We start from the raw sequence: 287143 nt of genomic DNA, 5'->3' as shown, positions 1-287143 counted from the left end.
CGAGACCAGCCTGGCCAACTTGCTGAAACCCTGTCTCTACAAAAAATTAGCTGGACGTAGTGGCAGGTGCCTGTAATCCCAGCTACTCAGGAAGCTGAGGCAGGAGAAATCACTTGAACCCGGGAGGCAGAGGTTGCAGTGAGCCGAGATTGCACCACTGCACTCCAGCCCAGGCAACACAGCAAGACTCCGTCTCAAAAAAAAAAAAAAGAAAGAAAGAAATCCTCTGAGGTAACCTATAGCAGATGCTCTTGGTGTCCTATCCATACACCCTCAGGCTTTACCACTTCAGTGTTCCCCCATTTGTTGTATCTGCTTGAGGGCTTGGCCCAGAGCTGGCAAGCTGGAAGTGTCAAGGATTTGACAACCCCAGGAGCAGCCCTCAACCAAAGACTATGGCTTGTTAGTGTATAAATACTCCAGCTCCCTCACTCCTAATGTGGGATGACTCTGAGGCTCATGTTCTATACCATATCCCATAGTTCCTTAGTGGGATTAGGCCCAGAGTGGTCCACTCTTCTATCTTGCTGGATAACCCATCCTTTAACTCTTTCTCTTCGTGGACTTATTTCCTGACTCCTCTACTGATGTTTTCCTTCACCTCCTGATATGGCTTGGCTGTGTCCCCACCCAACTCTCACCTTGAACTGTAATAAACCCCACTTGTCAAAAGTGGGGCCAGGTGGAGATAATGGAATCATGGGGGCAGTTTTCCCCATACTGTTCTCATGGCAGTAAGTCTCACGAGATCTGATGGTTTTATAAATGGGAGTTCCCCGTTCAAACTCTCTTGCCTGCCACAATGTAAGATGTGACTTTGCTCCTCATTCGCCTTCCGTCACAATTGTGAGGCCCCCCCCAGCCATGTGGAACAGTGGGTCAATTAAACCCCTTTCCTTTATAAATTACCCAGTCTTGGGTATGTCTTTATTAGCAGCGTGAGAACAGACTAATAGGCCTCCCAAATAAACTATTTGTACTCGAGCCCTTGTCTCACAGTCAGCTTCTGGAGGAATCCAAACTAAGATTTAAATGAAGACCACAGAAAATCTGAGAATGATTCGAAGAATAGAAACATCTACATGTAAATAGAAAGAGTCACTGAGTTGTAATGGTTACTAATCACCAGCTCTCCAGGCTTGACAAGAATGCCTATTTGAACTCACACTAAATCTTTTAACAGAAGCAAAGCACTTCCAGGATCATAAAGACCACTCAGAGATTTCTCAACTTTACCAGGCATCAAAGCCTTTTTCCTCCCTTTTACTCAAGAGAGAAAAAAGCCCTCCAAATGTCTACCTAAAAAATATTAGCTTAAAAAGAGCTCAGCTTTGCCTTTCTGAGTCATCTGCACTCAAACTCAGACACATCTGTTACCTGATTTTAAAGGGATCCTAATTCTTGCCAGTTGCGAATCTGAGCTAACTAGAAAATTAGATTTTATAAATTATATGTTCAGAGAACATAATAAAGACAAAAATGTATTTTAAATTGTCTTTCCACATACACTCTCTTAACTTACTAAGCTGCTTTTCTGAACACGGGAGAGTAGAAATCCTAGCACTGTGTTTTATATTGTGCTGATTATGCTAATTAAAATTTAATGAAACTTCTGCCATTTCGCAATTTTAAAAATGTGTCATACCACCAATCAACACCAATAATGTCAAATAAAAGACCCCGTTTTGAGTTGTAAAAACTGTGATGATATAGCAAGATAAAGGACTAAGTGTAAGATGGGGGAATATTAGTGAAATGACTAATGGAAATTTTTGTTGGCACTCTTTGATTATTTCCATCGGTGGCCATTAATTTGCTTAAAAGGGGTTTTGTGATTCACGGTTATGATAAAATTGCACTAAGTCTTGCATTTTGTACAAAGAAAACTGATTCAGTCAGCGTTTCCAATTACCAGCCACATCGGGAGCTTTATTAAGCAAATAAATACTATTGACAATATATAAACAGAGATATCACTTACATATTTGTTGACTTCACCCGATTAGGGTAAAACGTGCAGTACAAGATGTTTACGATAACTTACTGTTTAACGGATCAACGTTGCTAATAAAGCTGCCCCCTGCTGTCCTGAATGAAAATGCATATGTTTAAAAAATTATGAAAGAAGCTATTTTAAGCCTAGAGGATAGACTCTACATCTTAACATCTGTAAAAGCTTTTTACATGAAATATAATTCTTCCCCCAGTATTTGAATCGTGGTTATAACATACAAAAGACAGCAATATCAATTTATTTGAGGTCTACTTAATACTATAACTATGGGCCTTTATTTGCCTTCCACTCAATTCAACAAACTTTAGCGCTTAGATTTCTGCTTTTGTAAATAGTCACTGGCAAACTCATTTCTTATTGTTTTATTTATTTATTTATTTTTGAGATAGAGTCTTGCTCTGTTGCTCAGGCTGGAGTGCAGTGGCACGGTCTCCGCTCACTGCAACCTCCGCCTCCCAGGTTGAAGTGATTCTCCTGCCTCAGCCTTCCGAGTAGCTGGGACTATAGGTGCATGCCATCACACTGGCTAATTTTTGTATTTTTAGTAGAGATGGGATTTCACTAAGTTGGCCAGGCTGGTCTTGAACTGACCTCAGGTGATCTGCCTGCCTCGGCCTCCCAAAGTGCTGGGATTACAGGCGTGAGCCACTGCGCCTGGCCTCATTGTTTTAAAGGTCCCTTTAATATGATACGCATATTAAGTTATTTGCATATTTGCATTAAAAGGATTAGATAGCATGGAAACTGTAATAACAATGACAACAATAAGGGCTAACATTTACTCAGTACTATGTGCCAGGCATTCTGTACACACATCTTCTCATTTTAGTCTTGTCACAACTCTATAAGTATCATTATTATCCCCATTTTAGATGGGAAAACAGAGGCACAGAGAGCTAAAGAACTTGCCCTAGGTCAAACCATTAAAGGTGGCAAAGCAGGATTTAAACCCATCATCCTGATAAGCCCTTAGTGCTAGTTTGTAGTTAGCCATGGCTGAGCCAGCAGAAATCAATTGTCTAAGGTAACTACCAAACAAATACAACAGACCAAACCAAAGTTTGTGCCTGCACTTGTCAAGTGATTCTCTTTTTATTTTTGAACTAAAACATTTATTACAATGGAAAATGGGTAAATGATATGTTTTATGTTTTTTGTTTTTCTTTTCTTTTTTTTTTTTGAGACAGTGTCACTCTGTCACCCAGGCTGGATTGCAGTGGCACAATTTCGGCTCACTGCAACCTCCACCTCCCAGGTTCAAGCAATTCTCCTGTCTCAGCCTCCCGAGTAGCTGGGATTACAGGTGCCCACCACCACGCCCTGCTAATTTTTTGTATTTTTAGTAGAGACGGGGTTTCACCATGTTGGCTAGGCTGATCTCAAACTCTGGGCTCAAGCGATCCACTTGCCTCGGCCTCCCAAAGTGCTGGGATTACAGGCGTGAGCCACCGCGCCGGGCTATAGCTTACTTTTAGCTCTACTTCCAATCTGGTGAAGGGAATTCCTTCCATCTTCTCATCCTTTTTTGGCTACCTTTTCACTCCATTTCTAAGACCTCCTTTGTCTCTTTCTACAGTAGAACCCTGTGTTCTCTCTCCTCTATTGGTAGGTTTAATTACATAATCTAATAAATGAGCATTAATAGTGTAAAAAAGAACAATATGGTACAAAAATGTTTGCTATTTTGGTTAGGCAACATGTTTGCTTTTGGCTGTAAACAGAATACTTCTCTAAAATTGGCTTAACAATCACGGCATTTAGTAACTCATATATGTCTAAATGTAGATGATACCAGAGTTGCCTAATTCAGTGGTACATTATCAAGGACTTACGTGATATTTCTCTTACTGTTTCTGTATCTTCGGTATGGTGGGTTTTGTCTTCACATTTGTGCTTCATGATCACAAGATGGCTTCAGTAGCTCCAGGCGTCACATTCTCACAAAATAGCATTGAGAGGGGGAGCAAAAGAGGGAGGAATGTTTCCAGTCTTGTGTCCCTTTCTAAGAGTGAGCAAAACTTTCCCAAGATTCCCCCATCAGATTCATTAACGAAGTTTAGATCACATGCCCATGCTTAAACTGATCACAGACTAGAGGAATGAAATCACCCTAAGTGTCTGGGAATTGGGTGTTGGGGGAGTACCTTCCCTGAGCACATGGCCAGAAGGTGTTTCTGCAAGGTGAAATGATTTGGGGAGGTAACCAATAGCGTCTGCTAGACTTCATCATTTTGAACTACTGAAAATACACACACAAAAACGTGCTGGAAACAAAAAGAGGTAAAGGTAGGGAGAATCCCTCGGCATGACCAGTTTTCCTGATTCTTTCATAGAATAATTTCCAACTTTTTACATGGAAAGCCCTACCCGTGGTTTTAAGTTCTTTCAATTTACCTTCCTCCCTTACTTCTAGACAGCTAGCTACTAGATACTAGAACTTGGACTCTAGCCTAGTCTTGCAGCTGAGGTTAAATTTTTCATTCCAAATACTAAACAGACTAAACAGTCTGTGTAGTGGAGGAATAAACTGCCTTGACTTGATGAAGGTCCATGTTTCACTCTGTCCAATGTGCCACCATGATCCTTATCAGCTACTCAGAACCCTCCACCCTTCGCTGGGCTTACTGTCCTTCCCCACCTACTCTTCCTTAGACTTCCTTAGGCTTTGTTCAAAGGGAGAAGAAAACCAATATCCTTTTAAAGCCTTATGCTTTAAAAGGCATTTCACATGGCTATTTGATTTTATGTTCACAAGAGCCATAAGAAGTAGATGTTATCATTTAACGTCCAGAGAGGTGAAATAACCTAACTCCAAATCATGCACTTGGTAGGTAGTAGATTTGCCATTCAAACCCATTCTGGTGTCTTCCAAAGCTCACATCCCAGAACAGCAAGCAGAAGTTTCCCAGGCTCTTCTTTCTCTGCTTTGGTACATCTCCACCTTGGCCTACCCTTGGTGGAGGTGGGGGAGGGGGAGAATAAATCTGGAGTCACAAGCCCTGGCTTGGGATATCCCTGTCTTCATGTAGTGCCTGTGTAAGCTCAGGCAGGGCAGGTCACCTCTCCTTTACAAGTCTTAATGTTTTCATTTGTAACACGAGAGTAACACCTACCTTGTAGGGTTGCTGTGAATATTAAGGCAATAGATCTGCATTCTCTTTATAAAGGGCAAGCACTATATGAATGTGACAAGCCATTATTATGGATGGATTTCTTATTTACCTACATAATAAGATATGAAAATGGACCTTCCCAGTGCTGTTTTGCACCAATACAAGAGACATCCAAAAGGAGTGTGCTCAGATCTATAGAGGCTGACTTTACAAAAGGTATGCTCTAAGACTCTCAAATGCCCTCAACAATTTTGACTACAAAGGCATCAAGAGAGGGTAGAAGTAAGAAGGATTTGTGAAGAAGGTTCTTTAGATAAGGCTACTGCCATGCTGTGGGCATCCCTCTCCGACCCCTGAGGTGACGGGGAGCTACCTTTTAACCTTAAACCCGTGAAATGGTACATTAAAGGGACCCTTGAAGAGGTAACTGTGTGTTCTCTGTGGTTGGGGAGCTAGGATCAGAGCCTGAATTAAGACAGCCGGTGATAGTGGGCTGCACCTCTGCATGTGGGAGCCATGGGGGAAAAAGAGGCTGGAGGCTAGGCATGGCAGCTCACACCTGTAATCCCAGAACTTTGGGAGACTGAGATGGGAGGATTGTTTGAGACCAGCCTGGGCAACATAGTGAGACCCTATCTCTACAAAAGTAAAAAAAAATTGGCTGGGCGCAGTGGCTCACGCCTGTAATCCCAGAACTTTGGGAAGCCGAGGCGGGTGGATCACGAGATCAGGAGTTTGAGACCAGCCTGGCCAACATAGTGAAACCCCATCTCTACTAAAAATACAAAAATTAGCCAGGCATGGTGGCAGGCACCTGTAATCCCAGCTACTTGGGAGGCTGAGGCAGGAGAATCGCTTGAACCTGGGAGGCGGAGGTTTTGGTGAGCTGAGATTGCATCACTACATACCAGCCTAGGCAAGAGCGAGACTCTGCCTCAAAAAAAAAAAAAAAAAAGAGAAAAAAAGTAAAAAAAAATTATCTGGGCATGGTGGTACACGCCTGTGGTCCCAGCTACTTGGGAGACTGACGTGGGAGGATTGCTTGAGCCCAGGAGGTGGAGGCTGCAGTGAGATGAGATTGCACCATTGCACCCCAGCCTGGGTGACAGAGTGAGACCCACTCTTGAAAAAAAAAAAAAAAAGGTTGGAGTCTTCTTTTGTTAATCTTTTTGGAAATATAAGATGCATATTACAATGTGCACAAATAACAGGTTTATAGCTTGATGAATTTTCACAAACTGAATATCCCAACGAAACCAGAACATTAATTACTAGCATCCCATAAGGCCTCTGTACCCCCCTTTCAGCCACTACTACCTCCCAAGGGTAACTACTATTCTGACCTCTAATAGCACAGATTATTTTTGCCTCTTTTTGTTCTTTATATAAATGGAATCATACAGTGTGTACCCATTAGGGGCTCGCTTCATTGCTCAATATTCTATTTATGAGATCCATCCGTATTGTATGTAGTTGTAGATGGTTTATTCTCACTACTGTATAGCATCCCATTGTGTGAGCATTCCACAATTTATCCATTCTACCGTTGATAGACATCTGGGTGGTTTCCAACTGGGGACTATTATGAATACCTACGGATATTTTAGCACATGTCTTTTGGTAAACATATGTACACATTTCTCTTGCACGTACATCTAGGAGTGGGACTTCAGAGTTATAGGGGTGGTGTTTGTAAAAGCTACAACAGTTTTAAGTGTTTCCAAAGAGGATTTCTTAAAGAAAGTGTGGATTCGAGCCTCTACTCCCACTCTCTCACATCAGCCCAAGAACCAGAAGCCAAAAGGGGTGTGGATTTTAGAGAAACACTGTATGGTGAGCATCACCAGAGCTGCAGTCAAAGGGGCCCAGCGAAGGAGCCTCCCATGAGCCCCATAGAAGAATCTATATGCCAGGAACATGGCCCAACCTACGGAAACATTTTAATCTGGCGCAGCATTGTCCCTGCCTCCACATGGGTATCGTGAAGGGCTGCTGTTGAGAGGCTAGCCTTTGAGCCCCATTTCTGGACAGCTGGTTTTCATCTGACCAGCTTCACTCCTTGGCTGTGTGACTTTGGGAAGGCCATTCTTTCTCTCTAGGCCTCACTTTTCTCATCTTTCTGATGTGAGGCTGCTTTCTGCTCTGAACTTGTAATTGACCGTGTTCTAAATGCCTCACGAACAGAAAGCACATCTTCACTTTCCTCTGTATTCCTAGAGAGCACCTCATGCTCTACATACCTATTGGCACAGTAGGTCACTAGACAACAAATGTCTTGCAATTTCATTTTCTAAAGAAAAAAATCTGCTTTTATGGGTTCAGTGATGCACAAAATGAGGATTCAATTGGCACATTAAAATTAACAACATGGGTGTGTGTGTGTGTGCCTGTCCAAATATAGATGTTATACTGCACACCAGCTTTATGGAAAAATCCATTTCCATTCTTGTGCAACTGAGTTTCTCTGAAGAAACAGAGCAAAGACCATCTATGTATCATAAATTTGTCAACTCACTATTTTACCCAAGGATGTTGAGTAATTAGATTCCAACATAGACCCAAAGAATTCTTCTCTTCATCTGGGAACTTGTTTTATCACTTGCTACTGCCTTGTTCCTAATGCTTAGCATTTAAAGGTTATATATAGGAAAAAAAAAAAAGACTCCAGACATTATGTAGTCACTGTCTAGAATGGCATTATATTTTAACAGGATATTATCGCTCTGGCAAAAAGAAATCATTTTTACTGGGTAGGAAATTATTCCATCATACAGTATTATTCGAGCAATTAGAAATCACATTGTGTGGTGAATGATCAGCTCTTCTTGCTGGAGTTTGTTATTATACTGTTTGCATTTAAAATGTGGGGCTGCAGAGAGAAGAAGCCTTTTTTAGTAGAAGCATGAACACTCTAAGCAGCTCAGGCAGGTGAGCCGTGATGCAATTTTATTTCTCAGGAAATTCTTTCTGGAGTTCCCCTGAAGTTCCCTGGCTTACTTCACCCACAGAAACCTTGAATTCTTTCCCTTTAGCTAAGCTAGGCACCCCTAGGGCTTTATAGGGAACTGACAACTTAAAACTTGGTATTGATCCAAAAGTTTGTTGGAAAATCTGTCTTAGAATTCAGAACAGATTTTCTTCAGTTCTGTATGAATGACTGGTTCCTAGGCACACCACCAGAGCCCATGCCACCCACAGGAAATGAGACTCTAGTATTAATGATGGTCAAGAACCAGTTACTCGGTAGAGTGTTATTTCCTGGTGAAAATCCACTCTAAGTTTTCTTGTGAGAACAGAAACTCAGCTCACCTTCTCTCCTCCCTACTGTGCTCTACTGTCAGAAGTGGGGATTCCTACACCATGTGGGATTGGAGTGTGCAGGACAGGAAAAGGAGTTGGAAGGCATCCAGAAGTCTAAGCAAAGGCAGGGGCTTCCCAGCAGTGACAGAAAGAGGAAGGGAAAAGGAGCAGGGGTGGGCCCAGCAATGATGCAGGGGTAGAGGTGAGAATATTTATAGCTTCAGCTGCAATCAGGAGGAAAGTCCCTGGACACAGAGGTAATTTTGCCATGGGACACTGGCAACTTGAACAGTCATAATTGAGGGACTGTCCCAGTGAATACACAAATTGATGCTTTAACATTCACTCAAGCCTACTGAAACTTAGGCCGGGTGCGGTGGCTCATGCTTGTAAGCCCAGCACTTTGGGAGGCCGAGGCGGGCGGATCATGAGGTCAGGAAATCGAGACCACCGTGAAACCCCGTCTCTACTAAAAAATACAAAAAAATAAGCCAGGCGTGGTGGCGGGCGCCTGTAGTCCCAGCTACTCGGAGAGGCTGAGGCAGGAGAATGGCGTGAACCCGGGAGGTGGAGCTTGCAGTGAGCCAAGATCGTGCCACTGCACTCCAGCCTGGGCGACAGAGCAAGACTCCGTCTCAAAAAAAAAAAAAAGCCTACTGAAACTTAACCTTTCTTTCCACTTAAAAAAAAATCATGAAAATAAATCATTCTATAAAAAAAAGATACATGGACCTGTATGTTCATGGCAGCACTATTCACAATAGCAAAGGTATAGAATCAACCTAGATGCCCATCAATGGTGGATTGGATAAAGAAAATGTAGTACATATACACAATGGAATACTACACAGCCATAAAAAATAATGAAATAATGTCCTTTGCAGCAACATGGATGGAGCTAGAGGCCATTATCCTAAGCAAATTAACACAGGAACAGAAAACCAGATACCACATGTTCTCGCTTACAAGTGATAGCTAAACATTGGGTACATAAGGACATAAAGATGGGAACAATAGACACTGGGGACTACTAGAAGGGGGAGGGGAAAAGGGGGGCAAGGGCTGAAAAGCTACCTATTGTGTACTATGCTCACTACCTGGGTGACAGGATCTTTAGTACCCCAAACCTCGGTGTCACACAATATACCCATGTAACGAACCTGCACATGTACCTCCTGAATCTAAAATAAAAGTTGAAATTATTTTAAAAACCATACTTCAGATATACAAAAAGTATACAGAACAATCTAACAAACATCCAGCTGAAGATATAAAACATTTCAGCCGGGCGCGGTGGCTCACGCTTGTAATCCCAGCACTTTGGGAGGCCGAGGCGGGCGGATCACGAGGTCAGGAGATCGAGACCACGATGAAACCCTGTCTCTACTAAAATACAAAAAAAAATTAGCCGGGCGTGGTGGCGGGCGCCTGTAGTCCCAGCTACTCGGAGAGGCTGAGGCAGGAGAATGGCGTGAACCCGGGAGACGGAGCTTGTAGTGAGCCGAGATTGCGCCACTGCACTCCAGCCTGGGCGACAGAGTGAGACTCCGTCTCAAAAAAATAAATAAAAATAAAAATAAATAAAACATTTCAGGGCTGGCCGCGGTGGCTCACGCCTGTAATCCCAACAGTTTGGGAGGCTGAGGCGGGCAGATCACCTGAGGTCGGGAGTTTGAGACCAGCCTGACCAACATGGAGAAACCCCATCTCTACTAAAAATACAAAATTAGCCAGGCGTAGTGGCGCATGCCTGTAATCCCAGCTACTCAGGAGACTGAGGCAGGAGAATCGCTTGAACCCGGGAGGCGGAGGTTGTGGTGAGCCGAGATCGCGCCATTGCACTCCAGCCTGGGCAACAAGAGCAAAACTCCGTCTCCAAAAAGAAAAAAAAAAAAAACCCATTTCAGATATAGTTGAGCCCTCTATTGTACCAAGTCTCACTTTCATTCTCTACCCCAAAACAGCTACAAGTTTGGTATTATCATTTCCATGTGTATTTTTATTCTTTTATTACATGTAGATCACATATATGTATATTATAAATCTATAGACATTATATCCTATTATAAATCATTAGGGACATATGTTTATCCTAAATGATTTGATATTTTTGCATATTTTAACATTTTATAAATGGTAGCACTTTTTTTTTTTTTGAGACAGGGTCTCATTCTGTCACCTAGGCTGGAGTGCAGTGGCACAACCATGACTCACTGCAGCCTTGACCTCCTGAGCTCAAGCAATCCTCCTGTCTCAACCTCCCATGTAGCTGGGACTACAAGTGCACACCACCATGCCCAGCTAACTTTTTAAAAACTTTTTATAGAGATAGGGTCTCACTTTGTTGCCTAGGCTGGTCTCAAACTCCTGGGTTCAAGCAATCCTCCTGCCTCAGCCTCCCAAAGTGCTGGGATTAGAGGCATGAGCCACTATGCCCAGCCTAATGGTAGCACTTTCTATGTGTCCTGTCACTTGTTCTTCCTTTCTAACATTATGTTTTAGAAATTAGTCTATCTTGCTTGGCAATACACTACAAAGCTATAATAACCAAAACAGCATACAGCATGGTCCTGGCATAAGAACAGACACATAGACCACTGAAACAGAATAGAAAGCCCAGAAATCAATCATCCACACATCTACAGCCAACTGATTTTCAACAAAGTTGCTAATAACACACATTGGGAAAAGGACAGTCTCCTCAATAAATAGTGCTAGGAAAATTAGATATTCACATGCAGAAGAATGAAACTAGAACCCTATCTCTCACTATATACAAAAATCAATTCAAAATTGATTAAAAACTTAAATGTAAGACCCAAAACTATGAAACTGATAGAAGAAAGCAGGGGAAATGGTTCAGGGTGTGGGTCTGGGCAGGGATTTTTTTTTTATAAGATCTCAAAAGCACAGGCAGCTAAAGCAAAAATAAACAAGTAAGATTATATCAAATTAAAAAGTTTCTGTACAGCAAAGGAAACAACAGAATGAAGAGACAACTTACAAAATGGGAGAAAATATTTGCAAACTATGCGTCTGACAAGGGGCTTAATATCCAGAATACGGAAGGAACTCAATTCAATAGCCAAAAAAACCCCATCTGATTAAAAAGTGGGTAAAAGGCCTGGATAGACATTTCTCAAAAGAAGACATACAAATAGCCAACAGGTATATGAAAAAATACTCAGCATCACTAATTATCAGGGAAATGCAAATCAAAACCAGTGAGATATCATCTCATCCTAGTTAAAATGGCTGTTACTAAAAAGACAGAAGACAATAAGTGTTGGCAAGGATGTGGAGAAATGGGAACCCTTACATACTGTTGGTGAGAATGTAAATTAGTACAGTCATTATGGAAAACGGTATTGAGAGTTCCTCAAAAAATTAAAAATAGAACTACCATATAATCCAGCAATCCCACTGGTTATATATCCAAAGGACATGAAATCGGCATGTTGAAGAGTCATCTGTACTCCCATGTTTATTGCAGCAGTATTCATGATACCCAAGATATGGAATCAACCTGTGTTCATCAGTGGATGAATGGATAAAGAAAATGTTGTATATATACATGATGGGGCCAGGTGTGGTGGCTCAGACCTGTAATCTTAGCACTTTGGGAGGCTGAGGAGGGTGGATCACTTGAGGTCAGGAGTTCCAGACCAGCTTGGCCAACATGATGAAACCCTGTCTTTACAAAATATATATATATATATATATATATATTAGCTGGGCATGGTGGCAGGCATCTGTAATCCCAGCTACTCAGTAGGCTGAGGCAGGAGAATTGCTTGAACCTGGGAGGCAAAGGTTGCAGTGAGCCGAGATTGCACCACTGCACTCCAACCTGGATGACAGAACAAGACTCTTGTCTCAAATAAATAAAAATAAAATATATACAATGGAATACTATGGATAAAGAAAATATTGTATATGTACATAATGGAATACTATTCAGCTGTAAAAAAGAATAAAGTTCTGTCATTTGCAACAACATGGATGAACCTAGAGGATATTATGTTAAATGAGCCAGGCACAGAAAGATAAATACTGCATGATCTCATTCATAGGCAGAATCTTAAAAAGTTGATCTCATAGAAGTAGACGGTTACAAGAGGCTGGGGAGGGTGGGGAGATGGGGTACGGAAAGAGGTTGGTCAATGGGGACAAAGTTACAGTTAGATAGGAAAAAGTTCTGGTGCTCTATGGCACAGTAGGGTGACTATAGTTAACAATATTTTGTATATTTCAAATTTCCTAGAAAAGAGGACTTTGAATGTTCTCACCACAAAGAAATGATAAATGTTTAAGGTGATGGATTTGCTAATTGCCCTGACTTGATCATTATACAATGTATGTATGTATTCTAATATCACATTGTACCCCATAAATATGTAGAGTTTTTGGTGTCAATTAATAAAATAAAGCTTAAAAAAATTAGTCCATGTTGCTAATGTGGCTCTAGGGCATCCATGTCAATACTGCTGTATAATATTCCATCTTATAAACAGACCTTTTCTACCAGCCAAACTCAGGACCCAGCCATGCACTCACTTCTTTTTCCCACCTCATACAGGATATTAGATTCTTAACTCACAATCAGAGGAACACCCTTTTCTAAGGACCAAATTGTCCAGGTGCCTCACCTAAGCCCTCCTTCCTGAGCCCCAGGAGAAGCTGCCATTGGAAATGGCAGGCTGCCTGGTGAGTATGGATTCAGAACATGATCTGACCTTGATAGAGACTTTGTCCTTGTCATGGGATAAGAACAGAAGAACTGCCTCCAGCCCCGGGGGATAGATGACTCACATCCCTGGAACTTCCTACCTCTTTTCCCTGGATGGGATCCAAGTCATGCTGTCAAAATATAATTAATTCACTCTTTAAAAGGGAAAAAAAATTCTCAAAATATAGAATAACAGAATCATACAATGCAAGAGCTAGAAGAGTAACTTGTCCCTGCCTCCTTCCCCAACACCTTCATATGAGGCAAGGGACATCTGGGCATCGGCCAAGCCAAGTATCTGAGGATATTTCTAGACAGCAGTTACTTGGGGTTTTTCTAGAAGGGGCCGAAGGGTGAAGACTTGAAAAGGAGCAAAAGCAGAGTGTTGGAATGGCTGAGAACCACCCTTCATGATTAATCAGTGACATTTAGAGCCATCTCTCAGCTCAGCTCAGCTCACCAGAGCAGGGAATCTCCTGGCAAAAGTCTCTGTCCCAGGATTTCTGGCACTTAGTTTGCTGGCCTGTATCAAGCATTCCTTGAAAACTATCTGGCCGGTCAGTGCTGGTGCCTGCCATGCAGTATCTTTGAAGTAGGAAAAGGGCTCCTTTGAGTTCTAACCAACAGCTTTGACTGTGTGGAAGCTGTTAATTTACCACAGTTGGCTGCTTTCCCCATCACCCCTCTAATCTACAAGAAGGATCTGTAAAGGAAGCCCTGAAAGTTAGCGCTAACGTGAACCCTAGAGATGTTCTAGCCCAACACCTGATTTATCAAGTTATTAGTTTAACAAATAAGGGCCAAGTGCCTACAGTGTGCCAGACTCTTGGCTGGGCACTGCAAATACAGTGATGATCAAAACCAGACATGCCTCTGCCCTCTTGAAGATTATATTATAGTGGGTAGCAGTAGGGGGTGACCAATATTAAAAGCAATCACACAAACAAATGTAAAATACATAATGCTATGAGGCAGATTTAGGGAGGTCAGGAAGGGCTACCTCAAAGAGGTAAGGCTTAGGCTGACATGTGAAGCAGGAGCAGGCATTAACACAGCAAAGAAGGGGGAAAGAGCTTTAGGGGAGAGGGAACAGTGAGTGGTAAGATGGAGCACAGCAAATTTGAAGGGCAGAAAGAGGCCATGTGGCCAAAGTAGAGATGGGGAGATGAAGCAGGGGAGCAGAGGCCATATCACTTAGAACCTTGAAGGCTATGTTAAATATTCTGGTCTTTATCCTAAAAGTAACGGGAAGCCATTGAGAAGCTTCAGCTGAGGGATGGGACATAATCAAAACTGAATTTTCACAAAGATATCTTTGACCTCTGTGTAGAGAACAAACTGGAAAGGGGCCAATTGGGAGGATATTTTAAGTGAGAGATACTGGTGGCTTGGGCTGAGGTGGGGCTGGTAGTGGTGGAAAAAAGAAGATAACAAATATGACAGATATTTAGGAGGTTAAATTAATAGGACTTGGTGATGGCTTAAATATAGGGGTGACAGGGAGGTGGAAGTCAAGGAGAGTTCACAGGTTTCTTCAATTGTTGGTACTATCAAGTGAAATAGGACCAGGTTTGTGACAGAAGATTGAGTGTTGAGTTTTGGGTGCTTTTGTGATATCCAAGAGGTGATATCAAGCAGATCACTGACTACATTTGGATCTGGGACTGAGAGAAGAGGTCTGAGCTGGAAATCTATATACATTTGACCCTTGAACAACTTGGAGGTTAGGGACATCAATCCCCTATACAGTAGAAAATCCATGACTCCTGAAAAACTCAGCTACTCATAGCCTACTGTTGACCTGAAGCCTCACAAATAGCATAAACAGTCAATGAACACATATTTTGTATGATATATATATATATCTTTATATATATATATCTTTATATATATTATATGGTATTCTTACAATAAAGTAAGCTAGAGAAAAGAAAATATTAAAAAATTAAAGGGAAGAGAAATATATTTACTATTCATTAAGTAGGAGTGGATCATCATAAAAGTCTCCGTCTTTGTTGTCTTCACATTGAGTAGGCTGAGGAGAGGAGGAAGAGGAGAGGTTGGTCTTGCTGTCTCAAGGGTGACAGAGACAAGAAAATCTGTGTATAAATAGACCTGCGTTGTTCATTTCAAGCCTGAATTGTTCAAGGGTCAACTGTATACTCTTAAGACATCTGCAAATAGGCAGTGATTTAGTCAGGATCTCAAAAGAAAACAGATGGTACAATCAAATTAGGATAATTCAATTAGGATTAATAAAAGGAGTATATTAGGTTTCTGCTGCATAACAAACAGAACCATAACCTCAGTGGCTTAATAGAGCAAACATTTTATTTCTTGGCCACAAGTGTGTGGGTTGGTGGTGATTCAGCTGATTTAGGCTGGGTGCAGCTGGACCAGGCTGACTCCAGACTTCAAGTTCCATTCATGTCTGTTTCATGTGTCTGATCCCCTCTGGGAGTGGTACCATATCAAAGACTCAGAGTTGGCCTCTGCTGTTGGCCAGTCAGGCATCCAGCAGTGAGCTTTGTAAGGGAAGCCTATATTGTGGATGCTCTGACACTGAGTTTATAAGATAATCAAGGAAACACCAGGATAAGTGGGGGAAGAGTCTGACTGACATCCAAAGATGGATTGTCTAGTCCACCTAATTATTGACAGCCTCCTCTGCAGTAGATGCCCTCTACTCAGCATTTACATGGACATGGATATTTTCATATTTTGGGCTTAGTCCCAGAGGTCCATCCATATACCTGCCCCAATACCTCCTTATCACCAGTTTTCCAGTCTTGCTCTTTCCAAGTCCCCGACCAATTGGATAACCCATCAGCCATTGCTTATGAGGCAGTGTGGATCCAGTCATCTGGCTGTTCTCAGTCCCAACAAAATGAACAACCAAATGAATCACTGGAAGTTCTGCCTCCTAGGAGGATTTTCCTTCATCACCACTTTCAGGGCCACTTCAGAATACGGCTGTGGTACAACAGACGTCCACTTCTGGCTGATGCCACCATAGAATGCTACAATGGTTTAAATGTTTATCTCCTCTGAAACTCATCTTGATACTTAATTCCCAATGTGGCAATATCGAGAGGTGGGACCTTTAGGAGGTGATTGGATCAGGAGGGCTCTGCCCTGGATTAATAAATTAATGCGTTAGTGGATTTATGAGTTATGAGAGTAGGACTGATGGCTTTATAAAAAGAGGAGAAGAGACCTGAGCTGGCACGCTCAGCTGCTTCACCACGTAATGCCCTGCATTGCCTCAGGACTCTGCAGAGAGTCTCCACCAGCAAGAAGGCCCTCACCAGATACAGCCCCTTGACCCTGAACTTCTCCACCTCCATAACCGTAAGAAATACATTCATTTTAAAAATAACTTACCTAGTTTCAGGCATTCCGTTATAAGCAACAGAAAAAAGGGACTAAGAAAATTGGTACCGAAAGTGGAGTTGTTGCTAATAAATACCTAAAAATGGGGAAGCATCTTTGGAACTGATAATGGGGAGAGGCTGGAAAAGTTTGGAGGAGCAAGCTAGAAAAAGCCTGTATTTCCGTGAGCAGAGCATTAAGGGCAATTCTGGTGAGGGCTTAGAAAACAAGAAGACTAGGGAAAGTTGGGAACTCCTTAGGATTGGTTAAGTGGTCGTGACCAGAATACTGATAAAGATATGGTCAGTAAAGGCCATTCTGATGGGGTTTCAGATGGAACTGAAAAACAAGGTATTGAAACCTGGAGTAAAGGCTGTTTTTGTTATAAACGAACAAAGAAGTTGGCTGAACTGTGTCTATCCCCAAGGGCTTTGTGGAAGGCTGATCTGGAGAGTAATGACGTAGGGTATCTGGCAGAAGAAATATTGAAGCAGCAAAGCATTTAGGCTGCTGCATGGCTACTTTTAACTGCTTACATTAAGCTACAAGAGGGAAAAAATAACTTAAAGATGGAATTTATAATAAAAAGGAAAGCAAATTGAAAAGATTTGGAAAACTCTCAGCCTCGCCATGTTGTAGAGAATGGAAGAGCATTTTCAGCAGAGGAAACCAAGAGTGTAGCCCAGTGACTGTTAGCGAAAGAAATTAGCATAGCTAGAAGGGAGCCAGGTGCTATTCCTCAAGACAATGGAAGGAAGACCCCCAGAGGCATTTCAGAGAACCTTGAGGCTGCCCCTCCCATCACAGGCCCAGAAGCCTGCGAAGGAAGAATGGCTTCAGGGGATGGGCCTGAGGCACCCTCTACGGGCTTGCCGCCCAGGGCTGCCTCAAGACTCTGCTCCCCACACTCTGGCACAGTGCTTCTTGGCCCCCCCAGCCGTGGCTCAAGCAGCCCCAGGTGCAGATCGACCCACTACCCAAAAAGATCCAAGTTTTAAGCCTTGGCAGCATCCACAAGATGCTAATTCTTCAGGCGTTCAGAAAGCAAGAGCTGCGGAGGCTTGGCAGCCTCCATGCAGATTTGAAAGAATGTCACTGAAAGCCTGGGGGCCCAGGCAGTGACTTGTCAGAGGCAGAGCCACTGCACAGAACCCCCACTAGAGCAATGCTGAGCAGAAGTGTAAGGTCAGAGCTGCCAATAGAGAGTCCTCATCAGGGCAATGTCTAGTGGAGCTGTGGAAGTGAGGCTACCACAGAGAGTCCCCACTAGGGTCATGTCTGGTAAAGCCATGGGACTAGGACTCCCATGATGACCCCAGAACTGTGGAGTCACTGGCAGCATAAAATGTCCACCTGGGAATGCTTCAGACACCAGACCTCAACCTGGAGCAGCCACAGGGGCTGTACCTAGCAAAGCAATAGGAGTGGGGTTGCCTGAGGCCCCAGTGTGTCCAGGAGGTAACAGGTGGAATCAAAAGAGTTTATTCCCCAGCTTTAAGATTTAATGTCTGCCCTGCTGGGTTTCAGAGTTTCTTGGGGCATGTTACTTCTTTCTTTTTGCCTATTCTCCCTTTTATGTCTGTACCATCAATGTGTCTTGAAAGTAGTCAGCTTGTTTTGATTTCACAGGCTCATAGATGCGCCTCTAGACTTTGTATTTTTGAGTTGGCGCTGGAATAAGTTAAGACTTTGGGGCCATGGGGATGGAAGAAATGTATTTATATGTGAGAAAGACATGAGTTTTGGGGGCCAGGAATAAAATGCTATGATTTGAACGACTATCCCCTCTAAAGCTCATGTTGAAACTTAATCTCCAATGTGGCAGTATTGAGAAGTGGGGACTTTAAGATGTGATTAGGTCATGAGGGCTCTGCCCTCATAAATGGATTAATCCATTAATGGATTAATGGATTATTACAGGAGTGGGACTGTTGGCTTTTTTTTTTTCTTTTTCTTTTGGTGGGGGGCACTGATGGCTTTATAAGAAGAGAAAGAGAGACCTTCACTAGCATGCTCGGCCCCTTCAGCATATGACGCCTTGCACTGCCTTGGGACCCTGCAGAGAGTCCTCTCCAGCAGGAGTGTCTTCACCAGATGTGGCCCCTTGGCCTTAGACTTCTCAGCCCCATAACTGTAAGAAAAAAATTCCCTTTTTTCATAAATTACCCAGTTTCAGGTATTCTGTTATAAGCAACATAAAATAGACTAAGACATACACAGATCCATTGGGGAGACAGACCCAGGCCTTTTCCTCCTCTGATAACAGGTCATAGGAAATGGAAGCCATGAAGTGTGGACTGAAGGAGAGACACAACAGTGGTAAGAGCAGATACCATGGGAGTCTGAGCCACCTGCTAGTGTAGTTTTCTCTTGCTTTCCAAACATGCTTGGGATACACGTAGGGAGCAAGATGGTGGAATAGAAGTCTGCATCAATTGTCCCCCTTTGCAAGGACACCAAATTAACAACTACACAAAAAAAGCACCTTCATATGAACCAAAAATCAGATAAGCACTCACAGTATCTGTGAATCCTCATAGTTTTAATTTCATATCACTGAAAGAGACACTAAAGACACACAAAAAAGTAAAGATATTCCATGTTCACGGATTGGAAGAATCAATATTGTTAAAATGTTTATACCACCCAAAGCAATCTACAGATTCAAAGCAATTCCCATCAAAATACCAATGACATTCTTCATAGAAATAGAAAAACAATCCTAAAACTTATATGGAACAACAAAAGACCCAGAATAGCCAAAGCTATTCTAAGCAAAAAGAACAAAACTGGATGAATCATATTACCTGACTTCAAATTATACTACAGAGCTGTAGTAACCAAAACAGTATGATACTGGCATTAAAACAGAAACATAGACCAATGAAGTAGAATAGAGAACCCAGAAACGAATCCACACACCTACAAGGAACTAATTTTTGACAAAGGTACCAAGAACATATACTGGAGGAAAAGACAGTGTCTTCAATAAATGGTGCTGGGAAAACTGGATATCCGGTTTAAATCATTTATATCCAAAAGACAAGCAATAACAAATGCTGATGAGGATGTGGAGAAAAAGGAACTCTTGTACACTGTTGGTGAGAATATAAATTAGTACAACCCCTACAGAGAACAGTTTGAAGGCTCCTCAGAAAACCAAAACTAGAGCTACCATATGATCCAGCAATCCCTCTGCTGGCTATATACCTAAAAGAAAGGAAATCAGTACATTGAAGTGATATCTCTGCACTCCCATGCTTGTTGCAGCACTTTTCACAATAACTTAGATTTGGAAGCAACAGATGAATGGATAAAGAAAATGTGGTACTTATACACAGTGTACTATTATCCAGCCATAAAAAATAATGAGATTGACTGGGCACAGTGGCTCATGCCTGTAATCCCAGCACTCTGGGAGGCCCAGGCTGGTGGATCACCTGAGGTCGGGAGTTTGAGACCAGCCTGACCAATATGGAGAAACCCCGTCTCTACTAAAAAAAATACAAAAAAATTGGCCAGGTGTGGTGGTGCATGCCTGTAATCCCAGCTACTCAGGCAGGAGAATTGCTTGAATCCGGGAGGCGGAGGTTGCGGTGAGCCAAGATTGCGCCATTGCACTCCAGCCTGGGCAACAAGAGTGAAACTCCGTCTAAAAAAAAAAAAAAAAAAAAGAGATCCTGTCATTTGCAACAACATGGATGGAACTGGAGGTCATTATGCTAAGTAAAATAAGCCAGGCACAGAAAGACAAACATCACATGTTCTTACTTATTTGTGGGAACTAAAATTCAGAACAATTGACCACATGTAGATAGAGAGTAGATACTCTTCCCAGAAGCTGAGAAGGGTAGTTGGGGGTTGGGGGAAGGTGGAGATGGTTAATGGGTACATAAAACATAGAAAGAATGAATAAGTCCTAGTATATGATAGCACTACGGAGTGACTATAGCCAATAATAATTTAATTGTACATTTAAAAATAAAAACATATAGTTTGATTGTAACACAAAGGATAAATGCTAGAAGGGATAGATATCTCATTTTCCATAATGTGACTATTATGCATTGCATGCCTGTATCAAAACATCTATGTACTCCATAAATATATATACCTACTATGTACCCACAAAAATTAAATATTGAAAAACTCAATAAATATGCTTCTGCCTGGTTTCATATATTCCACTTCAGTTTTTTAATGAAAAAATGCTACGTATGTCCAAGCTTGTGGCTTGGTAGATCATTTAATACCCAGCTCATAACGGACCTTTACAAAAGCAGTAAGAGTAGATACTAAATTTTATTGAATGCTGTTACATGATCTATAAAGATAAGCATGTGATTTTTTTGCTTTATTAATATCACATCATAGTGATAAATTTCTGCACACTGAACTATCCTTCCATTCTTAGTATAAGCCCCACTTGGCGACAGCAATTTATTTATTTATTTATTTTTGAGACAGAGTTTTGCTCTGTTACCCAGGCTGGAGTGCAGTGGCGCCATCTCGGCTCACTGCAACCTCCACCTCCTTGGTTCAAGTGATTCTCTTGCCTCAGCCTCCTGAGTAGCTAGCTAGGATTACAGGCACGCGCCACCATGCCCGGCTAATTTTTGTTTTCAGTAGAGATGGGGTTTGGCCAGGCTGGTCTCGAACTCCTGACGTCAGGTGATCCGCCCGCCTTGGCCTCCCAAAATGCTGGGATTACAGGCATGAGCCACCGGGGCCGGCCAAATAATTTTTTTTTAATATGCTGCTGAATTTTGTTTGCAAATATTTTATTTAGGATTTTTACATTGATATTAATGGGTGAGATTTGTTTGCAGTTTTATTTTGTGTTATTTTTGCTAGATTTTATTTCAGTATTATAGCTTAATAGAATTCTATTTCCTTCTTTGTCTATGCTCTGGAACTCTAAAAGCATTAGAATTATCCATTCCTTAAACATTTGCTGGAACTGCTGTGTGAAACTTTACCATCACCTACCAGTTCTGCTGAGTCTCTTTGGGTCAACTCATGCCTTGAGCAGGAAAGCTTTTTTTAACAGACCAAACCACCAGCAGATATGCCCTTTAGTTCAGTGTTTCTCAGAGTGTGGCCTGGAATCACCTGGAATGCTAGTTTAAAAAGCCCTTTAACCTTTTAAATTATAATTTCTTGGTGGGGGGTCAAGTTTTCATTTTTCACATGCTCTCCAGATAATTCTCCTGTACACTCTAGTTTGAATCTTCCTTATTAGTAAGAAGCCTCCAATTTCTCCATGTTAAAACAAAAAACTTGGCCAGCCATGGTGGCTCACCCCTGTAATCCCAGCACTTTGGGAGGCCAAGGCAGCCAGATCACTTGAGGTCAGGAGTCCAGCCTGGCCAACATTGAGAAACCCCGTGTCTACTAAAAATACAAAAATTAGCTGGGCGTGGTGGTGGGCGCCTGTAATCCCAGCTACTCGGGAGGCTGAGGCACAAGAATCACTTGAACCCGGGAGGTGGAGGTTGCAGTGAGCTGAGATTGTGCCACTGCACTCCAGCCTGAGCGACAGAGCAAGACTCCATCTAAAAAAAAAAAAAAAAACCAAGACAAGAGACTTTCATAGTCCATTTGGGTTGTTATAACAGAATACCACAGACTAGGTGACTTATAATCAACAGAAATTTATTTCTCACAGTTTTGGAGGGTGGATGTCCAAGATCACAGTGCCAGCAGATCAATGTCTGGGGAGGGCCTGCTTTCTGGTTCCTAGACAGCTGTCTGCTTGCTGTGTCCTCACATGGCATGAGTGGCAAGTGAACTCTCTGGGGTCTCTTTTATAAGGGTACTATTCCCATTCATGGGGGCAGAGTCCTCATAACCTAATTATCTCCCAAAGGTTCCACCTCTTAATACCATCACATTGGGTGTTAGGATTTCAACATATGAATTCTGAGGGGACACAAACATTTAGTCCATAACAAAGACTATTCTGTCCCCAGGTCTGCCCTATTTTGCATAGGTGTGTTAAATAAAATTTATGGGAGGCCATTGATTTGGACTGAGCTCCTGCACTAGGCTCCAACATATCAACTCAAAATGGAATCACTCATGCTAAGGTTCCACATCACCAAACTGAAACCTAAGTTGTTTACTTGTAAGATCTGACCTTCCAAAGAATCAGGAGAAAGATGATAGCCCAAACCCACTAAGCCAACATGATTCCCTATAAGGAAAGTAACTGAAATAACCAACTCTCTTTGTCCCTTGTTTCTGTTTCCTTCAAACTTTTCTGCCTATAAAGCCCACCCACTCTTCTCAGCTCATTAGAGCTTTTTTCTATTTTGTAGACTGGATGCTGCCCAATTCATGAATCACTGATAAAAGCCAATTCATCTTTAAAAACTCAATTTGCTGAAATTTTGTTCTTTGACAGGTGCCTATGAGCCAGGTAAAGCCTGTTTTCCTTCTCTTGCCCATCTATTGAGGGCCTCAAGGAAAATTTTATACCCAGTGATTCCCTTCTCTTTTCCTAGAATCATCCTCTGAGGTCCAATTTGCCTCCTTTACCAATGGTGTCTGTTTGGTGGGAAAAGCTTTATAACAGTGATCAGAACTTCACTGAGGGTCAGAGATGGATAGGGTGACCAACTATCCTGGTTTGCCTAGGACTTTCCTGATTTAGTAGAGAAAGCCCTGTGTCCCAGGAAACCCCTGGGTCCTAGGCAAAGTAGGACAGTTTGTCACCCTATATCCTGTGTCAGACCTGGTATAATCATGCAGTCCATCAATCTTTCACCACACTTAGCTGTCCAAGGTTATTTCTGGGAAATCTGGCTGGATGAGTTGGAAAGAACACCCTTCTACCACCAGCACCACCATCCTAAACTACATTTAACACTCTAAATTCTGGGCTTCACTCCAGACCTATTGTGTCTGAATCTTGTTAAAACAAGATTCAAATACACATTAAAATTTGAGAAGCACTGCCCCAGGGCATTTGTTCTTAACTTTGGCTGCACAGTGGAATCATCTGGGGAGTTTTTTAAAAAAATAATGATATCTGGGTCTTGCTTCCAGTGATTCTGATTCAGTTAGTCTGGATCAGCTTGGGTATCTGGATTTTTTTTAAAACTCACCAAGTGATTCTAATGTGCAGCCAAGCTTGAGAACCACTGCTCTAGACTAGAGACTAGAATAAAACTACAGCCTGGGCAATGGAGCAAGACCCTGCCCCTGCCCCTGCCCCTAAAATAAAGAGAATAGAGTACATTCAGTCCAGATGCTAGGGTATGCTTGGATGACTGTCCAAATCTAACAGTCTTGCACAATATTGATTTCCTCCCCTTCTACCAGCCCTCTTAACCTTACAAGAGGATAAAGGCTAGCAGTGTGCTTGGCCAACCCTTCTTCCCTTCTTGTCTAATATGTTGTTATTGTATACTAAACTATACTATACTATACTATACTATACTATACTATACTATACTATACTATATTATACTATACTATTCTGTTATAGTCTACCAACCACGAAGTTCTTTTTTTTTTTTTTATGATTACAACAGTAATCACGCCCTGCCCAAGTCCTATTACACTTTATATATGTTAGCTTTTATTGTGCGCTAATTGTTTGGTCTTTTTTTTTTTTTTTTCTTTGAGACAGAGTCTTACTCTGTTGCCCAGGCTGGAGTGCAATGGCACAATATCGACTCACTGCAACCTCTGCCTCCGGGGTTCATGTGATTCTTGTGCCTCAGCCTCCCAAGTAGCTGGAATTACAGGCACGTGCCACCACGCTCGGCTAATTTTTGTATTTTTAGTAGAGACGGGGTTTCGCCATGTTGGCCAGGCTGATCTGGAACTCCTGACCTCAAGTGATCCGCCCGCCTCGGCCTCCCAAAGTGCTGGGATTACAGGTGTGAGCCACAGCACTGGGCTTGTTTGATGTTTATTCATCAATGTTCTTTTGGTGACAGGTGACCAAAGCCTAACTTTATCTGGCTTAAATGGAAAGCCAATATATCAGCTCATATAAGAGAAAAGTGCAGGTGTACTGACTTCATTAAAGTATGGTTGGATCCAGGTACTCAGATGATGTCATCAGAAATACACCTTTCTCTCCTTCACTTAATATTGATTTCCTCTGTGTAAGCTTCATTCTCAGGCAGGCTCTCTCCACTTGGTAGTGAAAATGGCCGTTCTAAAGATGCGACAGGTTGAGAATTTTTAATTCTGTAGTACTTTGAAATCCTCACCAGATAATTATGTTTCACATTATGCCTGGGACCTCAGTCAGCCACATTTTAAATGCCACTTAAAATGTCAGCCACGGCCGGGCGCAGTGGCTCACGCTTGTAATCCCAGCACTTTGGGAGGCCGAGGTGGGCGGATCACGAGGTCAGGAGATCGAGACCACGGTGAAACCCCGTCTCTACTAAAAATACAAAAAATTAGCCGGGCGTGGTGGCGGGCGCCTGTAGTCCCAGCTACTCGGAGAGGCTGAGGCAGGAGAATGGCGTGAACCCAGGAGGCGGAACTTGCAGTGAGCCGAGATCGCGCCACTGCACTCCAGCCTGGGCGACAGAGCGAGACTCCGTCTCAAAATAAATAAATAAATAAACAAATAAATAAATATAAAATGTCAGCCACATGTTACAGAAACTGAGCCCCAGGAAGTGTAAAACCATAACAGAGAACAAAGACAAGCCCTGGAAAGCAAAAATGATGGGACGTAAAGACCTCACTCTGATCTTTTATTAACGGATCTTTTAGAAATAGACTGTTACAAGTCCCAAAGCATTTTCACTCATTTATCAGACATTTACTCACTACCTACTATGTATCAAGTATGGTGCTGGGGGTTCAGATGAGTAAGACTTGATCCCTCTTTTCACAATCTCAGAAGGTAGCAGACAAGATAGGCACACTATCAACCATATTGCAACATAGTGAGGGCTACTGTCCAAGTGTGGGCTGGGCAGGTGCTTGGTGGTGCAATATTTAGGAAAAATTGTGTCGAATGTTTTCTAAAGTCCCTTTTAGTTTGAAATTTCTGCAGTTTATTTCTCTTTCTGAAGTCCTCCTTTCTACTGTAAGGGGGATTTAGCTCTGTGGGGATGTGGGTGGACTCCAGCTAAACCTACTTACATATCACCTTAGGAGTTTTTTCTCACAGTAAAAGCCGTTTCCAGGGCCACAGTTTAAAATTACTTATGTATGCTCCAGAAGAAAATCACTTGGAATGACAGAAGCAAAGGCTCGTGACTTGTAGAGAGAATGGAAAGTAGGTGTGTTCAATGAGAATGTTAAAAGAGCTGCAGAAGGAGAAAGACGAACTGCACAAGAAGAATTTCATTTGAATAGCCCAGTCTAAAATTTACAATGCAAATAGATGCTAAGACAAGGAAAGGACCTTAATTTTATTTTGGTCTTTACGTGGAAACCCATGGAAGTTTTGTGCTAAGCCTTAGGTATTGTAACACTTCAAAATTTGAAGTGTCTCTGTTTCTTAATCTCTTGTATGTGGCCTTTTCTGTTCTTCCCATTAGCTGTTAGAAAGCTATTAGTCCTGCAGAGAGGAGATCTCTGCATAATAGTGGCCACCATTCATGGAACACTTAACATAGGCCACTGTGCCTTTCATCCTCACATTTAAAAATACTTGACTCATTTAATCCTCATTCCAGGATTGGTAGGCAGGTAGTAACATTATTATGCCCATTTTTAAGGTGTAAAAAGAGGAACTCAGAGAAGTTGAATTTGCCCAAAGTCCCAGAGCTAATAAGAGGAACAGATAAAAATACAGAGATTTCTGACACTAGAGCCCATCAAAAGATTAGATAGTAGATAAAGTAGATATATAGACAGATGGATGAACAAACAGATGCACAGACAGATAGATGATGTTCATGAGGAAGAGAGTCTACTCTTAGCTCTTTGTGGTTAACGAGAATCTGACTTATTTAGGGAGGTGGTCAAGTTGGTTACAAGTTGAAACCTGGAATTCTCACATGTTTGCCCTTGTTTCCAGAGCTCAGAGCTGCCACAAAGAAGCCCCATTAAAGCCCAGAGTTTAGCCTGGCTGGGGACCCTTCCTCTTTCAGCTTCTACTTCCCAGAGGAATTTCTAAGGCTCTTGAGGCAACAGATAATCCTATTTGCCAAACCTTTTGAATGATAATCACCTGGGGTAATTTTTAAAATTCAGAGTGCATGTTGAAATGATTACATGTTGAAATGATAATATTGTAGTTATACTGAGTTAAATAAAATATTAAAATTTAACCTGTTTCCTTTTACTTTTTAAAATGTGGCTGCCAGAAAACTGAAAACTACATATGTGGCTTGCATTATATTTTATTGGAAAGAGGTGCTCTATAGAATATGCTAACTTAGAAGGTTAGTTTTAAAGGTGCTAAAAGTGTCACTGGGATAGGCAGGGAAAAGAGGGGACAGGGGTTCAGTGTGAAGCTGTCTTCACAGGCAGAATTAAGAATAATTCAGGACAGAAATATAGTTATAATTAAGCATTAATCAGGCTGCACTTTGGCCCACTTCCTTGCAACCGAAAGTCATGTAGCACTAGATACTGACCATTTTCATCTCCACTGTTCTTATAGATGGGATTTCTGACATTAGAATCATAAGGCTTTTGTTTAAGAATTACTTAAGGCCAGGCGCAATGGCTTGTGCCTGTAATCCCAGCACTTTGGGAGGCTGAGGCCGGCGGGTCACTTGAGGTCAGGAATTCGAGACTAGCCTGGCCAACATGGTGAAACCCCGTCTCTACAAAAAATATAAAAATTAGCTGGGCGTGGTGGCGCACGCCTGTAATTCCAGCTACTCGGGAGGCTGAGGGAGGATAATTGCTTGAACCCGGGAGGCAGAGGTTGCAGTGAGCCGAGATTGCACCCCACTGCACTTCAGCCTGGGTGACAGAGCGAGACTCTGTCTCAAAACAATAATAATAAGAAGAAGAATTGCTTAGTATGTTTTTCAGATTCTGAATTCCATTAGGACAACTGATGCCAACCAGTTTGAAGACCCCCACAGAGGAACCGAATCAGCATGAGAATACAGCTGTTTCTTCTCCCTGTCCCATGACTTCACCCTGCACTCTTCAACCCATCAACAATTCAACACTTCGGCCCACTCCAACACCCTTGAAATCCCTAGCCCCAAACTCCTCAAAGATATGGATTTGAGGTTCCTTTCCATCTCCTCATTTGGCGACCCTGCGATTAAACCTCTTTCTCTGCTGCAACTCAGTGTCACAGCCGATTGATTTGTCCCTCACATTGGGCAACAAACCTATTATGGTTACAAGTGAGGCTTCTTTTTCTTCCTCATTGTTTCCTACTCCTTCAACTTCCTTAAAGCAAAAAGGGCAATTTATTCCTGGGTGTTTCATAAAACCCAAGGGCAGGATAAAGCGGGAAAGAAGTTAGGGCTAAAATGTTCTCTATTCCTTGTTTCTGCCTCTTTCTTTTTCCATCTGCTCCATTTTCTTTTTTTTTTTTTTTTTTTTTTTTTTTTTTTGAGATGGAGTCTCACTCTATTGCCCAGGCTGGAGTGCAATGGCACAATGTCAGCTCACTGCAACCTCTGCCTCCTAGGTTCAAGTGATTCTCCTGCCTCAGCCTCCCGAGTAGCTGGGATTACAGGCATGTGCTGCCACACCTGGCTAATTTTGTTTTTTTTTTTTTTTTTTTTTAGTAGAGATGGGTTTTCATCATGTTGGCCAGGCTGGTCTCGAACTCCTGACCTCAAGCCTCCCAAAGTGCTGGGATTATAGGCATGAGCCACTGCACCCAGCCTGCTCCATTTTCTTTCTTACAGCAACCCTATCATCCCTGTTTCCTAGCCTATATGACAGAAAATGGCCTCCACCAAAGGCCCACAAATTTAGATTTCCTTAGTTAGACAGAAGAGCTAAAGTGAGTTTAAGTGTTAAGAATCTCCATAGACAATACCAAAAATGAAAAAAATAATAAGAGCCACAATTTCCAGAGAAGGATTGTGATTGGTACAGCTTGCATCTAGTCCCTTTCCTGGATTCATCAACTGTCCCCAGGGTGCCATGGGCACACTGTACTAAGTTAGTAGTTCTTAGGGTAATAACCTCATTACCAAAGTGGGAGGGGTTGGCCGGGCGCAGTGGCTCACGCTTGTAATCCCAGCACTTTGGGAGGCCGAGGCGGGCGGATCACGAGGTCAGGAGATGGAGACCACGGTGAAACCCCGTCTCTACTAAAAATACAAAAAAATTAGCCGGGCGTGGTGGCGGGCGCCTGTAGTCCCAGCTACTCGGAGAGGCTGAGGCAGGAGAATGGCGTGAACCCAGGAGGCGGAGCTTGCAGTGAGCCGAGATCGTGCCACTGCACTCCAGCCTGGGCGACAGAGAGAGACTCCGTCTCAAAAAACAAACAAACAAACAAACAAACAAACAAGCAAACAAAAAAACAAAGTGGGAGGGGCAGGGGTGATTCCCAGAAAACCAGGGAGGGTGAAGGGAATAGGAACACATGAAGCAGACGAGCACATAATTGGCACCTATGCCCGCACATAGTGCTGGCTGTGAGAACCAGCACAGATGGTCCAAAGAAGCTCTGTCAGTGCTCTGTAACTGCAAGTGTTTGTTATGGATTGAATTGTGCCCTCACTCCCAAATTCATATGGTGAAGCCCTAATCCTCAATGTGACTGTATTTGGAGATAGGGCCTTTTAGGGAGGCAATTAAGGCTAAATGAGGTCATAAGGGTGGGGCCCTAATCCCACAGGATGTGTGCCTTATATGAAAAGGAAGAGAAACCAGAGTGCTCTCTCTCGCTGTCTCTCTTTGTCTCTCTCTCTGACTCTCTCTTTCTTTGTCTCTCTCTTTCTCTTCATGCACACAGACGAAAGGCCAGGTGAGGACATTACAAGAAGGGCAGCTATCTACCAGCCAGAAAGAGAGGCGTCACTAGAAACCAATCCCGATGGCACCTTGATCTTGAACTTGTAGCCTTCAGAACTGTGAGAAAATAAATTTCTGTTGTTTAAGCTACGCAGTCTGTGGTATTTTATTATGGCAACCCAAGCTGACTAATACAGTGTTGTTATTAAATTCGAGCTTACTGCCTGTCTTTCCCTAAGCTCTGGTGTGATTTCTCTGAAATTAGTAAAAGGTTTTCATGAAGTGCCTTTTAGAGAAAAAAAACAGGAGATGATCCTCTGGATCCAGAGCTAGGCAGAGTCTTAGACTTGATACCAAAAGCATAAGCTATAAAAGGAAACATTGATAAACTGCACCTCACTGAAATTAAAATAACTTTCGTTCTGTGAAAGCCCAAGTGAAGAGAATAAAAAGACAAGTCACAGCCTGGGAGAAAATATTTGCGAACCACATATTTGACAAAGGACTACCATCTAGAACATCTTTTTTAACAACTCTCAAACCCAACAGTAAAAGAACAAACAATTCAACTGGAAAATAGGCAAAAGACATGAAGAGACACTTCACTGAAGAGGATATACAGATGGCAAATAGGCACATAAAAAGGCGTTGAACATGATTAGCCATTAGGGAAATACAAATTAACACACATTGAGATATCACTACACATATATCTGACTGGATACAAATTAAAAAGACTGACAACACCAAATGCTGGGGAGGATGCGGAGAAACTGGATCACTCATAGATTACCGGTGGGAATACAAAAATGATATAGCCACTTTGGAAAACAGTTTGTCAGTTTCTTTAAACACTAAATATACAACTGCTATACAACCCAGTAATTGTACTCCTGAACACTTATCCCAAAGAAATGAAGACTCATGTCCAAACAAAACTGTCACAAATGTTCTTAGAAGCATTATCTGTAGCAGCCTAAAACTAGAATCAGCCCAGCTGTTCTTCAACAGATGAATGGTTAAACAAAAAATGCCACACCATGGAATTCTATGCTGTGTAGTATTTTATTACTATTTAACAATAAAAAGGATGAAACTATCGATACTCACAACAACCTGGATCAATCTCCAGAGAATTATGCAGAATGAAAAGAAGCCAAACTCAAGAGGTTTGTGTGATCCCATTTATGTAACATTTTTTGAAATGACAACATTTTCAAAATATAGAACAGATTAGTGCTTGCAGGTGGTTGGGGAATGGGGGTGAGAGGGAGGTGGTCATAATTATAAAAGGGCAAGAGGAGGGATCATTGTAGTGATGGAAATCGTCTGTATCTTGACTGTGATGGATGATGATGTGTATACATGAGCCTACACAAGTGATAAAATTGTTTAGGGCCGGGCGCAGTGGCTCATGCCTGTAATCCCAGCACTTTGGGAGGCCAAGGCAGGTGGATCACCTGAGGTCAGGAGTTCGAGACCAGCCTGACCAACATGGTAAAACCCTGTCTCTACTAACAATACAATATTAGCTGGGTGTGGTGGTGCATGCCTGCAATCCCAGCTACTTGGGAGGCTGAGGAAGGAGAATCATTTGAATCCAGGAGGCAGAAGTTGCAGTGAGCTGAGATTGCACCATTGCACTCCAGCCTGGTCAACAAGAGCGAAACTCCGTCTCAAACACAAATAAATAAAATAAAAATAAATAGTTTAGAACTTACACACACAACACACAAACATACATACATACATACACATACATGAGTACAAGTAAAACTAGAGAAATCTGAAAAGGTTCAGTGTATTGTATCAATATCAATATCCTAATTGTTGTGCCAGGTGCAGTGGCTCATGCCTGTAATCCCAGCACTTTGGGCTGAGGCAGGAGGATTGCTTGAGGCCAGGAGTTTGAGACTAGCCTGGGCAATATAGTGAGACCTCGTCTCTAAAAAAAATTTTCTTTAAACTTAGCTGGGTATGGTGGTGCATACCTGTAGTCTCAGCTACTTGGGATGCTTGAGGCCAGGAGTTGAAGGCTGCAGTGAGCTATGATTGTACCACTGCACTCCAGCCTGGATAACAGAGCAAGGCCCTAACTCTTGGAAAAAGAAAATCCTAGTCGTGATATGACAGTATGGTTTGTCAAAATGTTAACATTGGAGGGAAACTGAACAAAGTGTATAAGGATCGCTCTATATTATTTCTTACAACTGTTATTGGCAGCAAATCTGTATGGGTCTGCAGCAACCTCAATTCTTGCCTCCTCAGAAGAAAGAATTTGACTCAGGGGCACAGGCAAAAGGAGAGACCAAGGCAAGTTTTAGAGCAGGAGTGAAAAAAGCTTTAGAGTAGGAACAAAAGGAAGGAAAGTACACTTGAAAAAGCTTTAGAGTAGGAACAAAACGAAGGAAAGAACACTTGAAAGAGGACCAAGTGGATGACTTGAAAGACAAGTGCGGCCGGGCGCGGTGGCTCACGCTTGTAATCCCAGCACTTTGGGAGGCCGAGGCGGGCGGATCACGAGGTCAGGAGATCGAGACCACGGTGAAACCCCGTCTCTACTAAAAATACAAAAAATTACCCGGGCGTGGTGGCGGGCACCTGTAGTCCCAGCTACTCGGAGAGGCTGAGGCAGGAGAATGGCGTGAACCCGGGAGGCGGAGCTTGCAGTGAGCCGAGATCGCGCCACTGCACTCCAGCCTGGGCGACAGAGCGAGACTCCGTCTCAAAAAAAAAAACAAAAAAAAAAACTACATGTGAATCCACAATTATCTCAATAAAAACATCAATTAAAAATGTGGATTACTTACCGTGGGATAAGGCAAAGGATCTGAATGCTATTACAGTGCTGTGTAAGGAACTTTAAAGTCTCATTCCCCAGACAAAATTGTATTGTTTCTTCCTCTGTACTTCCACTATAGTGCTTATCACATTGTTTCCTTTCTTTCTTTTTTTTTTTTTTTTTCCTGAGATGGAGTCTTGCTCTGCTGCCCAGGCTGGAGTGCAGTGGTGCAATCTCTCTCGGCTCACTGCAACCTCTGCCTCCCAGGGGTTCAAGCGATTCTCCCGCCTCAGCCTCCCGAGTAGCTGGGATCACGAGCACCCACCACCATGCCCACCTAATTTTTGTATTTTCAGTAGAGACGGGATTTTGCTATGTTGGCCAGGCTGGTCTTAAACTCCTGACTTCAGGTGACCCACCTGCCTCGGCCTCCCAAAGTGCTGGGATTACAGGCATGAGCCACCACGCCCGGCCTATCACATTTTCTAATTGTAGACTGTCTCTCTGACCACACTGAGCTAATTAAGGTAGGGGCCATGATTTATTCTTTATAGCCTTAGTGCCAGTTCCATGTGAGCCTCAATATGGTTTGGCCAAATTAAATCATTCTGCTCTATTTTACACCATACAGTTTGGCATATAATAAATCTTCAATAAATTTTGTTGGCTTGAACTAGGTTGTAGTATAGTGTTGTCAGTGGCATGTGAACCAGAGCAACCCCATCTTAAATAGGGGCTGGGTAAAACGAGGCTGAGACCTACTGGGCCACATTCCCAGATGGGTAAGGCATTCTAAGTCTCAGGATGAGATAGGAGGTCAGCAAAAGACATATGTCATCAAGACCTTGCTGATAAAACAAGTTGCAGTAAAGAAGCTGGCTAAAACCCACCAAAACCAAGATGGCAACGAGAATGACCTCTGGTCGTCCTCACTGCTACACTCCCACCAGCACCATTCCAGTTTACAAATGCCATGGCAACATCAGGAAGTTACCCCATATTGTCTAAAAAGGGGAGGCATGAATAATCCACCCCTAGTTTAGCATATATCAAGAAATAACCATAAAAAATGGGCAACCAGCAGCCCTTGCGGCTGCTCTATGGAGTAGCCATTCTTTTATTCCTCTCCTTTCTTAATAAACTCGCTTTCACTTTACTGTATGGATTCACCCTGAATTCTTTCTTGCATGAGATTCAAGAACCCTCTCTTGGGGTCTGGATCGGGACCCCTTTCCTGTAACAATTCGATTTCAGAAATGTTAAAAACTTAAAAACTTGAGGTCATTGTGCCCCTTTGACCCAAGGAATGACAGTAATGAAAGAAAGTGGCATTGCAGTCTGAAAAGCTGCCTTTTTGTCCTGGGAGATGCTTACTAGTTTCCTGAATTGGCTATTGTATTGCAAAAAAAAAAATTTCCTCAAGTATAGGGGGCAACTACTGGAGAAAGGGGCATGTCTGAAGTGAGTGAGTTACACCATGAGAACAACAAAAATCTGGAGTATTTTCTTAGTTAACATTACCCACTAAAACCAAAGGGTGGGAGGATTATGCGTTCCTGCTGGCTGATGCTGCTGACAGCACACTGTTTGGACAGAATCCCAGGCACTGCTAGCAGAAGCAGAATTTCTCTCACACAAAAACATGGGGGGAAGGGGCAGAGGATTCAACCAGAGCATTTAGCTATGGAAAATGGAAAACGAAAAATGTCTCTTTAAATGCTAGTGTGGTCACTCCCATTGTCTTTCCAAATTCAGGCCTCCTTAGGGACTTTGCTCAAGTCTTCAAGATAGTTCTTGTCACTAGTTATGACCAAAATAAAATCACCTCCTTCTATGGGATGATTTGGTAGTTGCTCCCTGAAAGGGCCTCTGGCCCCTTCAAAAAAATTCACCTCAGTGGCCAGCAACAGATGCTTGAAATTCCTCTTTGGCAAAAGGAATTCCCCCTTTCAGACTTCACTTTTTTAAATGCAAATAATGTCAGAGTGGGGGTGCCACTTACTGTAATGTAAATCAGTTTGTCAGAGATTATCAATGGATTCTCACAGGAACAAATATAATACAAAATGGAAATTGTATGAATAAAGGACTGCATTAAGGATGGTGACCTCTATAGCCTATTGATAGAGAATAATTTCATTTGGACACGTACCTTCTGGCATTTATGGAGCAACGCTGATGAAGTGCAACAATGTTAAGGTAAAGTGCAATTCGGCACCTACCATGTTTCAGGCACTGAATGAGGTAGTGGGGATACAAAGAAATGGTTTCTCACAATAAAGGGCAAGGGACAAAATACGTGAAGGACAATTACAATATGAATGCTAAGTGCTATGATAAAACTATGTATAAGGTGGGACATCTAATGGGGGCTGGGATAGACAGTCAGGGAAGGCTTCTTGGAAGACTGACTGGTAAGTCAGTCCTGAAAGATAAGTATGCATGTCCGGGGGAAATAGACGGGGAGGTCAGGCATCTCAAATAGCAGAATCTGTGTTAGCAAAGACAAAGAAGTGGGAAAAATCACACTAGGCAGCCATGGAGGTGAACATGCTCCTAAGATCTCCCTTCAAGAAAACCTGCTACAGGAAGTGAAGTTGGTCAACAGCTTCCAGATACCTCTCTTCCAGATCTGCCATTGCATTCATGCTGAGGCCAAATTTTTTCTGCTTTACTCCCAGCCAATGACGTAGCATGGCAGGAGTGTCACTGGAAAAGGGGTCTTGCCCCAAACCCCATGAGGTCTTGGATCTCACACAAGATAGAATTCAGGGTGAGTCGCAGAGTACAGTGAAGTTAAGATAGTTTATTAGAGATTACTGTGGTACAGAGTAGGGCATCCTCAGAAAGCAAGAGGAGAAACTCCCCCATCTTAAGCATGGTACTTGCTTATATAGGCTGTTAAGAATAATGTACTTTATTACAAAAGCTTGCGATCAGCTCGTGCTAGGCTATTAGTATTGTTATTTTCCTATGTTACCATTGATTTCAACAAGAATTTCCAAGTGTACTATTATCTTCAAAACAAAACCTATTCTTAAACTAAGAATGCTTTTTGTTCTTGTTTTTGAGATGGAGTCTCACTCTGTTGCCCAGGCTGGAGTGCAGTGGCCTGATCATGGCTCACTGCAACCTCTGCCTCCTGGGTTTAAGCAATTCTACTGCCTCAGCCTCCCAACTGGCTGGAATTACAGGTGCCTGCCACCACACCCGGCTAATTTTTGTATTTTTAGTAGAGACAGGGTTTCGCCATGTTGGCCTGGATGGTCTCGAACTCCTGACCTCAGGTGATCCACCCGCTCGGCTCCCCAAGTGCTGGGATTACAGGCATGAGCCACCGTGCCTGCTCGGCTGCTTTTTGTTCTTAAAATATTTGGACATTTGCATAAGCCCTGGTTCTTTATTTAGTCAGCATCATTAACTCATTCCCTTGACCATAAACATCTTGTGACCAAGAGTGTCCAATTCTCTGGGAATGTAACCCAGCAGGTTTGGCTTTATCCCACCTGTTTTCAAGATGCAGTCACTCTGGTTAGGATGCCTCTGACAGGAGTTCTAGAACTGAGCCATTTCTTGCTGATGACGGATTCCCTAGTGGTCAATGTTTACCCTGGGGCTCTCAACCTGCCTGACCAAGACTTTCTCAGAGAGCTGTACTGCAACCTAAGCTCCTCCTATCCAGTTCTTCCTTCTATCCTTTTCTTCTTTCATAGGTGTTAGAACTCTATCACAGTTTGAAGGCTCTGTCTGTCTATTCCTGTTCCCTCTGCCCTTTATCCTTCTGAGGTGTTTCCCTGAATAAACCTCATGTGCATCTACGTCTGTCATTGCCTCTGCTTTTCAGAGCCCTTGAATTGACAGTGTTTAAGGAACTACCAGTAGTTTAGCGTTGTTGGAGGGTAAAGGGAAGAAGGGTGGGGCAGGAAGGGATGTCCATATCTAGTTTGGGACCCTAAAGGAACGACCTCATAAACTAAGCTAAAGAAAATGGACTTTATCATAGGCAGTGAGAAGCCACTGTAAGGTTTATGTGTAACCACCAACAGGTTCATCTTGCCCACTACACAGGGGAACTGCAATAGAGAAAGAGTTTCATACATGTAGAGCTGGCTAAACAGAAGACTGGGTGTGTGTGTGTGTGTGTGTGTGTGTGTGTGTGTGTGTGTGTGTGTGTTTTGAGACAGAGTCTCATTTTGTTGCCCAGGCTGGAGTACAGTGGTGCAATCTCAGTTCACTGCAACCTCCGCCTTGACTGGGGTTTTATTATTACTCAAATCAGCCTCTCTGAACATTCAGAGGCTAGGGTTTTTTTTTGTTTGTTTGTTTGTTTTTTTTTTGAGACGGAGTCTCGCTCTGTCACCCAGGCTGGAGTGCAGTGGCACCATCTCGGCTCACTGCAAGCTCCGCCTCCCGGGTTCACGCCATTCTCCTGCCTCAGCCTCTCCGAGCAGCTGGGATGGGACTACAGGCGCCCGCCACCTCGCCCGGCTAATTTTTTGTATTTTTAGTAGAGACGGGGTTTCACCGTGTTAGCCAGGATGGAGGCTAGGGTTTTTAAAAGATAGTTTGGCAGGCAGGGGGTTAGGGAATGGGTACTGGTGATTTGTTGGAGGTGCAATCACAGAGGTATGGAAAATGGTCCTTGTGCACTGAGTCTGCTTCTGGGTGAGGGCCACAGGACCAGTTGAGTCTTGAGTCTCGGGTCTGAGTGGAGTCATCTGTTTGTCAGAAATGCAAAAGTCGGACAAGATGTCTCAAAAGGCCAATCTTAGGTTCTATAATAGTGATGTTATTCATAGGGGTAATTGGGGGAGATACAAATCTTGTGAGCTCCAGAACAATGGCTGGTAATAGTTTAACTATACCTACATCTTAGCAGAATTCAGGCCCCTCTCATAATCCTAAACTTGTGGACTTTTATTAGTTTTATAAAGGCAGTTTAGTTTTGGGAAGGGCTATTATCATTTAAACTATAAATTTCTCCCAAAGTTAGCTTGGCCCATGCCCAGGAGTGACCAAGGGCAGTTTGGAGGTTAAAGGCAAGATGGAGTTGGTTAGGTTAGATGTCTTTCACTGACATAATTTTCTCAGTTACAATTTTTGCAAAGGCAGTTTCATAAGCTGAAGAACAATAGGGTCATATTTGTATTTTATAAATATTCTGAGTATTGTGTGGCAGATGGTACAGAGGGACACAATGTTAGAAAAGTGAAGCTTTTATTAAAACTCTGAGGCCAGGTGCAGTGGCTCACACCTGTAATCCCAGCACTTTGGGAGGCTGAGGTGGATGGATCACGAGGTCAGGAGCTCAAGACCAGCCTGGCCAACATGGTGAAACCCCATCTCTACTATAAATACAAAAATTAGCTGGGTGTGGTGGCAGGTGCCTGTAATCCCAGCTACTTGGGAGGCTGAGGCAGGAGAATTGCTTGAACTCAGGAGGCGGAGGTTGCAGTGAGCCAAGATTGTGCCACTGCACTCCAGACTGGGTAACAGAGCAAGACTCTGTCTCTGAAAAAAAAAAAAGAAAAGAAAACTCTGAAGCACTCCACACTACAAATGGCAGATTGCCTCAGTTGAAGAAGTAGCAATGGTATTGGAGGGAAGAAATTGATGGTGGAGATATGTAGGCAATAATATGGCAAAAATTGGCGATGAATTGGTTGTAAAAACATGCCTTTTTTTGTTTGTTTGTTTGTTTGTGTTTGAGACTGAGTCTTGCTCTGTCACCCAGGCTGGAGTGCAGTGGCGCAATCTCAGCTCACTGCAACCTCCACCTCCCAGGTTCAAGTAATTCTCCTGCCTCAGCCTCCCAGGTAGCTGGGATTACAGGCACACACCACCATACCTTGTTAATTTTTGTATTTTTAGTAGAGACAGGGTTTCACCATGTTGGCCAGGCTGGTCTCAAACTCCTGACCTCAGGAGAACCACTCACCTTGGCCTCCCAAAGTGCTGAGATTACAGGCATGAGCCACCGTGCCTGGCCATAAAAACATGTTAAATTAAGTTTAAAGCTGCCTCCTAACATATTTTAAGTTCAGCCTAAACATTTCTCCATACATAGTGAACTGTAGCCTCACTGGATGTATAAATATACTGTAACCTACTCTGTGCCAATCACAGAGCTTCAGCCAATCACAGGCAGCCAACTGTTCAAACTGTGTTTAAATAAGGCAAACACTGAGCTGGAACCAATCCAGCTGTTTCTGTACCTTACTTCCATTTTCTGTACATTGCTTTCCTTTTTCTGTTCATAAATATTATCTGACAATGTGGTAGCTCCAGAGTCACATGAACCTATTCTGGTTCTGGGAGCTGACTGATTGATGAATTATTCTTTGCTCAACTGAACTCTATTACATTTCATTTGTCTAAAGTTTTTTTGTTTGTTCGTTTTGTTTTGAGACAGGGTCTCGCTCTGTCGCCCAGACTGCAGTGCAGTGGCACGATCTCAGCTCACCACAACCTCTGCCTCCCAGGCTCAAGCAATTCTCCTGCCTCAGCCTCCTGAGTAGCTGGGATTATAGGCACATGCCACTACCGCCCGGCTAATTTTTGTATTTTTAGTGGAGATGGGGTTTCACCATGTTGGCCAGATGGGTCTTGAACTCCTGACCTCGAATGATCCACCCACCTTGGCCTCCCAAAGTTTGGGATTACAGGTGTGAGCCACTGTGCCTGGCCTCAAGTTTTTTTTGTTTTTTTTTTTATTTTTTATTTTTTATTTTTTTTATTTTTCTTGAGACGGAGTCTCGCTCTGTCGCCCAGGCTGGAGTGCAGTGGCGCAATCTCGGCTCACTGCAAGCTCCGCCTCCCGGGTTCACGGCATTCTCCTGCCTCAGCCTCTCCGAGTAGCTGGGACTACAGGCGCCCGCCACCACGCCCGGCTAATTTTTTTGTATTTTTTAGTAGAGACGAGGTTTCACCGCGGTCTCGATCTCCTGACCTCGTGATCCGCCCGCCTCGGCCTCCCAAAGTGCTGGGATTACAAGCGTGAGCCACCGCGCCCGGCCTTGTTTTTTTTTTTAAACACACATGAAGGGAGCGTATAAAAGGAACTAAATTGCCAGCATTATATAAAAAAGACAGGGTAAATTTCTCTGCCAACCATGATGGAGCAACAAGTACAAGACTTGCCTTTCTAATGTAAACAACCAGAAACTGGACAAAATACATGAAACAACTTGTTCTAGACATTGAACACCAGGCAGCATGGAATTGCAATATCTGAAAGAAAGGAACCAAATGAAGAGATATCTACTGACTGGGGGCACTTTCCAGAATGCAGTGTGAGAGGGGAAATCCAAGCACAGCACAGAAGTCTTGCTGAGTTGAAGAGATGAAGATTGGAGTTCAGGAAAGCTGAGATAGCTGGAATTTGGGGAGAAGACTACCAGAGAAGAGTGAGCTATGCAGAGAGAGCTAAAATGATCGGCTGACTTCCTTTGGCTGACTATAAATTAATGCATACATAATAGGGTAAGACCCCACAAGATTAGGCAAAGGATAACTACCACAGAAAGGAGTACCACCAAGGAGCTGTTAGCTGAACAATTCTCAGAGCTTTCATAGGACTGGGAGATGTTTGAGTTCTGACCACTCAGAGTGGAGAAACACCAGGGTATTCAGTAGAGCCCAGAAGGTTTAAGCCTCAATAACAGGTCTAAACTAGCCCTAGATGAAAGGCTGTTCTAGACCTGCCATAAGAGAGCTAAAAAATAAGCCATGAAAAGATCAGCCTGAACTGTATGGAACTTAGTTGTGTGTCAAAACAAAACTCGGCATGCCTTAAAGAAGACAATAAAATCCAGACCTCAACAATGTAACATTCATAATGTTCAGCATCCAGTCAAAATTACTAAACTTGCTAAAAGGCATAAAAATGTGACCCATATCAGGAGAAAAGTCAGTCAATAGAAATAGACCCAGAAGCAACAGAGATGAGGGAATTAGCAGACGAGGACTTTAAACAGCTATTATAAGTATGTTAATATACTTAGAGGAAAACATAACATAAAGAGGAGAAAAATAGAAGACTTTTTATTTTTATGTATTTATTTATTTAGAGACAGAGTCTCGCTCTATCACCCAGGCTGGAGTGCAGTGGCATGACCTTGGCTCACTGCAACCTCCACTTCCCAGGTTCAAGCAATTCTCCTTCCTCAGCCTCCCGAGTAGCTGGGATTACAGACATGCGCCACCACACCTGGGTAATTTTTGTATTTTTAGTAGAGATGAGATTTTGTCATGTTCACCAGGCTGGTCTTAAACTCCTGGCCTCAAGTGATCCACCTGACTCAGCCTCACAGAGTGCTGGGATTACAGGTGTGAGCCACCATGCCCAGCCAGAAGACTTTTTAAAAAGAACCAAATGACAAATATTGTATGATTCCACTTATATAAAGCAGTTAGAATAGTCAAATTCACAGAGACAGAAAGTAAACTGGTGGTTGCCACGGGCTGGGAGGGAGGGAGAAATTGGGTGTTTTTGTTTAATGGGTACAGAGTTTCAATTTGGGAACATGAAAAAGTTCTAGAGATGGATGGCAGTGATGGTTGCATAACAATGTGAATGTACTTAATGCCACTGAACTGGACACTTAAAAATGGTAAAAATAGTAAATTTTATGTTCTGTATGTTGTACCACAATTTTTTTAAAAAAGAGCCAAATGGAACTTCTGGAGCTAAAAAATACAGTATTTGAAACGAAATATTCACTGGATGGACTTAGCAGTAGATTAGAACCTACAGAAGAAAAGGTCAATGAATTCTAAAAAATAGCAATAGAGACTGTCTAAACTGAAGTATAAGGAGAAAAAAAAGGCTAAAAATGAACAGAGCCTCAGTGGCCTGGGAGAAACAATATTAATGATCTAACAGATGTGTACTTGAAGTCTGCAAAGATGAGATTAATAGCAGATTAGATGCTGCAGAAGAAAAATTAGTGAACTTGAAGGCATAGCAATAAAAACTATCCAAAATGCAGCAGACACAGAAAAAAAGACTGAAGAAAAAGAAGAAAGGAGAACAACCTCACTGACCTGTGAGACAATATCAAGCAGTCTAGCATACTCAAAATTGACTTTCAGGAGAGGAGAGAAAGGGTAGTAGCAGAAAAAAATATTTGAAGAAATAATGGTCAAAATTTTTAAAACTGGGCAAGGCACAGTGGCTCATGCCTGTAATCCCAGCACTTTGGGAAGCCGAGGTAGGCGGATCACTTGAGGTCGAGAGTTTTGACAAAACCCTGTCTCTACGAAAAATACAAAAATTAGCTGGGCATGGTGGCATGCACTTGTAATCCCAGCTACTCAGGAGGCTGAGGCACAAGAATCACTTGAACCAGGGAGGCGGAGGTTGCAGTGAGCCAAGATCGTGTCACTGTACTTTAGACTGGGTGACAGAGTGAGACTCTCAAAAAAATTTTTTTAAACTGGATGAAAATTATAAACATACAGATATGCAGCTATGAGAAGCTCAATGGTCCCAAATAGAACAAATGTTAAGGAAATAATACCAAGGAAAATCATAATCAAATTCCTATAAAACAATGATAATGAGAAAATATTAAAAATAGCAAGAGGAATTGGTTTTGCAGAGAAGCAAAGAGAGAAACAGAAAGAAAATAAACTACAGACTTCTCATCAGAAATTATGCAAACCAGAAGAATATGAAATGACATCTTTAAAACACTAAGGAAAAAATGTCAACCTAGAATTCTGTACACAAAGAAAATACAGGTGAAATATGAAGGTGAAATAAAGACTTTTCCAGATAAATAGCTGAGAGAATTTGTTGCCAGCAGACATGAACCATAAGAAATGTTCAAAGAAGTTATTCATGCTGAAGGAAAATAATACCAGATGGGAACTTAAATTTATACAAATGAATAAACAGCACAGCAATGATAAATATAAAATACCTTTCCTGGCCAGGTGTGGTGGCTCATGCCCGTAATCCCAGCACTTTGGGAGGCTGAGGCAGGTGGATCACCTGAGGTCAGGAGTTCGAGACCGGCCTGGCCAACATGGTGAAACTCTGTCTCTACTAAAAATACAAAAATTAGCTGGGTGTGTTGGCAGGCACCTGTAATCCCAGCTACTTGGGAGGCTGAGGCAGAATCACTTGAACCTGGGAGGTGGATTTGGCAGTGAGCCAAGATCGGGCCACTGCACTCCAGCCTGGACAACAGAGCAAAACTCCATCTCAAAAAAAAAAAAAAAAAAAGAGAGAGAGAGAGATGGGCCTAATGGCAGGTGTTGGGGTAATGGGGGATGGGGATGCATCCCTCGTGAATAGATTAATGCCCTCCCCATGTGGAGTGGGGAGTCGTGCTCACTCTATTAGCTCCCTTGAGAGTTGATTGTTAAAAAGAGCCTGGCACCTCCCTCCCCTGTCTCTTACCTTCTCTCTCACCGTGTGATTTCTGCCAGCTCCCCTTCCCCTTCCGCCATGAGTGCCAGCAGCTTGAGGCTCTCACCAGATGCAGATGACAGCACTCTGCTTCCTGTACAGCCCTGCAGAACCATGAGTCAAATACACTTTTGTTTTTCCTCTTTTTCGAGACAGGGCAAAAAGGACTTTGCAGGTGTGATCAAGTTAAGGATTTTGAGATGGGGAGATTTTTCTGAATCTGGTTGGGCCTGTTACAATCACAAGGTTCTTACAAGATCAGAGTCAGAAAAGGAGACATGATGACAAAAGCCGAGGTCAGAGTGATGTGATTGCTGGTCTTGCAGGCGGCCTCCAGCAGCTGGAAAAGGCAAGGGAATGGAGCCACCAGAAGGAACCAGTCCTGCCAACACCCTGATTTTAGTCCACTGACCATCCATTTTGGATTTTTGACCTCCACAACTGTAGCCTCAATGTCCTCATCTATAAAGTGATAAGATAAACTCATAAGGTAGGTACTATTTTATTAGAGGACATGCCAGATAAAGAGGGGGCCAGATAAAGGCTGTTATAGAAAATGGGGAGAGAGCCAGATAGAGGCTGGGCAAGTTGTCAGATCGTGACGCAAGGGTAACCCAAAGTGGAGAGAGAGAGAGAAGGTCAAGACTAGGAAACATCCTAGACTACCATGAAGCCTAAGGAAGTTTCAGCAAGGACTAGGGGGAGCCTTGAGCTAAAGTCAGCTCACAAAGGAGTCCTGTGTATCTGAGGAAAGTGTCAGCCTTAGTATCCTTGCTGTCACTCGCTGGGAGTAACTCATGGGAGGTGTGGCTTTAGTGCCAACATGGCAAAGGATTTCAGACCATAGCATTGGGGGCCCTTGTTCAATTATGCTCTCTGTCATTGCAGGTCTGTGAGGTGCATTTTTTTTTTTCTTTTGAGACGGAGTCTCGCTCTGTCACCAGGCTGGAGTGCAGTGGTGCGATCTCGGCTCACTGCAACCTCCGCCTCCCAGGTTCAAGCGATTCTCCTGCCTCAGCCTCTCGAGTAGCTAGGACTATAGGCATGCATCACCACGCCCAGCCAATTTTTGTATTTTTAGTAGAGACGGGGTTTCACCATGTTGGCCAGGATGGTCTAGATCTCTTGACCTCATGATCCCCCCGCCTTGGCCTCCCAAAGTGCTGGGATTACAGGCGTGAGCCACCACGCCAGGTCCTGTGAGGTGTATTCCTACAGCCACTGCATAACCCCAAGTGGTCCCCAAGTCTAGTCAAAGTGAAATTGTTCCATGTCCTAATTCATGGGCGCCACCAATGACTCTGACGGCACCTTTGAGAGCCCACAGCATTCTTTTCATCCTCTGAACCCCTACTGGCCTTGTGGGCTGTTCCGCTTGTTTGTTCCTTATTTGGTTTGTACTGTCCTAAATTACAAGCCATTTCTTGCTTTTTTTCGGTCACTTATAAATTTAGTAATCCAGTTAGGAATTAGAGGTACGCCAAATCGCTAATCACATGTGAGACTATCAAATCACCCAAGGGTTATTACAAAACATTTTTTTATTTCTTCAGGTTTTCATTTCATGCTGAAGCTGATATATTCCAACTGCAAAAGTATTAGTAACCATAATGGCTGGCCACGGTGGCTCATGCCTGTAATCCCAGCACTTTCGGAGGCCGAGGGGGAATGGATCACTTGAGGTCAGGAGTTCGAGACCAGCCTGACCAACATAGTGAAGCCCTGCCTCTACTAAAAACACAAAAATTAGCTGGGCGTGGTAGCACATGCCTGTAATCCCAGCTACTCAGGAGGCTGAGGCATGAGAATCGCTTGAACCTGGGAGGCGGAGGTTGCCGTGAGCCGAGATCATGCCACTGCACTCCAGCCTGAGCAACAGAGTGAGACTTGTCCTCAAAACAAAAAAAGTATTAGTAGCCATAACTATTACTGACATGCAGACAGTAAAAAGTGAGTGATTTTTTTCCTATTTACTATACCTTTGTTTAGAACTTTTTTTGTTATATAAACACATATACATACAAATTTCGTTTTACAAAAATGAAATTATTCTATACACACTACCTGCCACTTGCTTGCTTCACTTATGTATTATGGACATGTTACTACTTATAGATGGAGCTAATTCTACATAAAATGCCATTGTATACTATTTCTTTACCAGTCCCTTTTGGTAAGCATATAAGTTATTTGCAATTTTTAATCACAAACAACAATCTAATAAACATTCTTGTCTATACATTATCATCAATTTATGAAAGAAAATCAGTAGCACAATTCTTAGAATTACCCTGTTGAGCCAAAGAGTATTCACATTTAAAATTCTGCTAGCTACTGCCAAAGTGCCTTCCAAACAGTTGTATCAATTTATACCCCCATGGAATGACAATTTTTTAAGCTCATGTCTTTGGCAGGACAAGGATGCTTTTCTGAACCAGATATTAAGCTTCAAGATATTAAAAAAAATAATTTCCTCACTTGCATTTACTATGATTAACTTGTTATTATAATTATTATAAAATCATGGAAAATTAAATATTGGTCTCCATTTAAAGTATGTGTATTGGTTGTTTATTGCTGCTGTAACAAATTGCCACAAACTGAATGCCTTAGAACATAGTTTTATTATCTTAACAATTCTGGAGGTTAGAAGTCTGACACAGGTCTTATTGGGTTAAAATCAAAGTGTCAGGCTGCTATAACAAATTTCCACAAACTGAATGGCTTAGAACAACACAATTTTATTATCTTAACAATTCTGAAGGTTAGAATTCTGGCACGGGTCTTACTGGGTTAAAATCAAAATGTCAGGCTGCTGTAACAAATTGCCACAAACTGAATGGCTTAGAACAACACAAATTTTTTATCTTAACCATTCCGGGGGTTAGAAGTCTGGCACAGATCTTACTGGGTTAAAATCAAAGTGTCAGGATGGGCGCAGTGGCTCACGCCTGTAATCCCAGCACTTTGCGGGCGCTGAGGGCAGGTGGATCACCTGAAGTGAGGAGTTCGAGACCAGCCTGGCCAACGTGGCGAAACCCGACAACAAAATGCCCCAAATGAGGACAAAGGTTTTTCAGAAAGTGCCTATACTGGAAAGGCTAGATCATAAAACATTAAATACAATTGTGTATCCAAGACCCAGTTTGGGTTAATATATGGGATAACCAGGTAGTTTTAACCTCTATGGCTAACTCCATTTCTCTATTTATATAAACAGAGCTAGTACTGCTATATTGACAACTACCAATATACTGCTTTGTCCTGTAAGATCTAACAGCCACACAAGACTTAAACCACTAAACCAAGGTTTTCTTTTTTTTTTTTTTTTTTTTTTTTTGAGAGTCTCCCTCTGTAGCCCAGGCTGGAGTGCAGTGGCGCAATCTCAGTTCACTGCAAGCTCTGCCTCCCAGGTTCACACCATTCTCCCACCTCAGTCTCCCGAGTAGCTGGGACTACAGGCGCCTGCCACCACACCTGGCTAATTTTTTGTATTTTTAGTAGAGACAGGGTTTCACCATTCGCAGGATGGTCTCGATCTCCTGACCTTGTGATACGCCCGCCTCAGCCTCCCAAAGTGCTGGGATTACAGGCGTGAGCCACCGCGCCCGGCCTTAAACCAAGGTTTTCTACCAAAGCCAAGAATACTGCATCTATGCAGGTTTGAGAAGCTTATCACACACCCACACTCGCACACACCATGTCACCCCGTGGAGGTCAACTTCCAACTCTGCATTGATGTTATGCCTCTATATCTTTTATATGTATTCTTTCTCAATTTTCCTATCATGCAAAACAGTAGAAATCTGAACACATTCACACTTGGTTCTGGGTACCCAGTAGTACTACTTGTATGCAATTAAACGAGAGACCAAAACTACGGAACAAGTGCATGTGGTAGGGATTACAGGGGTAGGGAACAGATATAAAAACACAGATGTGCAGATTTAACCAGAAACCTCAAGCATCCACGTCCCATGTCTGGAGCAGAAGGCTACTGGCCAGCTTAGGTCCCTTCACCCATCACTCCTATTATTGGACCCCCAAGCAGGGCCACTGTTTTTACTTTTGAACCTGGGGTCCTCAAAATTAGTGTGTGAAAAGTCCATAAACACAATCTGGTTGAAAACAGATGATGCAACACACCTAAACTAACCGTCCAACAGTTAAATTCGTGTTACAAAAAAACTAACTTTAAGGCCAGGCACAGTGGCTTATGCCTGTTACAAAAAACTAACTTTAAAGCCAGGCGCGGTGGCTCATGCCTGTCACAAAAAACTAACTTTAAGGCTGGGCACGGTGGCTGACACCTGTAATCCCAGCACTTTGGAAGGTAGTGGCAGGTGGATCACCTGAGGTCAGGAGTTCGAGACCAGCCTGGCCCACATGGTGAAACCCCGTTTCTACTAAAAATGAGAAAAATTTAGCTGGGCATTGTAGCGTGCACCTGTAGTCCCAGCAACTTGGGAGGCTGAGACAGGAGAATGGCTTGAACCCGGAAGGCGGAGGTTGCAGTGAGCCAAGATTGCACCACTGCACTCCAGCCTGGGTGACAGAGTGGGACTCTGTCTCAAAAAAACAAAAAACAAAAAAAACCTTTAACGTTTATTTTTGTAAATTTTTTCAACAGGGAAAACAACACACTCCTTGGGGGAAAGGTGAGGGGTTGAGAAGACAGGCCCTGGGTACATATTCTTACCACAGCACCCGGAGTTGTTAGGCCTGCCTAGGAGAGAACATAGGCACTGCCACACCACCACAGGGGACAGCTGCTGTCTGGGGTCAGCAGACCAGCTCACACACCACGCAAGGTTTCTATAGATCTGAGACACAAAATTCTTCATCACAAAACAAGTCCCACCCATCTTCAGAGTCTGTCAGTTCGTCGTCCCCACCTGCAGCCGAAAGCATAAGCAACATCTCGCCCAGCTCAAAGGTGACAGCCTGTTCTTCATCGTCAAAGGGGTTGCTGTTCGCTCCTTCCTCAAAGAATTCCCAGAAGTGGTTCCTTCGTTGGCCTGGGTTTCTGCTTGATGTTCCCACTTGCTGTCTCTGTGGCTCCTCTCTACGGCCATCAGGGTACATATGCTTGTAAAAACAGTTCTCTCCAAATGGGCAGCTCCCACGTCCTTCATCAAAATACCTGCATGCCTTGTCGCTCATTGCCTCCTTGTATTTCTGAATGAGTTTCTGCTTCTCTTCTTTCTCCTCCACCCAGTACTCACTTGGAATGACAAAGTTAGACGTGATTCGGCATTGTGGGCAGGACTTGACGATCCTGCTCTCAAATTCCTTAGCACTCCTCCACTTGCGAATGCACTTGAGACAGAAGGTGTGGTTGCAGTTGGAGAGGATCCCGAAGCGGTGCTCGCTGGGGTTGGCTTTCTCATACACCACCTCCATGCAGATCCCACACACCTTGTCCTTGCTGCGCTGCACAGCAAATGAGAACTCCATGTCTTTCTCATGGGCTTCAATGCACGATTGTATATGCTGTGATCTCTGGGCAGCATCCATCGGATGCAGGACCTGCAGCCCACACATGTCACATAAATCTCCGTGGAGATACACACAGTTCTCCCCATATCGGCACTGTCCCACTGCAGCATAGGGGCACAGCTGCTTCTTTGTTTCCACGGCGGTTTGCTCTTCCTCTGATTCTTCCATGGTCACTGAGCCCTGCAGGGGTGCTTCAGTGCAGGAAGGCACAGTACGGCCACAGTAGGGTTGCCCAGGAACAAACTCAATGGCATTCACCCAGTCCTCTGAACCTGCTCCTACAGTTGCAAAGTTTGAATTTCTTGACTCAGCTTCGTTTGTATTCATTTCAACAAGTGGTCCAACTATTGATGAGAGACTTGAGGAAGCAGCAAGGGATGACTTTGTAGTTAGCTCTGTAGCAGTTGCTTCTTCCTGTTTCAATGGCTTGCTATGTTCACATCTGCAGTGGTCTCCATAAATACAGTACCCTCGCTGAAAATACTTGCACACTACACCACACAGACGGTCAGAGAGGTCATGCGAGTAGCGACAGTTATCTTCTTCCTTACAAATCCCATACTTAAAATACCTACAAGTGACCTGTTTAGTCCAGCTGTCGCCGCTGCCATCGCAAGCGTCGCTGCCGCCGCAAGCGCCGCTGCCGTCACACACGCCACTGTCGCCCCTGCCGCCACTACCGCTGCTACCGTCGCTGCCGTTGCTGCCGCCGACCCCTCCGCCCGCCCTCGGGGACGGGGCGGTGACTGTGGGGATCGGAGTCGTGGAGACCGTTGCCGCCGTCTCCGCCGCTGCCGCTCCTGCTCCAGATGTTGTGGCTGTTGTTCCGGGAGCTGCAGCCTCCGCCATTACTGCTTATCCCACGCTCCAAAGGCCCCAGAACGCCCCGGAATGCCCAGGAACTTCCGGGATCACAGAGGTCCAAAGGCCCCGGAACTTCCGGGATCACATAGTTCCGGTCCGGCTGTGAGGAGAAGATGGCGATGACAGGCGAGGGGAGGGGAAGGAGACTGAGGCACCCGCTCGGTCCCTGCCAGCTCCACCTCTTTTTGTTTAAGAGAGTTTTTTCTCCTTCTGCATGTATCCTTTGTTGGGAGACAGTTCTTCATAGGTCTTGTGTGCTTGCACATCTTGCAAGTAAGGCACTGTACTGTCCTTTGTTCTGGACTATCTTTTCAAGGATATTTGTATAGAGTGCATCCTTGAAAGACAGAGGTAGTGTCTCCCTCCAAAGAAAAGGGCAAGCATGCTTACTGTCTTTAACATAGTAAAGATAATGTTTACATCTGAAGCAAAGGGAAGGCATACTTACTGTCCACTATAATAAAAATAGTCTCCCTCTGGAGTGAAGGGCAGGAATGATTACTGCCCATTATAAAAGGTTCAGATTCCCTAAGCCCAGGGTTTCTCTCCTATAATGCAATCCACTGCAGGTGCAGGTGTTACCTGGTCCTCTTTAGAGTTGCCCTGTGAGAATGCGTTGAGCAGGCTTACAGATTTGGCTGGTAAGAGGACAACAAACACTGATTAGATTCAGACAGTTTATTACTTACATAGAAAAAGAAACGGCCAGGCGCGGTGGCTCACGCTTGTAATCCCAGCACTTTGGGAGGCCGAGGCAGGCGGATCACGAGGTCAGGAGATCGAGACCACGGTGAAACCCCGTCTCTACTAAAAATACAAAAAATTAGCTGGGCGTGGTGGCGGGCGCCTGTAGTCCCAGCTACTCAGAGAGGCTGAGGCAGGAGAATGGGGTGAACCCAGAAGGCGGAGCTTGCAGTTAGCCGAGATCGCGCCACTGCACTCCAGCCTGGGCGACAGAGTGAGACTCCCTCTCAAAAAAAAAAAAAAAAAAAAGGAAAAGAAAAAGAAACAACAGCATGGTGTCAGCTCCCTGCATTCCTTGTCCCACAATAAGGCACCCAAACAAAAGAGGCCAAATGACAAGAAACATGAGTGTTGGGGCACCCTGTTGCTGAGGAGTCATTTCATTTTTCTTTCTTTCTTTCTTTCTTTTTTTGTATTTTTTTGAGACAATCTCGCTCTGTTGCCCAGGCTGCAGTGCAGTGGGGCATGATCTTGGCTCACTGTAACCTCCACCTCCCGGGTTCAAGTGATTCTTCTGCCTCAGCTTCCCGAGTAGCTGGGATTACAGGCACACATCACCACGCCAAGCTAATTTTTGTATTTTTAGTAGAGACAGGGTTTCACTGTCTGGAACTCCTGACCTCAAGTGATCCGCCCGCTGCGGCCTCCCAAATTGCTGGGATTATAGGCGTGAGCCACCGCGCCAGAGGAGCCATTTCTATACTGCCGCTAAGTAGTTTTATAGCCTGCAGCTTAGCCTCCCTAAGGGAGAGGGGACAAGCTGGAAAGTCCCACACCTCATTGGAACCAAGAGGCGATGAGAAACTCCCTCAAGATAGACAGCCGACGGGGCCCGGGCACCGAAGTTGCCGGCGGCCGTGCGGCCTCCCAGGCAGGCCCACAGTCACGTGCGGGGACCCGGGGTCGGGCAGCCGGGAGGGGGCCCCGCGCGCAGCTGCAGAGCTCTGCGGCCTGTACTACCAGGTCGGGTAGAGGCTGCGGCGCCTGCAGGACCAGCTGGCCGCCCGCGACTCCCTCATCGCGTGCCTCCGCGCCCGGCTGGCCGCGCTGTAGGGGGACACTGCGCCGTCCCTGGTGGACGCGCTGCTGGAGCAGGTGGCGCGCTTCCGGGAGCAGCTGCAGCGGCAGGAGGACGGCACCGCGGAGGCCCAGATGCGCCAGGAAATTGAGAGGCTTACTGAGCAACTAGAAGCGAAAGAGAGGGAGATGCAGCAGCTGCTGAGCCAGCCACAGCACGAGCGAGAGAAGGAAGTCGTCCTGATGCGGAGGAGCATGGCGGAGGGGGAACCCGCCAACCTCGCCAGTGACGTTCTGTGCCGCTCCTTGGCCAATGAGACCCACCAGCTGCGGAGGACGCTGACCTCCACTGCCCACATGTGTCAGCATCTGGCCAAGTGTCTGGATAAATGACAGCATGCACAAAGGAACGTCGGGGAGAGAAGTCCTGAAAGTCAGAACATACAGGTAGGGACATCTCTGTCCAGAGTGTTACTGAGGAAGAAAATCGACTGTTAAAACAGAAGGTGACTCACGTTGAAGACCTCAATGCCAAGTGGCAGCGATACGATGCCAGCAGGGACGAATACATGAGGGGGCTCCATGCACAGCTCAGGGGGCTGCAGACCCCCCATGAGCCCGAGCTGATGAGGAAGGAGATCTCCCGGCTCAACAGATAGTTGGAAGAGAAAGTAAACGACTGTGCAGAAGATCTTCCCCCATGCTTGGGGAGGATCACAGGGCCTTCTGCCACGGCTTGGATCGGCTTGCAGTTGAGCTTTGCTTATATGGCCTATGAGGATATATGCACGGTTTTCAGGGCACCAGCACAGAGGAGTTCCCCTACGTAATCGGGGCTCAAGAAACTGGTGCCAAAATGTTGATATCTGGTGACTGGCCTTTCTACAGTAAAACGCTGTCCATCTCTGAGTGTCATGTTTTCTACCAGATTCCATGAAACTGTGGTGGGCTGACTTGTTAGCTTGTTGAGTAGGACAAAATCTCAGACTTTTTATAGTTCTTGACAGCTTTAGTGAGGAGGGTGGGATACTGACAGAGACATGGCTTTCTAGAAGGAGAAGGATGAGGATATTGTGGGTAAATTTAATGAAATTTGAGGGCCGGGCGTGGTGGCTCACACCTGTAATCCCAGCAATTTGTGAGGCCAAGGCAAGCAGATTGCTTGAGCTCGGGAGTTTGAGACCAGCCTGGGCACGGTGACTCACGCCTGTAATCCCAGCACTTTGGGAGGCTGTGGCGGGTGGATCACGAGGTCAGGAGATCGAGACCATCCTGGCCAACATGGTGAAACCCCGTCTCTACTAAAAATACCAAAAAATTAGCTGGGTATGGTGGCACACGCCTATAATCTTGGCTACTCGGGAGGCTGAGGCAGGAGAATCGCTTGAACCTGGGAGGCAGAGATTGCAGTGAGCGGAGATCACGAGATCACGCCACTGCACTCCAGCCTGGCAACAGACTGAGACTCCATCTCAAAAAAAAAAAAAAGATTTCTGACTCTACTTCCCTCACCTCCTCCTGGTCTACATGCCTTAATAAGGCAATTTGTCTCTACGAAAAATACAAAAATTAGCTGGGTATGGTGACGTGTGCCTGTGGTCCCAGCTACTTGGGAGGCTGAGGTGGGAGAATCACTCCAGCCTGAGAAGTTGAGGCTGCAGTGAGCCAAGAGCGCACCACTGCACTCCAGCCTGGGCAACACAGCAAGACCCTGTTTCAAAAAAGAAAAGAAAAGAAAAGAAATTTGAAGAAAGTTGCTGAAATATGTTGATCAAATTATCTGCTCAACTAGGCCATAAATAGTTCTTTGCTTTATTGCCTGTTCATGATGGGGATTGAAGAGGTGGATGCAGGCTGAGTACCAGGAAGCAGGTTCAAAGACCCCTGCTCAAATGGTGCCCTGGTTCTTGCTAACTCTCCTGCAGGTGTAGAACTTCCTGAACAATTTGGAGTTAGCCTCAGGTTTGCCCCACTGTAACAACTAGTACTAGGTATTGTCTGGTGCACATAAAAGATTCTGCCCTCTTTTAGACAACAATTGCAGAGATGTGTGGAAGGAGGGAAATTCATGACCACTATGGGCAGAAACCAGGCACATCTTTAGGAGTTTGGCTGGTTCACTTGGGAGATGAGGAAGTGGGGCTAGTAATGCTTGTCAAGGAAGAATGGCAACATAAACTGGGTCTTATGGCTCAGCCCCTCCTGTGGTCCATCGTGTCTGCCTTAGATCCACTAGGAGGGAAGAGTGGAAGGTCTTAGAGGTTTTTATTTTTTTGCAATAGATCCTGGCTGCAATAAGGGAGCTGTGGGCCTTTCAGGGAGATTTCCCTGAGACAGACAAACTCCTATGGGAAACTGTAGATGAGGCATTGAGTAGTATTCAGGCTCTCACTGCCTTGAATTTGGGTTTACAATGCTGGCAAAGGTGACCCACTGGAGAATGAGAAGCTGACCCAATCAAACCTAGGTAGATGCTGCTGCCCTGGAAAACTTCCCTTGTGTTGAAACCAGGTGAGAACATAAGAGATGTTATCTTGGTGAAGGGGCAGCAGAGGCCCTGAATTAAAGTGGAATTCTCAAAGAAGGTTGCTGCTGTGCAAGCCTGGGTCAAGTCACCTAGGGGTCACAAACCCAATAGCTTCAGCTAGAAAACATGCAGCTATGACTGAGTGAAGGGGTCTCCAAAGCTGAAATTGATAGTGTCAACCATCAGGATCTCTACTCAGTCAGTGTAAAGTGTGAGTAGGAAAAAACACTGAAAATTTTTTTGGTTGCACCATAAGCTTCTGCCACACTCCCTAAATGCAAAGTTTTTTATTTAATAGCTTAGAGCCACTCTCTCCCTCCATGTCCCTGATCCCTCCCCACCCCCTCTACCCCAAACTCAGCTAGTTTAAAAAGAAAGATTATTAGAGGTGGGGCCAAGATTTTCCTGACCCTAAAGAAAATTGAAAACTATATCTACTCATCCAAGGGGAATTTGGGGAAAGTGAGGAATTCAAACTGCTATGGCTCTGTTGAACACAGGTGCTCAAGTCACTATCCTACCCAGACATGGGGAAGGCAAAAGCCCTCAGATCCAGCTAATGGTGCTTAGGCAGGGTTCACAGTGAAGAAGGAAATCTAACTTGTGGGTAGGGTCCATTGGGCCAATTCAATGTACTGTGATTGTTACTTCTGCATCTGAATGTACAGTAGGAATTGATGTATTGTATCCCCATCCCATAAGTACCAGGGTTGGGTGAGGGGAGATTTTCAGGATTCAGAAGAGTGGCATATAGAGAAATGTTTATGGAAGGTAAACATTGCTTCTCAGCCCACCTCTCTGTCTCCTCCCTGATGGTCCAACAGAAGCTAAAGAACCCCAGGAAGAGAAAGGGAAATCATAGCCTTGATTAAGGACTTTAAGGCATCAGAGGTGGAAAATAAGGCATTATCTCAATATAATAACCCTGTATGGCCAGTGAAGCAGGTGGTGAAGGCTTAGAGTAGATTATTGCTGACTGATCTGTTTTTGCTTTCATAGCCATGGCTGTTCCAGATATTGCAACTGCAAATTAATCCATTACACAGGCTGATAACACCTGGTTTGCTGTCTTAGACTTTTACCAGCACCTTCTCCCTGACACTTGAGGATCAATATCAGTTCGCATTCATGTAGCAAGGCCTCCAATATACGTTTATAGGCATTCCCCTAGGGGTACCTAAGTTCTCCTGCCATTTGTCACCAGTGGGTGGGTCAGGATTTAGCATGAGTTCTTCTACCTTTTGATGTCTGAAGCTTTCACTATACAGATGGTGACTTGTTGGCTTACCAAGCAAAATTTCTTGGAACTATGTGGATGGATTTATAACACTCAATCCCTGTGGTGGTCATGGAAAAACTGCTATCTCTTTGGTCCCCTAAATCAAAAAGGAAGTCCAGTACCTTACTGGACTCTTAGAGTATTAGAAACAGTATGTGCCCCACTCAGTCATGCTACTTGATCTTTATATCAGTGAACCTGCCAAATCAGCATCCTTTGAGTGGGGCTTAAACCAATAAATTGTGTTTGAAGCTGTCCTGCAAGCTGTGGCATGCTGTCTACCTTTAGGGTGCTATAAACTTAATGATCATGGGAGATGATTTTGCTGATTGAAGTCTCTGACAAAGGGAGGCAGCTTCCACCCAGAAATACCGCTTGGGGTTTGGGACTAGTCGTCTCCCTGATATGGTTACTAGAAACAACCCTTTTGAAAACCAGCTATTAGCTTGCTACGGCTCGTGTCAAAACTGAACACCTGCCTCATGGAGGCCTTGTGACTCTCCAGCCTTATATTCCCATTTTGGGGTGGGTTAACTCAAACTCAGTGACTAACAGATCGGAATGGGCCCAATAAGCTTCCCTTGTCAAAAGGAAATGTATTCAAGAAAGCAGCTGACCTGGTCCAAGCAGCATCTTGACTTAGATGAAAAAGTAACAGTTATCCCCATTCAATTATCCCTCATTTGGTTGCCTGAAGCAAAACCACTGACTCCATGGGACCGTTGATTCACAGAAGTTTCTAATGCCTGGGCCTGGTTCACTGATGGTTCAACTAAACTGAAACCCAATAGTGTCTACTGGAATGCTGCAGCTATTCGACCTCACCACCAGCTATGCAGAAGCAAAAATGAATGTGGCTCCACTTAATGGGCAGAAAACAAGGCCATTCTCATAGCTCCAACCAATACTTCCTTTGATGAACTTTGTTATGGTTTTACTGACTTCTTGACTATTGCCGATGGCCTATTTGTTTGGTTTGCCACATGGAAAGTGATAGCTTGACAGTTTAAAGACATCTTTCTCTGGGGCCATGTACTGTGGAAACAAATCATGGCTGGCTGATCAAACCATCTGGGTCACTCATGTAGATGCCCATGGAAAGGCCTGTTCTCTGATGAGACCAAGCAAGCTGCTAATCAAACCTGCACTGCCCAGATTACCACCATTGCTGCCTGGATTAGACATGGCAAGACAGCCACCCTCATAAACTGGGCACAAAATGAAGGACTTTATGTTTCTGATGCCGAGGCTATCGTGGCATACCAGACTTGGGACTCCTCTCTCATAGCGAAGGAGCCCACATTGCACAGGGCGCTGCTCCTGCAAGATTGACCGCACCACATTGGACCTTTGATCCCCTCTTGGGCCTATCAGCAGGGCCTCACTGCTGTTGACACTTTTTCAGGTTACTATGTTGCTTTTCCAGTCTGATCAGCAGAGTCCAAACAAATCACTGTGACCCTTGAAACTAATCTACGTCATGTGATCAGCTTCCCAGACCATTTGCAGGCTGACAATAATGCCCCTTTTATTGCAAAAGCCACACACAATGGGCTGATTGTCAAGGTATTCAATGGACCTTCCATGCTCCCTACCATCCAAAGGCATCTGGTATTGTGGAATCTGACCAACCTCCTCCAAAATCTACTTTAAAAGATTTCTGGTCGGGCACGGTGACTCACGCCTGTAATCCCAGCACTTTGGGAGGCTGTGGCGGGTGGATCACGAGGTCAGGAGATCGAGACCATCCTGGCCAACATGGTGAAACCCCGTCTCTACTAAAAATACCAAAAAATTAGCTGGGTATGGTGGCACACGCCTATAATCTTGGCTACTCGGGAGGCTGAGGCAGGAGAATCGCTTGAACCTGGGAGGCAGAGATTGCAGTGAGTGGAGGTCACAAGATCACGCCACTGCACTCCAGCCTGGCAACAGACTGAGACTCCATCTCAAAAAAAAAAAAAAAGGATTTCTGACTCTACTTCCCTCACCTCCTCCTGGTCTACATGCCTTAATAAGGCAATTTGTCATTGAACGCAGTTGTCCCCAGAAAAAAAAAAAACTGTCCCTTCTCAGCTATTGCCTAAGTAATGATCAGGACAAAGGGGTGGGGTTTATAGAGATCTATTTTGAAAATTCAATACTTTTGTAATCATTTCTAGGCATGCTGCTTCTTTCGTTCCCTTAAGGGAAACCCAAGCCAGCCTGGTTGGTTTACTCTCTGTATGGCAGCTCAGCTCAAAATGGACCTAAAGTATTGAAACTTAATTCTAGTTCAGCCATCTAGATCTCTTGCTGGACTGCCATCATCTAGATCATAAAGGATAATGACCACTTGGCTGAGTACACTGCTCACCGGCCCCTCCACCCTACAATGACCCACATGGGAGGGCCAAAGTGGGGGAACATAATGGGTCTCTATAAGTTTTATTAAAATATCCTTGTCCCGGCCGGGCGCGGTGGCTCACGCTTGTAATCCCAGCACTTTGGGAGGCCGAGGCGGGCGGATCACGAGGTCAGGAGATCGAGACCACGGTGAAATCCCGTCTCTATTAAAAATACAAAAAAATTAGCCGGGCGTGGTGGCGGGTGCCTGTAGTCCCAGCTACTCGGAGAGGCTGAGGCAGGGGAATGGCGTGAACCTGAGAGGCGGAGCTTGCAGTGAGCCGAGATTGCGCCACCGCACTCCAGCCTGGACGACAGAGCGAGACTCCGTCTCAAAATAAAATAAAATAAAATATCCTTGTCCCTCTTGCATCTGACCTTTGTGGACAAAAGGTCTGGATATGAGTAATGGATGATTGGGAAAAGGTGAAGTTATAACTGCTGGAATAGGTCACACCAATTTTATGGAGGTGGAGGGAGAACAACAATGCCAGTGCCTGGGGAGGAAACACCCCAGATGTCAAGGCGAACAGGGGAGGGAGGAACCTTAATGATCTTTGATCTTTTAGAGTCACCCCTGGAGCCTTCCTCTTGAAGGAAAAATTCCCTGGTGTGGCTCTCTATAACTGTTTTGCTTGTACACTTTAAATTAAACTGACTTCTGTGTTTGCTGTCCTCTGCTAGACAGCTTTAACTACAATTTGGTCACCATTGTCCTTTGTCCTACTGAGAAGTCTATCAGAAACAGTGGAAGAGCTGACAAACTTTCACACAAACCATCTGTCAGCATCTTCAGATATCTTCCCCAATCCCATTCTTATAGCTATCTCTCGGTCATTCCATGAGGTGACACATGCCCTCAAGCTGGTAGTGTGGACAAATAGAATAGGCTGGACTGACTGCCCTTCAGTCAAGCTCTCCAAAAATGAGGACTAGACTCAATTATTCAGACAGAACCCAGAACTCTAAGGTGTATCACCTGCACAGAAGGCCACATTGGAGACACTGTTCATCTGTGTTCCCCAACTGATGTAGGTTCTACTTGCAGGAGGAAGGGCAAAAATTGTCTAGCTTATATTGACAAGTATCTTCATCATGTCCCTTGCTGGTGAGTAGAATAATAATTCATCCTTTCAGTGAGGGACCTTTTATGTCTCATCTCTGCATTGCTTCTTGTTTGCTTTTACCCCAGGGCAGCCAAAATATGAATGCAAGTTTGCTAACTTGGTTTCAACTTTCTCTTTGTCCTGTCTCCCCTCACATTTAATTATTTCACCTCAGCTATGCATTTTAAGGGATATTTGTTATATTTATCCAGAATTCCCATATATTTGTAGTTGAAGGTTTTTAAAAATAACTGGCTTGTGGCTGGGTGCGGAGGCTCACACCTGTAATCCCAGCACTTTGGGAGGCTGAGGCGGGCAGATCATCTGAGGTCAGGAGTTTGAGTCCAGCCTGGCCAACGTGGCAAAACCCTGTATCTACTAAAAATGCAAAAATTAGCCGGGTGTTTTGGCACATACCTGTAATCCCAGCTACTTGGGAGGCTGAGGCAGAAGAATCGCTTGAATCTGGGAGGCAGAAGTTGCAGTGAGCCAAGATCCCACCACTACACTCCAGCCTGGGTGACAGAGCAAGACTCTGTCTCAAAACAAAACAAAACAAAACAAAACAAAACAAACCCAAAAATACTGAAAAATAAAAATAAAAATAACTGGCATGAAACAGAATGCCTTCTCTGGTTTACTCCTTTCTTCTTTTCTGCAGAGCTCTAACTCCTAGCTTTTGCCAATTCACAGTTTATGCTTCTTTGTAATCTGAGTTTGTTCTGACCCTTAATGGTCCCAGCAGTAATTCATGGCCTTTCTCTAAACATGTGCTCATCTCCAGCTTCCTTTGCCATCTGTTTCATGTTTTCCGGTTCAGATACCCAAGAGAGGTAATATGATAAAGCCAGTTTGGCTTTTGGGCCAGGCTACATCATAGGTTCCTGGTCTACCTATGGATTGACTGTCACTCATTGGTCAGGTGCCCACCCTGGCCAAGTCTGCTATCACCATGATTGGTGGTAGGGAAGGGGGCACACTAGGTCATATGGAACAAAATAGGAAGCTGTCTCAATAGGAGCTGAAGGTGGGGTAGGTTCCCTTAGAAGGGACTATGGGCAGAGAAGTCAATGGATATATCTAGAGGTTGCTCTGGGCAGAGCAAGTGATTGATACATCAACCTCTTTGGAATCTGCATCTTCTCTTTCTGGAGAGGGAGGGAGCAAGGTACAATAGGTTGGTGAGTGACTAGAAGGTGAAGAAGTATAGACAATCCAGTGTAAACTATTCTAGGAGTCTAAACCTTTTTCCTTTATGACTCCTTAAAAGAAAAAAGCATTTTTAGCCGGGCTCGGTGGCTCACGCTTGTAATCCCAGCACTTTGGGAGGCCGAGGCGGGCGGATCACGAGGTCAGAAGATCGAGACCACGGTGAAACCCCGTCTCTACTAAAAATACAAAAAATTAGCCGGGCATGGTGGCGGGCGCCTGTAGTCCCAGCTACTCAGAGAGGCTGAGGCAGGAGAATGGCGTGAACCCGGGAGGCGGAACTTGCAGTGAGCCAAGATTGCGCCACTGCACTCCAGCCTGGGCGACAGAGCGAGACTCCGTCTCAAAAAAAAGCATTTTTAAACAAACTATTTACTTTTTTACACATTTGGAAGTTTTCTCATATTTTTCCTTATAACTTTAAACAGTTGCTAATTATCTATGTTAGTTATGGTGAAAGACTCCATGTTATAACTAAGAGGTCCCCAACATTTAGTAGTTTAAAGAATAAAGAAGTTAATATAGTCCCAGAATGGGCCTAAGGAGTCTCTTTGAAATGCTTGTTCCCCGGTGCCATAAAGAAATAGCACTTGAACATAAATTTAATTTTCTCAGCAAGGCCATTTTTACTTCTTGCAGAAAAGGTACACTTGCCAGCAGTTTTGCCACGAGAGTACACCAAACATTTATAACCTAATACGTCCACCCTACTGCTGTGTCTGGTTTCCATTGGCTGGAATGGGACCTTACATTCTGTATTTGTCCCGATTGGCTAGCAACTTAGAACTTTTTAAAAGAGGCAAAGGCAGAGGAGAACAAAGGAAGGAGGAAGTAACTTGTGGAATGCTGAGAAAAGTAAAAATACCTTCAAATAAGGAAGAGGAACAGGCTATGACCTAATGCTTGCTTGGACCAGTATAAGCGTGTCAGGGCAAATACTTAGGCTAAAGTGTGGGAGCTAAGAACATAAAGTATACTGATTTTTTTACCACGGCTAGCAGATATTTAAGAATGTTAGCAGAGGTCTTTGAATAAATTTTGCTTCTAAGAGAAGTTACTATTTATTCCTAATTAAATGGGGAGGAAAGTCTTTGAAGAGGAACCTCTACTTTACTTTATACAGAGCCCAATAGGTTCTCCTTGTCCACTGCCTAGACATGGCCAATTTATCAAGACACGGGAATTGCAGGAAAGTTTAATTCATACAGAGCCAGCTGTATGGGAGATTGAAGTTTTGTTAGTACTCAAATCAGTGGAGATTAGTCTTTTTGTTGTTGTTTTTGAGACAGGGACAGGGTCTTACTCTGTCGTCCAGGCTGGAGTGCAGTGGTGCGATCTCAGCTCACAGCAACCTCTACCTCCCAGGCTCAAGCTATCCTCCTGCCTCAGCCTCCTGAATAGCTTGGACTACAGGTGTGCACCACTATGCCCAGCTAGTGTTTGTATTTTTTGCAGAGACAGGGTTTCACCATGTTGCCCAGGCTGGTCTCGAACTCCTGGCCTCAAGAGATCTGCCTGCCTCAGCCTCCCAAAGTGCTGGGATTACAGACATGAGCCACTGCACCTGGCTGAGGATCAGGGTTTTTAAGGACAATTTGGTAGGTAGGGGCCAGTGAGTTGGGAGTGCTGATTGGTTGGGTTGGAGATGAAATCTTAGGGAGTCAAAGCTGTCCCCTTGCGCTGAGTCAGTTCCTGGGTGGGGGCCACAAGATCACATGAGCCAGTTTATCAATCTGGGTAGTGCCAGCTGATCAAGTGCAGGGTCTGCAAAATATCTGAAGCACTGATCTTAGGTTTTACAGTAGTGATGTTATCCCCAGGAGCAATTTAGGGAAGGTCAGAATCTTGTAGCCTCCAGCTGCATGACTTCTAAACCATAATTTCTAATCTTGTGACTAATTTGTTAGTCCTATGAAGGCAGTCTAGTCCCCAGGTAGGAAGGTGGTTTGTTTTGGAAAAGGACTGTTACCATCTTTGTATCAAAGTTAAACTATAAGTTCCGCCCAAAGTTAGATTGGCCTACGCACAGGAATGAACAAGGACAGCTTGGAGGTTAGAAGCAATATGGAGTTGGTTAGGTCAGATCTCTTTTATTGTAATAATTTTCTCAGTTATAATTTTGCAACAGCAGTTTCAATCTCTTATATAATGGTTTCAACTTTCAGACTGGTTCATCCTCAACATGTGGCTTCTAAGATTGCTCTAGTGGTTACTATTCTAGCCAGCAGAAAGAAAGAGCAGAATCCCAGGGCCAGGGAATTTCTCTTAAGCAAGGGAAGCTCAAGTTGCTATATCACTTCCGCTCACATTCCCTTGGAGAAATCTTTGTCACATGACCATGGCTTTACTGCAGCGGAGGCTGGGAATTATAGTTGCAGGCTGGGCAACCACATCTGAGCTACAACTCTATTGTTATGGAAGAAGGGAGACTGGGTTTTAGTGAGTGTGGCTCTCCTCATGGTCCATAGATCTACAAACTTAAAGACTAGTTATTTGTTCCCTCCCTCCCCGATATCCAGTGGTGATGTGGGATAGGATAACCATAAGGAAAGTCCTATTTGGAAAAAGAAGAATTAGAAACACTAGTAGTCATTGGTCCGTAGTGATTGTTAAGCCCACTTAGCAGGAAATGCAAAGATTCCCAGCCCTGACAGTAGATTAAATTCCTTGACCAGATTATCTGACTGTCCTGGATTCTGCTGATGGAAAAAAAAATTGTCTTGACCACCATCCTCTGGGGAGCCTGGCTTTGCTCTCTGGGATGTTCTTCTTTGTCCATTATTCCCCATCATTACATATGAAGAAGGAGTTGAGGAAATAACCTTCTTGGGAGCTGTATTATTTTCACAACTCGGTCCTTGCTGTTCCAAGTTTTCTCAAATATTACCATCCTCTGTGCTATATGGAGTTGGCAGTGCTGAATTAATAATGTTCCACTATTGTCTCTGTGATTTCCCCAGCCATTGGTACTTACTTTGCAAGTTTTGATGCTGACACTTTCTTGATCCTACCGAGAAAATATGAACTGTCACTAATATAAAATTCATGCCTTGCTGTTCTGCGCCTTTTTGCAAATACAGTACATTTTCATTTCAATGCCAAATGATGGTGTAATATTTTTGAAAATATTTTAAATGGCAACTGAACATGTATCGTATCAACAGTACATATAATTTTTTTTTCTTTTTTTTGAGACAGAGTCTCACTCTGTCGCCCAGGCTGGAGTGCAGTGATGCAGTCTTGGCTCACCGCAACCTCTGCCTCCCGGTTTCAAGTGATTCTCCTGCCTCAGCCTCCCGAGTAGCTGGGACTACAAGTTGTGTGCCACCACACCCGGTTAATTTTTGTATTTTTAGAAGAGATGGGGTTTCACCATATGGGCCAGGCTGGTCTCAAACTTCTGACCTCAAGTGATCCACCCGCCTCAGCCTCCCAAAGTGCTGGGATTACAGGTGAGAGCCACTGTGCCCAGCCAACAGTACATATAATTCAACTTAAGTGATGACAATATGACTTGCTGTGGCTAAATCCCTGTATGTTTCAACAAATACATCAGGACAGATGCTTGACGAACAGGGATTGTAATTCACCATCACTTGTAAAATACTCCTGTTTTCTAGAATGTTAAAATGTAAAAAAAGTGTGTCTTAAAGTTGATGAAATATGAAAGTAAGTGTCCATTTAGTTTGCTTCCAGTCACTTTTATATGGCAGGATCCACAATCAAAGTAATTTCCTGGACATAATTCTTAGATCTGCTTTACTCTTTGCTTCCTTATTGTTTCCATGACTCTCATCTCTTATTAAAGGCAGCTAACTTGATGCGATCTGAAGCAATAGACTCTGGGGGGAGGGGTGATTATCATAATCTGATTCTTACCTCAGTGCTGGATCCATTGTTTGTCTTAAGCTTGACGTGGAGGTTTCAATGAGTCTTGAAATATTAGGTTGATGCAAACGTAATTGTGGTTTTGGGCCATGAATTTTAAATCATTATAACTAGGCTCAAACACATTTTTGTTCATCAAAATGAGAACCATTACAATCAACACATTTTTGCCAATGAGAAAGAAGTTTGTTTATTCCTGTAGCATAAAAATCCATGCTTCGGGATCTGACAAACTCTTGGAAAGCATTTTCTGCATCCTGCTGGTTGTGGAAGCATTTTCCCTGCCAAAAGTTGTTGAGATGCTTGAAGAAGTAGCAGTCGGTTGGTGAGAGGTCAGGTGAATATGGCAGATGAGGCAAAACTTCGTAGCCCAATTCATTCAACTTTTGAAGCATTGGTTGTGTGATGTGCAGTCGGGTGTTGTTGTGGAGAAGAATTGGGCCCTTTCTGTTGGCCAGTGCCAGCTGCAGGCATTGCAGTTTTCACTCCATCTCATCAATTTGCTGAGCATACTTCTCAGATGTAATCGTTTCGCCAGGATTCAGAAAGCTGTAGTGGATCAGACCAGCAGCAGACCACCAAACAGAGACCATGACCTTTTTTTGGTGCAAGTTTGGCTTCGGGAAGTGCTTTGAAGCTTCTTTTTGGTCCAACCACTGAGCTGTCATCACTGGTTGTCATATAAAATCCACTTTTTGTCGCACATCACAATTGGGTCAAGAAATGGTTCATTGTTCTTGCATAGAATAAGAGAAGATGACATTTCACAACGACGATTTTTTTTCACTCAGCTCATGAGGCACCCACTTATTGAGCTTTTTCACCTTTCCAATTTGTTTCAAATGCCAAACGACCATAGAATGGTCGATGTTGAGTTCTTCGGCAACTTCTTGTGTAGTTGTAAGAGGATCGGCTTCGATGATTGCTCTCAACTTGTTGTTGTCAACTTCCAATAGCTGGTGACTATGTTCCTCATGTTCAAGGCTCTTGTCTCCTTTGCAAAACTTCTTGAACCACCACTGCACTGTACATTCCTTAGTAGTTGCTAGGCCAAATGCGTTGTTGATGTTGTGAGTTGTCTCCACTGCTTTATGACCCATTTGAATAAAATTGCTCGAATTTGCTTTTTGTCTAACATCATTTTCATAGTCTGAAATAAATATTAAATAAACAGCAAGCAGTAAGTCATTACCAAAAAAAGCAAAAAAAAGTGCCTTAAAATGATGTGTAACATAACCACATTTATTTAAGAATGTATTCCAATATCAAATGGCAAATTTCAACAATGCAAAAACCGCGATTACATTTGCACCAACCTAATGAACTTTGTTTTCTTTTTTTTCCCCATAAATATTTTGCTTACGTATTGAAATAAACTTTGAATAAGAGGCTTATCTCTTGGGTCCAGAAACAATTAGATTTTCCAATCCCATCAGGCTTTTAATATAAAGATACTCTGTATTCCCCTTCACTTCTGTTTGCAAACTGATCAATTCTTGCCTGAGCTTATCTCTTTCTTGTAATACCTTGCTAAACCACTACCAGTTAGCATTCAGGGTCTTACCGGAGAGCTACTAGTAGGCATGTGGTCTATCTTCTAAGTTATTAAATAATATAGGTAACAGTTTTACCAGTTGTCTTGAGGTTCCCAGCTTTCTGGCTCACACTATTTCTTCATCACTCACTACCTGAGATTTAAGCAAGTGCTGTAAAATTTAGGTTTTTGTTATAGTAGTGCTCCACTTTCATGGTACCACCTGTTGTAGTAGTTAAGGCAGGCCTAGCTGCTGTAACAAAAAGGCTCCATCAAATTTAGAGGCTTAAAAAACAAGGAAGTCTGTTTCTCTCATGTCACATTGTAACCTGAGGCTTCTAGGTTTCCACATAGTCAGACAGTGATCCAGACTTCTGACAGATCTGCCATGTTTAATATGAGAATTCCAAGGTCACTGTAGTCATTTTCATTCTAGCCAGTGGAACAGGAGATGGAGGAATCATCCAGGGCCAGGAACTGTCTCTTAAGCAATAGACTTGTACTCATTATTTCTGCTCAAATTCTACTGATGAGAACTCAGACCTATGGTCACATTATTGACCTAAAGAAATAAACTCAAGCAAAATTAATAAAAGTAGAGAGTCTATTTGGGCCAAGGTTGAGAACTGCAGCCCAGGAAACACTGGGAAGTACTCTGTTTGGGCTTTGTTACAAGTAGGATTTTAAAGGCAAAAGGAAACAAAGAGTGGGTTGATATAAAGTTGTTTGATAGGAATCTCATTGGTTTACAGAAATAACATTGATTAGTAATTAGCTATACATTGTTGAACTACAAGTTATGAGTTACGGTGTCCAGAATATGGCATTGTTAGGTTAATTTATGGCTACTTGGCATCTGTCAGTCTAGAACCCACATAGCAAGTGACTTCAAGAGGTGATTACTTATCTCAAACAGAGAGTGAGATGTGACTACTGTCATATTTCATTGCCTCTCTGGGCTTGATAATTTAAAAGGGCTCATATTCCTCAGATAAAAAGTTTCTTTTCTTTTTCAACATCTAGTTTCAAGGTGAGGCAGGAGAATAGGGTCTGGGGGTAGGGAATCTAAGGAATTCCTAGAACTAAATTAAACGGAAAAACTCCAACTCTCTAAGACTAAGTCAGCTACGACAGGAAATATCCTCTTTGTTTACATAGGGGGCATACACGGAGTAAATGACTTTGTAACTTACTTCATCCTCTTCATTGACATAGGGCGTATATCAAGTAACCAATGGAAACCTCTAGAGGGTATTTAAACCCCAGAGAATTCCGTAACTAGGCCCTTGAACTGCTTGCTTAGACCCAGTCCCATCCTGTGACGTGTGCTTTCATTTTCAATAAATCTCTGCTTTTGTTGCTTCATTCTTTCCTTGCTTTGTATATGTGTATTGTCCAATTCTTTGTTAAAAACGCCAAGAACCTGGACACCCTCCACTGGTACATATTTTAGTGAGCCAGCCAGGAGATAAGCCCAAAGTTTGGGATTTATTTTTCTCCTCTTTCTTTCTGCTCTATACAGGGGAATCTCTCTCTCTGTCTCTTCCTTTCCAACTCAGGACCCTTGGTGGGCAGCGCCTAAACATGGAGGCAACTGCAGGTTTCTGGCTGGGGCCACTCTCCAGTGTTGCCTGAAGGCCAAGGAGTGAAACAGGGTAGTTGCCCTGCCCAGAAAGGGGAAGGACTCTTTTCTATCTTTTCCAGTTTTGGTCCCTGATCCCTACTTGTGGAGCCGCTCCCCAGGGGGGAACTCACATGCATTTCAGGTGACTTAAACCTTTTCTTACGCTAAATTCTTCCCTTCCCCTACTCAGTTGGCTAAGGACAAAGGAAACTTACCCAGCCTCCAGTTCCTATCATTACAGTTCATGGCTATCACTCTAGTGGAATGAGAAACACAGGAAAGTGTGGCCTTATCAAATTATAAGGATGCTAAAAGTCGGGATTACACCCAGGAACCAAAGGAAAGCTCATAGTAGGCCGTTGCCTCTGGAGGGAAGGCATGCAAAGTGGCACCAGTGCCCACCCCACCTAAGGTTAGAGATGTCTGACGCTAGAAAATTGGACCCCAAAGGGGGACACCCCAGGGGATCCTCCAGACCTCAACCTCCCCAAAGGGGATGCCCTCGGCAGAGATTCTGAGGCCTAGTCCTAAGCCCTCCTTAGAATTTTCTCTCACAGTTGCAATATTGTTTGGCTCCCATATTGTTTAGAATCTGGAATTTGCTGTTGAATGGAAAGTGGGATGGAGTTGCATGTATCCAGGCTTTTGTGCTGCTGTTCTAAGCAGGGGCCTGGTTTACGTGTGATGCTCTCCTTTGGTACTATTTGCCCCCAGTGTTCTTTGCGGTCTGGGGAGGTTTGGCCTTTAAAAATCAAACTACCATGGAAACTGCTTTACCCAAAATTTTGGTTTAGAGCCTTTATTGGATTATCTATTAGGGCAAACAAAGTAAAACTGTTAAGCCTGTATTGCTATCTCATGGCTAGAGTTCCAAGGTAAAAGCTATTGGATCTTCATTTTTGTGTGTGTGTGTATACATGTCTAGATGTGTTTAGTTGTATGTACATTTATTGTTATATATTGCAGCTACCAAATTGGCTTATAAGTAAGAGTACTCATAAATTAAGTAAATAAGTCTAAGCAATTTTCAAGTTCATGTGACTTAAGTATAACTTTACTAAACAAGCTGGTTTTAAAATTATTGGTAAAATAAAAATAGAAATACCTCAGAACTGTCAGCATACATTTTTGTCTGGATTTTGTTTGTCTTTGCTAGGTATTTTGAGATGTCAATGTTGGGCATAGAAGGTTGTAAAGCTACTAACCCAGCCAAAACGAAATTATCTTGGTTTGCGTGACTTTTTTTTTTTTTTTTTTGACAAATGAGAGTAATTTAATGTTAACTAAATCTTCTGAGTTACTGGCAAAAATACTTATGTATTTAACTTTGAGACTCTTACTTAGGATTAGGTGAGCACCCGATGTTCAATGGCTATTAAAAACTGATAGTGTCTAATATTTCAGTTTACAGAAGTAATCTAGATAAACTGTTAAAAATGAAAGAATTGAGTATGGTAAATGAGATAAATGTTTTAGGTAAACTTTTTGTGTAAGTTATGATCTTGAAACTATTTTTGATGCTCATTGAATATCTAGGTAACTTCCAATAAAAAAAGGGTTGTGATATGGGGAAATATGTTTCTAAAATTATGGAAAAAGTTTAGATAATAAAATATTCCTTAAAACCTGATAGAGAATTGGAGACATTTGGCTAATTAATATTTTCATAGTTAAACCTCTCAGTCTTGATTAAAGTAAAACAAGAAATATTGTAAAGAAATGCATCATCAGTTTGGCAATTCTTTTTTTAATATAGTTAAGCATGAAGCCGGCTCCACTAAGTGTGGAGCCAAATTTCACATACATGCTTGCATTGCTTCACACTATGTTTACTGTTTTGCATGGATAATGCTGGCACTGTAGTAATTATTGGTCATGTGCCTAGAGTAAATTTCTTGATTGCACACGATGTATGGTGATAATGCTGGACTTAAGGATTAAGTATACTTTTGTAAATAGAAGTTGTGTCATATTTCTCTCTCTCTGCCTAATTTCTCCAAAATTTGTAAACTATTTGTGAATATTCTTAATTCATGTCAATATGTCATAATATGAAGTATTTTAAACGTTTAACATATTTAATAGGCTTCCCAAAATCAAATTTCAGCTTCAAGATTGTATTTGCTGACCTCTAACTTTGAGATGCTACATAGGGCCCCTGAAGCATCCAAAAGAGAGGTAAGCAGGATTATTTGACATGTTAAGTTACATGGGAAGCATTGTCAGAATAAAAAAATAACATTTAATCTTCTTCAGGTTATATTTTAGCAAGTGATTCAAGAGAACATAAGTCCAATGTTAAGCATAGATTCATGGAGAACCAGGACAGCCACTTAAACTTTTGTTATTAAAGGTTCCAAATTAAATACATATTGGCGTGGTGACGTATAAGTTGCCAAAATAGTTTTTTTTTTTTTGGTGGGGGGGTGAAGTCTCGCTGTGTTGCCAGGCTGGAGTGCAATGGCATGATCCTGGTTCACTGCAACCTCCGCCTCCCAGGTTCAAGTGATTCTCCTGCCTCAGCCTCCTGAGTAGCTGGGATTACAGGCATGTGCCACCATACCCAACTAATTTTTGTAGTTTTAGTAGAGACAAGGTTTCACCATGTTGGCCAGGCTGGTCTCGAACTCCTGACCTCAAGTGATCCACTCACCTTGGCCTCCCAAAGTGCTGGGACTACAGGTGTGAGCCACCATACACAGTCTAAAATAGTTTATAACCAATGTTTGGTTTGTCAAATCCATATTCCTGGGAAGACAATCAAAGCTTCAGGTACATTTGGCTATCTGATGGGTGGGCCATTTAAACATTTACAAAGAGATTTCATTCAATTGTCACTTTCCTTTTTTTTTTTTTTGAGATGGAGTCTTGCTCTGTCATCAGGCTGGAGTGCAGTGGCGCAATCTTGGCTCATTGCAACCTCCGCCTCCTGGGTTCAAGTGATTCTACTGCCTCAGCCTCCCAAGTAGCTGGGACTACAGGCATGTGCCACCATGCCCAGCTAATTTTTGTATTTTCAGTAGAGTCGGGGTTTCACCATGTTGGCCAGGATTGTCTCAAACTTCTGACCTCAAGTGATTTGCCTTCCTCAGCTTCTCAAAGTGCTGGGATTACAGGCGTGAGCCACTGTGCCTGGCCTATTGTCATTTTCAATGCATGTTTTCTGGCTGTATAAAAGCTTTCCCCTGCAAGAGGGCTGATGTTATAACAGTAGATTATTATGCTACGTTGTATTTTCACCAGGTAAACAAAGGTTTTTATGGTTCATGGAGGACAATCAACCCCTTCATAATCTCAAACCCAAAGAGTGGATCTTCTGAGAACATCTACCGTAAAGGCTATAGTTACACAACAGACTTTAAATTATTTTGTGAAAGTTATGATAGAATTGGCTGAATAAAGAAGTATCTGAGCAGCTGCTGGCACTTGTGGTCTATGGAGAAATACATCAAATGAAAATTATAGAGATTCAGTGGTAGGGGATTAATGAAGAGATTGCTTAGTTAAGTGAGTAGATTCTTTATCTAGCTCATTCTTTGATCTATTTGATTTTAGGTGGTTTGGATTATGGGGACCCTGGGTAAGGATCAAACTCCAAACTCTTATTATTATCCTCCTGATAGTCATAATAATAGTCTCCCTTGTGAGCTGTATTTTCTCAAAGGTTTTAAATGTTTGTATGCATTCTAGAGATGTCTAGAATGTCAAATGGTCTTTCTTCAACTGGAATGACAAGAGCTGAAAGAAATGTGTGACCAGGAGGACGCTGTAACTTATGAATGACATGCTGAGATGGGAAACCCAAAACGATGGTAACTGAGAGTGACACTAAGGCCCTAAGTTTTGGTCACACTCACCCAAGTGAGAATCTGACCAAAAAGGGGCAATTTTTTTGAAACAAAATTCTGGGAGGCCATTGTTTTGTACTGAGCTCATGCATTAGGCCCCAACAAACCAAACCAAAATGGAGTCATTTGTGCTAAGACTTTAAGAAAACACTTAGATCCTAGAACAGACCAGGTTGTTTTTCTCCTGCAAATCTCTATAACAAACATTCCTGACAGCATAGGTATCCAACCCCTGAAGTTCCCATTAAATCTTTTTTGTTGTTTTTCCTGAGACAGAGTTTCACTCTTGTTGCCCAGGCTGGAGTGCAGTGGCATAATCTTGGCTCACTGCAACCTCCACCTCCTGGGTTCAAGCAATTATCCTGCCTCAGCCTCCTGAGTAGCTGGGGTTACAGGCTCCTGCCACCATGCCCAGCTAATTTTTTGTATTTTTAGTAGAGATGGGGTTTCATCATGTTGGTCAGGCTGGTCTCGAACTCCTGACCTCAGGTGATCTGCCCGCCTCGGCTTCCCAAAATGCTGGGATTACAGGCATGAGCCACTGTGCCTGGCCCCCATTAAATCTTTTAACCAAATTGCTTTCCTCTCGCCTAGAGACCATCAAGCTTCAGATGGTCACCAGTTCCAGGTGAAGACACCACCCCTGGCCATCAGGGAGCTACCCTATCTCCACTAGACAGAGCAGGGTGAGAGTTCCCTGATCCCCAGTAGGTAGGGACTACGCTCCAAACCAGCATGAAGCAGTTGCAGAAGAAAGACGATTGGTCCCTCTGCGTCCCATGAAGATTTATGAGGATCATGTTTCTCGGGGGGAAATGAGGCAGGAGAATAGGGTCTGGAGTCAGGGAACCTAAGGACTTCCTAGAACTAAATTAAACGGAAAAACCCCAACTTTCTAAGACCAAGTCAGCTGTGACAGGAACTATCCTCTTCATTTACATAAGTTGTACACCAAGTAAATGACATTGTAACTTTACTTCATCCTCTTCATTTACATAGTGTGTACACTCAGTAACCAATGGAAACCTCTAGAGGGTATTTAAGCCCCAGAAAATTCTGTAACCAAGCCCTTGAGACGCTTGCTCAGGCCCACTCACATCCTGTGGAGTGTGCTTTCATTTTCAAGAAATCTCTGCTTTTGTTGCTTCATTCTTTCCTTGCTTTGTTTGTGTATTTTGTCCAATTCTTTGTTCAAAACGCCAAGAACCTGGACACCTTCCATTGGTAACAAAGAGAGACTAGGAAATTTAGTCCCTACTTGGGTAGCCATATATCAGTTACTATAATGGAGAGAATAGATTTTGGGGGACAGACAGCAATTTCCATCACAGGATACAATTTCCAACATTTTAAAATTGAAATTTTAAAATGAAATATCTATCATTTTATCAAATGTATCCAATGGTTGCTGAATTCTGCAGTGATTTAATATCCACCGCTAAATTCTGTAGTGGTTTAATATCCACCATTGTCAATTTTTGTAAATACTTGAACGAGCTCTTCTTTAACAGCTGGATATGTTATATTATTCCTTTCTCTCCTAGAAGTCATAATTCTATTTCACCTCCTCCATGAAATGTTATGCTAATGTAATATATTTTAGGTTTAAAAACCTTTTATTAATCATCCTTTCATACTTCTATGAAAGCAAAAATATGTGTGTACATATGTATGTGTACATAGGTATATACAAATATAGATATATTGAAAATTAAAATAAGTGTTTAATTTTCTGTGATCAAAAGGCTCCAAGTATTAAATAATTGTTCTTCTAGATTAAGTTACCATTATAATAATTAGTCATACCCAGTTGATCAAAACTACATAAATTTATTACAGATTTTAAAAATTAATTATTAAACCTTTATTTAAAACACATTGCTTATAAGTTGGATGGGCTTTTTTAATAGTCTATGTATCCATGGATGACTAGTATTTATTGCTAAAATGAGACATGTTGAAAATCAATTATCCCTATTTTTCATTTTTGTAGATGAAAGTGTTGAGAAAAATTATCCACATAAATAAGTAAATAGTAATGAAAGAAGTTTTGTTATAACAACATTACTTAATTTTTTGAACTTCTTGTCTCAAGGAGTGCAAAGAAGAGATGACTATGATCAGGGCACACACAAAGTGGAACATTTAATAGGAAACTCTTTTTCTATAACACTGGGACCCTACAGGCAGTACCACCGTGTTGCCCAACAATAGAACAATAGAAAGCACCTCTATTCATACTGTAGTCTACAACATGTTCACTGAAAATGTGAATATGGTGCTTTCTGGAGTGAAACAATATGGAGCCCTCACCCAAAGAATTTATTCCTTTAATGTAAAGGTGAACAGGAAGTATACCTCAACTTCAGGGAACATTAAAGAAAATAGAATGTTTTGATTTTCTATGGAAAAAATTATAAAACTACTAGGAAATATTAAAGATCTAAATGAAATGAGAAATATACCATGTTCATGGGTTAGAAGACTAATATTGTAAAGATGTCACTTCTTCCCCAAGTGATCTATAGATTCAATGTAAACCCAATCAAAACCCCAAGAAGCATTTTGTGGAATCTGAGAAGGTGCTTCTAAAATTTATAAGGAAGTGCAAACAGACAAGAATATAAAAATTACTCCCAAAGGAAAACAAGGCAAGGAGAACTGCTCTACCAGATGAAAAGTCAATATAAAGGTATAGTAATCGAGGCAGTATGGTATTGTACTACAGATAAAGAGATCAATGGAACAGAATAGAAAGCCTAGAAATAAGCCTACACAATCACAAACACAATATACAGCAGAGGTGTATTTCAGATCAGTGAAAAGAGATGCATTTTTCAATAAATTGTCTGAGACAATTGGATCTCTGTGTGTAAAAGAAAAAAGATAAATTGTGCTCCTATCTCACACCACACACAAAAATCAATTCCATGTAGACTAAAGACACTGCCAAAAAAATTTACACATCTTTTTTTTTGAGACGTAGTCTCACTCTGTCGCCCAGGCTGGAGTGCAGTGGTGCAATCTCGGCTCACTGCAAGCTCCGCCTCCTGGGTTCATGCCATTCTCTTGCCTCAGCCTCCCGAGTTGCTGGGACTACAGGCACCTGCCACCACTCCCAGCTAATTGTTTGTAGTTTTAGTAGAGACGGGGTTTCACCTCATTAGCCAGGATGGTCTCAATCTCCTGAACCTGTGATCCGCCTGCCTCGGCCTCCCAAAGTGCTGGGATTACAGGCATGAGCCACCACACCCGGCCTACACATTTTTTTTCTGTCTTGACAGACCAGAGTAAAACATTTCTGGTTAAGGGAGGGGAATTCAAATCTCTTTTTATTCATTTATTTCAAAAATGGTGTATGCCAAAGACAAATAAGGGTGTCTTGGTCACGTACTGCTCCAGGCTCTGTCATAATCTCTTTGGGCTCTGTAGCTTATGTTTAAGGCTTGGCAACAGGCAGACACAGAGAGGGAAAACTATCTCTGCTGTCAATGCCAGAGCAACCATACCTAGTTCTGCTTTCCCTGCCCCACTGTTGCAGAACTTCATTCGTTAGTTCAGCTAAAACCAGGTGGTTGTCCTACAGCAAGGAAAATTTAGGCATGTGGACACATTGAAGGGTGAATACAGCAGGATTTTATTGGGTGAAAAGGGAAAAAATGAAAAAAAAAAAAACCCCAGTAAAGTGAGATGGAGTCCTGCTAACAGGCCCCCCACCTCACAGATTGAATCCCAGGCCACCACACAGGAACTGAAGAGGCCAGACTCCTCCCCACTGCAAACAGCGTAAACTTCCCCTGGCTCCCCTCTGTTCTCCCAGGGCACAGGCCAGTCGCAAGTTCTCTGGGGACCCTTTCCCTTATCTTCCTCCTGCATCTATCACTGCTTTAGCAAGAGACAGTTGGTTCCACAAAGCCACATCCATATGAGTAGTGTCAAGGAAAGCAATAATTGTTATCTGATGAGATAAAGCTATGTGGAGACAACCAGACTGGATAATTCCACTCAATAAATATGGATGGGATCAGATCTGGCTTTTTCCACTTCCCAGATTCACTCCATAAATGCCAACCTTCCCAATCTCAGAAACAGTAGAAAGGGGGCAAAGTAAAAGATCATTATGGTCTAAATTGCTAAATGGTTTGAACTTACATTTTCAGTAGGTTGGGATTACTGCACCTGCTGTGTTCCCATCTGCCACTTTTCTCTCTGCCTTTTAACTGAAGTGATGAACTTCTGAGGAAAGAGGTGATGACTCACCCTAGAGTCCCAGGCTCTCAATGTGAGGAGGCATCAGTAACTGTTGACGGGACTAGGGAACTCTGCCTCCACTTGGCTCTGCTATTCCAAAGTGGTCAGGACTGACAGCTGCTAGGCAATTCCTGCCTCAGACCCCAAGATGGAACTGCAGCAAAGTTCTAATATGGAGATCAGCTCTTCTCCTGCGTACCTTTTCCACTGCAGGGGGTTCAGTGGAATCAGCACTCACCTGATCATCTATCCCAGATGTCTGTTGTCCTTCAGCTCCATACTAACCTTCTGTGTTATACCACTAGGGCTGGAAGCCTACAGTCCACATTTCCCAGACTCCCTTGGCAGCTGGGTTGTGGTTGGGTTCTGACAACAGGAGGCAGTCATGTTAGATTAGAAAGCAGTAAGAAGGCGGAAGCCATTCTATCTGTGGAGTTGCAGTGGCAGCAGTGGTCCAGGTAATATCAGCAGTAAGTACCTGCTCATGATCTTCCGTTCCTGGGTGGCAGCAACTTCCTGATATTTGGCCAACACCCTCTCCCCCTGGAATAGAAACAGTTTTTGTTTGTTCGTTTTTGAGACAGAGTCTTGCTCTGTTGCCCAGGCTGGAGTGCAGTGGCATGATCTCGGCTCACTGCAACCTCCGCCTCCCAGGTTCAAGCAATTCTCTTGCCTCAGCCTCCTGAGTAGCTGGGACTACAGGCGTATGCTGCCACACCCAGCTAATTTTTTTTTTTTTGTATTTTAGTAGAGACAGGGTTTCACTTTGTTGCCCAGGATGGTCATGAACTCCTGAGTTCAGGCAATGGATGTTAATTGAGCACTTACTAAGTGCACAGCAGAGTATGGCCTGGGATATAAGGATGTTTGACTTGACCTTTGACAGTCTAGAAGAGATGATTAGAAACATCTACAGATAACTAATGCAAGTTTCAGAAAAATAAATGTCATAAAAAAGGATGTATTTCTGAAACCACCAGATCTTTTCTGAACAGTCTCAGTAGGCAATAGCAACGATAATAATAGCAAGGTGCTAAGTGTCCCAGATACTTATCTCCTGACCCACTATTATATCCACTGAGAAAAAAAAAGAAAAAAATTATCTTATAAAAAATCATTGAAAAATGGAATTTTATATAGTCATGCTCCTTGTAACGACATTTTGGTCAACAATGGACTGCATGTATGACAGTGGTGCCATAAGATTATAATGTAGCTGAAAAATTCCTGTCATCTAGTGACATTGTAGCCATGGTAACATCATAGCACAAGGCATTACCTTTTCTATGTTTAGATACACAAATATGTACCATTGTGCTACAATTACATGCAGTATTCAATACAGCCACAGACTGTTCGGGTTTGTATCCTGGGAACCATAGGCTATACCTTATAACCTAGGTGTACAGTGGGCTATACATCTAGGTTTGTGTAAGTACCTCCATGATGTTCACACAAGGACAAAATAGCCTAATGACACATTTCTCAGAACATATACCTGTCCTTATGTGATGCATGACTATATTTATTTCATTTGCTCAGAGCGAGCCTGGAAAAAAGAAAGTTGGGGTGAATGAAATTCAGATAGACCTCAGCAAGAGTGGAAAGACACTGAGCTCAGCAGTATGGACCACAGTGGTAAATTTGGACATTAGAACAAAGCCCAAGGAGCTCTGTTCATTAGTTTCTTGAGGACTTGAGGTCCCTCCAACCCATGCTGCTGGCTTCCCTGAGGGTGGTGCTAGCTGGTCACAAGTCTGTAAGTTATGCCGAGTTGTCTATCCTCTGGGGTCGCTGGCTGGGAATAGTGGGAGAAAGGAGTCTCTGTACTTTCATCATGCTGTGACCCTCTCAGTAGAACGTTCTGGGATTGAAACCACCATTGCAAAATTATAACTGAGACAGTGAAAGACCTAACTAACTCCTGACGTCCAAGCTGTCCTTGTTCTTTCCTGGGCGTAGGCCAAACTAACTTTGGGAGGAAATTAGTTTATACTCTATTGTTTAAAACAAAGAGGATAACAGCCCTTTCCCAAAACAAACCCCCTTCTTGCCTGGAACTAAACTGCCTTTGTTAGACTAACAAATTAGCCACAAGATTAGAAATTATGATTTAGGAGTCATGCAGCTGGAGGCTGCAATATTCTGACCCTCCCTAAATTGCTCCTGGGGATAACATCACTATTACAAAACCCAAGATCAATGCTTGAGGTATTTTGCAGACTCTGCACTAAAAAGATCAGCTGGCACCACCCCGATTGACAAACTGGCTCCTCTGATCTTGTGGCCCCCACCCAGGAACTGACTCAGAGCAAGAGGACAGCTTTGACTCCCTATGATTTCATCTCTCACTCAACCAATCAGCACTCTTGTCTCACTGGCCCTCGCCACCCACCACATTATCCTTAAAAACTCTGATCCCCAAATGTGCGCGGGGAGACTGATTTGAGTAATAATAAAACTCTGGTTTCCCACACGGCCGGCTCTGCGTGAATTACTCTTTCTCTATTTCAATTCCTCTGTCTTGAGAAATTGGCTCTGTCTAGGCAGTGGGCAAGGTGAACCCATCGGGTGGTTACAGGATGAAGGAAGAATGGAGTCTCTGTACTTTAGTAATGCTGTGACTCATCTATCTGAAACAAGTGAATTTTATTTTCAGTCCAGTGATCTATAATTTAGGGAGGGAAGGGAGAGGAAAATGGACACAGTGTAAATGTAGGAAGATTGTTGGGCTCTTATAAATTTTATCAAGAAATCAAAGTGATTAAGTACAGAGCTGAATCAGAGGGAAGCAGTAGGAGGATGCAGGGATGTCATTGGGCTCTTTTTCCCAAGGCCTAGGAGGCTGCACTCAGCAGAATAGGGCATTAAACCTCCTGAGACACCTGAGAATCATCCAGGAAATCCCATTCTTGGTGAAGTTGGCATTTTCCCTCCATCTTGTAGCCTCCTCCATTTGCCATCTGATATCTGAGGTCTCCTTATGATATGGACGGGAGACAGGAAAATACTGGGTAGAAGAGGGCAGTTCCCCGACAAAGGCCCCACCCTCAAGCCTGAAGACCTGCGGCCCTAAATGAGGACAGGCATTTCTGTTTTTGCGCCCAAAAAGTTACCTTTTGGCCTGCCATGCCCCCCATCCTACCCCTTATGTAAACCCAAGGCCTTAGAGGGCACACACACAAGTGGCTGAATGTCGGGACCAGCCGACCAGCGATGGCGGAACACTGTGGCAGAGAGAGAAGAGGAGGGACATCTGGACGCCAAGAGGATTTCGGCTGGGGGTGGTGGGAGATGATTCTGGCCACTGAGTGGCCCGACTCCAGGGGAAGACCACCTTCCCACTCAATCTGCCCCCTTCTGGCTCCCTATTCATCCCACTGAGAGCTACCTCCATCACTCAGTAAAACCTTGTACTCATCCTTTGAGCCCACTTGTGATCTGATTCTTCTGGTACACTGGGCAAGGACTCGGGATACAGAAGGCTATCACACTGCCCCCCAGCCCTTGCAATAAGGCAGAGGGTCCATTGAGCTGATTAACACACAAGTCATCTGCAGATCGCAAAGCTGAAAGAGCTTGGTAACACATGCCCACCTGGGCTTTGGGAGTCACAGACACCCACCCCTAGATGCTGCCGTGGGCCGGAGCCCAAAAGCTCTCATGCTTGCTTCTTTATCTGCCCGTCCACATGCTCTCCCTAGGGGTTTGAGCTGCGGGGTGACCAAGCAGGCGACACCCTTGTGATATTCGTCAGAAGGTGAGTACAAATGCAAAACTGTCAGATATGCCTCTTCTCTCTCTTTCCTGTGGGCAAAAGGCTGTGTTTCCCTTCAGGGAGGTCTAACCACTGCATGGGACCTGAGTAAAGATCTGGGGCAACCAAAGGCATCCCTTGCTGAACTCTGTCCCCTACCATTCTGACAGACACCGGTCAAGACCCCCAGACTTTGATTGGTGTCTTTTCGCCCACGGTTTGAAATGGCTCTTATCTCTTCCTTTATAATGTTAAGAGTTTAGCTACAGGCTGCGGCTATAATATTAAATGGAGTGAGCATTTGGCTCAGCTACCAAAGGTGCAAATCAGAACAATATGGTTTCTGTTTTTACTCTGAGGTGCGATCCCCGCCTCCACCTCGACAGCCACAGGTGCTGACAGCACACCCCCTCCCCTCCCAGCTCGGGCACCTGGGCATGTCCACAGCATGCACAGGCCATGCCCAGTGGCCACAAGGGACAGGAGAAAATCACGGCCACTGCTGGGACCCTGCAGGGCTGGCTGGCCAGCGCTTTCCACCTGCCACACCATCGGAACTCTACCTCCTCTGGCCAAGTAGTTCAGCCAGGCTCGAACTGAGAGAAAGATACGGTGATTGAAGGAATCCATTTGCACTGAGCAAGGGGTTCTTCCTCCAGGACCTTCCCCTTTCGCCCCTTAAACTGTGTTTTGTTTTTTTTGTCTGTTCTTTTTTAAGTGAGAGGGTTTCCCCTCTTCTGCACTCTGCTCTTGATAGGGAAAATAACAGAGGAGCAGCTCCTGCTGGCAGGGCCCATTTGAGCCTTAATCTAAACAGATACATGCAGCCCCTTAAAATACCTTTTTGTCCCAAACTCAATTCCAAGCTTCAGGCTGAGGTCCTAGAAAGGAAAACCAGATCTGAGGGATCCAAAGCCAGGCAACAGGCACAATGTAAATGGACAAGTCCAATTCCTGCCAACTGAACACCCCACCCCCATGGAAGGAGGCCATGCTCCATGGCATAAATGAGGCCCAGGGAACTCAAAGGCTGTCAACAGCGGGGGAAGACAGAGGCACAGGTCAGTGCAGATAATGCCTATTCTCTAGGCCTTCCCTGCTTCATGGGTGCATGCCGCATGGGCACTCATGCACAGCACCTGCCAAGGTCGCTGGGACTCAGGGATAAAAAGATGGAAGAGAAAAGGAGGATGCTCTCTTTCTCTCTCCATCACACCCCGAGTTTTTCACTGAAAGAAGGAAGAGAAGTCAGGGATGTCTTTATTCCCTGTCTTTCAGAATGGGCAACCAGCTCTCTTCTCCATCCTCAGCTTATACCCCTCTGGAATGTATCCTGAACTGTTGGGACTGCTTTGATCCTCAGAATCTGGAGGAAAAATGCCTCATAGCCCTCTGCACAAAGGTTTGGCTAAATTATGAAGAACTGCATTGGCCTCAGGAAGGAACCATTCATTTCTGTATCATCCAGCAGTTGGACCTTTTCTGTAGATGTGAGGACAGCTGGTCTAAGGTCCCATCTGTGCAGGCTTCCTATACCTTGCAAGGAAATCCAGACCTTTGCTGACAGTGTAGGATGGACCCAGCCCTCCTTTTTGCCATCTCAGGGAAGGCTGCAAGGGGCAAGCCCAGGGAACTAAAGATACGAATCCCAGAGGCACCTTCAGCAGAGGAGCCAGCTCCCTCCAGCCCTGCTCCTCTGGGTCCACCCCAACCTCCCTGTCCAGCTTTGGCCTCTCACTTGCCCCCTCCTAGAAATCCTTGCCTTAGACAAACCGGAGTCTCACTCTTGCCCCTCCAACAGGTGCCTAGTGAATTTGGGTCCAGTGAGGTCCAGGTCCCCTTCTCTCTACAGGACTTAAAGCAATGTAAGGGGGATCTTTTTAAGTTTTCAGATAACCCTGACAGATATATAGAGGCTTTCCACAATTTCACCCAAATATTTGAACTCTCCTGGAGAGATGTTATGTTACTTTTGAATCAAACCCTGACGGATGCTGAGAATCAGGCTGCTCTGCAAGCAGCAGAGAGATTTGGGGATAAGCTTTGTATCACATATAGCATCAGGGAAGGGGGCAAACATTATCCAACTGGAAGAGAAGCAGTATCAATGGATGACCCTAAATGGGATCCCAATGATGAGACGGAAACCTGGAAGAGGAGACACTTTCAGGTGTGCAAAATGGAGGGCTTACGTAGGACTAGGACCAAGCCTCTCAATTATACTAAGTTGTCCATGATTGACAATGGATTTGATGAAAATACCACTGCCTTCCTGGAAAGGCTAAGAGAGGCCTTGGTAAAGTACACCTCTTTATCTCCTGATTCACTCAATGGACAGATAATCCTAAAGGATAAATATATTACTAAGGGAGCCCCTGATATCAGGAAGAAGCTGCAAAAACAGGTCCTGGGACCAGATAGTGCTTTAGAGAACCTCCTGAAAGTAGCCACTTCAGTCTTTTATAATAGAGACAGGGAGGCCCAGGAGAGAGAGAGAAAATACAGAAAAGAGACAGAGGCTTTAATGGCCACCACGCAAGCCCACAAACCCCAGAATTCCCAGGGTGCACCTAATTGCTACAGATGTGGCAAGCCAGGGTATTTCAAAAAGGATTACCCAGCTGGCATGAGAAAGCCACCTTGACCCTGTCCAATCTGCAGTGGGCACCACTGGGGGTGGACTGTTCCCAGGAATGTTGATTACTGGGTCCAGAACCAATCATCCAAATAGTCCAGGAGCAGGACTGAGGGGTCCCAGGGCCCCTTTCCCCAGCTCCGGTGGTCCAGACCACAGTTACCATCCAGGCGTCCCAGGTAATTCTGGAAATTGAAGGGAGGAAAGTGGACTTCCTTTTGGACACTGGGGCTAGTCTCAGTTCTCCTCTCCAATCTGGGCCTCCTCTCCTCTCTTAGCACAACTGTGAGGGGCGTCTCTGGAAGGCCTTTAACCTGATATTTCTCCCAACCACTTAGCTGTAGCTGGGGAGACCTTTTGTTCACCCATGATTTTCTAATTATGCCTGAAAGCCCAACTCCTCTGCTGGGAAGGGATATCCTGGCCTGTATGGGGACCACCATCCTGAAGGCCCCTGGGCAAACTCTCTGTCTTCCCCTAGTGGAGACAATATTAACCCAGAAATTTGGGCAACTCGAGGGAAGATTGGCAGAACCACCACCGCCATACCGGTCCAGGTCCATCTTAAGGATCCTACCTCCTTTCCTAACCAGAAACAATATGCCCTGAAACCAGAGGTTAGGAAAGGGCTAGAAGCCATCATAGATAACTTGAAGATGCGAGGCCTCCTCAAACCCTGCAACAGCCCTTGTAATACCCCAGTATTAGGGGTACAAAAACCCAATGGGGAATGAAGACTAGTTCAGCACCTCTACCTTGTTAATGAGGTTGTGGTTCCAAAGCACCTGATGGTTCCCAATCCATATACCCTGCTAGCCCAAATACCTGAGGGAACTAAATGGTTCACAGTCCTGGACCTAAAGGATGCCTTCTTTTGCATACTGTTACACCCTGACTCCCAGTATTTGCTTGCCTTTGTGGATCCCTTTAACCAAACCACCCAGTTAACCTGAATAGTGTTACCTCGGGGGTTCTGACACAGTCCCCACTTGTTTGGGCAGGCATTATTAAGAAACCTCTCTGAGTTCCTTTATCCTCAGGTTAAAGTTTTGCAATATTTGGATGACCTTCTCCTCTGTGCTCCAACTGAGGAAACCTCTCAGGAGAGCAGTAAGGCTCTTCGTAATTTTCTGGCTAACAGTGGATATAAAGTTTCAAAATCTAAAGCTCAGCTCTGTCAGACTTCAGTGAAGTACCTAGACTTGGTCTTGTCAGAGGGGACCAGAACACTGGGCGAAAAGAGGATTAAACCTATCTCCTCCTTTCCTTTCCCCAAAGCCCTCAAGCAACTAAGGGGATTCTTGGGCATTACAGGATTCTGCAGAGTATGGATACCTGGGTATGGTGAAATGGCTCATCCCCTTTATCACATAATAAAGGAGACTCAGGCAGCTAAAACTCATAGTTTAACTTGGGAACTGGAGGCTAAAAAGGCCTTCAACCGACTAAAACAAGCCTTGCTTAAGGCACCAGCCTTTAGTCTCCCCATAGGGAAAACGTTTAATCTTTATGTGTCAGAGAGAAACGGAATGACACTGGGAGTCCTAACACAGGCCCGGGGTCCAGCCCAGCAACCTGTAGCTACCTGAGTAAGGAGCTCGATTTGGTAACCAAAGAATGGGTGGCTTGCCTCCAGGCAATCACAGTAGTAGCCTTGCTGGTACCAGAGGCTACTAAGTTAACCATGCGGAATAACTTAATGTGGCAGGACTACTGTCTTCTAAGGGGAGTCTCTGGCTAACAGACAACTGCCTCCTGAGGTATCAAGCTCTGTTATTAGAAGGATCTGTAGTCCAATTAAGAACCTGTCCCTCCCTAAATCCAGCCACCTTCCCCCCAGAGGAGGTTGGAGAACTTGAACATAACTGCAAACAAATAGTAGTACAAACCTATGTGGCCAGAGAGGACCTCAAGGAAACCCCCTTAGAGAACCCAGACTGGATTATGTCTTTTTAAAAAATCATTTTATTTTATTTTTCCATAAGTTGTTGGGGTACAGGTGGTATTTGGTTACATGAGTAAGTTCTTTAGTGGTGATTTGTGAGATCCTTGTGCACCCATTACTTAAGCAGTATACACTGCACCCTACTTGTAGTCTTTTATCCTTTGTCCCCCCTCCACCTTTCCCTCCAAGTCCCCAAAGTCCATTGTATCATTCTTAAGCCTTTGCGTCCTCATAGCTTAGCTCCCACATATCAGTGAGAACATATGATATTTGGTTTTCCATTCCTGAGTTACTTCACTTAGAATAATAGTCTCCAGTCTCATCCAGGTCATTGCAAATGCTGTTAATTCATTCCTTTTTATGGCTGAGTAGTATTTCATCATATATATATATATATACCACAGTTTCTTTATTCACCCATTGATTGATGGGCATTTAAGTTGGTTCCATGATTTTCCAATTGTGAATCGTGCTGCTATAAACATGCGTGTGCAAGTATCTTTTTCATATAATGACTTCTTCACCTCTGGGTAGATACCCAGTAGTGGGATTGTTGGATCAAATGGTAGTTCTACTTTTAGTTCTTTAAGGAATCTCCACACTGTTTTCCATAGTGGCTGTACTAGTTTACATTCCCACCAGCAGTGTAGAAGTGTTCCCTGATCACTGCATCCATGCCAACATCTAATGTTTTTTATTTTTTGATTATGGCCATTCTTGCAGGAGTAAGATGACATTGCATTGTGGTTTTGATTTGCATTTCCCTGATTATTAGTGATGTTGAGCATTTTTTCATATGTTTGTTGGCCATTTGTATATCTTCTTTTGAGAATTTTCTATTCATGTCCTTAGCCCAGTTTTTTATGGGATTATTTGTTTTTTTCTTACTGATTTGTTTGAGTTCATTGTAGATTCTGGATATTAGTCCTTTGTCAGATGTATAGATTGTGAAGATTTTTCTCCCACTCTGTGGGTTGTTTATTTACTCTCCCGACTGTTCCTTTTGCCATGCAAAAGCTCTTTAGTTTAATTAGGTCCTAGCTATTTACCTTTGGTTTTATTGCATTTGCTTTTGGGTTCTTGGTCATAAAATCCTTGCCTAAGCCAGTGTCTAGAAAGGTTTTTCCAATGTTATCTTCTAGACTCTTCATTGTTTCAGGTCTTAGGTTTAAGTCCTTAATCCATCTTGAGTTGATTTTTGTATAAGGTGAGAGATGAGGATCCAGTTTCATTCTCCTACAGGTGGCTAGCCAATTATCCCAGCACCATTTGTTGAAAAGGGTGTCCTTTCCCCACTTTATGTTTTTGTTTGCTTTGTCGAAGAGCAGTTGGCTATAAGTATTTGGGTTTATTTCTGGGTTTTCTATTCTGTTCTATTGATCTATGTGCCTGTTTTTATACCAGTACCACGTTTTGGTGACTATGGCCTTATAGTATAGTTTGAAATCAGGTAGTGTGATGCCTCCACATTTGTTCTTTTTGCTTAGTCTTGCTTTGGCTATGTGGGCTCTTTTTTGGTTCCATATGAATTTTAGAATTGTTTTTTCTAACTCTGTGAAGAATGATGGCAGTATTTTGATGGGAATTGTATTGAATTTGTAAATTGCTTTTGGCAGTATGGTCATTTTCACAATATTGATTCTACCCAGTGGATGTGTTTCCACTTGTTTGTGTCATCTATGATTTCTTTCAGCAATGTTTTGTAGTTTTCCTTGTAGAGGTCTTTTGACTCTTTTGTTAGGTATATTCCTAAGTATTTTATTTTATTTTTTTGCAGCTATTGTAAAAGGGCTTGAGTTCTTGATTTGATTCTCCACTTGGTCTCTGTTGGTGTATAGAAGAACTACTGATTTGTGTACATTAATCTTGTATCCGGAAACTTTGCTGAATTCTTTTATCAGTTCTATGAGCTTTCTGTTGGAGTCCTTACGGTTTTCAAGGTAAATGATCATATCGTCAGTAAACAGGGACAGTTTGACTTCCTCTTTAAAGATTTGGATGCCCATTATTTCTTTCTCTTGCCTGATTGCTCTGGCTAGGACTTCCAGTACTATGTGGAAGAGGAGTGGTGAGAGTGGGCATCCTTGTCTTGTTCCAATTCTCAGAGGGAATGCTTTCAACTTTTCTCCATTCAGGATCATGTTGGCTGTGGGTTTGTCATAGACGGCTTTTATTACCTTACGGTATGTTCCTTGTATGCTGATTTTGCTGAGGGTTTTAATCATAAAGTGATGCTGGATTTTGTCGAATACTTTTTCTGCATCTATTGAAATGATCGTATGATTTTTGTTTTTAATTCTGTTTATGTGATGTATCACATTTATTGACTTGCGTATGTTAAACCATCCCTGCATCCCTGGTATGAAACCCACTTAATCATGGTGGATTACCTTTTTGATATGTTGTTGGATTTAGTTAGCTAGTATGTTGTTAAGGATTCTAGCATCTATGTTCATCAAGGATATTGGTCGGTAGTTTTCTTTTCTTTTTTTTTTTTTTTTTTGAGACGGAGCCTTGCTCTGTCACCAGGCTGGAGTGCAGTGGCGCAATCTCGGCTCACTGCAAGCTCCAACTCCTGGGTTCAAGTGGTGATTCCCCTGCCTCAACCTCCCAAGTAGCTGGGACTACAGGCACGCACCACCACGCCTGGCTAATTTTTTGTATTTTAGTAGAGACGGGGACTCACCATGTTAGCCAGGATGGTCTCGATCTCCTGACCTCGTGATCTGCCCGCCTCAGCCTCCCAGTGTTGGGATTACAGGTGTGAGCCACCACACCTGGCCAGTTTTCTTTTTTGGTTGTATCCTTTCCTGGTTTTGGTATTAGGGTGATGCTGGCTTCATGGAATGAATTAGGGAGGGTTCCTTCTTTCTCTGTCTTGTGGAATAGTGTCAAAAGGATTGATACCAATTCTTCTTTGAATGTCTGATATAATTCTTCTGTGAATCCTTCTGTCCTGGACAGAAAAAGTCCTGGAAATTTTTTTGGTAATTTTTAAATTACCATTTCAATCTCTCTGCTTGTTATTGGTCTGTTCAGGGTATCTAATTCTTCCTGATTTAAGCTAGAAAGGTTGTATTTTTCCAGGAATTCATCCATCTGTTTTAGGTTTTCTAGTTTATGTGTGTAAAGGTGTTCATAGTAGCCTTGAATGATCTTTTGTATTTCAGTGGTGTCAGTTGTAATATCTCCTGTTTTGTTTCTCAGTGAGGTTATTTGGATTTTCTCTCTTCTTTTCTTGGTTAATCTTGCTAATGGTCTATCAATTTTGTTTATCTTTTCAAAGAACCAGCTTTTTGTTTCACTTATCTTTTGTATTGGTTTTTTTAAATTTCAACTTCATTTAGTTCTGCTTTGATCTTGGTCATTTCCTTTCTTCTGCTGGTTTGGGGTTTGGTTTGTTCTTCTTTCTGTAGTTCCTTGAGGTATGACCTTAGATTGTCTGTTTGTGCTCTTTCAGACTTTTCGATGTAGGTGTTTAGGACTATGAACTTTCCTCTTAGCACTGCCTTAGCTGTATCCCAGAGGTTTTGATAGGTTGTGTCATTATTGTCACTCAGTTTGAAGAATTTTTAAATTTCCATCTTGAGTTGGTTTATGATCCAATGCTCATTCAAGAGCAGGTTATTTAATTCCATGTATTTGCATGGTGGTTTTGAAGGCTCCTTTTGGAGTTGATTTCCAGTTTCATTCCACTGTGGTCTGAGAGAGTGTTTGATATAATTTCAATTTTCTTAAATTTATTGAGGCTCATTTCATGGCCTATCGTATGGTCTATCTTGGAGAAAGTTCCATGCACCGTTGAATAGAATGTGTATTCTGCAGTTGTTGGATGAAATGTTCTGTACATGTCTGTTAAGTCCCTTTGTTCCAAGGTATGGTTTAAATTCATTGTTTCTTTATTGACTTTCTGTCTTGATGACCTGTCTAGTGCTGTCAGTGGAGTACTGAAGTCCCCCACTATTATTGTGTTGCTGTCTATCTAATTTCTTAGGTCTATTAGTAATTGTTTTATAAATTTGGGAGCTCCAGTGTTAGGTGCATATATGTTTAGGATTGTGATATTTCCCTGTTGGACAAGGCCTTTTACCATCATATAATGTCCCTCTTTTTCTCTTTTAACTGCTATTGCTTTAAAGTTTGTTTTGTTTGATATAAGAATAGCTATCCCTGCTCACTTTTGGTGTCCATTTACATGAAATGCCTTTTTTCCACTCCTTTACTTTATGTGAGTCCTTATATGTTAGGTGAGTCTCCTGAAGGCAGCAGATGGTTGGTGAATTCTTTTTGTTTGTTCTGTTTTTGTTGTTGTTGTTGTTATTGTTTTTGAGATGGAGTCTCACTCTGTCACCCAGGCTGGAGTGCAGTGACGCAATCTTGGCTCACTGCAAGCTCTGTCTCCTGGGTTCACGCCATTCTCCTGCCTCAGCCTCCTGAGTAGCTGGGACTACAGGTGCCCACCACCACACCTGGCTAATTTTTTGTATTTTTAGTAGAGACAGGGTTTCACCTTGTTAGCCAGGATGGTCTCGATCTCCTGACTTTGTGATCCACCCACCTCAGCCTCCCAAAGTGCTGGGATTACAGGCATGAGCCACCGCGCCCAGCCGATTGGTGAGTTCTTATCCATTCTGCGGTTCTGTATCTTTTAAGTGGAGCATTTAGGCCATTTACATTCAATGTTAGTATTGAAATGTGAGGTACCCTTGCATTCATCATACTCTTTGTTGCCTGCATACTTTGTTTGTTTGTTTATTTTGCTTTTTAACCTGTATTTTTGGTTTACAGGTCCTGTGTGATTTATGCTTTAAAGAGGTTCTGTTTTGGTGTGTTTTCAGGATTTGTTTCAAGATTTAGAGCTCCTTTTAGCAGTTCTTGTAGTGGTGGCTTGGTAATGGCGAATTCTCTCAGCATTTGTTTGTCTGAAACGACTGTATCTTTCCTTCATATATGATGCCTAGTTTTGCCAGATACAAAATTCTTGGCTGATAATTGTTTTGTTTGAGGAGGCTGAAGATAGGGCCCCAATCCCTTCCAGTTTGTAGGGTTTCTGCTGAGAAATCTGCTGTTAATCTGATAGGTTTTCCTTTACAGGTTACCTAGTGCTTCTGTCTCACAGCTCTTAAGATTCTTTCCTTTATCTTAACTTTGGATAACCTGATGACAGTGTGCCTAGGCGATGATCTTTTTGTGATAAATTTCCCAGGTGTTCCTTGTGCTTCTTGTATTTGCATGTCTAGGTGTCTAGCACGTCTGGGGAAGTTTTCCTTGATTATTCCCCCAAATATATTTTCCAAGCATTTTGAAATGTCTTCTTCCTCAGAAACACTGATTATTCTTAGGTTTGGGTGTTTAACATAATCTCAGACTACTTGGAGGCTTTGTTCATATTTTCTTAATCTTTTTTCTTTGTCTTTGTTGGATTGGGTTAATTCAAAGACCTTGTCTTTGAGCTCTGAGTTTCTTTCCTCTACTTGTTCAGTTCTATTGCTGAGACTTTCCAGAGCATTTCGCATTTCTAAAAGTGTGTCCAAAGTTTTCTGAATTTTTGATTTTTTTTTCTTTAAGCATCTATTTCCTTGAATATTTCTCCCTTCACTTCTTGCATCATTTTTTTGGATTTCCTTGCATTGGACTTTGCCTTTCTCTGGTCCCTCCCTGATTAGCTTAATAACTAGCCTTCTGAATTCTTTTCCAGGTAAATAGAAGATTTCTTCTTGGTTTGGATCCATTGCTGGTGAACCAGTGTAATTTTTGGGAGGTGTTGACGATTCTTGTTTTGTTATATTACCAGGGCTGGTTTTCTGGTTCCTTCTCATTTGTGTAGGCTCTGTCAGAGGGAAGGTCTAGGGCTGAAGGCTGTTGTTCAGATTTTTTTGTCCCATGGGGTCTTCCCTTGATATAGTATTCTCCCCCTTTTCTGGGGATGTGGCTTCCTGTGAGCTGAACTCCAGTGATTGTTGTCTCTCTTCTGGGTCTAGCCACCCAGTGAGTCAATCCAGCTCCAGGCTGGTACTGGGGGTTGTCTGCACACAGTCCTGTGATGTGAACCGTCTGTGAGTCTCTCAGCCATGGATAACAGCACCTGTTCTGGTGGAGGTGGCGGAGGGTGCAATGGACTCCATGGGGGTCCTTAGCTTTGTTGGTTTAATGCTCTATTTTTGTGCTGGTTGGCCTCCTGCCAGGAGGTGGTGTTTTCCAGAAAGCATCAACTATAATAGTGTGGAGAGGGACTGGCAGTAGGCAGGGCTGTCGAACTCCCAAGATTATATGTCCTTTACCTTCTGCTACCAGGGTGGGTAGTGAAGGACCATCAAGTGGGAGCAGGGCTAGGCGTGCTCTCCTTGGCGGGTCTTGCTGCGGCTGCCATGGGGGATGGGGTGAGATCCCCAGGTCTCTGAAGTTGTGTTCCTAGGAGGATTATGGCTGCCTCTGCTGAGTCATGCAAGTTGTCAGGGAAGTGGGGGAAAGTCGGTAGTCACAGGCCTCACCCAGCTCCCACGCAAACCAAAGAACTGGTCTCACTCCCACTATGCCCCTTGCAACAGCCCCGAGTCTGTTTTTCCCAGACTGGATTCTCTTTACGGACGGGAGTTCTTTTGTAGAACAAGGAACCCTTAAAGCAGGGTATGCAACAGCTACTCTGAACGATATAGTTGAGAGTGCACCTCTCCTGGGGCACAAGTGTTCAACTAACCAAACTAATTGCCCTCAAGAGGGCGCTCAAGTTAAGCAAAGGAGAAACAGCATTTATACTGACTTTTTCCTCTCTCTCTTTCTTTCTTTCTCTCTCTCTCTCTCTCTCTCTCTCTCTCCCTCTCTCTCTCTCTCTCTTTCTTTCTTTCTGACGGAGTTTCCTCTTCTTGCCCAGGCTGGAGTGCAATGGCGCGATCTCGGCTCACTGCAACCTCTGCCTCCCAGGTTCAAGCGATTCTCCTGCCTCAGCCTCCCGGGTAGCTGGGATTACAGGCATGCGCCACCATGCCCGGCTAATTTTGTATTTTCAGTAGAGACAGGGTTTCTCCATGTTGGTCAGGCTGGTCTTGAGCTCCTGACCTCAGGTGATCCTCCTGTCTCGGCCTCCCAAAGTGCTGGGATTACCGGCGTGAACCACCGTGCCTGGCCCATTTATACTGATTCTAAGTATGCTTTCCTAGTCCTCCATGCCCATGCTACTATCTGGAAAGAGAAGAACTTCCTCACAGCTAATGAGTCTCCCATTAAATACCATCAGGAAATTAATAAGACTATTTTCCTTGGTTTTCCTCCCGTGGGAACTGGCAATAATACATTGTAAAGGCCATCAAAGAGTGATGGATGAGATAGCCGAGGGAAAGAGGCTGGCGAACAAAGCAGCTAAATCAGCAGCAAGGAGGCCCAGGTCTCTGATCCACTTGAAGCCCTACTGATCTGGGAGGGCCGCATCAGAGAAATAAAATCTCAATACTCTCTTGCAGAAATAGAATGGGCCATCTCTTGGGAATACATCCTTCAGTCCTCAGGATGGCTACAATCGGAGGACAATAAGCTTCATCTACCAGCTGCCAACCAATGGAAAGTACTTAAAAGCCTTCACTAGGTCTTCCAGCTAGGTAAGGATAAAACCTATCAACTGGCCCAGAGATTGTTCTCAGGTAAAAATCTAATACAAAGGGTTAAACAAGTTGTTAATGGTGGCAAGATCTGCCTTAAAAACAATCTCCTTAATTGACAGCTTCTTTGGCCAGGAACTCAAAAGACAAGAGGCTACCTTGGGGAAGACTGGCAAATGGATTTCACCCATATGCCAAAGGCAAGGGGCATCCAGTACCTCCTACTATAAATAGATACGTTCACTAACTGGGTAAAAGCATTTCCATGTCAGAGAGAGAAAGCCTCTGAGGTGATAAAAGTACTAATCAATGAGATAATTCCCTGCTTTGGACTTCCTAAGTATCTCCAGAGTGATAATGGCCCCTTGTTCAAGGTGGCTGTCACTCAGGGGGTCTCAAAGGCACTTAGCTCTACAGTACTATCTTCATTATGCCTGGAGACCACAATCCCCGGGAAAGGTAGAAAAGACAAATGATATTATCAAAAGGCACCTCAGGAAACTGTCTCAGGAGACTCATCTCCCCTGGACTACCCTTCTCCCCATAGCCCTGCTACATGTCAGAAACACTCCTTCAAAGCTAGGTTTGAGTCCCTTTGAAATGATGTGTGGATAGCCTTTTCTCACCAGTTATCTCTTGCTAGACCAAGAAACCTCTGATTTAACTAAGCACATAACCTCTTTGGTCTATTTCCAACAGGAACTGAAACAATTGTTGGAGGCCCAATCCCATGAACCAGGGCCACCTCTATTCAACCCAGGGAACCTAGTGCTAGTAAAAGTGATATCCCTTCCCTTTCTCTCTATATAGGCCCAGGTTGGAAGGGACCCTACACTGTACTCCTTTCTACTCCTATGGCAGTGGAGGTCACTGGAATAGACTCTTGGATTCATTATACCCAAGTAAAGGCTTGGGAAGCCAACAGAGTCACCTCCATTGACCCAGAAGAACACCCAAAGTACCAATGTGAAGAGATTGGGGACCTCAAGCTAAAAATCACAAAAGATAAGTGTTAATAATTAGCCTTCCATGGATATCCTCTTTATAGTCTTGCCTATGCGTGCTGTTCTTACCTTTGTTCTGTTCTATACCACAGGGCACAATAATGTTTTCAGAATAATTCATATATTTCACTTCTTTTTTTTTTTTTTTTTTTTTTTGAGATGGAGTCTCACCCTGTCACCCAGGCTGGAGTGCAGTGGCATGATCTTGGCTCACTGCAACCTCCACCTCCAAGGTTCAAGCAATTCTCCTGCCTCAGTGTCCCAAGTAGCTGGGATTACAGGTGTGCACTGCCACACCCGGCTAATTTTTGTATTTTTAGAGACGGGGTTTCACTATGTTGGCCAGGCTGGTCTTGAACTCTTGACTTTAGGTGATCCCTCTGCCTCGGCCTCCCAAAGTGCTGGGATTACAGGGGTAAGCCACAGCGCCCGGCCTCACTTCTTATCTCTGTAACCCTTGGCACTAGATTCTTTCCTTATATAATACACGTTTAACCCATGGATACTTAACCTTATAAAACTTATTTTATTCTCTCACACCTAGAAACCATCAAACTCCAAATGGTCAGGCAACCAGAGCCTCAGACAATGGCTCCGCTTTGCTGGGGACCCTTAGATAGACCTCTGAGAGGAATCTGACTGCTATTTTCCCCAAAACAATGCTCCCTGTCAGCAGGAAGTAGCTAAGATCAGTCGTCATACATATTCTAACAGCAGTTCGATGTACCTCTTCAGAGGGGGGAAATGATATGGACAGGAGACAGGGAAATAATGGGTAGAAGAAGGTGGCTCCCCAGCAAAGACCCCACCCTCAAGCCTGAAGACCTGCGGCCCTAAATGAGGACAGACATTTCTGTTTTTGCACCCAAAAAGTTGCCTTTTGTATTGCCGTGTCCCCCCCACCCATCCTGCCCCTGTATAAACCCAAGACCTTAGTGGGCACACACACAAGTGGCTGAATGTTGGGACCAGTAGACCAGCGATAGTGGAACAACGCAGCAGAGAAAGAGAGAAGAGGAGTAACATCTGGATGCTGAGGGGAATTCAGCTAGGGGCAGTCGGAGAAGAATCTGGCCATTGGGTGGCCTGACTCCAGGGGAAGACCACCTTACCACTCCATCCACCCTCTTCTGACTCCCCGTCCATCTCACTGAGAACCACCTTCACCACTCAATAAAATCTTGCACTCATCCTTCGAGCCCACGTGTGATCCGATTCTTCTGGTACACTGGGCAAAAACTCAGGATACAGAAGGCTGTTACACTGCCCCCCAGCCCTTGCAATAAGGCAGAGGGTCCATTGAGCTGCTTAACCTACAAGCCACCTGCAGATGGCAAATCTGAAAGAGCTTGATGACACATGCCCATTTGGGCTTCGGGAGTTGCAGACACCCATCCCTAGATGCTGTCTTGGGGCCGGAGCCCAAAAGTGCTCACAACGGCCTCTGCATCTGCCCAGCTGCATGCTCTCCTTAGGGGTTTGAGCTTCCAGCTACCAAACAAGTGACACCCCATCACACATCCGCAAGGGGAATCAGTGAACTCTCCCGTTTCACTTAGATGAGGTGTTTAAATCTTTAGCTTTAAGACATTGATCACAGTTCCAAGGATAACACAGCTGTTCTCAGCCATTTACTCTCTAGTGCAAATGAAGAGTTTACCATGGTAGACTTCATTGAGAATAAAAGAAGAGACCAAGACACATAAAGATGTGGACCCACTTTCTCCTTGGGGAAGGTAGAGACAGTCACCTTGGGGAAAGTTTGAAGAAGGTGAAGTTGGCAATCAAAGCCAATTCCATATTTTGGTCAGGACTGTCTCTGACAACTGGGTGTGGTAGAATGATCAATAGACCAGAAGTGCCATGGAGTTAAGGTCCCCAGAGCAGCCCTAGTCGAAAAGGGATGGGAATTTGGTGATAAATACTGCATGTGCAGCATCCATATGGGCCATTCCCCATCACCCTGTGGAAATGTGGGGAACTGCCTGCTGTGCCAGCATCTATCAATCTGTGGCTGGCTAACTTGTTAGCTTGCAAGTATGGTAAAATCTCAGAACCTTCACACTTCTTGACATTTATATCATATAATAATATACATGTATATAATCTGTATACATATATCTATTTTCTGGAATTTCTCCAGTAAGCATTTATTCTTTTTCAAATTTTAAATGAATAAATGACCCTTTATAGTTCTTGACAATAACATACCTTCCTTCTCCTTAACATGGCTTCCTTCTCCTTCCTGTTTTACTTCCCCCTTTCCCCACTGTTGTTTTTGAGGTTCACCTCCCAAATGAACTATTGGCATTCAAATTCTTGACTCAGGGTCTTTGTATTAGTCCATTTTCATACTGCAATGAAGAAATACCCGAGACGGGGTAATTTATAAAGAAAAAGAGGTGGGCCGGGCGCGGTGGCTCAAGCCTGTAATCCCAGCACTTTGGGAGGCCGAGGCGGGCGGATCACGAGGTCAGGAGATCAAGACCACCCTAGCTAACACGGTGAAACCCCGTCTCCACTAAAAATACAAAAAATTAGCCAGGCGAGGTGGCGGGCGCCTGTAGTCCCAGCTACTTGGGAGGCTGAGGCAGGAGAATGGCGTGAACCCCGGGGGGCAGAGCCTGCAGTGAGCCGAGATCACGCCACTGCACTCCAGCCTGGGCGACAGCGAGACTCTGTCTCAAAAAAAAAAAGAAAAAAAAGAAAAAGAGATTTAATGGACTCACAGTTCCAAATGTCTGGGGAGGCCTCACAATCATGGCAGAAGACAAAGGAGGAGGAAAGGCACATCTTACATGGCAGCAGGCAAGAGAGCTTGTGCAGGGGAACTGCCCTTTATAAAACCATCAGATCTCATGAGACTTATTCACTGTCATGAGAACAGCATGGGAAAACCCCCCACCACCATGATTCAATTACCTCCCACTGGGTCCCTCCTATGATACGTGGGGATTATGGGAGCTACAATTCAAGATGAGATTTGGATGGGGACACAGCCAAACCATATCAGTCTTCTTGGATAACAAAACCTGAGACAACCAACATGTTCCACAAATGTTTGTTCAACCACCCTGCACACTCCCAATCTCAGTCTGAAAAAGAGATTAATGCAAATTTCCACTAAATTAGAGGACTAGGGGACAGAATGGGGAGGTAGGGGAAAGGGAAAGGCTCAGGCTTTTTATGTACTTCCTGCTTGCAGTGGAGGGTGTGCTTTGAATAAGCCCCACCACTGCCTCCCTCACCTCCTCATCACCTTTGGATACCCTTTTCCTTTCTTTCCATTCATTTAATTCCCAAATAACATATTCATTTAATGACTCCGTAAAATGGTTTGGACCCCATGGAGAATGGAGTGTAATGATGGATGTGGGATGTGGTACATTTTTCTGAACAATGAATTACAGTAATAAACAGTCATCAAATACTGAGTAGGAAACATACAAAAAATTTTAATTTAAGAAAGCACTCTGGTAATAAGTGCAAATAAATAAAAGGCAGGGTCAAATTAAAATGCAAAGTAGCAGCTAGACAAAAATTATAAGGGATGAGGAAGACAGTGGGGGCCTTAAAGATAGACAGCACGGAAGTTGATTCAAAATGTTTTTCTCTCATATGCATAATAAAACATGCTATTCATATTCAAGTATTCTGCAAAATGTAATGAGAGCAAATCAATTTTTTTTTTTTTTTTTTACAGAAGTTTATTCTTAAATGTACAACAGCTCCAAGACAACACTTAATTCAAGCTATATGTGGCAAAAGATGTTATGGCAGGGAATAGAAAGGTTTAAATACGGATGAAATAAAGGGTCACCATCTCCTCAGGCACAAGGAACAGGTTACTTTTTGCCAGATTTCTTAATTCCACCTGTGGCTAAGGGCCCCTTCCCCGTGGCCTTTGCTTTTAGCTCCTCGAGTTTCTTCTGCTCCTCTTTTTGTTTCTGCTTGAAAGCCTTATCTTCCTCGTCCATCTCCTTGGCCTGCTTCTTGTGCTGTTTCAGTGGCTTCTTCTTGCCACCTTCGTGGCCGGACATGGCGCCTGCCGCCCCTTCCCCAGACCCTGCCACCGGAAAAAGAGAGCAAATCAAATTTTAAATAATGATGCTTTATTTATTTATTTATTTATTTATTTATTTTTGAGACAGAGTTTCACTCTGTCACCTAGGCTAGAGTGCAGTGGCACAAACTCGGCTCACTGCAACCTCCAACTCCTGGGTTCAAGTGATTCTTGTGCCTCAGCCTCCCGCGTAGCTGGGATTACAGGCACGCGCCACCACACCTTGCTAATTTTTGTATTTTTAGTAGAGACGGGGTTTTGCCATGTTGACGAGGCTGGTCTCGAACTCCTGGCTTCAAGTGATCTGCCAGTCTTGGCCTCCCAAAGTGCTGGGATTACAAGTGTGAGCCACTATGCCCAGCTTGATTTTAAATAATGATGCTTTTAAAAGGCAGCTGGACAAAAAAAGCAATTGGAACTTTTAAAAAACACAAATTAAAATGAACTACTGTTTTGGCATGACCGTTTACATTTTAAAGATGTTTCCTCTCCTACCTAGAAAGTCCTCTTTTTCCTCCTTAATCCTCTGTCTATTCAAACCCTACAAAGCTTTCAAAGAATTGGCTTAAGTGCCCCCCTCCTCCAGAGACTCCCTCATAGCATTTATTATCTTTACTACTTGTTTTAGCACTTAATGATAAGAGCTACCACTTAATGAGCTTTTAGTATGTGCCAAGTCCTAAACTAAATCTTCAGGGGCAATTATCTCACTAAACACAGCAATCCTTCAGGTAGCTAGCATCATTATCCTCATTTACATAAAAGGCAGTTGAGGCCCTGAGAGGCTGAGTAACTTGCCCATGATCACAGTTGCAGAGTTAGGACTCAAACTCGAACCTGAGTCTTTTTAATACAGGGACCCACTATACTATACTGTCCTTACTCTCCATCCTAGAGCCTTTGAATTATTCTGTGATTGGCTCATGCGGCACCCCTCCCCTGGGATTATAAACCTCCTGGAATAGACATTCTTGAACACACTTGTCTGTGAAGTTACTATGATCATGTGTTACATTAACAGATTTTCTTTTAGATAAATAATGTGACTCATTTTTTACCACTTACAAATTTAGGAGTTGACACTTACGTTAAAAATGATAAAACAGAACCTCATGGATATTTCTTTAACGTGATTATATATTTATATATCTCCCCCCAAAGTACAGCATCTTACTTAATAATGAAATAAGGGAGGTTTTCATGCCAAAGTTAGGACTGAGATAAGAAGGCCCATTGGATCCACTAGTTTTTTGTTTGTTTGTTTTGTTTTGAGACGGAGTCTCTTTCTGTCACCCAGACTGAAGTGCAGTAGTGCAATCTCAGCTCACTGCAACCTCCACCTCCCCAGTTCAAGCAATTCTTGTGCCTCAGCCTCCTGAGTAGCTGAGATTACAGGCATACACCACCATGCCCAGCTAATTTTTGTACTTTTAGTAGAGATGGGGTTTCACCATGTTGGCCAGGCTGGTCTCAAACTCCTGACCTCAAGTGATTTGCCCTCCTTGGCCTCCCAAAGTGCTGGAATTACAGGCGTGAGCCACCGCGCCTGGTCTGGGTCCACTAGTTTTAAAAATTGTATTGAAGGTATTAGCCAAAACAATTAGAAAAAAAAATCAAGTAGAGGCATAATAAGGAGAAAGAAAGAAGTAAAATTTTATCTTTTTTATTGCAGCTGATATTATTATATACCTGGAAAACCTAAAATAGTCAATGAACAAATTACTGCAAATAATAATCAAGAGACTGTTCATTCTCCATTGTGTGTTCTCGGCATCTTTGTCAAAAACTGACAAATAAATTGACTGTAAATGTGTGGATTTATTCTGGGCCCTATATTCTGTTCTGGTGATCTATGTGTCTTGTTTTTATGTCAGTACCATGCAGTTTTGATTACTATGGATTTGTAGTATATTTTGAAGTCAACTAGTATGATGCCTCTAGCTTTGTTCTTTTTGCTCAATTGCTTTAGCTATTCAGGGTCTTTTGTGGTTCCATATGAATTTTAGGATTTTTAAAAAATTTATGTGAAAAAATGTCATTAGAATTTTGATAGGGATTACATTGAATTTGTAGATCACTTTGGGCAGCATGGACATTTTAACAATATTTCTTCTAATCAACAACCAGTTAGAAGAAATAATGGAAGAGAAAACACCATTTACAAGAGCAAAATAAAATAAAGTGCCTTAGTAGAAACATAACAAGAAATGTGGAAAACCTTTATGAAGAAACTATAAAACACTCCTAAAATATTTGAATAAGTAGATTACTACATTCTTTGATAGAAAAATTTAACAACATAAAAATGTCAATTCTTTGAATTCTCAGTGTGAAAAATGAAACTACACGAATAATAAGAGAAAATAAGGGTGAATCCCTTGAAGTCTGGGAGAGGGAAAACATTCCTAACTATGATTCAAACTCCAGAAGCAATAAAGAAAAAGATAAATTTAATCACATAAAAATAAAAACATTTTGCATGTCAGAAAACATTATACAAAAGTGAGAAGACAAATGACCAATTGGAAAAAAAATTTGCAACTTATAATCAAAAAGTAAACATCTTTAACATATAATGAACTTCTTAAATTGAGAAGAAAAGAAATAGAAAAAGTTGTAAGAGATATGTATAGACCATTCACAGAAAAAGAAATGAAAACAGCCTTTAAACATGTGAAAAGATATTCAACTTTACTTACAGTAAGAGAAATGCGAATTAAAATGATACAGAGATAACATTTCTCACTTACAAGACTGGCAAAAATTCAAAAGTTTGACAACATATGCTGTTGGCTGGCTGATCTCCCAGAGCAATGGTCCATTTTGAGGGCTCAGCTTTGGTGTCTACTGCTGGAAGGTTGGGCATTTAGCAGAGACAGTAGTTAGATCAGCCATGATGAAAGGGAGTACGTGTCGTTGGGCCCATATACAGCTTCCATCACTGCCACTATGACTACTCTGTTCACAGGAACTAGGGTGGCTGAGGAAAGAGGTTGGCTGACATACACAAGATGGATCATGCTGTGCACCTGTGTGGATGCTCTCTGGTGTTCATTAATACGAAACACAAAAGTCCCCATGCTCTGTATCCTCTCCTATAGGTTCATCCATATTCCTGTTCCCCAGAACAGTGTGTGTATCTTTTGCAACCTTTTCCTAAGCTGGTGTTTACAATTCTCTTACTCAAAGTTCATAGTTATGAACAACAGGTTCATTCTAGCTAGTTTAAGCAGAAAGAGATTGGATATGACTCAGCCAGACATAATGCAGCCAGGAAAATGTAGTTAGTAAAAATACACCATCACCCCACGGGACAGTTTCACCTGAAATACCACCAACATTAGAACAGGAGTTAAGTGAGCCATTTTACAGTATTTGTCTAACAGTCACGATTTCCTTTTTAGTATATTTAAAGAACATAATTAAGTATATACATCCCACTAAAGTTTCTAAATTAACATATCATAGTTACCAGCTATTCATATACAAATTTTAATACTTATAATGTGATACTCACTACCTAGCATCATGCCTGGCACTTAATAAACAATGAATACTTGTTGAGTGACTGAATACAGACCTTTTAAGAAAAAAAAAAAAAAAAAAAAAACCTGCCTAGGAATTTCTCCACTGAAACATAGAAGATGGGTGACACAGGTGGGACCAATTCCTAGCAAGCTATAAGTTCACACCTTGTCTCAGTGAGACAGAATGGCACTGTTCACAGAGTAACTGAATTTACTCTAACTCATACTTACGAAGGAAATCATTCACATATTTCAGTACTTTTAACATACTTCCTGACTGATCTTGACATCTCAGGGTAAAGTAGAAACCCCGGCCTAGGCAGAATTTGTGAGTTCTGGCCTTTAGAGATATAAGGTAGTGTTGTAGTCAACCAAGTTTCCTTATGGCTATCTTCATTTCGGCTCCCCTGAAAGCAGATCTTGAGACAAAGTTTTAGAAACAAGTAGTTTATTTAGGAGGTGATCGCAGGAAGTACAGTGACAGAGTGAGGAATTGAGATGAGGAAAGGAGGGAAGCTAATAAAGGGTGTGTCAGTGGGCAAGTTATTACTTTGGGCAGCTGAGACTCAATTCTGGCAGGAGTCCTCTGAGACAGGGAGTACAAGATATGTCAGAACTGTGCCACTGGGGGTCAAAGAAGCTGGCGTACAGTAAGTCCTTCAATAATACTGTTTCATTCAACGCTGTTTTGTTACAAGGATGATGAGAAAAAATAAAATCGATTCCTGGCTGGGGCCAGGATCTGTGTGGAGTCTGTGTGGGTTTTTTCCAGGTACTCCAGTTTCCTCCCACATCCCAAAGCTGTGCACATGAGGTGAACTGGCTTGTCTTTGTGGCCCCAGTCTGAGTGAGTATGGGTGTGTGAGTGCCGCCCATGATGAGATGGCTTCCTGGTCAGGGTGGGTTCCTACCTGGCGCCCTGAGCTGCTGTGATAGGCGCTGGCCACCCGTGACCCTGAACTAGAATAAACAGGTTGGAAAATGAATGAATGAATGAATACAAATTATTGTCAAATAAAAATTCATAAAGTCCCCAACAATCAACAAAAGATGCGGTACAAAAGCGCTCAGTGAGCCTGCTCTCTTTATGTTTGTTTGGTTTTGAACTGCATGGTGGTATGAGATGCTCCTTACAATGTTTGCTTTGCAAACATTTATTCCTTGATTTAACCCACTACCACCACAACTGTCATCGCTCATTGATGTGCCAAAAATTGGGTAAATAATTATCTTACTGGTTTTTGTTAATCTTTGTTAAATGTGTGTATGGTTCATATTTATTTCAATGTTTAATATTACAAGTGTTTTGGGTCTTTATTTAGAAGTTTGGTCATGTTTTGAAGACCAGAAATATGCTACAGGAACTTAACTCTTGTTTATATCAATTAGCCTATGGGAAAATTGGTTTTGTTTTATGTTGCTTGCTTAAAGTGGCAGTTTCTAAGAACCTGTTGATGACATTAAGTGCAGATTTATGTATTTATTTATTCTTATCCCTCATAAGTGGAGGTCCTGAGTATTCTTCCCGAGGTTGTTAATTCCCAGACATTCTCAGCATGCTTAATCATCCAGAAGGCACAGAGAGATGCAGGAAGCCACCAGTATGCATGGGGAGTGTCCACAGTAATCTCTGGGCTGGAAAAAGGGATTAATTGTGAGACTGCAATATTATCTACTATAGTAGTCTAGTTGAAAAGGTTAATGAGGTCGGGTGCAGTGGCTTATGCCTGTAATTCCAGCACTTTGGGAGGCTGAGATGATCAAATCACCTGAGGTCGGGAGTTTGAGACCAGCCTGGCCAACATGGTGAAACCCCATCTCTACTACAAATAGAAAAATTAGTCGGGCATGGTGGCACATGTCTGTAATGCCAGCTCAGGATTACTCAGGAGGCTGCGGTGGGAGAATCGTTTGAACCCGGGAGGCGGAGGTTGCAGTGAGTGGAGATCGCACCACTGCACTCCAGCCTGGGTGACAGAGCCAGACTCTGTCTCAAAAAAAAAGAAAGAAAAGAAAAGAAAAGGTTAATGAGATGGTGGGAGGTGGGGAAACTAAGAAGAGTACATTGGAAAAGCACCTCTTCCTGCTGGAGCTGTACTTGGGACACTGTGTTTTGGAAATTTCTTTCTTTTCCTTCTTCAACCTTTGCAGCAAAAGGAAGCAGTTGTCAAGAGCCAGGGAGATTGAAGGCTCTCTTGCCCTCTCAGTGATCAACTCTAACTACTCATCCAAGAAGAAAGAACCATTTGAGGCAGAAGAAGGAGACATAAGGCAGTTTTCACTCTGAGCAAAATGTGGAAGACAAACTTCAATATTTTAACATTTAAAAGAACAAACTTTTAACTCTCCTTTGGGGATTTGGAGTTAGTTAATAAAGGTAAAGCTTGACATTAGTGACAAAGTTGCCATATGAAACCTAGATGTCGAATGCTTTCATACCTTTATATAGAAAAAGCCTGGAAGCACATGAAATCAAACTGATAATAGCGGGCACAGCTGAGGTATGGAGAATATATTACATATATTTAATATATTTAGTGGGTGTATATAACATATACATGCTTGATATATTACTGTTATAATTTATATATTATATATATGTATTACTCTGTTCTCACACTGCTAATAAAGACATACCCAAGACTGGGTAATATATAAAGGGAAGAGGTTTAATTGACTCACAGTTTCACATGGCTGGGGAGGCCTCACAATCATGGCAGAAGGCAAAGGAGAAGCAAAGTCACATCTTACATGGCAGCAGGCAAAGAGAGCATGTGCTCTCATGAGACTTACTCACTATCACAAGAATAGTATGGGAAAGATCCTCCCCCATGATTCAATTACCTCCCACTGGGTCCTTCCCATGACACATGGGAATTATGGGAGCTACAATTCAAGATGAGATTTGGGTGGAGACACAGCCAAACCATAGCAATATACATAATATACACTTGATTTTTGGTAGATGCATATACATGTATATATAGTTAATATACATCTACTTCAATAGTTTAGCTTAAAATGTTACTTATAGTGAATAGATATGAAAAACCAGGAGAGGCTGATTATAAGGAGTGAGGTAGCAAACAAGCCCTGAATCTTAGTGGCCTGATACAGTACAACAAAAGTCTGTTTCAGTCACCCAGGTACCTATGCTGTCAGAGGCTTCAACACCTTGTATCTATACTGTCTGGAACATGCAGCCTCTTTAGTCCCCCAGCAGAGGAAGAGACAGAATCACAGGTGAACTTTTCACCACCTCAGTCCAGGAATGACTCCTCCCTTCACAGAACATCGGTCAGAACAAATCACATGGCTCTGCCTATCTACAAGGGGGCGAGGTGGGGTTGCCATGGAGATCCTGAAGTATAAAGATGGGATTTGCAATTGTTATTTATACTCTCTGATTACAAACATGTAGGTATCTCCATAGAAAGATACAGTTACATTTGACAGAGCTTGTTTAAAAACAGTGATCACAAATATAATAAAATCTTTTTCATAAGAAGGAAAACCCATTCCTTGGAAAGTACCAGAAAGTCAAGCTTCCATAGGAGATATTCAAAACGCTTTTCAGAGGAGCAAGATCGCTGAATAGAAGCCTCCACTGAGCATCTTCCCTGCAGGAGCACCAAATTGAACAACTATGCACACACAACAGCACTTTCATAAGAACCAAAAAGATGAGTGATCACAGTACCTGGCTTTAACTTCTTATCACTGAAAGAGGCACTGAAGAGGGTAGGAAAGACAGTCTTGAATTGCTGACACCACTTCTTCTCCATCCCCCAGAAGCAGCTGCATGGTGTGGAAAAAAGAATCTGTGGGCTTGGTAGAAGGAGAGCACAGGGATTGTGGGACTTTGCATTGGAACTCAGTGCTGCCCTGTCACAGTGGAAAGCAACACCAGGCAGAACTCAGCTGGTGCCCACAGAAGGAGCATTTAGAGCAGCCCTAGCCAGAAGGGAATCACCCATCTCAGCAGTCAGAATCTGAGTTCTTTCAAGCCTCGCCACCATGCATTAAAGTGCTCTATGGTCCTACATAAATTTGAAAGGCAGTCTAGGCCGCAAGAACTGCAATTCCTGGGCAAGTGTTGGTGCTGTGCTGGGCTTGGAGCCAGTAGACTTGGGAGGCATGCGACCTAGTGAGACACCAGCCAGAGTAGCCAAGGGGGTGCTTGTGCCACCCCTCCCCTAACCCCAGGCTGCACAGCTTGCAGCTCTGGGAGAGATCCCTTCCTTTTACTTAAGAAAGGACAGGGAAGAGTAAAGAGGACATTTATTGCCACTTGGATACCAGTTCAGCCACAGTATGAGAGGCCATGAGGCAGAGTCCTGGGGCCCCATTCAAGGCCCCAGCTCCTGGATGACATTTCTAGACACACCCTGAGCCAGAAGGGAACCTGCTGCCTTGCAGAGAAGAACCCAGTCCTGGCAGGATTAATCACTTGCTGACTAAAAAACCCTTGGGCCCTAACTAATCAGCAGTGGCAGTACTTGCCGTGGGCCTTGGGTGAGACTCAGAGACATGCTGGCTTCAGGTATGGCCCAGCACATTCTCAGCTGTGGTGGCTACAGGGAGAGACTTCTTCTGCTTGAGAAAAAGAGAGGAAAGAGTAAAGAGGACTTTGTCTTACACCTGAGGTACCAGCTTGGCCAGAGCACCAAATGGGCTCTTGGGGTCCCTGATTCTAGGCCTTGGCTCTTAGACAGCATTTCTGGACCTGCCCTGGGCCAGACGGGAGCCCATTGACCTAAAGGGAGAGTCCTAGGCTTGGCAGCATTCACCACAAACCGACTGAAGAGACCTTGGCTCTTAAGTGAACACTGGTTTTAGCCAGGTAGTACCTGCCATGGTCCTGGGGTGGTGGTGGCTACAGGGAGAGACTCCTGTGCTTGTGGAAAGTGGAGGGAAGAGTGGGAAGGACTTTGTCTTGTGGCTTGGATGCCGCCTCAGCTGCAGTAGAATAAGGCACCAGGTAGATTTCTAAGGTTTCTGGCTCCAGGCCCTGGCTCCCAAACAGCATCTCTGGACCTGCCCAGGGCTGGTGGGAACATGCCACTCTAAAGAGAAGGACGGAAACCTGGCTGGCTCCACCAGCTGCTGATTGTAGAACCCTAGGTCTTTGAATAAACATAAGCAGTACTTACAGCAGGCCTTCGGTGAGACCCGATGCTGTTCTGGCTTTGGGTCTGACCCAGCACAGTCCCAGTAGTAGTGGCCACAGGGGTGCTTGTGTCACCCCTCTCCCAGTTCCAGGCAGCTCAGCACAGAGAGAGAGGCTCCATTTGTTTGGGAAAAAATAAGGGAAGAGAACAAGAATCTTTGCCTGGTAATACAGGGAATTCTTCCGGATCTTATCCAAGAACACCAAGGTGACACCTCTATGAGTCTACAAGAGCCACAGTGTTACTGGACTTGGGTTACCCCGTAATGCTGGCTGCAGTGACCAAAACCTTAGATCATAACACTCAAGTCCTTTAAATACATAGTATATTAGTCCGTTTTCACACTGCTGCAAAGATATTACCTGAGACTGGGTAATTTATAATAAAAGGAGGTTTCATTGACTCACAGTTCTGCATGGCTGGGGAAGTCTCAGGAAAATTACAATCATGGCAAAAGGCGAAGGGGAAGCAAGGCACATTTTATATGGCGGCAGGAGAGAGATAAAATGATGGGGGAAGCAGCAGACACTTATCAAACGACCAGATCTCTTGCAAACTCACTCACTATTATGAGAACATCATGAGGGAAACGGCCCCATGATCCAGTCACGTCACACCAGGTCCCTTCCTCAATACGTGGGGATTACAATTCAGATTAAAATTCGCGATGAAACTTGGGTGGGGACAAAACCAAACCATATCATTTCACCCTGGCCCCTCCCAAATATCATATGTCCTTTTCACATTTCAAAACTAATCATGCCTCCCCAACAGTACCCCAGAGTCTTCACTCATTTCAGCATTAACTCAAAAGTCCAAGTCCAAAGTCTCATTTGAGAAGAGGTAAATCCCTTCTGCCTATGAGCCTATAAAATAAAAAACAAATCAGTTACTTCCACGTGAATATATGTCACTATGCATTTGTCCAAACCCATAGAATATACATTAGAGGCAGCTCTAAGGTAAACTCTGATCTGTGCATGATAGTCATGTGTCAAGTGTAAGTTCATCAGTTGTAGCAAATATACCACTCTGGTGGGGGATGTTGCTAATGTGGGGGTCTGTGCATGTATGGGGGAAAGGAGTATGGGAAATATTTGTACCTCCCTCTACATTTGCTCTGAATCTAAAACTGCTTTAAAAAAAATAAACTCTGTTTTAAAAAGGGCAGGGGATACTAGAAGAAAAGAAATGAGATCTGAGGTGATAAAGGAGGCAGAAAAAGAAGACAGCTAGCTCTAAATGAGTTTTGGAGACAGAATGGAGGGTTTTGGACAGAGGATTTCTGCCATGTGCGTAAGATGTTGAAGTTAGGCATAGGAAGAGAGGGAGAAATGGTGGGGGAAAGATTTATAAAAGTTTTCCCATGTAATATAAATAGAACCTCCCTTTGGAGTTTAAAAATATTTTTACCAAAAATAAAATAAAATTAAGATGATTTATTAAAATTTAAATTACTTTTGAAATTGTTTCTCGAATGTTGAACTATTTTCTTTGAAAACAGCACTATGTTATGACTGGGCCATGGTACAGCTCAGCTTTATGTGGGTTACATATACAATAATCATTTAAAAAATAATTTATGAAGATCCCTACTTTGCTCAGTTCTAGAGGAGTGGGCAGTATTGGATAGTTAATAGCCTGTGCCACACAGCTTCCCTGAGAATTAAGGAAATCCCTTTATAAACCTATAAATCTATGCTTTATGTCAATACTCATTCAGATGATAGTGATAGATTCAACTACCAGAAATCCAGTGGTCTTCCTCTAATTAAAGCACCTTGTGTTTCCTTTCTCTTTCTTCATTCGTCTTTTCTTCCCCTCTTCTCAAATAAAACCCCAAAATAGTTGTAAGTGTGAATAAGGTTGCAAATCTAGGCAGAAAATTTCACTATAAATAAATGTGGGGTTAAAATTTATGTTAAATCGAGCCAGGTGCAGTAGCTCACGCCTGTAATCCCAGCACTTTGGGAGGCCAAGGCAGGTGGATCACCTGAGGTCAGGAGTTCAAGACCAGCTTGGACAACACGGTGAAACCCCATCTCTACTAAAAATACAAAAATTAGCTGGGTGTGGTGGCGTGTGCCTGTAATCCCACCTACTGGGGAGGCTGAGGCAGGAGAATTGCTTGAACCTGGGAGGCAGAGGTCGCAGCGAGTCAAGATCGTGCCATTGCACTCCAGCTTGGGCAACAGAGCGGGACTCCATCTCAAAAAAAAAAAAAAAATTTATTTTAAATGATGCAAATTACATTCTAGATTATATATGGAAAATGTATATTACCATGCTGATGAGAGCATGGCATGTTCAATATGGCTTTTTAATATGAGTGTCAATTTTGACATTACCAGGTGTCATGCACTTAGGTCATCTTACATAAATGAAAACCATTATCAGAAATATTACCTACTTTCTAAAATTCTTCTTATACTTTATACACTCTTGTCTAATTCAGCCTTAGACAGCCCACCTGAAATGACTGTTCTTGATGGTATTTCTTTTCTGTTTAAAATATCTGTGGATAGGCCAGGTGGGGTGGCTTACGCCTGTAATCCCAGCACTTTGGGAGGCTGAGGCAGGCGGATCACCTGAGGTTGGGAGTTTGAGACCAGCCTGACCAACATGGAGAAACCCCATCTCTACTGAAAATACAAAATTAGTCGGGCGTGGTGGCACTGCCTGTAATCCCAGCTACTCAGGAGGCTGAGGCAGGAGAATCGCTTGAACCCGGGGGCAGAGTTTGCAGTGAGCCAAGATCATGCCATAGCACTCCAGCCTGGGCAACAAGAGCAAAACTGTCTCAAAATAAAATAAAATGAAATAAAATAAAATAAAATAAAATAAAAATCTGTGGATAATACCTTGATAGCAATGAGCATATCTAGTGCCCAGATCTTAGTCTGTAGAGATTATTTCCCACTATACAGAACCAGGGCTTCTTTGAGAAATAGATGATTCTAGGCTGGAGTGGGGAAAGTATAAAGGGAACTTGGAATATCTTGTGGCACAAAATATGGAAGTGCAGTAAGTACTCACTTAACCTCATTGATACGTTCTTGGAAACTGCAACTTCAAGTGAAATGGTGTAGAGCAGGTCCTTGAATAACGTTGTTTCATTGTAACACTGATAAGGAAGGAATATGGGTTTTTTAATACTTTGTTTCACTTAAAGTCACAGTTTTCAAGAATCTATTGAAGACCTTAAGTGAGGACTTACTGTACAAAAACAAAACTGATAAAGTCATGCCAGAAAGAAGGCAGAAGCCAGCTTAAAAGGACTCTCACTTGCTAAATATGGGACAGTTTTCAGTATTAAAATAACTAAGGACTGGAACAGATCATAACACATTAAATAAAGAATTCAAACCAACCCTATTCTTTAAAAAATTAAGAGGTAGGGAGGAGGAGAAGGGAAAGTTGTTTACAGAAGAAGGCCAACTAATTAATGTAGTATTGTTAGAATTAGAAAACCAACATTGTGCAATCACCATTGTAATAATTGATTCAGGCAAGAATCATCAATAGATGTAAAATCATTAAGTGAAATGTTAGAGAATAATATATTCACAGTCTCAAAGTACCACTAGTTATAATCATGAATTATAAAGGGGAAAGGTACCTCTATAATGGAGAGGTCTGGTGGACACCACTTAAACCAAATGGTCAAATTTAATGTCGCCAATAATGGGAAAAATTGACATCACGTGCCCTCTGATGTGATGCACTAAGGACACAGATCACACATTAAATATTCCTGCCCTCTCCTCCCAAAACAGATTCTAATCATTAGGAAATAATCAAACCAAATTCAGGAGCATTATGCAAAACAGCTGACCTGGATTATTCAAAAATGTCAATGTCACAAAAGGTAAAAAAAAAAAAAAAAAAAAGGCTCAGGGATAATCTTTAAAAGAAAGGAAAGAAGGCCGGGCATGGTGGCTCACCCTGTAATCCCAGCACTTTGGGATGCCAAGGCGGGCAGATCACCTGAGGTCAGGAGTTTGAGACCAGCCTGGCTAACGTGGTGAAATCCCATCTCTACTAAAAATACAAAAATTAGCTGGGCGTGGTGGCACACGCCTGTAATCCCAGCTACTCGGGAGGCTGAGGCAGGAGAATTGCTTGAACCCAGGAGGCAGAAGTTGCAGTGAGCCGAGATGCTGCCACTGCACTCCAGCCTGGGTGACAGAGCAAGACTCTATCTCAAAAAAAAAAAAAAGAGTAAGAAAGGAAAGAGATGTAACAACTAACTCTAATGTATGATTTCTAATTGGATCCGGATTTAAGAAAAACAATGTAAAGGACGCTATTGTTATTAGTTTTATTAGTTATTATTGTTCTTATTATAAGAAATAGGAATGTGGAATGCTTATAACAGTATAGTATCAATGTTTAATTTCCTGAGTGTGATAAATGTATTACAGCTATGTAGAGGAACGTCTTTCTCAGTATGTATTATAGCTATGTAGAGGAATGTCTTTCTCAGTATGTATGGGTAAAATGTCAAGATGTCTGAAACTTATGTTTAAGCCTCTCGGATCTTTCACAAAAAAGTATGCATTTACACAAAAACAGAAACACAGTTAAATAGAGAGAAAACAAATTTGACAAAATGTGAATAATTGGCAAATCTAGGTAAAGGGTATATGGGTGTTCATTGTACTAGTTTTACACTTTTCTATAGGATTAAAAAATTTCAATATAAAGAAGTAGGATAAAGAAAATGATGTGAAAAATAAAAGTTTCTTAAAAGATGCTGAGCCAAAAATGTAAGGGGCAAAGTTAGAAGTAGAATATGGACAGGAAGTCCAAGTCTATGAATTCTCACGGCCTTATTCCTGCCAGTTGACCCTGCTGTCTCTGAACATTCTATCATATGCCACATATTCTTCAAATCAGGAACTAAACACTCTTCCATAACGTTAGGGTCAGAAGCTCCTGATCTTAGGTCACAAGAAAAGATGTATGAGAAATTCATCGCTCTATAGTTTAAACTGTTTCATGTCTTCTTCCTTATAGACATGGTCTCCAGACACTTCTTGCTGAAGGGCTAACTGCATTTTATTTTCCTTGGCTGTAGGTCTGTCATAGGGATAACACAGTTCCCACAGTCTGAAAGGAGAGCTAGATGCCAGTCCCTCCAGGCATTTAAAAATGCATTTTTGAAAGTCAGAGACAAAATTTCTGATCTGGTTTGTAATGCTTCCTTCCTCTAATATTTATGTGACCCTTCCTTTTCCTGGGCATATTCTACGTGACTCCTCTCTCCTTCCTGGTGATTTTCCTCTATCCTGGTGACCCAGCCAAATGCCACTGCTGGTTCTTTATGTGTGTGACTCATGAGCATGTGTGTGTACTCCCTTCTCTTTCCTTTATTATTTATTCATCCATGGTAATTACTTATTTATGTAGGTCACTTTATTTTAAAATGATAGTTTTACAAATGCTGAAGCAGATGAGCATTTATACTCTGAAGGACAGGAGAGATGAACAAGAGACACAAAATATACCACAGAGAGCTGGATTAGGAAAGAAAAAGAAATGCAGGTCTGGAATCTCATCTTTTATTTTTTATTGTATATATTTAAGATGTACAACATGTTTTGATATACGTATACATATAGTGAAATGATGACTACAGTCAAACAAATTTACATGTCCATTACCTTCCATAGTTACTTTTTGGTGTGTGGTGTTAAAAGAAAAACCTTAGACAAATTAAGTTTAACAGAGTTTAATTGATCAAAGAACTATTCACAGTTCAGGAAGCCAGAATAGGTTCAGAGAGTCTCTGGTGCTCCGAATGTGTGGAAGAAGAAGATTTACAGGCAGCAAAAAGAAAGCGAGGTACAGAAACAGCCAGATTGGTTACACACACGGTTGGAACAGTTGGCTGCCTGTGATTAGCCAAAACTCGGTGGTTGGCACCAGAGTAGGTTATAGTTTGCTTACACATCAAGTTAGGTTACAGGTCACTCTGTGAGGAGATGCCGTTAGGCTGAACTTAAAATATATCAGGAGGTAGCTTTAGGCTAAACTTAATTTAACAGCAATAATTTCTTCTCTATCATCATCTGCCTTTTTTGAGTTGTCTTAATCTGATGTTTTCATTGGCTCTTTATTAAATACGTTTGTGATGGTTTTGGACTCTACTACCTTCGAAGTGAAGTAAAGTTTGTTTACTGTGTTCAAGGAACCACAATGGCTATAGTCTTCAATTTAGCTAGCCTGGCCAAATTGAAGATTGGTGTGCGAGAGTTAGTATGGCTCAAGACAGCCAGGCTCATGAATGGTCAATCCATTTTAACCGAGCACCTACTATTTATCAGGCACTATGTTTGGAAGTGGAGGGAGAGATTGACTGAGACACAATGCCCTAACTCAGTGGTTCAAAATATTCCATGTAAGGTTCACACTAGCATCATCTGAAGAAGGGTATTGAAGATAAGATGATGCCACCACGTGGATGTTAGTGAATGCTTTAGGAATTGTGTTCAGCTGCTAGCAATCGACACTAAATAAAGAGTGGCTTAAATAAATTGGGAGGTTATTTTCTGTCTTTTGCAGGCAGAGGTGGGCAATCCAGTAGTGGCACGTCAAGCCCATGAAGTCATCCAAGTCCCATGCTCCTTCCATCTCGCTGCTTTGTCCTTCTTAGCACACATTTTCCACTCTAAAGTTTGCCTCATGGTTGCCAGATGACCACTGCAACTCCAGCCATCATGTCTGCATTTCAGGCTGAAGGAAAGAGGAAGAGAGAAGAGAGAAGAGGCAAAAGGACGCTTGCCAGGTGAGTCAACCTCCTTTTAAAAGAGCTTTCCCAGAACCTCCACCCAAAACTTCTGCTTATATCCCATTAAGTCCCATTAAGTAGCACTTAGTCATATGGCCATCCATAACTGTAAGAGAAGATCTCAACAAAATAAGAGCTTCGCAAGTACTTAGTCATTTGCAAGTACAAGTTCAGGTACTTATTATATTGGCTTACCTGTCTTCTCATTTGGTCTCTGGTACTTTTTTTTTTTTTTTTTTTTTTTTGAGACGGAGTCTCGCTCTGTCGCCCAGGCTAGAGTGCAATGGCGCAATCTTGGCTCACTGCAAGCTCCGCCTCCCGGGTTGGGGCCATTCTCCTGCCTCAGCCTCCCCAGTAGCTGGGACTGCAGGCGCCCGACGCCGCGCCCAGCTAATTTTTTTTGTATTTTTTTAGTAGAGAAGGGGTTTCACCGTGTTGGCCAGGATGGTCTCGATTTCCTGACCTTGTGATCCGCCCGCCTTGGCATCCCAAAGTGCTGGGATTACAGGAGTGAGCCACCACGCCCGGCCGGTCCCTGGTACTTTTAAAGTTAACTTTGCTGGTTTCTTTTTATCACCCAATTGTCTAAAACAATCATCATCTTACACTTAAAATGCATAATTGTTAAAATTCTGACCAAAGAAGAGGGATAGTTCTGCAGACGCATCGAATAAGAGGGATGAATGAATGCTAGGGCAAGGAGAAGAAAATCTCATAGACTTCTGCTGCCCCCACTCAATGGTACAAGACTCTTAGGTTTTTTGTGTGTGTGTGTGTGTTTTTAATTTTGATATAAATTCACAAATTGCTTTGCATAAATGTTATGTCAATGTATACTGCTACCAGCACTGTATGAGTAATAGGCTTGGGTCATTTTAAAGAACTTTATGTTCAAAGCTCATTCAACACTTCATAAACTCACTACATTGTTTTTTTGTTTGTTTGTTTTTGTTTTTATTTTTGTTTTCTTTGAGATGGAGTCTTACTCTGTCACCCAGGCTAGAGTGCAGTGGCACGATCTCAGCTCATGGCAACCTTCGCCTCCAAGGTTCAAGTGATTCTCCCACCTCAGCCTCCCAAGTAGCTGGGATTATGGGCTCCCACCACCACGCCGGGCTAATTTTTATATTTTTAATAGAGACAAGATTTCACCATGTTGGCCAGGCTGGTCTCAAACTCCTGACCTCAGGTGATCTGCCTGCCTTGGCCTCCCAAAGTACTGGGATTACAGGCGTGAGCCACCGCGCTTGGCCCACTACATTGCTTTCTGAGCACCTCTTACTAATATTATTGCTCTACAATTGTCCAAAACTATTTACCTCTTGCTCAGTTATCCTAATTTTTGCTTGTTGCTGTGCTCTGTCATTGCTTGATTTCATAAACATTCTTCCTTCTTTTTAAAAAGTTTTGATTGATCAAGCCCAGGAGGTCAAGGCTGCAGTGAGCCACGATTTTGCCACTGCACTCCAGCCTCAGTGGCTCCTCCCCCCCAAACATTTATAATGGCTTTATTGAAATATAATTAACATGCCATACAATTTCACCCATTTAAAGTGTACAATTTGATGGCTTTTAGTATATTAAAAGTTTCACAACCGTCACCACAATTTTAGAACATTTTTATCACAGCAGAAAGAAACTGTACTAATTAGCAGTCACTCCTCATTTACCCTCCAAAACCACAAGCCCTAGGTGATCACTAATCTACTGTCTGTCTCTATAGATTTGCCTATTCAGGACATTTTATATAAATGGAATCAATACAGTATGTGATCTTCCGCAACTGGCTTCTTTCACTTAGCATAATCTTTTCAAGTTTCATCCATGTTGTAGCATGTATGAGTACTTCATTCCTTCTTTAATGCCTAATAACATTCCATTGTATGATATATTAATATTAACACCACATTGGCAATTCAATGGAGAAAGAATAGACTATTCAACAAATGGTATTAAAATAATTGTATATCCACATACAAAAAAAGTCAACTTGGGCCTAAACCTCATCTCTTTTCCAAAAATTAACCTGAAATTGATTCCATATCTAAATGTAAAACATAAGACTGTAAACCTTTTAGAAAGAAGCACGGGAGAAAATCATCATCATCAGTGGTTAGGCAAAGATTTCTTAGACACAACACCAAAAGTATGATCCATTTTTAAAAAAAGAACTTGTATGTCCAGTCCAGGGTATACAAAGAACCCTCAAAACCAAACAGTAAGAAAACAAACAGCCCAATTTTTAAAATGGGTGAAAACTAAAAATACAACCCAGCAATCACACTCCTGGGTATTCATCCCAGAGAAATAAAAATTTGTGTCCATACAAACCTGTACACAGATGGTCATAGCAACATTATTTGCAATGTCCAAAACCTTGAAACAATCAAAATGTTCCTCTATAATTGACTAAACATACTGTGGTACATCCATACCACAGATAACTCAGCAGTTAAAAAGCAATTAACTATTAATATATGCAACAATTTGGATGGTTCTCAAGGGTATTCTGCTGTATACTAAGTCAAAAAAAGCCAACCTCAAAATGTCACATACTATATGATTCCGTTTATATAATATTCTCAAAGTAACAAAAGAACAGAAATGGAGGCCAGGCACGGTGGCTCACGCTTGTAATCCCAGCACTTTGGGAGGCCGAGGTGGGCAGATTACTTGAGGCCAGAAGTTCGTGACCAGCCTGGCCAACATGATGAAACCCTGTCTCTTTTAAAAATAAAAACAATTGCTGGGCGCGGTGGCTTATGCCTGTAATCCCAGCACTTTGGGAGGCCGAGGCAGGTGGATCACAAGGTCAGGAGTTTGAGACCAGCCTGACCAACATGGTGAAAGTCCATCTCTACTAAAAAAAAAAAAAAAAAAAAAAAATTAGCCTGGTGTGGTGGTGCGCGCCTGTAATCCCAGCTACTCAGGAGGCTGAGGCAGGAGAACTGCTACAACCTGGGAGGCAGAGGTTGCCGTGAGCCGAGATCGCGCCACTTGCACTCCAGCCTGGGCAACAGAGTGAGACTCTGTCTGAAAAAAAAAAATTTAGCTGGGCGTGGTGGCACATGCCTGTAATCCTAGCTACTCGGGAGGCTGAGGCAGGAGAATCACTTGAACCCGGGAGGTGGAGCTTGCGGTGAGCCAAGATCATGCCGTTGCACTCCAGCCTGGGCAACAAGAGTAGTCCCAGCTACTTGGGAGGCTGAGGGACAAGAATCGCTTGAACCCCGGAGGCGGAGGTTGTAGTGAGCAGAGATCGTGCCACTGCACTCCAGCCTGGGCGACAGAGTGAGACTCCATCTCAAAAACAACAACAACTCAAAAGGCTACCTACTGTATGATTCCATTTATAAATGGAATATATATGCTATGTTTGAAAGGACAAAACTACAGTGACAGAAAACAGGTCAGTGATTTCCAAGGATTAGTAGTTGGGGGAAGGTGTGATTCTAAAGCAGGAGACAGCAAACTTTTTCTGTAGAGGGCCAAATAGTAAATAGTTTAGGCTTTGTGGGCCACATATGGTCTCTGTCACATATTCTTTACTTTTGTCTCTTGTTTTTGTTCTTTTTACAACACTTTAAAAATGTTAAAAACGATTCTTAGCTTCTGGGCCCTAAGAAAACAGGCTATGGACCAGATTTGACTCAGGTGTAGTTTGCCAACTCCTGTGACAATGATAGAGTTTAAGGGAGTTGGCAGGGTGGGGAATGAGTGATGTAATTGTTCTGTATCTGACTGTGGCATGGTTACAGGAATCTATAAATGTGTTAAAATTCACAGAAGTGTATGCACACAAAAACGTCAAAAACATTGTATGTTAATTAGAAAGAAAAACCCAGTAACCTATCAGATCAGTTCATCTCTGTCACAAGAGATATCAAAATTGCCTTTTCCCTAAGATTCAAGGATCGAGAAATCTTTTAAAAGATATGGCTCCTAACCAGGTGTGGTGGTGCGTGCTTATAGTCCCAGCTACTCTGGAGGCTGAGGTAGGAGGATCACTTGAGGCCAGGACTTTGAGGCTGCAGTGGGGCATGATGAGACCTGTGAATACCCACTGCATTCCAGCCTGAGCAACATAGTGAGACCCCATCTCTAAAAAAATAAATTCATAAAATAAGTGGAAAATATGGCTTCTATCCATTCTATTTATAAAGTTGTTTACTGCAGTAATTCCCTTGTTTAAAATGGCAGGCTTGTGTGAATGCAATGATGAACTCAGCTGTAACTTATTTGGTTACGATGACGACAACCGTTTCTTTGAGGACAGGAAAAGCAAGTGATATTCTCTATAACAGAGATAAATGTATTTATCACTTACAATAATGTCCAGTTTATTTGCTGAGCAATGATCATTTAAGCTCAAAGCAATACGTGAGTTTCAGCCTTGAAATAGCAATTTAATCTGTATTATTTTCAAATTAGATACCTTTTAAGCATTAGAAATTATAGCTTGTGTTATAGAGAATATGCCCTTTCTTAAGTTTTGCAAACTACAGGAGAGACTCTGACATTTATTTTATGCTCCGGATAAGAGGGTCACTGTGTCACAGCAGCTTTACTTTCCCTCAGGCCTTGGTAACTGTCAGAGAGAATACGCAGCATATTGTATAAAAACATCGAGAGAACTGACTTTTGTTGTCTGACCAAGTGAATATGTAATGCTTCCCTAAAAATATCCTTTAAGATATTAAAAATATTTCATCTTTTGTAGTGATTCTCAGTGATAAGTGTGTGTATTTCAGGAATGGAGATGCTTTAGGAGAGTTACGTGGCCTAACCCCAGAATCACTGACCTGGTGAGCCCTGTGAAAAACAGCATAGAACCCTCCATCTAGGCAGCCTTTCAAGCTACTATATTTATCAAGTATATAATTCAGGTAAACACGTGACAGATGATGAAACTCTTTCCCTACATTTTACTCTGGATACAAAGGGATTTCAAAAATAAGCATAAAACATGAAGGATAAAAAGACAATGTATTTCTGTGTCCCCATGGAATGGTGGCTTGCCAGTGGCTAGCTTGGCATTTCTCTCTGTATTTCTTTAGGCACCATCTTTTTTCATCATCCCCAAGTGCTGCCCCACACTCCAAACTAAGTGGTTGTACTTATATGACAGAATGTTTTTTCTCTTTATGCCCATAAAATATGTTTGTGCAGCAAAAATTTATTGAGCACCTGCTATGTGCTGGGTAACAGCCTGTGTGTGGGATGAATAAGCAAATGAAACAAACAGAAGTCCCTGCCTTCATAGAGCTTGCATTCTAGTGGGGGCAGATAGACAATGAACAACGAATATGATAAATAAGTAAATTATATAGTATTTTAGATACATTTGGATTGCCTAATGTATTAGGCTGTTTTTGTGTCACTGTAAAGACATACCTGATGCTGGATAATTTATTTAAAAAAGAGGTTTAATTGGCTCATGGTTTTGCAGACTGTTCAAGGAACATGGTGCCAAGATCTGCTCTGGGTGAGGGCTTCAGGGAGCTTACAATCGTGGCAGAAGGTGAAGGGGGAGCCAGCATCATACGACGAAAGCAGGAGTGGTGGTGGGGAGGTGTCACACACTTTTAGATGATCAGATCTCACATGAACTGAGTGAGAACTCACTTACCACCAAGGGGATAGAGCTAAGCCGTAAATAAGGGATCCACCCCCATGATCCAATCATCTCCCACCGGGCCCCACCTCCAACATTGGAAATTACATTTCGACATGAGATTTGGAAGGGACAAACATCCAAACCATGTCATCTAAGGTACTGGTTAGCTGTCTTTGCTAAATTGCTGATAAGTTATACGTTATTACATATCCTGTCTCTCTTTTGCATCATCAGTTTTACCCTCTCTACTGGACTATTCCATCGGTGTACCCACAAAGAAGCTATTATATCTCTAACTGTAAAAGGACGCTGATATGGTTTGGCTGTGCCCTACTCAAATTTCATCTTCAATTGTAGTTTCCATAATCCCCACGTGTCTTCGGAAGGACCCAGTGGGAGGTAACTGAATCATGGGGGTGGTTACCCTCATGCTGTTTTTGTGATAGTGAGTGAGTTCTCACGCGTTCTGACGGTTTTATAAGGGGCTTTTCCCCCTTTTGCTCGGCACTTCTCCTTCCTGCCACCATGTGAAGAAGGATGTGTTTGCTTCCCCTTCTGACATGATTGTAAGTTTCCTGAGGCCTCCCCAGCCATGCCGAACTGTGAGTCAATTAAATCTCTTTCCTTTATAAATTACCCAGTCTCGGGTATGTCTTTATTAGCAGCATGAGAACAGACTAATACAAACGCCCTCTCTTGATTCATTCTGTTCTCATCACAGCAGTAAGGGTAATCCTGTTAAAATCATAAGTCAGATGATGATACTCCTCCAAACCTTCCCATATCTCTCCAGCCCACTCACAGTCAAGTTCTAAGACCTTGCAATGGGCTGGGCATGAGCTCAAGTACCTGTCTGACCTCATCACTCCAGCCAACTGGCCTGCTTGTAATTAATCCAACACACTAGACAAGCCCCTGTCTCAAGATTTTGGCATTTACTCTTCCCGGAATGCTCTTTCTCCAGAATACCCTCACGTCCTTCAGCTACTACCTAATGTCACCTTTGTATTAATATCCGTACCACCACCACTGCCACTCCTGCCCAAACATCCTATTTCCCTTCCTGGCTTTATTGTTTTCTCTTTAGTACTTAACATTATTGACACAGCTCTTTTTATATCTATATCTGTATTCTATAGCTTTACTTATTTATCCTGTTTCAATTGGCTTTTCCTACCAGAATATAATCTTATGCAGGTAGGAATTTTTACCTATTTTATTTAGTCTCAATATTTAGAATCATCCCTGGCATATAGTAGGTGCTAAGTAAGTATTTTAAATGAATCGTGTTGCCTACTCTAATTGTGTTTGAACAGGGAGCTGTTGGCTGAATATTATGCTTTAAGGATTATACTGGTCACTGGGCAAATTTTGTTTTTGTATTTATTTATTTATTTATTTATTTATTTATTTATTTATTTATTTTAAGTTCCGGGGTACATGTACAGGATGTGCATGTGCATAGGTAAACGTGTGCCATGGTGGTTTGCTGCACCTATCAACCCATCACCTAGGTATTAAGCTCAGCGTTCATTAGCTGTTTTTCCTAATGCTCTCCCTCCCTGCAACCCACCCCTGACAGGCCCCCAGAATATTGTTCCCCTCCCTGTGTCCATGTGTTCTCATTGTTCAGTTCCCAGTTATAAGTGAGAACATGTAGTGTTTTGTTTTTGTTTTTGAAATAGTTTCCCAGGCTGGAGTGTAGTGGCACAATTTTGGCTCGTGGCAAACTCCACCTCCCACATTCAAGCAATTCTCCTGCCTCAGTCTCCCAAGTAGCTGAGACTACAGGCACACGCCATCACGCCCGGCTAATTTTTATATTTTTAGTAGAGACGGGGTTTCACCATGTTGGCCAGGCTGGTCTCCAACTCCTGACCTTAAGGTGATCCGCCTGCCTCAGCCTCCCAAAGTGCTGGTATTACAGGCATGGGCCACTGTGCCTGGCCAGCAAATATTTTTGACAAGTTATTTCTTCCACATCCTTCAATCCCAGCCTTTGAACAGTATCAATGGGTATAATTCTAAACAATAAAATATAACATTGTCAGATCCTCATTCATTGTGCTTATAGGAGTTGTGAATGTGGGCTCCTCCTTCTTCAGACTGTAGAATTTGATAATGTTGGGTTTTGTATGTTTTGTTCTTAGGTATGTATTATTCTTTCTCCTGTCAGTAATTCCTTTGTGATCTGTTTCCTTTCTTGTTTCATTCTTCTCCTTCCCCGGTTCTCCACGCTAGAAATTTGAGAGACAGGCTGATATCCAGAAAAACAAATCTTTCACTATAATCTCCTTTTCAGTGTTATCTCAATTTTGAATAGATTTAAGTAAAATAAGCTAAATATTTCTTAGATACAGATATTAGTAGGCATACAATTTTATTCATCAAACTCTGCTTACTATAAATCTCTCTCTGTTGACAACATGTACAAATTAAGTTGGAAGGATAAAGAAAGAAGCAGGGGAGGCTTCTGGAACTAGCATGTGTGTTCCTCAAATATCAGAATTGCTTGGTGGTGTTAATGAGGCACTTGCCTATTAATTTTAAGTTTGATTTTCAATTTATTTGGACATCATCACTCTGCAATGTATTTTTAATTTTCCTTATCAAAACTTTTAATTACTGTTCCCCAAATTTTAAAGCAAAACCAGCTATTATGGCATTTAATTGGAATATTACAGACAGAAAGATATTTGAAACTAAGTCAATTCAAAAATTAAGATTTAGCTGAGAACAGTAGCTCATACCTGTAACCCCTCCCTGCTACTTAGGAGGCTGAGGTAGGAGGATCACTTGAGGCCAGGAGTTCAAGACCAGCCTGGGCAACATAGTGAGACCCCGTCTCTAATTTTTTCTATTTTTTTATTAGCTAAGTGTGGTGCCATGTGCCTGTAGTCCCAGCTACTCAGGAGACTGGGGTGGGAGGATTGATTGAGCCCAGGAGTTCCAGGCTGCAGTGAGCTATGGTTGTGCCACTACGCCCCAGCCTGGGCAACATAGTGAGACCCCGACGTCTCACTCTTAGAGACGTCATAGAGATGTCTCTAAATAGATATGTACATAAATAAAAGTTAAGATTTGCTTTCTAATGCATTTACAGTAAAATATTTGATAAGTATGTGAGTTTGCTTCTGTGGGTCCTAAATAAAATATAATGATTTGAGAAGTATATCTACTGCTTTTTATCATGGAAGCTCAGTATTCAACACAAATGCTTTCTGGTAATCCTTATTGTTTTAGTTACTGTAATTTTTAAAAAGTTATTCTCAGCTAATGAATTGAAGTTACACTTCCACATTTGGACACCATTAAATTACTAAGAGTACTAGGACTTTTAAAAGGTTTAAAATGCATGATTTTAAACATTTGGGGATTTTAAGACAAAAGTATAAAGTTATTTGTGGAGAAATTTAAGATGTTACATGATGGCTGAAATAAAAGTCTTGGGATAAGAATAGTGTGTGTGGAGAGACCAACATTTTACTTTTTAAAATGGAAATTTCCTGATTTAGTGACTGAGGATTCTAATCACATGGCATGCCAGATTTTAAAATATTTATTTTTAAAATCAATGACCGGGCGCAGTGGCTCACGCCTGTAATCCCAGCACTTTGGGAGGCTGAGGCAGGTGACTCACTTGAGGTCAGGAGTTTGAGACCAGCCTGGTCAACATAGTGAAACCCGTCTGTACTAAAAATACAAAAATTAGCCAGGCATGGTGGCGCATGCCTGTAGTCCCAGCTACTCCGGAGGCTGAGGCAGGAGAATCGCTTGAACCTAGGAGGCGGAGGTTGCAGTGAGCCAAGATCGCACCACTGCACTCCAGTCTGGGTGACAGAGCAAGACTCCCTCTCAAAATAAAATAAAATAAAAAGTATCCACTGAGACCCTCTAGATGACTTTTACTGGTTTCAAATTTGTTGGACTTCATTAATTTTGTTGAGTAACACTTGTACTTAGGTCATGAACATTCACTTATTTTATTTGTCTACTGATGGCAGTTGTGAGTAAAATCCACTCTCAAGGTCTCCCTCCCTGAACAGAGAATCTACTATAATAACAGGTCTCATTATCTCGCCATGATAAAAACGTCAAGCATTTTCTTTGAAGGACTCAAATTACGTCTGTTGCAACACCAGTGCATCAGCTCATTAATCTCCTTTCTTCCCCACCCATAACTACCTGCATGCAATATGATTCCAGGTTCCCTAATGTAACTCAATTTTTATTAAATTTAAAAAACACAAATTAGTAAGTTAAAGTAGTAGTTGAAGTAATAGAGGTGAAGTGTCACCTTTTTTGTTGTCGTTGTTGTTGTTTTTGGTTTACTCCTTTCCATTCCCAATTATTTCTGCCACCTGGTGCAAAGATGTGATCTAACAAAAGTGATTCCCCCTCCCCCAACACACACCTATCATAGTCCCAGGGGTTGCCATACCTCACTTTTGTTCTTTGGTTTCCCATATTCATGTTCAACTTATCCAACTGCTAGCTTTCTTTTAAAGTAAGAGTTATTTGTACAACAAAGCTAGACGATAAATTGTTTTCCTCAAAACACAAAATATGGGCCTGTTCCCTGTGCTGTGAGACTATCACTTCACCAGAGGGGTCAATTTGTGTGTACTTTGGGTGACAAGATTTGCGGTCACCACGCCAAAAACTTGTCTCTTTGGATGACTTAAAAACTCTACCCCAAGATGTCTTTCATGGGGATGCCCCAAAGTTTTATTTGTTTTACTGTAGGGTTGCCTGCCCAGCACCCCCAGTTTTTTTCTGAGAGTGGAAATGACCAATTTGGGCCTGCAGTTGCTGAACTTTTCCATGACTCTACTAGGCTGGGTGGGCCTTGTGGCCTGCACTGCCATCCCACAGTGGCAGATGAGCTCATGTGTGGGCAACAGCATCATCACAGCCCAGGCCATGTACAAGGGACTGTGGATGGACTACACCATACAGAGCATAGGCTTGATGAGCTGTGAAATGTATGACTTGGTGCTCACCCTGCCAGCAGCCATGCAGGACCTTCGAGCCCTAATGGTGGCATACCTGGTGCTGGGCTTCCTGACCATATGTGTGTGGTCATGATGGGCATGAAGTGCATGTGTTGTGGGGGAAATGACAAAGTGAAGAAGGCCTGTATCGGCTCTGTGTCCCCACCCAAATCTCATCTTGAATTGTAATCCTCACATGTCGAGGGAGGGAAATGACTGGATTATGGGGGCAGTTTCCCCCACACTCTTCTCATTATAGTGAGTGAATTCTCACGAGATCTGATGGTTTTTTGTTTGTTTGTTTTTTGAGATGGAGTTTCACTCTTGTTGCCCAGGCTGGAGTGCAATGGCATGGTCTCAGCTCACTGCAACCTCTGCTTCCCAGGTTCAAGCGATTCTCCTGCCTCTGCCTCCCAAGTAGCTGGGATTATAGGCATCCCCCATCACACTCAGCTAATTTTTGTATTTTTAGTAGACACGGGGTTTTACCATGTTGGCCAGGCTGGTCTGGAACTCCTGAACTCAGGTGATCTGCCCACCTCAGTCTCCCAAAGTACTGGGATTACAGGCATGAGCCACCGTGCCCTGCCCTGATGGTTTTATAAATGGTAGTTTTTCCTGCTCTCTCACATGCTTTCTCTCTCCTGCTGCCATGTGAAGAAGGTCTTTGCTTCCCCTTCCACCATGATTGTAAGTTTCCTGAGGCCTCCACAGTCATGCTAAACTGTGAGTCAATTAAACCTCTCTCCTTTATAAATTACCCAGTCTTGGGTATTTCTTTATAGCAGTATAGGCATGATTAGAGGAGTCATTTTCATCATGGCAGGTCTTGCTGACTTGGTAGCTTTCTTCTGGTATGGCCATCAGATTGTCACGGCCTTTTACAACCCCTTGATCCCCTTGAATATTAGGTATGAGTCTGGTCCTGCTATCTTTATTGGCTGGGCAGAGTCTTCTCTGGCCCTCCTAGGAGGTGTACTATTCTCTTGCTCTTGTTCTGGGAATAAGAGCAAAACTGGGTACCTCACTCTTACTCTAAGTCACTCCTGGTCACTCCATCCCTGCACACCATGTACTGTTCTCTGGGGGGTGGGGTGGGAGACACAAAAAAAGAGGAGAGTGCACATTTTGTATAGTAATAAAAAATAAGTTTTGGAGAGTAAAAAGATATATATGAGCAAGTAGGGATGGACCAGTGATAGCTACAATACCTATAGTATTGGCATCTGTACAGAAACATGCTTAGGGAAGCAACAGGGCATCTCACTGACCTGGGAACAACAAAATAACCAAAAGGTACTCACTGAAAGTTCAGAGAGCCAAAGTGAGAACAGGAACTAAAACTGTAGGGGTAAACCTCCATAGCAATGGTCTACAATAAGATATAAGAGATCTAAAACAGTCTGGGTCTTATAAGCTCTTAGAACTAACCAGCCAAAGCATCCTTTGAGGATAAAGATCCACACTGAGGAGGCTTGCTGATCAATCTAAAGTGACAATAGAGACAAAAGAAAGAACAGGGCCAGAAAAAGTAGGGGAGGGGAACAGAGTCTGGAGATCTCAGAAATTAAGCCACCATATTTTTTGACACTTCACAAAAACAACAGGAGAGCTCTAGTCATAAAGTTATAAAATCCATATTTTCCTTATAAAAGTTCAGGAAAATGAAATTCACGTGGAAATGAACATAATAGAATAAAGGGCAAAAGCCACGTGATCATCTCAATAGACACAGAAAAATACAAATTCATAATACAAATTCTCAACAAACTTAGAATAGAAGGGAACTTCTTCAACCTTCAACCTGATAAAGAGTATCCACAAAAACCACCAGTGCTTTGTTTTGTTTTTACAATATGTAATTTTTTGTATTTAGCATCTCTCTTGACTTCATAGAGATGAACAGGCAGAAGAACTAGAATTGAAGCTTGGAGAACAAACTTGGGATTCCAAAATGGGCTAGAGGCAGTATATATTAGGATCTTGGCAGCAGCCAAAATGGACTATTTTTTGGCCAGGGAAGTCATTTGTGGGGACCTTAAGGTTGGGGTACAGAATGAGTTGGAATGAGGGTACCCAAAGATTCATATACACCAGGCCGATAGGATGAACAGCATTGGGGAATCTGAGTAGCGTGTCTGTATCTCTCAGGCCAGCACTGGTGTTGAATTCACCTTCTGGTACTGATGGTTGTTGAGTTTCTTGTTTTTGCTGAATATGCTCTCATTTTGCTTTTTTAAGTTTTGCTCTGTTGTTCTCGAACCAGACCTCCAGTACTGTTGGATGTATGTCAATTTTCGAAGCCCACTGAAGGCTGGGGTTTGGGTATAGGTTCTCATTGAAAAAGATGTTCAAATCTTCCAGTAGCTTCTCAGTGAACATGGTTCATTTCCTGTGTGAATGCATCTGGTGCTTGCCTTTGGGAAGATCCTCTGAGTCTGACATCTTCTAATCCAGATGTGCTCCTGTATTCAGGTCCAGTGATAAGAACTAGCAGAGATTGAATCCAGATTTAAATAGCTTACTCCATAGCCACACCTGATTCCCACCCCCTTCCAACTGTTTCTGCCCTATCTGCCTCCAATCTGATCCCTGGATCCTCCAGAACTCCCTGGATTTCTCCTAATTCTGTCTCACATCATACCTAATCATGAAAGACTGCATGTTTGCCTCCAAGACTAGGAAGAAGGCAAGAATACCCACTCTTGCCACTTCTATTCAACATTGTACTGGAGGTTCTAGTGCAATCAAGCAAAAACTTAAAAAGCATCGCTGGGCGTGGTGGCTCACACCTGTAATCCCAGCACTTTGGGAGGCCAAGGCGGGTGGATCACAAGGTCAGGAGATCGAGACCATCCTGGCTAACACGGTGAAACCCCGTCTCTACCAAAAATACAAAAAATTAGCCAGGCATGGTGGCAGGCGCCTGTAGTCCCAGCCACTTGGGAGGCTGAGGCAGGAGAATGGCATGAACCTGGGAGGCAGAGCTTGCAGTGAGCTGAGATCGTGCCACTGCACTCTAGCCTGGGTGACAGAGCAAGACTCCGTCTCAAAAAAAAAAAAAAAATTAAAAAGCATCTAGATTGCAAAAAAGTAAAACTGTCTTTATTTGCTAATGACATGATCATCATGTAGAAAATCCTAAGGAATATATACACACACACACACACACACACAACTATTAGAACTAATAAGTTCACCAAAGTGATGGGATACTAAGTCACTATACAAAAATCAATTGTATTACTATGAGCAATAAAAATTCCAAAAGTGAAATTGAAAAAATAACTCCATTTATGATTGTATTAAAAAGAATAAAACACTTAAGAATAAATTTAACAAAATAAGTGTAAGACATGTACACTGAAAATTTAAAAATACTGATGAGGGAAATTAAAGAAGACCTAAATATGTGGAGAGACGTCCCATGATCATGGATTGGAAAACTCAGTAATATGGCAATTCTCTCCAAATTGATTTGTAGATTAACACAATCTCTATCAAAATTCCAACAGATTTTTTTTTTTTGAGGAAATTGACAAATTGATTGCTGGGAGACAATTCTCCATGAATATTTCACAGCTCCACACAGTCCAGGTCTTCTGAACAAAGAGCATGTTTGAATGGCAAAGGCCTTGGAAGCTAGAGATTTCGAGCTGTGTCTCCCCAGTAGACATTTGCTTACATTTCAAGATAATAAACCTAGAGGCCTTCCACTCCCCTCTCCAGTGAAGATTTGTTTATATTCAAGAGAAAAGATAAAGTCATTATCTCTCCCTTCCTAAAGGGGAGGATGGGCAGATGTGCCAGCAAACCTTATATAACTTCAGAGCCTCCTAATTTGGGTTTTTTTTCCTATGGTGAAACCCATTGCTTATGCAGGTAAACATCTGGCTTTCATTTGTGTTGCCCTGTGGAGAACTGGGGCATGGGGAATGAGGCACTAGTGAGATAGTACTCTGGATGCTGCTTTTGCCATGAGTTATAAACCATCTGTCCTTAACACAGGGGTCTGATATCTTCTGTCAGCATATATATGTGAAACTGTCACAAACTAATTGTTAGTTTGCAAGTAGGGCAAAATCTCAGACCCTTCACAGTTTCTGACTTCATACTGATCCTGAAATTAAATGAAATAGATCCAGTATATCCAAAACAATTTTGAAAATGAAGAACGAAGTTGGAGGACTTTTACCTCTCAATTTCAAAACTTATTACAAAGCTCAGTTATCAATACGGTGTGGTGCTGGCATAAAGACAGACATACAGATCAAAGGTACAGAATTGAGAATCTAGAACTAAACCTTTACATTTATGGTCAATTGACTTTTGACAAACGTGCAAGGCATTTCAATGGGGAAAGGACAGATAGTCTTTCCAACAAATAGTGCTGAGAAAATTGGATATCTACATGCATACCGTACTCAAAAATTAACTCAAAATGGAACAGAGATCTAAATATAAAAGGTTAAGCTAAAAAAGTTATAACAGGAAACAGGAGAGAGCAATATGGCAGAATAGGAGGTTCCCTCACTCATATCCTCCCACAACAAGAATTCTGTACCCATCCATAGACAAAAGTGTCTTTGTGGGATCCTTGGGATACAGGTAGGAAGTTGTGAAACCCAGTGGAGCCCAAGACCTAGGAGGGTCATTTTGAGAGTGCAGACCCACACCTAGGTGGCAGACCAGCTGACTGCTATCCTGGCTTCATACCTGGAAATTGCCCTGTTCTTCTAAGGGTTTGGCTGCAACCCCATTTGGCTTTGAGCCTGCTACCAAAACCATTTGCCAAGGGTCCGGGAGGAATCAGGCACACTAGTGCCTCAACAGACAGGCCTGCCAACATTGGTCTAGGTAGTAAATCCAAAAGCTATGCTGTAACTCGGCCCCAGCCCTTCTCAATAGTGGTCCCAGATTAGTACTACTTGCACAAGGACCCAGAGGGAAATTTGCCCATATGTGCCACTGGGACAGGCTTGCTGGCCTCCATCCCATAGTAGATCCTGAAGGGGCCCTGTCTCAGCTCCAGCTCCTCTCTGCCACAGCCCAGGAGTATTCCCACCCACGCAGAGAACTGCTGGGAGACTAGCCTGTCTGAGCCACTGTGACATGCTTGCCAGCTTCCTTCCCACAGCAGATCCTGAAGGGGCCCGGAAGCTTGACTCTAGCCCAGTCTGGGAACAAACCCAAAAGCACAGAGAACTGCTGCGAGACGTGCCTGTCTATGTCACCAGGACAGACTTGCCAGCCTACATCCCATAGCAGACCCTGAAGAGGCTCTGTCTCAGCTTCAGTCCAGAGCTATTCCACCTATGCAGGAAACTGCTGGGAGACACACTGGGACAGGCTTGCCAAACTCTGTCTCCTAGCGGTTCTTAAAGGAGCCCTGAATCTCAGCTCCAGCCCCTCTCAGCTGCAGTCCTGGAGCAATCCTTCCCACATAGGGAACTGTTGGGAGTCTTGCCTGATGGTGCCACCAGGTTGGGCTTGCCAATATCAGTCACACAGCAGTTTCTGAAATAGCACTGAAGCTCAGTTTCAGCCCCTCCCAGCTGTGGTCTGCGAACAGTTCTGCCCAGCTGGGATCCCGCCAGGAGACGTGCTCTTCTGAGTCCCTGGATCTTGGTCCTGGAGGGAGGCATGTCTGGCAGTGTCCCTGAAGGCTGACTCCTTGATCTCAGTCTCATTGTGGATCTTGAAACAGCCCTATAAATAGACTCCAGCCCTTCTCAATTGCAGTCTGATAGCAGGCCTGCTCACCCAGAAGCCCACCAGGAGACACACCCACCCCTGACCCTGGAGACAGAACTGAAGGTCTCAGTCTCAGCTGCAGACCCTGAAACAATCCTGTGTCTCTGTTCTAGCCCCTCTCAGCCATGGACCAGAGCAATATGGCCAGCCTAGGGACTCATCCAGTGATCCAACAGCAGCTCTCTCAGAATCACAGAGGAAGCCACACCCATCAGTGCACCTGGTAACAGGCCTGCCATCTGTGAATCCTGAAGTGGATCCTCATCCTAGCACCAGCCCCACGGACCAAGATCCTGGAAACAGTCCAGTCCACTAGTGAACCATATAGGACCCATGCCCACTAACTTTGGTCTCCACTGCAGACCCGGCACCAGCAACATGATCTAGATTCAACCCTACTCAACTGGGATCCTGGAGGCAATCTCATCAACCCAGATACCTGATATGGTTTGGATTTGTACCCCCACCAAATCTCATGTCAAATTGTAATCCCTAGTGTTGGAGGTGGGGCCTGGTGGGAGGTGGGTGGATTATGGGTATGGATTTCTCATGAATGGTTTAGCATATCCCCCTTTGTACCATCCTCATGGTCTTGATAGAGTTCTCATGAGATCTGGTTGTTAAAAGTGTACAGCACCTCTCCCCTCTCTCTATTGCTCTTTGCTCCCACCATGTGAGACACCTCATACTCCCTTTGCGTTCTGCCATGATTAGAAGCTTCCTGAGGCCTCCCCAGAAGCAGAAGCCACTATGCTTCCTGTACAGCCTGCAGAACCGTGAGCCAACTATACCTCTTTTCTTTATAAATTACCCAGTCTCAGATATTTCTTTATAGCAATGTGAGAATGGACTAATACAATATCTAACAGGAGAACAGTTTAACTTGCCAAAATATATCTGTAAAGACTGAAAGAAGGGTTTGCTCCTTCAAATGCAAGGCTACACAGACGTCACCAAAGGAAGTTGTAACAACAAATGCCTACATCAAAAAAAAAAAAAAAAAAAAAAGAAATCTCAAATGAACAGCCTAACCTTATGCCTCAAGGAACTAGAAAAAGAAGAACAAACTAAGCCCAAAATCAGTAGAAGGAAAGAAAGAATAAAGATCAGAGCAGAAATAAATGAAATAGGGGCTAAAAAGATGATAGAAAACATCAACAAAACTAAAAGTTGGTTCTTTGAAAATGTAAACAAAATTGACAAACCTTTAGCCAGACCAACTAAGAAAAAAAGAGAGAAGACTAAAATAAAGAAAATCAGAAATAAGAGAGGAGATATTACTGATGTCACAGAAATACAAAGGACCATAAGAGACTGCTATGGGCAGTTATATGCCAAAAATTTGGTTAACCTAGGAGAAATGGATAAATTCCTAGAAACATACAACCTAACAAGACTGAATCAAGAAGAAACAGAAAATATGAACAAACCAATAATGAGCAATAAGATTGACTCAGTAATAAGACATCTCCCATCAAAGAAAAGCCCAGGACCAGATGGCTTCACAGTCAAATTCTACCAAATATTTAAATAACTAATACAAATCCTCCTCACACTTTTTCCCAAAAAAATGAAGAAGAGGAAATACTTCCACACTGATTCTATGAGGCCAGCATTACCGATGCCAAAGCCAGGCAATAGCGCTACCAAAAAAGAAAATTCCAGGCCAATATCCCTGAGGAACATAGATGCAAAAATCCTAAACAAAATATGAGCAAACCAAATTAAACAGCATATTAAAATGATAATTCACCATGATTAAATGAGATTTATCCCTGGGATTCAAGGATGGTTCAACATTTGCAAATCAAAGAATGTGATAAACCATAATAACAGAATGAAGGACAAAAACTATACAATCATCTCAATAGATGCAGAAAGAAAAAACATTTGAGAAAATTCAACATCCTTTCATGATAAAAACTCTCAACAAATTAGGCATAGAAGGAACGTACCTAAACACAATAAAGGCCATATATGAAAAGCCCACAACTAACATACTCAACAGTGAAAAGTTGAAAGCTTTTCCTCTAAGATCAGGAACAAGACAAGGATGCCCACTCTCACCACTTCTATTCAACATAGTACTGGAAATCCTAGCTTGAGCAATGAGGCAAGAGAAAGAAATAAAAGACAGCCAAATTGGAAAGGAAGAAGTTAAATTGCCCCTGTTTGCAGACAACATAATCTTACATATAGAAAACCCAAAAAACTCATGCCAAAACTGTTAGAACTAATAAATGAATTCAGTAAAGTTGCAGTATACAAAATCAGCATGCAAAAATCAGTAGCCTTTCCTTACACTAAAAATAAACTACATGAAAAAGAAATTAAGAAAATTTGATGCTATCCACAATAGCATCAAAAAATTGAATATTTAGGATTAAATTTAACCAAGGAGGTGAAAGGTCTGTGCACTAAAGACTATAAAACATTGATGAAAGAAATAGAAAAGATACAAATACATGAAAAAGTATCCCAAGTTCATGTATTGGAAGAATTAATATTGTTAAAAAAATGTCCATACTACCCAAAGCAATCTATGGGTTCAATGAAATCTCTATCAAAATTCCAATGTTATTTTTCACAGAACTAGAAAAAGCAATCCTAAAATTTATATGGAACCACAAAAGACCCTGCATAGCCAAAGCAATCTTGAGCAAAAAAACTGGAGCCCAAAGCTCAAAAACAAATGCTGAAGGCATCATACTACCTGGCTTCAAAATCTATTACAAAGCTGTAGTAATCAAAACAGCATGGTACTGGCATTGAAAAAGATGCATTGACCAATAGAACAGAATAGAGTCCAAAAATAACCCCAAGCACTTACAATCAATTGATTTTTGACAAAGGTGCCATGAACACACAATGAGAAAGGACAATCTCTTCAATAAAGAGTGTTGGGAAAACTGGACATCCACATGCAAAATGAACTTGGACTCTTATACCATGTACAAAAATCAACTCAAAATGGATTAAAGACTTAAACATAAACCTTGAAACTGTAAAACTACTGGAAGAAAACATGGGGGAAAATGCTCCATGACATGGGGGAAATGCTCCACAATAGCCCCAAAAGCAAAGGCAACAAAAGCAAAAATAAACAAATAGGATTGCATCAAATTAAAAAGCTTCTGCACAGCAAAGGAAACCATTAATAGGATGAAGAGACAACTCAAGGATTGGGAGAAAATATTTGCAAACCATATATCTGACAAGAAACTAATATCCAAAATAAGGAACTCAAACAACTCAATAGCAAGAAAAAAAAAACAACCTAGTTAAAACACGGACCAATGACTTGACATTTCTCAAAAACAGATATACAAATGTTCAACAGATATATGAAAAATACTTATCATCCCTAACCATCAGGGAAATGTAAATTAAAAGCACAATGGAAATATAATCTTACACCCGAATGTGAGGTGATATGATAGAATATCATGAAATCTATAATAGAATAGAATAGGTGATAATAGACTTATTATCAGAAAAACAAAAGATAACAAGTGTTAACAAGGGTGTAGAGAAAAGGGAATGCTTGTATACTGTTGGTGGAAATATAAATTAATATAGCCATTATGAAAAATATTATGGAATTTCCTCAAAAAGCCCCACAATAAATTGAACTACCATATGATCCAGCAATCCCACTACTGGGATTAAAAGGAATCCAATCCTGGCTAACATGGTAAAACCCTGTCTCTATTAAAAATACAAAAAAACTAGCCAGGCGTGGTGGCGAGCATCTGTAGTCCCAGCTACTCGGGAGGCTGAGGCAGGAGAATGGCGTGAACCCTGGAGGTGGAGCTTGTGGTGAGCCGGGATCGCACCATTTCACTCCAGCTTGGGTGACAGAGAGAGACTGTCTCAAAAAAAAGGAATCCAAAGGAATTAAAATCAGTATGTCAAAGTGATATCTGTACTCCCATGTTCATTGCAGCATTATTCACAGAGGGTAAGATTTGAAAGCAAGGTAAGTGTCCATCAATGGATGAATGGATTTTTTAAAATGTGGTATATATACACAATGGAATACTATTCAGCCTTTAAAAAGAATAAAATTCTGTCACACGTGACAACATGGATGAACATGGAGGACATTATGTTAAGTGAAATAAGCCAGGCACAGAAAGACAAATATCACACCATCTCACTTACATGTGAAATTTTAAAAAGTCAAATTCATACAAGTAGAGAGTACAATGGCAATTCCCAGAGGCTGGAGGAGAGGGGTAGACATGGAAAGGGGAGATGTTTAAGTAGTTGAGGTGGTGAATTTGTTAATTTGCTTGATTTAATCGTTCCACAATGTAAACGTATATCAAACATCAAGGTCAGGCAAGGTGGCTCGTGCCTGTAATCCCAACACTAGGAGAGGCTGAGGCAAGAGGATCACTTGAGGCCAGGAATTCGAGACCAGCCTGGTCAACATAGGGAGACCCCTGTTTCTATAATTTTTTTTTTTTTAATTAGCCAGGTATGTTGATGCATGCCTGTAGTCCCAGTACTCAGAAGGCTGAGGAGGGAGGATCACTTGAACCCAGGAGTTCGAGGTTGCAGTGAGCTACAATCACGCCACTGCACTCCAGTCTAGGCAACCCAGCAAGATCCTGTCTCAGAAGAAAAATAAAAAAATAAAAAGAACAATTCTGTTTACCACAGTCTGCCCTCTGGCCCCCAATGACTCATGTCTCTCCTAAATGCAAAATACATTCACCTTCTCCCAAATTTGCCAAGGGTGTCAATCCCATTACAGCTTAAACTCAAAGTCCAAACTCTCATCTAAATCTCATCAATTCAAAAATCCAATATCTCATCATCAAATCACTTAGATTAGGTGTGGGTGAGACGCCTGGCACAATTTCTCTCCATCTGTGGGCCTATGAAACTGTAGAAACAAGTTATCTATTGCCAACACATGATGATGGAACAGGCATAGGATAAGAGTTACAGACATTCCAGTTCAAAAGGGAGGAAAATGGAACGTAAAAAGGTTCACCAGTCCAAAGCAGTTTTAAAAGCTGGGAAACTCCCTTGGGTTTCAAGACTTGGAAATAATCCCACGTGCCTTTCAGTTCTGCCCTCTGGCTCTCGCCTGTGCCCCCTGGGCTTTCAGTTCCTCTCTCTGAGCCATCCTTTTTCCATGAAAGGTAGAATGTGTTTACAGCTGAGTAGTTTTATCAACCTCCTTTCTGCCAGAGGAATTCTGGGAGTTTGACAGCTTCCTTTCACTTCAAACTCTGTCACTTCCAGTCCAAGCTGGCAGTATTTCTGCTGATATAAATTTCTCAAGAACCTTGTCTGCTTTGAGTGGATGTCATAGGAATTCACTACATTGAACAGAAGCCATGTCCACAAATCTGGTAGAGATCATTCCTTCTCTAGCTTTGGCTGCTGCTGAGATGGCTCAGGGACACCCTTAAGCTTCCTAGAAGCCACTGATTTGAATGAGATCTGTGAGGCACAGCACAAACCTCTTGTGATCAAATAGTCTAACCTTTTGTCTCTTAATTTTAGTGTCTTCGTCAATCTTGATATGCTGAGAATTACCCAATTCCTTTGTGTTTAACAGTCCTTTCCTCAATTTGTCTCTCTCTTCTTGGGTTTTACTATAATCAGCAAGAAGAAACTAGATGGCACCTTCAACACTTTATTTGACCAATCCAGCGAGACCCCATCTCTATAAAAATAAAAATAAATTAGCCAGGTGTTGTGGTACGTGCCTGTAGTTCCAGTTACTTGGGAGGCTGAGGCAGGAGGATCATTTGAGCCCAGGAGTTTGAGGCTGCAGCGAGCCATAATTGCACCACTGCAGTCCTGCCTGGGCAACAGAGGGAGATCCTGTCTTAAAAAAAAAAAAAAAAAAAAAAAAGACCAACTTTACTTGGAAATCTTTTCAGCTAAATATGCGAGTTCATTGCTTTCAAATTCTACCTTCCAAATAACTGCAGGACACAAGTTTCAGTTTTGCTAAGCTTGCTGCCAATACATAACAAGGATCTCACTTCCTCCAGATTCTAATAACATGAGCCTCACTTCCTTCTGAGGCCTCACTAGCAGCCTTCCCACAGTCCATATTTCTACTAACATTCTGTTCAAGGCAACTTAGGCTGTTATCATGCTCCACAAAATCCTCTTCAAACTTGGTTCCAAAGACACTTCCACATTTTTAAGTATTTCTTATAGCAGCACCACACTTTCAGGTACTAAAATCCATATTCGTTTTCTGTTGTTGCATAACAAACTACCATGAACTTACCATATCCTGACCTATATTCTGTATTTTGGCATTTATCTTATCTGGCTTTCTCTTTCTAAGGGTTATTTTGTCCGTGCCTTATCCAAGTCCTCTATGCCCCACTATATTTTTTCATGGCATTTCTTTACACCTCTTCTCCTCTGCACTCTGCATCCACAGGCTTGCAGCAGCAGGCAGATGGCAGGAGCTCTATTAGAATTTGGTTTATTTCTTTACTTACAAGTAATTTGAACATCAGAATATTCTATTTTACCAAATACTGATGAAGGCATAAGTCATTGTATTAGTCCATTTTCACGATGCTGATAAAGACATACCTGAGATTGGGTAATTTATAAAGAAAAAGAGGTTTAATGGATTCAACAGTTCCACGTGGCTGGGGAGGCCTCACAATCATGGTGGAAAGTGAAAGGCACATCTTACATGGCAGCAGATGAAAGAGAACTTGTGCAGGGAAACTCCCCCTTATAAAACCATCAGATCTCGTGAGACTTATTCACTATCATGAGAACAGCACAAGAAAGACCCACCCCCATGATTCAATTACCTCCCACCAGGTCCCTCCCATGACACGTGGGAAATGTGGGAGCTACAATTCAAGATGAGATTTGGATGGGGACACAGCTAAACTATATCAGTCATATGCTGCTTTATTTTATGAGGTTTATTTGTGGAGAGAGGGGTGAGTAGGGAGATTCAGAATGAGGCAGTATTGCCACCGTCCTCCAAACCCAGAAGGCTAGTTTTTCACAATGGTATAGATTATCTATTCTGAAACGACTTTCTATGTATTCTAGGATTGAGCAAATAAATATATTGAGCCAGATTGTTCACTATCAGAAAAGGAAGTTACAAATATGGAAAGGGGGAAGACTAGAATGAACCTGTGGTGTTGGATTGAAATATGAGGTATCAATATGAACTCATAGCTTTAATATATACATACATACATATATATATATATAGAGAGAGAGAGACAGATGTGGAAACAAATACGTGTGTAAATGTACACGTGTGTACACATGCACATGCATGCACATACACACATTTGCAAGAAGGAAAGAGTTAAAGGAACTGACCTGCAATTTATTTGGTCTCTTTACAAGGGGGATATCCCTAGTGCAAATAAAATAATGCATAGTTATAGTGATTACTGATATATTCGTATTTATTTTTTCTTAATTTATGCTATTTCCCATTCTTTTGCTTTATTTTTTCCTCCTCATTTCATGCCAACTATTGGATTCACCATGCTTCATTTTTTCTCTTCTTTTTCCTCTTCTGGCTTGGAAGTCATATAACCCATTTGTACTCTTGTAGTAGTTTCTCTTAAATTTGGCATACTTGGTTTGAAATCTAAAGTTAATCTATATTGACCATGCTCGGTGGCTCACACCTGTAATCCCAGCACTTTGGGAGGCTGGGGCCAGAAGATTGCTTGAGCCCAGGAATTTGAGAGACCAGCCTGGGCAACATAGTGAGACCCCAGTCGCTGCAAAAAATACAAAAAAATTAGTGGCATGTGCTGGTGCATGCCTGTAGTCTCAGCTACTTGAAAGGCTGAGGCAGGAGGATCGTTTGAGCCCAGGAGGTTGAGACTGCAGTGAGCCGTGATAGTGCCACTGCATTCCAGCCTGGGTGACACAGTGAGACCTTGACCCAAAAAAAAAAAAAAGCAAAAAAAAAAAAATAAAGTTAATCTATACCTTTAGTGTCCCCCTGACTAATGCTTGGACCTTGAAATACTCTACCTCCAATTTCTCCTTCCAATTTTTCATGTTATTGCTAATATTTTAATTCCATCTTTTTTAATATACTCAAATTAATCATTATTGCCATTTTTCTTGCTTTTTTCTATTTTCTTAGTTTTTTTTAATAGTCAATGTCTATTTAGATTTATCTGCATATTTACTAACTTCTTTCCCACAGGTTTACCAATTTATTTGCTCATCATTGCTTCTTGCATCGTACACTGTCCTTCAGGATTCAAAACAGTTCTTTCTAAAGTGAATCCTTTAGAGTTTTTCAGGGTGACAGTCTGTGAATGATAAGCTCCTTTAATCTTTGTCTGAAAATGTCTTTATTTTGCCCTTCTTTGAATACAAAATGTAGTCCCATGGTGTGGCAGCTATGAAAATACGCCACTCAGATCCCTTGCTACAGGAAGCATAATTGACAGATGGCCTCAGCTGCTGCGCTACGAATCTACCGCCTGTTAGCATGGAGACCACACTTCACACAGGCTGCTTTCAGTCAATGATTCCGCATGGCAGGGATAATAAGGTAGACCCATTCCTGTAAGACATGTGACTCCTCTGACGGGCTACTTTGGCTTCAGGATGCCTCATCAACCCGGCCGAACCTTTCTTAGAATCTCACTGCAGTCTTAGACTCTGCCTATGCAATGCTCCTTTCATTGGTGTCAGACCTGCAGAGTGGCCTGAAGGCTCTTCCCACCTTCTGGGGATCCCTCCCTCCCCTTTTACCCTCAGAGGATTTCTCCAATCAATCCTTGCATGTCCAATCCCATGTTGGCTTCTGCTTCTCAGAGGACTCAGACATGGTTTGTGAATTAAACCAATACAAAATGTATACAGTAATACAAGTCTCAGTCTCATCCTTGCCCAAATCTACTATTTCCCTCACCACAATCACATTCAAACAGATGTACTACTTGTGTATCCTCTGAATTTGTTATGGGACTATAATAATATATGAATACATATTATTATTTTCCTTTTTCTTACATCAAAGATAGCATTCTATAAACACTGCTCTGAACCTTACATGTTTTATCTTCTAGGTCTTTTTAACTTGTTTAATATTTTCAGTCTTTGGGTAACTCCGTGTCACAGCATTCTGAAAAATTTCCTTAAATCTATTGTACAGTTTATTTCTTCTCTTTTTAGCTGTCTAATCTGCTTTCTAACTTATTCACTAAATTGCTTTTCAGAAGCAATTCCGAATTTTTTAATCTTTACATTTCTATGGTTATTTTTCCCTAGTCTGTCTTTTCTTTTTTTCATATTGTCTTGTTTTTTCTTAGCATTTCAATTCTTTTAGGTTTCTAATTGTCTAAAATATACTGATTTTATATTTTCTTTCAAATTTTAGCCTATTATCTCTGGTTTGGAGGGCTCTAATCTTTCCTCTTATTTTTCCTCCTATTTTTTTTTTAATGCAGACCTGAATGTTTTCACATTTCATTTATGCCTTTTGATAACATCCAGAGGAAGTAATTTTGGCATGTTTCATAAATATCAAGTCAAAACTAAAATTATAATCCATATTTTCTTCAGGAGCATTGTTTTCTCTCTAAGCTTTACTTTTATCTTAGAATTTGAAGTTTCCTTCCCTTTTGGCTCAATTCTATCTTCTTCAAAAATCACTAGAAATAATGGGCTAATATTTTTGGAAGTAAAAATGAATTCTGTACAAATCTTTCTACTGGTTTACAGGTGAGGTAGTCCACCATAGGTCTCAAAGATCTTTGCACAGTCTTGCTAAGTGTGCCACACTAAGGCCTAACCATCCCGATACTGAACTGTGTAGCTGACTTTATCTGTGTATTATTCCAGTCTAATGAATGGCTGGACAGATTTCTGTAACACTTTCTCACTCTGAGCTAGGTTGTACTTTCTTAGTCCTTTCTTTTGGCCAAGGGCTATAAAATTCAGACCATAGGACATTATTTTGTGAAATCCAGATCTGCACCACTGTCTGAGTTCCATTGATAGGAAGGCTATTCGGATAGTTGGATTAAAGTCAATCCTTCATGTTTCTTTCACTGTAAGATGAACTTTTGAGTCAATTTATGTGACAATGACTGAATAACAGCATTTAAGACTCTGAAGATCACACATATGAACACTGTAACCCAGACAAATACTAACAGAAGATTTTATAATCAGACTTTGTAGTATACTTTTAGGAAACAAGTGTGTCCAAAATTAAACTAAGACTATAGGTCCTATCCCCAATCTGAAGGGTCTACAGAGCTAGCTATGAGAAGAGGGCCGCTGTTCTCCAGCCCCCAGGATGGTAGATCCACCAACAACTTGCACCATGCACCTGGAAAAGCCTCAGATACTCAATGCCAGCCCGTGCAGGAGCCGCCCAAGGCTGTGGGAGCCCACCTCTTGCATCAGCGTGCTCTGGATGTGAGACATGGAGTCAAAGGAGATCATTTTGGAGCTTTAAGATTTAATGACTGCCCCACCAGGTTTCGGATTTGCATGGGGCCTGTGGCCCCTTTGTTTTGGCCAATTTCTCCCATTTGGAATGGGAACATTTACTCAATGCCTGTATCCTCACTGTATCTTGGAAGTAACTAATTTGTTTTTTATTTTACAGGTTCATAGGCAGAAGGGATTTGCCTTGTCTCAAATGAGACTTGGACTTTTGCGTTAATGCTGAAATGAGTGAAGACTTTGGGGGACTGTTGGGAAGGCATGATTGGTTTTGAAATGTGAAAAGGACATGACATTTGGGAGGGGCCAGGGACAGAATAATACAGTTTGGCTCTGTGTCCCCACTCAAATCTCATCTTGAACTGTAGTCCCCATAATCCCCACACGTCCAGGGAGGAACCCAGTTGGGGGTGATTGGATCCTGGGGACAGTTTCCCCTATGCTGTTCTTGTGATAGTGAGTGAGTTTTCACAAGATCTGTTGGTTATGAGGGGCTCTTCCCCCTTCGCTCCTCACTGGATGTAACTACAGTAACAAAGGCTATTATTTAAACTTACTTGTCTCTATATTTTTAAGTGAAATAAATAGTTTATTAAATTTTTTCTTTCTCATAGACATGTGTGACAATTTACCTACACTAGATATTCCTAGAATATGCACGTGACTGAAAGAGTCTTCTGATCAATTATATTTAAAATTTCCCATTGCCTAGGGAAGGCCAAGATGGAAGGGGTAGGAGGAATGGGAGACTGGTGCTATGTATCTGTGATTGCATCCTGACAATCTTCAGCCACCCCTATTCTTTTTTTCCACTGGCCCTTAGTGCCTGGTAAGCCTGACTGGTTTCAGCCTAAGGTTAGGCAACAGGAGGAAGGTGACTGCAACCTTTTGCTTCTGCTATGACTTGGTTTCAGTTGTTGGGTATGGAAGAGTGCTGGCCATGAGGATAATAGTTGGTGAAATTCACGGGCACTAGAGTACCCCTACAGGGGCCTGCTTGGGCAATGTTAGAGGACATCATGGGCTGTTGCAAGTTCTACCCATTGTGCCCAGTTCCCATGAACCTTCATCCATCTGGGTAGAGGTGGTGGATGGCTGGGTGAAAGGAGAAATAGTGGCTACTGATTTAAAACAAATGGACTATATGGAAAGAGCAATAAACCTGGGACCTGGGGAAGGAATACCTTAGTCCCCAGGAGGTGTGGGAAGGGGGGAAACATTTAATGCTTTCTTTGTCACCTAGATGTAGCACTGCAGCATGGCAAAACAATCACATGGTGCACCTGAGTCAGGCGGCAGCTGCAATTGGCAATACAACGCTGCTGCTGGGTTTACCATCCCCATCCTCATGCTATAAAAACAGAACACTCATGTAGGTATGGCAGGATCTGAACTATTTCACTGTGCATGACACTCTCACAATAGCAGCACTGTTCAGCCATACTCGACACCCTCACAATAACATGACTATTTGGCTGGGCCTGACACCTCAGCTCCTTCCTCATATGTGCACCAAGGCAACTTTGCTTCAATCTGACTGGTAAGAATTAAGGCATGGAGCCCTCAGCCCTGGGTTCCATTAGCTATGGCACAACTCACTGTGCATATAGTCTCCATGCTCATCACAACACTCCGTGAGACTTGGAGGCACTGGAACCAGAGCTACCATGCTCATGCCCCTGCTATTTGCCCTGGTGTCTTACTCTGATTTCATTGTTTATTTTGAGCAGCTATGGATGGCAGGTTTACTCCTTGCCCCTTCCAGAGGTACGGGGGGCTCTTCTCCAACAAAGAGAACAAGGCAAGACAAGATTTTTATCTCTTAATGAAGAATATAATAATTCTAAATGGACTCCTTCCCTCCTCCTCGTTTCTATTTCTAGTAATGCCCTTCTTTTTCTTCTTCTTTTGTTCACCCATTAGAAATCATTTATTTAAAAGATACTGAATTTTAGCATAGCTAGAAAATTTTAAGATTATCAAATTGTATACTTTTTTTTAAGAGTTCCTCGGAAACATTCTTTTCATGGCCTGAAACCAAAACTGTTAAAATATTTGACACTTTTATCTCTTTTCTAGGCAATTATAATTGAAGTTTCCATGTAGTTTTCTTTTTTATGTTGGACACTCTGTAAATTAGAATTTTTTTAATCTGAAAACGAGTAGATATATATTAAAGGCTGTTCATTAGGAAAGAGAAAAGATCTGAGCCTTTAGTTGGCTCCCCATTTCTAGTCTTTTTTTTGAACTTTTTATTATGTATATTCTGAAACACAGAAAAGAAGACTATAATGAACACCCATGTATTCATCATCAGCTTTAACAACTGTCAACATTCTGCTAATCTTATTTCATCTAACTCCCCAACATTTTTTTCTGAAGGATTTAAAAAAAAATCCTGAGGCCAGGTATGGAGGCTCACACCTATAATTCTAACACTTTGGCAGGCCAAGGCAGAAGGATTGCTTGAGGCCAGTTTGAGGCCACGTGTTCGAGATCAGCTGGGGCAATATAGCAAGACCTCCTTTTTACAAAAAAAAAAATTAAAAATCAGCTGGGTGCAGTAATGTGTGCCTGTAGTCTCCGCTGAGGCAGGAAGATCACTTGAGCCCAGAAGATAGAGGTTGCAGTGAGCTATGACTGTGCCATGGCACTCCAGCCTGGGCAATAGAGTGAGACCCTGTACCCTCTCCCCCCGCAAAAAAAATCCTGACACTTTATTTCATGTAAGTATATGTAAGTCAATGTTTGTTTGTTTGGTTGGTTGGTTTTTTTTTTTTTTTTTTTAGACAGAGTCTTGCTTTTGTCACCCAGGCTGGGGTGCAGTGGCACAATCTCGGCTCACTACAACCTCTGCCTCCTGGGTTCAATCAATTCTCCTGCCTCAGCCTCACAAGTAGCTGGGATTACAGGTGCCCACCACCACATCCGGCTAAGTTTGTATTTTTTTTTAGTAGAGACGGGGTTTCTCCATGTTGGCCAGGCTGGTCTTGAACTCCTGACCTCCTGATCTGCCCGCCTTGGCCTCCCAAAGTGCTGGAATTACAGGCGTGAGCCACTGTGCCTAGGCTGTAAGTCAATCTTAATCCTACAAAAGTAAATGTAATACAAATAGAACTATAGCATATAAATGAAGAAATATTAGGTTGGTGAAAAATATATTCATCCCATTCATTCATTAAAGCCAGGTAGCTAGGCACTATGATAGGTGGGGAAATCAGAAAGATAGCCACATAAGGACAGGAGAAGAAAGTTCATAGGTTATTAGGTGAATAAGCAAATACAAGACTTACTGATCCTAAATGATGATGATTACTTACTGTTTGATCATCAAAGGATGAACATCACTTACTGTTTTAAGCCCTTTGCAAATGTCAACTCATTCATTCTTCACAATCATCCTTTGAGGTAAGCAGTATTATTACAGATGAAGAAACTGAGATCACGCAAAGTAAAGTAACTTGCTGGAGAGCATTCAGATAGTGTGTGGTAGAGCTAGGATTTGAATCTAAGCAGTCTGATTTCACGGGCTGTGCTCTAAGGGGAAAAAAAGAGGAGACTACTTTAATATTGTGGTAAAAACAATGCTATCTGTTCATCATACTATTTCATTTCTTCCCTAAGCACACAAGAAGACCATATTTTCCAGGTCCCTAGCCTTTAAATGGGCTGTATGACTAATTCTGGCTAATGGAACATGGGTGGACATAAAAAAAAAATTCTCATACAGTGATGGCTTCCCAAGATGGAAGAAGCTTGAGTCTCTGAGTCACTACTTAGAGGACCATCCCCATCAGGTACATCTTTATTGAGATTCGTAAGCATGAGAAATAAACTCTTACTCTGTTAAGTCACCAAGATTTTGGAGTTTGTAATAGCAGCTAGTGTAAATTATACTAATAGAAACATTTTAATTTAAATGTTTTAAAATTATGACATATTTAAAAATATTGAAAAGTACAGAATATATTAACAATCAGATCTCTATCCCGATTTAATAGATATTAATATTGTCACATTTCCTTTATGTTTTTCTTTCAGAAATCCATTAGATAAAATAGCTAGTAACCAATAAAGCATCATCTTATCCTTTAGCCCTCCCTAGAAGTAACTACTATCCTGAAGGTGGTATATGATCATCCCCCTTTATATTTTTTACTTTTACTACACAATATACTAAATTATAGAGTATTATTTTGTGTGCTTTTCTTTTTTTTTTTTTTTTTTTTGAGATAAGATCTCGCTCTATTGCCCAGGCTGGCATGCAGTGGTGTGATCTCAGTTCACTGCAACCTCTGCCTCCCAGGCTCCAGCAATCCTCCCATCTCAGCCTCCCAAGTAGCTGGGACTACAGGTGCATGCCATCACACCTAGCTAATTTCTTGCATTTTTTGTAGAGACAGAGTCTTGTCGTGTTGACCAGGCTGGTGTCGAACTCCTGGGCTCAGGTGATCTGCCCGCTTCGGCCTCTCAAAGTGCTGAGATTACAGGCATGAGCCACCGTGCCCAGCTTTTGTGTGCTTTTAAAATGGACACAAGTGGTATTAAAAAGATTGCTCTTCTTTATTCAGTATTGTTTTTAAGATGTATTCATGTTGGTTCACGTAGCTGTAATACATTTGAACAGTTACGTAAAAACATATTTATTTTTTATTTATTTTTATTTTTTATTTTTGAGACAGAGTCTTGCTCTGTCACTCAGGCTGGAGTGCAGTGGCGGATCTCGGCTCACTGCAACCTGCGCCTCCCGGGTTCAAGCAATTCTCGTGCCTCAGTCTCCCAAGCAGCTGGGATTACAGGCTTGCACCACCACGCTCAGCTAATTTGTTTTTTGTGTGTGTGTATTTTTAGTAGAGACGGAGTTTTCATCATGTTGGCCAGGCTGGTCTGGAACTCCTGGCCTCAAGCAATTCGCTGGCCTCAGCCTCCCAAAGTGCTGGGATTACAGGTATGAGTCATCATGCCTGGGCAAAAATATAGTTTACTTATCTATTCTCCTACTGAGAGATAGTTAAGATTGTTCATATTTTCTTGCTTCTACAAATAAAGCTGCAATGAAGTTCCTTGTACATGCCTAATGTAATATAGTCAGGAAGGCCTCTCTGAGGATTTTATCATTAAACTGATACTTGAAGGATGAGAAGCCAGCCAGGAAACAATATTTCAAGTATCTGCAACATAATGCAAGATATCTTCAGTGGGAGGGAATGGCACGTACTATGTAGTGAAGTTACAGTGTAGTAAGGGAATAAGTGGCAGGAGATGGGGAGTTTATTGAAATTTCTGTGAGTTGAATAGACATCTTTAAAAATGGAAAAGTACTATTTACCAAAAAGAATGTTCTAAAGAAAAATAAGGTGAAAATTCAGTAATAGGACTACGAAACTTACTGTGCTTGAATTATTGGAGACTAGAGAGTCTAGTGATATCCCAACCAGATAGTGTTACCAAAATGCTAGGGGTTTGGTCTAGGTCCCATTGCTCCCTGCACAGAAAGCCAATCACTGAGACAATGACTATTGCCAGGGAAGTAGTCATTCCATCTCTCTGACTGACTAAAATTGGGGGTTTATATAGTGGGAACGGAATGTAACTACATGTGGGTAAACAGGAATTAGGGAGAGGTAAGGAAATCACGAAGCATGAGGGACCTGGCTTCTCATTGTCTAGATATGGTGACCTGGTTTCAGTTTCTTGAAACTATCTGGGAGGCATGAGGGTTATTTTCCTGAGGAAGGAACTCAGTTAAGACAAATATAAGTTTCAAGCTTTAAAACTGGAAGGGTCAATATCTATGTTTATTTTAGAAGACTGTAAACATCGGTTCTATGGGACAATTGGGCTGGTTTCAGTAATACAGCCACTTGGCAAACATAGGAAGGGCTAGTAGAATAAATTAATGGGGAAGGAAAGAAAATGTTAGCATGTTTGGCTAAGTTACTAAAGAAATGACCCATATTCAAACCACTTTTGTAAAGTTTCCAATTTATCATTTTAAAGCTTACAGTACAATATTTGACACTATAGTATAGGTACATACTTCTTTCATTCACATTTTTAAGTTGTTCCTCTATTTGGTGATCACCTGATTCACACTTCAGATCGTTTCAGAACTAGCAGCATGATATTTTCTCAGCTCTTAAATTGACTTAAATGCTTCAGATGTTTCATGAGATTAATCTGATTTTAACAAAAGGAACAAAAAAGCTTGCAAAACATGGAGAAAAAGGGGAATTTCCTTTAAAGCTCTTTTGATGGAAAAATGAAATTATGATACATATGGTTTCATTTAATGTACAGCTGCCCCTCAGACTCAAAAGGGTTGAAAAGGAATTGAAAAGTAATTTTTTTCATTATTTTGATAAAATTTGCAATCACTTCTATCCAAAATGGAAAGCAACAGCAGAAACCGCATTCATTCAACAGATGTGGCATTCATAGTGAAGTTTAGAGGAGGAACCATGGGCATGGTCTGACCAACCTAGAAAAAAATGAGAACATTGTAATGGCTTTGCATTTAGAATAAAACCCAAACTTCTTACTGTGGCCTCTAAAGCCATTAGCAGAGTAGCCTTTGCCTGCCTCTCTATGCAAATTAAAACCACACAATTAATTTGTGTAGGGAGCAAACAAATTTTGTTAGAATGTCTATAATCAAAAAGATGAAAGATAAGTGTTGGTGAAGGTGTGGAGAAAAGGGAACCCTTGTACACTATTGATGTAAATGTAAATTCGTAGTACACCCATTTTGGAAAACAGTATGGAGTTTCCTTAAGAAACTAAAAATAGAATTACTACAGGATGCAGCAATCTAACTTCTGGGTATACATCCAAAGGAACTGAAATCAGTATGTTGAAGAGATATCTGCACTCCCATGTTCATTGCACCATCATTCATAATAGCTAAGATGCGGAATCAAAGTGTCCATCAACCAATGAATGAATTTAAAAATGTGGTATAAATACACAACAGAATACTATCCAGCCTTTAAAAAGAATGAAATTCAGGCCAGGTGTGGTGGCTCACACCTGTAATCCCAGCACTTTGGGAGGCCAAGGTGGGTGGATCGCCTGAGGTCAGGAGTTTGAGACCAGCCTGGCCAACATGGCGAAACCCCATCTCTACTAAAAATTAAAAAAAAAAAAAAAATTAGCTGGGCGTGGTGGCACGCCCCTGTAATCCCAGCTACTCAGGAGGCTGAGGCAGGAGAATCGCTTGAACCCGGGAGGCGAGGTTGCAGTGAGCCAAGATCGCATTCCAGCCTGGGCAACAGAGCGAGACTCTGTCTCAAAAAAAAAAAAAAAAAAAACAAGTAAAGAGTAGAATGGTGGTTACCACCAGAGGCTGGGTAGGACAGTGGGTGAAGAAAGGGGAAATATTAGTCAAAGGGTACAAAGTTTCAGTTAGACAGGAGGAATAAGTTCTGGCGATCTATTGCACAGCAATGTGACTACAATTAGCAATAACCTTTTGTATCTTCCAAAATTGCTAAAAGTGGATTTTAAATGTTCTCACCAAAAGAAGTATATATATCATTTGATAGATATGTTAATAGCCTGATTTTCTCATTCCACAATGGTTACATGTTTCAAAACATCACATTGTATGCCATAAGTATATACTATCATCAATTAAAAATAAAAATAGTATTTAAAAATGAGGTAGCTGCCTTCCACCAACTGTATCTGTAAGGGGTATAAATAATCGCAATGCATTTTAATAACTAGCACAATGATATTCTGTTTCAATGTGCTTTAGGACCGCCAAGGGAGGGAACAAGTGAGGTTACACCTTCAGAAGCAGATGAGCCGCTTTCAACAATGATAAAGAATTACCCAAGTGATGACAGTAAGAGTATTCTAACCTTAGGGAGCATCATGACCATCTCTTACACCTAAGAGGAGATGAAACTGCAAAAAGATGTTTGAAAGGGGTCGCAGCAACGAATGCTTCTAATAGTGAATCTCTACGTTAGGGCATGTTAGAATCACCTTGGGAAAGTTCAAAAATTCCCCAAGCCCAGACCTCACGCCAGACCAATTAAATCTGAATCTACAGGGGTGGAACCCATAGACCTAAGTATTTTTTTTTTTTTTTTTAAACAGCTCCTCAGATAATTCTAAAGTGCAGCCAAGGTTCAGAATCGCTGTTTTAAAGCAGGTGCAAAAAATTAAACGTGGACTTTGATGGGGGGACGGGAGTGTCGGTAGGCAGGGATGAACTGAAAAGCCCTTCAGAATAGAGCGGTGACTGCAAGAGCAAGGACAAAAACTATATGAGAGCCCGTGGCAGGGGATTTAAGGGCCGTTTTTGTGTGGGACTGACAGGATTTGGGGGATGGTGACGACCTCAGCATACACCCGACTCTATTAAAGTTGAGTTATTCTGCCAGCGGCCCTGTCCCTACCCGCAATCATATTTTCTAGCACCTTTTCCCACAGTTTGGAGAAAAAAAAAAAAAAAGGGCGAAAACGTTCTCCCACGTAACGCGCCGTGGACGTGTATGGGAGGAGCAAAGGCCTGAGAATCACAAGCGTGCGACTGCTACCGTTTCTTCGCGATCCAGAACCAGAATGCACGAACATTTAGAGGAGGCCTCCCCTGCTTGTGTTTGTGCCCCACTTAGGAAGCGATGCTGGATTTCTCTGGGCAAATTGTCGCCTTTACAACGCCAGGGGGCGGAGGCGGGAGGGAGAGCGGCGAGGGTAAGGGCGGGGCAACTGCTGACGTTCCCGCTGACGATTCCGGCTCAGCCCTCACCCTGGTTTCCGGCGGCGCGCGGCTCCCTTTTCCGCTCTCCCGCGCGCTCACAGGTACCGCCTCACTCCCACGCGCCCCCCAGCGCTGCCGCGCTAGACAGCTGAGAGAACAGACACAGACCTGTCGGAAGGTCCTCTGCAGGTCCCCCTTCCGCTCTGCCGATCGACTTCCGCCTCGGGCAGTCAACATGTACGTTGCGGCTGTCTGGCGAAGCTGCTTCTGAGCGTTTGCGGAGGCGCAGCTTCCCCTCTGCGGGGCCGCCCTGCTTCCCCCATCCCCGCCTCCCCCCGCCCCTCGCTCCCGTCCCTGGGGTCGGCGGACTTCTCGCTACATGGGGGCGGGCTTCCGCGGTCGGCGCACGGCTTCCTGTTCTGAGGCGGCCCGGCGGTAGGCGGTGGCGACTCTGCCCGCTCCCGTTTCGGCGCGGTGACCGAGCGCCCGGGAGGCTCGAGGACCGCATCGTGTGCCGTTGCGCCAAGCCCGGTCCTGCGCCGCCATGGCCCCAGTGCAGCTGGAGAACCACCAGCTGGTCCCGCCCGGAGGCGGCGGCGGGGGCAGCGGCGGACCCCCGTCAGCCCCAGCCCCTCCTCCCCCGGGAGCCGCCGTGGCGGCGGCCGCTGCAGCTGCGGCTAGCCCGGGCTACCGGCTGAGCACCCTCATTGAATTTCTGCTGCACCGGGCCTACTCGGAGCTTATGGTGTTGACGGACCTGTAAGTGCCCCGAAACCCCTGCCTGTTCCCCAGCCCCCCTTCCCGCCCAACCGGCTGAGACGTTTGCACCTCCCTCTCCCCGAGAGGCTGCTGTGTTCTCCGCTGGACTGCTTAGTCTAGAATTTTTGAACTCCTGGGGTTCAGCGGAGGTGGAGAAGAAGCTTTGTATCTGGGGTCTTCCTGGCAACGATGCAACCGAGACTTGTTAATTTTGCGTGTTGTTACACTTCCACTGAAAATTGTATGAAATTTTTGTCCGAGTTCCCAACGGAACTCTCTTGATTTCTTGGCTGGAATACATAATATTCGAGCTTTTAGAAAAAACTCCATAGACGGGAAATTTGTATTACAGCCTCTTGACGATACGTTTTAAATGTAAGCTGTTATTGCTTCTAAGTTAATGCAGGAGCTACATACGTTGTGTATAAAATACAAATTTGAATTCAAAGTACTTTTTTTCTGGAACTTTTGAGTGTTTGAGGTCTTAATGAAGTTAGTGTGAGTAAAATTTCTTTGTAAGTAGTCTGTTATTTCTTGGAGTATGAAGGGGGTTTATAAATCACCTAGTTACCCATGAAATACCTTGGGCCATGATTGAGTTGTTAATCCCTTCAGAATAGGATCAGAATATACTAATGAATTTCAGTGTGTGAAGAAAAGGCACCGTAACATTTTGGGACTCTGTTGTACATCTTATAACCCAGGTTCAGAAAAAGTTAATCAGAATTTTATTTTTTATCTATTGCAAGACTTCAGATCAGTGTTATCAATTGAGATACATTAGTATGCAGATATTAGGCTGTAAAACGTCACAGTAATTTGTTTTTAGAGACTGATAACAGATACTTGTTTGCAGATGACTGAAAGAATAGGCTCCACTTACTCCTGTAAAACGTCATTCTCAGTTTTGATGTACTGTACTTTTTTGAATGGGACAGAAAAAAGTAGAGTTAAGCCTACCCATGGCTAATGAGAAATTTAAATAGCTGTCAGGATTAGGGACTATTGTAATGATATACCTCTCTGCACTATTTATTGTTGGATTTCATAAAAATCCAAGAATATCCATGAGAAAGTTTCATGTATGTGGTCACCTGTCCTATATAGAGCTATGGAAAAAAAATGTTGAAAACTGCTGCTATCGGTGGTGTAATTTGCTTTTCCATAGGGGATTTGTAGAAATTCCTTGAATTGTGGTTGTCTTTTTACTATTTTAGGACTTGGTTTATGAAGAGAGGAACATCTGTTTTATTGCCATAGAATAAGTATGTAGTTATAGTCCCACACCCTTTATATGATGGTTCCCATATTTGTATCTCCAGCACAGACCTCTCTGATGAACTCCAGACTCTATATCCAGATGCCTACATTTCAGTATCTTGATGGGCATTTCAACATAGCAACTCCAGGACCAAACTCCTGATTCCACTGTCCTCCATCCTGCAAAACCTTCTTTGCCATCTCACTAAATAGTATCTCCATTCTTCCTGTTGTTGCTCAGGCCAAACATTTTGGAATAACTCCTGGCTTCTCTCTCTTCACATCCTACATACATCAGCAAGTCCTGTTATCTTTGACTTCAGAGTCTGACCATTTCTCAACACTTCCACCAAGTGTTGGTCCAAGCCACCTAATCCTTCACCTGTGTACTGCAATAGTCAGTTCACTGGTATCTCTGTAGTTCCCTTGCGCGTTCTATGGTTTCTTCTCCACAAAATAGCCAGGATGATTCTTTTAAAATTTCTCTGCTTAGACCCCTTCGATGGTTCCCTATCTCACTGAGATTAAAAAGTTTTGATAATTGCCAGGTGTGGTAGCTCATACCTGTAATCCCAGCACTTTGGGAGGCTGAGGCAGGGGAGGGGGTCACTTGAGCCCAGGAGTTCGAGACTCTGTCTCTACCAAAAATAGAAAATTAGCTGGGTGTGGTGGCCCAAGCCTGTAGTTCCAGCTACTTGGGAGGTGGAGGTGGGAGGATTGCTTGGGCTCAGGAGGTTCGCTTGAGCCCCGGAGGTTGAGGCTGCAGTGAGCATGATCGCACCACTGCACTCCAGACTGGGTGACAGTGAGATCCTATCTCAAAAAAAAAAAAAAAAGGATTGATAATCATCTGTATAGTGACCATAAAATTTATAGTCCAAACCAGGACACTTGAGCATAGTGGGACTGATGATAATAATGTCAGAGCAAGAGGCATAAACCAGGACTGTCTTGGGCAAACCAGAAAACCAGAACATGTGGTCATCTTACCTTTAAGGCCTTACATGATGTGCCTTCTCTGTTCCTTCCTTTTTTTTTTTCTCTCCAACCTCTTAACCACGTTTGGTTTTTCCCTTACCACTTTAACTGCGTGTCCTGAAACTCTCCTCTTTGCTTATCCTGTTCCGACCACATTACCCTTCCTGATGTTTCTTTTTTATTTTTGAGACAGGGTCTCGCTCTGTTGTCCAGGCTGGAGTGCAGTGTGGCACAGTCATGCTCACTGCAGCCTCTTGACCTGGGCTCAACTGCTCTTCCTGCCTCAGCCTCCCAAATAGCTGGAACTACAGGCATGCGCCACCACGCCCAGCTAATTTTTTTATTTTTGGTAGAGACGAGTCTCACTATGTTGCCCAGGCTGATCTTGAACTCCTGGGCTTAAGCAGTCCTCCCACCTCTGCCTCCCAAACCTTTTTTTTTTTTGAGACAGAGTCTCACTGTGTTGCCCAGGCTGGAGTGCAGTGGTGTGATCTCTGCTTGCTGCAGCCTCCGCCCCCCCCCCCCCCCGACCCCGGGCTCAAGTGATTCTTGTGCCTCAGCCTCCCAAGTAGCTGCAATTACAGGCATGCACCACCACACCTGGTTAATTTTTGTATTTTTAGTAGAGATGGGATTTCACCATGTTGACCAGGTTGGTCTCAAACTCCCAACTTCAGGTATCTACCTGCCTTGGCCTCCCAAAATGCTGGGATTACAGGCGTGAGCCACTGTGCCCAGCCTCCAAACCTTCTTGATGTTTCTTCTTAGTGCCTAGCACACTGCCATCTTAGAGCCTTTGCTTTTTCCCTAGAAATCTGTGAATTGCTTTCTCATTAGTCCTTTAGGTCCTTGTTTACATACAATTTATCAGAAAGATTTTCTCTGACCACCTATAAAATAGTACTCTGCCCCTTCACTCTGTCCTTCTTACTTGCTGCTTGATTTTTCTTTACAGCATTTATTGCCACCTGACATTGTTAGATTGTTGTCCATTCCCACCCCATGAGGACAGAGATTTTGATTTGTTTGTGACTTTCCCTGGGGCCTAGAACAATGCCTGGCACAGAGGGCTTAACTATGTATTTATTGATTTAATACATGAATGAATGAATTTTTAGAATTGTCATAAATCAATATATGGTTTGATAGAAGAAATAATAACTAGTGTTTGATAACTCAGTAGGGTGACTAGTTTGCAAGAATCTATTGTACATTTCAAAATAGCTAGATGGGAATAATTCAAATGTTTCCAGCATAAAGAAAAAACAAATATTTAAGGTGATGGATATCACAAGTACACTGATTTGATCTTTACAAATTATATAAATGTATGAAATGATATATACTGTGAAACTGTACATCTTTAATGCATCAATAAAAATATTGTTCAAAAAGAATTGTAAACCATGGGAAATTTAATAGGAAAAGTTATTTTTGCTCTTGATACACAGGTATACTAAAAAACTTTTTTCACTTTTGATTGTGGTAATTATTAATAAAATTAGTTTGGGAACTTACCATGGAAGTTCCTAAATAGTATATTTTCCCTAAAAACTGTCAGGATTAATATGTTAATGTAGAGCCAGTGTTCTAGGTATACTTTATGAGTCTTTAGGGAAACAGTTACTTACTTCAGTAATATGTGATGCTTGTGTGTGAACTATTGAAGGTAAAAAGGACAACCTTGGCAACTTAGGTGGTTTTGTTTTGGTCTCAGATTTCTGGGTTTTTTCCTTCTGCTTGTCCACCTCCCTTCCCCCTCAACATACATGCTCTCATCTTAGAGTTTACTCTCTACCTTGACTTTTTAGAGACCTAGGTTCTACTCTTTATTTTTTTTTGAGACAGGGTCTTGCTCTGTCACCCAGGCTGGAGTGCAGTGGCACAATCATGGCTCACTGCAGCCTCGACTTCCAGGGCTCAGGTGATTCTCCCACTTCAGCCTTCCAAGTAGCTGGACTACTTGCCACCACACTTGGCTAATATGTATTATTTGTAGAGATGGGGTTGCCATGTGTGCCCAGGCTGGTCCCAAACTCCCGGACTCAAGCGATCTACACCCCCCCCCCAGCCCCACCAAGCCTCCTAAAGTGCTGGGATTACAGGTGTGAGCCACCGCACCTGGCCCCCCCCTTTTTTAAAAAAAACTTCTTTTAATTCAGAAAATGCCAGGATCTCAGTCATGTAATCTTGTCTTATTGTGCTTTGGTGTAAATAAGTTTCTATGCCTTACTTCCCAACATTTGCATTTTAGAACTTTTACTCTAAATGGTAGCTTTCATATCCATAAAGAAATTTCAAATAGATTAGGAGGGATAGGGGAAAGGGGAGGCAGGCAGCAAAGCCTGTCTTTTGTCCCTGAACTGATACTACCTCTGACATGAGATGGTCCTTTTAGGGTCTCTGAGGCATGTAGGAGGAGTGGGAACAATGATTCCTGTTCTTTCTACCCCCAGAAACTCTACTCCCCTTCTCCCCTTATAGATACCCATCATTCTCATTCTCCCCCTCCCTTGAGGTGAAGACAAGGGCTGTGGCTTCTCAAGGAGTGTTCTCAAGAGGTTTGGCATGTATAGGAACTTGCCAGTAGCTGCCTTTATTTGCAGTCTTCTAACAGGGCCTTAATTTCTGCTTCATCCCTCTGGTCTGCTGGCCCTTCCAGCCCCCACCTAGTTCCCTTTATCATTCTGACCATAACTTTAACTTCCATCTCACCGTCTACCCTAAGAATAGGAGGTAACTATAAGCCAGAGATCATTTTAATATTTTCTCCTGCTTGTACTTGGAACCTCTGGAAGTAGTTGTAGTTTTTCTGCTCCTGTGACACGTGGGTGGGAGACAATCTAAATGGCTGGGTGTATATACTTCAAGAACTGATTAGCTGTGGGAGAGGCATGAGACTTGTTTAGGCCATTGAATCTTGGACTATGGGATAGAGGTTAACAGAATGTGGCAATTCAGGAGGCATTAAGGATCTTTCTAGGCATCAGTGGATGTGAGTGTTAAATGGTATAACTTATCTGGGAAGAAGTTGGCATTGGTTGCTGGCTCTCAGTATTGGGGGACTAGCAAAAAGAAACTTAAAAATCCTATTGGAGCTGTTTAAAAGCAATAAAAAATTTTTCATCTAACCACCATGCAACATAATTACTGTAAAACCCTTGACATACACTGGCCCTTTTGTATGCTTAGCTTCCAGTTTTGTCCACCATAACACAACGTGGAGGGATTATTGCTTGGAAACAGATATCCATTGGATACAGGGAGGCTGGCAACCAAGTAGTAAGTTCTGCATCTGTGACCATTTTGGTCTTAAAATAATCTTTTCTGTGACACTCTATGATATAGTGTGCTAATGTGGGACTTGGGCTTTTTAAATGTTTGAGGTTCATGCAATACATTTTGAAGTATTTTGAATGGAGAAAAATGTTCTTTTGTTGGTTTTTGCCTTACAACTATACTGCTGACACTCATAAATCTAAAATGTTCTTTTGTTGGTTTTTGCCTTACAACCATACTGCTGAAACTCATAAATAAAAAAAAGGTAGCCACATGAGCCTGTAGTAGCTGTTTACCCAGTTTTTCTGAAACATTAATGTATTTAATAGAGTCAAAGTAAAGACTATTATCACATTAGAATGAAGGTATGCATGTATTTAATCGGTTTCTTTTTTTTTTCTTCTTAGACTGCCAAGGAAATCTGATGTGGAAAGGTGAGTATGGAAAAAAAAAAACCCTTAAAGTCTCTTTATTGATCAATCTATGAGTGTTGGTGTGTGGGTATGGGTGGTGTAGGGCTGTGGATTGTAAACCTAGGCCCAAAGAGTCTAGAATGATTTTTCACACCATGTACTTAGGGAGTCCTGGGAAATGTAATTTCCTCACCCTTAACAATACTTATTGTGAGACCAGTTCTAAATCTTCTATTCTACAAACCTTTATTGAGTGACTGACCTGGTCAAGTCCCTAAGGGTGATATTAAGATATAGAAGGTATAGTCTATAAAGGAAGATGCTGAGGAGCAGCAGACTGGCTTTAGAAAGTTGACTGCCACGGGCATGGTGGGGGGCGCCTGTAGTCCCAGCTACTCAGGAGGCTGAGGCAGAATAATTGTTTGAACCCAGGAGGCGAAAGTTGCAGTGAGCCGAGGTCACGCCACTGCACTCTAGCCTGGGCGACAGAGTAAAACTTTGTCTCAAAAAAAAGAAAAAAGAAAGTTGGCTGCTAATTTATCACTTGCAACAATGATGCTATTAAGTATCTTTAGAGAATTGACATTTGCCTACTGCTCCTACTGTTACATAGTTAACATTTTGGTTCAGTTGGAGCTTGGAGCTTAAGATTTAACTTAAGGCTAAAATGTTTCCAGAGGCCAAAGGAACAAGCTAAATTAAAGTTTCAAAGAAATCATTTGATAGGGATTTAAATTGTAACTACAGTATATGGTACTTGACCGTATCTTTGGCACTACTTATGCTCCTTGGTTGATTTTTTTTTTTTTTATACCAAATCACTTGGCAACTTTTTAGCATTTCTTAATGGCAACACTCCATTGCCAACCCCAACTTAACTTTTTGATCGAATTAGAGATCAAAAAGGTAGAAGTGAAAGAGACAATTAAGGCAACCTGTGTTATGGTTTGGCTGGTCAGTATTAAAGGAGGAAAACGTTAAGTCAAGGATTTGTTCTGTCCGCTCTGGGGTATGAATGGAAACTGGGCCTTTGGAAAACTGACTCATGTTCCCTATCACTTGAGACAACATGGTGTCAGAAAACCATGTTACTATAGTTTACAAAGGGGGATACTCTGGTTTCTCTTCACATCGTATAAATCTTTCGCGTTTTACAAAGGGGGACATCTCCATTGTAGTAGAGGATTGCATTTGGGAAACCGAATTAATGATAGACAAGTGTATTTGCTCTGTGAGAGGAGCAGAGACCTTGCATCCTCTGTAAGCCATTGCTGAGTTAGAGTGAAGGTACTGAGGTTCCCAGCCCTGAGATCTGCTGGATCTTGATGTGTGTTTAACATTTCTGCTGTGTCTCAGTCTTGTCTTATGATCCTTCATAGACACTGGCAAAGAGTCATAATTATGCCCTTGATTCTTCTCTTTATAGTACCACTAATCATATTGCTGGCCGATCTTTAAGAGAGCCTTTTAGGGTGCTTGTGGGCTATGTGTGCGCTCAGTAGGAGCTAGCCTCTAGCCTTCAGTCAGGATTGTACTTCAGCAAGAACTTTTCCTTTGGTGCATTGCGTCATGGTGGTGGTATTGGCAAGATGCAGAGATGTGGATTGGATCTTTAGGTCATTGAACAGCTGTACCAAGATTAATAGGTCAGAGTCTACTTGGAGGGAGGTTGGTGTCCTGCTGGGTCCGGTCATCAGCCTGGCTTGTTGAATATTTTTTTTCAGTGTCTTAAAGTAAACCATAGAAGATATGATTATCAGTTTTATAGCTGCTATGAAGTTGAGAGATCTAGCTAACACATTGATTGACGTTAGTAAAGCTTTTGGGGTTTTAGGATGAGATAAAAGTACTGATGAGTGTTGGGGGAAAAGGTATAATAGTGAGTATAGGATAAAACTAGATATGGACAGACCTTTTATTTTTAGTACTCAACATAATTTCTTTAGCTTTGCTTGGATATTTTTTAATGTATCCAAGTTTGTCATTGAAATTAGTTTGGTAAAGAGTTACATAGTTAAGTTCTTTAATTATTCAATCTTTCATGCTGGTACAGGATGGGAACTGGTGCCCTTTTGTAGAATGAATACAGTTTCAGGCTTTGGTAAAGATCAGTTTCAATTCCTTTCACTTACCAAAAGGGTTACTAATTACTTACTAATTAAATTACTCCTAATTTCAGTTATGAACTTATAATTCATAACTCCTCATTTAATCCCTCCTGTGAACCAGTTTACTTCTACTGCTATATACTGAATTTAGTATTTTTTTGTAAACAACTTTTATTAGAATATAAAATTAATTTTAAAATGTGACTTATTGCTAAAACATTCTAGTGGGTTTATTGCTCTGAGGTGAAAAAGCATATGCAGATAGTATACAAAATGTGACAATAGTTCATATTTAGATAAATATTTTAGGTGGCTCATTTTGTAGTGGTTTGTAAGCAAAGGCTGATTTATTTAATTATTTTTTGCTTAGCTGAAATAAATTGTGAAATACTTTTTCTAATATGTTGGTTCATTAAGAGTTGTTTTATCTTATAGGAAAATAGAAATAGTGCAGTTTGCTAGCCGGACACGCCAACTCTTCGTTCGATTATTAGCTTTAGTGAAATGGGCTAATAATGCTGGCAAAGTGGAAAAATGTGCGGTGAGTTAAACTTTTTATTTTACTTTGTATAAAATAACTTTTCGAATGTTATGATAGACATAGTTTTACATTTTAGCTTTAACTTATCCCTGCTGATTTGAGTGACATGTGAATAATCATATTTCTGAATGATAATGTATATTTCTGCAGAAACTTAGTATTTGTTTATGGACACCTGATCAGAAAGAAGAGGAGATAGCTGGAGACATCATTACATGAGGAGACTTTAAATATGAGACTGGAACTAAAGGGGGAAAATTGTTAGTTTATATTCGTGCTATTCCTTAGAATTTGCAAGGTTCTCCCTTAAATTTTGCTTATGAATTCTTGACATCCTGTGAGAATGGCAGAGTTGGTATTTTTTTTTTCCAGTTTTACAGATGACAAAATGATAAGGTTCCTAGAAGTTACATGGCTTCTTCAAGGTCACAGAGGCTGGTAACAGCATTTTTCTGCTTGTTTATCTACTAATTCTCCAAACCTCTAATAAGCACAGGGTATAGGGCACAGAGGATGGAATCTTCAATAAGGAATAGTCAGTCCCTGCCTTTGAGAACCTCATGGTCTTTTTGACTGTTGAATCACTCTTTGGAATGCAAAGTGACATGCAGTGCAGTGTACCAAAGATGCTAAAATCTACCAAAAATAAAGTTTTATGCTATATTCAAGAAGTGTTAAGGAGTAAAAACTTGATTTTTTTGCGGATTGTTCACTATTGGCATATAGAAATAGTACTGATATTTTGTATGTTGATTTTGTATTCTGCAACTTTACTGAATTTATCAGTTCTAATAGTTTTTTGGTGGGGTCTTTAGGTTTTTCCAAATATAAGATCATATCATCTGCAAACAAGGATAATTTGACTTCTTCCTTTCCCATTTGGATGCCCTTTCTTTCTTTCTCTTGTCTGATTGCTCTAGCTAGGACTTCCAGTACTATGTTGAATAATAGTGGTGAAAATGGGCATCCTTGTCGTGTTCCAGACCTGAGAGGAAGGGCTTTCAGTTTTTCTCCATTCAACATGATAATTAGCTGTGGGTCCGTCAAATATGGCTTTTATTATGTTGAGGTATGTTCCTTCTATACCCAGTTTTTTGAGGGTTTTTATCATGAAGGGATGTTGAATGCTATTACATGTGTTTTCAGCATCAGTTGAAATGATCACATGGTTTTTGTTTTTCATTCTATAGATATGATGTATCACATTGATTGATTTGTATATTTTGAACCATCCTTGCATCCCAGGGATAAATCCCACTTGGTCATGATGAATGATCTTTTTAATGTTTTGTTCAATTTGGTTTGCTAGTATTTTGTTGAGAGGATTTTTGTATTAATATTCATCAGATATATTGGCCTATAATTTTCTTTTTTTGATGTGTCTTTGTCTGGTTTTGGTATCAGGGTAATACTGGCCTTGTAGAATGAGTTTGGAAGTTTTCCCTCTTCCACTATTTTTTGGAATAGTTTAAGTAGGATTAGTATTAGTTCGTCTTTAAATGTTTGGTAGAATTCAGTAGTGAAGCCATAAGGTCCTGGGCTTTTATTTGCTGGGAGACAAATTATAATTATTTTAATGAATTATAGCTTCATTCTTGTTACTTGTTATTAGTCTATTCGGGTTTTGAATTTCTTCATGGTTCAGTCTTCACAGGTTGTATGTGTCTAGGAATTTATCCATTTCCTCTAGATTTTCCAATTTATTGGCATATAGTTGCTTACAGTAGCCACTAATGATCCTTTGAATTTCTGTGGTATTAGTTGTAATGTTTCCTTTTTCATCCCTGACTTTATTCATTTGGGTCTTCTCCCTTTTTTTCTTTGTGAGTCTGGGTAAAGGTTTGTCAATTTTGTTCATCTTTTCAGAAAACCAACTTCTTGTTTCATTGATCTTTTGCATTGTTTTCTTCATTTCAAATTCGTTTATTTCTGCCCTGGTCTTTATTATTTCTTCTAATTTTCATTTCGGGTTTCTCTTGCTTTTATAGTCTTTAAGATGCATCATTAGATTATTTATTTGAAGTTTTTCTTCTTTTTTTGATGTAGGCACTCATAACTATAAATTTATCTCTTAGTGCTGCATCCCATAGGTTTTGGTATGTTGTGTTTCCATTATCGTTTATTACAATAAATTTTTAAATTTTCTTCTTAATTTGTTCATTGACTCACTGTTCATTTGGGAGTGTATTGTTTCCGTGTGTTTGTATAGTTTCCAAAATTCCTCTTGTTTTCTAGTTTTATTCCATTGTGGTCAGAGAAGATGCTTGATATTATTTCAGTTTTTCTGAATGTTTTATGACTTGCTTTGTGGCCTAACATACGGTCTATCCTTGAGAATGATCTATGTGCCGAGGAGAAGAATGTGTATCCTGCAGCCTTTGGATAAAATGTTCCATAAATATCTATTAGGTTTATTTGTTCCATAGTGCAGATTAAGTTCCATGTTTCTCTGTTGAGTTTCTGTCTGGGAGATCCGTCCAATGCTGAAAGTGGGGTGTTGAAGTCTCCAGCTATTATTGTGTTGACATCTTGCTCTTTAATAATATTAGTATTTGGTTTATATATCTGGGTGTTGCAGTGTTGGATACATATATGTTTACAATCATATCCTTTTGCTGAATAGACTCCTTCATCATTAATGACCTTCTTTGTCTCTTTTCATAGTTTTTGTCTTGAAATCTATTTTGTCTAAGTATAGCTACTCCTACTCCTTTTTGGTTTCTGTTGACATATAAACTTTTTCCATCTCTTTATTTTCAGTCTATGTATGTGTGTCTTTATAGGTGAAGTATGTTTCTTATAGGCAACAGATTGTTGAGTCTTGTTTTTTTAAATCTATTCAGCCACTCTGTGCCTTTTTATTAGAGTTTAGTTCATTACATTCAGTGTAATTATTGATAAGTAGAGATTTACTCCTGCCATTTTGTTGTTTTCTAGTTTTGTGGTCTTCTCTTTTTTCCTTCATTCTTGTCTTCCTTTTAGTGAAGGTGATTTTCTCTGGTGACATGATGTAATTTCTTATTTTTTATTTTTTGTATCCATTGTATTTTTTTTTTTTTTTTTTCTGAGACAGAGTCTCACTCTGTTGCCCAGGCTGGAGTGCAGTGGCGCAATCTTGGCCCACTGTAACCTCTGACTCCTGGATTCAAGCAATTCTACTGCCTCAGCCTCCTGAGTAGCTGGGATTACAGGTATATGCCACCACGCCCGGCTAATTTTTGTATTTTTAGTAGAGACGGGGTTTCGCCATGTTGGCCAGGCTGGTCTTGAACTTCGGACCTCAGGTGATCCACCTGCCTCGGCTTCCCAAAGTGCTGGGATTACAGGCGTGAGCCACTGTGCCTGGCCCTTTATATGGTTTTTGATTTGAGGTTACTATGAGGCTTGCAAATACTGTCTTATAACCCATTATTTTAAACTGATGACAACTTGACACTGATTGCATAAACAAACACGCAAAAAGAAAACTAGTGAAAACTCTGCAGTTTAACTTTATCTCCCTCCTTTTTAACTTTTTTGTTTCTCTTTGGTTAGTATTGTCTTCAAAAGTTCTATATCTTCAAAAGTTGTTGTAGTTACAATTTCCTGTTGGTTTATCATTTAGTCTTTCTACTGAAGATAGGAGTAGTTTACATAGTATAATTACAGTGTTATAATATTCTGTGTTTTTCTGTGTGCTCAATATTACCAGTGACTTTGTACCTTCAGATGATTTCTTCTTGCTTAGTAACATATTTTTCTTTCAGATTAAAGAACTCCCTTTAGCATTTCTTGTAGGACAGGTCTGATGTTGATGAAATCTCTCAGCTTGTTTGTCAGAGAAAGTCTTTATTTCTCCTTCATGCTTGAAGGATATTTCCACCGGATATACTATCCTAGGGTGAAAGTTTTTTTCCTTCAGCACTTTAAATATGTCATGCCACTCTCTTCTGGCCTGTAAGGTTTCCACTGAAAAGTCTCCTGCCAAATGTGTTAGAGAGCTCCATTGTATGTTATTTGTTTCTTTTCTCTTGCTGCTTTTAGGATCCCATCTTTATCCTTGACCTTTGGGAGTGTGATTATTAGATGTCTTGAGGTAGTCATCTTTAGGCTAAATCTGCTTGGTGTTCTATAATCTTCTCATACTTTAATGTTGATATCTTTCTCTAGGTTTGGGAACTTTTCTGTTGTTATCCTTTTCAATAAACTTACTACCCTTACCTCTCTTTTTCTGCCTCCTCTCTAAGGCCAGTAACTCTGAGATTTGTCCTTTTGAGGCTATTTTCTAAATCTTGTAGGTGTGCTTCATTCTTTTTTGTTCTTTTGTCTTCTGTCTCTTCTGATTGTGTATTTTCAAATAGCCTGTCTTCAAGCTCACTAATTCTTTCTTCTGGTTGATCAACTCTGTTATTAAGAGATTCTGATGCATTCTTCAGTATGCCAATTGCATTTTTCAACTCTAGAATTTCTGCTTGATTTTTAAAAAAATTATTTCAATCTCTGTTAAATTTATCTGATAGAATTCTGAATTCATTCTCTGTGTTTGCTTGAATTCCTTTGAGTTTCCTCAAAACAGCTATTTTGAATGTTCTGTCTGAAAGATCGCATATCTCTGTTTCTCCAGGATTAGTTCCTGGTACCTTCTTTTGTTCTTTTGGTGAGGTCCTGTTTTCCTGGATGATCTTGATGCTTTTAGCTCTGGGCCTCGAAGGGTCGCATATCTCTGTTTCTCCAGGATTAGTTCCTGGTACCTTCTTTTGTTCTTTTGGTGAGGTCCTGTTTTCTTGGATGTTCTTGATGCTTTTAGCTCTGGGCCTCGAAGAGTTAGGTATTTATTGTAGTCTTTGCAGACTGGGCTTGTTTATGTCTGTCCTTCTTGAGGAGGCTTTCCAGATATTCGAAGGTACTTAGGCCCCAAGCTCAATAATGCTGTGGTTTTTGCCGACTCGTAGAGGTACTGCCTTGATGGTCTTGGATAAGATCTGGAAGATTTCTCTGGATTACCAACCAAAGGCTCTTCTTCTTTTTCCTTAGTTTCTTCCAAACAAAGTCTTGCTCTTTGTGCTGAGCCACCTGGAACTGGCGGTATGGTGATGTAAGCACCCATATGGCCACCACCAGTAGGACTGTACCAGCTCAGGCCTGAGGTCAGCACAGCACTGGGTCTTGCCCAAGGCCCAGTGTAACCACTACCTGGCTACCACTTACCTTCACTCCAGGCCCTAGGGCTCTATGATCAGCAAGTGGCAAAGCCAGTCAGGTTTGTGTTTTTCGGGGTGGCAGGTTTCCCCAGGCTTTGGGTGAGCCCAGAGATGCTGTTTGGTGGCCAGGGATTAGAGTCAAAAACCTTAGTAATTTGCCTGATATTCTTTTCTTACAGTGGCTAAGCTGGCACTCAAACCACAATACGAATTCCTTCCTGCTTTTCTCTCCCCTTTCTGCAGGCAGAGGAGCCTCCCCCCTTTGGCCATCACCTGCTCATGGGAGGGGTTCTGCTAGGCCACCACTGATGTTCACGTAAAGTCTAAGGGTTCTTCAGTCAGCTTGTGGTGAATACTGCCAGGCCTGGGACTCATCCTTCAGGGCAGTGGGCTTCCCTCTGGCCCTGGGGAGGTCCAAAAATGCTGTCCAAGAGCCTAGGCCTGGACTTGGGGACCCCAAGAGCCTGCTTGGTGCTCTACCCCACTTTGGCTGAGCTGGTACCTAAGGTGCGAAACAAAGTCCCCTTTACTTTTCCCCCTGCTTTTCTCTAACAGAAGGGGTCTTTCACCATAGCCACCACAGCTCGGAATGTGCTTGGTCACACCTGAAGTCAGCACAAGGTCCACGGCGTACTACCTGGGTATCGCCGCTGGTTATTCAGGGCCCAAGGGCTCTTTTATTCAGCAGGTGATGAATCCTGCCAGGACTGGGTCCTTTCCTTCAAGGCAGCAGGTTCCCTTCTGGCCCAGGGTGTGTCTTTGTCATCTGTGAGCTAGAGCCTGGAATAGGGGCCTCACTATGCCCGGTGCCCTGTCCTACTGTGGCTGAGCTGGTATCCAAGATGCAAGACAAAGTCCTTTTTACTCTTTGCTCTCCTCTCCTCAAGCAGAAGAAAGGAGTCTCTTTTGTTGTCATAAGCTGCGCTGCCTGGGATTTGTGGAAAGGTGGTGCAGGCACTACCTTAGGCCCCCCAGCAGGTGTATCCCTAGGTCATGTGCCACCTAGTCCTCTGGCTCTCAGCCCAGCCTAGCACTAGGAGTTGCCTAGGAATTGCAGTGCTTGTGTCCTAGACAGCCTTTCATGTTTACCAAGGACTCCAGAGTACTTTGGCCCACATTAGCAAGGCTTGCTGAGAAACTCAAGTTCCAACCGCTGCGATGGGCAATTCTCTGGCCAAGGCTGGTCCAAATGCTCCCTCTGGCCCAGCACAGCTTTGCTCTCCACTATGACAGGGCAGCACTGAGTTCAGTGTAAAGTCCCCTAGTCACTGTTCTCTCCCTCCCTTAAGTGCAGGGCCTCTGCTGGGGTGGCAGGGGAGGAGTGGTGTCAGCGATTCAAGACTGCCTCTCCTGCCCTCCTCAATGCCTCTTTCAGTGATATGAAGTTAAAACCAAGTACTGTGATTGCTCACCTGATTTTTGGTTCTTGTAACAGTGCTTTTCTGTGTGCAGATAGTAAAAATTTCATGTTCCTGGAGAGGGGGGGTGACTGGTGTTGGCTTGTATTCCACCATCTTGCTCTGACCCTCTCAGCATTTTTGTTTTCTGAATGTGGATACAGATGTGTTTATGTCAGGGATAAAGTCCATCAATGAGAATTAGAGGGATTGTTCATGTTTCAACACTTCTGTTCTCAGCCTAATGATTATTTAACTAGTTTTATTAGAGATTCTTGATAATGATCTTTAGCCATGCCAGATGTGTTATGAGTGTATAGATCCATAGTTTATAGAACTCTGACTAATGGTAAAACAACCTGGATAATGTTTTGCCTAAGAAAAAGATAAAATATCTCTCATTCTCCTAGATTTTTTTTCAGTAGCTTTATTGAGATATAATTTACATACCATACTATTCACCCACTTAAAATATACAATTCAGTGGTTTTTGTTATATTCACAGATATGTGCAACCATCATCACAGTCACTTTTAGAACATTTTAATCACCTCAGAAAAAAACCTGTGCCCTTTAGTTACCACCCCCAGCTCTCCTCTAGCCCTAAGCAGCCACTAATCTACTTTGTTTCAATAGATGTGCCTGTTTTGAACATTTCATATAAATGTAATCAAATGTGTTGTGTTGTGATTGGCTTCTTTAACTTAGCATTTTTTTTTTTTTAGTGTAGTATTTTCAAGATTGATTCATGTGGTAGCTTGTGTCACTCCTTCATTCCTTTTTATGGCTGAATTGCATGGATATACTACATTTTGTTTGTCTGTTCATCAGTTAATAGGCATTTGGGTTGTTTCCAGTTTTGGATTATTATGACTAATGCTGTTGTAAATAGTCATGTCCAACTGTCTGGATGTATGCTTTTATATCTCTTGACTGTATACCTAGGAGTGGGATGGCTAGGTCATATGGTAACTCTTTGTTGAACTTTTTGTGGAACTGCCAGACTATTTTACAAAGTGGCCACACCATTTTACATTTCCACCAGCAATGTATGGAAGTTTAGTTTCTCCACATCCATGCCAACACTTGTTGTTACCTGACTTTTTGAGTCTAGCCATCCTGGTAGGTATGAAGTGACATCTCATTAAAGTTTTAATTTGTATTTTCCTGATGACCAGTGATGTTGAACATGTTTTCATGTGCTTATTGGCCATTTGTGTATCTTGTTTAGAGAAACATTTATTTGGTGTTAAATTCTAAAGGAGATTATTATTAAACATATTCACAGCTGGTGTGTGAAAACCTAAAAATAACATGGATTAGTTCTTTGTGAACTAAGACTATGTGAATAGATTCACTAATCAGTTACTCAAAACTCAAGTTTTATCTTTTATTTATGTATTTTACGACATGAAGTCTCACTCTGTCACCCAGGCTGGAGTGCAGTGGTGTAATCACAGCTCACTGCAACCTCAAACTTCTGGGCTCAAGCAGCCCTCCCACCTCAGCCTCCCTGAGTACCTGAGACCACAGGCACACACTACTGTGCCCATCTAATTTTTTAAAAGTTTTTATAGAGATGGGGTCTTACTTGGTTACCCAGGCTGGTTTCAAACTCCTGGCTTCAAGCAATCTTCCTGCCTCTGCCTCCCAAACTGCTGGAGATTATTACAGGTGTGAGCCACCACACCCAGCCAAGTTTTATCTTTATTAATTATATTTTCTAAGTTCAAGGAATGTAGCTGAAGCTAGTGTATTTTGAGTTCAGTGAAGTAGTTTAGAGAGTGTTTCATTAATTGTTTATGTTTAAGTGGAGCGATAGGGGCTGGATAAACTGTGGCATCCCAGTAGGGTTGATGCATGTCTTTCTGCTGGGGAGGTCTTTGGTACTCTTTGAGCTTGACTTTGGTCTGGTAAGCATTTTTACAGTGACCTGAGTTAAGGGAGATGTGAGATGGCCTAAATCTGAGTAAAAGCCAGTTAAAAAGTTGAGAATGTATTAGTAGTGTCATGACTGTTGATAAGAAGTTAGTGTTGGTGGCATTGATAGAAATTCATTGTACTAGTCGTAGAAGGTAGCATTTTTACTGGACCATGCTGTATGTTGGATCTAACTAAGAATTAGAAGAAATATTTTTGTTGTTGTTGTTTCAGCTCTTCTGATTATTGACTTTCTTTGGGCAAGTGTCTTAACCTAAGCCTCAATTTTCTCATCTCTAAGATCGTAGTAATTACCTGGTTGTACTTCCTAGAGTTGCAAAAATCAAATAAAATGTTTGAAAACACTGAGAAATTGGTAGAGCACTGTGTTCGTGTGATGTTGGTATTAATTCTAGGTACTACGTTTTAAGTTGGCCACTGACAGCCTGTTTGAAGGACATGAGAGATAAAACTTTAAGTATTGTTCTAGAATAGAACTAGAAGATGGCCGGGTGCAGTGGCTCATGCCTGTAATCCCAGCACTTTGGGAGGCTGAGGCGGGTGTATCACCTGAGGTCAGGAGTTTGAGACCAGCCTGGCCAGCATGGTGAAACCCCATCTTTACTAAAAATACAAAAATTAGCTGGGGGTGGTGGTGTACTCCTGTAATCCCAGCTACTTAGGAGGCTGAGCCAGGAGAATTGCTTGAACCCGGGAGGTGGAGGTCACAGTGAGCAGAGATCACGCTACTGCACTCCAGCCTGGGCAACAGAGCAAGACTCTGTTTCAAAAACAAAACAAAACAAAACAACAACAACAACAAAACAAACCACGAACTAGAAGATAAAGGTTTTAGGGAGGTAGTTTTTAGCTCTGTGATGAGCTCTACTAGTTTAGGTATCCTTATGAAATGCATTGGGTAGAAAACTGATGGAAAGGATTTCTGTATTGGGCATGAAGTTGACCTGTATCTCATAATGGGTGTTTTGGAGTGTTTTCTGTGTTCTTTCTAGGCACTGTTCTAAAGGTTTTTTTATGTGTTAACTCTTTTTTTTTCAATTGATATATCATAGTTGTACATATTTTGGGGGTACATGTGATATTTTGATACATGTACATAGTGATAAAATCAGGATAATTGGGATATTAATTATCTCAGACATTTTTCTTTGTGTTGGGAAAGTTACAGTTCTTCTCTTCTGGTTGTTTTGAATATACAATAAATTATTGTTAATTATAATTTCCCTACTCTACTATCAAATACTAGAACTTATTCCTTTTAACTATATTTTTGTACCAACTTTTCTTCATACCTCCTCCCCGCTTCCCAGCTTCTCCTAACCAGCATTCTACTCTCTACCTCCATGATATCCACTTTTTTAACTCCCACATAGGAGAGAGAATGTGCAATATTTGTCTTTCTGTGCCTGGCTTATTTCACTTAACATAGTGACCTTCACTTCCATACGTGCTGTTGCAAATGGCAGGCTTTCATTCTTTTTTTTTTTTTTTTTTGAGACGGAGTCTCGCTCTGTCGCCCAGGCTGGAGTGCAGTGGCACAATCTCGGCTCACTGCAAGCTCCGCCTCCCGGGTTCACGCCATTCTCCTGCCTCAGCCTCTCCGAGTAGCTGGGACTACAGGCGCCCGCCACCACGCCCGGCTAATTTTTTGTATTTTTAGTAGAGACGGGGTTTCTCCGTGGTCTCGATCTCCTGACCTTGTGATCCGCCCGCCTCGGCCTCCCAAAGTGCTGGGATTACAAGCGTGAGCCACCGCGCCCGGCCTCATTCTTTTTTATGGCCGAATAGTATTCCATTGTGTATATGTACTGGATTTTCTTTATTCATCTGTTGATGGACACTTGGGTTGATTCTGTATCTTGGCTATTGTGAATAGTGCTGCAGTAAACCTGGGAGTGCAGATATCTTTTTGGTATGCTGATTTCCTTTCTCTTGAATATATACTCAGCAGTGGAATTGCTGGATCATATGGTAATTATATTTTTAGTTGTTAGTGTTTTGTTTTGTTTTTTTTTTTTGAGACAGGGTCTCATTCTGTCACCTAGACTGGAGTGCAGTGGCACAGTCATGGCTCTTTGCAGCATCGACCTCCTGGGCTCAAGTGATCCTCCCTAGTAGCTGTGAGACCACAGGCATACACCACTATGCCAGGCTAATTTTTTTTTTTTTTTTTAATTTTTTGTAGAGACAGGGTCTCCGTATGTTGTCCAGGTTGGTCTGCAAGTCCTGGGCTCAAGCAATCCTCCTGCCTCTGTCTCCCCAAATGCTAGGATTACATATGTGAGCCACCACACACAGCCTATTTTTAGTTTTTTTTTGAGGAACCTCCATAGTGTGCTCTGTAGTGGCTGTAGTACTTCACATTCCCACCAACAGCGTGAGGGTTCCCCTTCCTCCACATCCTCACAAGCATCTGTTATTTTTTGTCGTTTTGATAATAGTCATTTTAACTGGGGTGAAATGATATCTCATTGTGGTTTTTATTTACATTTCCTTGATGATTAGTAATGTTGCATTTTTTCATAATACCTTTTGGCCATTTGTATGTATTCTTTTGAGAAATGTCTATTCAGGTATTTTGCTCATTTTTTAAATGGAGTTATTTGGTTTTATTTTGCTATTGAGTTGAGTTCCTTATGTATTCTGGATATTAATACCTTGTCAGATAGATATTTTGCAGACATTTTCTCCCATTCTGTGGGTGGTCTCTTCACACTGTTGATTATTTATTTTGCTGTGCAGAAGCTTTTTAGCTTGATATAATCTCTTTTGTTTATTTTTGCTTTTGTTGTCTTTTTTTTTTTTTTTTTTGAGACGGAGTCTCGCTCTACTGCCCAGGCTGGAGTGCAGTGGCACGATCTTGACTCACTGCAACCTCCGCCTTCCGGGTTCAAGCAATTCTCCTGCCTCAGCCTCCCGAGTAGCTGGGACTACAGGCTTGTGCCACCGCACCCAGCTAATTTTTTGTATTTTTAGTAGAGACAGGGTTTCATCATGTTAGCCAGTATGGTCTCGATCTCCTGACCTTGTGATCCTCCCGCCTCGGCCTCCCAAAGTGCTGGGATTACAGACCTGAGCCACCACACCCAGCCCAGGCCAATGTCTTAGAGCATTTTTCCAATGCTTTCTTCTAGTAGTTTCATAGTCTTAGGTCTCACGCTTAAGCCTTTAATTCATTTTCAGTTCATTTTTGTATAGCGTGAGAGATGGGGGTCTAGTTTCATTCTTTCGCATATGGTTATCGAGTTTTCCCATCACCATTTATTAAAGAAACTGTCGTTTCCCCAGTGTATATTCTTTGTGCTTTTTTGGAAAATGAGTTGTCTATGTGCGGATTTCTGTGTTCTCTATTTTGCATTATCTCTTAATACAGAGAACAACTTTATGAGATTGGGAATCATGATCACCTCCATTTTACAGTTGAAAAAACTGAGGCACAAAGAGGTTAAGTTACTTACGCAAGGTTACAGGGCTAGTAAGTAGCAGAGTTAAAATGAAGAACAAGGCAGTCTAGGTCTAGGAGTCCATGCTTTTAACTCCTTCATTACCAACCAATTCTGGAAGTCTGTAAGAGGAAAAAACCATTTTATTCTACTTATTTTTCCTAACTTTGATATTATGTATGTGTAATGTTAAGGATGGAGAAATGAATTAGAAAGCTTTTACTTAAAGTGACAAAAAGTTATTGCTCTTAATATCAAATACAAGTGTATTAAATATTTCTTCAAGTTACTGGAGAATGTTTGAAGAACTACTTTGAAATATGGAAAACTGATATTAATTCCCCTTGAAGTTCACTTTGGAATGATTTAACAATATTTAGTGTGAAAAGGAGATAGTTTTCAGGGATGCTTAATGCATTTACCCTTTACTTTAAAGATGATTTCAAGCTTTTTAGATCAGCAAGCCATCCTGTTTGTGGACACTGCTGATCGCCTGGCCTCGTTAGCTAGAGATGCTCTGGTCCATGCACGCCTGCCTAGTTTTGCCATCCCATATGCCATTGATGTACTGACTACCGGATCTTACCCACGGCTGCCAACCTGCATTAGGGTAAGTGCTTTGCCCCCATGTTCCTAAAAACTAAAGGTTTTGGCACTGGATTGGATTGTTTCATTAAGTAGCCCAGCAAAAAACATTGTTAAAACAAACAGTACATATAGTTTGCTTTTTTTCTCTATAACTAAAGTTGTGCTTTTTTGAAATAAGTTGGGGCCAGATGTGAGTAGATATCAAAATGGGTGGAGGTTTTTTTTTTCCCCCCAGGGGTGCGCGGATGTGCAGACATAACATCTATTTCAGATGTGAAAATGCTACATGCTAGTTGCTTTTTGAAAATGTTTTAAACTTTTATTGTTTTGGTAGTTTACTGACTTGGTGCCATATTGTATTTTATACTTGTAAGAACTTGTGGAAGCTATCAAGTGATATTTAGTTGGTTTATAAATAGAGCATAAAGGAGGTCATGTTGTATTATGATCTTAGCTAAATGACTAGAATCATTATTGCTCTTATGCATGATAGTAATGGCCATTGTTTTTGTATGTAGACTGCAGAAATGAGTGTTGAGATTCTCTTAAAGTACGAAACACTGTCTGTATAAAGACAGGAAAAGATTGAAAAAAAAAAATCCCTTTTTGTACATTATTTAAAAATCACTTAAATTTTTTTGCAGGATAAAATTATTCCTCCAGACCCAATTACCAAAATTGAAAAACAAGCCACACTCCATCAGCTGAATCAGATTCTTAGACATCGGCTTGTAACCACAGATCTTCCTCCTCAGTTAGCAAATCTTACAGTTGGTATGTATCTGAAATTTATTTTTTTTAAGAGTTGATGGCCAGGTGCGGTGGCTCATTCCTGTAATCTCAGCACTTTGGGAGGCTGAGGCAGGCAGATCACTTGAGGTCAGGAGTTTGAGACCAGCCTGGCCAACATGGTGAAACCCTAAAAATACAAAAATTGACAAGGTGTGGTGGCACACACCTGTAATCCCAGCTATTCGGGTGGCTGAGGCATGAGAATTGCTTGAACCTGGGAGGCAGAGGTTGCAGTGAGCCAAGATTACACCACTGTACTCCAGCCTGGGTGACAGAATTTGCATGTTAGAATATTTTCCTAAACAGCTTTTTGGGTTTTATTCAAAGAAAAACGGCATTATGAAGATTTGACTGACGGTTTTATGGTGTTTGATTCTATGACTTGTCAGCCATATCATTTCTCTTTAGTACCTAGAAATAGAGTGCTGATATTTGCAGCTTGGGAGTGGGGCTGGAAAGAGAGAAGAGTCCCCAGAGTTGAGCCTCAAGAAAATATTGTTCATTTATGTTAGAAGAGTTGCCTTTCATTTCTTGACCTGGAAGCTGGCTACTTCTTATTCAGCAACCATTGAATTGTTGGAACCTTATGAAAGAAACTTCAGTCTATTTAAAAATTTTTATAAGTAAGACTGAAAGTTCTAGGTCAGGAGGAAGATTCTCATTTTCTAGCAAAGTACACTTCTTTTTCATCATCTTTTTCTTCTAAAAGCAAATGGCCGGGTGAAGTTTCGTGTTGAAGGAGAATTTGAAGCCACCTTGACTGTGATGGGAGATGACCCTGATGTTCCATGGCGTCTTCTCAAGCTAGAAATTCTAGTTGAGGATAAGGAAACAGGAGGTAAATCATAAGTAGTGATTTAAATCATAAGTATTAATGTAAATGTTTGATATTTTTATATTATTGAAATATTCCCGGCTGGGGATGATGACTCATGCTTGTAATCCCACTACTTTGGGAGGCCGAGGCAGGTGGATCGCTTGAGCTCAGGAGTTTGAGACCAGCCTGGACAATATAGCAAGACCCCATCTGTACAAAAAATTTAAAAATTAGCCAGGTGTGGTGGTGTGCTCCTGTAGTCCCAGCTACTTGGGAGGCTGGGGTTGGGAGGTGGGAGGATCACCTGAGCACAGGGAGGTTGAGGCTGCAATGAGCCATGATCACGCCACTGCACTCTAGCCTAGGTGACAGAGCAAGATCCTGTCTCTCTGTATATATATTCCTGCAAAATAATAAATGTGTGCAGCAATTTATCCTGTAATTTGAAGCAAGTTTTATAATTGTAACTACCTATTGACCATGGAAGTTTCAGTGTTTCTCAGAGTACAATGTCAAGTTTCTGTAGATAATTTCAGTGCTTTTTAAAAAAATTCATTGTTATTATGTACTTCCTTAGTTGGTATAGTGACATACTTGTACACCTATTTGATTAACTGCCTTCTTTTCTTCTGCCAATGGAAGATGGGCGAGCTTTGGTTCATAGCATGCAAATCAGCTTCATCCATCAGCTGGTGCAGTCTAGGCTCTTTGCTGATGAGAAACCTCTTCAGGATATGTACAACTGCCTACGTATCCTTCTGAAATTTGAGACATGTATTTGTAAGGATTTTGTGGTACCTCTCCCACATTTTTCATTTGTCCTTAGTCTTGAACTGTAGCAGCCTACATTCCTTTCCCCCATCTCCCCTACCCTTTTTGGGGTGTAAATAGGGCTGGAGAACTGGCCACTGTGAAGAATAGTGATATGTTTATAATAAACCAAATTTAAAATTTTACTGTTGACTTTGCAGGTAAAAGCAAAAAGTGATTAGTTAAAAATAGTATTGTTTGAGGCTGGGCACGGTGGCTTATGCCTGTAATCCCAGCACTTTGGGAGGCTGAGGTGGGTGTATCACTTGAGGTCAGGAGTTCAAGACCTACCTGGCCACCGTGGTGAAACCCTGTCTCTACTAAAAATCCAAAAAAAAAAAGCCCAGTGTGGTGGCGGGCACCTGTAATCCCAGCTACTAGGGAGCCTGAGACAGGAGAATCGCTTGAACCCAGGAAGCAGAGGTTGCAGTGAGCCGAGATTGTGCTACTGCACTCCAGCCTGGATGACAGAACAAGACTCCGTCACACACACACACTAAATAATAGTAATAAAAAAGTACTGTTTGGTGAAAAAAATAGTACTATTTGGTCAATCCATGTTCTCTAAACTATGATGAATTAAGACACAACCCAGACTTTATGGTTTTATATTGGTTTAAAATTAAATATAAAACCTTTTTCTGAAATTATGCTATAAGTTATAATACTTTTTACGATGAGCCATTGGAGAAATAATCATTTCAGAAATTTTCTTCAGAAATTTTTCTCCAGTTTTTCAATAAGAGAACCTTCCTTAAATGAAGTTTGCCTGTACTTGATTGACTATTGGTGTAACATATTAATTTTACTTAACAACATCTATCAGATTCTTTCTGTTTATCACTTCAGTTAGAAGTGTTACATTCCCAAACTCTAATGTTAATCCGAGAACGGTGGGGAGACCTTGTGCAGGTGGAAAGGTACCATGCTGGAAAGTGCCTCTCCCTCTCAGTTTGGAAGTAAGTAAAATCAGTTCTGGTGGGTTCGTGCTATGACTGTAAATACTCTTTTTATTTCTCTTTTTCTCTCATACATCTGATTTAATATACAGTTGACCCTTGGACAACACAAGCTTGAATTGTGTGGGTCCACTTATATGCAGATCAATTTGCAAGATGTGAAACCTGCTTATAGGGCCAACCTTCCCTATACGTGGGTTCTGCTGGCTGACCGCAGGACTGACTGCAAGACGTGAGTTTGCGTGGATTTTGGTATTGGGACGGGAATCCTGGAGCCAGTCTCCCAAGTATACCAAGGAATGACTGTATACCAATAGCTATGCACCTCTAGTAACATGCTTTTGTGTAGTAAGGTCCCATAGTATTATGTAGACCACATAGGACATCCATAGTTGACACCTGTCTTAGAACATGTTTTAAATACATAGACATTTACCTGTTTGTACTAAGACTTACTATTCTTAAAAAGTTTGAGAGGTTAGTCTACTTTGGGTTTATACCAAATTGCTAAAAGTCCGTTAGGTTAGAAAAGACCATTAGGTTAGATTGTTGGGTATCATTTTTTAAAACATGCATGCTTATCACAGTTTTCCACTTTGAATTGTGCCTGTTAAAAACTTTTCTTTGGGAGAAAATTGGTATTGGACTGTTTATAACTCTCAATTCCCTGTTTGAACTTTACTCGATTCCTGTTTTTCTTCCCACCCCAGCATCTTATTATCCCAAATGACCCCCATTTTCTGTAAAGGAGTCAGAGGTAAATAGGTACTACTTAGAAGACAGATAGTTTTTGTTTTGGGGTTCTTTTTCATGTGTGCATATGTTTTATTTTTAAGTTATATGTCTTTTTTTAATGCAATAAATCAAATATTGTATTGGATTACAGAATAGCTATCTTCCCATTATTATTCCCTCCACAAACACTGAGGGCCTGCCGTATTCCAGGCTCTGGCTAAACTGTCTCTATTTTATTCTAGAAGTTTGTCTCTATTTTATTCTAGAAGTTAACAGACTGTGTTGAAAAAAATTCTTCATTTTTTTCTTTAGTCAACAGGTTCTTGGGAGAAAAACTGGAACAGCATCTGTTCACAAAGTTACAATTAAAATTGATGAGAATGATGTCTCCAAGCCTTTACAGATTTTTCATGATCCTCCTTTGCCAGCTTCTGATTCCAAATTAGTAGAAAGAGCCATGAAGGTAAAAGATCTCAATATATTTTAATATTGGTTTAAATGAATGTGACTTGCCATTTATCCTTAAACTCTTAGCACAAATTTTTAAAAATATCTAATTCTTCCTAAAACCTTTTATGAAACTTATTTTAAGTAAATGTTGCACTTCTTACATTTGTTGTTTTTTCAAAACATCCGATACTATAATATATAATTTTTAAGATATTCTTTCATATTTTATAATTTAGATCAGATACCATTTTAATTTTAAGATCTGGCATTAGAGCACCATAACTGATTTGTAATATCTTCGCCTATACTTACCAAAATGTTAACTATAGTTTTTAAGCTATCAATTGTAAGTTAATTTTTAACTCAATACCATATTAGTTAATTTTTAACTTTAAGTTTGCTTTCTGTTAGTGGCTAACACTTAATCAATGTGATTCCAAAAGGAAATATTTTGAAACACAGTAATCTACCCTTGGGCTTTTAAAGTAAAAATGTTTAAATTGCACATTTGAATTTGTTGTTCTTATTTATGCAGATCGACCACTTATCAATAGAAAAACTCCTGATTGACAGTGTCCATGCAAGAGCTCATCAGAAGCTCCAAGAACTGAAGGCCATTCTTAGAGGCTTCAATGCCAATGAAAACTGTAGGTTCTTTTAAATTGACATTTGTTTTTCTTTTGTTTAAACTAGAATCCAGTTTTGTTTGATGAGAATCTTAATATGACTTTTTCCTGATATTTTGCTTTTATTGTGGAAGCTGGTATTTCTGCATTTTAACTTGTGATCTGCCAAACTTATCCTAATTTTTCCCTTATTACTTATTTAGCTTGGCCTCATTTTTGAAATATTTGTGTATTGGATTTCCTTAAAACTTTATGAAATGGGGCTGGGCATGGTGGCTCACGTCTGTAATACCAGCACTTTGGGAGGCCGAGATGTAAGGATCACTTGAGGCCAGGAGTTCTAGACAAGCCAGGGCAAAAAATGAGACCCTGTCTCTATTTATAAAATTTTTTTAAATAAAAAAGAAAAACTTTATGAAACATGAGCTAACATTTTAATATGAACCTTATTTTTAAACTTTTTTTCTAGTGATAAAACAGCATTCCAAATATTTATAATATACTTGTAAAATATGCCCCTTTGAGTGAAGCAGAATTCATCCCTTGTCTTTCTTAAAAATTTTTAAAAATTATTAACAGTTCAAATAAGGAATGCAGATACATGGACATAGTGAAAAATCTTCCAAGTTTAATTACCTAGTAAGTATATTCAGAGCTTTGAGGGACAGTCATTTAGAAAGTAAACCCTTTCATTCTGGGAATATAGGTTCACAACATAATGAGCATATTTACTATCCCTGCCCCAATTGTTTTTGGCCATAATTACCTCGTGCCCACAGTGCACAGTCTTTAATTAAGTTAGATGACGTAAGTGAAGTGCCTTATAAGTAGGAAGTCTTAATAGTGCTAGTAACGAAGGTGCTGCCTTTTGTCATCACAGAGCTCAGTTCAATCCATTATACTTAAAAAAGCAGCTTCTTAGGTATGTACTAGTAACTCTGGATTAAAACCACTTTGACAGAAATAGATTTTAAAAAATTGCCTGAAGGAAAGACAGAAAGTTAGAAAAATAAATGTGTATTTAGAATACATACTCATTCAAGGAAAGTGAAAAGACAGAAGTGAAAGAGGGGATCTAAGATAAACCAAAGCATTAGCTTATATTTTTAAAGAGACTAAGGAGAGGGGCAGCCTAACTTAACAAACATGCAAATATGGGCCTTAAAAAAGAAATAAAGGATCTGCCAGAAATTTGGTGAATGTATTGGTTAGATGTGTCTTGGGGGTGCCTGTCCATTAGCCCTATCAGGGTTTAACATTAGCTTCATCAGTACTTCATTATCTTAATTTAATTAAAAGCTTCAGTAGAAGGCCCTCCCCTTTAATCCCTCAAGCAAAGATGTTAAATACAGACCTAAAAATTATGATTGGAAAGTATAATTGAAACTCTCACTGGAGTTAGAAAGGCTACTAACCACCACCGCCTTTTGGTCTTTTTTTCTTAACATCTTTATTGAGACATAATTCACATATAGTTACCTCATTCAATGGTTTTTACTGAAAGAGTTGTGCAACTATCACTACAATTTGATTTTAGAACATTTTAATCATCCCAGAAAGAAACCGTGTACCCATTAGCAGTCACAACCCATTCACTCCTCTCCCTCCCTGCCTCCCTTCTGGCAATCATTAATCTACTTTCTACCTCTATAGATTTGCCTATTTGGACATTTCATATAAATGGAATCATAATGTGTGGTCTCTTACATACAGTTTTTAACACATTTTTTTGAGGTTCATGGCATGTTTCAATACTTCATTCACTTTTATTGTCAAATAATCCATTGTATGGCTGTACCATCTTTTGTTTATCCATTCATTATTGTTGAACATTGGGGTTGTTTTTCTTTTTTGGCTATTGTGGATAATGCTGCTATGAACATTCATGCCCAAGTTTTTGTGTGGACATAAGTTTTCATTTCTCTTGGCTGTACACCTAGGGAGTGTAATGGCCGGGTCTTGTGGTAACTGTTTAACCTTTTGACGTGTTTAACACCACTTTACAATCTAACCAGCAATGTGGGAAGGTTTCATTTTCTCCACATCCTCACCAATACTTGTTATTGTTTGCACTCTTTTATGTGAGGATATGCAGTTATCTCAGTAACATTTGTTGAAGACCATTTTCTCCTATTTAATTGTCTTGTCACCCTTGTTGAAATTCCCCTTTTGTTCTTTTTTAAGAAATGGAGTCTCACTGTGTTGCCCAGGCTGGTCTCTATCTATCTATCTATCTATCTATCTATCTGATCTTTATCTATCTATCTATCTGTCTATCTATCTATCCATCCATCCATCTATGTATCTATTTTAAGTCCATGCCTGCTGAACAGGCTGGTCTTATGCTCCTGGGCTCAAGCAATCCTTCCACATTGGCCTCCCAAAGTGCTGGTATTACAAGCGTGAACCACCACGTCCAACTCCTTTGTTCTTAAAGAAGACTTTAAGTATTTTGCAATCTTAATTTTTCTAATTTTTCAAAACTTCATTTGTTGAGATTCCAGAAAATAGGGAGTTTGTAATCTTTTGATAGGCTCTGGTTTACTTTAGTAGCATCTGTAAACAAGGCTTAGTAAGTTAAAAAACAGAACAAAAACTTAGTTAAAAAACAGAAACAAAAAACTATGATTGCCAAGGGATAAATTACTTTGAAAAATAAACTCAAAGCATATGTTTACATAGGAATGGTTTTGTGTACTGTTCACCTAGGTTCTGAAGATTTCTAAAGAGAAATTTAGAGAAATCTTCAGAACCCAGGTGTAAAATTCCTTTTTGTAGAAATGTTAGAGATCTGAGTTCAGCTGTCTGCTCTTGAACAAGTCATTTACACTATTTGGGCCATTCTCCTTATCTGAAATTTGAGGATATTATAATAGTCCAGGCTCTTCCTAGATCTTAAACTCTAGTAGGAATGTGCTACACCAGTGGTTTTCAAGCCCTAGGTGTTTTGTAGAGTCCTAGGTGTTAGAGAAGGGTGCTTTAGGGACTATAATTTGGAAGGAAGGGGGAAGCTTGCATGCAGAGTTGATCTCCTCAGTCCTGCTTTAATCAGGACAGTTCTAGAAATGAGGACTGCTAGAGGAAAGGGTCTGTTGACCCACCATTTTAGGGCATGTGCTTTAACTTGTTTTTTAAATTCATGTGCATGCATTTATACTCTCTATGTAGTCTTACTTGATCCTTTTTATGATGGGTGAGCATGCTTTATTAAGATCCTTACTGGAACCAGGGACTATATAGTCTATTCTTAGAATCCGTTAGCGCAGTCACCCTTAAATCAGCTGGCTTTTCTTCTGACACCTAACTGGAATAACCCAAGGAAATGAGTAGCTCAGAGAGTGGAGCATTTCAAGGGAAGGCTAGGGGAAGGCGTAAACTTCAGGTTTTGAGCAGCTCAGGCATGTGGTTTCGTAGGGGTAGAAATGGTTTAGGGGAGAGGAGGCAGGACTTTGGAGATAAGTTCCAAAAAGGCAGTGCAAGGCACTAAAGGTAACTTGAGATATGGCCCAGTTGGCAACATTGCCTAACTCTTGAAAGCCAGGGTGCTGCTCCCTTGTGTTGTACTCTACCCTTCAGCACTTATAATCAGGGCATCATGATCAGTTTGGAAGCTATGAACCACACACAGCCATTCCTAATTGAGCTTAGTTGCTGCTCTTCACTCTTCACACTTTATATTACTGTCTGTTCATCCATTCTCATCTTGTTCTCAATAAATGATAGAAATAAAAGGAGATATGTATACCTTCTGGCGGGACGAAATAGCAGCAAGTCCTGTCATCTTACACTGCTTTTAATTCCCTCTTCTTTATTTTCTTTGCAAGTTTCCCCATTTTTGTATACCTAAAACCTGTTGCCTTTAAATGCTTTAGGGCATTGTGTATTTTATTTTCTGTAAAGAAAAATATGGACATTGGTGGTCAAAAAATACGTACATCGATTTGTGTCAGAGTATTTCTTGTCTTTTGAACTGTGTTCTCTCTATTCTTCTCTGATGCCCTATTTTTCTAAGAATACTCAATTGTGGTAATTAGATTGAAATTATAATTGTTACCCCAATTCCCAGAACTGGTTTTACTCTGTTGCCACACTTTAGAAATGGTTTTGCTTTAGAGAATTCACTCCTACCCTGTCAGGAATTGTAACACTATGGAAATGTTTCAAAAATCAGCAACTCTGTTTCACATTTGTAATAACTTTTTATTAACATAGTAAGTTCAGCAGAACATCACTGATTTGAACTAATTTGTCACATTGGTCTGAATTAAATGGTAAAAGAAATTTTTGTTTTTGCCCCTTTTGTTCTGTTTTTTTTCAGGTCAGAGTTCTGCTGGATTTGCATGTTAAACATTTTGTATACAAATATGTATTTGATGTACAGGTTGAGTATCCCTTATCTGAAGTGCTTGAGATCAGAAGTATTTCAGGTCTCGGAATTTTTTTGGATTTTGGAATATTTGCATTTATACTTACCGGTTGAGCATCCCAAATCTGAAAATCCGAAATCCAAAATGCTTCATTAAGCATTTCCTTTGAGCATCATGCCAGCACTCAAAAAGTTTTGGATTTTGGAGCATTTCAAATTTTGGAGTTTAGGATGCTCACCCTGTGCTTTAAAGCAATTTATTTTTCTCTAATTAAATATGTCTTCTGCAATCTTTTACTTTATTAATTTGTTTGATAATTTGTTTGTGTAGACAGTACCAATGGTAATGTCATCCATTTGAATTATTGAAAATTTATAGTAAAAGGTTTTGGTTTGTTTCTTTGATTCAAAAGGAACATAGATAATACACATTTGTTGAACACTTTGCTTTTTAAAGCACTTTTACAGCCTTGTCATTTCTTGCTCCTAACAACCTGTGGCATGGAGGGGAAGATGTTATTGTCCTTGTTTGACAAAGTAGCAGGCAGAAGCCACGCCTGGTGAAAGGCCTGCATCGCCACTCCCCTCTGCGCCTGCCACGTTACCTCTCCTTCCGAGCACCTGTATCACCATTCCCCTCTGTATCTGCCTTTTTTTTCTGTGCTGTAGCTTCAGAGGAACTTGGTAACAAGAAGAGCATATTCCTTTTACAACCCCTCAATCTGATCAGCACTTAGTGTGTTTTCAATGTTTTGCTTGTTTACTGGATTTCATTATGTCTGTCACTTGCAGAATTAAGAGAAAAGTTAATTGGGCCTGGTGGAAATACTATGAAACTCTAGATCAGGTATATTGTCAGCTTTGAGGATTTGTGTTTAGCAATTGCCTATGTTCTTAATTCATCTGTGACTTGAAATGGAGTATACAAATGACTTGAAAAAATTTTTCTTACTGGGTGATCAATAATATTTATTAGTTTAAACACATGGGCTCTAATTGACAGAATACCTCTTTTTTATGAGGAATGGCATTGAAAATCATGAGGCCATAGAAGATATTTATTCTGTTTACAAACAACTAGTTTTCTTTCCATTATATAAAAGAGAAAATCCTTAAAAATTAATTAACTTATTAGTAATTACCAAGTGAAAGTAAAACTAGAACTCAGCTCACTGATGAAGTTGAATTTTCACTAGCTATTTCAACCCTCTTAAGAAATTTTGGATTTTTTTTGCTGTAGTATTTGAGACAGGCATGTTTGTTTCAAGTCACCTTGAAAATTACATTCTTTCCTTTTTGAGCTACTAACTGACATAATACTATTGCAAATTTTGCAAAATCATGTTTTTCCTCTAACATTTAGGATCCTTCAGTAGTTGGTTTGTTTGCACTCATTGATTGAGAAATAATTTTTCTAGAAAATATTCAGAAAAATAATTTTTAATTCTTGATTGTTCAGCTTCCATAGAGACTGCACTCCCAGCTCTCGTTGTTCCCATCTTGGAGCCCTGTGGTAATTCAGAGTGTCTGCACATTTTTGTAGATTTGCATTCTGGAATGTTTCAATTGATGCTTTATGGACTTGGTAAGTTACTAAATGATATAATCATTCAATGTAAGAAAAATTATTTTTAACAAAAACAAAATAAACATTTTCTGTCATTAGGTATTAGAAAGAATGGTATATGCAGTGTTGAAAGTGGGTATGGAAACCATAACTCTGACTGATGTCAGTTCCTTGGGGCCATTTTAACTCTACTTTGTATTTTCTTGTAGCAGATGTTAAACTTCCCAGTATAAAGCACATTCATGTTTCCTTATGCAAAATTAATAATGTTGATGGCTGCTGTTTTTTAGGTTAACTTATCTATCCCAGTAGCTCAGTTTCTATTTTACCACTGGGTGACATGGAAATTACAACAAGGAATTCTAATGTCATTTGTGGCTGAAGAACATTTTTATGACAGTAGAAACATCTAAGATGACTTGAGGTACAGAATCCTGGAGGAAAGGATTTTTTTTTCTGGCCTAAACACAGTAGAAATTAAAGTTTGATTTCTTACTTGTTCTGTTACTGAGTTGGTGTTCTGAAATGATGAAATAAGAATTTAGTGTTTTTGTATTGCTACTGGACAGTGTTCTTGAATATATTAGGACATCTGCTATTTGAAATTAATATTCAGCTAGAAAGGTTGAAAATGAAGGGCTTTCTGGTTATATTTTATAGCTATAGGTTTTTTTTCTGTGGGCTGCTCATGGAAAACTGAACTAATTACTTTGAATGACATCACATTTATGATAGCTAAATGACGCATTTATGAATTACTTTAACTGTGGGTTCCAAATAAGGCAAATGTTGTTTGTTCTTAAAAACTTATATTTAGGCCGGGCGCAGTGGCTCACGCCTGTAATCCTAGCACTTTGGGATGCCGAATCAGGCGGATCACAAGGTCAGGAGATCGAGACCATCCTGGCTAACACGGTGAAACCCCGTCTCTACTAAAAACACAAAAAAATTAGCCAGGCGTGGTGGCGGGTGCCTGTAGTCCCAGCTACTCGGGAGGCTGAGGCAGGAGAATGGCGTGAACCCAGGAGGCGGAGATTGCAGTGAGCCGAGATCACGCCACTGCACTGCAGCCTGGGTGACTCAGCGAGACTCCGTCTCAAAAAAAAAAAAAAACTTATATTTAACTGTTTTTCTGATTATTAACGTAGTACATACTCATAAATAAAAAACTTAAACACACAAAAATTAGAAAAGCAACAGAAAATAGTCTTTTAGGGATGTATGCTTGTCTTAGCAGCTCAGGCTGCCATAACAAAATATCATAGACTAGGTGACTTAAACAACAGAAATTTATTTTGTCATAGTTCTGGAGGCCAGAAATTCAAGATCAAGGTGTCAGCATGATTGATTTCTGATGAGGGCTCTCTTTCTAGCTTGTATATAGACAGCTGCCTTCTTGCTGTGTCTTCTCATGGCTGAGAGAGCAACTTCTCTGGCATCTGTTCTTAGAAGTCTGCTACTGATCCCTTCATGAAGTCCCTACCTTCATGACCTCTTTTAAACCTAATTGCCTCCCAAAGACCACTTCTCCAAATACTATTACACTGAGGATTATGGGTACAACATATGGATCTTGGGGGGACATAGTTGACCCCATAGCAGTGCTTTTCTAATTTTTTCTATACTTTGTCCCCATTAATCAAAATCATTTTGTATCTTGCTTTTTTTGCTCATTATTCGTTAACTAGCATTTTCTAGTGTCATTAAAAATTCTGACTTAATTTGCAAGCTGATCTTCAGCTCTTGCATATGTCAGAGATCATTTGTGTTTCATAAGTAAACATTTCAGTGGAGTTTTTTGTTTTTATGATTTTTAAGGTTCTAAGTCTAGTAATACTATGAGTTTTAAATACTTATAATTTAAAAATACTGATTAAGTAGACTAAGAGTTTGGGGAATTAAAATATAGGCAAAGAATGGATTAATGTATTTGTTACTTGTTCTTTCTGCCAGTGTACATTTGCTATTAGTTGTCGTATCTATAATGCTCCCTAAATGTTAAAGAGGGAAAACAAATTAGGTTGGCTTATGTCTAATGGTACATTTAGTTTAATTTTTCTCTGACTCAAAAACAACATGATTTTCTGCCTTAAACAATAATTTTCATTTGTTTTACACTACCTAAAGATTTTGTTTCTCATGTAAGCAATTAATTAATGAAGTGCTTTATTCTGTAGACCAGGCCACTCTGGATGACATGGAGAAGTCTGTGAATGATGATATGAAACGAATCATACCCTGGATTCAGCAACTTAAGTAAGCTTATTTATATAGCTCAAGACTAAAAATGGAAACTTATTTTGACAAGATATGTTTTCTTCTCCATCATTACTCTTGGTCATTCACTGTCCTTAAGGTTTATGACGTGAAACTTAAGTGCCTTTTGGTACCTTAGAATCTAAATTCTCTTGGAATAGTTCCAAGATGTCAGTTTCTCATATCAAATTCTCCTCTAGAGCAAATATAGGTGTGAAGGGCATAACACTCAACTTTCATCCCTTACCACATTTTCTTCTATACAAGCACTTTACAAATCACTTACACAATGAATTTTATTGTATCAAGTGTTCTCTGTAATAAAGTCCTATTTGTTCTTATCCAGGGTAATTGTCATGGTTGACTACCAACTGACACTTTCAAAATAGTCGTTTCTGCTTCTCGAACACTGTCATTCAATTTGTCTCAAAATCCTTTAAATGCTTCACACTGTTAAATAAAATTGAAAATGGAGCTAGATATAGTTCTGTGGAGTTTCCTTACCACTCTGGTACACAAAGGTACCCTTACAGCAACTCTAACAAACTCTTAAAATTAATAAAACAAAATTCCAAAGGATAAAAAAAAATTCAGAGACTAAAACCAAAACCGGCAAATGGAGAAGGCGGTGGGGGGTGGGGTCGGGGGGCGATGTCTAAAGAAAAGACTATAAAGTGGGATCTATTGTTCTTATAATCTTTTAGCCTCTGCCCTTCCCTTTAGCCAATATTTGAAAAATTCAGTATAACCAAGTAATGTTTTCATTAACAGGGCATGATTTTTTTTTTTTTTTTTTTTTTTGAGACAGGGTTTTGCTTTGTTGCCACCCAGGCTGGAGTGGAGTACAATAGTGTGATCTCAGCTCACTGCAACCTCTGCCTCCCAGGCTCAAGCGATTCTTCTACTTCAGCCTCCTAAGTAGCTGGGACCACAGGTGCATACCACCATGCCCAGCCAATTTTTGTATTCAGGGCATGATTTTTTGTTTTATTTTATTTTATTTATTTATTTATTTTTTATTGAGACAGAGTCTCACTCTGTTGCCCGGGCTAGAGTGCAGTGGCATCATCTCGGCTTACTGCAACCTCTGCCTCCTGGGTTCAAGGGATTCTCCTGCCTCAGCCTCCCGAATGGCTGGGATTACAGGTGTGTGCCACCATGCCAAACTAATTTTTTGTATTTTCAGTAGAGACGGAGTTTCACCTTGTTGGCCAGGCTGGTCCCAAACTGCTGACCTCAGGTGTGATGTGCCTGCCTTGGCCTCCCAAAGTACTGGGATTACAGGCGTGAGCCACCGTGCCCAGCCCAGGGCATGATTTTTAAAGCCAGTAGATAGATAATACAATGTGAGCCTTTTTTTTTGAGCAGCTATTTAGTTTATCTGTATATGAAAAAAAAAAATCAGTCATTAATCTAGGTAATGATTTCTAAAACTTTTAGTGTTTTAGCATCATTGTGCATTTTGGCTAAATAAGCAAGGTTTAAATATCCTAACACGCTTAATAATTCACATCTTGCATAACTTGAGGATGTTTATCTGGCAGTTCTAGCTGCCCAAAATAGAAACTAAAACCAGAAAGCTAAGTCCCAAAAGCCTTTAACTTACCAAATGTGTGCCTGTACATAAACTTACATAATTTATTTATAAGAAAAGTCCCCTGATTGTCACTTATAATAGTGTTTCTCAAATGATCTGTGGTGAATGACCAGTTTATCACTAATCTATCATGGGACACTGATTTTTCGAAATAACTTTATTGAGGTATAATTTACATACCATAAAAATGCACCCATTTTAAGTGTACAATTCAATGATTTGTAGTAAATTTACTGACTTTTGCAAGCATCACCACAGTCGACTTTTAGAACATGTAGGACATTTCCATCACCCCAAAGAAATGTCCATTTACAGTTAATAACCATTCCCAACCTCAGAAAACTATGAATCCACTTTCTATTTGCCTTTTCTGGTCATTTCATATAAAGTAGAATCAAAATATGCTGTCTTTTGTGACTGGCTTCTTTCACTTAGCATGTTTTCAAGGTTCATCCATATTGTAGCATGTGTCAGTACTTCATTCCTTTTTATGACTGAATAATATCTCACTGTATGGGTATACCACATTTGGTTTATCCATTCATCAATTGATGAACATTTGGGTTGTTTCCACTTTGTGGTTATTATGCGTAATGATGCTGTGAACATTCATGTGTAAGTCTATATGTGGACTTACGTTTTCTTTTCTCTTGGAGTAGAACCAAGGAATGGAACTGCTAGGGCGTACAGTAATTTGTTTAGCTTTTAAAAGAAAATGCCAAACTGTTTTCCAGAGTGGCTGTGCCATTTTACAACCTCATCAGTAATGTTGCGAGAATTTCCATTTCTCTACATCCTTGCCAACAATTGTTACTGTCTTTGAATATAGACATCCTAATGAGTATGAAGAAGTATCTCATTGTGATTTTGATTTATATTTCCTTAACAAATAATGATGTTGAGCATCTGTTTGTTCATGTGATTACTTTTTTAAATAATGTGCAATAAAAATGAATTCTAGGAAAAAAGAAATGAAAGAACATGTATAAGATATAAGCCCCAATGTTTTTTATTAGAATCAACAGATGAAGTTATACTTCAGTAAATATAATCAGAACAAATGTAGGAAAAAAGAAAATTATAGAAACGGTGTACATTTTTCATTGAAAGTGTATACACAGGCAATTAATATAGAAAGTCACTTAGACTCAAGTTTTTTGTCTCGCAGAATCATAACAAATAATGAAGAGTGAAATAGCAATTCCAGATCAACTTTGAAAAGGCCACCTTGTATATCAGTATTTAGAATTTTTAATGTGACACATGAGCTTGTTTCTTATTTGTAATAACTTGTCTGTGTTGGATTGATGATCATGCTAATCATGAGAGATGTTTCTCATGTTTTCCTTTTAATAACATACATAGTAGAGATATCATTCTCACAAAGGTATGTTGATGGGAATCAAAGTAGAGATTTGAAATAAATTTTAGCAAGTTCAGGATATTCATTTTTAACTTTTATTCAAAATGAAGCAAGTGATGGTATATTTTCAAAATTTATCTTCATTCCTTCATCAGTAACCAGTTCTTGCATTTGATCCGTAGAGTTGTAGTTAAATTTGTCTTTCAATGAAAAAAACAAAGTGGTTTCCAGAACAGTTGACAAACTACCCTTAAAATGTCATATATTATAACATGGTTTTACTGCACATGATTGGTATACAGTTTGTACCACATGCAACTTGCCACACAAATGTATCAGCACCCAACCTGGTCTTCGCCCTATTCATCAAGGCAAATCTGCTGATCATGAGCTGGGATGTTGTGGCATCATTATGCTGCTGTGAAAATTCTTATTTTCTGTAGTTTCATTATGCATCAGTGGAGTTTGTGAACCAGCCATTGTATCCCTTTTTTACATATTATATGGTATCCTAGCTTCAAGGATAGATAATCAAAGGAATAAGAGGAGTACTATATTAAAAACATCAGTGAAATCTGGCAGCTTACCTGAAAGGGACATGGGAACAAAGGTAGTTAATGCTACTGGGACCTGCTAGGTATACTACACACTTCACACATACACAATTTAAAAACTGGGGCTATATAAAGAATATTGAGATTAGTTGGTGCTGTCTTTAAACTATAGGAAATCTGTCACTCCTTAATAATAAACTAGCATAGTATCTCATCCTTATAGTTAATTCTACCTTATAACTAAGATCATTCACATTGCAGTTTAAACTTCTTAAACTAAAACTAGAATTGACAGTTTAATGTAAAACTATGAAGAAATGATTTGTCATTATGGCCATGTGTCCTTTTATTAGTTCAGTTAAATTTCAATTAATTGTTTTTTTAATGGTCTTTAATCATTTGTAAATCGATAACACACAGATAATCAGAAAAGTCTGAGATTTGATGTGGATTATCACTTTTAAATTCAGGTTTTGGCTTGGACAACAGCGTTGCAAGCAGTCTATAAAACATCTGCCTACGATAAGCAGTGAAACATTGCAGCTTTCCAATTACTCAACTCATCCTATTGGAAACCTTTCTAAGAATAAACTGTTCATTAAACTTACCCGCCTTCCACAATACTACATTGTAAGTATGCAAAGGAGTGATTTGGAGTGATCAAGTTTAGTAATTCTGTTAGTATCTTGAATGACTTATTGTTTAACTTGCCAATGAATTTTATTGAATATTTGACTTTCATATAGTGAAACCCAGGGGTTTAGAATGGGGGAGAGAGGAATGTCATGTCTCAGTTGGGGAACATAAGGCATAACCCCATCCCTCACTCTAGGGTCTGTCCTATGATGAGGCGTAGTCTTTGATTGGAATGAGACATCTCTGTAAGAATAAAAAATTTGAGACCAATTCCTATAAAGGTCTGGCGATGTTTTGATGTCAGATAAACTTGTTTCACTTGAATATTAACTTGTATAGTGAAACCTTTCAAATATGGACTGGCTGAATTAGCTTTATTTTTTCATCCTTCTTTGATTGAAGGCATCTTTCATTTTATTGAGTATGTGTTCCTTTTAGTGCACAGTAAGGTCCTCTCTTTTTCCTTTTTCACTGTTTCTGTATGTTTTTTAGTTTCTTTATTTTTGAATTAGTTAAAATTTGCAATAATTTTAAATGTGAACTCATCCTGAATATATTTTCCTGCTTGTTGAAATTTCTGGCTGGTCGAGGTGGCTCACATCTGTAATCCCAGCACTTGGGAGGCCGAGGTGGGCAGATCACGAGGTCAGGAGATTGAGACCATCCTGGCTAACGTGGTGAAACCCTGTCTCTACTAAAAATACAAAAACAAAAAATTAGCCAGGCGTGGTGGCGGGCGCCTGTAGTCCCAGCTACTCGGGAGGCTGAGGCAGGAGAATGGTGTGAACCCGGGAGGCGGAGCTTGCAGTGAGCTGCGATCGCGCCACTGCACTCCAGCCTGGGCGACAGAGTGAGACTCCGTCTCAAAAAAAAAAAAAAAAAAAAAAAAAGAAATTTCTGTATATACCAAGTAGATATGTTGGCTAAGAATCTGTGTTTTACAAATTTTAATTCAGGCCAGGTGTGGTGGCTCATGCCTGTAAAACTTTGGGAGGCCGAGGCAGGAGGATCACTTGAGCCCAGAAGTTTGAGGTCAGCTTAAACAATATAGTGAGACCTTGTCTCTTATAAAAATAAAATAAAAATAAAAATTTTAATTCAAGATTGTTTGTTGAAAGTAATGGGAGTGAACTTTTTAAGGTTTTGACCTGTACTTTTAAAAGATATTATTTGAAAAGGACACCATTGTAGGCTGACATATCTTAAGCTCGGGGTACTTGTGTAGACTAATGAGTCTGTCATTGATCTGAATTTTACTTTTTTCTGAATTTTAAAACAGCAGCTGTAGAACTAGATTTGGCCCACAACAAAAGACGACTATTGTTTCATTTCTCAGTGAGCTTGCTTGGTCTACATGTGAAATGATAATGCAGAATACATGCATCATAGCGAAACCTATGAACATACAAAGATCTCTTATAATCAGCCATGCACACAATAAGATAAAAATGGTTATAATTTATTATTTTCTGACATTTAACCAGGCTTTAATGTCAGTGACCAGTGATCTGTTATAAAGCAATAATTTGTTTCACATGGTTTAGACCAAAACTGAATGTAGATTATTCCTCATCCTCTAGATTTATCACTTAGGGGTGATATGTTCATGGAAGTGGAAAGAACTACTAACATGGATATTAAGAAGAACAGAGGAAAGTCTTGCTGCAGTTGATCTCCCTTTAAATGTCTTTCTGCCATTTTACCTTTCTTTTTTGGTTAGCTATATTAAGATATAATTTACATAAAGTAAAAATACAGACTTTTTAGCATGAGTTCTGATAAATGCATACAGTTGTGTAGCCTCCATCTCAGGACACAGAACAGATCCATTATACCCCAAAATTCCCTCATAATACCCTTTATAATCAGCCCCCTCCAACTAGTAATCACTGACCTGTTTTCTGTCTCTGTAGGTTTGCGTTTTCCATCCAGTTTCTTTGACTCAGCATAATGCCTTTGACATTCATCTGTGTTGTTGTGTGTATAATAGTTCCTTCCTTTTGTTGCAGAGTAGCATTCCATGGTGTGGGAGTACCACAGTTTGTGTTTAATGAGTCACTCATTGAAGGACATTGGGGTTGTTTCCAGTTTGGGGTAATTTTGACTAAAGCTGTCAAACATTTGCATATAGATTTTTGTGTGTGCATAAGTTGTCATTTTTTTTTTTTTTTTTTTTTGAGACAGAGTCTCGCTCTTTCGCCCAGGCCGGAGTGCAGTGGCGCTATCTCGGTTCACTGCAAGCTCTGCCTCCTGGGTTCACGCCATTCCCCTGCCTCAGCCTCCTGAGTAGCTGGGACTACAGGCGCCTGCCACCACGCCCGGCTAATTTTTTGTATTTTTAGTAGAAATGGGGTTTCACCGTGTTAGCCAGGATGGTCTCGATCTCCTGACCTCGTGATCTGCCCACCTCGGCCTCGCAAAGTGCTGGGATTACAGGCGTGAGCCACCGCGCCCGGCCAAGTTGTCATTTTTTATTTCATCTTGGATAAGTAACTAGGAGTGGGATTATTGGGTCATACGGTAAATGTGTGTTTAACTTTGTAGAAAACTGCCAGCTGTTTTCCAAAGTGATTAACTATTTTGCATTCCAGCCAGCAATGTATGAGAGTTCTCGTTGTTCCTCTCATTCTTGCCAACAGTTAGTCATTAGAATTTTTTAAAAATATTAACCATTCTGATAGGTATGTAGTGGTGTCTTATCGTAGGCCTAATTTACACTGCCCTAATGGCTGAAGATGTTGAGCATATTTTCATGTGCTCATCCTATCTTCTTTGGTGAAATGGCCATTTGACTTTTAATATTTCCTGAGGTACATCATCAGTGTGATGCTTTCCTGAAGAGTATGTGTGGGGAGGAGGGGGAGCAAGGGAGAAAGGAAGCAGGAAGAGAGATGGAAAAGAATGTGTGTTGGTCAGGAGCCTTTCCTAATGGCATATATTTTTGTCACTAAAGTATTTAGGGGACTTTTCTTAAATTTTAGCTAGACCTTGGAAACAGTAAGCAGGTATAGTAGGAAGAGCAAGGCCTCTGGAGCCAAACTTACGGAATCAAAGCATGAGTCTGTCACTTACTACATGTGTGACCTTGGGCAAGTAACTTGCTTTTTTTGTGCCTCAGTTTTCTCATCACAAAAATAAAGATAGGCCAGTGCGGTGGCTGATGCCTGTAATCCTAGTACTCTGGGAGGCCAAGGCGGGTGGATCACCCGAGGTCAGCAGTTCGAGACCAGCTTGGACAACATGGCAAAACCCCACCTCTAATAAAAATACAAAAAATTAGCCTAGTGTAGTGGCACACGCCTGTAATCCCAGCTACTTGGGAGACTGAGGCACAAGAATCACTTGAACCTGGGAGGTGGAGGTTGCAGTGAGCTGACATTGTGCCACTGCACTCCAGCCTGGGTGACAGAGTGACACTGTCTCAAAAAAACAAAGAAACCTACTTCACAGGGTTGTTAGGAAGATTAAATATGTTAGCATCTGTAAAGTATTAGGACAATACTTGGCACATATTAAGCTTTGTATCAGTGTTAACTGTCAATATTGTTACCCTCACAGTGACCATATTTTTCAGTTAAAAAAATTAGGGTTTGTTTTTACATGTTTCCAAGCATGAGGGATGGTTGTCATTTTTCTCTGCCTTAATAATGGAATTTTTAGGATGCTTGAGTGGTTAAGGGAGGCAGCAGAGCAATTTAAAATAGATACCATTCTAGAAAATCTAGCAGACTGTATTAGTCTGGTTTGGCACTGCTGATAAAGAAATACCTGAGACTGGACAATTTATGAAAGAAAGAGGTTTAATTGGACTCACAGTTCCATGTGACTGGGGAGGCCTCAGAATCATGGTGGAAGGCAAGGAGGAGCAAGTCACAGCTTACGTGGATGGTGGCAGGCAAAGAGAGAGCTTGTGCAAAGAAACTCCCGTTTTTAAAACCATCAGATTTCGTGAGACCCATTCACTATTATGAGAACATCACAGGAAAGACCCGCCCCCATGATTCAGTCATCTGCCACCAGGTCCCTCCCACAACACATGGGAATTATGGGAGCTACAAGATGAGATTTGGGTGGGGACACAAAGCCAAACCATATCACAGACCTACTGGATTTAGGCATTTTTTTTTTTTTTTCAATTTATAAGCTGAGGTATGAATATCAAGAACACTTAACACATAATAGTTTAAATGCCCCACTTGTTATAGTTTATTGTTGCTTTTATCATTCTTCTTTGGTCTCATCTACTTTTTGGAAAACAAATTATGTATTTACTAGGAATGCTTTTTTTTTGGATACGATTTATTTAACCTCTTTTTTTTTTTAAGACATCCACATTAGATTTATAATTCTGAGCCTTACTTGATGATGTATAGAGGAAAATATCTGACACTTCTTATTTCTCTGAGTCTTATTTCTTTTTGGGATTTTTAGGTTGTGGAGATGTTGGAGGTTCCCAATAAACCCACACAACTGTCGTACAAGTACTACTTTATGTCTGTGAATGCTGCAGATCGTGAAGACAGCCCTGCAATGGCATTGCTGCTGCAGCAGTTCAAGGAAAACATCCAGGACTTGGTTTTTCGTACAAAAACCGGGAAACAGACCAGAACCAATGCCAAGCGCAAGGTATGATTCCATATGAAAATGAGCACAGAATTTGTGTGTGTTAACTTGATTGTGTTCTTTACTCATTTTTAATATGAGAAAGAACTAAGATACAGTTTTTAAGAGATGAGGCAGCAATAAGGCTTAAGTAACAATTGTCTACGTTTTCTTGAAAATGCTTCTGTTTTAATTAAATAATTGTCCACCATTTTCCATGAGAGAACTTGTTAAACACAAAATATTTACTAATAAATTACCAGTGTTTGGGTCAGTATTTACTCAGTAAATACAATAATATTTGTTTTGGTTAACCCTGAGCTTCCAGTATTTTAACTATCTTAATGAATTGCATCACATGTACTTTTTTTTTTTTTTTTTTTTTTACCTGTTTGTGTTCTTTACTTAAATTCTAGTTGTCTGATGATCCATGTCCAGTAGAATCCAAGAAAACGAAACGAGCAGGAGAAATGTGTGCCTTCAATAAAGTTTTAGCTCACTTCGTCGCTATGTGTGATACAAATATGCCATTTGTAGGACTTCGGCTGGAGGTAAGTTTTTTGGAACAGTTCTGGATACCCCAAATGAAAGAGTAGTTTTTAAAATGTGTTGCTCAGGGTATATATAGATTCCATTAGGAAAGGCAGAATGTTTGTGATCCTGTTCATTTTGGGAGGAGTGGTAGGGTTACAATCGTAGCATCTCATGGTATACATGTAAAACATGGCTTGAATTATTTCATCTCTCTGATTCCAGATTCTGGGTCTTCTGCTCTTTATGGAAATTGAATGTAAATTTTTCCCAGTTAAAAAAAGTGGACAGGGCTGGGCGTGGTGGCTCACACCTGTAATCCCAGCACTTTGGGAGGCTGAGGCGGGTGGATCACTTGAGGTCAGGAGTTTGAGTCCAGCCTGGCCAACATGGTAAAACCCTGTCTCTACTAAAAATAAAAAAATTATCCGGGCGTGGTGGCACATGCCTGTAATCCCAGATACTTGGGAGGTTGAAGCAGGAGAACTGCTTGAACCTGGGAGGTATAGGTTGCAGTGAGTCAAGATTGCACCACTGCACTCCAGCCTGGGCAACAAAGCAAGACTCTGTCTCAAACAAACAAACAAAAAAAAGATAAAAGAAAAAGTGGACAGGCTGAGTGCAGTGACTGATGCTTATAATCCCAGCACTTTGGGAGGCCAAGGTGGAAGGATTGCTTGAGCTTAGGAGTTCAAGACCAGCCTGGGCAACATAGCAAGACCTCGTCTCTTTTAAAAAAAATTAAAAACAAGTGGACAGTTTTTAAGAATTAACATTTTACTTTTATACCTCTTAGTAGGAGCATTGTTTAAGCCTATTAGAGATGGTTAGTTGATAGCCGGGTGGCTTATTTTTGAGTTGGTAAAGCCATGTATATTGTTTAAGCCCTAGTAAAACTGGGATCCTTTCTAAGAAGCAGATCAGAAAGAATATTAAACTAAATTTTTACTTTTCTCACATGGGAGAAGCAATATGATTTATGCAGAATTAGTGCCCTGAAAGAATACGCAGTTGTGATATCCAATATAATCCTCAAACGTGAAAGGGAGGTAACAGACCTGCATTTTTTGTATTTCCAAAAAGGAGTTTGGCCAAGGATGGGTAGCCCCTCAAAAGCGATACACTAAAACCCCAGTTATTTCCCTGTAGTTTAAAGTTTTATGTTTTGTAAGAATCCTCTCCTCTGTACGTTATCGTGAATGAAGGAGAGACCTGGAAATGTGGAAATGGACTTCTTCAGTTGGGCTGATGATGATGGCCTTGGGAAGATTTGTTGAAAATAGCTTTCATGCTTTAGAACAGGGATTGGGAAACTTTTTCTGTAAAGAGCCAAATATAAATATTTTAGACTTTGTCGGTCAAGTGGTCTCTGTTATAGCTACTCAAATCTGCTGTTGTAGTGTGAACCAGCCAGAGCTGATATTTAAACAAATGAGCATGGCTGTGTTACGGTAAAAAACTTCATTTACAAAAACAGGCAGTGGGCCGGGCGCGGTGACTCATGCCTGTAGTCCCAGCACTTTGGGAGGCCGAGGTGGGCAGATCACCTGAGGTCAGGAATTTGAGACCAACCTGGCCAACATGGTGAAACCCCGTCTCTACTAAAAATACAAAACTTAGTCGGGCGTGGTAGCGGGTGCCTGTAATCCCATTTACTCGGGAGGCTGAGGCAGGAAAATTGCTTGAACCTGGGAGGCAGAGGTTGCAGTGAGCCGAGATCATGCCACTCCAGCCTGGGCGACAGAGCGAGACTCCTTCTCAAACAAACAAACAAACAAAAAAGCCAGGCAGTGGGCTAGATTTGGCTCATGAGCTGTTGTTTGCCAATTGCTTTACAGGAATTTGGGATCTGTAGGCAGAGGATAAGGTGTGAAATTGTAAAGAGCCCAGAGAGAAACCCAAGCCTAGAAACAGGCACCTAAAATAAATACTCATGTCCTTGATGACCCAGCTTCTAGAACTGTGAGCTTGATAAATGTCCTCTTATCTGGATACTGGCCTTAGCTCCTAAACTGTGGAGTGTGTCCATGTTTCCTATGTAATTGACTGTGTTATTGGACTCTTTTATTGTGTTATTTGGATTGATTATATGAATATCATTCAGTTACTACCTTTGCAGTGGGAAGGGAAGATGGATATATGGTGCTGAGGCAAAGCAATGCATTTATATCCTCTCTTCCCCTGCCCACAGGCCAGAATTGGCAAAAATGTGTGTCTTTGTAGGCCTACGTAGGTTAATGACTATAGACATACGTCCTCTCTGTCCACCTTCTCTGTATTCCTATACCTGCTGCACATATGGGACACAGATGAACATTCTGTAGTGCTCTATTGAACTCAGTCAAGCTCTTAAAAACTTACCTGCTTTTTATTCTCAGTGAACATTCTAGCCATGTTAAAGATAAAAGCAAGTATATTTTCTGCTTAAAGTAATTTAGGCTGAGATGTGAATAACTAAAACTAAATCTCTTCTTAAAAGGGATGTTTATATATCTTTTTTTTTTGAAATGGAGTTTCACTCTTGTCACCCAGGCTGGAGTGCAGTGGCGCAATCTTGGCTTACTGCAACCTCTGCCTCCCTGATTCAAGCGATTCTCCTGCCTCAGCCTCCCAAGTAGCTGGGATTACAGGCGTACACCACCCCACCCGGCTAATTTTTGTATTAGTAGAGACGGGGTTTCACCATGTTGGCTAGGCTCATCTCGAACTCCTGACCTCAGGTAATCCGACTGCCTCGGCTTCCCAAAGTGCTGGGATTACAGGTGTGAGCCACCGCACCTGGCCTGATGTTTATATGTCTGATTGATAGAATAGCAGCAACATTTTCGAGCTGGCCCGCACTTCATTTCCTTTTGAATCTGAACCCCTACTTCCTATTTGGTAGCAGCCATTTTTCTAAACCTTTCCCTTTCCCAGGCCTCAAGAGCAGGGCTCACTCAAATACTTGGAACTTCCTTAAATCCTTTCCAGAACATGGTAGATATAAATAGTCTGTCATGCAAGACCTGGGAATATCTGCCAAAGGCAAGCATTTCTTTAGATCAGGTGACTTTCTGGCATACTGTAATTACTTGCAGTCCCATGGTAAGGGTTTCAGGCACTATCTCTGCATTTATCTTTTTAATTTGCTTTCTGAATCCTTTAATTGGGAAACAGATGTCATTGGGTAAATGCACAAATTGGAAATCTTTTCTTGGGTTTCACATAGGAAGTAGTTTAATTCTTAAAAATGTATTTCAGAAATGTTGTAAACTAAAAAATATTGTTTAGAAATAAGCTATGATAATGACTCAAACATTGTTTTGAACAAACAGAATTACACGAGAAACCATTCTTGTGGCCTCTTGAACTACTAAAATTGATTCTAGATTACTTTTGGCTCCCTGCAAAAATTAGACTAATCTCCTAAATTTTGAATATTTGCCACTTGTGGAGGTGTTTCTTAAACTAGATGCACTGGGACAGCTTTGAGTTCCACTGGACTTCGTGTAGTTTCCCAGGAAATCTAATGATGGGGATAATACTCATGCCTAATATGTTGTAACTTGGGGAAAGAATGGTCCTAGAACAGGTGCCACAAGAATAGAGACCGTAGTACTTAGAAATGGTAGTTGTTTTTGTAAAATTGGTGGTCTGATATAATTGTTTTTCTCTTTCTAGTTGTCCAATCTGGAGATTCCACATCAAGGAGTGCAAGTGGAAGGTGATGGCTTCAGCCATGCAATTCGCTTATTAAAGTAAGCCCCTGTCATGTGTTTCACTTGGTGCCACATGTTGCAGTCACACTCTGAAAGCTGCTTCTCTTTCATGAGACAACATAAAGCAGTGTTCAGAACCTGTGGGTGTTGTGGATTTCTGCATAGAGTTACTAGGGTCTGGGGGAAGAGTCCCTTTAATCTATGGAGTGGCATTCCAGCATCACTTGGTTTTGTTTTTTGTTGTTTGTTTGTTTGTTTGTTTGTTTTGAGAGAGTCTTATTTTGTTGCTCATGTTGACTGGAGTGCAGTGGCACAATCTTGGCTCACTGCAGCCTCCCAACCTCTGCCTCCTATGTTCAAGCAATTCTCATGCCTCAGCCTCCCGAGTAGCTGGGACTACAGGTGCACACCACCACGCCTGGCTAGTTTTTGTGTATTTTTAATAGAGACGGGGTTTTGCCATGTTGACCAGGCTGGTCTCGAACTCCTGGCCTCAAGTGATCCACCCGCCTCGGCCTCCCAAAGTGTTGGGATTACAGGCATAAGCCACTGCACCTGGCCTCACTTGGTATTTTTGGATATCTTTTCTCTGCATTTCTTTGATTCATTCAGCAGATATACATTGAGTGTGACTGTGTGTCAGGCTTGAATTCTGACATCCCCTCAGAATGCTGTGGGTTCATAAAGCAGAGGAATATGGGCTAGTTCAGAAGTCAGGAAGAGTATCCCTGAGGAAGTACCAGTTACACTTGGACTGAAGGAGAGGTGAGAATTAGTCAGAGGAAAGTGGGGCAGAGGTAGTGGGAGGTCCTAACCAGAGGGATAACTGCTAATGTGAAGGCTTGGAGGGAAGAGAGAGCTTGGCATTTTGGTGCTGAAAGTAGTTCGGCATGGCAGGAGATGGGAGAAATGAGGCTGGAAATGTAAGCAGGAAGGGGTCAGATCCTTTAGGCCTATGTAAATGTCCTTCAACAATTTAGGCTTTATCCTAATGGCACTAAGAAGCTATCAGATGATTTTAAGCTAAAACTGACATCATTAGATAGGTGTTTTTGAAAGCTCAACCTGATAGCAATATGGAGAATAATTGAATGGGAACAAGACTAAAGTAATGAAACCAGTTGGTGAAGTGGTTCACATTAGAGTTGTTGGTAGCTCAGAGCAGAGTATGTTCCACAAGGAGTTAGGAGAGAAAATATTCATGAGTTATGATTAGATTGCTGTCGAAGGTGAGAAAGAGGGGAAAGTGGCAAAGATGATTCTTGGTTTTATCTTGGGCAAATGATGGATGGTGGCAGTGTTTTCTGAGATGAGGGACACCAAAGATGTGAGTTTGAACGGACTTTGCTAAGTTTAAGGTGCCTGAATACCCTTTGGGCAGGCAGAGATGTGTTTCAAGCTCAGGTAACAGATCTGGGAAGGAGAAGTAGATAAAGTCATCACCATGGTGTTAGTAACTGAGCTGGGGTAGTAAATTATATCACCAGGAAAGAGTATACAGAAGGAGATGGGCATAGGGCTTAGTTCTAATGGACAAAGGACGAGAAGCCAAAAGATGCTTAGAAGTAAAGCTAGTGTGGTACATGTGCTTTATAAAGTGACCCAGTATGGACTTGCAAAGCCAGAATACCATCTAAGAGATCAATCTTTTTGGTCCAGGAAACAGGTTTCTTTGCAAAGGAGGGGTACACTTTATTGTTTCCCAGATGTTGCTTAATGATATAAATTATATAAGCAATTTTTATTTATTGAATTCTTCTGTCTGCTAAGACATAGCAGCTCTGCAATTTGAGCCGTGGGGCTTTACCATTTGTTATCTAGGAATCTGTTTCTGTGGAAGGTAGATAGAGCTAGCAAATAGTGTCACATAACCCATGTGTCATTAGTGCTCACTTTAGATGCTACAGAATTGAAGAACTAGAATAGTTCCTCTTCCTGGCTGTCTAACACCATTTCTACAAAAACGTTTTCAGGAGAGAGAGAGAACTAGTCTTATAATGGAAATCAGTAGGAAACTGCAATACTTTCAATTGCATTTGGTTTTGAATTGCTTTGCCTTGAATATAGATTTTTTTCTCTTTTTACTCTTCTTGGCACCTGTAGATAAGTTGATAATGTTAACATTTGCATTCTATTCTCTTAGCTGTATTTGTCATGGTTTGTGAGATTTTAAAAATACCTTGTTCTCGGCAATTTTACAAGAGAAATTTCAGTCTCCTTTCTTCTTGAACTCAAGAGAATGCGTAAGAGTCCTACCTAGGAAGGAAGTACTTTATATTTTTTAGCTTCATTTTATAATAATTCTTAAAGTCTTTAATCTTGGCTTTTGTTTTCTTTATTTTAAAATGTAAAGGAAAATATACATAAATGGATATGTTAAAGATGACTGTCCAGTAAATGCTGTCCATTATTGGGGTAGGGTATAGAAGTGAAGAAGAAGAAAGTAAATAATAAATGTCTCAACATGATTTTATTAAAATCCTGTATAGATCTAATTAATATGGAATTGGACTCATGCATTTATTCTTTAGAAACTCTCGTAACAAGCTTTTAGTCCTGGATATATTAATATTGAATATGAATATGAGTTGATACTTCAAAGCTTTAAAATTGGCACACTTTCCTTCTCTTTGCCAGAAATACATTCTGTTCTTGTTCTACTTTATCTCCTTGAAAATTTGTTGAGCAGGCCTGCTTGATGCATCTCTGCAATCATAGTATCAAATGTATCGTAGTAAATGTCTTCGATTGCTATGGTTCATGGACCTGTTGCCTTGTGCAAATTCAAGAGCCTTGATCCTATAATCCAGATGAGGCTTGGGACACAAGTTTTGCGAGAGCAGCGTGCTCATGGTGCCTAGTTTTGAACGCTTTAGCAAACTTCCCACGTTCTCGTTGAACTCATGTCAAAGTCATGCGCAGTAGTAAAGGTCCTCTGGCCACACCCACGAGGGTTTTTCATTTCCTCCATTTTGTTTCTTTGCCTCCTGTAGCTTATGCTGATAATGCACAGGCACAGCTCCTTTTTTTGCAAGTTGTGCGGCCCAGCTTGTCCTTCATACACGTGTGCAATCTTTATAAAAACCTCTTCACTTTCCTTTTAGGCACACTCATGCTGCTTTTGCTAGCACTTTCAGCGATCTCCCTGGTTTTGCACCGCAGGGCCATAGTGGGGTTAATGATGTTTGTAAAAGCCCTCACGACAAAGCTGGCACACATCTGCCAGACCTTAAAAGACCATAGCCTGGCTCCTCAATTTGTTTAGTACTGAGAAGTACAGGAGAAAAGTTGGTTAGGAGCAGCTGTGTAAATCAGACATTTTTGAATTGGTAAAAATTTTCAGATTGGTTAATCCATTGTCCAGAAAATACCTTCCTCGGTTCGTAATTTTTGGCTACTATAATAGTATTTTGCAGTATTTTAAGTTTGTGACAATTTTGTTTGGTTTCCTTTTGGGGAACCTGGTTTGGGGTTGTTGTTTTTTTCCCCTCACATGATCATGCTGGGAAGATAAAAGTTACAGTTTATTTTTATTCATTCTGTGCCATTCATAACCTTAAAAGCAAGTAACTATTTTATGAGTTCTTTGAGGTAGAGCTCATTGTATCTGCATCACAGATTAAAGTGATATACAATGCACTTTCAGGGTTCCACTGTCCCTAAGAGCATAAATGGGAAAAGAGGCTTACACTGATGTTAGTTCTCACTTGAACACATACTGGCTTCTGTGCTTTCCTTTTCTAACTAGATAGATTTTGTGAAAAACCTGTTTTATTTGAAAGGAGGATAATGTACTGCATTTATATTTTCAAACTTGAGATTTAAAAATCTGTCTGAATTGGCAGCTTAATAACTCCTATGGGGAGGGCTATGTCCTGAGGGGTAAGGGCAGGCAAGTCCTCAGTATAACTGTCAAGTTGAAGAACAGATAGGTAGTTTATGCAATTTCTGTAATAACTACCCAAAATACAGTTGCACAAAATCTTTCTGGTAGTGATAAAAAGTATGTAGTGTGAAAGATTAACTTTTGAAAAACTTCAAAAGCTGTATATTGAAGAGGAGCTGTGATAGAAGTTTTAATTAGCACATGCAATCTGTTTTTTGCTCTCTTAAGTTGTTTATTCCAGGTCAGTGGTTCTCAACCCCAGGGCAGTTTTGCCCTGCAGGGGGCTTTTGGCAATGTCTGCAGATGTTTTTGATCATTAACTGAGAAGAGGGAGTAGGAAGTGCTACTGGCACCTAGTAGGTAGAGGCCTGGGCTGCACAAGACAGCCCCGTCACCCCGCAACAAAGGATTTTCCAGCCCCAAATGCCAATCCTGCTAAGACTGAGAAACTTTGTTATATTCTGAATTAAGGGGTCTGAACCAAGATTCCCTAATTCCAATTATATTTGTTTTTTTGCCTCAATATAGGTATTTATTATACCAAATCTGAGAATTAACCACCTTCTGTGTGAGTTAAAGGTTATATATAATTAAATAATCTCATTATTTCATCTCTTACTGAAATAACTCATGAATAGCTAAAATGTATTACCTCATAATGTTTTATGACCAATGAGATAGTTTGTAAAGCTGTAGAAGGAAAATGGATAGGTAGGTATTTTAAGACACCAGTCTACTACATTCCTCTTGTATATGTGATGTATGTGTGACAATATGTATGTTAAATGAGTTAACACATGTAAAGCTCTATGAAAATAAGAGTTACCTCTACAGAGGAGGAGGTGGCAAAGTGGGGATAATAAACCTGGAATTTTATCATGGTTATTCAGTCAGTGACCAAGATTTGGTTTTACTGCAAGGGAGAATTAACATACATGGGGCCAGGCTTGGTGGTGTGCACCTGTAATTCTAGCTACTCGGGAGCCTGAGGTGGGAGGATCGCTCAGGAGTTCAAGGCTAGCCTGGGCAACACAGCAAGACTCTATCTCTTAAAAAACAAAACATACGAATACCTGCTGTGTCAGCCACCATAAGCACTTTCATTTTCTTCATCAGTGACACATAAAGTAATTCTTCATCTCTATTTTGTAGTTGGGAAATTCAGAGACATTAAATGTGGCTGAGTCAGAGTTAGAATGTGGGTCTCTGACTCCAAGGCCCTTATTCTTTGTACTGTATGATCCTGTCTTCAAATAGTGGTTTTATAAGGATTTGGTCCCCTTAGCTTTTCCTTGAGGATGTTCTAGATAGATTTTCTAGAAAACCAGTATTCTTGATTTTCATTCTGTAGAATTGTAGTGTTTTTTAAATAACAAAATTATGAATAAAGACAAACATCACTGTTAAAATGAGAGTTCTAATCCATATTGATGTGAATGGAAATGGATTAAAATACTATTAATTGCTGTGAATTGCTTCCTTCCTTTGCAGAAGGTATCTAGAAGTGGAGTTTGAACTGAAGCTCTAATGTCATACCCTGTCTGTCATTGTGTACATTGCGCTTTGTCTGTGTAAAGTATACTTCATATGCTGTCTTTTATCACCAGAATTCCTCCCTGTAAGGGTATAAGTGAGGAAACCCAAAAGGCTCTGGACCGCTCTCTTCTTGATTGCACTTTCCGATTACAAGGTAGAAATAACCGCACTTGGGTAGCAGAGTTAGTGTTTGCAAATTGTCCACTTAATGGCACTTCTACCAGGGAGCAAGGTGAGATGTTTCACACATTTTGTCTTTGCATATTTCTGGATTTTTTTAGTATCAATTACTATTAATATTCTCTTTTAATCCTGTAGGACCATCCCGGCACGTTTACCTGACATATGAAAATCTGTTGTCTGAGCCTGTTGGTGGTAGAAAAGTGGTTGAAATGTTTCTTAATGACTGGAATAGCATTGCACGATTATATGAGTGTGTGTTGGAATTTGCACGTTCTCTACCAGGTACGTGTAGAGATAATCTCCTTTTTAAATAAATAAAAAAAAAGCCCTCACCCTTTTTTTAACTGAAGAAGTAAAACATGCACAGGGTTCTAAGCAAAAAAATCAGAAAGTGTATCTAATAAAACTTAAGTGTTCCTTTCACTTCAGACTTCAGTTTTCTTCCCCTAAAGACAACCACTGTTAAGTTTCTTTTGTTTGCAAAAATTTTACACACAGGTATACTGTATCATAATAATAGTGCTTATTTACTGTGTGCCATACAATATTATAAACAGTTTGCTTGTGTTAACAAATGAGTTATCTTCACAGTCTTCACAATCACAATCATGAGGGTGGGTATTATTCCTCATTTTACAGAAGAAAACAAGTTGCAGAGACTAAGAACTTTGCATAAAGTCCCATAGCTAGTGAGTGGCAGAGTTGGAATTGGAACCCTCTAACCACTATGCTAGACTGCTTCAGTATATCTCACCTACCCTTGCCCCCTTTTGTAGAAATGGAAGCATATTATCTATTTATGCTGTTGCTTTTTTTAAAAAACTAAATTACTTAACTAGAGACCTGTCTGGACATATAATATTGCCAAAATGCCCTCTTATTCAAATTTATATTTAAAAATTTTACATGTATAATATTAATCTCCTTTTTGTTTCCTTCTGTTTAGACATACCTGCTCATCTAAATATTTTCTCAGAAGTTCGTGTTTATAATTACCGAAAACTTATCTTGTGTTATGGAACCACCAAGGGAAGCTCAGTAAGTCTGATTAAAATGCTGAAGTTCCTGTCTTATGAATCTTTTAAAAATCAAGAATTAACGTGAAAATCACCTTAATATAAGTAAGAACTCAAGTGAAAGTTAGGGATAAAATGGTAAATTTTAAATGCTTTGTGGCTATAAATATAGTAAACCATAATGCATAACTCTTTAAAATTGAACACAAAAATAATACCCTGTGATGGGGTATATAATCTTGAAGCAATTTGGACAAGGTAATGTACTGATGGTGTTTGTATTTTTTTCTTCACTGATTACAAATTTGCTTGGCAATGTGATTATTGTAAGGAAAATTGTGTATGAGTGGTTATAACAATATGGTATGTTTTTGCTTTTGGTCACATGAATGTTAACATTGTTTCATCTTATCTTAATCTTGAAGTATTTCCTGTAACCTATAGTTCTTTATTTTTTTCCCACCTCATATGTAAAGTCCTAGAAATGTAGTATAAAAATGCAGCCAGCTGGTTTCTCTCTAGACTTCTACGTCAAGTAATGTCAGGTTACTTGAGCTTTTTAAAATCAATTAACCAAGTGTATCTAGGTCCAGAGTGGCGCCTTTTCCCTTTATGACAGTGCTCCTTAGTTAATGGTACCAAGAGTGTGACTCTTCTTCAGTTCAAGAGAAAAACGAAAAGAAACACTAATGATAATTTTCAAGTAAAGTTTAATAAAGTTGTTTTAGCGCCTTTCTGTTTTATTTAGTAAAAGAGGACTAACACATGGTCAGGGAATGTACTGTTCGATATTAACAGCACATCTGGAGTTCGAATCCAGTCTTATTTTATTGCTTGTTTTCCAAAAAAAAATCCATTTAGATTTTTGGCGTTTTGCCTTACTTTTAACATTTTTTTCTCCTACTTGAATCTGTTACTTTCTCAGTTTCTGAAACATGTAATCTTTTTTATTTAGATTAGTATCCAATGGAATTCAATCCATCAAAAATTCCACATTTCTTTGGGAACTGTTGGCCCAAACTCAGGTTGTAGTAACTGTCACAATACCATTCTCCATCAGCTTCAAGAAATGTTCAACAAAACACCAAATGTGGTTCAGTTATTACAGGTAATTAAGTTTATTTTCTGTCTAAAAATAAGACTTAGTATGCCAGCCGTGCTGGTTCACACCTGTAATCCCAACACTTTGGGAGGCTGAGGCGAAAGGATTGCTTGTGCTCAGGAGTTCAAGACCAGCTTGGGCAATGTGGCAAAACCCTGTCTCTACAAAAATACAAAAATTAGTCAGGTGTGGCGATGCACGCCTGTAGTCGCAGCTACTTGGGAGGCTGAAGTGGGAGAATCACCTGAGCCTGGGGAGGTCAAGGCTGCAGTGAGCCGTGATTGTGCCACTGTACTCCAGCCTGGGTGTCAGAATGAGACCCTGTCTCAAAAAACAAACAAACAAAAAACAGCATTTAGTGTCTCAGGCAAAACTCTTCAAAAGATCATGGGGACTTGTCTTTAATGACTAAGGCTGATAACTTTAGTCTTTATATCTTGAACACTTCTTTGAGAATTTTCTTTGATTCGACATGGACCCAGTGATCTAGTTTGCATTCTCTTCAAGGGGAAGTTTTATGGAATGTGCCAGAAGGACGTTGTCTCATTTTTGACAGTTATACACTGAAAATTCTGAGGTTTTAACATTTGTACAGAAACTGGCTCCTCTCACTGTGTTTGTTCCTTATAGGTACTGTTTGATACTCAGGCTCCATTAAATGCCATCAACAAACTCCCCACTGTGCCGATGTTGGGCTTGACCCAGAGAACCAACACTGCCTACCAGTGCTTCTCCATTCTGCCACAGTCGTCCACCCACATCAGACTGGCCTTCAGGAACATGTATTGCATTGATATATACTGCCGGAGTCGAGGTGTTGTGGCAATACGGGATGGTGCCTATAGTCTTTTTGATAACAGCAAACTAGTTGAAGGTTTCTATCCTGCACCAGGACTAAAGGTAACAGACTTTAGTGTTATAACGTGAGTAAACATAAAAATTATCTCTAAAATAGTTTCTTTGAGGGGGAAATAATGGGGAAAAGCAAAAAATTCCTGTTTAAATTTAGTAAGTAGCAGTGTTAATTCGTCATCTCTATAATGTCATTCTGAAGGAGCTAGAAGTTCTGATAAAGTGCTGTGCTTATGTGTATGAGATGATGAAAAGTATTTTTCTTTATATTCTTACCTTCTGATCAGCAGGGTGAAGATACTAAAAGCAGTTGTATTTGGTCTTTGGAACTTTAAAAGTAGTTTTTATCATTGATTTTTGAAAAGGTTTGGTCATCAATTCTACTGTGATGCTTATTTATTTATGAGACAGAGTCTCACTCTGTCACCCAGGCTGGAGTGCAGCACCATGATCTTGGCTCACTGCAACTTCAGCCATGTGGGTTCAAGTGACTCTCCTGCCTCAGCCTCCCCAGTAGCTGAGGTTATAGGCATGCACCACCACACCTGGCTAATTTTTGTATTTTTAGTAGAGATGGGGTTTCACTATGTTGGCCTGGCTGGTCTGGAACTCCTGACCTCAGGTGATCCACCTGCCTCAGCCTCCCAAAGTGCTGGGATTACAGGCGTGATGTAATCTGTGCCTGGCCTGATGCATTTTAAAAATGTAAGGTCCTGGACCCTCCCAAAGTGCTAGGATCACAGTAACCTGTGCCTGGCCTGATGCTGTTTAAAAATGTAAGGTCCTGGACCACAACTGCCAGAGTGGTTAACTGATGTGATAGCTCAGTTGTATGTGTTTTTAGTCTAGAGTCAAATAAATCTAAAAGGCTTGATTTGTAAAATAGTCTCCTGCAACCCACTCTTGTCATTTTCTTGCTCTCCAGATGCCCTGTTTTCAATTCTTATATAGCTGATTCTCTTGGTATTTATATCTTTATCTCTAAGTAGAATGCCTACATTGCTATTTGTTTACTTTTTGGTTGAGGGCATTATCTGATTCTCACAGTGGAAGATGAGTATTCTTTTTTCTATTTTTTTTTTTTTTTTTCTGTTTTTCTTTTCTTTTCTTTTTTTTTTTTGGAGACAGGGTCTCGTTCTGTCCTCCAGGCTGGAGTGCAGTGGCATGATCATGGCTCACTGCAGCCTCAACCACCATGGCTAAATCCATCCTCCCACCTCAGCTTCCCCAGTAGCTGGGACCACACCCAGATAATTTTTGTATTTTTTGTAGAGATGGGGTTTCGTCATGTTGCCCAGGCTTTAATTCTTATTAAATTCTTTTTTATGTGTGCCTTCCCCCTTCCAGGCTGCTCTCAGTGCATAAACACATTTGTCTTTCCTCCTATCTTTGTAACATAGTTAGGTAGCAATTTTGATTAGATTATTTTTCAGCATTTGCACTGTTATGAATATGTAAGTGCTGCTGCAACCAAGCTTACTGTGATTATTTTTCCTGTCTTGCTCAACATTTTATTTTATTGGGAATTATTAATTGGGTCTTTTTTGGTTTCGCTTTCTCTGTAGTACCTATCACTAATTAACCTTAAACTCTCCCCTAGTTATGTAATTCCTTTTAGTATGTTCAAACATATCAAGATAACTTACTGATTTCATCTTGAAGAAATCTCTTCAATAGGCCTCTGACCTGCTCCAATTTGGACTGGTAGCAGTCTGGGCCTTGTACACGGTGTTCACTTAGGAATCTGCAAAAGGATGAAAGGGGAGATTCCTTCATTTCTCTTTTATGTTGCACATTGCATGCCTTGTGTGGTGGGCGCCTTTTTTTTTTCTTGGTTTACTTCATTGTTTTGATTACTGGGAGAAGGCACATGGGGGGTGGGGAATTAATTTGAAATCACATATGCCTGAAAGCATCTTTAGTTTACCCTCATCTAACTGAAGTGGCTAGATAAAGAACTCTAGGTTGCAATCATTTTCTGTAAAAATTTTGAAGGTACTACTTCATTGTCTCCTAGCTTCCATTGTGACTATTGAGATGTGTAATGAGTTCACACTATTGAACATTATGTGACTTGAGTGGGCTCTTTCAGTCTGAAAACTTAATATCCTTTTGCTTTGGGAAATTTCCTTGCACTATTTCTTGGTTCATCTCCGTTGTTTTCTCTGTTAGCTCGTTCAGGTACTCCTAATGTTCTGATGCTAGGCATTGTGGACTTGTCCTCCAATTTTCTTATTTCTTCTGGTTTTTTGCCTCTTGTTTCTAGGAGATACCTCACTTTTTTCCTCTAATCCCTCTATTTTTTATTTCTACCAATATTTTATTTTGGCCATTCTTTAAACATTTTTTTCAGAAGGTCTTTTTTTGTTTCCAAATGTTCATTTTAAACATTCTATTATATGGCAACATTACTTTTTCTTTTTATCCTACATAATCTCTATTTTATTCACCTTGCTTTTGTGTGTATGGGGTGTGGTATTGATTTCTTTTATATTAGTGTCTTTCCTCAAATGTTAAGTGATTCTTAAGTCTCTGCTCTTATTTAAAGGTAAGACTTATTGACTGTGGTCTTCATTGCAGGATGATCTCCTTGGGCCATTTCTTTGGGAAACTCCCGATATCAGTAGCTTTAGGTCTTTTTGTTGGGCTGTTGTGAGTACCAAGACAGGAATATCCAACTCTTCTGCATAGATGGTATGCATCTGGCTCTCAATATTGGGAAAGTCAAATGAGAAAATGAGTATTCTCAAATTTATGTAGACTTTGATCCCCATTTTTTATATAGTAGTCCTTCTCTGAGTTGGTCTTTGGCATCCCTCAAGTCAGAGATCCTCCTCCAGGGCGGAAGAGATCAACCGAGCTCAGTGAGAATAGCAGAGGATCTGGGAGGGTCTAAGTGTCTCTTAGACTTTCACTTAGTCCTTCTGTTATTAGTCCTACTTTTATCCCCACTTCCAGAGGTACCCATATTAGTCCATTTTCACACTGCTGTAAAGATAGTACCCAAGACTGGGTAATTTATAAAGGAAAGAGGTTTGGTTGACTCACAGTTCCACAAGCTTAACAGAAAGAACGGCTAGGGGGCCTCAGGAAATTTACAATCGTGGTGGAAGGTAAAGGGGAGGCAAGCATGCCTTACGTGGCTGCAGGTGAGAAGCGCGAGAGCAGGGGAAACTTCTACTTATAAAACGATCAGATCTGGTGAGAACTCACTATCACAACAGCATGGGGGGAACTGTCCCCATAATCCAATCAATCGGTCCCTCTCTCAACACATGGGGATTACAATTCAATTACAATTCAAGATGAGATTTGCATGGGGACACAGAGCCAAACCATATCAGTGCCTGATACTGCCAGTTCCAAAGTGTCTCGGAGATCTGGATGGAAATAGCTTGCTTCTTGGCTTTTCCCACGGCTTACTTAGGATACAACTTTCTCACATTGGATGGTTCTAGTTGTTACTCAGCCATCTGCTTTGCAGCTTCCCGGATGTATTGCTGTTTCTTCTCTTCTCCCATTCTTTTTGTCTTTGTTACTTATTGCTTCAAAAAAAATTTTCCAGTAGTTTTAGTGGGGAAAGAATGCAATGTGTGTTGTGAGCCCATCATCTTTAATTAAAAGTAGACTGTGGACTTCTTTTTTGAGACAGGGTCTCACTCTGTTGCCCAGGCTGGAGCGCAGTGGTGGGATCACGGCTCACTGCAGCCTCAACTTCCCGGGCTCAAGCAGTCCTCCCATCTCAGCCTCCCTAGTAGCTGGATCCACAGGTGTGCACCACCATGCCTTGCTGATTTTTCTATTTTTTGTAGAGATGAGGTTTTGCCATTATTGCCGAGGTTGGTCTCACAAGGGATCCTCCCACTTTGGCCTCCCAAAGTGCTGGGATTATAGGCATGAGCCACCGTGCTCAGCCCATTATGGACTTTTAATAGCTCTCTAGTGATTCTGATAAGCTTATGATTCAAATATATGTATATTTGAATACTGGGGTTGTGAGGAGTGTTAAAGAGAATCTGTGCTTGAAACACAAACTCTGATAGCTTTGCTCAGTTTTGACAATATGTAAAACAAGGCTGTCCCACTCTTAATGGTTCAAGATTAATCATATAACAAAGGAAAAAATTGGATCGTTTCTTACTCAGTTTTCCTTTCATATTTTCTAGTTTAAAAAGTAAGAGTGCTCACTAGCTGGGAAATTTTCCAAGTCATTGAAGTTATGGCCAATATGCTTTTCATTTTTTACCCCCATTTCTGGATTAGAAGTTAATAAGAAAATATTATGATCTGATGGTAAGAGGTGCCAGGATGTACTTCTTTCTTCAACTTTTTGCTCACACAATATTTCTTAGTCGATATGACTTTTTTTTTAGATGCTGTTTTTGTTAACTGTTTTCCTCAGTTTCCCGCTTCAAAACTAACAATATTTCTTCTAGGTTGTCCTAGTAACGATCTTCAAGGATCAACATGCTGTGTTTCTGTTTAAATATTCTAAATAATTTAAAATATTTTACTAATAATGTTAGGTAAAATAATCTAAATTTTACCTGTTTATATCCATAGACGTTCCTGAATATGTTTGTTGACAGCAATCAGGATGCTAGAAGAAGGTCTGTAAATGAGGACGATAATCCCCCTTCTCCTATAGGAGGAGATATGATGGATTCTTTAATATCGCAGCTCCAGCCACCACCCCAGCAACAGGTAATATCTAGCCAAAATTCCACGTGGTATCACATTTCTGTAACTTCGCAGGTTCTATAGGTGTCAAGACTTCATTGAAAGACAAGGAGGTCCTTGGTGGGCCCGAGATGCCCAGGAAATATTTATGAAATAAAGAGTTGCAGAAGGAGGTGAGGAGGAGACTTCCAGTGACAAGAAATGAGTAGTGTTGGAAACAGCATTAATCTCAGATCGTTCACACACTTAAAATAATGTTACATGATTCCAGGGATGAAAATATCATCTGCAGGATCTGAGATCTTTGAGAGAGTTTCCTCACCTTGTCTTGAAGGACAGATGTTATTAAAGTAGAGCACAGTGGACTAAACGTCTGGCGATGTTCCGTAGGGACTCCTACAGAGAGCAGGTGGACAAATTTTCAGGGTTCTGTCCTCAGACCATTTGGATAAGCCACATTATAGAACCATAAGAGCTTTTAGTTCTGTCCTGTCACCTTCACATGTCTGAGAGTTGAACAGGCCCCTAAGCTAGCCATTGTTCTCTCACTGACCCTCCTGAAACAGAAGGTGAACAGTGATCATTTAGCCCTTCAACAGTCCTGTGTGACTCCCTAGTCTGGAAAATCCTCAATGGGGCTGTAGACTCTGGGCCAGAGTCTTCAGGGGCTTCATTTTTAGTTGTATATGAGCACACAGCCTGTAGGCAAGGCTCTTTGGCACATCCTTTATTTTTGGTTTACAAAATAGCTCACTGCTTCTCACCCAGAAGCTTTCATGAATAGCATTTTTGAAACCAGCATTGTGCAGAGAATCCTCTTAGCTTATTTTATTGCTTAGCTTCTGGTCTAGCTACTTAGTGACTACAACTTTCCAGTGCTTAAATCTTTGAAAAAGTACTAGATTCTTACTAGAAGGAGGGTTTTGTGGAAGCTGTATTGTTCTTGGCAGCTATTTAGGGTTACTTGCCTTCTCACTGTTTCCCTTCTTGGCCTTCATGTAGAACAGGGAAGATCGGTAAAGGCCTGTGCGAATGTCTCTGTGTAGCCGAGGTGCGGGGCTCTTGTGACAGACATTGACTCAGATGAGATACTAGCCCTCTGAAGATGCTGGGCCACCATGGGAGAGAAGTACCTTGGCCCAGCGGATATCAGAGCAGCTTTTTTCTTGTGGAAGCCACTTTCTTGCATTTTCAATCTTTCCTGTACCTGATACGGAGCAGGATGAGCCACATCCTTTGGGGGAAAGAAGTAACTGAGATGGGCTGGCTGATGACCATGGCTGTAGCAGGGCCAATGTTATAGGGGGAATGGAGGGAGAATGTGGTCCATTATTCTCTCCCTCTCCCAAAATAAGTTGTTCATTGGCCCCTCTATAATGATTTTTTTTTTTTTTTTTTTTTTTTTTGAGATGGAGTTTCGCTCTTGTTGCCCAGGCTGGAGTGCAATGGCGTGATCGCAGCTCACCACAACTTCCGCCTCCCAGGTTCAAGTGATTCTCCTGCCTCAGCCTCCTGAGTAGCTGGGACTACAGGCACGCATCACCATACCTGGCTAATTTTGTATTTTTAGTAGAGAGGGGGTTTCTCCATATTGGTCAGGCTGGTCTCGAACTCCCGACCTCAGGTGATCTGCCCGCCTTGGCCTCCCAAAGTGCTTTTGTTACTGAAAAAATCATAATTTGACACAGTGAGAGCCTGCAGCGCTAGTTTATTAGATATTCTGATTTGGCTAAGAGCAATATACACTCAGTAGCATTTCATACTGAACATGAGATTTCTAAGTAGGAAAATAGTTGCAGGCTAAGACAGAAGGATTAGAAGTGGGTAGATTGGCCAAAGGTTAGGATATTCTAGAAAAGTTAGAATGATTTGTCACTTTGGGAAAACTTGAGGAATTTTCTGCCTTTTCTTGCTCTGTATTCAACCTATAGGTAGAGCTTTTTTGTTTTGCTTTTAAGTTAAAAAGTTTGACAATACCAAGTCAGAATCCTTTTAAAAGAATATTCATCTGCCATGGTTAAATGTCTTTAGTCGGTGGCTTTGGCTTTACGTACCTCCTTAAAGATTGAGCCTTTTATTGAGCAGTTTCAGTTTTCAGTTTTTTTCTGTTTATCAGATATCTGTGCTATGCTTCTATTTGTAAACTGTTCATCTCCCTGATAAGACAGTTGTGAGAAAAAAATGTTCATAAAGGGATTCATGTACATTTTACTTGATGTTAGCAGGTAGTTTTTCTTCTTTTATATAAATTGCAGTTTTAGTGCATAAGCTAGTCCATGAGAAAGGAAAGGAAGAAAATATAAAAGTTTATGAATATCATAGTTTTAATTAACAAGTTAGTATGGCTTACATCTCCAAACATAAAGGTACATTCTACATTATTGGATAAAACAGTATGGGCAAATATATGATTTTGTAGCTTGTGAGTTAGCCTGAATTCTATAATTTCTTTAAGATAGCTTAGAAAGAATCAATAAAAAAAAAAAGTAGACAATCTGGTTTTAAAAGTAGATAAAAGATTCAAGTCATTTCACATAATAGGATGTCCAAGTGGCCAATGAGCACCGAAAAGGTATTCAAACATTATTTGCCATCACAGAAATACAAATTAAAGCTACAATGAGATAACACTCCACACCCACAAAAATGGTTTTAAGAAAAAAATTGATAATTATTTCCAACATTTGATATTGGAACAACTGAAACTGAAACAGCTGAAACTGAAACAGGAACAACTGAAACTCTCGTTTGCCACTAGAAAATATGTAAAATGTTACAACTACCTTGTGATAGTGATAAAGATGAGTAAAGGTCAGGCTGAGCTACCACATTTCATTGATACTAAATGCCACCAAATGTAAGATGCATCAGTTTTTATCTACTGCTCAGAAAGAAAAAACACTGCCAGTTAAACTAACATCCCATAAATGGAAAGACACACCCTGATTTTAGAGACGTTAAAGTGTGGGGGGAAAATGTCTTAGAATCAATGAAATGGTAGATAAATAATAGAGATAAATCAGTTATATGCTAGATAGAAAATGAGCAAAAAACCTCTTGAGGGATAGCATTGCAAGATCGGGAAAGAGGATGTTGCTATTTTAAAACATTTCGAAAGTCGAGGTTTATAAAGACTTGTGTTGGTGATGTGTGTGTATTTTGCACACTTTTATACTTCATGTTTCCTGTTTGGTAACCAACAAAGTGTGTAAATATTAACACTGTAGCTATAATTAGTGAAAGCCACACTCTTATGCTTCATGCAGTTGGCCATTTTACCAACATTTAATTTTCTTCTTTTCAGCCGTTTCCAAAGCAGCCAGGAACATCAGGTGCTTATCCTCTTACTTCACCCCCTACATCTTATCATAGCACAGTCAATCAGTCTCCCTCTATGATGCACACACAGTCTCCAGGTAAGATATTACTTACTCTCTTGTCATGTTCAACTTTCAAATCCAAAATACACACACACACCCCACATTGAGAAGCACTGTGCATCTAGCCTCAGGCTTCAGAGAGAATTCCCTTTCTAGTCTATGACTAGATAGTTGTCACTCATTTATTATGGAAGGTTTGTGAAGTCTGTGTCCAGGCTTGGGAGCACTTTAAAAGGTTTAAATTAATGTCACCCAGAGCCAGACTCACAGCACAACTCCAGGGGGTGCTAATCACAACGTGATCTGTGTTACAGGTTGACAGACCCTAAGGCCTATGAGCCAAATCCTCCTGTCACCTGTTTTTGTAAATAAAGTTTCATTGGAATGAAGCCACACTTGTTTATATAATGTCTATGGCTGCTTTCCTGCTACAACAGCCCTTTACAGAAAAAGTTTGCTAAGCCATGGAATAGGTGAAGGGTGGCCTGCCCCCAAGCTCCAGAGTTAGGCAGTGCACAGTCTGCTTGTCCAGACATAATGGCTTTGTTGGCAGCCCTATGAAGTGCACCGTAAAAGTGCTTGAGAATGCCAAATTTTTGCTTTTAACTGAATGATTCAGTGGTATCTCTTGAGCACTTGCTCTGTGTCAAATGCTGCCTGGTGCTGAAGATTTAGCAGTGAACCAGATACCAGCCCTGCTCTTGAGCTTATCATCTAGCAAGGAAGCTAGGTCATCAGATTTATTGGGGAGAATGACCCGTTGCCTACTAGGTCCTAGTAATGTTTCCAGAGCATAATGATGGTTTTTTCAAAGAAAGTTTTAGCATAAAAGATGTGATATGTAATATAGGATGTAAAATATAAGAAATTAAATGATTTTTAAAAGCATGTGTAATAAAACCTTTTATCTACTGTAAATATATCAGTCCACTGAACTAAAGAATACATTAAGTAGTTTTGTACCAGTTGAAGGCATTCGGGCTTATCAGAAAACAGGACAAACAAAACTACGTTAAATCCTGATTTTTAAGGAACAAACCCAACAAATACATCTGGTTTTAAGTTTTCACTTTGAAAAGCAGAATTTGCAGTGCATACTTTTCTCCTTTATAAAATACAAAAATTCTTACAGATATGTATATGTGTGTCTGTATATGAGAAATTTGTATTGACCAGATAATCTGTTAATCTGCAGGTGGGAGATGTAGTGACATCACTTATTCAATAGCTAATTCCATTTGTAAAATGAGAATAATATAAAACCTTTTCCATAGAGATGTTGTGAGAATTGAATGAAATAGTTCATATAAAGTGTTTAGCCTGGGGCGTGGTACATGACAAATGCCTCTTTGACCAGTCCATTGTAATCTGTCTTGTTGCCCAGATTGGGCTGCTCGACATCCCGTATTGCCTAGGCACTCGCACCCTGGCAGATCCCACCTCCACCGTGTCTCACACTTAGCCACTCATGTTGCTCTTCACATTACTTCAGTGGTGTCGTTTTAAAAAAATAGATCCTCATTTTTAAAATCTTTAAATTCACTTTTATTTGGGGGGTGGGGTGTACTTCCTCTGCTTGGATTCCTAGATAAACAGTCTTCATCTATAATGCCAAGTATGATGAGTGTTACAAAAAGGGTCACTTGGGCTTCTGAAAGAGCATTCGATAAGGGGGGTTCGATTGTTTCTTTCTTGAGAATGTGTTGTTTGCCTCCCTCCTTTCAACACTGGTTAAGCTGAGACTTGAAGGGTCAGAGTTACCCAGGTGCAGGGACATGGACGAGGAGGATATCTCAGGCAGACTGTGCAGGGTGTGTGGAGTCTGAACTCCCAGAAGATGGTAGACTCTTCCAAATGGCTGGTATGTGCAGAGACAAGGTGCTGTTAACAATTTTGGCCTTTATTGTATGGGTAAATAGGAAGCCATTGTTGGATTTTAATCTGGGTTAAATTTGTACTACTGAAAGTGATAAGAGTGGTGGACGGGCAGATTTCACAGAGAAAGGAGGAGGGAGTTCTCTTGAACCTGTTGATTTTGCAAGTCCCCAGAGATTACTAAGTCAAGATGTCCAGTAGGCAGTTAGCTGTATGAGCCTATGGCTCATCAGAGATGGTTGGACCACAGATGAAGACTTGGAAGTTGTTGTTGTCATGTCTAGGGTCATTGAAGCCCAAGTGGGTGGTTGAGTCAATCCCTAGGAATACCAGTGGTCAGTGGGGAAGTAGCAACTATGGAGGAAGTAGACAAAACAGGAGAAACAGGATTGTAGAACCCCAGGGGAGTGTGTTTCTAGGATAGGAGTTGACATTGTTTTTATATAATAGGAAGGGAAAAATATTTTGAAATAATTATAGTAGTAGACAAGCATATAGTGCTTACTATGTGCCAAGCCCTATTCTAAGCACTTTACCCGTTTAATCCTCACAGCAAACCTGTGGTGTAGGTCCTGTTATTATTCCCATTTTATGGAGGAAAACTGAGACATGGAGAAGTTAGGTCACTTGTCCCGATCATACAGCTAAATAAGTAAACATAAACACTTAAAGGTTAGTCAAGTTGATCAACATACTGATTGAAAGTAAGACAGTGCTTTAGGTATTACAGAACACAAAAATATGAAATTATCTCACATAGTACAGTCCCCCCTTCTTATTGCTCTCCAAGGTTTTAGTTGCCTGAGGTCAACTGAGGACCAAAAATGGGCAAGTATAGTACAATAAGATATTTAGAGACAGAGAGATACCATATTCACATAACTTTTATTATAATCTACTGCTAAGAGTGTTCTATTTTACTGTTATTGTTAATTTTTTACTGTGCTTAATTTGTTAATTAAACTTTATCATATATGTGTATAGGAAAAAAACAGGTTTCAATACTATCTGAGGTTTCAGGCATCCACTGGGGGTCTTGGAACATATCCCCTGTGGATAAGGCGGGGACTGCTATAGTAGAGAATTTGAAACATGCTGATATTAAAGGTAATTATGATAATGTAGCAAGTGTTTAAATGTTGCATTTATTCATAGTTTTGGTAGCCATAGTTCACCCTTTCATAATCCTAAATTAAAACTAGTCCTGTGGCTTTAAATAAGTTAATGTTTCCCTGTTTTTTATATCTCCAATCTCAGTCTCTCCATAAGTCTAGTATTTTATTTTCTTTTTTCTTTTCTTTCTTTCTTTTTTTTTTTTTTTTTGGAGACAGAGTCTTGCTCTGTTGTCCAGGCTAGAATGCAATGGCGTGATCTCAGCTTGCTGCATCCTCTGCCTTCTGGGTTCAAGTGATTCTCCTGCCTCAGCCTCCTGAGTAGCTGGGATTACAGGCACGTGCCACTGTGTCTGGCTAATGTTTGTATTTTTAGTAGAGACAGGGTTTCGCCATGTTGGCCAGGCTAGTCTCAAACTCCTGACCTCAAGTGAACCACCCGCCTCACCCTCCCAAAGTGCTGGGATTACAGGCGTGAGCCACCACACCCAGCCTTAGTATTGTATTTTCTAGCTGTCTATTCGGCATCATTTCCATGTAATGTCTGGTAGATACCTGCAACTCAGCATGGCCGAAACTAACCTCTGGATCCCTTCACTGCCCCAGTGCTCCTCTTCCCACAGACACCCCAGCTCAGTAAATGGCAGGCCCTTCCTTCCTGCTACTTGGGCCGAAGCTCTTCGAGTCATGCTGGACGTCTCTCATACCCATGTTCGGTCATATACCAAATACTGTCAGCTTGATTTTTAGAATTTACCCAGAATCCAACCACTTTTCACTACCATAGTCTGTCACCTTTACCCAAGCCACTAGTCCTCTCTCACCTGAATTATTGCAGTCGTTTCTAACTGGTTTTCCTGTCCCTACCCCTACCCTTGCTCTATAGTCTGTCCCACAGCAGCTAGAGTGATCCTTCAGGGACAGAAGTTCGTCCATGATTTCCGCTCCAAACTCTGCATTGGATTCCCACTCATTCAGGGTAAACCCTAAGTCCTTAGAGTGGCCCACAAGTCCCCATGTGATCTGGGACCCACCCCTCTTCCTCCAACCTCTCTGGTGTCCTCTCTTCCCACTGCCCCCCTCGTTCACTCTGTTCTTGCCACACTGGCTTCCTCCCTGTTATTTATAACTGCTTCCACCTTTGGGGCATTTGCACTAGCTCTCTGTTTGGCTGGAATATCTCATCCCCTGGGTATCCTCATGCCTTATCCTTCACTTTCTTCACGTCTCGGCTCACATGCCCCCTTCCTTAGAGAGGTCTTTTCTGATTGCTGTATGTAAGGAACAATACCCACCTCCTTCACTACACAATATTGTCCCCTTACCCTGTTGTATTTTTTTCCATAGCACTTACCTGACAGATACTTGTCTTTCTCATTCTATTAGAATATAAGCTTTGTGAGGGCAGGAATTTTTGTCTCTTTTGTTAACTGCTGTGTCCCCAATGCCTAAAACAGTGCTTGGCATGAAGTTGGCATTCAGGCCTTCTTGTTGAATGAACGAGTAACTGAATAAAAAGTACACCGGATTTTTTTTTTAATTAGTCAATATAAGAGCTAGAATTTGGGCCCATGGAATTGAACACTCTCTTTCGATAATGAAATCTTGCCAGTTTTTCTCTGTGTTATATATATGGGAGCTATACTACTTGTTTCTTTAGTTTGTAGGGAGATTTTTAACTTGGGGTCCTTGGACAGGACATAAAATGTGTCCTGCAAGATTATCTGTAATTATTTTCCTTTATTAGGAAATCTGCATGCTGCCAGCTCCCCCAGTGGGGCTTTGAGAGCCCCATCACCAGCGTCATTTGTTCCAACTCCTCCCCCATCCTCGCATGGAATCTCAATAGGACCAGGGGCCAGTTTTGCTAGTCCACATGGTGAGTCCGTAAATGGAAATCGATATAGCATAAGAGCTTGATGTGAAAATAATTTTTGTTGAGTAAATTTTTCATTGCAAAATTAATACTTGTTTATTGAGGAAGTAGCAAAAATATTGCTCAAGCAAAAAGAATATCAAATTTATCTAATCCCACCACACAGAGATAACAAGCAGTGAGTTTGTCTCTGCCTTGGACTCTCCCTTGCTGTCTCTGTTGCTCTGCCTTGCCCTTCCTGTCACACATGCCCTGCTTGCCTGCCCTCTCATGTTTCTGCCATTCTCACTTGCTCTCTACCCAGCTGCTTGTCTCCCCCCTCAAATACCTGCCCTTGCCCCCGACAATGGGTACCCTAACATATGAATTGTTTTGAGACTTGAATTTTTTAACTTTTTAACTCAAAAATTTTATTTTAAATTGATTCAACTAGATAAAAAATAGAACAAGTAGTCAGTGAAATGTTTCCTTTTTATTCCACCAACCACCTAGTTCCTCTTCCCAGAAACATGTAGATATTCTTACAGAGCTGTTTTATGCATACACAAGCAAATACATGCAAGTGTTCTTTCCCCTCTCCTTTACACACACGACAGCATACTTTACAGTGTTCAGTGCCTTTTTTTCACTTAATAGATCATGAGTATGATACCATAGAACATAAACAGGTTCCTCAGTTTTTAAGCTGTGTAGCACCTGGGATTTTAGTTTACTATTAATATTTGTGGGAATATTTCTGTTATTAAAAACTCCACATCATCATACCATATGGCGTAATAATATCCCCTTGTCTGGGCATACCATGACTTAACTGCTCTTCTATTGTTATATGTTTAGAATGTTTCCATTTTTTCACAATTAAAAATGGTGCCATCTGTGCTCATATCCATGATTATTTCCTTAAGTAAGTTCCAGAAGTGGAATTGTTGTATCAAGGGATTTGAGAAATTCTAAAGCTTTCGAGACATATAACTGCTCATCTGAAAGGCTGTACCGTTTCCCATACCATCATACAAGAATGTCTGTTATCCTGCATCATCGCCAGCAGGGAGTATTACGTATTTTAAAGACCCTGGCCATTTTCATAGGTGAAAAATGGTATCTTATTGTTTAATGTATTTCTTTATTAGTGAAGAAAATTGAACCCTTTTTTGGTTGGTCTTTGGTTTTTTTGTTTTTGTTTTGTTTTGCTTTTTGAGACAGTCTCACTCTGTTACCCAGGCTGGAGTGCAGTGGTGCAGTCTCAGTGCACTGCAACCTCGGCTTCTCAAGTTCAAGTGATCCTCCTGCCTGAACCTCCTCCCCAGCAAAGTAGCTGGGACTACAGATGTGCACCACCACGCCTGGCTAGTTTTTGTGTTTTTTTGTAGAGATGGGGTTTTGCCGTGTTTCCCAGGCTGGTCTCGAACTCCTGGACTCAAGCAATCCACCCACCTCAGCCTTCCAAAGTGCTGGGATTACAAGTGTGAGCCACCGTGCCTGGCCGGTCTTTGGTGTTTCTTATTTTATACCTCCCAGTTATATATGCTTTGCCTATGTTCTTGTGTTTTTTCTTGCCCATTTGTAAGACCTAAGTAAAGACCATTTACTCTCTGACATATACATGGTAAAAATATTTTTTCAGTTTGTCATTTGGTTACAGAGGGATATAATAATATGTTGAAGATATCTGGAGGATGAAATTTATTTATTTTTTATTTTTGAATATCTTCGTAGATACCAATGGAGGATGAAATTTAAATATCAAATTGTTCAGGAAGTCACTGCTTTCAAAACTTGAGTCTTGGTTCATTTCTTAGTCAACGTAGCCTAAATAAAGAATATGGAAAATTTCCTTCTCCTCATTCTACTTGGAGTAGAATGAAAATATAGTTTGTCAAAGTTGGTTTAAAAAATATAATATTTCTGCCTTTAAAAGAACTCTGAGATTGTTTGCTTAATATTTTAATGCATATAGTAGCATACATTGTTACATATTACATACATTGAAGCTTGTGTGAAGGTAAATTTTATCGTCTCTTAATCTTTATATTTTTCTAATTTTTGTATCATGTTAAAAAGTACCTTACACAAAATAGAGATTCAGGCATGACATGTTAACACACATCAAGCTTCAGTGAAACATCTTATTGGAAGAAAAAATAAAATTATTACTATGTAAAGATTTGAATGCTGTCAAATAATTTTCAGTTATTAAAATATAGGTTTTGAGAATCATTTGTTTACCTTTTTTATAGGAACTCTTGACCCTAGTTCCCCGTACACTATGGTGTCACCAAGTGGACGAGCAGGGAACTGGCCAGGATCTCCTCAAGTGTCCGGCCCCTCACCAGCAGCACGCATGCCTGGAATGTCACCAGCCAACCCCTCACTACATTCTCCAGTTCCAGATGCTTCTCATTCCCCTCGAGCTGGAACAAGTGAGTATATCAACATTTTTATGTTCTTTTTTAGTATAACCCAAAGTGACCTATTTTGTTGCATCCTCACATTTGAAAGTCATGACCTACTTTTTGAGAGAGGATACTTAAAGGATATTACAAAGGATGCAGATGAAGAGATGCATAAAGGGAGTGGAGTTTCCATGCCCTCTGTGAGCCTCCACATGTTTGGCTATCTGGAAGTTCTCCAAACTCTGTCCTTTTGGGTTTTTATGGAAGCTTCATCACGTAGGCATTCTTGATTAAATCACTGGCCACTGGTGATCAACTTTGGGATGGGGCTGAAACTACCAACCCTGTAATCGTGCCTTGTCTTTCCTGTGATCAGCCCCCTTCCTGAAGCTACCTAAGGGCTGCCAGCCATCAGCCATCTCATTAGCATACAAAAGGACACTTAACCACTTTGAAGATTCCAAAAATTTTAGGATTTGTATGCCAGGAGCTAGGACAAAGAGCAAATATATATTTCACAATATCACACATAATAACAGAGAAGAGAATTGTACACATTTATTGGTTAGCTTTTGCTACATAACATTTAGTGGCTTAAAACAATATATGATTGTTATATATTGGTTCACAATTCTGCAGGTTGGCAGTTTAGGCTAAGCACAGCTGAGTGATTCCTTCAGACTCTGCTGGGCAGCTCACGCATATGTCTGTAGTCAGCTGCTGGGTTGGTTTGGGACTAGCTGATCTAAGATGGCCTCAGATGGCAAGGTTTCTCTCTGCTTTGTGTGGTTTCACACTTGATCTGAGGCTTGTTCACATGGTGACTCAACAGGATTTTAAGGCAGGGAGTAGAAGCTGAGGCCTACAACTAGCCCAGTGTCACTTCCACCACATTCTGTTGGTCAGAAGCAAGTCACTAAGCCAGCCAGGTTTCAGGTGGAGAAATAGAGTCCACCCCTTAAAGGGGTTGCTGCAAAGTCACATTGCAAGGGGCCTGGATACAAGAAGGAGAAAAATAGTGGCCGTTTTTGCTAACAGGTTGTTAATATATGATTGTTACACCACAAGGAGTAACTAAAACAGTACAGAATGATTTAGAACATCAAAGATTTATGATGAAAGCAAAACAGGAAGCAGTGAGATAGTATGTATTTGTAAATGACATAACATGTTTTCCTTCCCAAAAGGTTCTCAGACAATGCCAACAAACATGCCTCCACCTCGTAAACTACCTCAGCGCTCTTGGGCGGCATCCATACCTACCATCCTCACTCACAGTGCCTTGAACATTTTACTGCTGCCCTCTCCAACTCCGGGCCTTGTGCCCGGCCTGGCAGGTAGTTACCTTTGTTCTCCACTTGAGAGATTCCTTGGATCAGTCATCATGAGACGACATCTTCAAAGAATTATTCAACAAGAAACGGTATGGGTACCTAGTGACCTTCTAAGTGGTAATTGTTAAGGGTAAAATGCTAAATTGTCCTGCAGGATAGGATCTGAACTAACGTGACATTCCTTCACCTTCCCTCCTTTAACAAGCTTGTTAGAATTATGCTTTTCACCCTAACCTGGCATTAAAAATGGACTCCATTATTTTCCATTCTATGTTAACATATTTCTGCATTATACAGTTTGCTGTGCTGTGGTTTCTATGTTATGTGGCTAACATGGACCTGGAGATAGGTTTCTACAGCACACAGGACCGGTGCGCACAGGATCTGGCCTTGCAGAGAATAGCATACCAGTAATTATTTGCCTTCTGGAGTGCCCGTGCGGGCAAGCTGATTTTGACTCTGAGTCTTTATTGAAATAAAATAATTGGCTGGGTGTGGTGGCTTATACCTGTAATCCCAGCACTTTGGAAGGCTGAGGCAGGAGGATCACTGAGCCCAAGAGTTCCAGACCACCATAGGCAATATAGCAAGACCCTCTCTCTACAAAAAATTTTAAAAATTAGCAGGCATGCACCTGTAGTCCTAGCTACTTGGGAGGTTGAGGCAGGAGGATAGGATTGCTTGAGACCAGGAGTTCTAGGTTACGGTGAGCTGTGGTCATGTGCTGCACTTTATCCTGGGTGATCGAGTGAGACCCTGTCTCTAAAAAAATAAAAAGAGAAAAAAAATTTTGAAGAAAATTATTTATGGTTAGAAGGACAAAAGCTTCTTTTTAAATATGTGAACAGGACAGGCACGGTGGCTCATGCCTGTAATCGCAGCACTTTGAGAGGCTGAGGTGGGCAGATCTCTTGAGGTCAGGAGTTCAAGACCAGCCTGGGCAACATGATGAAACCCCCGTCGTCTACTAAAAAATACAAAAATTAGCCAGGCATCCCAGCTATATGGGAGGTTGAGGCAGGAGAATTGCTTGAACCTGGGAGGCGGAGGTTGCAGTGAGCCAAGATTGCGTGGGCAACAGAGTAAGACTGTGTCTCATAAATAAATAAATAAATGAACAATTGAATTTTTAAAAACTCTTGTAGAAAAAAGACTTCTAAAAAAAAAAAAAAGAAAAAAGACTTCTAATTTATCCTGTGCTGATAGGCTTAGGAGATAATTTATAATTGAGAGCACCAGTTCTAGAGTCAGGCTGCCTGGGTTTGTAGCCAGCCATACTACCTGCTAACGTGTGCTTAGGCAAATTTCTTCAGATAATAGTATTTACCTAACTGATAACAGTTGTGGGGATTTGAGATATTTCATGTAAAGCCCTTAATATACTGTCTTGGCATTTTCATTATTTATAATTACTGTTATTATTGGTAGATGCATGTATTAATGAGGTAGTCAAAATGGTGAATGTTTAGGCCGGGCACAGTGGCTCATGTCTGTAATCCCAGCACTTTGGGAGACTGAAGCGGGCGGATCACTTGAGGTCAGGAGTTTGAGACCAGCCTGGCCAACATGGCGACACCCCATCTCTACTGAAAATACAAGGCCAGGCGCGGTGGCTCATGCCTGTAATCCCAGCACTTTGGGAGGCCGAGGTAGGCGGATCACTTGGGCCCGGGAGTTCGAGACCAGCCTGGCCAACATGGTGAAACCCCATCTCTATTAGAAACACAAAAATTAGCCAGGTGTGGTGGCGCACGCCTGTAATCCCAACTACTTGGGTGGCTGAGGCATGAGAATAATTTGAACCCGGGAGGCAGAGGTTGCAGTGAGCCGAGATTGTGACACTGCACTCCAGCCTGAGCAGACAGAGCGAGACTCTCAAAACAAACAAACAAACAAACAAAATTATCTGGGCGTCGTGGCACATGCCTGTAATTCCAGCTACTCGGGAGACTGAGGCAGGAGAATCGCTTGAACCTGGGAGACAGAGGTTGCAGTGAGCCGAGATCGTGACACTGCACTCCAGCCTGGGCAACAGAGCGAGACTCCGTCTCAAAAAATAAAGAATTAAAAATGGTGAATGTTTAAAATATTCACTCCATGCTTAGTGTAAAGCCATTTTGCAACCTTCATACTAAGATTTGGTGGGGAAACGTTTTTGAATAAGCATTCAAAAGAAAAGAAAGAAAAATAATAAAATAAACTAAAATTAGCACTCAAAATGGTAATCATCAGACCTGGGATCTAGCCTCAGCTATGCCACTTACCATCTATGTAAGCTTTCAGCTCTTTGGCCTCATTTTGCTCAGCTGCATAATCAACATACTCTGCTAAAACGGGTCAGTAAACTACGACCCCTGGTGCTATGTCCTTCTCACCACCTGTTTTTGTAAATAAAGTTTTATTGGAACACAGCCACACCTGTTCATTTATGTATTGTCTATAGCTGCTTTCAGCTGTGATGACAACATTGAATAATTGTGACAGAGACCATATAGTGCATAAAACCTGCAACTTTTTCTATATAACACTTTACAGAAAAAGTTTGTCAACCCCTGGGCTAGAATAAGAGCCTAATCCAGATCTAACTCTTTGTAATTGTACTCTGTCTTCTTTTTTTCTAATGTGCCACTTTAAAAAAAAATATTGTGGAAAATGTTCAGCATATACAGAAGTAGAATAGTATAATGAACTTCTGTACTCTTATCACCCACCTCCAACAGTTAACTAATATCAGTATTGTTTCATCTAGAACTCCTCCCCCCAGATTTTCACAGCAAATCTCAGACATAATTTCTTGCATAAAAATTTTTGCATATGTCTCTAAAAGGTATGGACTCTTAAAACAAAAAAACAAAACCTGCACCATTCTCATACCTAAAAAAAAAATTTCTTTATCACATATCTAGTTAATACCCAGATTTCCCAGGTTGTCTCATTTTTTACACCTTGAATCAGAACTGAAATAGGTTTTTCTAAGTCCCCTTCAAACTTTTGGTTCCCCCATCTAGTTCTCCTTCTTTATCCTTATACAATTTGGAATCACTTCGTATTTTTTTGATCCCTATGTTTTCTATCACATTGGTCAGTCCTCTGGATCAAACTACTGCATGAATTCAGGCTCAAGCTTTTTGATGTTGTTTTGCAAGAATACTTCATAGGTAGAGTTATGTTCTTCCGTCAAGAGGCACATAATGTCTGATCACATCTCTTTTTGCAGTGTTGACAGCAGTTGATGCTCAATGCTGTAGGTGCCTTTGTTTTGGAATAGGTATCAACTTAGTGGTTTTCCTTTTGGAACAATTCTCTCAGTAACATCTTCATTTTCTCTTTGACTTACATGTTAATTTGATGTGTCCTTGTTTTGTAGCTGCAGCTGATAAATTCTAATGAACCCGGAGTGATCATGTTTAAGACTGATGCACTGAAATGCAGAGTAGCCCTTAGTCCCAAAACCAACCAAACGCTTCAGCTAAAAGTGACACCTGAAAATGCAGGACAGTGGAAACCTGATGAGCTTCAAGTTTTGGAGAAATTCTTTGAAACAAGAGTATGTGTTTAATAGTGCATAATTTGAATATAATTAATGAAACAGAAGCATTAATGTAGAATGAAGAGTAACTTGCTGTATTTATCTCTGTAGGTTGCAGGACCACCATTTAAAGCTAATACGTTAATAGCCTTCACCAAGCTATTAGGAGCTCCTACACACATCCTCAGGGATTGTGTGCACATTATGAAGCTGGAGCTGGTAAGTTACAGAGATACACATTTCTAGCAAGGTTGGTTTGAGGAGGTTAGACTTGGTGGGAGCAGTGTTTATTGGTTTTCACCCATCTATGTAGTTTCTTCTATTTTTCTCTTAAATTCTTAATTTTTAACTTAAATTTTATTTATCTTTGAATAGGTAACACAACTCTGTTTTATCTTTTGAATTTAAAACAAGATAATATAGTGAGAAATTTCCCATCAGTTCCTGTCTAGCTATCCCTGTCCCCTCCATCCCTGTCCAACTGTCTTCTGGCCAACCAGAGTTACCATGGCTTGCCTCTCCTTCCAGAGATGGTCCATTCATAAAAGCAAATAACATTGATTGAGACAGGGTCTCACTCCGATGCCCAGGCTGGAGTGCAGTGATGCAATCTCAGTTAACTGCAGCCTCGACCTCTGGGGCTCAGGTGATTCTCCCACCTCAGCCTCCTGAGTAGCTGGGACTACAGGTGCATGCCACCACACCTGGCTTTTTTTTTTTTTTTTTTTTTTTTTTGGTAGAGACGGGGTTTCACCATGTTGTTCAGGCTGGTCTCAGACTTCAGGTCTCAAGTGATCCACCCACCTTGGCCTCCCAAAGTGCTGGGATTACAGGTGTGAGCCACTGTGTGCAGCCTTCTTATAAATGTTTTAAATGAAATGATATTTACACATCCTGTTTTGTACTTTTTTCCATTTTTATGAGATGGTTTATGTATAAATTTATAACATATAATTTTTAAAAATCTGACTCCTCACCTTTGTTGGTCCTAGACTTTGTGTCCTGAATAGCTGTTAAAACTGAAGTGCAGGCCGGGTGCGGTGGCTCACACCTGTAATCCTAGTACTTTGGGAGGCTGAGGCAGGCCGACTGCCTGAGCCAGGAGCTTGAGACCAGCCTGGGCAATGTGGTGAAACCCTGTCTCTACTAAAAATACTGAAAAATTAGCTAGGCATGGTGGCATGGCCTGTAGTCCCAGCTACTCGGGAGGCTGAGGCAGAAAAATAGCTTGAACCCGGGAGGCGGAGGTTGCAGTGAGCCGAGATCGTGCCACTGCACTCCAGCTTGGGTGATGGAGTGAGACTGTCTCAAAAAAAGGCTGTGCACGGTGGCTTACGCCTGTAATCTTAGCACTTCGGAAGGCCGAGGCAGGCCGATTGCCTGAGCTCAGGAGTTCCAGACCAGCTTGGGCAACATGGTGAAACCTCGTCTCTACTAAAAATACAAAAAAATTAGCCAGGCGTGGTGGCACATGCCTGTAGTCCCAACTACTTGGGAGGCTGAGGCAGGAGAATCGCTTGAACCCAGGAGGCAGAGGTTGCAGTGAGCCAAGATCATGCCACTGCACTCCAACCTGGACAACCGAGTGAGACTCCATCTCCAAAAAAATCAATCAAATCAATCAGTCAATCTGAAGTGCAAAGTAAGAGACAGCAGGATGCTCCATGGGCAGCAGCTGCCTTCAGAGCACTGAATATCTGTTCTTGATTTGTTGTTGGCCCTTGCGGGATTTCCCTTAGTTTCTGCATAGCTCAGTCTGCATTCGTGTTAGTTTTCTAGGGTTGCCACAACAAATTATGGCAAGCTGAGTGGCTTAAAACAATAGGAGTTTATTCTCTCACAGTTCTGGAGGCCAGAAATCCTAAATCAAGGGGTCAGCGGGGCCATGCTCTCTGAAGACTCTAGGGTTAAATCTGTTCCATGCGTTTCTCTTAGCTTCAGGTGGTTCCAGCGGTCTTTGGTATTCCTTAGCTACTGCAACCTCTGCCTCTGTCATCACATGGTATTCTCTCTGTGTATGTGTCTGCCTGTGTCTCTTCTCTTCTTATAAAGGACAACAGTCATACTGGATTAGGGACCATTCTAATGACCTCATCTTAATTTGATTACATCCCCAAAGACCTGGTTTTCAGATAAGATCATATTCATGGGTGCTGGGGGTTAGGACTTCATGTCTTTTTCAGGTGCGCAATTCAATGCATAATAGCATTTAAAAAGATGGCCTTTGGCTGGGCGTGGGGGCTCATACCTGTAATCCCAGCACTTTGGGAGGCCAAGGCGGGTGGATCACGTGAGGTTGGGAGTTTGAGACCAGCCTGGCCAACATGGTGAAACTCCATCTCTACTAAAAATACAAAGAATTAGCCAGGTGTGGTGACGGGCACCTGTAATCCCAGCTACACAGGAGGCTGAGGCAGGAGAATCGCTTGAACCCAGAAGGCAGAGGCTGCAGTGAGCCGAGATCACACCATTGCACTCCAGCCTGGGTGACAGAGCAAGACTCCGTCTCAAAAATTAAAAAAAAAAAGATGCCTTTCCAACCCCAGTATTTTTAGTGTTTGTGGTGGATGTGATTTCCAGGATATCTAACCTGGCATATTGCTTGAAATGGAGGAGCATCTTGCTTTATTCACTGAACAAATCTTGGAGATCTTTCCATATCAGTATATAAAGGATGTCTTTGTTTTGTGTTGTTTAACAAAGCTTAGTATTTCGTTAGATGAATGTATTAAAATTGCTGAGTAGTCCCAACTTGTTGGCCATTTTGGTTTCTTCTGATATTTTGCTGTTACAAACAGTGCCACAATAAAGAGCCTTTTTATGGATGTGTGCCAGTATACCTGTAGAATTGCTGGGTCGGAGGATATATGTAATTGTAATTTTGGTAGATTTTGCCAAATTGTTCTCCATAGAGGTTATGCCAGTTTATATTCCCACCAGCAATGAGAGTACTGGCTTTTTCCCACATCCTTGTCAACAGTTTTATCAGTCTTTAGACTTTGGGTCTTTCTGATTTGTGGATTTCTAGGTCTTTTGATTTGTAGGAATTGGGTATGTACATTAGCGAAGTTAGCCCCTTGGGATATTCATTGTAAATATTTTTTCTTCATTTTTCATTTGTGTTTTGACTTGACTTTTAGTAGGTTTAGCTATGCAAAATTTTCTTTTAAATAGTGAAATGTATCAATATTGGTTTTTAAGCTTTCCTGATTTTGTATCATTGTTAGATTCTTCTCACTCCCAGAGTTTGAAATAATCCTCCCAAAGTTTTTTTTCTAATACCAGTTGGATTCCTTTTTTTAATTATTTAAATTTTTAAATCTATTTTTATTTATTTATTTTGAGACAGAGCCTCACTTTGTTTTGGTGTCAAATATGAGGAGGTATGGATCCAACTTTTTCAGATGCTCATTTATCATATAATTGATCTTCTCTGTATGGGGAGATACATACTGTGAAAGTATATAGATGGAATCCAGATGGCAGCTGATGTATTTTTTTCAATCTTACAGTGGTCTTTTCATTTTAATGTTTCTAGTGTTGATTTGAGTAACTTCAATTACCTCACTCTTTTTTTAGTTAGCGTTTTACTATAAATATTGGGGCAACAGTGTTCTTTTGCTAATAGTCTCAACATTTGGCTTCTGATCTAATAGGCTGTAGGAAACATTATTTATGTCAAAAAGAAATCCATTTGAATTTTTAAAGGAGTAAATATTTATGTGGCTAAAAATGCACCGATGATATAATTTAAAAATCTTTCACACAGTTTGACTAGTTTGTTTAGGCAAAGAGTTGGAACAGGACTGGGAAGTCTAGATTGGCACAGTTAAGAAGGGCCTTGAATGCTAGGTGTTGGTCCTCAGTTGTGGGTGGTAGGGGGATAGCATGTGTCACTAAATATCACTGAACATTTGTGAGCTTGACTAGAACCGTGTTGTAGGACCTATGTTTGATGGTGGTATGAGGATGGACTGGAAGAGGCAGCCACTGGAAAGAGCTGTTAGGGGAGCACAGGAGAAGTAATAAAGCCCTGTACATGGTGGCCTCAATGAATATAGAGAGGAGGGAACAGATGTCAGAGAGCTTGCAGAAGCCGAATCCATAGGCCTTAGGAATTAACGAAGTGGGAGGGAAGGAAGGGGAAAATCTTACATAAGTCCACAGTTGACTTTTCAGTTAGCAACTTCATGTATATATTTGTTTTGAAAAAGTGCATGTTATCAGCTTTATGTTCTGTTAATAATTGGGTATGAAACAAATTTCTAACCTCTCAGACTTTCCTACTAGAATATGATTTTAAATGTTTATATGCCTTTATCTTGATTTTTCCCCCTCAAAATAGTTCCCTGACCAGGCAACACAGCTAAAATGGAATGTTCAGTTTTGCCTGACGATCCCTCCCAGCGCGCCGCCGATTGCACCTCCTGGTACGCCTGCTGTGGTGCTGAAATCCAAAATGCTATTTTTTGTAAGTACCACCCAGCATCTGTGCATGTACAGAGCTTCTGAGAAAAATGCCACATGATAATAGAGCAACTTTTGGATAACTGCATAAATTATCTCTTGTTGCCAAATAGAGGCCAGGATTCCTTAATTGTCAGCATAGATGTCATGACATCCTGGTTCCTTTAGTAATAAACAGATATTTATTGAACCAGGTAATTGTGTAGCACAGTTGCATGTTAACCATAATATTCAGTTGTTTGTCACTTTTCTTGTCATGTGTAATTTTCTTTTGCTTGCTTATCTTAATCTGAAAGTATAGTAAATGATAGTACCTTTGATACATTTAGACAGGTGTTTTATGATGTTTTTATTCTCTTTTGTGTGTGTTGTGTGTATACAGCTTCAACTAACTCAGAAAACATCGGTCCCTCCCCAAGAACCTGTTAGTATTATAGTTCCAATCATTTATGACATGGCTTCAGGTACAACCCAGCAGGCAGACATTCCCAGACAGCAGAACTCTTCTGTTGCTGCTCCCATGATGGTCAGCAACATTCTGAAGAGGTTTGCAGAGATGAATCCACCACGACAAGGTACATGACCAGTAGACAATATTTTATTGCATATATGTTATAAAAGTTCTTTTGAGAGACACCCCTTTCTCCTCTTCTCTTCTCCCTCCTTACCTACTCTACCACCCAGTCATAGCAATAGAGGTCTGGTTGCCGTGGCCCTCTTAATGTCTGCCTGTCGCTTTCTTCCTTTCTCACTGGTTCTTCATTTTTGTCCATTTCTCTGCTGCCTGGACATTTTGTTAGTGATTTACTATTGGGACTGACCCAGTTGCTAATGCCAGAAGCTTGTATTTATAGCACACATTGCCACAAAGACCTAGGTTAGGATGATAGAATTTTCCACGGCTGTGAATTCCTGCCCTACCATCAATACCTGCCACTCTGTACATCACAAAGTTGAAATGCATGTTGGTTTCTCATATTTCATGGTTCAATCATGAATAGAAGAATATTATTAAAAGTTCTGTATCTTCTAAATGTTTTGTGAAGAATAAAAGCTGATACAAATGGCATTACTGCTTTTTTGGGCTTCTTATATAAGTGTCAGGTGGGTGCAAGTGAACCTTTTCACCATGTGCACAATGAAGCTCTCAAACTGAACATTTCCGAGGAAACCAGAATGTTTCTAGAAAGATAAACAAGGTCCCTGCAATACTGGAGTAGATTTCACTTAACACATAACTCCTGGCAGTGCTAAATTTGGGGTTGCAAAATACAAAGTTCAGCAAAGAGAACTTTTCTTCCATTTTGCTCATTTCTAATATTAAGGAAATTTAAATTTAAAATTTGCTTATTTCTAACATTAAGGAAGTTCTCTGTATCTCTCTCTGTTTAGAATAGTTAAATAACAATTATGTTTTTAAATGAGGGAAAGTTGTTCTCTGAAACATTTTTAGGTACTACAGTGTCCAAAGTTTTCCAGAACTAGGAATCAGGAGAGAAATGATATATTTAGCTATTTGTTTCCCCACATTGGATATGCAGGCGAGTTCTCACTTTAATGTATAAGGAATACACTGGGCAGTAGAGAAGGGTGTGCTTCTTTTGTTGTAATACTTCTTCTACTTCTTACAATTTTCTGCTTTCATCCTTTGACTTCTCTCTTCTTTCAGCTAAAAATAGGTCCTCAAGAATCAAAGTTTAAAGCTATCAGTATTCTCAAAGTAACAGTCCAGTAGAACCTTGATAATAAACACCATTCCTTCACAAGCAGATGGCTGTCATTATCTTATGTGTTTTTATGTATTATGTCTTGTGGAATTTAAAATTAAAAGGAAAATGTTTTGATCCTATTGGGATCAAGCAAGTTTTCTTGCCTATCAGTAATGAAAATGTGTTTTTTAAAAAACAATACTTCTCCTTTTAAGAAATTGTTGAGATATTTTGGAAGTGTTTTCCCTTTTTTTCCCCCTTGGACTGGGCAGACCTTTGGATCTCCTTTTTCTTTCTGTACCTTCTCATGTGCACAGGATCACTGTACATCCTGCCCTTTGCTGAAAGGCCATGGTTCACATGAGGTCTTCAGTTCTCCCACTTTCAGCCACTGTATACAGTGTTAGACCATGCTCTAGAGGGAGGGATCCAGCTTTTGGTTTATAATATTTAAATACTTGTAATATTTACAAGAAGTAGAGTATTTGGTTTCTTTGAGCAAAGGAGAAGTTGAGAGGATGAATCGCCAGCACCCTCCCCACCCACAAATCCTGTTTTTGGATTGTTGGTGTACCATACTTCAGTCTCCCACCCCACCTCCCACACCCATCACTTCTCTTCTGATGAAGTGCTTTTAAGAAAAATCATTTTTGTATTTAATTGATTTTAATGTTGAACTCTGGAAGTTGACCATTTCCTTGAATTTTGAGAGAAAACTCCAATAGATGTCAGAGACATGCACTGTCCAGTATAACTGCCACTAGCCAGCATGTGGCTACTTAAATTTAAGTTAATGAAAATTAAATAAAATTTTAAATTCAGTTCCTCAGTCACACTAGCTATATTTCAAGTGCTTAGTAGCCATGGCACACTTATACAACATTTCCATCATCACAAAAAGTTCTATTGGACAGCGCTGTCCTAAACATTTTTATCTGGCCTTTAATGCAACGTTTGAAAGATACCACCAAAGTTGTAACTAATGCATAAATATAAACTAGATGTTTTTATGATATCCAAAATGCCCATAAGCACTCAGCCTTAAAGCCCAACTTCAAAGGCTTGTCTAATGCTACAGTGTTTCTAAACAGAAACTCTAGGCATATCTTCCTAAATACAAACCTAACTGGGACTTGCTTGACGTTTCCTCCTGAGAAAAAAAATCCAAACCAAATATAATCTGATACTTAACACCACAGCTTAATCCCCAATAATCTGGGCAGTTAAAATTGTCTTTTATTTTGATCTTTAAAGTTCTCACTAATTTTAGATTTAATTACCCCTTCCCCTACCGGTGTGTTAACATCTTTCCTGTATTGCGAATAGCTAATGACCATTTTTCTCTGTTGCAGGTGAATGCACAATATTTGCAGCTGTTCGTGATTTAATGGCTAATCTTACACTGCCCCCTGGTGGGCGTCCATAGACACTATTGTTTTTAAACCAGGAAGGCTGACAGATGAGACAACAAAACAAATCTGAATTCAGCCTTCAGTTTAAAAAAGGAAAAGGACTTTTTTTTTAAACTTTAAGAGCTAAATATTCTAAACTGGCAAAAATTTTCAGGGTGCACTTCTTTCATCAAAATGATCATCCATCTTTTGTATAATGAACTTGTATAGTGTGTTTAAATGGGACACATTTCAAAGGAAATAAATCAGTGTCCGTTTGCCAGTAATAAATTTAATATTCTGTTTTATACTATAAAGTTATGAAAATGCCAAACTTGTTTATTTAATTGTTTTCTTATGTTTTGGGTGTAATAGTCCTTTTTTGGTTTTTGTTTTGTTTTTTAAGGCAGGTCTGTCATTTTTGAATACTGTAAAACTGTGATAAACTTTATATTGAAGCTGTATTTTAATATGACCGCTTTGAATCCTTACAGGAAATGTTCTGGGAGTTGTTATAAACACACCCCAAGGAAGCAATATTTAATAAAACTAGGTCAAAAACAAAACAAAACAGTGACACTCACTTGTGTGTATATAAACTCTAGAGACATCTTAGGCCCTCCCTTCATCTTTAACCTGGTGGATGGAGCCAGTTATTAATTTATAATAATATGTGTCTGAAATTTGACCAAAAACATCTTCTTTATGTCAAGGTTAATATATTTTCTTCAGACATTCCTAACTTGACTAGTGGTTAACATTTAACACCTCGGTTGTCTTTCAATATATAGGATTTGGGTGAAAAATAAGGAACTTAGTCTTTGAGAAGGGACAGTATGTGGTTCATATTGATCAAGGATCCCAAATAATGCAATCATTCTCATCTGTTGAGGATGTGGGAACTTTTCTGTCAGGAAAATTTAGTTTACAGAATACTTCTGCATACAACATTAATTAGGAAACAAAGAACTTTAATGCTGTACCTCTGCATGAAGTTTCTGTGAGCTTTCTTTATCTTGCTTAACTTATTCTCCTTGCCTTCCCCACCAAAATTGGGATTGTTCTAAACAATTTCAATTTAATTCATTGTCAACAAAACGATAGAATGTTTTGCTTGGAAGAAACCCGGTCCATTCCCCTCATTTTGAAGAATCCCGAATCCTGGGCCTGTCCAGGGTCAAATGGAGTTTTTGGTATTAATACATCTCTGCAGGGTTTCTTTTTGGAGCACTATGCTGTCTTTCCTAGTCAGTCAGGGACTTTTTTAAGCTTCAAAGAACATGATCTGATGCAAAGGTCTTCTACCGACTTCATGGTATTTAGGAAAAATTTTTAAATGATAATACCATGCCGAGTTATCTGGACACTGTAATACTGGTTCTCCATTAAAATGTAGATGCTTTGTCTAATTCCACTTCAAGATGATTTAATTGAGCTTCTATAACTATCAACTATCAAATTCTAGTTTCAAGTATCTCACTGCACCTATATCATATCTGTTCTCAACTTTGCTTGATTCTCCACTCATTTTCAATCAGACTTGAGGCCTTCTTTGCCTTTCTTCTTTGTCTTATTTCTGCCTTCATCTCCCACTTCTCACTCAACTCTGCCACTGTTCAGGAGTAGTTGACTAAACTTTTATCTTTCCTTTAACTTAACCTTTTTATCCTTCTGTTTTTAGTTCTTACAGTGGTAATCACATCAGTTTGGCAATCTAAAATGTCTTTATCAAGAGTCAGCCCTTTCCTATTTGGAGCTGAATCTTTTCTTTCATGTAGAAATCTACATGTATATACAGGAAATGTATTTTTATCTGCAGGATAATATTGGTTCAAATAATTTTATTAAGAGTTAACTTTTTAGGTATTTTCCCTTTTAATGTGGTTTTGAAATGTTAATTGCATTTTTACACATGATGCATTCAGTGGACACTCTTTTTTCCTAATTATAACTCATCTCTGAATGCATTGTGCCAATCAAGAGTAAGATAGGATTCAGTGCACAAAATTTGCTTTTGATGCTTATTAAGAGTAAACCCATGAATTTGAATTTTTATATTATGCTTGGTACTTGGAATTGATATATACCTTATTAAAGCTTGAAAACATTTAGCATTTGAATAGTAAGTTTCATCACAAATCATGTCTTTTGCCTCTTTTGTTACCCAGGTTCAATCAAAGGGACTGGATGCCCAAATGATTTTTCTCTAATAATCGGGTTGGGATTTAACTTTAAGGTGTTTTCCATGTGATTTTAGTATTTACAGTAATAAATAAAATTTATACAAAGTTTCAGAGAACTACCAACTCTCTCTAGTTGATTTTGATGAAGATGTTTTCATTAATAGTCTGGTTTAGTATTAATTTAACCTTGAAATAAAAAATTGGTCCTGATTTGCCACCTTCATTTTTCCATCTGCTGAAATGCCATTTCAGAATGTATAAAAGTACTTTCGGGATTAGAAGAAAAGTGAGAGCTTCAGCAGAACATGTCAAGTCGTTAATAACAGGAGTCGAACCTTATGTTTGAAAATTAACTGAGTGAGTTAAGTGCAAGCATAAACTAAAATATATATGACTTTGAATTTAAGAACCAGTAATAACTGTGTTCTAATTAACACAGTAATCTGTTCAGCCAAAGGATACTAACAGCCATTATTTGGACTGTGGTTAATTTGATAACTTCAAGAAGTTACAACTTTGCTACCCTGGATTCTGATCCAATTTCAATATAAAAAGTTGTTCCTTTCATAGTTTTTTCCCCCCAAAAGAAATGCCTATTACATTTTACCTTAATATTTATTTATCATCCAAGTGTTCTTGATATAAATTCAGTATACAGAAAATTTTAAGAGAACTTACATTCAAGGGACACAGAGGGAAAATGTTAATGTGTAGTTCATTGTTTCTTGGGGAATTTTTTTTTCATTCGGTTTAAGAATGGACAGTGTGTCTAAGGATGTGATTTAAATTTACTTAGGATGGATTTAGCATTGAGGTTAAGACAAAGTTAGCAGAGGCCAACCAGCACTGTGCTGCACAACTCCAGGAACTCCATGGTATGCTCACAATTTTCTGTAAGTTGCCTCCACTTCCAAGTGGCCAGTGATTTGTTAAAATACCTTGCCCAAGAATATAACTGATTGATGAAGGGGCATATTTAGGTCAATATAAAATAATAGCAAGTATTTACTGAGAGCTTACTATGTGCTAGGCATTTTCTTAACATTTCAATGTGTATTTAATCCTCACAACCCAATGTGGTAGGTTATTGATATCCTCTTCTTAAAAATGAGTAAATGGAGGCCCAGAGAAATGTAATTTGCCTGAGATCAAATTAAGGTTGCTTAAGATCAAACTGCTAAGAAGGGGCAGTTTGAGTGAGCTAGTGCTCCTAAACACTGGACATTTTTGCTGTGAACCACAGTCAGGGGAAGGTTTAATCTTTAGACTCTTTCCTCAGAGGCTTTTAACTACACACAATTTTGACGTTTTCCAAGCTCAGCTTACTAAAAACAAGTAAAACTGACCTGACTTGTCACTTGGAGTTGACAATCCCAGTGCCTTCTGACCTTTGTGGCACTTATTCGGAACTTAAATCAGACTTCCATGTGCAAGGAGCACTAATTATCATATAACCAAGAATACTAGATAATTATCGTCTAACCTTTGCTAGGTGCTTCAGGATGCCCTTATCTGGCTCAGGTGTGCAGCCTTCTAGAATCCAAGTGATGTGTTGCCCTAAACAGGCAAACGCCCCCTTCTAGGTGGTCCAGTGGCGGGGGATTTTGAGTTTTGGGTCAGCTTGGCACACCGCAGGCAGCCAGCGGTCACGTTTCACTAATACCTCAATTTGCTACAGCTGGTCTGTGGGCTTAGGAACCAGTAACTCTAGAATTGTATAATGCAAAGAACATACACGATTCAAGCAATGTGCCCTGAGCACCTTGTACATCTGTACAATAAAAAAAAAAGTTAAAACAGAAGTGCCCTACATTAGGAGAGGAAGTCGAATCGGATGCTGACAGGGTCTCCGTTTGGGGGACGAAGAGGGCCTAAGGGTTTCAAATAGTGACTGCTTCCCCAAACACCAAAGTTCTTATACGTCACACGTCACCCAAGTGGGGTGGAGCCGACATGCCCCGGAAGTCAAGACGCCCCGCCCCGGGATCGGTGGCTCCGCGCCGCGCTGGCGCAGGCGTCGCTGCCGCCGGCGCAGGCGCCACTGCCTCGGGTAACTCCCAGGCTCCGCGCCTGCGCACTGCCGTCCGCCACGCCCCGCAACCTGGGTCCAAGGGGGAGACATGATGCTGTCGGAGCTAGCGGCGCGCCTCAACTGCGCCGAGTACAAGAACTGGGTGAAGGCGGGCCACTGCCTGTTACTGCTGCGTAGCTGCTTGCAGGGTTTCGTCGGCCGCGAGGTGCTCTCCTTCCACCGCGGCCTACTCGCCGCAGCCCCCGGCCTGGGGCCCCGCGCCGTCTGCCGTGGCGGCTCACGGTGCAGCCCGCGCGCCCGCCAGGTGAGCACCTGGCTCGGGGCCTTGACCACCGCCCCCACCCCACCCCTCCTCATCCACGTTCCTGTCCCAGACCCAGAGCGCAAGTGTCCTGTTCCCTCCGCGAGGCGGGGCCAACCGCGGCGTCCCTCCCTCCTGGGTCCCTCCTCACCGCCGCCCCCTGTAGTTTCAGCCTCAATGTCAGGTGTGCGCTGAATGGAAACGGGAGATTTTGAGACATCACGTCAACAGAAATGGAGATGTGCACTGGGGAAACTGCCGGCCGGGCCGCTGGCCCGTGGACGCCTGGGAGGTGGCCAAGGTAAGCGCCTGAGGCGGGGACGGAAGGAGGAGGCGGCGGGTCACCCAGCACTCGGGGTGGCTATCTGGTCTTGTGGACGCCGGGGCCTCATAAACAGATGCAGAGAGAGAGATTGATCAAGGGTCTAGGCGGTTCAGGGGTGGTATGGGGGACCCAACCCAGCTTAGTGAAGTAGAAGCTTTCTTCTACCCGTCTGCTTCCTGAGGGCATTTGAGTTTGTTACCCCTGCTTGGAAAGTTATAGGAAAGATTTCTACAAGAGATGCTGGGGCAAGATGTAGAGCGAGCATCATGAGCACAGGCAGGGAGGGAGGGAGGGAGGCTCTTGTGTGGCCTGTTTGAGGGTAAGGCTCGCTGAACAGCTCATCAGCTCTTTTTTGGCTATAGGATGCCATAAGGATGACAGAGTAAGCCAAGGGAAGTTAGGGCTAAAATAGCACCTTAAGTACCCAGTTAAAGGCACTTTGGGGAGCTGGGAATGGGGAAGGCAGCCGGATCTGTCTTCAGATCTTGGCAATGTCACTAAGTGGATTGAGTAGGAAATTTTTTTGCCCAGTAAGGGACGGAGAGGGACAGCCAGAAGTGGCTTCCTAACACAAATTGACTTTAGCAGTCAGTCTACATGCCAGTAGTTATCAGCAGGCACAGGGTGGGCACTGGAAAGGAGCAGTGCCTGAGAAGCAGGTGATCTGGGTCCTGGCTCAGCTGCTGTGGGGTTACACTGGGCCAGCTTGTGCTCCCCAATCTCAAAAATGAAAGGAATTGGGGCCGGGCGTGGTGGCTCACGCCTGTAATCCCAGCACTTTGGGAGGCCAAGGTGGGAGGAGGGCTTGAGCTCAGGAGTTCAAGACCACCCTGGATAACGTGACAAAACCCCGTTTCTACAAAAAATACAAAAATTAGCTGGGTGTGGTGGTGCGTGCCTGTAGTCCTAGCTACTCAGGAGGCTGAGGTGAGAGGATCACTGGAGCCCGGGAAATCGAGGCTGCAATGAGCCGTGATCACACCACTGCATTCCAGCCTGGGTGACAGAGCAAGACCCTGTCTTAAAAAATTGAACTGTATCAGGGGTCCCCAGACTTTTGGCTATCACGAGCCGGTAAACCCACCACACCTACACCTTCTTCCCCATTTTTTTCCACTGCAGCCATAGAGTTGCTGACTTCTACTTTTACCTAGAAAAGAGAAAAAAAAAAACAGAAAGAAAGAAAACTCTGCCCTTTACAATGCCTGTCCCTCATCTGTTTGGTGTCCGTTGCTGCTTTCACACCATTGGAATCCTCTTGTAGCCTGTACTACCTCCTTATACCACTCTTTGCTCCTCTTGGTTGCTGTCACCTACAGACCTTCTAGTCCAACCCCATCCTCTCAGTTTCTGGGCTCCTGATTCTAGCATCCTCTGCTCCACTCCCCCTCAGCCTCCGGCTTGCATGCCCACACCCTGGACTTTGGCACAGAAAATCTCAGTGTCTAACATCCTGCTGGCCTTTGGCACACTTATTCACACACCCCTGCCCCCAACCCTGTGCCCCATACTACTTCCACCCCTTTGAGGCTTCCACTGCTTCCTGAATACCCAGCACCCTCTGCCCTCCTGCCTGCCTTTGTCACCTCAGCTAGCCCAGATTCCATGGCCCATCATTATAATCGGTCCCTTGCTGTTATCTCACCTTTTTTTTTTCTCCTTTCTCTAAACTTGTCTGGCCCAACTCCAGTCCTGATGACAACATTTTCTGCTTCTGATTAGTGGGAAAGAATCTCACAAGGGAACTGACTGGTTTCACTTTCATTCTTGATCATGAGCCCCAGTGGTCTGGCCACATCTCTCTCTAGGCTTCTGTTTCTGGAGACTACTACTTTTCCCTGGCAAATCCCTGCTCCCATTCCTCCGCCCTTGCTCGTGCTTCACGGAATTGATGGAGGCCCCTGGACATATATAGTTGTCTCTCCTTATCCATGGGGTGTTGCTTCCAGGACCCCCAAGGATACCAAAATCCACAGATGCTCAAGTCCCTCATATAAAATGATGTATGTGGTATTTGCATGTTACTTACATACGTTCTCCTATATGCTTTAAATCATCTCTAGATTACTTATAATACCTGATAGAATGTAAGTGCTATGTAAATAGTTGTTATGCTATATTTTTAAAAAATTTCTATTACTTTTTACTGTTGTATTATTTTTCTGAGAATTTTTCATCCACAGTTGGTGATTCTATGAATGTGGAACCCGTGGATATGGAGGGCCGACTATACTTCCTCTTCTTTTTGCCAACACCAACTAATCTCCATGTGCACCATCTATTTTCTTCTGCTACAGAGGAGGAAGGGTGTCTCTATTATTGCCTCATACCTCCACTCGTGTGTTGGATCTTATCCCTTTTCTCTTGCTCAAGACCTTTGAGGCTTCAGTTGTCCACTCTTTCTCTCTTGCAGCTCATTCCCATCTCCATAGAAAAGGCTTTACTATAGCCATGGTTTATTTAAATTTTTTTAAAAGAAAGAATTAAACAGTTACCACATGACCCAGCAATTCCCCTCCTAGGTATATTCCCAAGAGAAATGAAAACATACATCCATACAAAAAAATGTACACAGATGTTCATAGCAGCTCCATTCACTATAGCCAAAAGGTAGAAACAACCCAAATACCCATCAGCTGATGAATGGAATTTTTAAAATGCGGTATCTCTGTACAATGGAATATTGTTTTGCTGTAACAATGTAACAAAGGAATTAAGTACTGTTACAAGTTACAATGTGGATAAATCTTGAAAACAGTATGCTGAGTGAAAGAAGCTAGTCACATATTATATTTATATGAAATGTCCATTTTATATAAATTCCATTTAGACTCCATTTATAAGAAATGTCCAGGCTGGGCACGGTGGCTCATGCCTGTAATCCCAGCACTTTGGGAGGCCAAGGCAGGCGGATCACGTGAGGTCAGGAGTTCAAGACCAGCCTGACCAACAAGGAGAAACCCCACCTCTACTAAAAATACAAAAAATTAGGCGTGGTGGCGCATGCCTGTAATCCCAGCTACTCGGGAGGCTGAGGCAGGAGAATCGCTTGAACCTGGGAAGTGGAGGTTGCGGTGAGCCGAGATTGTGCTATTGCACTCCAGCCTGGGCAACAAGAGGGAAACTCCATCTCAAAAAAAGAAAAGAAAAGAAATGTCCAGAATAGGCAAATCTACAGAAGCAGAAGTAGATTAGTGGTTGCCGGGGCTTTGGGGAATGAGGGATGATAGCTAATGGGTATGGGGTTTCTTTTTGAGGCAATGAAAATGTTCTAAAATCGACCGTAGTGATGATTGCACACCTCTTTAAATATGCTGGAAACCACGGAATTATAATGTGTAGATGGGTGAATTATATCTCAAGAAAGCTGTTTTTTTAAAAACACTTGAATAAATAATTGGAAAATAAGATTTTAAGAGGCTGGATGTGGTGGCTCATGCCTGTTATCACAGCACTTTGGGAGGCAGAGGTGAGAAGATTGCTTGAGCTCAGGAGTTCGAGACCAGCCTGGGCAACATGGCGAAACCCCGTAACTGTCTCCACAAAAAAATACAAAAATTAGCCAGGTGTGGCTGGGCGCGGTGGCTCATGCCTGTAATCCCAGCACTTTGGGAGGCCAAGGCGAGTGGATCACTTGAGGTCAGGAGTTCAAGACCACCCTGGCCAGCATGGTGAAACCCCGTCTCTACCAAAAATACAAAAAAAATTAGCCAGCTATGGTGGTGTGTGCCTGTAATCCCAGCTACTTGGGAGGTTGAGATGGGTGGATTGCTTGAGCCCAGGAGGTCAAGGCTGCAGTGAACTGTGGTGGCACCACTGTACTCCAGCCTGGGCAACAGAGTAAGACCCTGTCTCAGAAAAAAAAAGAGAAAAAGAAAAATGTCCCTTGATCCATTCTCTCCTGCTATCTCCCCATTTCTCTATCTGCCTCCCATGCACATATCCAGCAGAGCATCTCAAAAAAGAGGTTTCATGCCTGTTCTCTTCTCCTCTGCTCCCACTTCCTCTTCAACCAACTCCGCCTCGGCTTCTGCCCCTGCCACTCCACTGCATCTGTGACCTCGTCTCTCTTACCTCCCAGAGCCATTTGGCATTACTGGCTGCTCTTGAAACCCTCTTGGCTTTCCTCCCATCTCCCTGGCTCTTCCTGCTCAGCCTCCTTCTGAATGTCTTTTGGCCTTCCTTGGGACTCAGGGCCGGGCCTCTTCTGTTCCCTTCTTCTCTGATGACATTGTCCAGGCCTGTGGAGTTAAATGCTAACTGGCTCCCAAATTGGTGGCTCTAGCCCTGCCCTCTCTTCTGAGTTCTAGATGCACACATCCAACTGCTTACTTGCCCCCTCCACTCCATCGCCTATGGAGCACATTTTATTTAGTTCTAAAGTAGAACAGTTTGTCTTTGCCCCCAACCCTATGCCCATTCCCCATTACCAACTTTCTAGAATCACTCTTGTTTCATCTCTTTCCCTCTCAGTACCCCCTCTCTCCTTGTTTGTACCTGCAAAATACTTTTGGAATCCTCTTTTCCATCTCCACATCACAACTCTCACCCTCTCCTACCAGGCCTCTGCTGCTCTGAGCATCTGTGGTCGGTCCTTCACACAGCAGCATGTGCAGTCTTCAAATGGGAATTAGATCGTTCTATAACCCTTGCCTAAAACCCTTGGATGGCTTCCCGATGGCCTTAGAATAAACCCCACACCTTTCCAGAGCCAATAAGGCCCTGCACGATTGGGCCTCTGTTTATTTTCCAGCCCCATCTCCTACTCAGCGATGAGACGGTGGAGGATAGAGAGAGGCAATAACATGGTTCTCACTGCTGTGCGTTTGGCATGTGGAACACAGTGGTATGCAATACAATTTTAAGACACTGCTTTCACTGTAAGGATGCAGCAGAGCCTCCCTGTTGGCTTCCAGTTCTGAAGAAAGGGAATAATTACTAAAATAAAATGTTAGCAAGGACAGGCGTGGTGGCTCACGCCTGTAATCCCAGCACTTTGGGAGGCCGAAGCAGGCGGATCACTTGACTCCAGGAGTTTAAGACCAACCTGGGCAACATGGCGAAACCCCGTGTCTGCAAAAAATTAGCTAAACATGGTGGTGCGTGCCTGTAATCCTCCTAGGTACTTGGGAGGCTGAGTTGGGAGGATCATTTCAGCCTGGGAGTTTGAGGCTGCAGTGAGCTGTGATTATGCCACTGTATTCCAGTCTGGGCAACAGAGCAAGACCCTGTCTCCCAAAAACAAAACAAAACAAAACAAAAACTTTAACATGGAAGAGATTGGCTTATATTGGTGAGGAAATGCCAGACAGGACCTACCTTATAATGGAAAAGAAAAACTACTACACCTGATTTGGAGGTGACTAAGACCCCAGTAACTTTGCATTTTCTTCCCAGCAACAGCTGAATTCAGCAGTTTCTTTTTTTTTCCTTTTTGAGACAGGGTCTTGCACTGTCGCCCAGGCTTGAGTGCAGTTACACAATCTTGATTCACTGCAACCTCCACCTCCTGGGCTCAAGTGATCTTCCCATTTCAGCCTCCGAAGTAGCTGGTACTACAGGCGTGTGCGACTACGCCTGACTAATTTTTTTTGTATTTTTCAGAGCTTCTTTTCTTCAGTTTCATGGCATTAGTTTGCCTGTGATAAGTTAGTTAGCTTCTTTGTTAACCTTTGTAGCATCCATAATAGACTTTTTTTTTTTTTTTTTTTTGAGACAGTGTCTCAGTCTGTTGCCCAGGCTGGAGAGTAGTGGAGCAATCTTGGCTCACTGCAACCTCTGCCTCCTGGGTTCAAGCGATTCTCCTGCCTTAGCTTCCCAAGTAGCTGGGATTACAGGCGCGTGCCACCATGCCTGGCTGGTTTTTGTATTTTTAGTAGAGATGGGGTTTCACCGTGTTGGCCAGGCTGATCTTGAACTCCTGACCTCAGGTGATCTGCCCGCCTTGGCCTCCCAAAGTGCTGGGATTATAGGTGTGCGCTCGGCCCAAAATAGACTTCTTTCAGAGCGTCGGCATGTCTGTGGCTGTTAAGGCACAGAAAGATAGTGATGGTACTGGCTATTGTACCTGTTGATAGGGGCCAGCCAGGGTTTACAAAATTCTGAATTATGTGGGGCTCAGGTGTATGATTTCATCACCATCAGGAGTGTAGCCCTGACTCTCCTTGGCATATGTGAGCACTTACCCCAGCCTTTTCAGAATGCTTTCATGAGCAGCCCTGTAGGAGGCATTGTAGTTGCTTGCCTATTGAGATGTGTTTTCAGTGGAACAGGTCTCTTAAATAAAAGAGTTTTTTTTGTTGTTTTTTGTTTTTGTTTTTATTTTGAAACAGGGTCTTGATCTCTTATCCAGGCTGGAGTGCAGTGGTATAATCAGAGCTTACTGCAACCTTGAACTCCTGGGCTCAAGCAGTCCTCCTGCCTCAGCCTCTTGAGTACCTGGGACTATAGCACACACCACCATGCATGGCTAATTTTTTTTTTAAATAGAGATGGGAGTCTTGCTTTGTTGCCCAGGCTGGCCTTAAACTCCTGGGCTCAAGCGATCCTTCTGCTTTTGCCTCCCGAAGTGCTGGGATTACAGGAATGAGCCACTGTACCCAGCCTATTTGGAGTTCTTATTGCGAGTAGCTTTTTGTTCTAGTCCCTTGGCAGGAGTGTACCCTTGTGATTCTTAGCCTAGTAAAGTTGTTGCGTCCTGATATAAGTTGAGAAATATTTCAGGAAAGAAATACGCCCAAGCTTTCCCATAACACTATTTTGGGGGTCCGTGCCATAAAATTCCTACTAAAGGCAAGATCCTGCTAGCTTGAGGCTCTTCTGGTATATCTAGTATCTCCCATCCCCAGATTCCATCCGTAACTCCTATGTGGGTCCTACTCGCCTTGCACCATCTACATAATAATTGCCAGCATTGATGTCCTGGTTACTAGCACGTGCCCAGCACTGTGCTAGTGCTATACCTGAATTCTTTTATTTCATTCTCACAATATCCTTTGAAGTAGATAAGGACAGTTGTCCCCCATTTACTGATAAGGAATCTGAGGGTAACTTGACCAAAGTCACAGCTGGCAAATGGCAGAGCTGGCATTTGAACCCAGTTTGCACTCCAAAGCCCAGACTCTTAATGTAATACTTCCATACCGAACTTCCTCGAGTCGTTTAGAAAGTGTCCACTTTTATTTTATTTTTAAATATTTTTATTTAACAACTCAACCACTGAAATTTCAGTAAGGAAAAGAAAAAAGATGCCTTCTACTTATGCTTTCTGTTTATATGCCATTAAGACAGAATGGAAAACCTGTTATATCATATGTATCTAATAGCAGGGATAGTACAGCCCTTCAGTTATTGCCCTTGGCCAAGGTTTAGCTGTGACACTGTTTCCCTACTTGCATTTTGGGCTCATGAGGCTCTAAGTTGAAACCTCAGTGCATAAGAGAACTTCAGTCATCATTTGGAAAATAGACAAGTAACCATTGCCTTTCCATCTCCTAGAGTTGGAAGAGGCTCAGGTCCCCCTCCTCCCTCCCTTGCTATAGGCCTTCATGCCCCGAGGACTAGCAGACAAACGAGGACCTGAGGAATGTGATGCGGTTGCTCTTTTAAGTCTCATCAACTCCTGCGATCACTTCGTGGTTGATCGAAAGAAAGTCACAGAGGTAAGAGCTGTCAGATTCAAAAGCATACCCGGAGTCAGCTGGGTCTGTGCTGTGAGAGCCAGTCATGCGATACACCTGTGATGCTAAGCCAACCATGCAGGTATAGCACGTAGTAGCTCCCTGGAACGGTGTACAAAGAAAGTTAGACTTGGGTTCGAAGTTGGCATCGCTAAGCAAGCTAGTGTGGCTCATATCATGTCTTCTGTGATGTCCAAGAACTCCAGTGCAAATGCAATCAAGAGTAGTTCTCCTGAATTAGTTTCCTAACAACTCATTGTGCCGTTTGCCACTGAAGTAGATGAACCTAAAAGTCTCTTCCCTGTTCTGCCATAAACAGAACCAAAGTAATTTTCCTTATTAAAAAAAAATACAGAACATTGTATCATTCTGCCTGTTGTATGCCAGCATTTGAATCCTACCCTTCTGAATCTCATTGGCTAAGCAGCTGCAAGACCAAATGATATGGAACTGAAGAAAATATGAACACTGATGGATAACAGTGTCAGAATAGATCACTGTGCTTGTTAGATTTCTTCTGGGAAATTTAGATTTTTCTCTAGTTCCCCAGAGAACAACCCATACATTTATTACCCTGAGGGTCATTGGAAAGAGTATATAGCTATACCTGGATTAGTTATAATAGGTAGAGAAAATGCACGTATGTTTTGTCTGCATACCAGCAACTACCAGGATTGAGACTCCTTTATGATATCGGCAGAAACAAAGAACTATCATAGTAGTTGACCCCTTTGATATCTTTTAACCAAACTGTGGAAGACTCTATATGAATTATATATTAATACATGATTAGACGACCATTTTTCTAAAGTTAGAGGCCAAAGTTTATTTTCTTTTCATCATGGTTTCCACATCAGGAAACTCCCTGGACCCAGCTTCCTGGTGCTCCAACAGTATTTAAAAGACTTTTGTATTGTCTGCTTCATCCTTTGGGTATACCAAAAGCCGATGCGCTTGCTCTTTGGCAGGTTATTTTAAGTTAAGGGATTTTGGGGGAATGTGTAATACCCAGCTGGCCACAAAACTTCAAGGCCTAAGGATAGTTGTAGGCTTATTTGTATTTCTTACCCTGACTAATGTATTATTCATGTGGCTGGGGATTGAACATCCCCTCAAGCCTCAACGGCACCGACAGGTACCTACAGGTTATGTTAGGAATTTCTGGATTGATTGAAAATCTGCTCCAGAGACTCAAGGCGGGAGAAAAGGCTGAACTGTTACCCAGGAGCCATCTTTTTATTCCTAGAATCCTGTGGCCATAATCTGGCTTATTGTCATGTCTTATTTGTCCTGCATGATTTTTTAAAATTTCAAATTAGTTGTCATAAAAATTAAATTTCCAGTTTCTCATGAAAAATCAGAATATCTGGGAGCACAGGGCTCATATAACTCCCATGGCAACAAGCCATGTGTTAAGTAGAGGCTGCCCCTTCAGATAGGGCCTCTGCTCTCCGGTTTGCCCCGAACCAGTCTTTTAGTAGGGAGATGACTCCTTACCATTACACATGGCCAGCTTCCCTCAGGCTACCTGCCTGACCCTTGAAGGCAAAAGGAGAACTTCACTTCTTGGTGTCTACCCTCTAGACAGGATGAAACTAAATATGGATCTGACTTGCAGGGCTGGAGGGCTGAAGTGTCCTCCACTCTGATACAGGTACATGCCCGATTATGCCCATGATCCCAAGAAAGTTCCAGCCCTTCTCATCTGAAGACTGCTCTTGTTGATTTTGTAATTAACAAAGCCTCTCTATGATTTTTTCTTTGGGGTGAAAGATCTCAGTTTACCCCGTTGTTTGATTTTGAAGCCTTTTATCTTTTTGTCTTTCTGCAGGTAATTAAATGTCGTAATGAGATCATGCACTCTTCAGAGATGAAAGTATCTTCTACGTGGCTTCGAGATTTTCAGATGAAGATCCAAAATTTTCTGAATGAATTCAAGAACATCCCAGAGATTGTGGCAGTATACTCCAGAATAGAACAGGTAAAAATCATGTTTAATAGTTCTGGCATACAGAATTAAGAGAGAGAAAACAACAGCAGCCACACATTTAGAATTTGAAGTTTATTAGATTTAACCTAAATGTTAGAATGTAAGCAGGGGAAAGAATGCTGATATGAAATCTGCAATCATGCTGGGCTGAGAAGCTTTTCTGTGGTCACAGTGCACTATTAATATGGATCCAGTTCATTATGTTTAATTATAAATTATTTGAGTAATTCAGTGGAATGCCCTTTTCATGAAATCAGTTCATATATTTGTGTGGCAATCCCTCAGCTGTTGACGTCTGACTGGGCTGTTCACATCCCCGAGGAAGATCAGCGAGATGGGTGTGAATGTGAAATGGGAACTTACCTGAGTGAGAGCCAAGTCAATGAAATAGAAATGCAGTTACTAAAGGAGAAACTTCAAGAGATATATCTTCAAGCAGAAGAACAAGAGGTGTTGCCTGAAGAGGTAAAAGAAAAGTGTTATAGGCTCTGTGTGAGTAAACAACACAGAGATTCTGGGGAGGAAGGGTAGCTCATCTTAACAAATAATTAATTGTGTTTTTGATTTATAAGTCAAATAATTTCCAGAAGTGTGAATATGCTTTTGGCACAGATTAATATTATCTCTTAACAAATGTTTTCACTTTCACATCAGCAAACATTTGAATGCCTAATCTGTGCCACAAAGTGGAAAAATGTGATAAAGGCTACAATAGAATTCTGAAAAAAATGCTCCAGACGTTCTCTGCTGGTCAGGTGGATTGCCAAAAAAGATTTTGCCAAGAAGATGCTGTTGAGCTGTGGCTCACAGAATCAAGTAAGAGTCTGACAAATTGGCAAGAGAAAAAGATTCTTCTTGGCACAGGGCACAGTACTTGCAAAAGCAGGAAAGGGTAGTCTGAGCCTGGGCAAGAACAGGTGAGCACACGAGCTATGGCCAGGTTTGTGGATGGTAAAGTGGGCTGGAGCCACATGCCAAAAGGTTTTCTAGGCCATGCCACGGGGTTTGGGCTTCATTCCCAAAAAGCAGTCAAGAAAGGGTGATAGGATCAGATGCAGCTTTTAGGAAGTTAACTCTTGTGGTAGTTGGAGGTTGGATGAGTGGCTAGCAATTACCCAGAAGGCTCTTGCAGTCGTGTGAAGGTGAGAGAACAGAAACTAGGGGCTGTGGAGGAACTGGATTCTGGAGGCAGCACCTGAGCAGAACTGATGGATCTTGGCTAGAGAGATTACTTGGAGCATGGCATGGGGCTGGAAAAGGGTGGAGAAGGTAGGGAGGGGAGTGTTTAAGGGATCATCAGTGTTTCTAGTTTAGGACCTGCAGGCTAATGATGGTCTAAACTCCCAAGTACAGGAGGAACAAATCTCCTTTGTTACATGCAAGGTATAAAAGAAATTAACAGTACTAGAATTATATTCCAGTAAGGTTCAGAAATATTCCAGCACCGGCCGTATTAGACTTCTAGATCACCAGGAGATATTGGAAAAATCATTTCACCTCTCCATTCCTCCTTGTCCAAGGAAAGTAGTTTTTCTGGTTACCTCATTAAACATAGGGAGAGTTTATTAAATGCAAATTCACGGAGCTGTGCTCCTTGCAGATAACTATACCTGTATTAACCATTCCAGCTTTGATCCAGGTGCTTTATTCAGTGTGGTGAGCCCCTTTAGCACAAGGACTTGGTACCCCTGGTACCATGGGTGTGCCCACCATGGTACACCATAGGTATTTAAAATGATGTATTAGAATGTTTATCTTCTCTTTTCTAAATCCATGTGTTTGAGTTCCTCTGTCTTTATTTTATAATGCCATTAGAGCCCCAGTTTTCTTTCTGCTGCTGTTTTCAGAAGCTAGAGCCAGAATTTTGTGTCAGTTGAGAGCTGGAAGGGAACCTGGCAGTCATCTTATATCCCCTGCTTTGCATGTGAGGCAAAGGCACCAAGGAGCTTGCACTGGGGCTGAAGGCTGGCCCACAGGTCTCCCCCTTCTGATCCTGTGGCTTCCCACCTGCTGTGCTGCAGATCTTACATACTGAGGAGCTGGCAGCTGTACGTTTTGAACCCCCATTATCTCTGTTTTACAGAAAGGAAATAGGGATTAGTTGGCTTGTCTTCTGGGTGGAGTCTCTAGGTGGAGTTGATAAATTCTCATTTTTCATGCTTTCTCTTCAGCAGACCATGGCATTTCTCATAATATTTCAGTTGATCAAAATGTGAGGATTGATTGGCATGTTAATCTCAAAAAAGTTGGAGGTCAGGTTTCTACATATATGAAATTTGACGTCTTCTGAAACTTCAGTACCCTATATGATTATCCATCTACTTTAGGGTTAGTTGCCAAAGTCAGAGGATTTGTTAAGACCAGATTTCAATGAATCTAAAATGCTGTCAATTGTAAAACATACCATTATTTCAGTTACTTCTAAGAAAGAAAAAATAATGCTGCCAATTTATTACAAGACACTATCAATGGGAAGATGCATTCTCATTTGAGACGTTACAATAGGAAAAAATGTGCATCCCGGGATCAGGAAATACAGTGATTGTATTATGACCCCAGGGCTTTTGTTATAAATGTTATCAAGACCTGTTTCTTGTTTTTGTTAAAACAGTAGGGGTAAAGGCGAGGTGCGGTGACTCTTGCCTGTAATCCCAGCACTTTCAGAGACCAAGGTGAAAGGATCACTTGAGCCAGGAGTTTGGGACCAGCCTGGGCAATGTAGGGAGACCCCATCTCTTCAACCAACCAAAAAAAGTAGGGGTAGGGTTAGAAAGCTAAGTTGAGAAAAATGATTGATGGTGGTAATTCAGTGTGACAGCTCCTGCAAACACATCATGGAGTGCCACAGAGAGCTCACCATCTCCACGATTTTCTGTTCGTTTGGTAAACCTTAAAGGTATAGAACATTAGAAAAAGTGGGCTCACATTAAAATACACTGTGCATGTATTGCTGTGATTGTGAGCTTTTTTCCTGCTTCGGAGCCAAATGGGAGTAGCAGCTGCTCGGCCCCCTTGTAACACATGTGGAGTTTGTGTCGGCCATGGGCTCATCTGCCCCAGAATTCGGCTGCCACCTAAGTGCCCTTCACATAGTCCTGCCAGCCCTCATTGCTCTGTTAGGATCTGGGAGTTAAAAAAAATCAAACTAAAGAACATTGAGCACAGCTAGTGGCTAAAAAACTTGAAAATAATTTTCACAGACTTTAAAATCATGACTGATTTCTTAAATCCTGGTGAGGGAGCCACCTTCACAGAGACCTGCGGGGAAGCTTAGGGATAAGGGACTATGACAGTGTGTACTCAAGGCCATTGGGGAAAGGATAGAAGATGGCTCGTCATTCCTTATATTCTAGAAATTTTTATTGAGTACCTACTGTGTGCCAGGCACAGTTCTAGAAGCTTGGTATGCATCAGTGAATGAAACAGACAAATATCTCCAGAGTGGGAGACAGATACTAAACAGTAAACATAATAAGGTAATAATGTGGGGCAGTAGAAGGAGAAATCCAGTGTAGAGCAGAGGGAGGGTGATCAGGATTGGCAGAGTGGGGACGAATGTCAGGTTGCAGTAGGGTAGTTAGGGTGGCCTCTTTGGGAAGGTGAGACTTAGCAGTACCTTGAAGGAGGTGAGGATTAGCCATGCGTGTATCTAGGGGAAGAGGATTTGAAAGAATAGTGGGTGAAGAGGTCAGAGAAGTGAAGGGAAAGGAAGCAGGTCCTACTGGGCCTTGTGAGCCACTGGGATGACAAAAGGAGCCACTGGCTGCAGTGGTGAGGGTACCCCGGGGTACTGGAGGGGAGGGGGCCAAGATAGAAGCAGGTAGACTGGTAGGAGGCTACTGCAGTGGACCAGGTAAAAGATGGTGGTAGCCAGGCTGAGGGTAGAAGTGTAGGGGTGATGTGAAGGTGGGCAGATGTGGCATGTGAGAGAAAGAAAGAGATCAAAGCAAGGCCAAGAGTTTTGGCTTAGGTGACTGGAAGAGTGAAGTTGCCGAGCGTCTTTTACCTCCAACAGTAGACCAGCACGTAGTAGACTGTCAGCAAATTGGACATTTATTAAATAAATGTAGTTAGGAAAGAGGGAATGGACCAGAGATGCTGCTAAGTGCTTTTAGTAGCTTATTTCTGATCCTCACAAGAATCCTGGGTGGTGGTGTTATCATCATCCTTAATTTGTATACCTAGAAGTAAGCTCAGAGAGGTCAAATGTCTTGGCCAAAGTCACACAGCTAGTTAAGTGACAAAGCTGGGCTTCAATGTCCAAGTCTGAATTTTCTACGTTCCAAATTTTTCTAGTACTTTCAGTTTTTCCATCTCTGCTTTCTCTTCCCCCTTTACATATAAACATGCAAAGCCTTCCCTGTACTTAATACTTTTTTTTAAAGCCTCCTTTTGATTCGTCCTCCCAACCCCAAGCTAAAATAATCACTCCAGCCAGAACACCTCTTAAGCACATTTCAAGAGTAAATGCATTTGTTGCATTTCACAAAGGAGAAAACAAATTCCAAGAAATGTCAGCTATGGGACACTCCTGTTGAAGATAATGGGAAAGAAAGGCAATTTGGGATGGAAAAGAGAACTGAAACCTTGAGCAAAAGAAAAGAAACTTAAGTGGAACAGAGCACATCAGTCCTGAGAGTCTGCAGGGGGGGTCAGGAGGTAGCAGCACAAGGACCGCCGTTCCCGGGTTATCATGTGAGAAAGTCTCCGCTCAAGTGGAGGGGCACCCCACTGAGGGCAAAAGTCCATCTGGGAGCATGCGTGTGGTGCCCAGGCCCTGCCGGTGCCATCACGGACATCTGATTAGAGCCTCAGGAAGACCCTGAGGTGTGTCTAGGGCACTGGGCACGGTCACTGAGAGCTAATGATGCAGTGCCCACAGTTCCTAACGCATGCTGTGAACAGTGTCATCCGTGTGATCTTCATTTCACATGTCTGTGGTTTCCAGATTTATTATTTAAAGCCCAAGCATCTTGCAGGAGCTCTAGGCTAGTTACCAGCTATGTATTAACCAGCTCCTGAAGGGCACATTTCCGGTCTACTTACTGACCAATCTGAAACCCTCTGGTCATCTGCAGCTCCTCCATGTCCCTCCCCGCTCCCTGTGCGTCCTGGCCACAGCCGTCCACCTCCCTCCCATCCCCAGCAGCCATGATCTGGCATCTGGCTCTTTCATTTGCTTACTTCACAATAATGTGAGTATTTGCTGGGGTTCCACCCCAGACCTACTGCACAGGAATCAGTGATATACACTCTGTAGTTTAAGAACTACTGCTCTCTTAGGGCAGGGTGCTCCGTTATTTTTCTTCATTAGATTTATATAACCCTGACTTAACTTGCAGTTGAGGGTTCCCCATTTAAAAGCATTCATTGCTGGGCATGGTGGCTCACACCTGTAATCCCAGCACTTTGGGAGGCTGAGGCGGGCGAATCACCTGAGGTCAGGGGTTTGAGACCAGCCTGGCCAACATGGTCACGCCATTGCACTCCAGCCTGGGCGACAGAGCAAGACACTGTCTCAAAAAAACAAAAAATATACACACACACACATACACACGTATATATATATATATATATATATACACACACACACACACACGTATATGTATATACACACACGTATATATGAGCATATGTATATATCCATATATATAATAATTCAGGTACAGAATTCAAAAGAAAAGGGCATTTTATTTATTTGTACACATACATGGATGTGTATGTATAAAATGAAGCCCTTTCATGTAAAGGCAGGAAGTTTTAAAGCAAAAAAATGGAAGGAGACAAGCAAATACTCCCTTGTGTACCCCCAGAACCAGTTATTCTGGGTCACTTTTTAATTTTTTGAGTGGAGGATGCTTTGTTTTAAAGTATTTGTTTTGTTTTTCAAACTTTAACCTGTCTGTGGACAGATGCCTGTAGCCAAGATTTCTGTCTCTTGGGCACGAGTAGGAGCCAGTCTGGAAGCTAGTAGGTTTTTCATTTGAATTACACATCTGCTGTAAAATCGTCTAAGCTGTACATTGCATGGTTTCCTCTTGCAGCTCTCAAATCGACTAGAAGTAGTGAAGGAATTTCTGAGAAACAATGAGGATCTTAGAAATGGCCTTACAGAAGATATGCAGAAACTAAACAGCCTCTGTCTACATCAAAAACTGGATTCACAGGAACCTGGGAGACAAACACCTGACAGGAAGGCCTGAGGTGAGTTCAGGCAGATGATGGTGTTAAAGAAGGACAGAATCGCCTCATCTCTTTCATGTCTGTTCTCTCATGTGAGGCCATCATGAACACACAACAGTCTAATCTGAAGTTTTCCTTTGTCTTTATTGTTTCAAAGAAAGGACACTGAGGTTCGTGTTCTTTACTTAATGATTCTTAACGTCTGTGAAGTAATTCAGCATCAACTCCCTGTTTAGCCAAATATACCTGAAGTCATTGGTCTAGAATTAAATGAATCAGCTTTATAACGTAATCAAAAAGCATTTCTGCCTTAAAATGACACCATTGATGCCTAGCTCTTACCATGGCATTAATAGCAATTGACTAGTTTCCATAAGGCGAACTTCTTAAAATGAGTAACTGTCTTCAGCATTTTACTTTTTCCCCCCTCAAATAAAAAAATAAATAAAACATTCTCTTTCCTTTTAGGTTGCCCGTCAACAAAATCAGGCATGTTCTGTGAAAGTCAGCATGGCTTCCATCTCAGACATCCTTTTCTGTGCAAAAGGAAAAAGTTACCAGAGTATTGTACCCAAACAAAAAGGAATTTTTGTTGTTTTGTCCTGGACTTTCCTCTAACTCTTTGGAACTATTTTAATATTTATAAACTTGGGGTTGTATAATCTATTGCAATCAAAAATATTAGATACTCTATGCCAAAACTTGCTACCAGGCCAGGCGTGATGGCTCACACCTGTAATCCCCAGCACTTTGGGAGGCCGAGGTGGGTGGATCACCTGAGGTCAGGAGTTCGAGACCAGCCTGGCCAACATGGCGAAACCCCGTCTCTACTAAAAAATAAAAATAAAAAATTAGCCGGGCGTGGTGGCATGTGCCTGTAATCCCAGCTACTCGGGAGGCTGAGGCAGGAGAATCGCTTGAACCTGGGAGGCAGAGGTTGCAGTGAGCTGAGACCATGCCACTGTACTCCAGCCTGGGCAATAGAGCGAGATTCTGTCTCCCAAAAAAAACAAAAAACAACAATAAAACTTCCTACCATCCAGGGATTTTTTGCTATTTAAAAGGTGAATTTCTTTTCTGGTCCTAAACTGTAGCTGCTTAACTTAGTAAAGGCTGTGTTTGGCCAGGCCTGTGCCAGAGGCTCACCTGGAGTGCTCCACCCACTGGCAGGCAAGTCCTATTCCTGTTCACCCAGGATGTCCAAGGCTGGGCTGGGATATAAATGTTGGGATAGGAAAGAAATATTTCCTTTTTAGAGGAAAGCAAGAAGAAACATTGCCTGAAAGGTGATTTTCTAGTCATTTCCAATTAGTACAGAAATGTTACTGCCTCTGGGTGCAGCGGTTCACGCCTGTAATCACAGCGCTGTGGGCGGATCACTTGAGCCCAGGAGTTTGAGACCAACTTGGGCAAGATGGCGAGACCCCATCTCTACAAAAAATTTAAAAATTACCTGGGCATGGTGGCACACACCTTTAGTCTCAGCTACTCAGGTGGCTGAGATGGGAGGATCCCTTGAGCCCAGGTGGTCAAGGGTGTGGTGAGCTATGATCATGTCACTGCACTCTAGCTTGGGTAACAGGACAAGACGCTGTCTCAAAAAAAAACCCCTAAAAACTGTTACTACTAGGTTGGAGTAGCCTAAGGCAGTAGGGCAAGGAGGTGGGTCCAGGCTGGTCTGTGGGGAGCTGGAGAATGATGACTCGAGTGACCAGTGGACAGGCAGGACCCAGGCCAGCATTACAAGTGGGGATGTCAGGCAGGAGCAGGGGAGCTTCTCACTTGGCAGCTGGTTTATGGTACACTTTTGAAAAGTAAGCTCCCGGGGCCTAGCCCTCACATGCTCAGTGAATATTTGACTGAAGGGTCCCCTCATAGCTTGGGAGTATTCACAGGCCTAAATGTTAGTTATACTATTAACTAAGCCTGGTCCTTCGTTACAAAATTTAAAACTGAAATTGCAACATTCTTGTGGAAATTCAAAGACATCATTTTCTTTCAACAAATTCACACATTCGTTCATGCTGCTTCTATACCTTTTACCCCTAAAGTCATCCACTCCTGACTTCCTCCTGCTGGTTTCCCAAACTGTGCAATGACTGCCCCATCGTAGGCAGTGGTACGTGGAGTCGGCCTCACTTTCACCTTTCCCCGCATCTACTTGTTTCCAAGGCCAGTGGTACTTAACTGGGTCAAGTTGCCTGTGCACCTTCAGGAACAGAATTGCCATGTTCCTCGCTGCCAGCAGGAAAGGCTGCATTCCAAGCCCAGTGAAGATGTGTGCCTATCCAGCCGCCCACCAAGGATGTCATCTGTAGAATGGGTGGAGGGCAGGGGTTTATTTGGTGTATATTTTTACATTCAAATGCACTTAATATCACTCTGTAAAGCCCAGATGAATGCAAATGTGCCTGTAACTTCCTCCTTTAATCTGTCCAGGTAATATTTGGTCTTTAGTCTTACATTTTCTTTCTCCCTTCGTTTCATGAAATTCCTTGAGAAAACTTCAACAGTAAAGAAAGAAATTTTATTCATCTCACAACTCTTCCAAGCAAAGAAACTTAGTGAAATATTTCCAAGCTCCTAGATGTGAGGTACAAAACTTGGGATCAGTGGGATCAAATGGAATCTTGATTCACTAACCAATTTAAGATCTGACTTCTAATTTTAGGAACTTTGGGTTATGAACGCTTCCATTTTATACCTGTGTCTAGTTAGTTTCTGCCTACCTATCCAAAAAGCTTTTATCAAGGGTCCACCGTGTGCCAGCCACTGAAGTAGATATAAATACAAGGATGTATAAGGTATGGATGATGGTATACGAGTTGTCATCTTACTGGATTTGTCCGCTCTGATAAAGATACGGTTCCAAAAACTTTTTAAAGCCCTAGAGAGGGCTTTAAGGCAATGTAGCATCATATATAGAGACATCAACCTGTTCATATCTTTCTATTTAACAGAACTGTGCACCTGGGCACAAGGGTGTGCACAACAGGATGTGTACAGCAGCACTGTTCAAGTGTAGCACATCCATACTACAGGATCTTACGCAACTGTTGGAAAGAATGAAGCAATGCTGCACTGTGGTCATGCACTGATCTCTAAGACATATTAACTAGAAAAGCAAAAGGTTAAACAATGCATAGCAGCTGGGCGCGGTGACTCACGCCTGTAATCCCAGCACTTTGGGAGGCTGAGTAGGGCAGATCACCTGAGGTCAAGAGTTTGAGACCAACCTGGCCATTGTGGCGAAACCCTGTCTCTACTAAAACTACAAAAATTAGCCAGGCGTGGTGGCACATGCCTGTAATCCCAGCTACTCGGCAGGCTGAGGCAGGAGAATCGCTTGAACTGGGGAGGTGGAGGTTGCAGTGAGCTGAGATCACACCACTGCATTCCAGCCTGGGTGACAGAGGGAGACTCCGTCTCTTAAAAAACAACCAAAAAAAAAAAAAAAAAAAATGCATAGCAAGCTGTAATGCTCTTTGTGTTTTAGAATAGTAGAGGTCTGGAAAGTTGTTTGCTTTTCCCCAGTTTTTTTTGCTGTGTTACCTCTGAAGGGAATTGAGGTAGAGGGGAGAGTTAGAAGGAATATTTGGCTTTTCTATTTTATATCCTCCTGGGTGAAATTTTTACAACCGACATGTACTGGTGTATTTTGAAATGTTTTTAAATTTTTGTATTTCAAAATAATAAAATATAAATTCAAACTGCAGGCTGGCTGTGTCGCATTTCCTGGGCTATGTTGTAGCCTCCATTCCTCCATTTTGTAGCTCCACCTCCAGGGTCACCTGCAAATTGTCAGGGTCGTGGGAAGACCAGCAAGTGGATCACTTTCTACATAGGGCTGTCTGTTTCATTTTGAAGCGCCTTGTCTTCATCCAGCAATATGATTTGTTCTCAGCCTCTCCCTGGGACACAATATGTGGCTCATAGTTTTGAAAGAATTAGAGGGAAAAAAAACGGTATTAGCATTGTAGTTGAAAAGATAAAGCAGTTCTTTGGATTTAGGCTGTTCTTCACCAGGGAGCTCAGAGTACCTAAGGAGGAAGACATTACATATTCAACTCAGAGTAAAACACCTGATTCTGGGAAATGACTAAAGTGTGTTGGTGACAAAAACTGGAAAACTAGCTCTGCCAATTCAGAAAATGTTACTGGTTTTATAAAGTTGTGGAGATCTGTAGACAGTTTAAATTGCCAAGGTTAGAAAGGATTACGTTTGAGAGTTTGGGAAGATTATGAAATGATTGTTACCCTAATGATTTAAAAAGTTCATTTTTATTAAAGTATGAATTACTTACTTGGCTTTAAACACTAATATCCTAGACAACAAAGGGTCTAAGTGAACCCAGCTAACTTAGTTGGGTGGGCATATTATGAATTAGATGCCGTAAGTGGAGCATTGCATTATTGTGGAGGTGTTGCAATCTTTTGGATATTTCCTCGAATCGTTTTGACCTCTAAATTGTAAGTACAGAGTAATAGGAAATTAGCAGCAGAGATTACCTCCTTTTCCCTCACCAGGTTAATTAGAAACCTACCTGCTCTGAAATGTCTTCAACAGACAACGGCCTTTTATTGAAATAGACTCAAATTACAAAATGCATATTGTAAGACAACCTAAAAATATATTAATTTCTACTCATGAAATCATTAGTGAAGTGGATATAAAGTTACTCATTTCATAACTTTAAGCACTGGTTTCTAATACTGCATTGTAGTCTGAATTATCTAAAACATTAAGACCCACTGTTATCTTCCAGAGATTTCTGCTTCTCAAACCCATGCTCTATGATATATGCATGTTAGTAATGACCACAAAACCGTAAACTGAGCATTTTGTGACCTCTCTTTGGGAAGGTAGGCAACAAATTTACATGCTTTACTTTCCTACTGACTACCAGAAAGGCGTGAGAATTCTTATTTTAGCACCACGTGTGGTAGCCAGCATCCAGGATGGCCCCTAACAATGCCTGCTTCCCATCCTCATATTGTCCTCCCACAGTGTACCAGAGTTGCTTTGTGTGAACACAGCAGAAGTGATGGTATGTGACTTCCAAGATGAAGCTGTAAAAGGCTAGAACTTCCATCTTGGGCTATCTCTTGGAACACCACTCTGGGGGAAGCCACTTCACAAGCAGCTATATGGAGAGGCCCAGATGACAAGGAACTGAAGCCTCCTACAAACAACTATGAATGAGCTTGGAAGCGGATCTTCCAGCTCCAGTCAAGTTTTCAGAGACTGCAGCCCCAGCTGACAGCTGACAGTCCCTGAGCCAGAAGTCCCCCACTAAATCACTCCCAGATTCCTGACCTTCAGAAATTACATCAGATAACTGTTTTAAACTAAGTGTTGGGGTGATTACACGGCCATAGATAATTAATACACTACCCCCATAGTTCGTTTCCCACCCCCCTATTCCCCACTCCCCCCCAACCCCGTCCCCACATGCAGAATTTCATGAAACAGAGTGCCCACAAAGAGGACTTCCGCTTTAATGCCAGAGAAGATAAAGGGGAATCTTCTAGAATTCCACTAATGTGCCTGTTTTGTCCAAGAACTGACGTCTTCAGAATCTTTGATAGTGCTTTTAAATTTCTTTGCATTTGAAACCTCTATCTAAAGCAGGGTTCAAACATTTCTAAACACCTACTTTGGGGTTCACCAGTAAACACTCTGGAACTTTCCGCATCCTTCAGAGGCAGGGACGGGAAATTTTTGGGTCAAATCGTAGAGGGCAGCCTCTGCTATGTAGGTAATGGCCTTAGCCTACTGCCCCACCACCCCACCCTTCTCGTTTCCCTTTTCTCGGCCCTGTGGTTTAAGAATCCGTAGGAACCCCCAAGATTCCTAGGGGAATACTCCGAGCTGCCACTGTTGACCACTGACCCCTCACCCCCAGCTCTAGCTAGCATTCAACAGAGTGATAGGTAACCAGTTTTGCAAACTGCCATTTCCCGTTTTTAAGGATAAGAAAAGGAGGAAAGAATGATTTTGTCGTTTTACCTATTTACCTAGAATCCAGGGTTGATGGCAATTGTCCTCAGAATTCTTTATCCTGTCTCCATGGCTGATTCTATAATTGCTCTCCGTCACCAAGAGATCCTAGGTTCTCTTGAGGACTCCTTAAGGCTATACTGTACCTCACGACATTCATTTAAAACCCACTTGGAAACATTTCCCTCAGTAGAAAGAGCCCCCAGATTTTTTTTGATGTACAGATTTGTGACTGCACCAAGTTGTGAGTCATATGTGATACTAAGCAACCCTGTTTGCTCTGGACATCCAAAACAAGTAACAAAAATATGTTCCCAAGAGAGCTTAAAAAAAAAAAAAAGCTACGAGTTAGTGCATACTGTGAAGTGCTTTTCAGTCAAAATCTTCCTCCCCCATATAAACTATCTTGAGTTGCAGGTCCTGTGAAGAGAAAGACCAGCTAATCCACCCTCCCCTTCTAAAAAACATTTCCAGTTTACAAAAGAGGCAACACTCAACTTCAGTTCAATGTTACTTTGTATTTCTTTATTAATCAAACTGCAGGTTTAAGTCAGATTCGCACTGTTTTAGAGTCAAAACCGAGGTCTTCATTGGTCTTTTTTCAGGAGGAATGACAGTTCAGTGCTTGTGACCTGCAGAGATGAGGATCAGGCCCTCTCAGTTCTTAAGAAGCTTGTTTCGGGGGCTGGGAACCCGGGCTGGTGGCGGCGTCGGCGGTAGCCGGAGGTTCGCGGGCTTTAGCCTCGGCGCCGCCGCCGTAGTAGTAGAGTAGGTAGCGACTGGCCTGCACACTCTGCGCCATCACGTTGGTACAGTGGCACGCCATCAGCAGCAGGTTTCGAGGCTGTACGCGGTAGGCGAAGCGCATGAAAATCGCCGAGTACAAGATAAGCGCTGTCGTCATGCGGCCACTGATGATCTCCGGCGACGCCTTCATGTCTTTAAAGGCAGCCAGCGGAAGGCCCCAGTTGAACACGGGACCCCAGAAGTGAGTGCTGCTCACGTATTCCCGGAACTCCTTGCTCTGGAAGTTATCTCTCATCTTCCGCCACAGTACCGCCACCCTCGCCATGATGGAATAGCCGTAGGCGTGCCTACGGACCAACAGCCAGACCACAACGAAATAGAGCGCAAAGCCCAGTACCCGCAGCCGACCCTGACTGGGCGCACACTCGCGACCTCGAGCCTTCGCGTGGCTGCCACAAAGTGCGCCGACAGCACGTGCCGCTCTTCTGTCGGAATGAAAGGGCGTGGTTTCACCCTGGCGCCTTCGCGTTGACTGCCGTAAAGTGCGCCAGACGGCACGTGCCGCTGTGCTGTTGGGGCGAAAGGGGGTGGCCTTACCCGCGGGCCTTTGCCTGAATGCCGTTAGAGTGCTGCAGACGGCACGTGCTCTTGTTCTGCGGGGGTGCAAGGCCGTGGCTTTGCCCTCGCGCCTTCATGTAACCGCTGTAAAGTGCTCCAGACTACATGCCAATGTTCTGCGGGGATGAAAGGGCGTAGCTTCGCCCTTGCGCCTCTGCCTGACTGGTGTAAAGTGCTCCAAAAGCACGTGCAGCGGTTCTGAGAGGGTGAAGGGGCCTGGCCTCATCCTTGCACCTTTGCCTGACTGCCGTAAAGTGCTCCAGACAGCACCTGCCGCTGTTCTGTGGGGGTGAAAGGGCGTGGCTTGGCTCTTGGACAGACGTGACTGCTATAAAGTGCTCCAGACAGTACGTGCTGCTGTTGTATGTTCCTGTGGGGGTTAGGGGAGGGGCGCAGCCTCACCCTTGCACTTTTGCGCTTTCCATGGACTGCCATAAAGTGCATACAGCATGCGTGCATGTGTGTGGCCTCTGGCAGAAGTGGAACCACAGCCTCAGCCTTCATTCCCCACAGGGCTGCAGCTGCTTTTAAGTGCTGAGGGTTACTCGTGCCACCCTGAGAGGAGAGGGTCAGGCTACCTGCTTCTCAGCCATGCAAAGGGGAACTGCTTGTTCTGCCTAGTCCCTGGACAGTGTTGACTAGATGTTGATACAAAATTCCTCAACCAGGTTCAGAATTTTAGCCTTTACACAATTTGCCCGAGTGTTACTTGCAGACATAGTGACATTTCACCTTAACATTTTAGCATCTGTCTCTTAAAAACAAGGATAGACCCCTACTTAACCACAATGCAGTAATCCACACTATAATATGCAGAGCATATTTAAATTTTATAGCTTTACGGCTGTTTTTTTTTCCTTCTTATTGGAGGGGGAAGCCAGGATTCAATCAAAATTCAAGTTTAGTTAACTCCTTTGATTAATATTTAATCTAGAAGAGTTCCCTGGCTTTTTGTCTTTCATGACATGGACATTTTTGAAGGGTCCAAGCTCGTCGCTTGTCAGAATGTCTTTAAGTTGGATTTGTCTGTTTTCTCATTAGATTTAGGTTAAACATTTTTTGATAAAACAACTTCACAAGAGATGTTGTATTCTTAGTGCATCACAATGCGAGGCACATGATGTCACTTTGTTGCAGCATTGGTGGTACTAAGTTCGGCCACTTAGTTAAGAAGTTATCCGCGGAGAAGCTGCGAAGATGGCGGAGTGAGGCGTGCGGCTGTAAATTGGCCTCTGGGCCGGGGCCGGGCTAGCCCCCGGGAGGCCGAGTCCATCTGTTGGACCGTGCGAAGAGAAGAAAAAAAGAGATCGGCCAGAGGAAAGGAACTAACCGAACACTCTTCCTCCCTACCTTACAGAGGGGAGTGGTCATCTACACTAAAGCAAAGATTCCTTATCACGGGAAGAAAATTTTCCTTGACCATTAGGTGCTTTTATATTCATCTCAAAAACAAAATTCTGAGCTCAGGACTTGGCAAATTCAATACAGAGGAGCTCCTAGGATTCCAGTTATCCTGCCAACTTCTCCAGGAAGAAACAACTTGCATGGGTCTTCTGCTGTTTGCTTAATTATAAAGACATCATTTTGCAAGCTGAAGGCTGTTTCATTTTAAACAGGTGCTTAGGTGGTGGTATTCGTGAATACTTTTCATTCCAAGCAAGAAGACTAAATAAGTAGCAAGTATGGATGACTTTAGGGTTTAAAAAAAATGTCTTCCAGTTTCAGCCACTACCATGATAAGCACAGTAGAGATTGCAGCAGTAAATTCCAAATATGTGTTTCTAATTTGACGTGAGATACTAAAAAATTATATTTATATATTTAAATCCTGGCTCATCCTGTGACATAGATTTACTGAATAAGAACGAAGGCCCAATTTTAAAAACCTAGGTCGGGTACGGTGGCTCATGCCTGTAATCCCAGCACTTTGGGAGGCCGAGGTGGGCGGATCACCTGAGGTTGGGAGTTTGAGACCAGCCTGACCAACATGGAGAAACCCCCGTCTCTACTAAAAATACAAAATTAGCCGGATGTGGTGGCGCGTGCCTGTAATCCCAGCTACTTGGGAGGCTGAGGCAGGAGAATCGCTTGAACTCGGAGGGGGCGGGGGTTGCAGTAAACCAAGATTGCACCACTGCACTCCAGCCTGGGCGACAGAGTGAGACTCCCTCTCAGGGGAAAAAAAAAAAAACTTTGGACATAGAGGAGTCGGCAGTGGAGAGAGGAGGATGAGAGAATTTTCCATAGAACTCCTTTTCCCTAAGAAAAAGAAGCAAAAATGCCTTGTGCAGTGCCATCTGACTTTATGGTGTTTCACGTTATATAGTTACATTTTTTGTAAATGCATAATATTAACTATTTTCCTGCAACCCAAAGTGGATACTTGGATTTTTATTTTATTTATTTATTTATTTTTGAGGCAGAGTCTCACTGTGTTGCCCAGGCTGGAGCGACTGGTGCGATCTCTGCTCACTGCAATCTCTGCCACCGGGTTCAGGTGATTCTCCTGCCTCAGCCTCCCGAGTGGCTGGGATTACAGGTGTGTACCACCACACCTAGCCTGATTTCTTACTCTAGATATTAGGCGTAATGTTAGGCTGAAAAGGCTGGGACTCAGGTACTTTCCCAGGTGGGACTGAACTTTCTCATCAGAGAATGGGCCTCAGAAGCAATGTTTCCAGACTTGTGGTTGGGTCATTGTAGATTCAGGGTGTGGAAAAGAAATCTCAAACAAGAAAAATAATTACAATAAGAAATGGATTTTCTTTTTTTCCCACAACAGTTATAGGTTATAAAGAACAGACTATCATAGAAAACTGTCCTTGCTTCCACATCAGCAGAGGACCATTGTATGTTTTGTCAGGTCTTTTCATAAGAGTGAAACCTTTATTTATGCTTCTTTGTGAGTAGAGAATAAATTTTAAAACTAATTAGATGAAATTAAGAACAGAGAGTATTGGAACATCTCTGTGTTTTCCGGAATGTTTACTCAGATCCACGAATGCTGTGATGCTGGGAACTTAGGGCAGATCCACCAAAATTTGAGTGATAGAAATGGCCCAAAATGGGAAATGTTGAGCACTCTAACTGATCAGTGAGATTGGTCAATCAACCCATTTGAAATGGGTAAAAAATACTTTTAGTAAAATACATATTATATATAAAATATTTCTTTTTTTGAGGGCAGCTACTTAGTGAGTGATAAAGCATAGTAGAAATAACTTTGGTTAAAAGTAACTCAAATTTTTCTCTAAGTAAGCTACCTACTTCCTGATGTTTTTCTTTAATATTTTGGAATTGTTCAAGACAGAATGGAGCCTACATATATGGGTTCCACTAGTATGTTGAAAATGTCATATCATGGAGAATTCGTACCTTCCAGGTGTCTGTTACCCATCTTCTCTGTGTACTTCTGGCATCTTTTTTGGTAGGATCATTTGGCAGGGGGTAGAGTACCTGTACTTTTGGCACCATTGAAACCAGCTCTGGCCCACTTGTTTGAATAGCTATCAGACTCAGCGTCTCCATATGCTTTATATTTTTTCAGTCCACAGTTGAAAGAACCAGTGTTTAATGCTCTTTGAAATTGTTTCTGTATCTTCCATGGTTCAGACCAGATGCATTTAACAAAATGGATATATTCAAAAAAAAAAAAAAAAAATGAAGTTATCTGCCTGGTTTCTCCATTGTAAAGTTACCTTTTCCTTTCAAATAATCCAGGGGGAGCCACCTTGAGAGTGTATGGATATTCTATTCTCCAACAGTTTTTTTTTTTGAGACAGAGTCTCACTCTGTTGCCCAGGCTGGAGTGCAGTGGCACCATCTTGGCTCACTGCAACCTCCACCTCCCGGGTTCAAGCAAGTCTCCTGCCTCAGCCTCCCTAGTAGCTGGGATTACAGGTGTGTGCCACTATTCCCGGCTAATTTTTGTATTTTTCATAGAGATGGGGTTTTGCCATGTTGGCCAGGCTGGTCTCGAACTCCTGACCTCAGGTGATCCGCCTGCCTCGGCCTCCCAAAGTGCTGGGATTATAGGCATGAGTTACCACTCCTGGCCTCTCCTTCACCTAATAGTTTTGATATCTATGGATGAAAATTCTTTAATGACAAAACTGATGATTATTTTTCCAGTGCTTTCTGTTTTTTCCAATAAAAACAGCAACTGTTGGCCAGGTGCAGTGGCTCATGCCTGTAATCCCAGCAGTTTGGGAGGCTGAGGTGAGAGGATCACCTGAGGTCAGGAGTTCGAGACCAGTCTGGCCAATATGGTAAAACCCCATCTCTACTAAAAATATAAAAATTAGCCAGGTGTGGTGGCGTGTGCCTGTAGTCCCTGCTACTCAGGAGGCTGAAGCAGAAGAATTGCTTGAACCCCAGAAGCAGAGGTTGCAGTGAGCTGAGATTGTGCCACTGCACTCCAGTATGGCAGACACAGCAAGATTCCGTCTCAAAAATAAATAAATAAATAAATAAATAAAACAAAACAAAACAAAAACAGCAACTGTTGAAAAGTGATTGAATATGCATTGAAATACTAATGCTTTATGTAGTGAGTTACACACAAGCCTATTGTACCTTTAAAATTAATATTCATTATCTGTGTTCATTTATACCCAAACATTTTACAAATATGGCTTAAAATATATCGTATAGCCATTACTGCAAAGGAAAGTGGCATAATTTTTAGATAACCCTTTTAAAATGTGGAGCTTCCAAATATGGATGACTGGTGTACTGTTGTAAATCAGGTCAGTATAAGTTTGAACTAATAAATCAGCAAGCATGTATTGAACGACATTTTAGGCTTACACTGCCAGATGCTCCAACGTCCTAAAAGAAATAGAAGCTACCGCTCCTTGTCCACAGAAGCTTTCAGTACTTACAGACTGTCTCACGTAAGTTACTCGGTTTTGATCACCTATTGCTGTATAACAAATCACCCCCAAACTTAGTGGCTTAGAACAACAATCTTTTCTTTTACTCCCAAATTTACCATTTGGGCAGGACTTAATAGGGACAGCTCATCTGTCCCATGCATCACCAGTGGGGATATTTCAGCCTAGGGCTTGGAGGATCCACTTTGAAAATGGCTCACTCACATAGCACGTTGATGCTGGTTATTGGCTGGGAGCTCAGCTGGGGCTGTTAACTGGGGCCAGTTTCTCTCCATGTGGACCATTCCACAGGGTGCTTAGGCTTCCTCACAGTATGGTGGCTGAGTTCCAGGAGTAAACGTAACAAGAGAATCAAGTGGAAGCTATCAGGTAGGCAGAATTCTAAGATGGCCCCAATGACCCTCACCCTTGTATAATCTTCCCTTGAGTGTGAGTGGAACCTATGAATATCATTAGATATTATTCCCATGATTACATGACAAAAGAGATTTTTCAGATGTAATTGAGGTTTTGAATCAGTAGATCTTACAATAGAGAGATTCCCCAAGTGAGCCTCCCCTAACCACAGGAACCATTTAAGTCTGGGTCTAGAGGTCAGAGACCGGAATTCAGAGATTCAAAACATGAGAGAGATTTGCCGTGAAGGATATTCTCCATAGCTGGCTTTGAAGATGGATGGCAAAAAATGCAGGCAGCCCCCAACTGACCAAAGAAACAGAGATCTCAGTCTTATGACCATAAAGAACTGAATTCAACCAACAATGTAATGAGCTTGGAAGTGGGTCCTCACCTCAACTCTGATCCTCCAAGAACTCAGTCCAGCTAACACCTTCATTTCAGCTGTGTGACACCCTGAGCAGAGAACCAAGTCATGCTGTGCCCGGAATTCTGACCTACAAAACCATGAGCTAATAAATAGGTATTGTTTTAAGCCTCTACGTTTGGGGTAATTTGTTGCATAGCAATAGAAAACTAACATAAGCTATATTGGTTTTTATGGACTTAGCCTCAGAAGTCAACATGACATCACTTTTTCCATAGCCGCAAGGCCACCCAAATTCAATGGAGGGGAGATAGACCCACTTCTCAAGGTTATACTTCAAGAAGAGCATAGGAGCTGGGTGCAGTGGCACACACCTATAGTTCCAGCTACTCAAGAGGCTGAGGTAAGAGGACTGCCTGAGCCCAGGAGTTTGAGACCAGCCTGGGAGACAGAGCGAGATCCCATCTCTAAAAATACTTTATTGATTGATTGAGATCTGGTCTCACTCTGTCACCCAGGCTGGAGTGCAGTGGCACAATCACAGCTCACTGCAGCCTCGACTTCCCGGGCTCAAGTGATCCTCCCACCTCAGCCTCCCAAAGCATTGGGATTACAGGTGTGAGCCACTGTGCCCAGCCACACACACACACAAAATATATATGTAATACACACACGTATATATACATATACACACACATATATACACACGTATATATACATATGTGTCTAAGTATATATATACATATGTGTACATATATATGTATACACATATGTGTATGTGCATATATATGTATACACATATGTGTATATACATATATGTATATGTATGTGTGTGTCTATATATATATATAGAGAGAGAGAGAGAGAGAGAGCGCATATAAGATGGGAAATATTGTTGTGTCCACCTTTGAAAAATACAATCTACCATATTACTTAACTTGAAGTCACATAATTATAGAAATTTGGAGTTGAAAGGATCTCATGGGTTATCTGTAAAATGAAGATGATAGTGGTGCCTACCTCACAGCAGTGTTGCAAGGTTTCAGCATGTTAATCCACAGTAAGTGCTTACTATGGGGCTTGATATATAGTAAGTGCTCAGTGTATTTTAGCTGTTGTCATTATTATCATCCAATCCATCTATCTCATTTTACAAAGGAGGCATGAGGCCTTGAGATCATGTCATCTGTCATGGTGACACAGCGAATTCATGGGAAACCAGGATTAAGGTTTCCTATTTCTCACCTCACTCCTCTACACAAATTACTGTAACTTCTGATGTGTTTATGTCTTTCCAACTATGTAGTTAAATTCCTTTAGGCCAGGGAAGAAATCACCAAATGAAATATTCCTTCTCCCTCCAAACCTTTCTAACATGTTGACTGGATGTGACCCAAATTGAACAAGACAAGGCCTGCCCACCCAGAGGGGCATTTTACAGAAATTTTAGAGAAATGGAGGTACAGACGATGTGTATATAACTTTCCTGATAGACACTTGGCTGTGCCTTTGTATAACATATGTGTCTAGTAGACATTTGTTGATTGTTATAATCATGACAAATGTGCCAGACTTACACTAGAAATAGAGGGTAAGATATTATCTTGGAACTTGGCCAGCAGTTGAAGGGATATTTAGAGGTAAAAGGGTCTCCAAGGTGGATTGAGAAGATACAGGGCTAGGACTGACCAAAACTGTAGAGGATTTTACGTGTCTGAAGCAAAGGTAGTGACGAAACAGCTTTAGGATTAGAGAACATCAGTAATGTTGTCCAGCGATTACCTCTCCTCACAGGTAAATTAGTTCTGCTGTACAGTTCACTGTGCTTAATAGATGAGACTGAACAGCTAAAGATTTATCATTATTTCAAATAATATTTATTTGCCGTTAATGCTTTTAGCATTTCTACTGTCAGCGCTGCCTCACAAACGTGAAGCTGTCAGGTCCTATGTGACTCAATCACGAGACATGGCTGGCAAGTTTACTGTTATCTTTCAAAGGAAAATGCCGGGAGAAGACAAGCAAATACAACGATAGATTCATCCCTTTTCCCAGTTGTGAAAAATGTGCATTGCACTCTTTCTTCTAACCAAGATTCTCGGTCACAGTTCCTACGAAATCCTGCTTGATGGGAACGACCCTGGACCTACACAAATCTTCAGTGAAGTCCAGTGCAGCAGACCATAGAGGTGGCATTATTTAATTTTAATTGTTCTTTTTAACTTTTCATTTTGAAATAATTTCAAGCTGAGAAAACTTAGAAAAGTCTAAAACAGGTATAACAGAGAAAGAAATGCTCAAAAGAGCTCCCATATACCCTTCACCTAGATTTACCGACTGTTAACATTTTGCCATATTCGCTTTACTCTTCTCTCTAGCCAAAGGGTATTGGTGTTTTGTTTTTGTTTTTTTCTTCAAGACAGGGTCTCCCTGTGTCACCCAAGCTGGAGTGCAGTGATGCAATCATGGCTTACAGCAGATTCAACTTCCTAGGCACGAGTGATCCTCCCATCTCAGCCTCCCAAGTAGCTGGGACTGCACATACGCCACCATGCCCGGCTAATTTTTGTATTTTTTGTAGAGATGGGTTTTGCCATGTTGCTCAGGCTGGTCTTGAACTCCTGGGCTCAAGCCATCTTCCTGCTTCGGCAAAGTGCTGGGATTACAGGTGTGAACCACCACCCCTGGCCCTTAACAGTATTTCTTAAGAGCATCAGTGTGTATTTTCTTTTTTCTTTTCTCTTTCTTTTTTTTTTTTTTTTTTTTTTTTTTTGGGGGCGGGGGTTTCTCTCTGTCACCCAGGCTGGAGTGCAATGGTGCGATCTCGGCTCACTGCAACCTCCGCCTCCTAGGTTCAAGGCGATTCTTCTGCCTCGGCCTCCCAAATCTCCAGCTGGGATTACAGGTGCCTGCCACCATGCCCGGCTAATTTTTGTATTTTTAGTAGAGATGGGGTTTCGCCATGTTGGCCGGGCTGGTCTCGAACTCCTGACTTCAGGTGGTCCGCCCTCCTCGGCCTCCCAAAGTGCTGGGATTACAGGCGTGAGCCACCGCGCCTGGCCTCAGTGTATATTTTCTAAGCATATAGACTTTTGTAAACTTTCTTTTACATTATCACAATACATCCACCAAAATCAAGACATTTAACATTGATATAATACTATAATCTACAATCAGTATTCTTATTTGACCAATTGTCTCAATAATGTCCAATATAACAATTTTGTTTTTCTAGTCTAGGATCCAGACCAGGATTACACATGGCACTTAATTGTAATGTCACTTTAGTCTCCTTTAATCTAGACCAGGTCCTCTACCTTTCTTTGGCATTCATGACCTTGACATTTGTTTTATTTTTTTGAGACGGAGTCTCGCTCTGTTGCCAAGGCTGGAATGCAGTGATGCGAATGCAGCAATGCGATGTCGGCTCGCTGCAACCTCCACCTCCCAGATTCAAGTGATTCTCCCGAGTAGCTGGGATTACAGGCGTGCGCCACCACGTCCAGCTAATTTTTGTATTTTTAGTAGAGATGTGGTTTCACCATGTTGGCCAGGCTGGTCTTGAACTCCTGACTTCAGGTGATCCGCCCGCCTTGGCCTCCCAAAGTGCTGGGATTACAGGCGTGAGCCACGGTGCCCGGCCGACCTTGACATTTCTTAGAAGAGTTCAAGCCTGCAATTTGGTAGAATGCCCCTCAATTGGGGTTCATTCAATGTTTCCTCATGACTGCTTCTATGATCTGAGTGTGTATGCCTTCCTCCAAAATTCGTAGGTTGGAACTTAACCAACCGCCAAGGTGATATTAAGAGGTGGGGCCTTTGGGGAAGTGATTAAGTCATGAGGGTACCACCCTCATGGATGGAACTAGTGCCCTTATAAAAGAGCCCGAAGGAGCTTGTTCATCCCTTCTGCCATGTGACGACACAGAGAGAAGGAGCCATCTATGAAGCAGACAATGAGCCCTCACCAGACACTAAATCTGCCGGCACCTTGATCTTGGACTTCCTGGCCTCCAGAACTGTTAGTACCTTTCTGTTGTTTATAAATTACCCAGTCTAAGGTATTTTGTAATTGCAGCCCAAATGGACTAAGACAGCTACCTTCAGGGTGTTCATTTTTGGCACGAACACTACAGCAACAACATGTCCCCAGTGCCTCACGTTGGGAGGCATGTGATATCTGGTTATTAGTGATGTTAAGGTAGTGTTCACCAGGTTTCTCTACTGCTAAGTTAGTATTTTTCCCTTTATAATTAATAAGTAATTTGTGCAGAGATACTTTGAGACTATGTAAATATCTATTTCCTCATTAAATATTTAACCTGCTAGTTTTAGCATACATCGATGATTCTTGTCTGAGTCAGTATCACTCTAATGATTGCAACATTATATTTTTTAAGTGATTTTCTGTCTTGTGGTTTAAAACAATAAAAATCAAAAATGTATTTCATTAAATTTGCCATGGAATGCTGGCCAACATTTACAAAAACATACCTGCTCTTGAATTATGGCTGTGAAACAAAACACTTAGGATTTGAGTATTTTATGAAACTTTTTTTTTTTTTTTTTTTTTTGCCATATCCTGTACTGACTTCCTGGAATATTTGCTGTTAAATTCTACCAAAGGGAATAAATAGCATTGTGGCTCAAGAGAAGCTGAATGAATAAAACAATAGGCAGATATATTGGCTTGCTATTTTCAGTTACTGCTGAAAGTAATTTTAGAGCCATCTGTGGCCCTGATTCTAATCTTTTGCCTTTTTCATTGTTTTTCTCATGTGAATACAATGGCTGAAGGCTTTATGGTTATCCAGCATCTTCCAGGAGCTACAAGAACGTTAGTTAAGTGTATTGTGTATCTCAGTTTCTCTAGCTATAAAATGCCCCTTGTCATTGTAGTCTGGTGTCTGTCCCCCAGTACAATGAACTGGCAGGAGGGAATGGGTTGTGTTCAGCCCCGATTGAACCATGGTTTCCTCCAATCTTTTGTTTTGTTTCTCTGTCTTATTCCAGATTAAAGGGGACTACTGGCTGGGTGCAGCGGCCCAGGCCTGTAATCCCAGCATTTTGGGAGGCTGAGCGGGGAGGATTGGTTGAGCCCAGGGGTTGAAGACCAGCCTGGGTAACAAAGTGTGACCCCATCTCTACAAAAAACACAAAAATTAGGGCCAGGCGTGGTGGCTCACTCCTGTAATCTCAGTACTTTGGGAGGCTGAGGCAAGTGGATTACTTGAGCTCAGGAGTTTGAGACCAGCCTGGACAACATGGCAAAAACTCTGTCTCTACCAAAAATACAAAAAAATTAGCTGGGCATGGTGGCATGGGCCTGTGGTCCCAGCTACTGGGAGGCTGAGGTTGGAGGATCACTTGAGCGTGGGAGGTGGAGGTTGCAGTAAGCTGAGATCATGCTACTGCACTCCAGCCTGGGTGACAGAGCAAGAACCTGTTTCAAAAATAAATAAATAAAGTAATAAAATAAATAAAAAGATTTTTTTAAAAAAACAACAAAAATTAGCTGGGCATGGTGGCACACACCTACAGTCCCAGGTACCTGGGAGGCTGAGGTGGGAGGATCACTTGAGCCTGGGAGGTGGAGGCTGCAGTGAGCCATGATTGTGTCACTGCACTCCAGCCTGGGTAACAGAGTGAGACCCTGTCTCAAAAAAAAAAAAAAAAAAGACTATTTAAATAGCCTGCTCTTTATCAGACTCTCTCCCCCATAGATTTAGCATTCATCAGTGATTCTTGTCCAAATCAATATTTACTGTCCAATCAATATTTACATATACATATATGTACATATGTATATATACATATACGTACATATGTACATATACGTATATTACATATATACATATACACATATATGCATATACATATACGTGTACATATATGTATACATGTGTGCATGTACATGCACATATATGTATATATGTATATGTGCATATCCATGTGTATATGTACATGTGCATATCCATATGTGTATATATACATATACATATATGTATATATAAACATAAATGTATTTGTGTATACATATGTATGCACATATACATATATACATATATCAGTCAGCATTCTAATATAAGGAATACCCTCCCTTCTCTCCCCATTTAGTTGCTTATCTACTTATTATCAATATGGTCATTTTATTCACTGGGTTGTAATCTATTCATTTTATTTCATTTTATTCAGTGGGTTATAACCTATCACTGTCCTCTTAATTTTGATGCTGAAATTGGCCCAACTTTGGACAGTGGGAGACCCCTGAAGCTGTCTTCTTTGACCTTCTGGCATTAAAACTATACAAAAAGGTCTATTCTTTGTAGTAGTGCTGTTTCCTCCCTTATTTATTCCATTCTGTCTACTCCTACATCTTATAATTAACTTTGTTTTCTGGTTTATATTTCCTATGTTTCTCTTTACAAAAGTAAGAAGATACAGGTTGAGCATCTCAAATCTAAAGGCTGAAATCCAAAATGCTCCAAAATCCAAAACGTTTTGAGACATGACACATGAAGGAAATGCTTACTGAAGCATTTCCGATTGTGGAATTTTAGATTGGGGATGCTCAACCAGATTCCAAAGTCCAAGAAAATCTGAAATCTGGAACACATCTGGTCCTGTGCATTTCAGATAAGGGGTAGTCAACCTGTATATGCATGTTTCCTTATTTCCCCTGTCTTACACAAACAGTAACAACAGAATACTACTACATTTTTCTTTTTCTTTTCTTTTTTTTTGTTTTTTGAGACAAAGTCTCACTCCAGACAGGGTTGCCCAGGCTGGAGTGCAGTGGCGCGATCTTGGCTCACTGCAGCCTCAATCTCCCGGGATCAAGTGATCCTCCCACCTCAGTCTCCCGGGTAGCTGGGACCACAGGCATGCGCCACCACGCCCGGCTAATTTTTGTATTTTTTGTAGAGACAGGGTCTCCCAATGTTGTTCAGGCTAGTCTTGAACTCCTGGACTCAAGTGGTCCTCCTGCCTCAGCCTCCCAAAGTGTTGAGATTACAGGTGTGAGCCACTGTGCCCAGCCAGTGGTATTCTTTCTAAAAATGTATAACCTGAATTTAATCATTAGCAAACATCAAACAAGCCAAAACTGAGGGACGTCCTATAAAATAACTGGCCAATACTCTTCAAAGGTGGACTGTGTCAGATGAAAGGAGACTAAGGAAACATGGTATCACAATGCGTGCTCCTGGACTGGACCCTAGTCTAGTAAAAGGGCATTAGCAGGACAACTAGCAAAATTTAAATAAGGTTTGTTCCTATTGCTTCCAAGAAACTGGCTAGCACTATCAGTGGTACAATGCTGGGTCCAAACAGAGTTCCTTGAGTTTAGTACTAAGATTGTAGCTTATATTTATTAAGCATTCACAAACTTTGTGTTCTCCTACTGAATGCTAACTTCTATAGACCTGGGGTATTACTACCCCCATTATATAGATTAAAAATGCTGATTCAGAGAGATTAAGGGATTTGCCCAAGATTGTTCAACTTGTAAGTGGTAAAGCAGTGAACTGAATTCACCTGTATGACTCTTGATGCATTTTACTCACAATGCTTTTTACTGATGGCCTTCCCCAACGACTGTATTTTCTGAAGAAAACACAGAATAGTCAGTCATTCTGTCATGAAAAGGCTAGAAAAAAACTACCTGTGCCCAAAGTTAGAAGGCTTAATGCCACTGTATAACTCAGTCGGCATGATCATTGACCCTGGCTCCTACATGGAAAATTGTTGGTTTGATCGTCCATTAAAAAGTTAAATTTAGGCCAGGCGCGGTGGCTCATGCCTGTAATCCCAGCACTTTGGGAAGCTGAGGCGGGCAGATCACTTGAGGTCAGGAGTTCAAGACCAACCAGCCTAGCCAACAGGGCAAAACCCTGTCTCTATCAAAAAATACAAAAATTAGCCAGGCGTGGTGATGCACGCCTGTAGTCCCAGCTACTCAGGAGGCTGAGGCACGAGAATCACTTGAGCCCGGGAGGTGGAGGCTGCAGTGAGCCAGGACCGTGCCACTGCACTCCAGCCTGAGTGACAGAGCGAGACTGTGTCTCAAAAATAATAAAATAAAAAGTTAAGTTTAGAGTGGGGCGCAGTGGCTCACACCTGTAATCCCAGCACTTTGGGAGGCTGAGGCGGGCAGATCACTTGAGACCAGGAGTTCGAGACCAGCCTGGCCAACATGGTGAAACCCTGTCTCTACTAAAAATACAAAAAATTAGCCAGGCATCGTGGCAGGTTCCTGGAATCCCAGCTACTTGGGAGGCTGAGGCAGGAGAATCACTTGAACCTGGGAGGCAGAGGTTGCAGTGAGCCGAGATTGTGCCACTGCACTCCAGCCTGGCTGACAGAGCAAGACTCCATCCCCCTAACGAAGTTAAGTTTAGGCTGGGCACGCAGTGGCTCATGTCTGTAATCCCAACACTTTGGGAGGCTGATGCTGGAGGATTGCTTGAGCCCAGGAGTTCAAGACTAGCCTGGGCAACACAGAGAGACCCCATCTCTACAAGAAATAAGCCAGGTGTGGTGGTACACGCCTGTGGTCCCATCTACTTGGGAGGCTGAGGTGGGTGGATAGTTTGAGCCCAGGAGGTTGATGCTGTAGAGCTGTGATTGCACCACTGCACTCCAGCCGGGGCAACAGAGTGAGATACAGTCTCAAAAAAAAAAAAAAAAGTAAGTTTACAGTTTCCATATTACTTGGTATCAATGAAAATGGATTCAGATTATTCCTTCAAAAAAACACATAACCAAAGAAAATAAAAATCAATTCTATATTATTCCTAATAGAATTAGGCCATAAGCAATATCTACATATGCAGAATCTCAGATATTTTATAAACCTGGAATAGTCCACCAATGAGATGTAAAGTGATTGGGTTTTCTGTCAGTGGAATCGTCTGCCATGAGTCTGCCTTTTCTGCCTCTCACACAAATCGACATTGTGATTTATATTCCTGAAGAGCAAATCATCAGCAACAGGTATAATAATCTTGGCAGAACATTTATTTTAATGAATTGCTGTCTGCCTAACATAGATAGAAGGATGCTGATGCCATTTACCCTATACGGATTAGTGCTGTCATGTAATTAATTTTTTTTTCTTCCCCTAGAACTTAAAGTCTCATCAGTTTTAAATTAAAAAGGCATTGGTTTATTTCATATTTAATCATAACAATCTAACTTCTCTGGCAATGTTTATATAAGAAAGTTGTGAAAGACAAATGGATTCTAACCTAGCATGATAGGTTCCTGCTCTCTACACTTTGGCAGTGTTGCGTTCCATGGGGTCAGAGTGGGAACTGTTTTGGTGATAAACAGCTGAAAACCCTCACCCCCATCACTCTGGCAGGAAGTAGGGATGGAAGAGTGATTTTAGAACAGTGTAGGTTTTCTTCCCTGTGAAGCCGAGTATCAGTTTCCCTATTATTTATACTTCAATGAGAGGCAAAAAGAAAACCAACATTTCCTTCACTCTATGGGGGTTTGAAACTGTAATTGTCAAGGGCATCTTGCAGTAATTGACAACTAAATAAACCCTACCTTCTCAAACCTGCCAAACTCAATGCTATTTATAAATAATTTGATGATCTTTGCAAAGAAGCTGCAGAAACAGCTAATACTAAATACAAGGAAGGATCCCAGGGTCAGGGCTACAATGCTCATACTAAAATAATCTTGCTATATAATTATTAAGTTAAAGATTCTGTTTTTTGAAAAAGAAAACAAATTGTTACCTTAAACCTTTACCTGAGACAGTCCTTCATATTCTAACCAATTAGTTGCTTATTCATCTTTAAAAATGCTACAGGGCCGGGTGCAGTGGTGTGCACCTATAATCCCAGCTACTGGGGAGGCTGAGGTAGGAGGATCACTGGAGGCCAGGAGTTCGGCCTGGCAACATAGCAAGACTGGTCTCTAAAATGTTTTTAATTTAAAAAAAAGAAAAAGCTATAGAAAAATGTAACCCTTTCCTACATAAACTATGAATTTCTCATATATTCTATATAAATTCAGTAACAAGAATGGTAATTAAAATGCCTTCCTTACATTAGTACTAAATCTCAGGAGGCAGTGAGAATAAACAAGTGTAAAAGAAACAGCATGAAATCATCTGTACAACAAAACAGCCAATCCTGATTAAAGAAAAGCCTGTTTTGTTAGGTTTTTACAATATAAAATAGATTTAGTACTGCAATGACACAAATTTGGAATCATTATTAACTTTATTTGTCACTCTTGATAGACATTGGTCCACTCCAACATAAAAAGTAGAATTCACCCACTTCCACTTAATATTCTATAGAATGAAGTTGTACCACAAACCATAGTAACTTACACAGGGGGAAAAGTTACTGAAATAAAAATGTTTTATATTCATGCCTCAAAATGTCCCTCGGGGATTTCTGTGTATAATGAAAAGCATCTATATACTCCACAAGGCTAGTTTCTTCTTAGATCAATGTAGTATTTTTAGTATCCATACTAGACCATGTAGGTCAACAAACCTGCAGAAGAGGGTTAAAAAACAGCTGTCCTCTGTTACTCAGATAGAGTTCCAAAACTAAGCGATTATATAAGCACATCCATATTTTAGGGCTACTCTAAGTTAAAAACCTTTTCTCTTGTTTCAGAGTTATTTACATCAAATTAAGACATTTACAAATTGTTCATAGTATACAATAGCTCAAATATGATTTTCACCTATGCTGTGTAAAGAAGTTAAGCATTCATGTTTGTCTAATAAATTCAGTGCACTTTTTTCCATAATAACACGAGCTATTCTAAATGTTTTACATTTCTTTCAGTGCATATTTCCAAATTCATTAAACAGAATGAAATCATGTTATTAAATGGCTATATCATAATATTCAAGCATATTATGGAATCTATACCACAGTGGGATTCACATCAATACTATAATTCACTGTAGAAAAACATCACAGGCACACACAAAATAAAGAACAAAATTTGATTTTTTTTTTATAAATGTAAAGCATACTATCTACTTTAAAGCACACTAAAAGATATATTTTAACAAAACAGCCAATTTCCAACCCCCTTTTCTAATTCTGGCACAGGGAACATTCAATCCATTCGAATCTTCTGGTTTGTCATCCTATAAATGATGCTATCATATCCAGGATCCATGTTCCAAATATTGTAAGAGGTGATAATCACAGCCAAGGCCAAGGCGATCATTATCCAAAGTACCATGTTGAAAACCACAGAATATTCAAAATTATACTTATATGCAAGGTTATAGGGACTTGCTGGGTTCTTCTACAATAGAGAAAAGAAAGAAAAATCAAGAGGGAAGAATTTTAAGATAGGAAATTATCCCAGTCTAGTGACTGTGATTCATTTGTCTAACAAACATTTCTTCGTAAGTGGCATAACAGCTACTTATACTAGGAGGAAGCAAGAAGGAGCGCCTTTGTGGAGAAGACACTTGCATTGATGGTGGAAGTATAAACCAGTCCAAATGCTTGGGAAAACTGGACAATACCTAATAAAGTTGAAGGTGTGCATATGTTGTGATCCAGTAAGTCCATATGCTAGGGAAAATTTCTACATGTGTACCAAGAGACATGTATAAGAATATCATCAGCAAGGCCGGGCACAGTGGCTCACACCTGTAATCTCAGCACTTCAGGAGCCATTGAGAAGATCAGGTTTGTCTTAAAAAGATAACATTAAAATTAAAAATTAGCTGAGTGTGGTGGCTCAAGCCTATAGAACTGGCTACTCAGGAGGCTGAGACAGGTGGATCACCTGAGCCCAGGAGTTTGAGGCTATAGTGAGCTATGATTGCGCCACTGCACTCTGGCCTGGGACAGGGCGAGACCCTGTCTCAAAAAAAGAAAAGAAAAAAGGTAACTTTGATGACAATGTGTAGGATGGATTTGGGAGGAGCCAGCTGGGAAGCAGAGACACAGACGAGTTCAGACAAGTTAGGAGGTGGCAGCCAAATGAGGTGGGAGAAATGGGGGCAGGGTGCCTGGCAGTGAGGATGAAAAAGAAAATGTAACCGAGATCTATTTGTCCCTACAGCCCCAGCACCTGGAATGTTGTGAGTACTCAGTAAATGTTCCTTACACTCCTGTCTCCTTAAGCTAATGGAAGAGAGTGATTTCAAATGTAGGAGAAAATGGGTACACAGGCATGCATATTAACCTGCGGGGAGCTCAGAGCTGAGGCAAACGTTAAAGGATTTCACGCCCATGAAGACCTCTTTCTTTCCTTTTTTTTTTTTTTTTTTTTTGATAAACATGTTCTTTTTCCTACCCATTTTAAGTGTACAAGTCAAGTAATTTTAGTGGTTTCATAGTTATCACCACAATCTAATTCTAGAACATTTCTATCACCCTAAAAAGAAATCTCATAGGCCGGGCATGGTAGCTCACACCTGTAATCCCAGCACTTTGGGAGACCGAGGTGAGCAGATCACTTGAGGCCAGGAATTCAAGACCAGCCTGGCCAACATGGTGAAACCCCATCTCTACTAAAAGTACAAAAATTAGCCGGGCGTGGTGGTGTATGCCTGTGATTCCAGCTACTTGGGAGGCTGAGGCAGAAGAATCACTTGAATCTGGGAGGTGGAGGCTGCAGTGAGCTGAGATTGTGCCACTGCACTCCGGTCTGGGTAACAGAGTAAGATCCTATCTCCAAAAAAAAAAAAAAAAGGATTCTCTGGGAGGCATCCCCACTCTCAACATATGTCCTGACCACCCAGAGCCCAGGTGCCTGTTTCCCTTTGCTGGTGGGCAAAAATTTCCAGTCTACCCTCTCACTGAGGGCACAGCTCTTTCAGGGTCCCCAGCTTTACCTGGAGTTGTCCATTCCCATCCCCCACACACAAGGCACCAAAGGACTCTTGGTGACCCAGCTGGCAAATATCCTTAGGGCGGCCTGCTTACCACATTCGGGTTCCTTTTTTTTTTTGAGATGAAGTCTCACTGTGTCACCCAGGCTGGAGTACAGTGGCACAATCTCAGCTCACTGCAACCTCCACCTCCCGGGTTCAAGCAATTTGTCTGCCTCAGACTCCTAAGTAGCTGGGACTACAGGCGTGTGCCACCACGCCCGGCTGATTTTTTGTATTTTTAGTAGAGACGGGGTTTCACCATGTTGGCCAGGCTGGTCTCGAACTCCTAACCTTGTGTTCCACCCACCTCGGCCTCCCAAAGTGCTGGGATTACAGGTGTGAGCCACCACGCCCGGCCTCCTCTTCTTTATTTACTCTGTAAGAGAATTTCCCTTTCTTGCGAGCTGAACTATGTACTTTTTATTTCTGTAATTTTTTTTTTTTTTTATCACTGTGTCTCCCAGGCTGGAGTGCAGTGGCGCAATCTCGGCTCACTGCAACCTCTGCCTCCCGGGTACAAGCGATTCTCCTGCCTCAGCCTTCCAAGTAGCTGGGATTACAGGTGCCCGCCACCACACTCGGCTAATTTTTGTATTTTTAGTAGAGACGGGATTTCACCATGTTGCCCAGGCTGGTCTAGAACTCCTGACCTCAGGTGTTCCGCCCGCCTCAGCCTCCCAAAGTGCTGGGATTATAGGCGTGAGCCACCACACCCGGCCCAAACTGTGTACTTTTTAAAAGGTCTTTATTTTTATCCAGCATTTCTAGATGTTTTATGGTGGGAAATTTTGGGTGGTTGTCTAGACTGACATGCTGTCTGAAAAAGAGGTCCTTCCATCCCCAATTTAATTTAGAAAGAAACAATCCCAAACCAGTAATCGCTAGACTATCTCAAACAGGCACTGGCTTCGACCTTCTGACTCCAAGTCCCACTCTGAGGTCAGTAAAACTGAGCAGGGTGGGGGCTGCAAACGGGTCTGAAGTGGAGGTGTATGTAATTGACTGGATATCTATCTGCTGGAAGTGATACAGCCAGCCCTAAGCAATGTTCTCGGCCGTAGGATGTTAGGGAGCATCTACACTACTCTTTCCCATCACCCTCCCTAGGTTCTGCTGCAGCTGTAAGCATATATGTATGTATGTAAATATGCACGTACATATACATAAACAGATACGTGTTTTGCCATGGCCAGCAACCATGGTAATGCTTCATCCTGACCCTCTAAATGCTTAAAATCAAAGCAGGATCCATACCCAAAAAACTGTTAAGTAAATCAAAATCATAAAGAGGTACACACAAAGCATCTCAGTAAGTGAGGGACTATGCCACAAAGACAATGTGCCTGCTAGAAAAGCAGAGCCCATAGGATGTGGGCACCACACCACTCCCGCACACATTCACTTCTTTTTTTTTTTTTTTCAAAACAGGGTCTTGCTACGTTTCCTCAGACTGGCCTCAAACTCCTCCTGAGCTAAAGCAATCCTCCTGCCTTGGCCTCCTGAGAAGCTGCAATTACAGGTGCACGCCACTGCACCTGGCGCCACATTAACTTCTGATGTCTCCTTGTGTGTACTGATATTTGAATTATAATCTTGGACAGATTTACTTTTATCGCTAACTCAAATTCTTGCATTATCTGATTATAACCCCAAAGAACTGATTATCACTGGCAAAGCACACGTATGTATGTGAACAAAAAGCTTATGTTTTAAGTGAAATTGTTTTTCAGATTTACTGACTGCTCATTCATGTCATCCATAGGTGATATAGGACTTGGTATTTTTTTTTTTATAAAAAGTTAATTTTACAGTTTTAAAGCAGGATCTCAAAATATACTCACCGCTTGTTTTGCCTCAAGGATAGTCCTTGTCTTCCTAATGAGGGAGGTGTCAAATGACTTGACAGTGACTAACTCTACCACTGCATTCCCACCATAAAGACTGTACATGTCATCTGCAAACTGAAAGTTAGTTATTAACATTATTGGGAATCTCAAATATGTACTTTTTTCATTTTTAATTAACAAATTAAAAAAATATATATTTATCACATCAACATATTGTTTTGAAATATGTACACATTGTGGAATGGCTTAAGTCCACATTGGCTAATTAACATATGCATTACCTCACTAGTTATCATTTTATGCAGTGAGTCAAATACATACTTATTAAAATTATTTTTAAAGCTTTTGTGCAGCTACAAGAACAATGTACACTTACCTCCTGGCTCATGAAATATACTACATCTTAAAATAAGCAAGTCTTAAAGGTTTTGATTTTGCTCAACTATACGGAAGTGTTAAGCTTTAACATATATTCAAATGTTCAGAATAAAATTACTTTAAGAGACTGAATTTGTCAGCATATAAATTGGAGGAAGGGAAGTTGGAAAGAGAAACAAAGAAATCTTCCTAAGTGGTCTCTGGTTAATCACAAACATCTATAAAGATTAAAATATGAAGCCTCACTGAAAGGATGCAGGTGAAGAACTTCAAGGGCAGAGGGGAACTAGCATTTATTATGTATCTACTAAGTGTCTGGTACTGTGCTGGGTGTTCTACTTCAGTTATCTCATAGTGTTTAAGGGGTACAGAGTTTCAGTTGGGGAAGATGAAAAAGTTCTAGAAATAGAAGATGGTGATGGTTTACAACATGTGAATGTACTTGCACTTAATACCACTGAACTGTACAATTAAAAATGGTTAAAGTGGTAATTTTATGTTATAATATTTTACAATAATTTTGTAAAGCTTTGTGTGAGATAACTTCCTAATGCTGTTCTTTCTAGCATTAGGAAGAAATATATCAATATACATTTTTGACCCTACTCCATCCTTGGCCAATATAATTAGAGGAGCCCCAAAGAAGGCAAACAAGAGTTCAATGAACAGTGTTTGAAACAGCAGATTTTTCTATTAAGAGGCTAAAAGTGAAATGGTCATACTCCAACCTCTCATGTCGCACTGATATTTACCTTTTGCAGAGCATCAACAAGGATCTTAGAAGCATCTCTGAATTGTTCAGAGTCTTCCCCATAACGCTTCCCAATTTCATCCAAACCTGCCAGCTCCAGTGAATATAAATCAGGAGAATGATCCTTGGCTAGATGCTTATGACGAGACAGCTTAGGAAAACAAACAAACAAAAAAAGGTAGTGGATAAAGTAAGATGAAAGATGTCAAACACAGCCAGTTAAAGTTTTATGCCTAACTAAACTAGGCTAAACTAAACCATACCAGTGTACCACAACATGCAAATAGTCTAAAATGGTGGCAAAAGAAACTGGTTTGAATAAGCGTTTCTGATAAATCCAACACGAATCTCATGTTTAGGAGCAGTACAAGACTCCTTGGATATTTAATAAAAGCTTTCAACAAAATTCCTCAGTTCTAAAAACTCAGGTATGGGCCAAGGTATGAAAGAACAGATGGCTGGACCAGTTTGATCCCAGGAATGCACTACACTTCCAGACTCCCCGAACCAACACCTGTTGAAAAAGTTTGGAAAACAACTTCAGAAGACAGTAAACAATTTCTATTTCAGTAACAAGGATGATTTTTAAAAAATCATTCACCAAAAAAATACCCTTCAGACGATTTCGTCCCTTCTTGACTTGACTGACAGCATTATTAGTCCAAACTATTATTTCTATTTTAGGCCCAAAGATATAGATAGGAATTAAGTCTGACAAGAAATCAACAGCCAAGTTAGGACTATGGCCAGGGTGTTCTTACACCCAGGCTTGTGTTCTTGGAAGATATGCTGTCTCTCCCTAAAAAGCAGAAATGCAAAATAATTTGACTATAACATGGATGTGTTCAAAATTCCCAATATTGCCACTAATTTTTCAATTTTCATGGGATCATAAATCTAGGGCATACTTAATCAAACTTTTCAACTGCCTTTACTATATTATTCAAGGATTCTCTAGAAGCCAAAATAAATGGAACTGAAAAATTAGAGCAGCCTACTTACCAAGCTTGAAATATCATGTAGCACTTGCAGTTCAGAAAGAAAGAGCAGGTCAACCTTCAGAGAGCCCAAAAAAAGAGCATTCTTTTAAATGTGCACCAGAGATCTTTATTTGCCATTTACCAAGTAAGGCACAGGATATTACAAATGTTGATCATATAAGTGAATTTATATAATTATCTTCCATTTGGTATGTTTGCTTCAATTGAAAATGCACATAAAACATTATTTCCTAACAAAAAGGTGATGGCCATTCCCTAGCACAGTGACTGCCACTCAATAGCTATATTTTTGACAAAACCATGATAAAGCATCCAAGTTCTCCAGTGGTCTTCCTTCAAAGCATCAGGATATCCTGGCACTCTGCAATGACATCCTACCATTGGCCCAGTTTGCTCACTTCCCTTGAATAGTTTCCACATCAGAGAATAAAGGATGATGGCCCTGGTCATCCACAGCAAATAAAGAGGGGAGGCCACCACGAAAGTGGCATGCCACATGGTTAAGTGGGCGCATGAGCAGATGGAGAAGCTGAAGGACAGGAGTCAAAAGTAGAGGTGGCTCCCTCCACTGCAATGTCCGGAATGAATGAGAAAAATGTGGCAACAAATCAGCAGAGGCAGTGAACACTGGCTCCCAAGTTACCAGATCCACACAGCTCCACCAGTCACCAAGTAGATCTATGACCTCTGGCTTGTCTGAATTAATAGGTGGCAACCCTCATGCTAAAATGTGATGTTATTTACCACAGCTCAACTCACAAAAAGGATCAGTTTATTCATGAGAGTCATAAGAAAATTACACTAAAGAAGAATCTACCCCAGCAGTAAATGTGCACAATTTTTCATTTTCTAAAATACCAAAATTTCCAAAATTTCCAGTAGTATAAGGAATGGGAGGCCGGATGCAGTGGCTCAAGCCTGTGATCCCAGCACTTTGGGAGGCCGAGACAGGATTGCTTGAGACCAGGAGTTCAAGACCAGCCTGGACAACAGAGTGAGACCCTGTGTCTATTTTTTAAAAAGAGGGAAATTAATGATATTCATGTATTCATTGAATAACTGCACTTACTTCATTGTTCCTACTCAGAGAATTGAGGGGGAGTGAACTGAGAACAGAGTTTTCTTGAAACAGGCGATTACGGAGCTGGCGCAAGGTGACTGAAAGGTCTTCAAACACTGAGTTTGCCTTCCCTACCATATACACTCTCTGTAAGAAGAAGAGAAAATTGTAAGTTGTTCACATTCTACAGATTAGTTCCAATACCCAGAGGTATGACAACATTGTTCATAAATTAGTTTTACATTTTCATAATAAAATTACATTTCATAATTTTCAAGTAATAAAAGCTTATTTTTTAAAATGTCTTAAATAAAACCCTTATCACTTACTTCCTCACTGGGAGCCAACTGCAAAACAACAGGAGTTTCCTCAGAAAATAAGGAGTGAATGGAATTGGCAACACTGTCAAGACTAAAAGGAACTGCCTGAAATTTAAGAGTAAGAACGCAATTATTATGTGAACCAAAGTGGGAAGAAAAATCATTCAGATGGTATTTAAAAAGAAGCCTTAAACTTTTTTCCAGCACTTTCTATGGAAATTTAGAAGCCCGAAATCATTTCCAAACAAGCCCTTTTGAGGGCACAGAAGATTAAACAGCCCCCTGGTAAGCCAAGTCTGTATCTCCCAATGTGCCTCAGTGGAAAATAACTTAAACCTGATGGACACAACACTGTATCTAGCACAAACCATTTTCTGGTGGTCATTCATGTATTTGAAGCAGCAATACATTTGGTTTCGATATTGACTAAATGTGCCACGATGAATGCATATTCCACAATAAAGTATTTAACTTGCATTTAAGAGAAGGTTAGAGGAATCTGAGTATTGAATTTAATTGAAATAAAAATGGAATTCATCTTTCATTTCAAAATTTTAAAAATGTTTAATGAGATTTAACATTTGTCTTCAGATAGCCTAAAGACTCTTAGATAAGGTGTTAAGTATGTCACAAGGTTTTTGAAGCCTTTATCTTAGCACATGTTGATATTATTAGATTGAAATAACCAATTGTGATAAGACCTACTTTTTTCCTTCATTTTTTTATTAAAGTGCAAAATACATATAATATAGTATACAAATCTTGGGGTAACAGCTCAACAAATGTTTACACATGCATGCACTCAGGTAGCCCAGCCAGATCGACACAGAACACTATCAGCGCCCTCGAAGTACTACCTCCACCCTCAAGGGTAACGAAAATTCTGACTTCTATCCCCATAGATTTGTTTTGCAGTACATGATTTAAAAAAATAAATTATTTTTCCCCTAAAAAAATTATTTCATTCCCAGTATTACTGTATTAAAACAAGCAGTGCAGTCGTGTTTTTGTTTTAATGGAGATTTCTTACATTGATCTTTCATTCAGTAGTTCCCTTACTACTTAAAGATTCATGTTTTTTTTGTTTGTTTGTGTTTTTTTTTTGAGACGGAGTCTCGCTCTGTCACCCAGGCTGGAGTGCAGTGGCGCAATCTCGGCTCACTGCAAGCTCCGCCTCCCAAGTTCACGCCATTCTCCTGCCTCAGCCTCTCCGAGTAGCTGGGACTACAGGCGCCCGCCACCACGCCCGGCTAATTTTTTGTATTTTTAGTAGAGACGGGGTTTCACCGTGGTCTCGATCTCCTGACCTCGGGATCCACCCGCCTCGGCCTCCCAAAGTGCTGGGATTACAAGCGTGAGCCACCGCGCCTGGCCAAGATTCATGTTTACAAGTAGCAAAGTAACGCTAATGTGATACAGGCAGAAATCAATGTGATTATGTCTTACTGATAAAATCCCAGCATCACATTTTTTTTTTTTTTTGAGACAGAGTCTCACTCTGTTGCCCAGGCTGGAGTACAGTGGCACAATCTCGGTTCACTGCAGCCTCCACCTCCCAGGTACAAGTGATTCTCCTGCCTCAGCCTCCTGAATAGCTGGGATTACAGGTACGCACCACCACACCCGGCGAACTTTTGTATTTTTAGTAGAGATGGGGTTTCACCAAGTTGGCCAGGCTAGTCTCAAACTCCTGGTCTCATGTGATCTGCCTGCCTTGGCCTCTCAAAGTGCTGGGATTACAGGCGTGAGCCACCACGCCCAGGCCCAGCATCAATATTAAGTGATCAATTTTATGATTCTGTGAAATTAAATTTTTTTCTCTTACTCAAGATTCTTATTAACTCTTCCCCAAATTCTCTTAAAATGAGTTAATGAGTAAGTGAAGAGGGGGAAGAGAGTTCAAAGTTGCAAAAGCATACTGTTAGCAGCTGCCCTGAATCAGCTATAGGGGCTTTCCTTTGGCAATCATAGAGTTTACCTCCTCAGGCTGTGAGGGGAATACATGAGCAAATGATGCAAACTTTCCAGCCTCACTTCACTTAGTGAAATGGCGCTCAGTTCAGGAAAGCTGAAGATTAGGTACCACGTCCATAGCGATCAAATTGAAGCAGCTCAGGAATCAGATGAACACCAATGAAGGAAAAGAAATAATTATACAGGCAGCTAAGCTCAAAAAGTAAAAAGCTTGGCTGCTTAATATCGAATGATGGTTCTTCTCTCACTGTATTGTAAGGGAGATGCATATCTGTCCTCAAATTTCTGTACCTGTATGACTTGAAATTCTAACTAAAACAGCTAGCTAATCAAATAGAAGCTTCGTTAAATGGAATTCTAAGATACTCTGATTTTTATGTTTTGTGGGGTTTGCCCCTGAATCTTTTATCTCATTTACCATCTTCTGCTAGGGAAAGTATTGAGCAGCCAACCAGGGCCAAGCAATAAAATGAGCTCCTTGCACAGCACAGCTTCTTCTCATGTAAAATGAGGCTAGTCTGCTTTTAAATCTATATTTTGGGATTACATGCTAATAAAAATCTCAAAATGGCATTTTGGATTTTTATATATTTTAAAGAAAATCTTCTGCAATGATTTTCACAGAAATCACATAATAAATGACTTAAATACTCCCTGTGAAATAATCTGCCTTTTGATCTGTATTGTTCCCTTCCTTCTACTTTATGCGTATTTACTCTGAAGTTCTTCTGCTGTCTTTAGCTCATTAATTTCCATTCTTAGACAACCTAAATTGTCTAAAACATGCATTTAAGGCTATAAATTTCCCTTTTCTTACCACGTTAGCTGCACCTCCCAATTTTGTAAATAAATGGTACATTCATTGTTACTCAGTTCCAAATAATTTAAAAAGTTCCACAGTGATTTCCTCCTCAACCCGTGAATTATTTAGGAGTGCATCTATTCCAACTATCTTTTCTTGTTGACTTTTTTTGTTTTTACCATCTCTAAATAAGACACTTAAATTATATCTCCTGATTTTTCAATTTTAGGCCTTGTCTATTTACTATCCATTATAGAAAATGAGGCTTTAGCTCTCTCACATCACCAACCACTGCCCCATCCCCTGAGCCATCCATGTGCTCCGCTTCTGTTTCTATCTCCCCACTCTCCCAGTAGTTATATCAAAATGTTCACTGGATCAGTATCATTTCATTATTATGACAATGCAAATAATACTCAGCCTAGCTCATACTACACAACCACTGCATTTTCCTTGCTTTCCTTCTACTCTCATTCCTTTGTAATGACAGTGCCTTTTCTCCCTGATAGCTTTTAAGATTTTCCATTTCCTTGATAACTCTTCAATTTCACTGTATCTAGGTGTGGATCTGGCTTTTGCCTACTGGGTGTTCCATATGCTTTAAATCTGAGGAGTTGTATCTTTTGTTTGTTACTATTTCCAAATACTTTTTATTTTATTTTTAACTGACAAATAGTAACTGTATATATTTATGGGGTACAATGTTATGTTTTAAGTTTACAAAGTGGACTGATTAAATCAGACTAATGAACAAATCCAGCACCTCACATACTTATATTTTTTTTGTGGTAAAAGTATCTAAAATCTACTCCTTTAGCAATTTTGAAATATACAATGCATTATTATTTAATATAGTCACCATTCTGTGCAATAGATCACTAAAGCATGATCCAGCAAGCCCACTTCTGGGTATATATATCCAAAGCAATTGAAGTCAGTATGCTGAAGAGATATCTGCACTCCCATGTTCACTGCAGCACTATTTACAATTTCTAAGATATGGATGGAAGCAACCTCGGTGTCCATAATCAAACGAATGGATAAAGATAATGTGCAGCTGGGTGCAGCAGCTCACGCCTGTAATCCCAGCACTGAGATCCACTGGGAGGCTGAGGTGGGTGGATCACCTGAGCTCAGGAGTTCGAGACCAGCCTGGCCAACATGATGAAACCTCGCCTCTACTAAAAATACAAAAAATTAGCCGGGCGTGGTGGCACACACCTGTAATCCCAGCTACTCAGGAGGCTGAGACACCAGGATCCCTTGAACCCAGGAGGCAGAAGTTGCAGTGAGATGACATCGTGCCACTGCACTCCAACCTGGGCGACAGAACAAGATTCTGTCTCAAAAAAAAGAAAAGGCCGGGCGCGGTGGCTCACGCTTGTAATCCCAGCACTTTGGGAGGCCGAGGCGGGCGGATCACGAGGTCAGGAGATCGAGACCACGGTGAAACCCCG

At 41.5% G+C, this 287143-nt stretch overlaps 6 protein-coding genes and 4 pseudogenes across 9 annotated transcripts in view; 4 read left to right on the top strand and 6 right to left on the bottom strand.

Annotated features, from left to right (window-relative positions):
• Positions 1 to 47186: 47186 nt before the first annotated feature.
• On the bottom strand, positions 47187 to 48942 carry LOC116811265 (putative E3 ubiquitin-protein ligase makorin-4). 2 transcript variants are annotated; one of them, XM_032756326.2, is made up of 2 exons: positions 48798 to 48942; positions 47187 to 48707 (listed from the first exon to the last, which is right to left on the bottom strand). In XM_032756326.2, the coding sequence occupies exons 1-2, from the start codon at positions 48940 to 48942 to the stop codon at positions 47410 to 47412; spliced, it is 1443 nt and encodes a 480-aa protein (XP_032612217.1). In that variant the 3' UTR covers positions 47187 to 47409. The 2 variants fall into 2 exon arrangements, with proteins under 2 accessions (XP_032612217.1, XP_032612216.1); XM_032756325.2 differs by having other exon boundaries at positions 47187 to 48942.
• Positions 48943 to 48984: 42 nt separating this feature from the next.
• On the top strand, positions 48985 to 55856 carry LOC116811035 (TNFAIP3-interacting protein 2-like; annotated as a pseudogene).
• A 7396-nt stretch (positions 55857 to 63252) lies between these two features.
• Positions 63253 to 64259, bottom strand: LOC131383896 (histone-lysine N-methyltransferase SETMAR-like; annotated as a pseudogene).
• Positions 64260 to 95066: 30807 nt separating this feature from the next.
• On the bottom strand, positions 95067 to 146631 carry LOC116811264 (translation machinery-associated protein 7-like). The gene is made up of 3 exons (XM_032756324.2): positions 146558 to 146631; positions 141029 to 141213; positions 95067 to 95368 (listed from the first exon to the last, which is right to left on the bottom strand). Exon 3 carries the CDS (start codon positions 95340 to 95342, stop codon positions 95148 to 95150), a length of 195 nt encoding a protein of 64 aa, XP_032612215.1. The 5' UTR covers positions 95343 to 95368; positions 141029 to 141213; positions 146558 to 146631; the 3' UTR covers positions 95067 to 95147.
• Positions 121262 to 122437, top strand: LOC116811034 (claudin-7-like; annotated as a pseudogene).
• Positions 123340 to 123912, bottom strand: LOC116811033 (divergent paired-related homeobox-like; annotated as a pseudogene).
• On the top strand, positions 146502 to 234484 carry MED14 (mediator complex subunit 14). Of its 3 annotated transcripts, XM_032756744.2 has the most exons (32): positions 146502 to 147148; positions 153073 to 153099; positions 155622 to 155727; positions 168125 to 168298; positions 168921 to 169050; positions 169778 to 169906; positions 170528 to 170635; positions 171522 to 171654; positions 172702 to 172852; positions 173375 to 173486; positions 179291 to 179416; positions 181576 to 181654; positions 185639 to 185798; positions 190236 to 190430; positions 190823 to 190957; positions 194598 to 194674; positions 200129 to 200289; positions 200376 to 200522; positions 201187 to 201278; positions 202212 to 202364; positions 202989 to 203258; positions 207774 to 207914; positions 211195 to 211306; positions 215144 to 215236; positions 216005 to 216136; positions 218371 to 218553; positions 219714 to 219949; positions 223228 to 223407; positions 223501 to 223608; positions 227735 to 227860; positions 228239 to 228431; positions 230918 to 233329. In XM_032756744.2, the coding sequence occupies exons 1-32, from the start codon at positions 146934 to 146936 to the stop codon at positions 230989 to 230991; spliced, it is 4458 nt and encodes a 1485-aa protein (XP_032612635.1). In that variant the 5' UTR covers positions 146502 to 146933; the 3' UTR covers positions 230992 to 233329. The 3 variants fall into 3 exon arrangements, with proteins under 3 accessions (XP_032612635.1, XP_032612636.1, XP_032612637.1); XM_032756745.2 differs by lacking the exon at positions 215144 to 215236 and having other exon boundaries at positions 230918 to 234484; XM_032756746.2 differs by lacking the exons at positions 215144 to 215236; positions 216005 to 216136 and having other exon boundaries at positions 230918 to 233330.
• Positions 234485 to 235221: 737 nt separating this feature from the next.
• Positions 235222 to 255364, top strand: CUNHXorf38 (chromosome unknown CXorf38 homolog). The gene is made up of 7 exons (XM_032756743.2): positions 235222 to 235475; positions 235639 to 235773; positions 243339 to 243458; positions 245308 to 245457; positions 245752 to 245931; positions 251511 to 251670; positions 252118 to 255364. Exons 1-6 carry the CDS (start codon positions 235260 to 235262, stop codon positions 251667 to 251669), a joined length of 960 nt encoding a protein of 319 aa, XP_032612634.1. The 5' UTR covers positions 235222 to 235259; the 3' UTR covers position 251670; positions 252118 to 255364.
• A 2789-nt stretch (positions 255365 to 258153) lies between these two features.
• Positions 258154 to 258860, bottom strand: MPC1L (mitochondrial pyruvate carrier 1 like). The gene has a single exon (XM_032756323.2). The coding sequence runs from the start codon at positions 258720 to 258722 to the stop codon at positions 258315 to 258317; it is 408 nt and encodes a 135-aa protein (XP_032612214.1). The 5' UTR covers positions 258723 to 258860; the 3' UTR covers positions 258154 to 258314.
• A 16032-nt stretch (positions 258861 to 274892) lies between these two features.
• The window catches only part of ATP6AP2 (ATPase H+ transporting accessory protein 2), a 25559-nt gene continuing 13308 nt past the window's right edge, over positions 274893 to 287143 (bottom strand). The window contains exons 4-9 of the mRNA XM_032756742.2: positions 282920 to 283015; positions 282600 to 282737; positions 281532 to 281585; positions 280531 to 280680; positions 279395 to 279514; positions 274893 to 275968 (exon numbers count right to left, since the gene is read on the bottom strand). Of these exons, the coding sequence (XP_032612633.1) occupies positions 275774 to 275968; positions 279395 to 279514; positions 280531 to 280680; positions 281532 to 281585; positions 282600 to 282737; positions 282920 to 283015 (753 nt within the window). The 3' untranslated portion in view covers positions 274893 to 275773. The remainder of the gene's footprint in view (positions 275969 to 279394; positions 279515 to 280530; positions 280681 to 281531; positions 281586 to 282599; positions 282738 to 282919; positions 283016 to 287143) is intronic.

The sequence above is a fragment of the Hylobates moloch genome, unplaced genomic scaffold (genome assembly GCF_009828535.3).
Source record: "Hylobates moloch isolate HMO894 unplaced genomic scaffold, HMol_V3 SCAFFOLD_7, whole genome shotgun sequence".
In the NCBI taxonomy this organism is placed as follows: domain Eukaryota; kingdom Metazoa; phylum Chordata; class Mammalia; order Primates; family Hylobatidae; genus Hylobates; species Hylobates moloch.
This window is presented reverse-complemented; position numbering and strand designations above follow the sequence as displayed.

What these genes read in the sequence shown, in the direction of transcription:
- LOC116811265 (XM_032756325.2), bottom strand. Translation starts at nt 48,942, where the DNA reads ATGGCGGAGGCTGCAGCTCCCGGAACAACAGCCACAACATCTGGAGCA.
- LOC116811264 (XM_032756324.2), bottom strand. Translation starts at nt 95,342, where the DNA reads ATGTCCGGCCACGAAGGTGGCAAGAAGAAGCCACTGAAACAGCACAAG.
- MED14 (XM_032756744.2), top strand. Translation starts at nt 146,934, where the DNA reads ATGGCCCCAGTGCAGCTGGAGAACCACCAGCTGGTCCCGCCCGGAGGC. An exon ending in CTTATGGTGTTGACGGACCT is followed by an intron (nt 147,149 to 153,072) that starts GTAAGTGCCCCG and finishes TTTTCTTCTTAG; the next exon opens with ACTGCCAAGGAAATCTGATG. An exon ending in AGGAAATCTGATGTGGAAAG is followed by an intron (nt 153,100 to 155,621) that starts GTGAGTATGGAA and finishes TTTATCTTATAG; the next exon opens with GAAAATAGAAATAGTGCAGT.
- CUNHXorf38 (XM_032756743.2), top strand. Translation starts at nt 235,260, where the DNA reads ATGATGCTGTCGGAGCTAGCGGCGCGCCTCAACTGCGCCGAGTACAAG. An exon ending in ATCGAAAGAAAGTCACAGAG is followed by an intron (nt 243,459 to 245,307) that starts GTAAGAGCTGTC and finishes GTCTTTCTGCAG; the next exon opens with GTAATTAAATGTCGTAATGA. An exon ending in TATACTCCAGAATAGAACAG is followed by an intron (nt 245,458 to 245,751) that starts GTAAAAATCATG and finishes GCAATCCCTCAG; the next exon opens with CTGTTGACGTCTGACTGGGC.
- MPC1L (XM_032756323.2), bottom strand. Translation starts at nt 258,722, where the DNA reads ATGGCGAGGGTGGCGGTACTGTGGCGGAAGATGAGAGATAACTTCCAG.